The 288358-nt window shown below is 39.9% G+C and overlaps 6 protein-coding genes, 1 long non-coding RNA gene and 1 pseudogene across 25 annotated transcripts; 3 read left to right on the forward strand and 5 right to left on the reverse strand.

Moving 5' to 3' along the window:
• Nucleotides 1-9604: 9604 nt before the first annotated feature.
• On the reverse strand, nt 9605-12505 carry LOC306664508 (la-related protein 4-like; annotated as a pseudogene). Its single transcript has one exon. The product of its transcript is annotated as a la-related protein 4-like (transcript).
• A 149-nt stretch (nt 12506-12654) lies between these two features.
• On the reverse strand, nt 12655-17400 carry LOC306662611. The gene is made up of 3 exons (XR_013764162.1): nt 17174-17400; nt 14948-15009; nt 12655-14204 (listed from the first exon to the last, which is right to left on the reverse strand). It is a non-coding gene; the product is annotated as an uncharacterized lncRNA (long non-coding RNA).
• SHISAL2A (shisa like 2A) lies at nt 15017-38606 on the forward strand. Its single transcript, XM_079142445.1, has 4 exons — nt 15017-16865; nt 17301-17578; nt 24097-24236; nt 37318-38606. The coding sequence occupies exons 1-4, from the start codon at nt 16860-16862 to the stop codon at nt 37560-37562; spliced, it is 669 nt and encodes a 222-aa protein (XP_078998571.1). The 5' UTR covers nt 15017-16859; the 3' UTR covers nt 37563-38606.
• An 18800-nt stretch (nt 38607-57406) lies between these two features.
• COA7 (cytochrome c oxidase assembly factor 7) lies at nt 57407-93634 on the reverse strand. 3 transcript variants are annotated; one of them, XR_013764157.1, is made up of 4 exons: nt 93472-93634; nt 90280-90420; nt 69745-71214; nt 57407-58080 (listed from the first exon to the last, which is right to left on the reverse strand). XR_013764157.1 is itself a non-coding variant. In XM_079142425.1 (3 exons), exons 1-3 carry the CDS (start codon nt 93575-93577, stop codon nt 70766-70768), a joined length of 696 nt encoding a protein of 231 aa, XP_078998551.1. In that variant the 5' UTR covers nt 93578-93634; the 3' UTR covers nt 69101-70765. The 3 variants fall into 3 exon arrangements, 1 of the variants encoding a protein (XP_078998551.1); XR_013764158.1 differs by lacking the exon at nt 57407-58080 and adding an exon at nt 62993-64372; XM_079142425.1 differs by lacking the exon at nt 57407-58080 and having other exon boundaries at nt 69101-71214.
• A 67-nt stretch (nt 93635-93701) lies between these two features.
• Nucleotides 93702-182347, forward strand: ZYG11B (zyg-11 family member B, cell cycle regulator). Of its 4 annotated transcripts, none has more exons than XM_079142080.1 (14): nt 93702-93836; nt 136059-136224; nt 143301-144055; nt 147763-147903; nt 150518-150694; nt 155828-155892; nt 162428-162527; nt 162776-162826; nt 164172-164333; nt 164444-164491; nt 166782-166979; nt 167100-167152; nt 168829-168926; nt 176189-182347. In XM_079142080.1, the coding sequence occupies exons 2-14, from the start codon at nt 136212-136214 to the stop codon at nt 176377-176379; spliced, it is 2052 nt and encodes a 683-aa protein (XP_078998206.1). In that variant the 5' UTR covers nt 93702-93836; nt 136059-136211; the 3' UTR covers nt 176380-182347. The 4 variants fall into 4 exon arrangements, with proteins under 4 accessions (XP_078998206.1, XP_078998203.1, XP_078998204.1 ...); XM_079142077.1 differs by lacking the exon at nt 93702-93836 and adding an exon at nt 102747-102768; XM_079142078.1 differs by lacking the exon at nt 93702-93836 and adding an exon at nt 119023-119228.
• A 26795-nt stretch (nt 182348-209142) lies between these two features.
• Nucleotides 209143-253277, forward strand: ZYG11A (zyg-11 family member A, cell cycle regulator). 7 transcript variants are annotated; one of them, XM_079142122.1, is made up of 14 exons: nt 209143-209868; nt 213150-213315; nt 216795-217546; nt 221798-221938; nt 224369-224545; nt 226503-226567; nt 227741-227840; nt 227924-227977; nt 233394-233555; nt 233631-233675; nt 236563-236757; nt 239870-239931; nt 240300-240397; nt 250820-253277. In XM_079142122.1, the coding sequence occupies exons 1-14, from the start codon at nt 209779-209781 to the stop codon at nt 250981-250983; spliced, it is 2271 nt and encodes a 756-aa protein (XP_078998248.1). In that variant the 5' UTR covers nt 209143-209778; the 3' UTR covers nt 250984-253277. The 7 variants fall into 7 exon arrangements, with proteins under 7 accessions (XP_078998248.1, XP_078998245.1, XP_078998242.1 ...); XM_079142119.1 differs by lacking the exons at nt 226503-226567; nt 227741-227840 and having other exon boundaries at nt 209143-210340; XM_079142116.1 differs by lacking the exons at nt 226503-226567; nt 227741-227840.
• Nucleotides 253278-253411: 134 nt separating this feature from the next.
• On the reverse strand, nt 253412-272763 carry ECHDC2 (enoyl-CoA hydratase domain containing 2). Of its 7 annotated transcripts, none has more exons than XM_079142353.1 (10): nt 272104-272713; nt 265150-265217; nt 264992-265079; nt 262795-262881; nt 261999-262088; nt 260581-260637; nt 260180-260367; nt 256050-256100; nt 254602-254649; nt 253412-253831 (listed from the first exon to the last, which is right to left on the reverse strand). In XM_079142353.1, exons 1-10 carry the CDS (start codon nt 272219-272221, stop codon nt 253754-253756), a joined length of 873 nt encoding a protein of 290 aa, XP_078998479.1. In that variant the 5' UTR covers nt 272222-272713; the 3' UTR covers nt 253412-253753. The 7 variants fall into 7 exon arrangements, with proteins under 7 accessions (XP_078998479.1, XP_078998478.1, XP_078998480.1 ...); XM_079142352.1 differs by having other exon boundaries at nt 261999-262091; nt 272104-272705; XM_079142354.1 differs by lacking the exon at nt 254602-254649 and having other exon boundaries at nt 261999-262091; nt 272104-272719.
• Nucleotides 272764-286754: 13991 nt separating this feature from the next.
• Nucleotides 286755-288035, reverse strand: LOC306669911 (mitogen-activated protein kinase 14-like). The gene is given in 3 exon segments (XM_079154106.1): nt 286755-286870; nt 286872-287229; nt 287231-288035. Coding segments are annotated over 3 exon segments (1080 nt in total). The 5' UTR covers nt 287914-288035; the 3' UTR covers nt 286755-286831.
• Nucleotides 288036-288358: the final 323 nt, after the last annotated feature.

Raw genomic sequence — 288358 nt, forward strand, 5'->3', positions numbered from 1 at the left:
GTTTTACAGTGCTAAATGCTTCTCATACATATTTAATCCCAAGATGACCTTATGAGGTAGGTTCTATTATAACAGCTACCTTACAGATAGAGAGGAACACAACTGGGTCTGTCTGATGACAGAACCAGTACAAGCAACTTGCAAATTGCTGACAAGGAAATTATTTGGCTTTACAAAAGAGGGACTTACGTGAGAATTTTGGAGGAATTTATTCAACAATGATTATATATATTAAGTGACTACTATGTGATAGTATAAAAGGGTTGTGGAACATGGTACTCTGTAAAATTATTTAATAAGACACAGATGACAGTCATATAAACCTTTTTTTCAGCCTGAGATTGCCTACCTCAGGTGGATGTTCCTGGTCCTCAAATTTATTCACATGTTCTTCACATGTGATTGAGTGCTGCACAATCTCTCCCTTCACTTATTTAATAAAATATATTGTAATTTTAATAAATAAATAAATAAAACCACAAAAAAGGCTGGGGATGTGGCTCAGTGGTTAAGTGCCCCTGGGTTCAATCCCTAGAGCCAAAAAAAAAAAAAAAAAAAAATCTACATGATACCTATATTTCAGGATTACTTGCTCATTTTTAAATTCTTTCCTTTTGACAGGATTAACCACATAGCCTTGCAGGATTTGAAGATGACTAGCAGAAGGGACAAGTGAAGGTAGAAATCTAGCCTGAGCTCTACTTGCTAAGCCTTGCCTTTGACACAGAGCTACATCAGGTGAAAGGAAGGGGTACATTTTTCTGACTTGCACATAAAGCACGCGAAGGTACGAAAGCAGAGGCAGCAGACCCTTCCCTTTGAGAATCTGGCCCCAGACTGAGTCCTGTGAAACCAGGGCTGAGGTAGGCACTCCTGTTTCAGAGGAATCTGTTGTCCAAAACTGTGATCCATAAATGAGGTGATGACCCACAGAGAGTGCTTAATGCATTGCATGTGTACAGTGAAGACAGCAGATGCCGAGAGAAACAATGGCATCTCGAGTGTTGGTCACAAAAAGGTTTCCTGCAAGAGGGGTCTCTTCAAGCTACATCTTGAAAGGATTTAAATAAGCAGAAGGGGAGAGTCACATGGGCAAAAACTTAGGAAAGAAGGCTCCTTTCCAAGACACTAGTTGAACTAGTGGCTTCATACAGGAGAAAAAATAAAATAAAAGAGACACAGATAGTTGGAGAGGCAGGGAGAGCTCAGGTTTTAAAAGTCAGATGGAATCATTGGGATTACTTCAACAGCTCAGATAAAACCTTCAAAGGATCTCTCGATTGACAAGTGTGTGGTGGGGGGAAAAATCAATTTGGCAAAAAGACACAACTGTTCAGAGAAAAAAGAATTGCACAATTTTGCCTCAAAACTCAAAAGAGTTTCCCTTCAACATTACACTGGAAATCCTGGAAATGTAATGAAGAAAAAGAATAAAGGGCATCCATTGGGAAGGAAAAATAAAACAGCTTTTGTTCACAGACAACATGATCATATACATTTAAAAACCCTAAGCAATCTACAACAAAGCTCCTAGAACTAATAAGCAAATAGTGAAATTTCAGAATATGGGATAAGTATACAAAAATAAATTATGTATACTAACAAAAATGGTCATGCTGAGTTGGAATGTAGCTTGGTGGTAGAGCACTTGTTTAGTATGCAGGAGGTCAATCCCCAATACCGTCCCTCCCCCCCAAAAAGGGTCATTTACAAAAACTTCAAATAAAAGAAAAAGGGTCAACCTTTTTCTTGCTTGTGTTGGCCAGCCTGAGCAACTTAATGATACTGGGTCTCAAATAAAAATATAAAAAGTTCTGGGGGGTATAGCTTAGAGGTAGAGCACTTGCCTAGCATGAGTGAGCCCCTAGGTTCAATTCTAGTACCACACACAAAAAGGAAAAAAAAAAAAAAAAAAAAAAAAAAAATATATATATATATACACACAATATATATATAATAATGATACATCAAACAATATAAGACACTGCTCAGAGAAATTAAAGAATTAAATGAAAAGATATGACATACTCCTAGATTGTGAAACTCAATATATTAATTCTCTCCAAACTGATCTATTAATTTAATGCAAACCCAAGAAAAATTCCAGCAAGATGTTTGTTGTTGGTGGTGGTGGCGTTTTGAAAGAAATTGACAAGCTGACTTTAAAATTTCTATGGAAATGCAAAGGACTTGGAATCATAGAAATTTTAAAAAATAAAGACAAAATTAAAGAATTTGTACTACCTGATTTCAAGGCTTATTTATTTATTTTAAAATATTTTTTTTAGTTGTTGATGGGACTTTATTTAGTTAATTAATTAATTAATTAATTTATTTATTTATATCCTGTGCTGAGGATCCAACCTAGGGCCTCATACATGCCAGGCAAGCACTCCACCACTGAGCCACAACCCCAGCCCTCAAGGCTTATTTATAAAGCTACATTAATTAATGCCAAGTAATACTGGTTTAAGAATGAACACTGGCCAATTAAATAAAATAAAGAATACAGAAATAAATCTACATACAGATTAACTGATTCTCCCCCACAAGTGATGCTGGGTATTGAATCTAGGGTCTTACAAATGCTAAGAAAGCACTCTACCACAGAGCTACATCTCCAACTTTTATATTAACAGATTTTTGACAAAGGCATCAAATTAATTCAACAGGAGAAGAATAATCATATCAAATGATGATTATAGAACAACTGAATATACATATGTAAAAAGTTAACTTCAAACTTGGCTTCATATTGTATGCAAAAATTGGCTCAGAATAGATCAGAGACATAAATGCAAAAACGAAAACCATAAAAATTCTAGAAGAAAACATCAAAGAAAATCCTTGTGAACTTGGAGTAGCAAAGATTTTTTTAAAGGTAGAACACATAACCTATATGTGCACTCACCTTAACAGAAAAATAAAAAAGTGGATTTATCAAAATTAAAATTTTATGCTTTTCAAATGATTCCTTAAAGAAAATGAAAAGACAAGCCAAAGGGTTGGGAAAAATATTTGCAAGGATTTACATTCAGGATATATATGTACTGTTACAACTCAATAAGAAGCTAAACATACTGATTCAAGGCAATCCCTTTAAAAAATTCCAATGTCAGTCTTCAAGGATATAGAAAAAAAAAAAAAAAAACCTAAAATGCATATGGAATCACACAAAAACAACAACAATAAAAACAATAAAACCCTGAAAAGCCAAGGCAATCTTGAGGGGAAAAAAAAAAAAAAAAAAAAAAAAAAAAAAAAAAAGCTGGGACATTGTGTTATTTTTTATTTCAAATTATATTACTAAGTTATAATAGTGAAAGCAGCATGGTACTGACATAAAAATAGTCACATCAACAGATGGAAGAGAATAGAGAGCTGAGAAATGAACTCACAGAGTTTGGATAATTGACTTTTTCATTGAACCCAGGAATGTTTTACCACTGAACTAAATCTTTCCCAGTCCTTTAATTTTAGTGCATTAGTCTCACTAAGGCACCTGGATGGGCCTCAAACTTGCAATCCTGCTGTCTCAGCCTTGTGTATCCCTGGGATTACAGTTGTGTTCAGTGGGCTTAGTTAATTGTTTTATTGAAGTGTGCCAAGAACATATGATGGGAAAAGGACAGTCTCTTCAATAAAGAGTATTGGGTAAGCTGGATATCCACGTGTATAAGAATGAAATTAGACCTGTATTTCATGCTGTATATAAAAATCAACTCAAAATAAAATAAAGATAAACCTAACTGAAACTGTAAAACTTAGAAGAAAACCTAAGGATAAAACTAAAATGATTTTTTGGATTTAATTCCATAAATGACAAAAGCAAAAATAAAAAAATGGAACACACTAAACTGAAAATCTTCTACATGGTAAAGGAATCTAACAGAGTAAAGAGACAACCTACAGATTGGGAAAAAATATCTGGAAGCCATGCATAGGATAAGTTGTTAACATCAAAAATATATAAGGAATTCAAACAACTCAAAAGCAATAAGACAAAAAAAAAATTTTTTTAAATGGGCAAAGGACCTGAAATAGATATTTCTCAAAAGAGGATCTACAAATGGTCAAATAATATATGAAAAATGCACAATATCACTAATCATTAGGAAAACGCAAAATGCAAATTAAAACCACAAGGAGATATCATCTCATACCTGTCAAAATGCTATTAACAAAAAGACTAGATTAGGGCAGGGATGTAGCTTAGTGGTAGAGTGCTTGCCCAGCATTTGTGAGGCTCTGGGTTTGATCCCCAGCATCAAGCATCACACACACACACACACACACACACACACACACACACACACACACACAGACAAGGTAAGTATTGGTAAAGACATGGAAAACACGGAACCCTGAACGCTGCTGGTGGTAATGCAAATTAGTACAACTATTATGGAAAACTGTATTAGGATACAATGAATTAAAATGTGTCTGTAAAAATAAAAAATATTTTAATTAAAAAAAAAAGAACAACTAAAAGTAGCCAGGCATAGTGGCACATGCCTACAATCCCAGAGATGCAGGGAGGATGGCAAGGTTGAGGCCAGCCTCAGCAACTGAGCCAAGCCATTGAGAAACTTAGTGGAGACCCTGTCACAAAACACAAAATAAGAAGGGTTGATCATGTATCTCAGTGGTAAAACACTGCAAACAAACAAACTAAAAATAGAATTACCATATCATCTAATAATCTCACTTCTGGGTGTATATTCAAACAATTTGAAATGAAATTATTGAAAAGCTATCTGGTCCGAAGTCCGTCTCCACTGTTTTCACGCCTGGATTTGGCCAGACAATCAGCTGCCAGTACATTGACCGCTGACCGCCAGTGGAGCACCAGCTGCCTGCTGCTGCCTGGAAGTTCACTGTTAGAGTACCTGCAGGTTTGATTACACGTGGCTGCCGCCATTTTGAGACAACAGCCAGGCCCCATAGGACCCCTGGCCAGACTGACTGAGCCCCGTCTCCAGGAGCCCTCAGCCCAACCGATCACTCCCTGCCTCTGGGGCCCTCACATCGACTGACGGCTCCTTGCCGCCAGGACCCCCAGACCAACTGACTGCGCCCTATCACCAGGACCCCAGGCCGACTGATTTCACCTGGCCTCCAGGATCCCGCAACTACGCCAAACACACCCGACCTGCAAGACCCCTGCCTGACCAACTGCACCCCGACTCCAGGACCTCCAGCTGACCACTTCCACACCCTGAGCTGCAGCTCCCCATTTGCCAACACATTTGGAAGCAAGAGCAGCCATCTTAGATAATCCTGGAAACCTTAACTCTGATCTTTAGGGTGGGGCAAATCCCATCCTGAGATGCCTGCTGGAGACCTGAAGCTCATTGTCAGGTACCTCTCATGCATCAGGCTACTGAACACTGGGAGGTTTCATTAGTATATGACTATTATACAGTAGATTTTTTTTCTCCTTTTTAAAAAAAAAAAAATTAAGTTTTTATTTCTTTGCGTTTCTTGCTTTCTTTTCCTTCTGTTTACCTATTCCCTCAGAGTCGCTTTCTCCCTTATTTACATGATGTTATTGTCCCCATAGGGGCTATTTGGTCTAGGATTGCATAGTGTCTGATTTGGGTACTGCTAATATTGATCTCCCCTTAAAGAAAGGGTTTTGGAAACCTATAGGGCCACTATAAGCCTATAGGGGGAAATCTGCAATACCCCAGATCTGCAGCGCTAGCGGGGAAGATACATGAACAACATGAAAAAACAAGGGAAGAAAATGAGCCAAACAAATCTAGATTCTATAGTAATAGAATCCAATGACAGTATGTTAGAAAAGCTATCTGCACTCCTATGTTCATCTCAGCATCATTTACAATAGCCAAGTCAGGGAATCAACCTAACTGTCCATCAGTCGGTCAATGAATAAAGAAAATGTAGTGTATACACACAATGCATTATTCTTATGCCTTTAAAAAGAAGGAAATTCGGTCATTTGCAACAACATGGATAAGCCTTACATCCTTTTTTTTTTTTTTTTTTTTTTTTTTGTGGGGTGCTGGGGATCGAACGCAGGGCATTGTGCACGCAAGGCAAGCTATTTCCTCAGCCCAGCCTTATATCCTTTTAGCAGACATTATGCTAAGTGTAAATAAGACAGGCACAAAAAAGACAAATGCCACTCATATCTCTTATATGTAGAATCTACCACAGTCAAACCTGTAGAAGTAGAAAGTAGAATTGTGGCTACCAGAAGCTTGGTGGGTTGGGACAATGGGAAGATGTTGGCCAAAGAGTACAAAGTTTCAGTTAGGAGAAATGTTTTCTGAGCTCTATTGCACAGCAGGTTAACTACCATTCATAATAATGTACTGCGTGTTTCAAATTGCTGGGAGAGTACATTTCATATTTTCTCACCACAAAAAAATAAGTATTTGAGGTGATCCATATGTTGATTAGCTTGATTTAGTCATTATACACACAAGTATACACATACATGTATGTAAAACATTATGTCCTACAAAAGACAAACATAATTTTCAATTTACAAGAAAATAAAATAAAGAAGATAAACATAATATAAAAACAGGAAAAACAGACATTTTGCCCAAGAAGATAATATGAATGGCTAATGAGCACATAAAAAGATATTCATCATTAGCCATTAGGGACATAAAATTTAAAACCACAATGAGATACCATTCTACATTCACCTTTAAGAATAGCTAAAATAAAAAATACTGACAATACTAAGCACCAGTGAGGATTTGGAGCCCTGGCTCTTACACATTACTGGTGAAAATGCGAAATGGTACCCCTAGTCTGGAAAAGAATTTGGCAATTTCTTATAACATCAAACACACATTTAGGGCTGGGATTGTAACTGAGTTGTTGAGTGCTTGCCTAACGTGTGAGGCACTGGGTTCGATCCTCAGCACCGCATAAAAATAAATAAATAAATAAATAAATAAAGGTATTGTGTCCATCTACAACTAAAAAGAAAAATTTTTAAAAAATAAACATTTACCCTGTAAGCCACAGAAATTCCATTCCTAGGTATCACCTAAGTGAAATGAAAACACAGTTCCCCAAAATAGAAAGCATATGTGCAAAAAATGTTTGTAGCAACTTTATTCGTAATAGTCCCAAACTAGAAACAACCCAAATGTCCACTAACAGTTGAATGAATAAACAAATGGAAATATTTTCATATAATAAACTACTACTCAGCAATAAAAAGGGAGAAACTACTTGTACCTGTAACAATTTTGTGTACTTAATGCCTTTGGGTGAGCAAATGAAATCAGATACTAAAGAGAAATACTATTTGATTCCATTAATACAAAAATCATAGAACAGCCAGAATTGATCTATAGGGACAGACAGCTGACCAGTTCTGCAGAAGCAAGTCTCAGAGAGAGGAGGGCTGACTGCAGAGGGGATCCACCAGAGGGTGATGTGTGATGATGTGGTATAGCAAAATGGGAACTTCAGTAGTTTAAGAGCTGACACACAGTAGCCTGCTTACTGACATTTAACCATAGAGGCTTGCAGTGCCTAACAGGTACCTGTAAAAGATAACCACAATAGCAAAAGCAGGAAACAAAGCAATGGGACAGAACAATCCCCCTTTAGACTTAGTACAATAAAAGTTCCTAAGCTCTATGAGCTAAGAGTCCCCAGATTGTTGACAAGCTTGTACCCATATTAGGAATGTAGACTGTACCCTTCAATAGAATTGCACAAAATCTCTTGCCTCGATGCACCCAAAACTAGATTATGTATAAAAGTAAAAGCCCCACTGTGCCTGGGGCTTAGTCTTTGGGAACAATTCCTCTGGGCCATAGTGCCACTAATAAAAGTGTTGCTTCCAGATCTCAATATCCTGACCCTCATTTCCCACCACAGTGAAATGCACTGTATTTTGACTGTGCGGGTAGTTACATGGATGGACATATTTATCAAAATTCACCATGCTATACACTTAAAGTAAGTATATTTTACTTTTTTTTTTTTATTTTTGCAAAATGTTTATTCTTTTAAGTCCAATGTACTCACAAGGAGTTAACACTTTAAATGTTTCATTTCCACTAACTGCAGCATTATCTAAGTACACCAAAATAAGCACTTTTATCACAGATGTAAGCCAATGATTAGCAATCTTTTTTTTTTTTTTTTTTTAATTTTTAAAGGACCTAACTTCTGCCAAATTTCAACATAGGTAGTTTTATTGTATATTTCTTTTAGAAGTTGATTTTTAAAAAGTGTGTAGAAATGAAAAGTTTCAAACTGCATAAATATATTATACCATGTTATCAATTCACCAAATCAAAAACAACTGCCAAGCTGAATAATAAGTTACAAAGAAATAATAATTCTGGCTTGTACAGAAATGTGCAGTGTTTTCAAAGCTCTTAACAGTTACCTACTAATACAAATCTCCAAAGCTTAGAGTTGGAAGATGAGTTTCACAGTAATGTAATTTTAACTTCCATTTACATTCATTTTAATATATTACTAAGATGTTTATTCTATGTCACAATGGTGCTTTCCAGTGTTCACAATTTACAGTTTCAATTTGTACATATGTAACTCACTAACATAAGGGACAGTTCTTCCTGTTACAAACTATCCCTAAGAAGAAAAATAAAACCCCACCCTACATAGAACTCTGAACATGGTATGACTTAAAACAGATTAATGCAACATGGTTTTTAATATTTTAGCCATTTTCTAAATACCAGCATGTAAACTTGCCTATTTAATATGACAGCTACAACTTTATTCACTGAGAAATTCTGCATTAATTTTATTCAACCATTTTTATTACCTTATCATAAAAATCTCTTGCTGTTTCAGTGAATTCCAAACTGTGTGTGTATATATATATATATATATATATATATATATATATATATAGTGTACATATACATATATATATAGATTTTTTTTTGAGAAGAGGAAGGAAGCAAGGTGATAAATATACTGTAAACAGAAAGTTCCCCCCAAATTAAGCCTTTATAAAAAATTTCTCTTTACTTCTATACTATTTAACACTTTAAAAAAGTCAGTTACAAAGTTCCATTTTTAACAATAAACAAATATATTACTGGAAGGTCAGTCTGCTCCACCTTCCTGGGACCTAAAATTCTGAGTATGTGAACAGAAGACTAAAGTAATTCAACATTAAATTTCCAAATTTATAACTGTTATATGATTTGACTGGACTGATTAAAGCAGACAGAAATATACAATTCAGTAGGTGGTTGGTTATTTTGCTTTTGGGGGTAGGTAGTCAAAAAACAAAGAGTAACAAATGAAGAAGCAAAAAAGTTTTGTGGATGAGGGATCACAAAGTAGTTTAAACCTCTGAAATCCACTTGACCTATCACTTCAGGTCCAAGATGAAGTTTTTTGAATAGCCCCCATTCTTCCCTTGAGTATCAAAGTGATTGGTAGTCACATCTCCAAGTACAATCAAAGTTTAACAGCCTGTTGAATGAAATATTAATAAAGTTGAAAAGACAGACTAAATTTCAAACTAGAATAAAAATCTACTCAAGTATTACATTCAGTTTTCAAATCATTTACTAACATGAAAACAGATTTGGCTTAAATCATTCTTGCACACACACCCACAGACACCCTAGTCACTGATCTGCTTGCAACACAAGGCCATATAATCAGAGATGACATTCTCCAAGCCAAACTTTAAATAGATTAAAAAAAGTAATTTCTAACTTTTACAGAAATGCTTCTTCAAAAAATATTTTCTCTCACTCCCTCATCTCCTATACTGAAGGATGTATACTTTTTTTTTTTTTTTTAATTTCTCAAGCTAAATCTGAACCCTCAAAATTGATTCCAGGCAGAAAAATCTTTGTAAATTAAAATCAAAAACAAAAATAGAAAAATTATATTTTATATAGGTGTATATATATATTTATATATATATATATATATATATATATGTATTTATACTGATTGGAATCCTCCAGCATTTTAAAATCACTTTAGAGATGAATTTTTGGGATTCTACTCCTCACAACTCCAAAATCCATAATGATTTAAGGACATACTTTGTTTCCTTCCTGGCTACCCACTCCCCTCCAAAACAGTTCAATATAGCCACGGCTCAAGTTTAATGGCAAGAGAGAAAGTTTTTGAATAGTTTTGTTTTTTTGATTTTACTTTGATGATCTGGGTGGCACATATTGCTCTTTGCCATTACGTCGAGTCACTCCCTGAGGTATAGCCCTATGGCTAAACTGGCGTCTCTGTTCCCTGATTTTTCCAGCTGCTCCCCTGGGAATGGCATTGCCTCGGAAGCCAGAGTAATTCTTACTAGCCCTTGCTTCTGGCTTCTCATGTGATTTTTCAGTGGACTTCTCAGGAACTCCAGTCTCTTCATTTTTGGTGGGAGACACAACATTGGAGCGAAGTTCCCGTAGTGGCTGCACAAGAACTGGAACTGGCTCTTTAGGGGGCTTCTGGCACACTTCAGCATAACTTAACTTTCAAGGTTCCTGTAGGGTCACAGCTCCAGATGCATTTATGTTACTATTACTTAGTGAAGCAGTATTTGCCCGTGATGTCTTTGCAGTGCTTGGGGAAGAAACTGGTATAGTCATCTGATTGAGAATGTCCTTCTGAACAGTGGATTCCTCTATCAGATCCTTTTCTTGCTGAGTTGTGCTTAATGCAGGAAGCTCAGCTGTACATGGAGGACTGGTACTCATATTGAGTTGCTGGGCAGAAGTGCAGTCTGTTTGCTCATCCTCTGCAGGCACTGGGCAACTAACTCTCAAGTCTTCATTATCCTTTTCTTTGTAGACACCTTTAACAACATCAGACATTCTGTTCTCCAAAATCAGTTCACCTGGCATTCTTGATGAACTGCCAGGTAGTGGAGGAAAGTTTGAAGCTAGTAAGTCAAACTTTGGTGTTGGAGCCTTTGTTTCAGCTGTTGAAGGATGGGGTTTTGGGACTCTGTCATCATCTCGCTGTCTTCGACCTCTGAAAACAGTTCTCCTGCCCCTACCATAGTCCCCATTCTGTTCCACTTGTAAAACAGGAGTCTCCTTGGGAAGTTGAGTTTGCTCCTGATGCCTTGTTACCGTAGGGTTATGCCATTCGGGTGGAAAGTTCCTTGAACTAGATCTGTTCAATGGTCCATCCCCCAGTGACACAGAACCCTCTGTTGAATGTTCTGAACCACTGGATGACCTAAAATGAAGCTTCATACGATTTTTTTGGAATGGTCGACCAATATTCATAGCAGCAGCATTTGTTTTATAAGATCCTGGTGAATTAAAGCCATTCACAAAACGACCATTGGGAAAGGGAGCCAGTGGTGTTTCAAAGTAGGGTGCAGGACTTGGAGACCAAGACTGAGGCACAATACTATAGACTGAGTACTGTTGGTGAGGATTATATACAGGCTGCATAAAGACTGGTGAGGCATACTGTGCTTGAGTTTGAATGGGCTGACTATACATACTAGAATCCATTAATCGATAACCATTCTTAGCAAAAAAAGTGTTGATGGTTTTTATCCTTGCCATAACTGGCTTGCCCTGAAATGTTTTAACTTCTTAAGTATTTAAAAGCCTGTTGTGCATCTGTGTCTGACTGAAAAGTGATATACCAGTTGCTATTGTGTGCAAACTCACAGCTTATCACTTTGGGGCAGTTTTCACTTTTAAACAAAGCTTTCACTTCCTCTACTGGTGTTGTTTCAGGAATCTCTGAGAATCACAATACAACGCTTATGACTTGGTCTCACCTTCTCACCTTTCTCATCAACTTGTACCATAGGAGAAGATCTCAATACTTCAAGAATTAGATCAGGATCTGTGGTCAGCTTTTTTATTTCTTCCATGTTGGCAACTGTCCAAATTGGGACGAACTGATCACTATCCATCTGAGATATCAAATAAAGATCCTTTGACAAGTTTTCTCGTGAAAAACAGAATTCTAATTGTTTCTTTAGACATTCTTTTAGGTCTTCTGTAGAAATTGCTGTACTGCTTTCTCCAGAAACATCATATATTTGGTAACTTAGCTCTTCAGGCCCTAATATCATTCCATCAGTTGATTCTTCAATGCCTGTAGTGTTTCTTGTGGTTTCACAAGATGGAGAATACATTACTTCATATTCCTTATACATATCTTCTGAAAGCTCAGCATTTCCTTCAGGATGAGACCCTGATGTGGCTGCTGTTTCATGCCAAGAGCTTTCAGTTCCATGAGTTACAGGAGTGGCATCAGGAGTTCCAGGAGGAATTTCTTGCCATACTTTGGCATTAGGATTTAAACCAGTTCCTTTAGATGTTACCTGCGATTTACTATCAGAAACAGAAATCCCATGCCACTTAACCCCATAAATGCTCCACGAAGAGCAACACGTCTTCCTCCGCTCGGCCCAATCGTTCCCGCCGCCGCGACTCCAACTGGCACACAGGCCCGAGCCCCAATCGCTAGGATAAGGACACTCGCCTTGCCCCTCCACCCCGCAGTGGACCGGACTCCTCCCCCGCCGCCGTCAGCCGCTGCGGCCCAACCCGCCCAGTCCCGCCTCCCTTGAAACTCTATATTTTACTTTTTGTAAAATAAATCTAAATAAAATTGATTTTAAAAGAAAAAACAAAAACAAAACAAAACAAAACAAAAATACACCTCAGGGCTGGGAGTATAGCTTAGTGGTAAAGCACTTGTATATACAGGCCCTGGATTTGAACCTTGGTACCTGAACAAACAAAAACCCTCAAGAGAAACATTGTAACAGCAATCAAAATTTGATAGGAGGGCTTGAGATGTAGCTAAATGGTAGAGCACTTGCCTAGTATGTGCAAGGTCCTGGGTTCAATCATAAGTACTGAAAAAATTGGAAGGAACCTAAATATGGATAATAAGTTCATTATGTGTACAAAGTAGAAAACTATACAGCAATAAAAATGAATAAACTAGATGGAACGTGTGCATCAGTATAGACAAAGCTCACAAACATAAGGCAAACTACAGTTCCAGAACACCTGCAGCATGAAGTTATTTATTTAAAATGTAATGACATGTAAAGCAATTCCACATATTACTTAAAGATCCAAGTATATATGATAGCCTAAATGAGCATGTGGGAATGATAAAAACACCCAATTTGAGAGAGCGGTTACCTCTTGGTGGAGAAGTACATGGAACTTCAAACAAGATTGTCCTTTTTTCTTTTTTTTTTTTTTCCTTAAACCAAGTGGAGGGTACACAGGTGGTTCTTGTATTATTGTTTATGTCCATTGTGTGTCTTAAAGGTCACATGTTAAACCACATGCAGTGTGCTACCTGTAAGCTCAGCAACTCAAGAATCTTGCAGGAGGACTGCAAGTTCAAAGCCAGCCTCAACGATTTAGCAAGGCCCTGTGTCAAAATTAAAAATAAAAAGGACTGGAGATGTAACTCAGTGATAATGGACCCCTGGATTCCATTTAAAAAAAAAAAAAGGCATAGTAAAAAAAACAGCAAATCGTCCCAAATCAGTAAAGGGTGGTGGCCATGGAGAGTGGTAAAGATTCTGGGTGGTTTCAGGAGATGTGAGCCATGATCCCAGATTCGCCCATGGATTTGATGTTCCACCAGGGATAGGTCACTTTTCCTCACAATGAGACAAGAGCCTCCTTTTTGAAGAAAAGGGAAAGAATCCTTCCTGAGCAGGCACTCCGAGGCACTTTATGCAGGTCCACATACTTCCTTCGCTTCTCCAGCTGCTGTGATCTATGAGGAGCCTGGCGATAGGGACACGTCGGTGGGCAGTATCCACACCATGGGGCAGCTGCATTTGGGGCAGCAAGGTAAGTGGAAAGATACTGCACCACTCCACAAAGTTCAGAGGCCTGAGAGCAGTCATGGAGTACACATGGCGACTGAGATCGTGTACCAGTCCTGCCTGGGTTACCGATCACTGTGTGACATTGAGAGGAACCAGATATTAGGGCCTCAAGTTGCCCCTGAGTTGTCAATCTCGCTTAACTGCAGTCATCCAGTCTTCCAGCGAGGCCAACCACAGCGAGGGTCAAGAGATCATTTCTCTCCCCACCCTCCTTGCGGGGAACTCGGCTTTAGAAGCAAGGCAGCCAAGGTCAAGAGGTCATTGTTTTGAGTACCATGCAGAAAGCGTTTCCTTTTGGGGCTTGCCAAGTGCCAGACTTCATGCTCTTCCATCTGAAACAATCTTGGCTATTGTCCTAAGGCAGAGAGGAAAAGTGACCTAAGGTCACCCAGCAGGTGACTGGAACTTAATACTTGCATATCCTTGGGCAAGTTATTTAACCTCTCTAGGTCTGTTTTCCTGTACATAAAGTGGGTACATAATTGTGTGTGTGGGAGGGGGGTGTCTGGGAGACTCCACACCAAGATATTAATGGATTTTTTTTTTTTCTGTGCTCGGGATTGAACCCAGGATCTCACATCTTATTGACAGACATCTGTGTATGGTGAGATCATGGGTGGTTTTGATTTTTTCTTTTGGTCTTTCTGTATTGTCCAATTTGTTGTTTTAGTTTTTAGGTTTTTTGTGGTGCTGGGATGGAACCCAGGGCCTCCTCACCTTTGCAAGAGCTCTACCATTGAGCAACATCACCAGCCCTCTAATTTGGTCTTCTATTGTGCATATATATTTTGTTATTCTTAATTTTTTTCTTAATGGAGAGAATAAGACTACAGGGTTGTTGTGAGGATTAAAGGACAATGAAAAGCACAAAGCACGACTTCTAGTTCGGTGTTTTATCGGTAAGTACCAGTTCTCCCTGCCTACCCTTCCCTCCTATACATTCTTTCCCTGATAGTGTTGGGAAACTCTGGTCCCCAGATCTCAGCTGGGGAGGAATAGGAGTTGTACAGGACTCCTCTGCCTATGAGGCTTTGAGTAAACTATAACTTCCTGGAGTCTTTATTACCTTGTCTGCAAAGTGGAAAGACCAAGATCTACCTCAAAGGAAGTTTTCAAGGACTACATGACATCCAGGATAGGAAAATGTCTGGAATATAGGTCTGCAAGAAAACATAGGGAAGGAAAATAATGGATATAATGAAGGAACAAGCATTAAAGTAGGAGCTATATCTGAGAAACTAGAGGATTTTAACACAAGGTCCACAGAGCTCAAGGAGTGCATGCGTACAGAGCAACATGTCCATGAACTTGTATGGGAAAAATTACATCCTAATTTTCACTAATCTCCAACAGAATTTAGCATTTCCTTCTATTAGCCATATAAGGAAAATAAAAATAAAACTCCATAGTAAGCGTAAAACTCCACCAACAGAAATCAAAGATATTTTCATATTGCATTATATAGAGACATTTTGAAATACTATTTATTTTCATTCTCCACCTCAAAATTATGGAAATAGACTCATCTCTAGAACTTGGTATTTGACACTTTTTAGCAGGTAGGACTAAATCATGATTCGATAGAACTGATATCCTTTGTACTCCCAAATAATTTATCTTTTTCATTTGAAAACAATTTGTGAATGGGGGACCACTGGCTTTATCAGAATCCAAAGGGGACCTTTGGCTAGATAGACATGGGTCCTGCCTGAGCCATTGATCACTGTGTAACATTGTGCTTGTCTCTCAGGGCACAGCCATCCCTCAGGGTTGTTGGGAAAAACATTATTTCTTGGCTAGAAAAGGGTTTTGGAAATTGTTCAAGGCCTCCCAGTTTTTCCAAAAGATAGAGCAGTGTTTTCTTTCTCAGATGATCTCTGTCTCCAGGAGGCCTCTCTCCCTCCCAAAGGATTCCTCCCCTTTACTCTCCTGATAAATACAGACCAAACTGTAACTTCATTAGAGTAGGCCAGTAATAATAACAATTGCATTCAGTTTTTATATTTGACCTTACAGTGACCCTTGAGGATACTACAGCCTCAAAACCCTTCCCTGCCCCCTCAGATGGTACCCTCTCTGAGACCGGTCCCTGTATTTCCCCTTTCCCTGCCCTGTCTGTCTGATTCCACCACCAAACTATGCATTACTCCATGAAAGACCCAGATCTGACCCTTTTCAGGTGCTCCAGAATTATGGCACACAGCAGCATCTATGGAGCTGACCTGGAGGAAGACAAGGAACTAGAAGCACAGAGAAGAGGTAGCACAGGGAAGCAGGGAAGGGTACAGCTGGGCTTAAGTCCAGCTCCCTTAATACCAAGATCCATCCCTGACAAACCCAAAGCAAAAGGGAAAATGGGGGATGTCAAGATATCACATTAACTGTTTCCTACTCTATCAACTGCTGTGCAAAATGTGGGAGTTACCCTCTTGGAGTTAAAATACATTGCCAAGGCTCTGAATGCACCTTCAGGCTGAGGTTTTCTGATCCTAATGAGAGTACTGCCTTTGTGATATGGAAATATTTCTAAATAGAGAGGTCTGCTGGCTCTGCTTGAGATGGGGGAAAGGGATTACCATCTGGGAACACCCACACTTACCCCCTTGTCCTTGGCCAGTGGCACAGGGTGTGAACAGCAGAGGAGGGTGCATAAGGGGAAAGGAAGAGACAGGCAAGGAAGCCAGAAATGAAGACACTTAAAAGCCCACCAGAAAAGAGGTGCTCAGAGAGCCCTTGCAAGGAATTCACAACTAGAGAGGCCTTGGTTACAATTCCACTGATTTGGGGCCTGGGAAAATGACTTGTCTCTGGCCCTCAGCAATCATCTATAAAGTGGGTTTGAAAATCCCTTGTCCTCTGGGTTGTTGTGAAGGTTAAAGGAAGTAGCGTGTTAATCATCTCCACATGACCCTGTTGTGTGGGTCAGTCACTTATCTGTTTCCTGCAGAACCCAGAACGGTCCCGCGCATCCTACCGCTCAACATAGTGCCTATCACCAAGAAAGTGATCAATGCAGGTAAGGGACCCACGCTCCTGGCCTCGAATTCCTGCTACCTTAGCCATGCCTTGTGTCTGAGCACCGGGCGCCCTCGTGCACACACTGTGGAGCAGCGGAGCGGGTGGGGAAGCGCGGCCAGGGCGGCGCGCACAGGCGGCTCCCAGGCAGCTCCCCCGCTTTCTGCCTTACGGGCGCCCCTGACTAGCGCCCCGCGCTGGGCTGCGGCTCCCACCCAGCTCCCCGCCGCCCTCCAATCCCGCGCACCTCCTCCTCCTCCCGTTCCTCTTCCACAGCACCACCCCTGTCGCGGCGTCCCGCCTGCGCACCTGGTGGCCACTCGGTCTTTGGGGGCTCCAGGTTCTTCCGCTGCGTCTCTGCGCCCCTCGCTGTGCCTTCCTCTGCGTGTCTCTGTCTTTGCTTACCTCTGCTTCCCTGTCTCTTCGTCTTTCTGAGGCTCAGTCGGGTCTCCACCAGTCCCTCGCTCCATCGACCCTTGTCTCTCCAGCCGTCTGGTGGCCCGAAGGGGCGGCGGGCTGGGCTGGGGGCGCAATGACCGGCGCCTGCACGAGCTACGTGAGCGCGGAGCAGGAGGTGGTGCACGGCTTCAGCTGCCCGCGGCCAGGGGGCGAGGCGGCCGCTGTCTTCTGCTGTGGCTTCCGCGACCACAAATACTGCTGCGACGACCCGCACAGCTTCTTCCCCTACGAGCACAGCTACATGTGGTGGCTCAGGTACTGGCCCTGGCCCTAACCCCACCTCGAACCCCACTCGAGCCTTAGCCCTCTAGCCCCACCCTCAGCCCATCTGCTGGCTAAGACTCGACCTTCATCCAATGTCCACCTAAAGATTGCACCAACCCCCATCCCATCCCTAGTCTTCAAGCCCAGTGCTGACCCTACTCCCACCCTATCACCAGCTCAACCTCCTCCTGAAATCCCATCTCAGCTCAGTTCCCTCATCCTGACCCTTGCCATTGTTTAGAAGCATTCTTGAACCTTGCCCCAACTTTACCCATTAACCCTCACTCAGTTCCCATTTCAGACTTCATTCTACCAGAACCCTCAATCCAACCCCAAATCACATACCAACCCTTACCTCAACAGCAAACTACCATCTTCAGACATTCACAGGAACCCCGTACTCCACCCTAATCCTTATCCGAATGCCCACCAGAGTCCCCTTCCTGATATCAACACCAACCTCCTCCCTGGTCTTACTCACTCCCCAATACTGATCCTAGTCCTTATTCTCTCTCCAGCCCTAACCTTCTCCTCAAGGAGAAGGTGCAGTCCACTTCAGCTCTTCTCCCACATCCGGTCTCGGATTATGTTGTAGACCTACATCCAAACCTCTACCTCAAATCTTAATCCTCGCCTGTTGCTACCCCCCAAACCCAGCCTCTGCCCAGCCTCAGCCCTTTCCTTCCCTTTTATCCTTAGTCATTCTTTCACCCACTCCTTACTCAACGTGTAGTGTGGGTAGAGAGCATCATGGTGCATGCTGGGGATGTACTCCATTCTGGAGCTAAGGCAAAAGACCTGGGGTTCGGAGCTGCTTCCAAGTTCATCATGTCACAATGGCATAATGCACCAACAGAAGCCAGTTAGGACCATATTAATAGGAGTGTAGTTTGGGTGAATCTCCACCCATAGAACTCTAGTTTTCCAGTTGTTCAGAACAGGGGTGGGTTAGGCCCTCTGACTTTCCTAGAACTCAATGTGGTGATGAGAGGGCAATAGGTCTCTATCTCTCTGGGTCTCCAAAGGCCTCATCCAGAGAATGCAACCTGATCCTCAGCCTTCTCTGGGAAACAGACCAGCAAAAATGGTATGAGCTATCTTAAGGAGATAGTGATGTTTCCTGTCTGTGAGGTATATGAGCAGAAGCTTCATGCCCTCTGGGTGGGAAAAGACAGCACTGAAACCTTTCTGGGTCTTTGTCTTTTCATCTCTCAAAAGGGGAGAATGATCAGTCACTATCTTGTTTTCTAACTAAGGTAGTGGCAAGGGTCAAGTAAGATAACAGAGGCAAAAACAACTTGGTATGTGCCAATGACAGTTACAAATATTATTGCTTTGTCTGGACTACTCTAAAAAATTTAAGATGATCAGGTTATCAGAACCTGCACATTTGGCTGCTGTCTAAACCCAGGGAGTACTAATTTATTGTCTATTCATTCACGTATTCATTCATTTACCATAAATTTTGCTTTATGCCAGGAATTTTGCAAGACACTGAGGACACAAAAATCAATTATTCCCTTCCCCAGGGGTGCTCCCAATCTATTTAGAGATATGACCAACACCCAAAGTAAAACAGTAAAGTATTTGATGAAGGCCCACTGTGTATTTAGCACTGAACTGGGAGCTGAAATGAGATGGCGCTGGTCTACCTTTGAAGTACAGAGACAGTGAGGAGCTTTGGGACTGCTCCAGAACCTGATCCAAACCTTGGTTTAATATCGTATTATATATGTGGATTGAAAAAGTCATTTAATCTCTTGGACTCTTTCCTCATTTTAGAATCAGTGATAATAATACCTGTATTATGGAATACTGTAAGGACTAAGTGAAACAAGGCATGTGAAAGTGACCAGTACATACAGTAGGTACTCAAGAGAAGAGAATTCCCTTTCCACGGAAAGTGAAGCTCAGAGTATAAAAGTGAATTGTAGGGGCTGGGGTTATGGTTCATTGGCAGAGCACTTGCCTAGCATGCGTGAGGCACTGGGTTCAATCCTTAGCACCACATAAAAATAAACAAATAAAATAAAGGCATGCTGTCCATCTACAACTACAAAAAAAGTGAATTGTCAAAGATTTTCTAGCAATATCATAGCACACTGAGATTTAAAGAATATTACCTAGGACAATCCAAGGATTAGATGCTTTCATGCAATCACAACCCTGGCACATCCATCTTCTCTCTGTTTGACAGATGAGAAGACTTGATAGAGGTTGTTACTCTCTGGGAGTGTTCCAGTGAGAAGTGGCAGAGCTGAGTTGAAAATGCAGGCTTGTCTGACCCCCAAGCCTGGGCTTGTCCTGTTCCAAGATGGTCTAAACCTAGCTTGGCCTTCTTATAACCTGATGGACTCAGATAAACACTCACTGACCTACTATCTTCTGAGCACTGTCCTGGTCCTTGGAGACAGAGAAATGAGTAACCCCCTCAACACCCACCCCTTCCCTCTTCTGTCACCCCCTCTCCTACATGCCTCTTGTGGTCCCTTCCGTTGCCTGGGAAACCCTCTCCTCATGGAGCATTTCAGTGGCTCAGATAATGCTTTAGAGGAGGGTTGGAAGAAGTAATCTCTGAGGTCATATCCCATGTCAGTGTGACCCCAAGGGCAGCTGAAAGTTTTCAGTGTGTAGGGCACTTATTCCTGGGTTCAAACATGGTTCATAAACATCACAGACAGTTGCAAAGTGGAGGAAGAGTCCTGAGGGTCCTCAAGACATCTGTGTGATCAGTGTGCCCTGGATCCTGAAACAGCCTTTCTGGCATGCTCCTAATTGCAGGGTGGAGACCTTGTTTTGCCCTGAATTCCATTTGACCCTTTTCATGAAAACTGGTCCTTACAAACACAAAGATCTCCAGATAAGTACTGTTTCCTTAGAGAGATAATGCTTAAGGAGAATTGCCATCTTTAAAAGAGAAGCATGTCTCAGGGAGCAAAGATGTCCAAGGAAGCAGCTGGTGCCAAACATCCTCCATCTGCTTTTTACCAAGATGCAAGCCAAAAGGCAGTAGCCTTGCTGCAAGGCAGAGTTGGTGACCAGGCAGTGATGCATTTCATTGCATCCTTTGGACACCCAGTGAGATGAGAACCTTTACAAATGAAGATCACAAGAGTAAGGTGTTTTTTTCAGCTTATATGCTGCAGAGCCAGGATTCAAACAGAACCAGCTGACTCCAAAGTACTTGTTTATTAGGCTGTCCCCCCAATTCTTTCTTAGTGGCCACAGTAGGGTATTTCAGAGTCAGAACAGTGAAATCTACAAAGCTAGAGCTTTTCCAGTTTCCACATGGGGCAGGACTCTAACTTCACTGAAGGGCATACTCAGTCAGGTGATTTGTGCAAATCTCTCTCAAGATGGGGAGCTCACCACTTTCTCAGGTAGTATTTACACGAGACAACTCTTATCATTTAAAGTTCATCTTATACTAAACCAGGTTTTCCCTCTTGGAGCCTCCCCTGTAGTTCTCTGTTCTGTCATTGGAGGCTAGTGCCTCTGTCCTCAGACAGACCCACAGAGATAGTGCCTTTCAGGGACAGTCTAAGACACATCCCTCAGTTCTCTCACCTATTCCTCAAGGGGGCCCCTTTTAGAGACCTGATTCCATCTAGATGCCCATAGATGTCCCTCATAAAGGATGGGGTCCCTATATGAGCAGAGGCCTACCAGATAATAGCCCTTTGAACATTAAGTGTATTTCAAATGAGAAAATGTTTACAATCCTGACAAAAACTAAAAAGCACTACATATTCCATATGAAAAATGTGGAAAGGACCAGAAATGAAAGGAGAAAGAAATCATGGATAATCCAGCCTTAGATTGGGTTCACTCAGAAGTCTGATGCAGTTTATATGGAAAGTAATCCCAACCACTGGTTAAAGGTGGAGAAGGGAAGAAATCAACAATGGGCCTATTACAAAGCAAGTTACACCAAGATAATTAGAGCTTAAACTCTTCCAGCCAGTGTAGGATGTACACCTCTCAGTTATTCCTGCACGGGCCAGGAAGCTGGGTATTTATATATCACTTTCAATCAATCACTTTTTGTGGGCTGGTAGGGGGATGGGAGACATTAGTTATCCCATTTTGAACTTCCCTATGTGCAGACAGAGCCTGTTCTGGATCCAAGAAAGTCCTCAGGCAAAGAGATATGGACGCTGACAGTTGAAACTCTGGACAGAATATTCCACAACATTAAGGCTCAAGTGGACACAGACAGGACAAGGGGAGGACAAAGCTGATAAAATATGGTCTGACTCTGCCTTCAAGGACATGTGAGGAATAAGTGGAATACCAACTATGAGCCAAGAATATAGCTGGGTCATTAATTCTTACTACCACCCGAGAGGTGCTGTTTTGGTCATTCTTATTCTTCTGACAAGGAAGCTGAAGTTCAGAAGGTTAAATAAGTCAGGCATAGCTGAGTGTGGTGCTGCATACCTGTAATTCCAGCTGCTCCAGAGGCTGAGGCAGGAGGATTGCAGGTTCAAATGCCAGCCTCAGAAACTTAGCAAAGCCCTAAGCAACTTAGCAAAAACTGTGTCTCAAAATAAAAAATAGAAAGGCTGGGATGTGGTTCAGTGGTTAAGTGCCCCTGAGTTCAATACCTGGTATAAATAAATAAATAAGTAAATCAGGCACATTGTGCTGTATAACTAGTCCCACCACTTGAGAAACTGAGGTGGGAGGAACACTTGAACCCAGGAGTTTGAGACCATGTCTGGGTAACCTTAAGAAAGGAAGAAAAATAAATAAAGAGTGAATAATAACTTCAGCAAGAGCTCACAGTGAATCAGTTTCCAAGCTGGGCCCTAACCCACGTTAGTCTGGTTCCAAAGCCCTTTGTTCTTTCCCTACCACACCACCAGCCTCCTGAGCAGGAAGGAAGTGCTAACAGCCCTGAGGAAAGTATCTTGAATGGGTTAATCTGGCATGGAGAGGAGGGAGGGGAGAGAAAGATGACCAAGCAAAGCATCCAGAATGGAATACTTGGGAAGGAGTTTCCAGGGATAGGTAAAATTCCAATGTGGGGAGATGAGAAATGGGCTTGTGAAATAGGATAGAAAGACAGTGAGTCCTAAACAAGCAAGTTTTCTAGAGACCAGATATATTATGACATAATAAAAAATATATATATGCATGGTCTTGTACCAAGTTCCTGAGACAGAGCTCCTAAAACCCTTGTAGACAAGGGTGCTAAGAGCAACTCTTGTTCTAATAGTCTTTGTCCCTCAGTTCCTGACATAGAGCCCCACAAGGCTGATAGGAACATCTTTTGTTCTAATGAGGCAACTCTTAGTGGGCTTCTGGAGAGTTCCAGATGGGGGCTAATGAGGCAACTCTTAGTGGGCTTCTGAAGAGTTCCAGGTGGGGGCTGGTTGCCAAGGGAATCAACCATGTGATCAGAGTGTTGGAACTTACAACCCCACTCCACCACACCCCAACCTCTGGGGAGGAGAGGGAGGCTGAAGGTTGAGTTGTCACCTCTGGCCAATGGTGTAATCAATCATGCCTATGTAATGAAACCTCCATAAAAAATAAAAAAAGGACCGAGTTCACAGTGTTTCTGTATTGCTGAATGTGTGAAAGTCTCTGGAGGGCTGTGCTCTTGGAGAAGCCACGGAAGCTCCTCAGCAACCACCCATATTTTGCTCTACATCTCTCTTCCATCTGGCAGCTCATTAATAAACTGGTAAACTTAGGTGTTTCCCTGAGTTCTAGGAGCCTTCCCAGAAAATCAGTCAAGTCCAAGGGAGAGATCATAGGGACACTAATTTATAGCTAGTGGGTCAGAAGTATAAGTGACCACCTTGTAATTGGTATCCAAGGTAGGGGGCAATCTTGTGGTACTGAGCCTTTGATCTGTGAGATCCAACACTATCTCCAGTATGTTGGGTTAAATAATAGGATACCCAGCTGGTGTCCACTAGAGAATTTCTTGGTGTGAGCAGTGGGGGAGACCCATATAACTGGCCTCAGAAGTGCATTGAGTAGTATGTGAGGAAAACACACTTTTTCCTTCATGACTGTCTCACTTGGGCAGAGGCTGCAAGGTTGGAGGGTGAGGGACCAGCAGTGGGAGGTATTTTAGATGTGGGATTGACACTGATGTGAACAGAAGGACCATGGAGCTTGGGTCAGAGATTACCTTGAGGCTGGAGGACAGCTCTTCTTTTTAAGTAAGACCTACCTTGCTTTTGGGGGTAAGGACCTTTAAGACCATCTCCAACTCTTTGGGACAGGAGCACATTGAGGAAAGCAAGGAGGAAAGGAGAGGAAGAGAAAAGAGCCCATACTAAGTCCCAGTTACACGGTGACAGTGAGCCGTGCCGTGTTATATATGTGGCGAGTACTTGGCATATAGTTGATGCTCACCTATGCTTAAGCACAGAAAGCCTGGCCAAGACAGGTCTGGACAGAACCATAGTCAAAGCTGATTTCACACTGCTATCCCATGCTGTCTCCCAAGTTCCCTGACACTCAGCCCCTGTGTGATCTTCTCTTCCCAGTGTTGGTGCTCTTGTGGGCCTCTCCATAGCAGCCGTGGTCCTCCTGGCCTTCATTGTCACTGCCTGTGTGCTTTGTTACCTGTTCATCAGCTCAAAGCCCCACACAAAGTTGGATCCAGGTTTAAGCTTACAGACAACAGGTAAGAAAGAGGCCACGATTTCCTTGTATCTGGAAAGCTGGCATCTTTACAGAGGGGAGGTGATTAGAACCGTTGTTGGGAACATTGCCTCATGAGTTCCTGGAATATTCAGAAGCAGCAGCACATTTCTCAGGAGGTTCATGATCTGAACATTTCCATCCCGAATTCTCCATGTGCTCAGTGTTTATCAGAGTCATTTAATGTAATCACCACTCCATTTGTCACACAGAGGTTAATTCATGAGGTAGATTTTCTATGACAATGTTTTAATTCTAGCCCTTAGAGAATACAAATGGATTTTAATATTATTCCAAACAAAACAGAATTAATTTAAAAAATGTTGCTTCCCAAACTCACAATGTATTCAGAAACTCATTACAGGATTTTTAAAAATTATTTTTCATTGACATAGGCCATTAAGAGCCTTTTAGAGTCCCCCCCAAAAAGTGTTGCTTTTTTTATAAGTCTTCATTGCACACATTTTTAGAACTTCTGAAAGGAACTGTGAAAGAAAAAGTTCCTATTAGCAAAAGATTTTTCAGTATAATTGAGTGGACTGCACTCAAAATAGGTATTATTATCTCCATTTTACAGATGGGAAAATCAAGGCTGACAGAGGTTTGGTGATTTCCTTGAGGTGTCATAGTTGACAAATGGTATGCTGAACCCCACCCAGCCCATGACTTTCTGCCTCAAGTCTTCTGCCCACTACACAGGGTCTGTGCAAGTATACAACTAAGCACAAAATTGTTTGGTACCAAAGATAACAACTTAAATTAGTGTTAAGTTAGTGAAAAATTTTGTTAGGCAAAAAGTTATTCCAGGATAGGTAAATCATGGATAAAGGTGTGTGGCAGTTCTGAGTGATACCTATACAGTGACAAAGTCATTTGTGCCGGGACATCATGGGGAATCAGTCCAGACAGGATGGGAGAGGAAGTTAAGCAGCAGAAGAAAGAATTACAAATAAATAAATAAACAAAAAATAAATAAGCAGGGAAGTAGAAAGGGCAGGGTGGGTAATAGCTGAGTCTCTAAAGAAGACAGGAGAGAGCTGAATGCCATCATTTGTAAAAGATTATTTTTCAAAGAGTATTTCTGGGCTGGGGCTATAGCTCAGTGGTAGAGCACTTGCCTCAAACGTGGGCACTGGGTTCGATCCTCAGCACCACATAAAAATAAATAAATAAGTAAAGATATTGTGTCCATCTACAACTAAAACATATTTTTAAAAAGAGTATTTCTAATTTAACAATAAATAGACAACAAGTGACAATACAAGAACCCTTCCCAGATCCTGATACCTACCTGCCTGAATGATCCTGCTGCGACTGAGCACTGAAAAGTAGGAGGGGTGACTGTTATGAGCAGAAGGATTTATCTGGCTCCCTGAAGAGACAGGAATTACTGAGAGGCAGTGCCAGGTGACGAGGAAAAAAAATTCTGAATATAAGGACCAAGTTGTCAAATTTGCCTGCATCAAATATAAATAACATACACATACCATATATAAATTTGTTTAAAAGTGATGAACTGCAAGGATACACACACACATATACACATGTGTACACATAAACATAAATATATATAAGCACTCACACATGGTGGATCCTGGTTGTGAACTTGCCTACTTGCTACAATGTATTGTAACCTCTGAATCCTTTAGGTCCTTCTGAGGTCATTTGCAAATGTGGGCAAGTGCAGAGTTGCAAAAAGTTTGAGGTGCATGTGTTCTCAGTTAAGGTCGAAAAGGGCAACATTCTGCCTTTGTGTTTCAACTTTCATACTGTAAACAGTTGTCCTCTTTGCAGTCTGTTTAGTGCCATTTTTAAACAAATTTTTGTTGATGATTTCACTGTTTAAAATGGCCTTCAAGCCAGGCATGGTGGTGCACACCTCTAATCCCAGCTGCTCAGGAGACTGAGGCAGGAGAATCTCAAGTTCAAAGCCAGCCTCAGCAACTTAGTGAGGCTCTAAGCAACTTAGTGAGACCCTGTCTCTAAATAAATATACTAAAAGGGCTGGGGATGTGGTTCAGTGGTTCAGTCCCCTGGGTTCAATTATGGAGCAGGGAGGCCTTCAAACTGGGCATGGTGTCACATGCCTATAATCTCACCTACTCAGGAAGTTGAGGTGGGAGGATCACAAGTTCAAGGCCAGCCTCAGCTACTTAGTTAGACCCTGTCTCAAAATAAAAAATAAAAGAACTGAGGGTGTAGCTCAGTGGTAGAGTGCCCCTCAGTACAATCCCCAGTACCACAGGGGTCAGAGGGGAGGGTAAGTCCTCCAAGCCAAGTGTTGAAGTGCTATCTGGTCCTCCTAAGCACAAGAAGGCTATTATGTGCCTGTAGAGAAAATATGGGTATTAGATAAACTTTGGGCATGAGTTATGGTGCTATTGTCTGTGAGTTCAATGTTAATGAATTGATAATGTATATATATATATATATGAAAATGTATATCAAATAATCTGTCTTTAAACAGCAACACACAAAAAAGCATAGTTATGTATTAATCAGTTGACAAAAATATTGTGATCAGAGGCACACAGGAACTAACCTTATATTTTCTCTAGGAATAATGACTCAGTATTTGCTAACTCAGTGTTTATGGTGACCTTATAGAACATAACTACAGTGAATAATGAGAGCAGACTATATAAAACAAGACAGGATTGATATCCAGAATATATACATATACCTTTAAACAAATGAGAAAGATGTAGTCCACCGAAAAAGAAATACAAATGCCCAATACAAGTGAAAGGATGTGCAAACCTTACTAATAATCAAGAGAAGTCAACTTAGAGTGAAACACCTTTTTAAATAATTACATTGGCAAAAGTCCAGAAATGGATCATATTCATAGTGAGAAAGTTGGAGAAGAAATGAATACTCTCATATACTGCTGTTAACATTATAAATTGGGCCAAGTGCAGTGGTGCACGACTGTAATCCCAGCTATTTGGGAGGCTGAGGATCAAAAGTTCAATACCAGCCTGAGTAACTTAGTGAGACCCTGACTCATAATAAGAAAAAGGACTGGGGAGGGGCTGGGTTTGTGACTCAAGGTAGAGCGCTTGCTTAGCACTCATGAGGCACTGGATTTGATTCTCAGCACCACATTAAATAAATAAATAATAAATAGAATAAAGTTATTTAAAAAAAAAGAAAAGAAAAAGGGCTGGGAATATAGCTGAGTGATAGTGTGCTTGTCTAGCATGTGTGAAACCCTGGGTTCAAACCCCAGTAAAACACAAACACACATACACACACAAAGATTATAAATTGGTACAACTACTTTGTTGAACAATTTGGCAGTATGGTATGTATATACCCTATAACTCAGCAGTTTCACTTCTGATCATCTGTCTTAAGAAAATAGTTGCTTCAAGAGAGGACTTGTAAAATAGGTCTCATGACAGCCTATCATAATTGGAAACAAATGTTTACCAGAAGAGAATGGATAAGTAGACTGTGGTACAGTGAAATAATAAAATATGATGCAGTCCTTAAAAGGAATGTGCCAGCTCTTAATAGATCATCTTGCTTACTTTTCACAATAACTGGGCATGGCAGAGATCTGATTACTACTTTGCTTTCACACATGATGAAACTGAGACCAAAAGTCACCTAGTTAATAAGTGACAAAGCCAACTCTACCTCCACCCTCCTTCCCCTCCTTATCCTGATTGATAGAAAAGGATAGTCCCTTGACAGTGACAGACACTTAAAGTTTACATGCACCATTTCATAGAATCCTCCCAACTACCCTGGTGAGATAAGTATTGTTATCACCCTTCACAGATATGAAAACCAGTTTTCAGGAGATTAGATGAATTGCCCAAAGGGCCATGGCTTGTAAATTGTGGAGCTGGAATTCCAACATGTATCTTTCTGCCTCTAGAGTCCTGATCTTTCCGTCTTACAGGCCAGGACTGTGTAGGCTCCAACCTACTCACCTTACCCCACCCCAATACTGCTCACCCTCCCTACCAGCCTTTCTGGCTAAGGAGGATACAATTAGTTCAGCCTTCGCCCCAAGAATGGAAATCACCCTCCCATTTTTCACTGCTGTACCACCAGCCAGATTATTTAGTTTCCAGGGTTTGGAACAACACAACTCTTGCTCTTTTGCTTCTTATTTTTAAGATGTAAAGTGTGTATACTGACCTTTTACTAAATGATAGATTTAGGCTTTATCTTTTGCTCAAACTGAGTTTTTAGTTCCTCCTTCACTGTGTGTTCCTCTCCTTTCCTCTGCACTCAAAGCACCAACCTAGGAGGCTTGGGTCCCTCCAGCATCTGAGTTTATAGGTCCATGACGTTATGTTGGTCTTTATCCTTTACATATTTTTGCTTATGTTTGCTGTCTTGTTCTTTAGTAGGACATGTAGAGAGATCATTGCCCACTTTCAGCAGATAAAAACAAGGCTTAGCAGGGAAATGAACCAAGTTTATACAGCTAGTGAGCATACATAGCTGGGATGTCAACCCAGATCTCCGAGACTAGTAGAATGTGGGATCATTGCACTGTTTCTTGGGGTTCTAATCTATGAGGGAGGAGGCAAGTCAGGAGGGGAGTTCCTTGGTGATGGCTCAGTGGACATGGAGAAGCACAGGTTTCTTCCCTGCCCAGCTGTTTTGTCCATCATCCCCACCCCATCCCATCCCTCAAACATGGGACGCAGTGAAGACCATAACATTCTCCCCCTAGTACTCAGTGAGGAATTAGCTAGATTGGAAGGAAAATTTTGAACATACTGTCCCATTTAACTTGCTCCACTACTCTGATGGGTGTTTATTATTGACTATTTGGCAGATGAGGTGAATGAAGTGAGTATAAAGGTAATGTTCCAACCTAGGTACATTTAATGAGACAAAAAAAAAAAAAAGCAGAAAAAAGTTGAAGACAAGAGTTCTGTTTTATCCTCCTCTGAAAGGTATTGATGGAGAGGTCATTAATGAGCCATTCCCATTGACCAGAATTCAGAGGGCTCCTGGAAATCAAGTCTGATGCTCTCACTGTACAGACAAGGAAGCTAAAGCCCAAAGAGGGGCAGTCAGGTGCCAAAGGTCACCAGGCCAGTTGGTGGCCAAGGCTTGCTTTCCAGGCCAGGGCTCAGTCTCAGATCTCACTGCTCTTTAATTAACTACACTTGTGTGGGGAGGTGACACCTCTGAACCATATATTTGATTCCAGGTTCTAGAGGAATCAGGTAGAAAGAAAAAGTAATAGTTTCATCTTTATTCATAAAGGTTTATTTTACCAAATAAAAGTAAGCTTAAGAGAAAAATATCTTAAATCTGTAAAGCAAAATAATAAGGAATCGGAAGTACTTCAAACAAGGTATCATTTAAAAATTCCATAATTATTCTTCATCAGTTCATTTAGTCACATGTTCCTCAGTTCTTAGTTCCTCCTTCACTGTGTGATCCTCTCCTTTCCTCTGCACCCAAAGCATCAACCCAGGAGCCTCATAACCCTCTGCATCGGAGACAGTTGACAGGCCCCTCCTTTACATCCATCAGAACTTTGTCCTTTACAGACTTTCATACCTTATATTTGGTTCATAGGTGTCAGTGATGAGTTAGTTTTCACTCATCTCCAAGCAGGGAAAGAACCTATGACTTTCTTCCAGGCTGATCACCACAGGCTAGTCTCAAGTTTAGGGTTGTGGATCTCAGGCAGTGGGGAACTGGCCACAGAGGTCCTTGGAGAAAGGTGGGAAGGCAAAGCCCTGAGCTGTACAGGTCCTGGCTCTAATCTTGACTTTGATAAACTCATTGTGGAGTCTTAAGCAAGGTTCTTTTCTCTGTACCCCAATTTACTTTGTAAAATGTGTACAATACCTACTAAGAAAGTTGTTGCAAAACTAGAGATGATGCTTATATGGAACCTAATTGGTTTCAACAAATTTTAACAATTAGTTCTCATTCTCTCTCTCTCTCTCTCTCTCTCTCTCTCTCTTTGTCTCTCTCTCTCTCTCTCTCCCTCTCGCTCTGTCCCTCTCTCTCGCTCTCTCTCTCTCTCTCTCACACACACACACACACACAGTCTATACCCTTAGCCCAGAGTAACTCTCATTTCAATTATTAGACACCTAGATTTTTACATGTTGGTCTCCTCAAAAAGACTACTAATATTCACAAAGAAGAATCACATCTTAAATATCTTTGTATCCTTAGGACCCAATACAGTACCTACACTAGGGATATGCTTGAGTATAAGCTTTGGAATCCAGCAAAATTGGTAAGCGAATCCTAAATCCAGTGCTTGGTAGGAAACATGAATCCTCTTATCATAACTTCAAAATAGAACTTGAACTCAGACACCTATTGTAATCAGTTGCTATTTTCTCTCTTAAAAATGTGGCCCTCTGCTGCTTGATAAAGCATTGCGGATCCATTGGGCAGGGAGAGGGAAAGATAGAACTTGGTATTTTTGCTTGTAGGCTTCCTTCTCTCCAAGGTACCTTTTGGTTTAGGAAAAAAAAATCAAACAGGAGCTTCTCAAAAATGGAACCCTACTCCCCACTCCAGGCTTTAGGTACCACTGTGGGACTTTAATAACTGCCATTACATAGAAGCCAAAGGAAGAGGCAGGACTGTGTGAGATCCAGTGGTCTATTCCACTGGTTTCTCTGGGAGACTGTGATTGTGGAACTAGGGGCCCTAGGATATAGGTGTGAGGGAAGCCCTGGGATCTGGAAAAGTCATGTAAAAAAGACATGGTGGGTCCACAAGCTCTGTAAAAGTATGTGTGATGTGGTCCCCAAAAAGGTGAGGGAATCTCGGGTCACAACGGAAGTACAGGGTCTGAAAGAAAAGGTGTGGTGGTCCTTCTCTACTTCCAGTTGGATAAAGCACCAGCCATCATATCTCAAAAGTAACTTTTTTTAATCATCTGTTTAGTAGGTTCCCAACTTTGGGTTCTAATCATCTGAGGGTCCCCAAATACAGCAGTGGGGATTCTTGAACAATATCCAGTAGTCCAAAGGTTTTACTGGGACCAAGTTTCTTTTTTTTGCCTTCAGCTAGAATCAGATCAGCTGGGAGGAGGCAGTAATATGTGTTGTTTCCTGCTTACCAGAGCTCTTTGATCAATACAAAATGGAAAAAAAAATAGTACTTAATAAATGTAGTTTATTATGTAGATTCCTTTAAAACTTGGAATTAAAAAAAAAGAAAGAAAATGAGACCAGACCTACTTTCTACTGTATTTATGAAATGGAACCTGAGATCTAAAAAGGAAAAGAGGTTGGCATGAAGTACTACAATGATTTAATATCAAAGTGAGGACTCGAAGTAACATCTTATAACTCCTGGAAGTCCAAGGATTCTCCAGAGTCCTGGTTGCCAGCTACTCACAGTCCTGCAATTTAAGAGGGAGTTTGACCAATCAGGTGATCAGAGACAGGTGAGCAGCTCAGGTCTGGGAACCCTGTCATGTGAAAATTAGGTAAAGAACTGAGAATACTTGGTTTTCAACAGAAGAGACTCAAGGCTCACAGCCTAGGTCCATAGATTTTTGCAAGGCTGTTCGGGGACAAGAGAAACAGATCTTTCATGAGGGAATGGAGAAAAGAACTGATGCATGAGGGAAGACATAGGGAGGCAAATGTTGATTCAAAAATAAAGATAGCAGGGTCTGGGGATATAGCTCAGTTCATAGAGTGCTTGCCTGTCAAGCATAAGGCCCTGGGTTCAATCCCCAGCACTACAAAAATAAATAAATAAAATTAAAATTAAAAAATAATAAATAAATAAGGATAGTGGGACATGCTGGTACATCCCTGTAATCCCAGCTATTCAGGAGGCTGCAGTAGGAGGATCTCAAGTGCAAGGTCAGCTTGGGCAATTTATCAAGATCCTTTCTCAAAATAAAAATGTAAAGAAGCCTAGGGGTGTAGCTTGGTGATAGAATATGTTGCTTAGCATGTGTAAGAAGCTGAGTTCAATTCCCACCACCAAAAATAAATAAGAATGAAAAGGCAAGTCTCAGAATGGGAAATATATTTACATAGCTAACCAAGGACTTTTATTCTAAATGTGTAAAGAACACCCTCAACTCAACATTATGAAAAAAAAAAAAAAAAAAAAAAAAACCAGTCCCAAACACCATAGTGGTACATGCCTATAGTCTTAGCCACAGGAGGCTAATGTGGAAAGATCACTTGAGTCCAGAAGTTTGAGATCAACCTGGCCAACATAGTGAGACCCCATCTCAAAAAAAGAAAAATAAAGGAAGACATACAATCCCACTGGGAAACTAGTGAAAGACTTGAACAGTTACTTCAAAAAGGAGGATATACCATGGCAAATAAACACATGAAAATGTATTTAACTTCATTAGCCACTAAGGAAATGCAAATTAAAGCTACACTGAAATACCATTATATACCTATTAGAATACTCAAGAAAAACTGAATACCAAGTGAGGAAATGATGCAACTGGATCTCCTACACTGCTGCAGGGGTATGTAAAATGGTACAGCCATTTTGGAGGACACTTTTTGGTGTTTCTCATGTCAAACCTTTTTTTTTTTTTTTTTTTTTTTATCTATTTTTATGTATTAGTTTCTTATGGCTGCTGTCATCACAAAGTTGGTGTCCTAAAACTATAGAAATTTATTTTCTCACAGGTCTAGAGATTAGAAGTCCCTAATCAGTTTACCAAGTCAAAATCAAAGGCCCTAAGCTGGATGCAGTGGTGCATGCCTGTATTCTCAGCAGCTCGGCAAGCTGAGGCAGGAGGATCACAGGTTCGAAGCCAACCTTGGCAACTTAGCAAGACCCTGCCTCTAAATGAAAATCTTTTCAAAAAAGTCTGGGGATGTGGCTCAGTCGTTAAACATCCCTGGGTTCAATCTCTAGCATCAAAACACAAACAAACAAACAACAAAAGGCTCCAGAGGCTAATCTGCTCCTTGCCTCTTCTAGTTTCTGGTGACTGATAGCATTCCTTTACTGGTAGCTGTATTAGTCTAATCTCCACCTCTATCTTCATATCTCTGTGTGGTCTGTCTCCCTCTCTGCCTTTTTCTCATAGGGTGACTTGGAAAGGCATTAAGGGTTTTGGACAATCCAGGTTTATCACCTCATCTAGAAGTCTTCGATTTAATCATATCTCCAAAAACTTTATCCTAGAAAGGAAATATCTGCAGATATCATCAGGTTCCAGAAATTAGGACTTGATATTGTTGGGGGACACTGTCCTGCCCACTATATAGTACAAACTAGCAATCACACTCCTATGTGTTTATCCTAGAGAAATAATTTTATATCTGCATGAAAACCTGCATGCAAATGTTTTCAGCAGCTTAGTTTGCAATATACAAAAACTGGAAATAATAGACAAATGGTAAAACCATACAATGAGGGCTAGAGTTATAGCTCAGTGGTGGAGCACTTGCCTAGCATGTATGAGGCACTGGGTTTGATCCTCAGCATCACATATAAATAAGTAAAATAAAGGCCCATTGACAACTAAAAAATATTTTTAAAAACAAACAAAATAAAAACCACACAATGATTACCTGGTCATAAAAAAGGAATGTCCTCTCAATATATGCAATGACTTGGATAGATCACAAAGCTACTAGGCAAAGTGAAAAAAAAAAAAGCCCAATTTTAAAAGGTTGAATGAACCAGGGATGTGGCTCAGTGATAGAGCACTTGCTTAGCATGCATAAGGCCCAGGGTTCAATCCCTAGCACTGCAAAAAATAAAAATAAATAAATAAAAGGTTGGATATGATATAATTCCATTTATATAACCCTTCAAAATTGACAAAATTACAGTTATGGAGAATGGATTAGTGGTTACCAGAAGTTGGATTTAATGGCAAAGTCTGACTCAAAAGCAGTAGTGTGAGGAAGTTTCTTTATGGCAATGGAAAATTTCTTTATTTTGATTATGGTGGCGGTAGTTATCTAAACCTATCTAAACCTATACACAGGAGCTGGAAATGTAGCTCAGTGGTAGAGCGCTTGCCCAGTACTCCTGAGGCCCTGGATTCAATTCCCAGCACAGAAAAAAATATATATATATATTTTTTTATATATATAAATTATATAAACATATATACTTTTTAAATGTTTATATATAAAAGTTTATATATATATATATAAAACACAGGATCAAATAATTCATATAAAAACTGATAAAAATAAATAAGATTTATAGTTCAGTTAATCATACTGTCTCAATATCAGTCTCCTAGTTAAGAAAATACACTATGATTACATAAGATGTTATCATTGAGGAACACTATATGAAGGGCGTACTGCATCTTTGTACTATTTTTCAAAACCTCTTGTGAGCCTCAAATTATTTAAAAATCAAAATTTCAGGGGGCTGATGATGTAACTCAGCGGTAGAGCACTTGCCTAACATGTGCAAGTCCCTGGGTTTGATCCCTAATACTGCCCCGCAAAAAGAAAAAGTCCAAAACAAAACAACAACAATAAATGAAATTTATTGATTCCATAGGTAAGAAGCCCGAAAGTAGGATTGGCTTTAGGCATGGTTTGTGCAGAAGTCCACATTCCTTGGGCCTGTGACTCTGCTCTCTCAGATTCTCTGAGAATTGCCTCTGCCATCCATCTTGTGCTGGATTCGCCTCAGTCTGACTTTCCTCGTGGTAGTAAATTGGCTGCCAGCAGTCCCTGGGACTACATACTTTTTGTTTCCATCAAGCCAGGAGGAGAAAGAGGGTGCTAGCTTTCTTCAAACAACCAGAAAAAAAAATTACTCTTACTGAACAACCTAAGAGCATGTGCCCACATTTAAACCAATCACTACACCCAGTAAAAATGCTGTTTTGATTGCCCATTCAGGTGGCAGAGGAATAGGATTGCTTATTGGCTCAACTCAACCAGGTCCCACTCCTAAAGCTGGGATGGGGCTAATCCCACCCAAATATAATTGGGAAGGTATCAGATAGATGTTGGGTAGCTGACCCCTGGCTACACTTCCTTATTAAAATTCATTCTTCCCTTTGTTACAGAGGCGCCATTCTTCCTGGGTATCCTCCATCGATGTGTCTTAAAGCATAGGAATTTGTAGCAGAGAAGGCATTAAAATATCATTCTAGGCACAGGCAGACAAAACAACACAAAGACCCAGAAATTTGAAGACCTGGACCCTTTTAGAGAACCATGAGAGCCAGGCATAGTGGCTCATGCCTATAATCCTAGCAGCTCAGGAGGCTAAGGCAGAAGGATTTTAAGTTCAAGGCCAGCCTCAGCAACTTAGCGAGGGCCTAAGCAACTTAGTAAGGACCTGTCTCAAAATAAAAATTAAAAAGAGCTGGCTCAATGGTTAAGTGCCCCCAGGTTCAATCCCTGGTGTAAAAAAGAGAATGGGAAAACCATGAGAAGGTTGATGTGGCAAAGCATAGAGTTCTTGAGGGAAAAGTAGTAGTAGTGAAACTGAAGAGGAGAGATGAGCCAGTTCATGAAGAGCCTCAACTGCTGCCTCAGAGATCACAGGTAATGGGAAGACACTGGAGGCTTTTGAGAAAGAATAGTCCATGGAATCACTTGATAAGAAAGCTCTCTGTGCTACAGCGTGGAAGATGGACTGGGAGCACAACTGGAGGCTGTTCCAATGGTCTGGGCAGAAGAAAATGAAAGCCTGACCACATCCTAATGGTGGCCTTAAGGATGGAGAGAAATGGGTGGATGTGGCAGATGGTGATTAGGGGAATCAGCAGGGATGATGAACTGCTTGGCTTTGTGAAGGACTTGGGAGAGAAGGTGCGAGAGGTGACTCAAACTTTTGGCTTAAACATTTGACATACCTTTTGTTTTAGTCAGCTTTTTCCCTGCTGTGACTAAATGACCCAACCAGCACTACTGTAGAGGAGGTAGAGTTTATTTAAGGGCTCACAATTTCAGAGGTCTCAATCCGTAGACAGCTGGATCCATTCCTCAGGGCTCCAGGTGAGGCTGAGCATCATGGTGGAAGAGTGTGGCAGAGAGAAACAGCTCTCATAATGATCAGTAAGCAGGGAGAGACTCCACTGCCAGATCCAAATGTATACCCCAAAGACAGGCCCCAGTTCCCACCTCCTCCAGCCACACCTACCACTTCCGTTACCATTCAGTTAATCCCATCAGGGACTAATTTGCTGATTGGGTTAATGCTGTAACCCAATAGTTTCTCCTCCAAACTTCTTGCTTTGTCTTACATGTGAGCTTTTGGAGGACACCTCAAATCCAAACCATAACACCTTTTTATCAAAAAAATGTAGGAATTCTCAGTTGTTTCAAATGCTCCTATTAGGTCAAGGGGGATAAGAATGGAGACATCACTATGGAATGTAGTGGCAAAAGGTTTTAAGGTGTGGTGGGGACATAAACCAAGCAGAAAATGTCATGAATAGGGGGTGGAGGAATAATAAGGCTAAATGAGCTTCCTTTCAAACTCATATATAAGAAAGAGGATGAGGCAGTAGATGAAGAGAATCATGGAATCTGTTCTTAGAACAATATATGTTTTCAAAACACTCAATACTTTGTGCATGTTAGCTGTGTGGCAAGCCTGTGTTCTCATCTATAAAATGAATTTTAATATACCTGCCTCAAGGGGCAGTGGTGAAGGTCAAATCTTCATGTAACAATTATTTATTGTCTCTTCCCAACTCAACTGTAAGTACATGAGAAGCATTGACAGCTCCTAGTTTATGATGTGGTATCTTGTTAATAAGTATTTGTGCAGGGTGCAGTGGCATACACCTGTAATCCCAGAGGCTTGGGAGGCTGAGGCAGGAGGATCGAGAGTTCAAAGCCAGCCTCAGCAAAAGTGAGGCACTAAGCTATTCAGTGAGACCCTGTCTCTAAATAAAATACAAAATAGGGCTGGGGATGTGGCTTGGAGGTTGAGTGCCCCTAAGGTTCAATCTCCTGTACCAAAAAAGAAAGAAAAAAATAAATATTTGTTAAGTGAGTGATGTAACTAAGACTCTGAACACAACTCATCACCCAAGGTAAGCTTTCAGAGAAGCAAACTGAGTGTGATTCTGGTCAGGGAGAAGGAGCTGCGGGAGGAAGCAGTCTCAACTTGCTGTTTTTCAGGTCCCAAGGAGTTGCCTCCTGATCGCCAAAGTACTAACACAGGAATCAGGATGGAGGTGCCAAGAGGGAGTCTTCCTGGGCAGAGTTACCCCTTCTTGAACCCACGATTGGAAAGCAATGAGAGGCAGGCTTCAGACTCGAAACACCTCCTCCAGCACTGCTTCATGGCCACAGTGACTGCCAGTGACATTCCAGGCAGCCCTGAAGAGGCAACTATCCCCAACCCATGTGGACTGGTCCCATAAACACCCAATAAATGTTTCTACATCATCCCTTCTGGAGTTTCTTTTCAGTGAAAGATAGAAGAATGAATGGTCAAAGGGACTTTGGAGTCTGGTGGGATAAATGAAGACTTTTCCCAGCAAAGGTTCCCAGGTCCTTCTGTGGACCTGTCTATATTGCCCTGCTTACAAGTCCTGGAAAAAATTGTCAGTAACAACTCCATAGGTCACGGAGAAGCCTGGAGCCTATGGAGGCTCAGAGAGTCCCTCTCTTGATGGGGGAGACAGAGAAATTTTACCCCATTTCCTAGTCCCAAAATAAGTGTATTTAAAAGTCCCTGGGAAGGGGATCAGCACTCAAGAGTGGGGAGATCTCTGCCTTTCCAGTGATTCTGCCCCACCTTGAAGTCACTCACCAAGGAACAGAAGAATGGAAATGTAGTGGGGCTCCCAGCCATCATTCAGTGTCTTAAGAGGATGAAAGAGGGCTGGGGAGATAGCTCAGTTGGTAGAGTGCTTGCCTTGCAAGCATGAGACCCTGGGTTTGATTCCCAGCACCGCAAAAAAAAAAAAAAAAGGATAAAAGAGTGAATGAACGAGTGAGAAAATAAATGGTTAGCAGGCTTCAAGAGTGAACCCAGCCATTTCCCAGTCCTTGTGGCCTTGATAAAGTCCCTTAGTCTCCCTGAGCCTCAGTTTGTTTCCTAGGTTATTGAAAGTGTTTGATAAAATGACGGTAGAGAGCTTGCTTAGCATGAGTGGAGCTCTGGGTTGGATCCTCAATAGCAAAATAATTACAATTAAAATTAAAAATTAAAAATCAGTAAATAAAATGAAGTGATATATTCAAACTCTCTTCATAAATATTAAAGTGCTAAAAGACTTAAAATTACAGATGGGCTGGACACAGAGATACATGAACACCTGTAATTCCAGCGGCTAGGGAGACTAAGACAGGAGGATCTCAGTTCAAAGCCAGCCGCAGCAACTTAGTAAGGCCCTAAGCAATTGAGAGAGACCCTATCTCTAAATAAAATATAAGAAAGAGTTGGGGATGTGCTCAGTGGTTAAGTGCCCCTGGGTTCAACCCCTGGTACCAAAAAAAAAAAAAAAAAAAAAATACAGATGAACTGTTTCTTTTTTTACTTTTTTTTTTTTTTTTTTTTTTTAATGTAGTGCTGAGGATGGAACTCAGCAGCGCCTCACATATATTAGGCAAGCACTCTACCACTGAGCCACAACTCCCACCCACAGATGGACATTTTAAAATATAACATAGTCATTAAGAGCAAGGACTCTGAAGCCAGATGCCTGGTTAGAATCCTGTCCCTGCTACCTGCTAGGTGACCTCTGTGTCCCAGCTCTCTCATCTATACAAGCAGAAAAAATAGTAATACCTATTTCCTAGAATTTGGGAGAAAATTATTTAGTCCATGAAAGTACTTAAGTGTTGGCAAATGGAAAGTACTATGTGTTAGCTATTATTATTATTATTATTTTATTTTTAACCTATTTTATGATTAGTCCAAGGAATGTTAGGGCAGGAGGCTCACTGCCACCCCCCTCTCCCAGCTGCTCTCCTAACTTTGGCAAAGACTTTAGGCTGGCTTTGCCTTGGGAATGCAAGGCAAGGATCAGGGGGACTCAGTAGCTGCTGAAAGCAGCTCTTGACATTTCAGACAGTGACATGATCTGCTACTAGATTTGGCAACAGTGAGATGGTCACTCTTTGGTATCTGTGCATAGGTCCTGGGCCAACCAAAGGCACAAGACAGGGTAGCAAGGCAGAGTGAACCACCCAGAGAAGGGCCCTGGAATAGAAGTCAAAGAGATCTTGGTTCAGGTCTTGCTTTATTTTTTGGTGTATGTGTGTGTGTGCGTGTGTGTGCACACATATGTTCTTTTTCTACACTCCAAACCCAGCTCATTTGTCCACTAATTGTACACTCACTGGAGTCTGTTCTTTAGCAATAGAAACAGGGAAATCCTGCTCTCTAGGGGCTCATACCGAGGATGAGATAGGCACACAAAAAATGAGTGGGCCTTCTAGTGGCCCTTTACACCCCTTAAGGGAGGAAGAAGTGATGGCTGAGCTGAGTCATCAAAGATGAGTCAGTTTCCAGGTGAGACAGGATCAGAAGACATTATGGTCAGAGTACAACCTGTTCAAAAACACTGAGAACCCAGGATGCCCAGGAATCACAAGTTGTTGTAGAAAGCACTAAGAGTCCCTGTGTGTGCACAGCGGGGTGGGTGACAGTTGGGGGTTTAGTCACTGGTGCTTGGTTGTGAACTTTCACTGGACAGATCTCTGTCTTTGGTATTCTCATCAGTCAAATTTGACTTTCCTCTGAACACTTTCAGTACTGGGACTTCTGGGAAGTTACAAGAAAGAATCCAACAATGTCCTTGCCTTTAGACTGCTCACAGCCTGATAGAGGAAGATGGATCTGCAAATTCCAAAATCTCAAGTGGCTTAGTGCAGATGAAGGCTTGTTAAAACACAGGTCGCTGCCCCCCATCCCAGGGTTTGAGTCACTAGGGCTGGCATAAATCCCCAGAATCTGCATTTCTAACAAGTTCCAGGTGATACTGCTGCTGCTGGTCTGGGACCACCCCTTGAGCACAACTGGGCCTGAAGAACAAAGACAAGCTTTAGGACTCAAGGCTTTGAGGGGCAGAGGTCAGGAAAAGACCTCACACAGAGCAAGATCCTGAAGACCTGATAGAATTTTCTCCACAGTAGCCTATGTGTCCAGGGTTGGCACAGGTAGAGAACAGACTGTGTGCTACCTACACATCCCAGGGCCCATAAAGCACCCCACCCACAACCTGAGTTCAGCTTCTCTCCTTTGAATTCAGTTCTCACTGGGGTTTACTTGTCAAGCTCAGCTTTAGAAACAAATTACCCACCCTGTGAGGCAGGAGCCCCTCCCCCAGGGCTGTGGAGCAGGGAGGAAGCTGGGTGGGCTGACGCACAGACAGAAATAGTCTGAGCTTACCGCGGATCCCAGGCACACATCGACCAGCAATTATTTCTTGTAAATTGCTTTCTTGGTTATGTTCAGAACACATGTGTGTGACTGCCTGAGAACAAACACTCAGGGGGCACAAGGTGGAGGTGACTAGCGGGGGAGGGGGCTCCAGATGCAGGGAAGCCTTAGTCTAAATCTTCAACTAAGAATTAGAGAGTACTGAAGGTTGGAACTTGGAAATATTAGAATCTTCCACATCCCTGTATAGCATTCCAGCCAGGCAGGTTTCCAGCCTCTCTCCATTTACCTTTGTCCATTGTCTTTGTCAGCTTTTCCTCATTTGGACCCAAATGCCTGACAAGGACAAATTAGAGGAGGAAAAGTTTATTTTTGCTCACGGTTTCAGAGGTTTGCTCCATGGTTGGCCACCTGGATTGCTCTGGGCCCCAGGTGAGGCAGATATCATGGTGGAAGGGCAAGGCAGAGGAGAGCTGTCCATTCATGGCAGCCAGGAAGGAGAGAGAGCAAGGGGAAGATGCACCCTTACAGGGCACACCCCCAGTGGCCCACCTCCTCCCAACATCCATTCAACATTGATTGACAATGATTCTTTGCCAGACTAAGTGAAAGGTCCTGGTTTCTATCTTCAAGGAGCTAAAGGCTGAAGGGATATACAGGAGGTTCTTAACCCAGTCAAAGACTTCAGGGAAGGCTTCCTGGAGGAAGCAATGTCAAGGAATTAAGTCATGGAGAACCTCCTGCTAAGTGAAAAGGGGGTTGTGGCACAAGATGAGGAACAGCACTTAAGACAGAAGGAACAACATAACATACAGGAAAGGCCCATAGTGTAGAGAGAGCATGTGGTGATTTCAAGTAACAATAAGTAGTTCAGTTTGGGTGGAAACTACAGTCAAGGTAAGCAGTCGTGAGAGATGAATCTGGATGGGTAGAAGGGCCAAGTCTTGAAGCCTTTGTCCTGCTGAGAGGTTTGGGCTTTCAGGCCCCGTAGGACCCCTGGCTGGACTGACTGAGCCCCATCTCCAGGAGCCCTCAGCCCAACCGATCACTCCCTGCCTTGGGGCCCTCACATCGACTGACTGCTCCCTGCCGCCAGTACCCCCAGACCAACTGAATGCGCCCTATCACTGGGACCCCAGACTGACTGATTGCAACCCGGCCTCCAGGATCCCGCAACCACACCAAACACACCGGACCTCCAGGACCACTGCCGGACCAACTGCATCCCGTCTCCAGGATCTCCAGCTGACCACGGCCACACCCTGAGCTGCAGCTCCCCATTTGCCAACACATTTAGAAGCCAGAGCAGCCATCTTGGATAATCCTGGAAGCCGTAGCTCCAATCTTCGGGTGGGGCAAATCCCATCGTGCAACGCCTGCTGGAGGCTTGAAGCTCATTGTCAGGTACCTCTCATGCATCAGGCTACTGAACTCTGGGAGGTTTCATTAGTATATGACTGTTATATAGTAGATTTTCTTTTTTCTCCTTTTTAAAAAAATTTGTTTTTATTTCTTTTCTTTCTTTCTTTTCCCTTTGTTTACCTGTTCCCTCAGAGTCTCTTTCTCCCTTTTTTGCATGCTAACATCCGATTTCTTTTGATTACACTCTCACCCTTTCTATTTTCTAGAACTTCTGCATATTCTTTTCTTATCCCATTAACAGCCACATTCTACATCCCTCTGCATCCTCTTTGTCCTCCATTAGAAACTGCAGACCTTATTGCAAACCTGTTTGTTTTACCTAAGATAATATTTGAACTCATTTTGTTTATTATGACAATTTTGGTATTGTCCCCATAGGAGCTATTTGGTCTAGGATTGCATAGTGTCTGATTTGGGCACTGCTAATATTGATATCCCCTTAAAGAAAGGGTTTTGGAAACCTATAGGGCCACTATAAGCCTATAGGGGGAAATCTGCAATACCCCAGATCTGCACTGCTAGAGGGGAAGATACATGAACAACATGAAAAAACAAGGGAAGAAAATGATCCAAACAAATCTAGATTCTATATTAATAGAATCCAATGACAGTATGTTAGAAGAAATGTCAGAAAAGGACTTTAGATTATACATGATTAAGATGATTCATGAAGCAAAGGATGAGATAAGAGAGCAAATGCAGGCAATGAATGATAATACCAATAATCTGAAAGAGCACCTGCAGGAAGCAAAAGATCATTTCAACAAAGAGATAGAGATTCTCAAAAAAAAAAAAAAAAAACCAAAAAAAAAAAAAAAATGGAAATCCTTGAAATGAAGGAGACAATAAACCAAATAAAAAACTCAATGCAAAGCATCACCAACAGACTAGACCACTTGGAAGACAGAACCTCAGACAATGAAGACAAAATATTTAATCTTGAAAATAAAGTTGCCCAAACAGAGAAGATGGTAAGAAATCATGAACAGAATCTCCAAGAACTATGGGACATCATGAAAAGACCAAATTTAAGAATTATTGGGATTGAGGAAGGCACAGAGATACAAACCAAAGGAATGAACAACCTATTCAATGAAATAATCTCAGAAAATTTCCCAAACCTGAAGAATGAAATGGAAAATCAAATACAATAGGCTTACAGAACACCAAATGCACAGAATCACAACAGATCTACACCAAGGCACATTATAATGAAAATGCCTAACATATAAAATAAAGATAGGATTTTGAAGGCCGTGAGAGAAAAGCATCAGATTACATATAAGGGTAAACCAAGACTTCTCAACCCAGACTCTAAAAGCTAGAAGGGCCTGGAACAACATATTTCAAGCTCTAAAAGAACATGGTTGCCAACCAAGAATCCTATACCCAGCAAAACTAACCTTCAGATTTGAAGATGAAATAAAATCCTTCCATGATAAACAAGAGTTAAAAGAATTTACAAATAGAAAGCCTGCACTACAGAATGTTCTCAACAAAATATTCCATGAGGAGAAAATGAAAAACAACAATGTAGTTCAGCAAATGGAGGAACTACCTTAGAGAAAAACCATTCAAAGGAGAAACCAAGTCAAGTTAAAAACCAAAAATAAGCCAAATGACTGGGAATACAAATCATTTTTCAATAATAACCCTGAATGTTAATGGCCTAAACTCATCAATCAAAAGACATAGACTGGCAGAATGGATTAAAAAGAAAGACCCAACAATATGCTGCCTGCAAGACACTCATCTCATAGAAAAAGACATCCACAGACTAAAGGTGAAAGGATGGGAAAAAACCTACCACGCACATGGACTCAGTAAAAAAGCAGGGGTTTTCATCCTTATATCAGATAAAGTGGACTTCAAGCCAAATTTAGTCAGAAGGGAGACAGAAGGACATTTCATACTGCTTAAGGGAACCATAAATCAGGAAGACATAACGATAGTAAATATTTATGCCCCAAACAATGGTACATCCCTGTACATCAAACAAATCCTTCTTAATTTCAAGAATCACATAGACCACAACGCAATAATTCTGGGTGACTTTAAGGCACCGCTGTCACCACTAGATAGATCTTCCAAACAAAATCCAACCAAAGAAACCATAGAACTCAATAACACAATCAATAACCTAGACTTAATAGACATATATAGAATATTCCATCCATCAACAAGCGGATACACTTTCTTTTCAGCAGCACATGGAACCTTCTCGAAAATAGACCATGTGTTATGCCACAAAGCAGCCCTTAGGAAATGCAAAAAAATAGAGATACTGCCTTGTGTTCTATCAGATCATAATGGACTGAGAGTAGAAATCAATGACAAAATAAAAAAGGGAAATTACTCCAACACTTGGAGACTAAACAATATGCTATTGAATGAAACATGGATAACAAAAAAAATCAGGGAGGAGATAAAAAAAATTCTTAGAGGTCAATGAGAATGACGATACAACATATCAAAATCTCTGGGACACTATGAAAGCGGTACTAAGAGGAAAATTCATTGCAGGGAGCACATTCCAGAAAAGAATGAAAAGTCAACAACTAAATGACCTAACATCACAGCTCAAAGCCCTAGAGGTTTGGGCTTTAACTTGAGGGCTAAAGGTAACCACAGTGAAGTAGGCTGGAGGGAATAAAAAATAGGTAGAAAGGAGATATAAAGAAAGAACAAGAGGGCTGGTGTTGTGGCTCAGTGGTGGAACGCTTGCCTAGCATGTGTGAGGCACTCTGGGTTTGATCCTCAGCACCACATAAGGATAAATAAATAAAATAAAGGTATTCTGTCCATCTACAACTAAAAATATTAAGAAAGAAAGAGTTTAATTCAGAAGTTCAGAAGTTTCTGGCTCTGTCATTTCCTAAACCAGTCTCTTTCAGACCTGTTATTCCCCAATTTCTGGGAAATCTATAAATCTACCTAAGCACTGTTAATTAACCATCCAATAAATAGATTAAGCAAAGAGAAATATGATATCTTGAGGAACCTATAATTTGGGGGACTTCCCAGCATTATCTATTGATTAGAGAATGAAGAACACGTCAACCTGAGGAGCCTGAGATTGACCACACTACCAGAAACTGTCTGGAGATCACTGGGCTGATATAATTTCTCCATGCATTTCTAAACCCACCCCTTACCAAGTATCCTTAAAAAGAAGAGTCAGGAACCCCAAAGCTTCATCTCTCACTCTTGAGATGGCTTACATGCTCCCTTGAATGCTTATTCCTTGCTTTACCCCAAAAGGCATCTCTCTCTCTTGAGATCTCCCTTATTCTCCCTTGAATATAGATCTACTTTCCTAAATAAACCCGTGTGTGTGCCTTTGACTGATTTGTGCTGAAATTCCTTTCCATCTTGTAAGCCAAGAACCCTGCTTGTCTTGAGTTTCCCCTTCTGTCCAGGAATTCCTTGGACCCTTTTCCACAGACACCTCTTCTCTGATAGGATAGACAGCAGGACAGGGTTTTAAACATGGAAAGGAACTTAGCACCTGTTTGCTCTCCTGTTCTTTGTGACTCTTGTAAGGCAGCTTGGGACCCACGGCGATTCGCGCTACTGCTGAAATGCCGCCTGCTCCCTCGTCTCAGTTGCAGCTCGCCAATAGCTCCCAGAAAAATGCGCTACAGACACGAGGTCTCACGCAAGAGACTTTATTATGTGGACGACTAACACGTCCGCTCAGAGTGAAAAGAAAGGAAAAAAGAGAGATGGTGTGTAGCTTCTCCCAGATATTGGAATCTCGCGGGCTAGAAGGAACCAGTAGTGGAGGAGAATACTTGCAAGCTTACTGATGAACCAATAGCTATCTAGCATGTTAGGACATAACGTGGGAAGCAGGAAAATGGCGGCAGTGTAAGCCGGAAATTACTGTAACGTAAGAGGCGGGCAGAGCGCAGATTGACAAGTGGTTGGGAGGCGGGGTATTGGCTTTATATTATATGCCCCCATTTTTGATTTTATAAAAAAAATATTTTTGGGTACCTGGATGAAGGTCAGTCTTCTGTAATTACTTCCTGCTGAGTGTGGACGTAGAGCTGATTCAGGGGAGAGATCATTGTGGCAGGAAGAGTTAGGGACTTGATAGTTCCTCTGGGGGCACACCTGTAGCCAGGCTCTGATTTCTGTAAGATCCTGATATTTCTGTAATACAAACTGATTAGTTGACATGGAAGTAAAAGGACAGGGGGCTCCCCTTTTTCGGCTGGCATTCTGTTGGAAAAAAATTTAGTAGTTAGGAAATTACAAACAGGAATCCAGTCCTCATGGCTGGGCATGGTTGTCTGGTGTTTCAGTTGTCTGGTTCCCAATTTCTGGAATGGGAGAAAGGGTGGAGGGCTTCATGATCTCCAGTCTGAGACGAAGGGGTCCCACAAGAGTAGCCGAGTATCGGTTGGAAGAAGCCTGTGGATTAGGAGCTGGAGAGGGGTTAGCATTTGACCAGAGATGAGGGCTGTCTCGGAATCCCTGTGGGAGAACTGTCCAGGTTATCTAAGAAGAAACTCAAGTGAAAGGGTCAGTCCAAGGAAAAGCAAAGAGATTTAGCACTGAAAAGTATGTGGTGGAAGAAGGGATAGAGGAAAGCAGGGTGTACACAATGGGGAAGATGGAGACCACTGCTGAGTTAATGATGCGGAGGCCTTGCACTAAATGGTAAGATCCATTAGGCTTCCTAACAGCCAGGAAGGGAGTGTTATAAGGTGAGTTGGCAGGGTGCAGGAAGCCTTTCTGCCTTAAATCCTGGATGATTGGTTGAAGTCCTATAAGGCTCCTTTGGGGAAGGGGATATTGGGCTTCTATTTGAGCTATAAGGAAAGGAATAGCAGAGGAGTCTTGGCTAAGGTGCATGGTGGGTGAGACTGCATAATTGCGCGCCTGTTCCCAAACTCTCCTGCGTTCCTCAGGGGTTAGGGTGTTGGACATGATACTGAAATTCCTTAATGAAGGTTGCAGGGTTGGTGGTGAAGGAGCCTAGCCGCTTCTCTATTTGAGACAGATCAGACAGTGAAAAGGGGACATGAACTCTGATTACTCCCTCTGTGCCAGCCACCTCCCGTAAAGGAGCTAGGACATGTGCACGAGACCGCGTGGTGGGAGGACTTGGTGGGCTGAGTGGAGGAGCAGAAGGAGAAACGGAATGAGGCAAAGGAGAAGAATGAACAGGGGCTTCTGCAGTAGGAGGCCTGTAAGGAGATGATTCATCAGCTGGATCAAACTCAGAAGAGAAAGAAGGGTTAAAAGGGGGAGGAGAAGCCAAGAGAATGGGTTCAGGTTTTTGAGGAGAGCAGAGATTAGGTTTAGCATGAAAGAAAGGAAAAACACGAAGGGGAAAAGTCTCTTTCCATTCACCAGGTCGCCCACATATGTACTTAATTATACCTAGTATAAAGCTAGAATTTAGGGTGTCATAAATAGACCATTTACTATCTAAAGGACAGTTTGGCTCTAATTCAGGGAACAGGTGAAGGTGTTTGAGATTTTTAATAAACATCTCAGGGGTGACTTTGCCGGGGTGGAAGTCCTAGATCCCATGGCGAAGACTGAGAAATGCCTAAGTTAGTGATCGGGCGTCCCACAACCACGTGTCAGGCAATGAGAAGGTAGTACACAGGTCTGGTCGTCACACAGTACCAGTGTCTACCGGGTAATAGCCGAGAGAGTTTGAGGACCTGGCCAGGATTTTGAGTGCAATGAGAAAATAAGCCTCAAACCCTGAGAGAGAATCTCAGTACCATAAAATCAGGAATCCACCTGGCAAATAAGACCACTATAGGGACCAACCATAACTTTGAAAGTCATGGCTGGGGGTACCCCCACACAGAAGCCTTGAGAGCCCTGGATACTCAACAGTCACTTCTCAGGTCAACAGAAGTGTGTTTAAGTGGTCTAGGGGACCTGCTTAAGGGGAACTCACCAATTTGGAGTCCGGTGTTGCATGCAGAAAACTGGGCGTCCAGGTAAATGGAAGGTGAGCCTGTATCCGCGGGCACTGGGGCATTTGGATGGGATTCCGCTTGCTTAGTTAGTGGAAGGACCCATCCCAGGTTTCGACACCAGATGTAAGGCAGCTTGGGACCTGCGGCAATTCTAGCTGCCGCTGCACGATCCCACTGAACTGCCACCCGCTCACTTGTCTCAGTTGCGGCTCACCGATAGCTCCCAGAAAAATGCACCGCGGACACGAGGTCTCACACAAGAGACTTTATTATGCGGACGACTAACACGTCCGCTCAGGGTGAAAAGAAAGGAAAAAAGAGAAAGATGGTGTGTGGCTTCTCCCAGATATTGGAATCTCATGGGCTGAAGGGAACCAGTAGCGGAGGAGAATACTTGCAAGCTGACTGATGAATCAATAGCTATCTAGCATGTTAGGACATAACGTGGGAAGCAGGAAAATGGCGGCAGCATAAGCCAAAAATTCCTGTAACGTAAGAGGCGGGCAGAGCACAGATTGACAAGTGGTTGGGAGGCAGAGTATCGGCTTTTTATTATAACACTGACATGAAATTTGCCACCCAGGATCTCTGCCTTTGAGGCCTATAAACACACCTGCCCCACCATCTCCTGATACCCAAGAAGTCTGCAGGACCACGGTGGCTTGCATACCCACAGAAATGACTCAGGTCCTAGACATCTCCTCTTCCCAGGAAGAGGTGACCACTGCATTGACCAATCTGTGCCCAGTTAGCTCAGGGATCAGATCATGAGAAACTGAGGTCAAGCCACAAGCCAAAGCTAAGAAGAGTCACATGTCTTGCTGTCATAGAGCCTTGGCTTTCCCATGTAGGATACTCCCAGGGCTACAAACATACCCCACAAGATCAAGACCACCCCAAGTGAACAATCTACTCACAGTGTTGATTGAAGATGTATGGTGGGCCCATCATGGTGTAAGCCTGCCCTTGGGGACTTACTAGGGATGAGGAGTAGGTTTGATCCATAAAACCCCTAGAGAGAAGTCAGAGAATTAGCAAGCAAATACCAAGATGTGGGGTAAGGCCATTAGAGTTGCAGAGATTCTAGGAAGCCGGGAAGAAAGTGAGGGTTTCTTCATGGATCACAGCAATATTTCAACAAATGCCCTATAATGTTGACTTCATATTTTAAAGAGCGTACGACTTGTGGTTCCCAGGCCTTTGGACCGGTAGACCATTCCCTAGCCCCACCCCCAGCCATAATGGTTCAACCAACAGACATTTAAGTCTTTTGTGTGTCAGGCCTTGCCCTGAGCTATAGGAACAAAGAAATAAATGAGTTACTATTCCTGGGACAAGCTAGGGGCAAGATCACTGCCTGGTCCAGAACAGAGGCTGATCTGGTACCTAAGAACCACATCTTTAAAGATGCCTTTCTCTTTGAAAGAGGAGGGAATTTTCTTTGTGAAACCTTCATCTTCTAAACCTCCAGCTCTGGGTTCCCAAACTCCGCCTTCTCTCTTGGCAGCGGCGCGTTACCATGGAGACCACAAGCCCCTCACAGTTCCCTGCGGTTCTGCGCCCTTCCCGCTTAGCCATCTCTCTCAGCTCCTGCCTTGGCTGCAGATCTCCTCTAGGACAGATGCACTCCTGAACTTTTCCAGGTTAGGGATTATTGTTCCAATCTGAAATCAGGGAAAACTGAGACCCAGAGACATGAAAGATTTGCCCCAATCCCCACCACAGCCTGTTAGACTCTTATTGCCTCCACCATGGACCCCTCTGCCCTCACTGGAACCACCCCTCCTCTGCATGGTGTTCAGTATGCCTCCTATCGACTGAAGCATATCTGTGCCTTTCTTCCTCCTTCCCTGTCTTTGGTAGTTTAACTTTTTATTCTAAGAAAATCAGAACACGTTCTGACTAAACCTACAAATGACTGTCTTTACATTAGTTACTTAAATCTATTCTTGGATATGTTGTTTAAGTCCTTTGTGAAGTGAAAATAGCGCTGGATGATAAAACCTGCCAAAAAGCTATCGCAGAATGTACCAACCCTAATTATGCTGATGAAACAATGATAATCGTTTTTTGGAGCATCGCAGTATGCCAGAATACATTAAGAAAAACCATCCATGACCATGTAGAATTTACACAACAAACAGAGAATTTGGACACATTATGCCAAGTAGTTAGAAGTGTTGCTATAACTCCAGAAGACAAGGATATCAAAACCTTGGCATATGGAAAATAGAATTTGCCCTGCAAGTTTGGGTTCCAATTCAGACCAACTCATTTTGTCTCCTAAACATTACTGAACCTGAAAGTATCACTCCTGTGTGATAGCTGTACAGATGTGAAAGGATTTTGGAAATTGCAATATGCTTGACAGATGTTATTTATTGTTATTAAATGAACGTTAGAGAAAGATTTCCTCAACTTTTCCCCAAGGACAATTGTCAAATTGTCAGAGTCTGAAATTTTCTTTCTTTCATTCTTTTTTTTTTTTTTTTTTTAATTTTAGTTGTAGATGGACGTGATACCTTTATTTTATTTACTTATTTTTATGTGGTGCTGAGGATTGAACCCAAGGCCTCATACATGCTAGGCAAGTGCTCTATCATTGAGCTACACCTTCAGCCCAGAGTCCGAAATTTCCTATTGTTAGCATCTATATTGCTAAAAGTCTGTGATTCTAGAATCCAGAGCCTAATTCTAATCCCAGAATCTTATGTGTTTGGCACTTTCTGATTCTATTCAGGTGGGAAGGCCAAGTCTGAAGGCCAGTGGAGAGTGGGGTCCCAGATCAGCAGGATGGTCCTAGGCCCCCAGAGACGGTTATCCCTGCTCTCTAGCACCTGGGCTCACCCTGTGAGCCTTAGCCTTATTCCCATCAGACTTTTTGTCAACTCATCACCCTTCCTCCAGGGACTCCATTGCCTGCATTATCCATATTCACTGCATATTTTTCTTCCAATAATTCCAATTAAGCCACTTTGCCAACACTGGCAGGAAATGAAACCTCCCTTGATTAGTGTAGGTCCTGAAAGGGCAACAGAGGATGCCTCAATTTAGGATCCTACCCCTCCTCACCTTTGTCCCACCTCCTGAACACCCTCTCCTTGCCCTTCCACCTCATACAGCATGATAGCTATGGGAGCATTCCTTTCTCCAGGTTCTAGTACATGATGTTCCCTCCCTGATAGCTTCACAGGCAGCCACTGACTCACCCCAGCCTGCTAGTGCACCAGGTATCCATGGGACATGTGGAATTTCACATGTGTAGACGTCATAGGAGCACTGGCTACAGGACTTTACTCCTGGGTTCCAGACCACCCCTACTCACGAGGTTACCTTGAGCTAGTGCCTTTCTCTCTGTGTAGAGAAAATATTCCAGCCCTGGGGGGTGTTTTGAGACTTTACAAATAAATACATCAGCCACACAGTGTTCCACAATAATGTTTTGTGATGTTTAAATACACCCCACTGGGATGTCCCATTGGTATTTCTGTGGTCAGGTCAGAGTTACTACCTGACTCTGTTACCTCAAGCAAGTTATTTTACTTCTTGGCATCTTTGTGTGTGTGTGTGTGTGTTTAGTTCTATGAGTGCTTACTATATTTTACTATATGCCAGGCATTGTGTTCCAACATGTTACATAGTTTACCCTGTACCAGCCAGTATTCTCAGTTGCAAACAAAGAAACCATCTCTGCCAAAATCTAAACAAAAACGGACTTTTTGGAAAGCTATGTGATGGCTGGAGAAGCTGGAGAGCTAGACAAGAATCAAAGGCAGTCTGGCATCGGTGAAATCCTGACACCTGAACTGCTTATGTAGGACAGACTCCAGCTCTGGTTACACAGCCACTTGCAGGTCACTGTTGCACTGTTGGGCTCTTGTCCCCACCGCAACCTCCTGAAGACATCCCTGACTGTTCTCACCCCTTCTGCTTAATTCACACCAGACTCAAAGTCCAGATGTGGCATCAATTTGGTCAAGTCCAGGTCGACAAGAATGAGGGAATGGAGTTACCACCTCCTTCAGCTTCCACATAGCTTGCAATTCCTCCAAGAAGGCAAAGTGTTTGAATGTGGTGAAGCCACATTAGTATCACTCCAGTGATCAGCGATTTTGAGTCATGTAAAATTAGTTTACAGATGAAGAGACTCGATTCCTGAAAGGTTTATTTAATAGTCACCCAGCAAGTAAACAGGTACACTACCCTCACAAGAATGGAAGAAACAAACGGATGTAGGTAACAGGCAAGGGTTAATTTGCTTTCGCCCTCAGTACTGGCTCTTGCTGGGGAGGTTTGCAGAGCCATAGGGAAGGCTCTCAAAGATTCACTCACATTCCTCAAGACTGCGGAGCTGGCCCCTAACTTCCTGGTAAGCACAATTGCAACTCATCTGAAGAGATTGACTGCTAGGCAGACAGATTATCACTCACCATCACAATCATCATGTTGCTTTTAGTTCACTGGGACTTCATATAACCCTGTGAGGTAGGTATTACCTCAGTTTACCAAATGAGAAAACTGGACATCAGAGAGTTTTAGTCGCTGTCCCAAACTCACATAGCAAGTCAGAGTCAGAATCATGTCGAACCCTTGTCTTGAGTCTACTCTATCACACTTCCTCTCTTTCAAAGCAAGCTGAAAGCAGGACATCCAGGATTTGATGCAGATAGATTGTCAAGGCAAAAACAGGCCTTGGCCATGTTTGCATCCTGTCAGCCTTTTCTTTGATGGGAAAGATGAGTTCCAGAGACAAGTGCCCTGCCCAGTCTCACACAGTGCCATCTGTGAGGCCTCAGTATAAGTGCCAGAATTCAAATACAATTCTCTTTCCTCCAGTTTCATGAGCACCCCACACACCATTGTGGAACTTATATTTATTATTTTCTTGCAGTGCTGGGGATTGAAGGTAAGCAAGCACTATACAACTGAACTGTACCCCCACCTCCTAGAGCTCATTTTAAAGTCAGGTAACCGAGGTGATCAGCAGGGGAATAAATGGTCCACCCAGTTGTTGGAATGACAGCCTGGCAAAGGTGTGGGTCCAGAAGAAAGGACATGGCAGCTGGGTAGCTGGGAGGTAGCAGGCTTTGCACCTCCAGAAAATCCTGTTCTCTCAAAATCAGGAAATGTCTGCACACATTAAGAACCAATTATCTTCTCCCAGTTGGAATTGATTGCAACAGACTTATATTTGTGGGTTATTGGAATAGCTGGGGGAAAGAAGACTGAAGGTAATTAGACCTGGACAAATCAAACATGTGCCACCCAAAGAACTGGACAGTCTGTGCTTATTAGCACCTTGATCTGAGTTCCACACCTGGACACTGGGAAATTTCCATGTACTTTGGCCATTGAGGAATGTCAGCTTCTGTCCTCAGCTCCTTCCAGGACATCACTCCTCTAGAAAACCTTTTTTGACTTCCAAGCAAGGTTAGTCTCCCACAGCCTGACCACACTGGGTTGTCATGTCTATGTGCCTGTCTTTTCTATTATGATCTGTTAAGTACAGGACTGGACAAGTCTGCCACAGTAACTACATGAAGGAGTGGGTGGAGAAGAGAAGAAGAGAAGACCAAGGAACACAACCCTCTCCCAGCTCCTCCTCTATCTGCTCCCTCTCTGAACTTCAGGTTGGGGCACATCAGCTCTGTCCTACCCCGCACCAGGATTTAGCCTTCAGATCAGGTTCCTCTGGTAATAAAGTCTCAATTCTCTCCCAGTTAACTCTGACTGGCTTTCCTGCTCCTGACCTACCTCAAGGATCCTGAGTTGCCTTTAGCCTAAACCCCAGAAACTGAACTCCAACTCTGAGTGCCCCATCTGCAGGTGGCCCTCTGGGAGCACTTGATTAGGCTAGTTGAGAGTGGGTGGCCATAGGGTTGGCATTCCCTGTGGGCAGACTCTGAACAAGTCACAGGAATGGACAAGGTAGTCCAGTGGGGTCTTGAGTATGTCAAGCATTTGAGACAGATTTCAAAAGAGAGTGGGCACAGTCAGAAAGGGATTAGCATCATAGTGTGAAATGGACAGAAGCCATGCAAAAGCCAGGTGCCCATTACTGAGACGCTCCTTCAGCTGGTTGGTTCTTTACAGGGCCCCTCCAGGGCACTGAGCTTGAGATTCAGAGGCTGAATCAGAGACCCAACACTGAGAGATAACTAAACAAGGAAGATGCCAAGACATCTGGAAGAAGTGTTCTAGGGACCTAGTTACATCAACATTCCAGAACATACTAATATTCTGACACACTAAAGTTCCAGTACACCACATTCTGTCTTTGCCATTCCATTATGAGGGGTATTCCACCCACTCACATTCCTGTCTCTGCCATTCCAGTGTCCCATCCAACCAACATTCCTCCGTGCCATCGCTCCACCGTTTTAAAAGACCAGCACTGCAACTGAAACTTTGAACCTTCCAACTTCCTTCTACTACAAGCATTTATTGGTTTCTCGGTTCCTTATATCAACGGCTCTTAATATTTGGGGGAATGCAGCCTCCTTTAAGAAACTGTTACTTTTTTTTTTAAAGAAACTGTTAAAATTGTTAAATTTTGTGGCTTTTTTCTCTCCCCAGGAGAACAAAGAATTTATACATGTAAATTTTGCATCATTTCTATATTCAATGACTCTTGGCAAAATCCGTAGACTCTAAGTTAAGAACTGTTTAATTTTATCCCTCCTGGATCCAGAAAAACATTTAAAATAAAACAAGCTCATTTTAAGACAGGTCAAGAGGAGATTGGAATAAACAAGGTAGGGACAAAGTGGAGCCTGGAATGATACAAAAAGTGCAGACCAGAGTGACCTACACAGCTAAATTTGTGTCCTACATATTTAGCTCTAAGACTTCTTGCAGCCAAGGCAAAAAGGGAAACCTGTTCACAATGTTCATGAGATAAAAACAAACCACTTCATCCTTAGAGGATATACAACTATTCTTGGTATAAAGACCAGATGAGACTTTCTTCTGAGAGTCTCATAAAAAAATAATACAAAGGACATGGCCTCAACAGAACTTTCACAGTAGATTCAGAGATGTGTTTTGTGGTAGTGATCAACTTATCCTGATTTGCTTGGGTCTTTCTTGGTTTTAGGACTGACAATTTTGCACTGACAAATTCTTCAGTTCCAGGCAAACTAAGAAGGTTGTCACCTTACTTGTGAATTACAGTCCATTCAAAGCTTACCTAGGGTTGGGGGTGTAGTCCAAATGTACAGCCCATGCTTAGCATGCATAAGGCACAGGGTTCAATCCCTGGCATCAAAACAAAACAAAACTTACCTAGAATAAGTTTCTACAAAATTATGTATAATTATCCCTGGAAATTATTTTGAATTATAAAGTAAAAGAATCTATAAAGTGAAATATGGAATCATCTCTCAATACACAGCCACTTTTTCCTTTGACAATGGAACAGACTGCTGTTCCTTTGGTGGGATAACTTTGTGCTTGAGGACAAAACATATTCTTAAACATTAAAATCACACTCAGTGTGGCAAGATGTATATGTTGAGGATTTTATGAGGCATGACAGAGGGACCAGAGGATTTACTTCTCTCATGACACACTCATCCTGGGCCTGTGCTGAGCAAGTGAAACAATGATTTTTCTCTTTCCATCTCTATTTTTCTCATGTAATTTGCTATTTTCATGTAGCAAATGTAATTGAATTTCTATAAGATAAACAGAAATAGCACTTGTGTCATGAGTTTGTTGTGAGAACTCAGAGTTCATATTGTCTACATTATGTACAACCATAGAAATGAAAAGTTGTGCCCCATTTCTGTATAATAAATCAAAATGCAGTCTGTAAAAGTAAAAATAAATAAATAAAATTAAAAAAAAAAAGTTCATATCGTGGGCTGGGGATGTGGCTCAGTGGTAGAGTGGAATGAGGCCCTGAGTTTGATCCCTAGCCCCACAAAAAGAAAAAAAAGGAGAAAGAGTTAATACCCATAGAGCACTCAAAACAGTACCTGACACAGAATAAGTATTTTCTCTTAATGTGATTAAATACAGATATGGTGACAATACTCCATTGTATTTCCTATAGCAATTTTGCATGAAACCCTGATGACAATTTGGGAAAAACACCTTTTGTGGCAGAGACAAGGTGAAAGATCCAGCCCTCTGTAGTTGCAGATGCACACAGAAATACAGTACTTTAAAACTCCTAGAAGAGCTGAGAGATGGCCTCCTTTAGATGACTCCCCTGAGCCTGGGTTTGATGGCCATGCAGGCCTCATCCCTTTCATACCACACCTGGACTTAGCTAATTCCCAGACACATCCGGACAGCAACAACCCCCAAGCTCCCTCATGTGCTCAGACTGCACAGCCTGCTCCCTTGCATTCTGTTCTGGTCCTTTGGGGCAGGTAGCCCTGGCTGGCTGGGAACTGTTTGGAGGCCTGGCATGAGTACTGGGCTGTATGCCAGAAAGTGCCATGCAAACCAACACACCACTGACTGTGAGACATCGTGTGCACTGTGAAGTGCTGTACACATACGAGGGATTGGTATACAGTGGTGCTGAGTTTGGAGTCCAGAAAGATGATGAGACTGGAGTTTGGTTAATACCTGTGGGGACAAAGGAGGGAGCAACAGGCAATTACTTTAGAAGACCTAGAATAGGACATACTTGATGTTTGATTATGCCGAAACCAACATTTGGTAAAAAATTCCAAGATGGTTGGGTTCCTGACTCCTCCTCCAGCCAGAGCCCAAAGGCTTAGAATCTCAGAGCGGAAAGGAACAATAATTAACATACCAGATGCCTATTGTGGTGTAAAATCTAGACATATGGTATGGTCATGAAATCTGACCAACTCCTAAGTCAGAATCTCCTGCTCTGCCACTTAACTGTGCTGTGATCAGCAAGTAAATCACTTACCTCTTCCAAGGCTCAACTTACATGTCTGTTCAATGGGAACAATGTGAAATAAACCTACACCTTCTCTGGATTTAGTTTCCTTGTCTGCTAAATGAAATGGTTGAATTAATATCATTAAAATTAAATGTTCTTGGGGCTGGGTATATAGCTCGGTTGATAGAGTGTTTGCCTGGCATGCACAACATAGGATTGTTCTGAAGATTAGATAAAGTAACTAACATTTGTATATGGTAATACATAAACTCACTTAATCACTTAATTCAGAGAAGTAGTTATCATTTTTACCCTCATTTTTCAGGTGATGAGAGTGAGGCAAAGAGAGGCCAAGTAACTTGCTCCAGGTCACAAAGCTAATTAGCAGTGCAGCCAGGATTGAACTCAGACAGTATACTCCAGAGACTATGTTCCTAATCACTCTGTTATCCTCTGTTATTCATGTTTTCAATGAAGTGTTTAGGCCAGTCCTGGCACATGGTAAGTACTCAGTCTATATCAGCTGCCAATAACATGATCACACTTAAAAAAAAATATTTTTAGTTGTAGATGGACACAATAACCTTATTTATTTATTTATTTATTTATTTATTTATTTATTTATTTATATGTGATGCTGAGGATCGAACCCAGTGCCTCACACATGCTAAGCAAGTGCTCTACCACTGAGCCACAACCCCAGCTCATATGATCCCATTTTAACCAGTTTATTGAGGTATATGTTTTATATTATGGTTATATTTTGTTTCTTAGGAAAGCCTGACACTGAACTGAAAAATCCCCTCAAATCAGGGCCCTCCTCTGTGGGTTCCAGTTCTAACCCCAGAAGTTCTTTAGAGCCTACCTTCTCCCCTGCCCCAATGCAATCTCAGAGCTTTCCAGTTACAGGACAGACCTGTCTGGTGAAACTTGGTCTGGCTTCCTTCCTGTCTGTTGGTGACTCAGCCAATGACTGCAGGATCATCAAGACTGACAAATTCCAGGACCTGCAGTTTGGGAGTTTCTGCCTCCGACCCTAGAGCCCAGCACCTATATAAATAAACAATATAATTCAGAGAGTCCAGGGCAAAATGTAAACATAAGGCCTTTGTTAAAAAATTATGAAGAATTTCAAGACAGCAACAGCAGAGCATAAAGCCAGACACCTGCCCAGTGCAAATGCACAGGTCACATGCCCTTGAAGCTGACCCTGAGCAGCATCTTGTACCTTCCATTCTTCGTCACCACACCCGAAGCCCACCCCACCATATGTCCATGTGGAGGCTGAGTCTGGGAAGTTCTTGGCACACCTGAGAAAACACAGGAAGCATTTAACACCAAGAGAGTTAAAGCCTCCTTGGGCTCTGGAATCCAGCAATTAGCTATAAGCCTACTTTGAACCTCACTGGCTATAGGATTCAGTCTGCCCACCTTCCTCCCCATCTCCTTTTTTCAGAGACAGCCATCTGGGTTTAGTGAATTACTGGTACATACACTGGACTAAGAATTAAAAATGTTTCATTGCATTCCTGGGCAACTGGAGGTGAATGTTATGCCTTCTCTGGATTTAGTTCCCTTGTCTGCTAAATGAAATGGTTGAATTAATATCACTAAAATTAAATGTTCTTATAGCTCAGTGTAGAGTGTTTGCCTGGCATGCACAAGGCTCTGGGTTCAATCCCCAGCACCACAAAAAAAAAAAAAAAAAAAAAAATCAAATGTTCTTTGGTGTGGGGGTGTAGTTCTCGTAGCATACATGAGACTGTGGGTTCAATCCACAGCACTGAAATAAATAAATAAAGATTTTTTTGACAAGCACCGATCAGGTATGTTCACATCATAATAATCATATAATTAAACTGAGCACTTATTATTTACATTATTAGTTACTTCCATTTTATCCTTCTGATTATACAATGTAGCATTTTTCAGAGTTCTAGAACATCAACTTGACAAGGGTAGTGATTTTTGTCTGCTTTTATGATGGACAGAGCCCCATCTGCTAGGACAATGCCTGGCAAATAATAGATATTCAGAAGCTATTTGTAGAATAAATGAATGAGGAAACAGACTCAGAAAAGCAGTGGTGTGACTTGTCCAAGGTCTCCTAGGCAGGAAATGCCAGAGGCAGCATTCTAATCCGCATCTGCCCGGCCCCAAATTCTCCAATTATGTTTATAATCTGCTGTGTGGATGTGAGTCCGATTTTCCAGTTGAAGTAGACAGGTTCAAAAGGAAAAGAATGCTCTCCAGAGTCTGTATTCCTCTAAAATCTTGTGTTTCTAAGAGCCTGGGCCATACTCTGGAACCTGATGGAATTTGTCTCCTCTGCCCAGGATTCTTCAGAAGTCCTGAGAGTACTCTTCTCTCCAAACAGAATCTGATCACCGACAGAGGCAACCTCAGCACAAATCTAACTCTGCCACATACTTACTGTGACTTTGGAAAAATTCTATCTCTGAGCCCCAATTTCCTCATCTGCAAAATGGGCTCCATATTTCCTAAACCTCCTTTATAGGATATCCTTGCCTCTAGGAAATGCCCTGTACATAGTGGGAAAATGAATAAATGCTGCTGTTATTACCCCACCCCAGAGCAGCTTCAAGGTCAAAGCTTGCTGCCACTGATGTCTGGAGTCCACTGGGGCCTCCTGGAACCTGATCGGAGGTCACCAGCTAGAGAGGGAGAAGGGTCAGCTGCTATTCTTGGAACTAATGGAACACAGCCAGGTTTCAAGTTCCCTTCTGGGAGCCCTGACCCAGGGAGCTTGATTGGTCATGTGAGTGGTGAGGCCTGACCTCAGCATGTTCTCCTGGGCCCTCCACATGGCCCAGGCTAGAGAGAACTCTGGGGCAGAGTTCTACAGAGAGACCATGTCCTCCTGCAGCTGATCTTAGCCTCTCGACTTATGTTTATCAGCATCTAGTTGGTGTTCAGAAGAGCCTTGAGTACTGTTTGGGTATCTCCTGAGATACCCAACATCTGGATGTGAGGCAGAAGGTTTAGGAGTCAGGCAGGACTAAGTTCTAATCCCAGCTGTAATACTCATTTAATCTGTGTGTCTTTCTGCCTGCCACTTTTCTAGCTGTGCCTCAGTTTCTTTGTCTGAAAAGTTGTGAGAATGAAAGCTTCCTTAGAGGGTTGCTAAGAGAACTGGACCAGCTGGCACCTAATAGTTGCTCAATAAACCCTCACTATTTAGACTATGAGCTCCTAAATGACAGGGACTTTGCCAGATTCAGTTCTGTGTCCTCAGTGTCCAGCGGGAGTGCAGCCAAGGGGAGGTTCTCAGTATTGATTGAAGGAATAACAAATCACGGAGGGCGCTGCTAAGGTCTGGATACGGTTTAACTGTGTGCCCTCCAGGGGTTCATATGTTAAAGGTTTGGTCCCCAGGGTGGTGCTATGGGGATGTAGTGGAACCCTTAAGAGATGAGGCCTAGGGACTGGGATTGTGGCTCAGAGGTAAAGCGCTCGCCTAGCATGTGTGAGGCACTGGGTTCAATCCTCAGCACCACTTAAAATAATTAATTAATTAATTAATTAATCTAATTAAATAAAGGTATTATGTCTATCTACAACTAAAAAAAATTATTAAAAAAAAAGAAGGGTGAGGCTAGTGGGAGATCCTTAGGTGACTGGGAGATGAGGCAGTTCTTGTGCAATCCCTTGGTAATTCTCAGGAGACTGTTGTTATAGAAGGAGCAAGACAGCCCCTCCCATCCTTTCTCTGCTCCTGTTTTGAGATCCCTTGCTTGCTCCCTGACACTCCTGCCATTGCTAACTGTGCCATAAGGCAATACAGCTAACCCATGGCCCTCACCACAGAGCATGCTGTGTGCTATTTACACTGAACCTCCAGAACTGGGACCTAAACAAACCTCTCATCTTATAAGGTTAGCTGCCTCAGGTACTTTGTTGCAGGAAGAAAAAGATAAATAGTAAAGATGCTGAATGGAAGTGACTTATCTGGCATCCATGTTTCACATTTTCCATACCCACTGCTCTAAAATATCACATAGCATCATCCTCTCTGCATCAGCCCTGAAGGTGAGCATCTACCTCAGCTATATCCCCATGATAGGAAGTTCACCTCTCCCAAGGCCTCCCATTCTGCTAAGTAGAAAGTTCTCCCTTCTATGCAGACCTCTATGAACAGGTCTGTCTCCTGGTAGCTTCTGTCCACTGGGTTGAGTTCTGTTTTCTGGAGCTGTACAAAACAAGCCTGAGCCTAGTTCCACTTCCAGAAGATAGTTCTTCAGTGATTTATTACCCAGTTAGAATGTTCCAGGCATAGACAGACACCTCACTTACTTTATCTCACTTAATCCTTTAACTCTTACATTAGCCCTGCAAATTATTATCCCTACTTTAAAGTCAAGGAAGATGAGGCTCAGAGAGGTAACATAATACATTTATATGGGGCCTAGAAATGATTTAAATCCAGATCCTTCTCTAAAATGCTACCTTTTCAATGATTACTGGATCTAATGGAAGATACGGTTTGTACCCTAGAGTTTTCCTTCCTGTCTCTTTCCTTCAATAAGGATTAATTATGTTTCTCATCTTTAATGGGAAAAGAAATGAGTCAGGCATAATCTTATACTCTTGAGGCATTTATGGCCTGTCCCAAATCATGTGAAAAGAACTGAGAAGCACGAGGACTATCTGAGCACCACAGACCATGGGGGGGGCGGGGGTCAAGAAGGATTTCCTAGAGGAGGTGACAACGGGGCTGGGTTTTGAAGGACTATTAGGAGTTGGCCAGTCTTGTGCTAAGGGAGCTAAGAAAGAGGATGCTTTAGTAGAATTGCTGTGGAAAAAGCTGAAGCTATGGAGCCCAGATGGCAGAGAGGACATGGTGCCAAGCTGAGGAGCAGGGGCATTATACGACCTGAATGTGTTGCCCACCTTAGTATGTATAAGAATCTCCTGGGGCTTGCTGATTTAAAATCCAGGTTTTCATTTAATAGGTTTGGGTAGATCCAAGAATCTCTCTCTTAAGCAGGTGTTCAGAAGATTAAGTTATCCACTGCCACAGGGGACAAGAAATCTTAGAAGAATTCCAAAGACAAACATAACAAGTAGTTATAATGAGTGAAGACCACTAATTATTCTTAATATTCCAAGAAATATTCTTACTATTCCAAGAAAAATGTGGCTTACCGGGACTTGTGATTCTTTAGCCATAAGGATATTAATATTGGTTTATTGGCATTAAGTCATTGACCATATGCCTTAGGATGCCAGGGTGGCAGTGTTGCATCCTTTCCTTTCATTATTGCAAAACCTTCTTTGTTTAAATAACAGAATCTAAGAAAAAAGTACTGATCTGTTATGTGCTTAAGCCACGCCAGCTCCACATAGACAGGAGTTTTTCTTGTAAAGGAGTTTCAGAGAAAGTCCTGTGGACTACACCAGGGGATGAGGCGGGGTGGGGGTTGGTCCTTAGATGTGAAGAGGAGCCTGGGTCTGATTTGCTTTGGGGTGGTTTGGAAGCTGGTAAGGTGCCTTCTCATGCTGTTTATCAGCAAGCAGTCACTGATGACCTGGGATGTGCCCTGCTGCCCTCTGGACACTAAAGGTGGAGGTGGATTCCACTAAGCTTCCACTGAGTTGTCAGGAACTCACAGTCTCAGGAGAAGCAGAGAACATTACTGCACAGAGACTAGCACAGGGTAATTAGCGCTGTGATGGATGGAGGCTGCAGGTACAATGGGAGAGAGAAATCCTCTGTCACAACCTGAAGGATGCAAAGTTGTAAAAGTTGAAGGGGAAGGGGAAAGAGCACTGGCCCAACTGGGCGTGGTGGAGCACGCCTGTAATCCCAGTGGCTCAGGAGGCTGAGGCAGAAGGATCATGAGTTCAAAGCCAGCCTCAGCAAAAGTGAGGTGCTAAGCAACTCAGTGAGACCCTGTCTCTAAATAAAACACAAAATAGAGCTGGAGATGTGGCTCAGTGGTCGAGTGCCCCTGAGTTCAATCCCTGGTACCAAAGGGACAGGGGAAGCACTGGCCCAAGTGTGTCAGTAGAAAGACTGTGTTTTTGGTGTTAACTTTTTTTCTTTTTAATATTTAATTGATGAATAGAAAGTGTATATATTCAAGAAACACAAAAAGTGTATATATTCAAGGTGCACAATGTGATTTGATACATGCATACATTATGTACTGATTACCATAGTCAACACATCCACCACCACCATAATTATCATTTGTGTGTGTGTATGTGTTAAGGATCTTTTTGTTGTTGGGCGGGGGGGTAGTTCAGAGACTGTAAGCAGTTCTCTGATGCAGAAGCCCAAGTTAGGAACAAAATGGAGCTAAATATGGAGGCAGGGATTAGATCAGGAGGGTGGGGAGACTTATATGTTGGACAAAGAATTTTGGCCTTTCCCTTTTAGACAGTGGGGAGGCCGGATTTATAAAATGTAATACAATCACCATTCCTCAAGCCTGGGGAGGAGCACCAGCTGGGAATAGTTTCCATGCTGGCCCTTGGGCAGGTGCAAGTCTTCTCAGTGACTCTGCACTCAAGCAGCAGAAAAAGGAGAAGGTAGGAGCAGTCCCACCGCCCCTGCTGGAGGCCTGCTTTCTGCAGCTGTTTGTGCCATCAACACCCGTAGAGAGTCACCTATTAGCTCCCCAGATATTAAAAGAATGGCCGCAAAGGCAGCCTGTTTTAACAACTGGACTCCCTCACAAACTAACAATATGTCATGAGAAAACAATTATCTAACTGTAAAATCTGGTTCCATAAATGTCTATCATTCTATGGTAAGACCTACTAGTTAATCCTCCTAACAATCTGTTAGAAGGCTTTGTTATCCCCATCTGAGAGGTGACAAAACCCAAACACCAAAGGTTTAGCAAGTAACCCAAGGCTACACTGCCAATAAAATGCAAAAATATTAGAATCCAGGTTATGACCTTTATGAGATGGTCAGGGACACCCATGAAAAACAAGAAACCCTTAAGAGTGAGGTAGTGAAGTCTCTCAGGGGGAATGAAGCTATGCCACCAAGCTAGCTGTTAAGGACATAGGGTTAACAGACACACCAGAAAATTAGGGGAAAAAGAAGTGGACCCATCTTCAAGGCTGTGGAATTAGGATAACACACTAGGAGACAGTAGTTTGGAAAGTCAGTTCAGCTTTCTGAGAGTATATGGTCAAGAAGCCAGAACCAGAAAGACAAGGTTACTAAGGTCAAACCCAATGAGACAGGACAATAGCCTGTGCCCTGTTCTGAAAATAACTTTACGGACTCTCCCAGATGAAGTGCAAACACATAGGTAGAATAGTCACAAAAGTAACTTGCAGTTACCTTTATTAACATAGTAGCAAGCACAGCCCAAGGTGAAGACTTAAGGTGGTAATGAGATGTGTCACATGAAGAGGTATGATGAAGAGCAGCACAGGCCCAACTATAACGCTACACATGACGGCATCAAAGACTGGATCCCTGCCTGCCCAACAGACACCATAAAATCTGCACACCTTTATTCTTTGAGTTGACCTGGGATTTCTGTCCCCACATGCTGTCTCCCTTGTGCTCAAGCATAAGAAATAAGAGTCTTCTTCTTGTGCCTTTATGTGATTCTTCTAAAAGAAAGCACAAAAATTCACTGAGATGGTAACACATTTAGACCTAAGAACTGGAGTGTTTGGAACACCTAACCCTAATGTAGAATTCAAAATAAAAGAGACTTAAACTGCAAAATAGATGCTAGGAAGCAAAAAAAACAGTTCAATTATCCCCCCAAAGTGACTGGTTGATCTTTTTAAAAAATATAAGAATTATCATGCCAGACATGGTGGCATACACCCATACACCCAGCAACTCTGGAGGCTGGAGGCAGAAGGATCACAAGTTCAAAGCCAGCTTCAGTATCTTAGAGAGACCCTGTCTCAAATACAAAAATAAAAAGGGCTGGGGATGTGGCTCAGTGGTTAAGCACACCTGGGTTCAATCGTTGGTACCAAAAAAAATTACTATTAATTCATATTTTTTTCATTCTTGGTCAGGTGCCTAAAGACACATCTCAACTTGCCTTTGACTAATCCAGAATTCTACACATTGGTAGGAGTCAAAGTCTAGGTATTTTCCTTCTGCCATGCTACTCTTCACAAAATTATAAGCAATTTCATAAAACAAATAAAATGCAATTTATTTCTAAATTAGAAAAAAAAAATCACCAAACAGCTCAACAAGTTTTTGGTGCCCATCCCCTTTCTGCAAGCTCCAGTCAATATGAATAGTTCCCACTATCTACCCAGTTGCTAATACAATGGATGGTTTTCTCGGTTTTGTTTTTTTAACCTCATGCTTGATTCTACTCTTCTCCCACATCCACATGAATAAATTTTGCTAATTCATCTGCCTCAATCTCTCACCTCTTCCCCTCTCCATGCCTGACACTCCTTGGCTTGGGCCCAACATGTCTCACCTTGACCTTTCGTAGCAACCTCCCTGCCTCTCTCTAGTCGTTCCCCTTCCAATTCATTTTCTGCACCAGGATGATTTTCCTGATTTCCAGATGCGATCATTCCATTCTCCTGCTCAAAACTGAATCACCTACAAGATAAAACCCAAGCCCCAAGGGAACAAGAGTCCCTAGAAAGGGAGGAGAGAGGCTCTTGCTGCCCTCTTTCATGGCATTGAACACTGTACTATCAGATTTTAAGGAGAAGACAAATCATTACTCAATTACAAATCTTCTTCCCCATTACACCATCAGGTCCTCTCTTAATTTCCTATATTTAGCCCAAGCCTGGCATGGAGAGAACATGCAAGAAATAGTCACTAATGATGATTCAAATGCCTGCTGGCCAGAAGGCACAGTAATGATACTGCTTGCTGTGCCCAGAGTCTGCAACCCATTTTTAAACCTTGTTTCAAAGGCTGCACAAAAGTGAGAAACTCGTCCATACTGTCACTTATCAACCTAGTGCCTTCTACAGCGGCCTAGTATGAAATGGCCCTGGATCTCTCTGGACAGTAAATAATTGTTCTTTGCATTTGAGTAATTTTCATGAAACCTAACATTTTAACACTTAATGTTCACTCCACCGTTCCCAGTCCCATTTCTGTATGTGACTTAGCAAGCCAGGTACTAAAGGTCCCAGGCAGGAACTCACCCATTAACAAAAATGATTCAGCACATCTGCCACCCAACAATCAAGTACATAAACCCCGCTGGAAGGCTGTTGAGCAGCCCCGGGCTTTAGCTGATGGGCTTTCTGGCATTTGCAGAGATGAGAAGCAGAGCTGCAGATGGCAGTTTAAAAGTAACGGATGGAACCCCAAAATGAGTAAAGATGGATGCAAGCAGGTCTGGGTGGTTACCAGGAAAGAGAAAGCAGAGATGGTGTAATGTCTGGTCACATCTACCTCATGCGCTGTTCAGAAGTTAAGTTGAACTATCGAAGGTATTGGCTAAGGACTTAGAAGAAAGTCATGTGAAACCCATCATCTTAAAGTATTGCACTTAAGGATCTTTGTGATGAAATTTCTGTAAATGGTGCAGTCTCAGCCTCAGTTTCTGAACCTGGGAAAGGATCCTCTAGCAGCCACATTGTGGCAGCCACCGTGGACCTGAACCCCAAGTGGAATGTCTCTCATGTGTCTACTGAGTGAGGCAACTGTAAACTGCTTTGCCAAAAGGTTATCTCCCAGTGCTGCCCAGTGGGATATGCACAACCCTGCTTCTGCTAATGCCTATGAGTTAATCTCCCCCAAACAGAATCATTTAAGAATTCTTCGTGTACAACCAGAGAAACGATAGTTGTACCCCATTTGTGTACAATGAATCAAAATTTAAAAAATAAAAGAATTCTTTGGGTTTCAAAAAAAAAAATCATAAACCCATTACTTAATTGAAATGCTTTGAGTATTTTTAAAAATTAACATTGTTTTGTTATAAGAACGCCTGTAGGTGGAGAAATGAAGGATAATGGTTTCTTCTGCTATGTGTTCCAAATTTTGTTTCATGAGAGTATACTATTTTATTTATTAAAAAAAATTTTTTTTTAGTACTGGAATTGAACCCAGGGGCACTTAACCACTGAATCAAATTCCTAGCCCTCTTTTTTTTTTTTTTTTTTCATTTTGGGACAGGGTCTTACTTTCGATCCTCCTGCCTCAGCCTCCAGAGTTGCTGGGATTACAGGTGTGTGCCAACATGCCTGCCAAGAAAGAGTATACTACTTTATCATAAAAAACTTCAAACTTTGCTTTTAAAATCATGGATTTAATAATTGTAGTAGTAAAGTACACATGAAATTTGCTATCTTAACCAATGTTAAATGTATAGTTCAGTAGTTTTAATTATATTCACATTGTTTAGCAATCTCCAGAACTTTTTCATCTTTTGAATTTGAAACTCTATACTCATTTAACAACTCCCTAGACACCTCACCTCACCCCAGACCCTGGCAAGCATCATTCTACTGTGAGTTTACATGCCTCTTACAAGTTTAGATACTTCATATGCAGCATTTGGATTTTTGTGGCTGGGCTATTTCACTTAATATCCTCAAAGTTCATTCATGTTGTACTATGTTTCAGAATTTCCTTCCTTTTATGGCTGCACATACATCTTATTCATTCATTAATATATTGATAGGCATTTGAGTTGCTTCCACCTTTTGGCTTTTGTGTATTTTAATGCTGCTAAAACATGGGTGTAAAAATGCATTTTGAAGACTCCTCTTTCAATTCTTGTGGATGTGTACTCACAAGTGGAATAACTAGATCATATAGAAATTCTAATATTTTGCAGAAGCATTCCATTGCTTTCCACAACAGCTGCACTATTTTACATTTCCATCAACAGTGCACATCTTTGACAATGCTTATTTTAATAGTAGCCGTCCTAATGGTGTGAGGCAATCTCACTGTGTTGTTTTGAATAGATTTTTCTTTTAAGATCAATTTTAGGTTCATGGCAAAATTGAGAAGGCAGATTGCCCACATATGGAAAATCTACCTCTACAAATTAATAGCCTTCTCATTATCACTATCTCCCATCAGAATGGAACATTTTTTATAATTGATGAGCCTCTACTGACACATCACTATAATGCAAAGTCCATAGTTTCCATTAGGGTTTACTCATGGTGTTATACATTTTAGGAGTTTAGACAAACATATTATGATGTATGTCTGCCATTAGAGTACCATACACAGTTTCATTACTCTAAGTCTTGTCCTCTGACTATTCATCCTTTTCTCCCACCTAGCCCTGATCTCCTCTACCCCCAGTCCTGGGGATTGAATTTAGGTACTCATGAATGCTAGGCAAATGTTCTACCACTAAACCATATTCCCAGTCCCTGATCCCTGAATCTTTTTGTCTCCAGTGTTGCCTTTTCCAGAATGGATAATCAGTGTCACGTAGTAGAGATCATGTAGAATGTAACCTTTTGGAGTTGGTTTATATCATTTAGTAATATATATATATATATATATATATATATATTTTAATGAATTGCTAATTTCCTTTTATCATTGAATACTATTCTACTGCATGGACATACCATGGCTTATCCTTTCTTCTGTTGAAGGATATCTGGGTTGCTTCCAAGTTTTGGCAATTATGTGTTAGTTTTCCATTATCGTGGTAAAATACCTGAAAAAATTCAACTAAATGAAGGAAAGGTTTACTTTGACTCATGGTTTCAGCTCATGGTCAGTTGACTCCATCACTTGGGGTAAGGCAAGGAAGGCAGAATTTTATAGTGGTAGGGCCTGGTGAAGGAAAGCTGGATCACCTCACGCCACCCAGGAGCAGAGATAGGAAAAGGCCAGGTATAAGAAAAGCCTTTTCAGAACATGCCTGTCAGTGACATCCTTCCTCCAGTTAGGCCTCCCTACAATATCTACCACCTCCCAGTAGTCCATTCAATTATGAATCACCAATGGATTAATCCATTCATGAGAACACAGCTCTCAGGATGCCCTCACTTACCACAGCCTTCCCTCTTCACATTGCTGCATTGTGGATCAAACCTTCAACCCACGAAACTTTGGGGGAACATTTCATATCCAAACCATAACAATAAATAAAACTGCTATAGACATCAACATACTGGCTTTTGTATGGATGTTTTCAATTCCTTTGGGAATACCCAATACATTGTATGTTTAGTTTGATGAGAAACATACACAGTGGCTATATTATCTTGTATTCCCAACAGCAATGGATTAGAGTTCCTGTTGCTCCATATCATAACCAGCATTTAATGTTAGTGTTCTGGATTTTGGTCATCCTAATAATTGTACAGTGGATTCATTTTTTTGTTTTTTGTTTTGGAGGTAACTAGGAATTGAACCCAGGGGTACTTTACCACTGAGCCACATCCCCAGTCCCTTTTTATTTTTTCAGGGTCTCATTAAGTTGCTGAGACTGGCCTCAAACTTGCGATCCTCCTTTATCAGCCTCCCAAGCCGCTGGGATTTCAGGCATGCACCACCCTGCCAGGCTTCATTGTTGTTATGATTTGCATTCTCCTGATGACATGTTATATAGAACATCTATTCATATGCTTATCTTCTATCTGCATATCTTCTCAGGTGAGCTATTAAGTCTTTGGCCCATTTTTTAATCAAATTGTTTTCTTTTTCTTTTTTAAATATTTTTTTAGTTGTTGATGGACCTTTATTTATTTACATGTGATGCTGAGGATGGAACCTAGTGCCTCAGGCATGCCAGGCAAGCATTCTGCTGCTGAGCTACAACCCCAGCTCCTCAAGTTGTTTTCTTACAGATGAGTTTTAAGATTTCACTGTGGTTTTGATTTGCAATTCCCACATGATTAGTAATGTTAAGCATCTTTCCACATGCTTGTTGGCCTAGAATTTACTTTAAGCATAGGAAAAACTACTTTACATTTAAAAAACGAACTTAATGCCTTTTAAAACTTGGAAAGTCCCTCTCTTCCATCAGCTTGAGAACTCTGGTGGTTGCACTTACAGCTGCAAAACTGGAAGCCAAAAACAGTAGGTGGTGACATATAATGATCCTGAAATCAGCAGGAAAATGACAAGTTCGCCCCCTGGTGACAAGGTAGAGAGATAATAGAAAAAGCACATGTTCTTAAAAGGCACAATTCCATGAAAAACACTCAACCCTCCCTACCTGGAATCCAGAAAGAACACTAATAATACAAAGTAAAAATCAATCAAAATAGTTTATTCACAGAAACAGTTAAAAAGGCTCAGTATCAGTAGGCAAAATATGTCACAAAGTCTTTGCTTACGAATTCCTAGCTGGAACTGCTCTAGGTATGCCCTTGGCATGGAGCAATGCTAGGTGAGTGCCCTGGGATGTTGTGAATGTCTCCTCTATGGGAAGGCAGGTTTCCGTTTCATCTTAGCAACACAAGCCTTTAATCTTCATGTTGCATGGCTTTCCTGATCTATATTAATTTCTTGAAAGAGCTGAATCTAAAGGCAAAAAGGAAGCCCACACCAATGATTACATAAGTCAGAGGGTGGCAGTCGTGACTACTTAAGTGTTCTTAGCTCCTTAAGACCTCCATTATATAAATCAAAACACTCTGATTTTCAAGGCCCACCCAACTAAAATAAGGATGATGGTGGTGGTGGTGGTCATGACAGCTGATTCTTCATGCCTTGGCTGCTAATTTTCACCTTCCTGGTATTCGGCCCTCTAATCCCTCACACAAATCTTTATGGCTCCCGAGTTTGTGCCCATTTTTCACAGAGCTCCAAAAGACTGAATATTAAGATCCCATAAATGTGGGAATCTTCACAGAATATAGCCACATAAAAGATTACTGACAGAACACACTCACTACGGGCCACATCCACATGACACTCTGGAGCAAATGGATTTATGTAACCAGAGCTACGATATTAAGTCACAAGTTTTCCTGCCCCAGCAGGTTGACCTTTAAGGGCTGCATCAGGTCTCAGAAATAGAAGGTGCCAGCCTCAAGCTGTTTGTTGCCTGGGAGAGAGAGTGTGACACGTTACCCAAATGTTAACGGCTGCACACTTTTCTGCTGCTCTTTGTGCAGCTGTCGGGCGCGATTTTTTAGCATCTCTGCCTTGGCCTCATCCTTATCAACACCATCCCCCATTCTATACATGCGGCTAGCATTGGCACAGGCCCAAACATGGCCCAGGTCACAGGCTTTCATGGAGTATTTACATGCCAGGCCCATGTCCTTGGGAAAGCCAGGGGCACCCTGAAGGAACATGGCACTAAGATTGAAGCAGCTGGAGGCATAGCTGCCATCACAGGCCCTTGTGTAGTAGTCCCTGGCCTTGCCCAGGTCAGGCTGGCCATCCTCATTGACCTGTCCATCATGTGCCAGGAGACCAACATTGTGACATGCTTCCACAGACTTCTTTCCAGGTTTCTCACATGCCATCAAAAAACAGCTTGAGGCAGCTTTCAGGTCCTGAGTTAGTCCACCTGCAATGACAGAAGTAAAGGAAAAAAGTAAACCTAAGTCAGGGCAGAATCTATCTGTCTCAGTTCAAAGTTAGAGAGCAATTACTCAATAAGTTCATATCCTCTGAGCTAAGGCAACATGAAAGGAAAGTAGCCTGACATGGAGCACAGAGACCCTTCAGTTTTTTCAGCCATGTAATCTTTTGCTCAAATGCTGTCCTTATGAGGAAGCCCACATAGGTAAAGGAGGTCAAAATTGGAAACAATAATATCTACCTCATGGGGTTATAGTGAGAACGGAGCATTTTATGAGCACTTAATTAAATGTTTTTCATTTAAATATACAGTTGGCCCTCTATATCTGTGGCTTTGACATCTGCAGATTTAATTAACTTGGATCAAAAATATTCAGAACTCATACATTACTGGTGGAGTTGCAAATTGGTGCAGCCACTCTGCAAAGCAGTAATGAGATTCCTCAGAAAACTTGGACTGGACCCATTATTTGACCCAGCTATCCCACTCCTCGGTTTATACCCAAAGGACTTAAAATCAGCATACTACAGTGATGCAGCCACATCAATGTTCACAGCAGCTCAATTCACAATAGCTAGATTGTGGAACCAACCAAGATGCCCTTCAATTAACAAATGGATAAAGAAAATGTGGTATATATACACAATGGAATATTATTCAGCCATAAAAAAGAATAAAATTATGGCACTTGCTGGTAAATGAATGAAGTTGGAAAATATGCAAAGTGAAATAGGTCAAGCCCAAAAAACCAAAGGCTGAATGTTTTCTCTCATAAGTGCATGACAATATACAACGAGAGGGGGGGGGGGTGATGCAGGGGAGAGAAGAATGAAGGAACTTTGGAAGGTGTAGAGGAAAATGGGGTGGAAGTGGGTGGAGGACAGAAAGATAGAATGAAACAGTATTACCCTATGTATATGTATGATTACATGAATGGTGTGAATCTACATTGTGTACAATCATAAAAATGAAAAGTTGTACCCCATTTGTGTACAATGAATCAAAATGAAGTCTGTAAAAATAAAAAAAATTTTAATAAAAAAAAAATTCAGAACTCAGGCACAGTGGCACACACCTGTAATTCCAGTGGTTCAGGAGGCTGATGCAGGAGGATTGTGAGTTCAAAACCAGCTTCAGTAACTTAGTGAAGCCCTATGCAACTCAGAGAGACCTGTCTCTAATAAAACACAAAAAGGGCTAGGATGTGGCTTAGTGGTTAAGTACCCTTGAACTTAATCCCTGGCACCAAAAGATAATTAAATAAAAAAAAATCAGAAAAGGGCATGGTAGCACATACCTGTAATCCCAGCAATTTGGGAGGCTGAGGCAAGAGGACTGAGAGGCTCTTTTATTTTATTAAAATAAAAAATAAAAAGGGGTAGGGACATAATTACTTTACCCAGGTAAAGTGCCCCTGTTCAATCCCAAGTATTAAAAAAAAAAAAAAGGGGGGGGGCTGTGACATTTTGTCATTATTCACAGAATGTATAGTATAACAATTACTCACATTATCATTTATAATATATTAGGTATTATAAGTAATCTAAAAGTGATTCTAGAAGAATACTGGAGAAAAAGGAAAAGATGTGGCGTGATCTTATGAAGGGAGATCAGTACGGTGGAAGAAAGGAAGGGAGGAAGGAAAGAAAGGAAAAGGGGAAGTACTGGGGAATGATACCAATTATATCATTATATTGTATGCATGTATGAATACACAACAAATTTCATCATTATGTGCAACTATAACGCACCAATTAGGGAATATGGAAAAAAATGCTCAGGTGACTCATAAGCACATTTTTTTTTTCAAAGAAAAATATAAAGGAAGATTACAGAGGTCATATGCAAAAACTATGCCATTGTATGTAAGGGACTTGAGCATTCTAGGATTTTAGTACCTGCAGGAGTCCTGGAACCACAGATACTGAGGGATAAGTACATACTGAAGTCTTTTATTTGCCAACTACTGTACTAGGTCCTGGGGAACAGATATTGCCCTGCCCTTGAGGATCTTGGTCTATGGCCTAATGAGACATATTAAATAACCATACAAATAAATGTTTGATTCTAAGCGTGAAAACGGTATAGAGAAGTACACGTGAATAAGGATGTATTTAGGGCCTTGATCTAGCCTGGGGGTGAGGGTGAGGATTAGGGTTAGATCAAGGGAAGTTCCCTGAAAGAAGTAACATTTGTACATTGACATAATGAAAAGGGGGGAAATAAAATATGAGTGAAGGATTTTCCAGGCAGGGGGAAAAGAATTCAAAGAGAAAAGAAGCTACTGTGGCTTGAAGCCAGAAACCACTGAGGGAGGAAGCTGAAGAGACGGAAAGGGTCCAGATCATGCAGGGTCGGACTGATCATGTTCAGGACCCTGAACTTAGTCCTAAAAGCGATTGAGACACTGCCCCAAAATAATTTATCTAGGCAGAGATAGTGAAAGGGCTCACTTTTTTTAGTTGCTTTTTTTTTTAAAGGCAAAATTTGAAATTTGAATGAGTGACAGTACCCCATGTACTGTCACTCATTCTGAAAATAATATAAACATTTTAATATTATTCTTTAAAGTAATGATTTCAATCATCACCTATAAACAATTATCATCAAGTCAGCAACATCCCAGTGATCTTTGTAGCATGTTTAGATTAAATGCTGGCTGGCAGAATGGATACCAAATAGAAGAACTTTGAAAAACTGGGCCTGGTGCAATGGTGCTCGTCTGTAATCCCAGCAGCCCTGGAGGCTGAGGCAGGAGGATCTCGAGTTCAGAGCCAGCCTCAGCAAAAGTGAGGTGCTAAACAACTCAGTGAAACACTGTCTCTAACTAAAATACAAACAGGGCTGAGGATGTGGTTCAGTAGTTGAGTGCCTAAGTTCAATACCCAGTATCAAAAAAAAAAAAAAAAGAGAAATTGGATTATATATACTATTTAAAAATAAAAATTTTACCTTTATTTATCAGAAGAAAAACTGTAGGGGACTGAAATAGAGCGAACTGTAACTATAAAATATAAGTATACTGGTACCTCATACGTCCATCTCTCCTCTCCTAGACCTCTCTATGTAGGTTATGTTATTTCAGCTCAAGGAGATAGTACAGCACAGTGGTTAATGGAGCCTGGGCTCTGTGGTCAGAAAACCTAGGCTCCAGTCTTGTGACCTTAGAGAACTTAACCTCTAAAAACATTAGATTTTTTAATCAGAAAAATAAAAGTAACAGTATCTACTTCATATGGTAGAAATGTAAAATATATTCTTACAAAGAACCTAGCAAGTAAAGAGTATTTTGAACAGGTTGTTTGTTTTCTTTCTTGCAGTGCTGGAGATGGAACCCGAGGCCTCATGCACACTAATGAAGCACATTACCACCTGAACTACATCCTCAGCTTCAACAGTTATGTTTGTTTGCTTGTTTTTAACAGTTATGTTTTTATGCCATAAGATGTATGTTATTTACATCCTATTCATTAACCCCATTTGCCCAATGATCATTCTAAATGGATTCTGCTCATCACTAGTTTCGTCATATGAGCTTCTACATTACTGAATTATTTTTTTTTTAAATGATGTTATTTCAGGCTAGGGCTGTAGCTCAGTGACAGAGCACGTGCATAAAAAAAAACCACTGCATAAAAATAAAGGCATACTGTCCTTCTATAACAACAACAAAAAAGGTTATCTCATTTTTTATACCTTTATTTTATGTATTTATTTTCATACGGTGCTGAGGATCAAACCCAGTGCCTCACACATACTAGGCAAACATTCTACCACTGAGTTATAACTGTAGCTCCTGAATTATTTCTCTTGATTCACTTCTTTATTGATTAGCATATTGATTTTTCTAGAAATCATAAATTCTATATCCCCTGGAGTACTTTATATTTGGAGGACATATTTCCACCTCCTTAGTATTTATTTATTTACTTATTATCTTTTGTGGCATTGGGAATCGAACATAGAGTCTTACACGTGGTAGGCAAGCATTCTACCACTGAGTGACACTCTAACCCTCTTTATATTTCAATACATACAGTTGAGTCTCTGCTTTTATATCCAGCCTAGCAATCTGTATTTATTATTAGTTTTTATTTACATTTCATACAATTATTGATATACCTAGGTTTAAATCTGTAGTCTTACACTCTAACCCTCTTTATATTTCAATACATATAGTTGAGTCTCTGCTTTTATATCCAGCCTAGCAATCTGTATTTATTATTAGTTTTTATTTACATTTCATACAATTATTGATATATCTAGGTTTAAATCTGTAGTCTTAATTTTCTATTTGTCACATTGCTGCTGTTCCTTTTTTCTTCTGAATTATATATTTCTAATATTCTATTTCATTTCCACAACTTTTTAGTTACACCTTTTTTTTTTGTAGTGGTTCACTTATTGATTATCATGTGTAACCTGAACTTTTCACAATCTATCATGAAATATACTACTTCACACACACAATGTAAACCTCTTAGAATGGTGTACTTTCACTTATATTCCTATCCTTTCTGTTATTGCTGCCATGTGTTTTAATTTCCATATATAAAAAGCCTTACAATATACTATTATTTTTGCTTTAAACAATTTTTTAAAGACACTAAAATTTTCCCTTTTTTCATTCTTTTATTTTTAACTTTTTATTCTACATATTTTGCCTCTTTCTTTTTTTATCCCCCCCCCTCCCTTTGGTACTGGGGACTGAACCCAGGGTGTTTTACCACTGAGCTAAAGCCTCAGCTTTAGCTTATTTTTAATTTTATGACAGAGTCTCACTAAACTGCCCAGGTTGGCCTTAAATTTGAGATCCTCCAGCCCCAGCCTCCCAAATAGCTGAGATTACAGGCAAACACCACTCCTGGCTTGCCCCATTCTTTTCTATTGTTATTACTGTTGTAATTGTTAATAGAGTGTTACTGTATTTCCATATCCGATTTGTTTTTATGTTGTAGGTGGTACTGTTGTTTGTTTTCTTCCCTCTCAAGCCCCAAAGCTCAAGTACACTGGGTGGTGTTTTGTTGCTGAGCTATACCCAAAGCAAAGCTGAAAGAAATTGCACCTTACTCTAGGCACAACCCAGTCCTACTTGAATCTTGGTGCACATTTCAACTTTAAAACAGGGAGATGGCTGGGAGCAGGTGCGCTCACCTGTAATCCCAGTAGCTCTGGAGGTTGAGGCAGGAGGATTGCAAGTTCAAAGCTAGCCTCAGCAACTTAGCTAGAACTGTGTCTCAAAATAAAAAATGAAAAAGGGCTGGGGACATGGCTCAGTGGTTAATCACTCCTAGGTTCAATCCCTGGTACAAAGAAAAAAACAAAAAAGCGGAGATAAAAGTCCCCAAATGACAATCTGGCCCCAAGCAGACATGGCTAAGGAGGGTCAGAAGTCCCACTGCTGGACACTCACTCCATGGCAACAGCAGAGAGAAATGACACAATTATGTGGACACTGCATCTACAAGAGACCTCAATGTAAACTTGCAGTCAGCACATTTTAGACAAAACTGGAAGAGTAACCCCATACACTATGCTCTCTACAACACACCTACTGAACTACTAGGACCTCACTCATTCTTTCTAGAGCTACAGAGGAAGTGAGTCCCTTAGGTAAAATGTCAAAACTTACTAATCAAAGCTAGAGAAACCACAGGAAACTACACTACTAAATCCTCCTTGGAATTAAATTCAATGCTATACAACAACAGAGAGCCTAGGGCATATCATCAAGAGAAGACTACTCCCTAAGAAGGCCCTCACATAAAAGTGGAAGAGCGATGTATCCTAACAAATGAGCAGATCTCAATACACGCAAGAAACACAAAAATACAAGACAACTTGACTCCTCCAAAAGTTCATAACTCTCTAGTAATTGATTTCCAAGATATTAAAGTGGATATAGGGCTGGAGCTATAGCTCAGTTGGTAGAGTGCTTGCTTTGCAAGCACAAGGTCCTGGGTTCAATCCCCAGCACCACAAAAATAAATAAATAAATAAATAAATAAATAAATAAATAAATAAATGAATGAATGAATAAATAAATAAATAAATAAAATTTTAAAAGTGGATATAATGTCAAAGAATTGAAAAGAATATTTAAAATGATCGATGAATTAAAAAAGGATACAAATAAACATCTGAATGAGTTAAGAAAGACAATGCAGGATATAAAGGACAATTCAATAAAAAAAAAAAAGATTCTGAAAAAAAAAAAAAAAAGAGATCCAAGATGGTGGACTAGAGGGAGGCTGCATTCCTTGTTGTTCTGTAACTCAGGTTTCAATCAGAGGATATCTGTTTCTTGGTGAGGCAGTTTTTGCTGCTTATCGATCCCCTGATGTTTACCCCATTTGTCTACTGTGATCACCTGCAGTCTGCCAGGATATCAGCTACTTTTTGAGTGCAAATTGCTGTCTGGCGCCTACCATCCGCCATTTGCCTGCCTCTTGCCTGTCCATCACCTGCCTTTCACCTACCCAGCACCCACCGCCCAAGGTTCACCTGCCAATTGTCCCATAGCAATGAGCAGACTGACCACAGACCAGCAGTGGAGCGCCAACTGCCTGCTGTTGCCTGGGAGTTCACTGTCACAGGACCTGCAGGTTTGGTTACACATGGCTGCCGCCATTTTAAGACAACAGCCAGGACTTGTAGGACTTGCCCCATCTCCAGGATACCTCAGCCCAACCCACCACTCCCTGCCTCCAGGGCCCTCAGACTGACTGACTGCTCCCCACCACCAAGACCCCCAGATAGGCTGCCTGCACTCTGCCTCCAGGATCCCACAACCAGACTGACCACACCCCGCCTCCAGGACCTCCAGTCGACCATGCCCACACCCTGTGCTGCAGCTCCCCATTTGCCAACACATTTGGAAGCCAGAGCGGCCATCTTGGATAATCTTGGAAGTCATATCTCCCATCTTTAGGTGGGGCAAATCTCATCCTGAGACACCTGCTGGAGACTGGAAGCTCATTGTCAGGTGCCTCTCATACATCAGGCTACTGAAGACTGGGAGGTTGAATACTATATGACTGTTATAGTGTAGATTTTTAAAATTTTTTTTCTCCTTATTGAAAAATTTTGTTTTTATTTCTTTACTTTTCTTGTTCTCTTTTAAATTGGTTTACCTGTTCCCTCAGAGTCTCTTTCTCCCTTTTCCCATGCTAACAACCAACTTCGTTTGATTACACTATCACTCTATGATCTAGAACTTCTATATATTCTTTTCTTATTCCATTAACAGCTACATCCTACACCTCTCCCCATCCTCTTTGTCTTCTATTAGAAACTGCAGACCTTATTGCAAATCTATTTGTTATACTGAAGATAATAATTGAACTCATTCTGTTTATTATGACAACACTGTTAACATCCTCATAGGGGCTATTTGGTTTAGGGTTGCATATTGTCGAACTGGGCACTGCTAATATTGATCTCCCCCTTAAAGAAAAGGTTTTGGAAATTGATAGGGTCACTATAAGCCTGTAGGGGGGAAACTGCAATACCCCAGATCTGTACTGCTAGAGGGGAAGATACATGAACAACATGAAAAAACAAGAGAAGAAAATGATCCAAATAAACCTAGATTCTATATTAATAAAATCCAGTGATTGGGGGCTGGGGAGAGAGCTCAGTCGATAGAGTGCTTGCCTTGCAAGCACAAGGCCCAGGGTTCGATCCCCAGCACCACAAAAAAAAAAAAAAAAAAAAAAAAAAAAAAAAATCCAGTGACAGTATAGTAGAAGAAATGTCAGAAAAGGAGCTCAGATTGTACAAAATTAAAATGATTTGTGAAGCAAAGGATGAGATAAGAGAGCAAATGCAGGCAATGAATGATCACACCAATAAGCAGATAAAAGAGCAACTGCAGGAAGCAAAAGATCATTTCAACAAAGAGAAAGAGATTCTCAAAACAACAACAACTAAAAACAAATGGAAATCCTTGAAAAGGAAACAATAAACAAACAAAAAAACAAACCAACCAAACAAACAAACAAACAAAAAAACTCAGCTGAAAGCTTCACCAAGAGTAGATCAAGAAAAAGAAAGAATATCAGAGCTTGAAGACAAGGTTGATGAATTATCACATTCAGACAGTAATAAAGAAAAAACAGAAAGAGTGAACTGAACATGCAAGACCTATGGGACACAATTAAAAGACCAAACTTTATTGTTTCTTTACTGAGAAGAAGCTTTTTAGTTTGAATCCATCCCATTTATTGATTCTTTATTTAACTTCGTGAGCTTTAGGGGTCTTGTTAAGGAAGTCAGATCCTAGGCTGACATGGTGAAGATTTGGGCCTACCTTTTCTTCTAATAGGCACAGAGTCTCTGTTCTAGTGCTCAAGTTTTTGATCTACTGTGAGTTAAGTTTCACACAGGGTGAGAGATAGGGGTTTGATTTCATTTTATTACATATGGTTTTCCATTTTTCCCAGCACCATTTGTTGAATAGGCTATCTTTTTTCCAGTGAATGTTTTTGGCACCTTTGTCTAATATGAGATAACTGTATTTATGTGTTTTTGTCTCTGTGTCTTCTCTTTTGTACCACTGGTCTATGTATCTGTTTTGGTGCCAATACCATGCCATTTTTATCACTATAGCTCTTTAGTATAGTTTGAAGTCTGTTCTCAGCAAAAGAAACAATCAGTAATGTGAAGAGAGAGCCTACAGACTGGGAGAAAATCTTTACCATGCACCTCAGATAAAGCCTTAATCTCTAGGATATATAAAGTACTCAAAAAACTTAACACCAAAAAAACCAAATAACCCAATCAATAAATGGGCTAAGGAACTGAACAGACACTTCACAGAAGATACACAGTTGATCAACAAATCTATGAAAAAATATTCAACATCTCTAGCAATTAGAGAAATGCAAATTAAAATTACACCGAGATTTCAAATCACTCCAGTCAGAATGACAATTATCAAGAATATAAGCAACAATAAGTGTTGGTGAGGATGTGGGGGGAAAAGTACACTCATACACTGCTGGTGGGAATGCAAACTGGTGCAACCATTATGGAAAACAGTATATAGATTTCTCAGAAAACTTGGAATGGAACCACCATTTGACCCAGCTATCCCACTCCTCAGTTTATAAACAAAGGACTTAAAACCTGCAAACTGGCACCTGACGCATCACTGCTCCCCATCTTGGGTGATCATCCTGACCTGGTCACTGGCTTGGCAGGGCCTTGTTGTCTTGTCCTTCACCATTTGTTTCAGCAATGCTCCTCAATTTTCTTGGTTAGTAAGACCAGTTTTATATAAACAAAAATTTTCCTTGTTTTTTTTCTTGTCATAAATTTTCATGTATAAATGTATGTTTGTCAGCATTTTGTTTTTGTATTCCTATGAAATACAATTCTTCATATTTATCATTTAAAATAAAATCTGCAAACTACAGTAACGGAACCATATCAATGTTTATAGCAGCTCAACTCATAATTCCTCAACTATGGAACCAATCTAGGTGTCCTTCAACAGATGAATGGATAAAGAAAATGTGGTACATATGCAATGGAATGTTACCCAGCTTTAAAGAAAAATGAAATTATGGCATTTGCTGGTAAATGGATGGAGTTGGAAAATATCATGCTAAGCAAAATAAGCCAAAACCAAAACACCAAAGGCTGAATGTTTTCTCTGATATGTGTATACTAATTCATAATAAGGGGCAGGGGGTGCTAGAAAGAATAGAGTTAGATTAGATAGAGGGGAATGGGTATGGAGGTAGGAAGGAGAATGAAACAGACATTATTACCTCATAGAACTGCATTACTGATGTGATCCTACAATATCTACAATCAGAAAAGTGAGAAGTAATATTCCATTTATGTATGATTTATCGAAATGCATAAATGCATTCTACTGTCAATGTATAACTAATTAGAATAAAAATATTTTAAAGAAAAGACCAAACATGAATCAAAGGCATAGACAAAGGAGCAGAGTTACAAGCTAAAGGCACAGAAAACCTATTCAGTGAAAACAATAGCAGAAAATGTCTCAAATCATGGGAAGGACATGGACACCCAGAGACAGAAGGAATTTAGAACTGTAAATAGACCTGCCCCAAAAATAATCTTTCTACATCATATTAAATTGCCAAAAGTACAGAAGAAAGAATATTGAAAGCTGCAATAGAAAGTCACTTATAAAGGCAAACCATCAGAATAACAGATTTCTCAGCAGAAACTCCAAAGGCCAAGAGGATATGGAATGATGTATTTCAAGTCTAGAAAGAAAATACTACATCTAGCAAAGTTACTATCCTTCAGAATTGAAGCAGAAGTACTCTCCAAGATAAGCATAAACTAAAGAAACCCATGACTACTAAACCAGCATTACAGAAAATATTTAAAGGAATCCTACACACAAAAGAGGAAGCAAGCCAATCAATCACAAGAGCACAGGAAAGAATAAAACTCATTAGAAGACACTGATATGAGGGAGAAAGTCTTATATTTACATATATATTGCAGCAGTCTTTGTTCATTTGTGTGAATACTAGTTACCAAGTTTTCCCTCAAGTAAACACTTTCTTTGGTATTTCTTATAGCATAAGTCTGCTAGTAACTCATTCTTTGTTTTCATTTCAAAATGAATTTATTTACTTTCAATTTTAACTCATTTTAATTCAAGATAATTTAATTCACGATAATTTAATTCACAATAAATTCATTTAAATTCAAGCTTGATTTTTTTTTTCTTTCAACATTTAACAAATGTTCTTTTGTATTCTGGTTTACATTACATCTGATGAAGAGTCAATGGTAATTCTTACCATTTTTCCCAAGAGTGCGTCTTTTTTCTGTCTGCTTTTCAGATTTTCTTTTCATCTTTGGTTTTAAACAAATTGACAATAATGTGTCTACAGGTGATTTTCCTTAGTCATCTTACTGGGTTCACTGAGCTTCATGGCCTGTGGGATAGTATTTTTCATCAGATTCAAACACTATTCATCTGTTATTTCCTAAGTGTTTTTCTATTCCAATTTCTTTATGATTGCTAATACATGTTAGACTGTTGGATACTAAACCAGAGGCTGAGGCTCTGTTCTTTTCTGGCTTTTTCTCTCTTTGCTTTGATTTCAATAGAAGTCATAGTTCTATCAAGTTCATGCATCTTTCAAGTATGCTGATGTTTTTCTTCTCAAGTCTCTAATTTGCTGTTAACACTGTCCAGTGAGCTTTTCATTTCAAATGCTTTTTTAAAAAAACATTTTTAGCTGTAGATGGACACAATATCTTTATTTATTTTTTTATGTGGTATTAAGAATTGAACCCAGTGCCTCACACATGCTAGACAAGGACTTTACCACTGAGCCACAACCCCAGCCCATGTTTTTCAATTCTAGAATTTCGTTTGGTTCTTTTTAAAATAGATTTAATTTCTTTAGATTCTTCAACTCATTACAACCACATTTTATTTAAACACTTAAACATATTTATTGCACTCATTTAAATTTTAATTAATTCCAATAATCTTTGTCATATCTGGGTATGTTTCTATTCACTACTTTTTTCCCCTTTTAATAATTATACTAAGACTTTGTAGATGATACTTTGTTCACTCTGAATTTTAATATATTCCTTTCGATACTCCTGAATTTTGTTCTGGAAAGTAGCTAACTTACCATCCTGAACCTTTAGAGACTTCAAAAACAGGAGAACACCTAAAATAGTCTACTACTATGGTATGGCCTTTATGGAGTCTCAGCTGAATGCCTGTGATGGAGAGTAAGGTCTCTCCACTTCGAATAGTTGGAATCCAAACCATTCCTAGCACTATGAAACCTCTAGAATCACTTTTCAGCTGACAGCATGCTAGTAGAGTTTTGTTGTTGTTTGGTGGTACTAGGGACTGGACTTGAACACTACCACTGAACTACATTCCCAGCCCTTTTTGCTTATTTTCACACAGGGTCTTGTTAAGTTGCTCAGGCTGGCCTTACTTGCAATCCTCCTGCCTCAGCCTCCCAAGTGGCTGGGATTACAGATGTGTGCCACTGTACTTCCCCAGTAGGTTTTCATTGCAAGCTCTCTCAAGAGCCTATGCATGTACAGCTTAACACAGGGCTGAGAGTACCCCAAATGGATTTCTGGAACTCCTCTATCTAGCTCCTTCCTCTCTAATATCCTAACCTGCAAACTCCAGTCACCAGTGGCCAAAATTTGACCTCTACTTTCTCAAGTCAGCAAGACTACTAAAGTCTGCTTCGCTTCCATCTCTCTGTGAAAGGACCTCTAGGAAGAAAGCCAAAGCAATCATGAATGTAGCTCACTTACTTACTTCCTTTTTCTCAAGGATTACAGTACTGCAAGGCTTATTGTCCAATGTCTGAAAGCATGTATTTCATGTTTTTTTCAATCCATGGTTTAAATTATAAGAAGTTCATTTTCATTGCCTTGTGGAAAGACTGAACATTTGCATTAATCTCTAACTGTAATCTAAACAGGAGAAGAAGGTGGAGGGTGGCTTGGAAAGAATGCTGAGAGTGAACAGGGAAAGATAAAAGACAGATTTGAGACATATTTTTGAAATAAACTGGTCATGAGCTACCAAGTAAAAACAGACACAATGTACTAAAATGGAAGACAATGTGAAGGCATAATAAATTAGAGGAAAAATAAAACAATTGAGAATTCCACACAGGGCTTGTTAAATTTGAGATGCCTATGAGAACTTTAAGCAGAACTGTCTGTACATAGTCAGCTATTTACACCTGAGTCCACAAAGGTGGTCTTGGCTAGAGAGAGATTTGCTTGTAATCATCATTAACTTCTGAGTTTTCATTTCCTCCACTAAAGTAATTCTATTTCTTACAAGATGAAATTGAGGACATTTAAATAGTAAGAATAAAAAAAAAAATCCTCTGTTGTTTTCACCACCTAGAGACCATTACCCTAATTTTTTTTTTTGGCGGTACTGGGGATCGAACTCAGGGCCTTGTGCTTGCAAGGCAAGCACTCTACCAGCTGAGCTATCTCCCCAGCCCTCTAAATTTTTGGTATGTTTTTTTCCCAGTACTTTTCCTATAGTTTTGTCCTGTTTTTGCATACTGTAATCATGAGCCTGCCTCACTCCTTCTTAGAAACCTTTCTTAACATTTGTTTTATTGGCTGCAAAACATTTCAAACAGATATATCAGAATTACTTTCAATTATCTTTTGTTGGACACTTAGATTGCTTCAAAAAACAGTTCACATTCTGCAATCAGAAAGGATCAGCGTGCAGACAGTAAATATTACAGTGGATGTCTCCTGATCCTGATATACATACGGACTCACCAGCCACTGTGAGTTCATCAATGGGAGTACACTACCATAATAGTTAAAGGTGGTAGGTTAAAGCGCATGTCACTCTAAAATAATTTTTAAATGGACTGAATTTGTTGGCTACCCTCACTTGCATAATTCTTTTCCTTTGTCAGAATTCCAGAACTAATTTTTCTTTTTAATATTGCATTGTGAGGGAATATGATCTTAAGGTATTGAGGAATATTTCTCTTAGGATAATAATGCCTTTAGATTACAGAATTTCATTCTACTGATTCTTCCTATAGGAAACTTTTTGGTAATGATAATATACACAATGAATTTAGCTTTTATTTTTCTCCTAGGATGGGGGTTGGCAAACTATGGCCAGCTGTCCAAATCTAGCCAACCACCTATTTTTGTAAAGCTCCCAAGTTAAAAAGGCTTTTTTATAAAACACACATTTAAATGTTTGGAAAAAATGCCATATTATGACTGTGAATATTCTGTCAAATTTAGATTCTAGTACTCATAAATAATTTTATCAGAACACAACATGTTTTGGTTTACATATTGTCTATGGCAACTCTTACACCACAATGGCAGTTTAGTGGTTACAGCAGAGACCATGTGGTCCACAGAGCCCAAATTATTTACTATCTAGCGCTTGATAGAAAAATCTTCCAGAGATCTGTAACAGGAACTTAACAAAAGCCATTTTAAACACTAATAGGAAAGAAACTGCCTTTCCCTTATTTTCTTTTGCATCTATCTAGCCTACTCATTCTTCTAAGTAGATTCTTATCTCATAATATATGTAAAAATCAAAGTAAAATGGATTAAAGACACTAGGTATGGTGGCACACACCAGAAACTCAGAAGGCTAAGGACCTTAAGTTTGAGGCCAGCTGTGGCAACTCAGGGAGATAGAAACTCAAAATAAAAAGGAAAAAAGGCTAGGGATATAGCTCAGCAGTACAGGGTCCCTGGATTTAATATCCAATACAAAAAAAAAAAGACTTAAATATAAGACTTGAAATTATAAAATACCATGAGAAAATAGTGATAGAAAACTGAGACAACACAAATAAATTTTTAAAAAATACTTTATGTTCACAGACAAGAATATCGTTAAATCGGGCATGTGGCGCATACCTGTAATCATACTCAGGAGTCTGAGGCAGGATTGCCAAGTTTGAAGCCAGCCTCAGGAACTCTGTGAGGCCCTAAACAACTTATTGAGACCCTGTCTCGAAATTTTTTTTAAAAAGAGGGGGTGCTGGGAATGTAGCTCAGTGGTAAATGCCCCTGGGTTCAATCCCTGGTACAAAAAAAAAAAGGAATATTATTAAAATATCAATTATACTCAAAGAAAAAAGCAACTGAAGATAACAGAAATAAATTCTAGTAATGATTTTTTGGCTATGACCCCAAAAGCACAGAAAACAAAAGCAAATAAGACAAATTTGTCATAGTGTGCTTTCTTTTTTAAATTTTGATACGAGGGACTGAACCCAGGGATGCTTAATCACTGAGCCACAAACCCAGCCCTTTTTATTATCTTCATTTATTTCAAAACAGGGTCTTGCTAAGTTGCTTAGGGCCTCATTAAAGTGGTTGAGGCTGGCTCTGAACTTGTGATCTTCCTGCCTTAGCTTCCCAAGCCACTGGGATCATAGTCTGCTTTCTGCTACTATAACACAGTACCACAAACCAGGTAATATTTTTTTCTTGGCAGTGGTGAGGATCAGACTCAGGGCATTCCTTGTGCATAATGAACAAGCATTCTACTACTGAGCTACATCTCCTGCCCTGGATACAATATCAACAACAGAAGTTTATTTGGTTCACTGTCCTGGAGTCTGGAAATTCAAGAACATGAACCAGCATCTGGTGAGGGCTGCTGTGCTACTTCATAACACAGCAGAAGGGCAAGCAAGCACATGCAAGGGGGTGAAGGGTGGGGAGAAGAGGACCAAACTTACAACAAACCCACTCTTGCAATAATTAACCGAATTCCATTTATGAAGGAAGAAACTTTATTATAACCTAATCATCTCTTAAAGGTCCCATCTCGCAATACTATTATAATGGCAATTTTAAAAATTCAACATGAGGGCTGGGGTTGTAGCTCAGTGGTAGTAAGCCTGTTTCTCACATGTGAGGCACTGGGTTTGATCCTCAGCACCACATATAAATAAATAAACAAAAGAAAGATATTGTGTCCATCTGTAACTAAAAAGTATTTTTTAAAAATTCAACATGAGCTGGGTGTGGGGGCACACGCCTGTAATCTCAGTGATTTGGGAGGCCAGGGCAAAAGGATCTCAAGTTCAAGGCCAGTCTTGGCAATTTAGTGAGACCCTAAGCAACTTACCAAGATCCTGTCTCAAAATAAAAACTAAGAAGGCTTGGGGATGTAGTTCAGCGGTGAAGCATCCCTGGTTTAATTTGCAGTACAAAAAAAAAAAAAACAAAACAAAAACCAACATGAGACAGGTGCAGTGGCACACACCTATAATCCCTTCCCTCAGTGGGCTGAGACAGGAGAACTGCAAGTTCAAGGCCAGCCTCAGCAACTTAGCGAGGCCCTAAGAAACTTAGCAAGATCCTGTCTCTAAATAAGATACAAAAAAAAAAAAAAAAGCCAGGGATGTGGCTCAGTGGTTAAGTGCCCCTCCATTCAATCTCTGGTACAAAAAAGAAAAAAAAAGGGAGGCGGGCTAGGAGTGATAATCATTTTACAATGTCTTAGTGATAAAATGATCCTGAGTTTGATCCCAGTATCACAAAATGAAAAAAAAAAAAAAAAAAAAAAAAGGAAAGAAAACAAAACACAACACAACGTGAGTTTTCAAAGGGATATCAAACTAAGAAGCTCTCTTACAGCAAAGAAAACAACGAAGTGAAGAGACAGAATGGAAATCATACATCCAGTAAGGGGTTAACATCCAAAATGTAAAGTATAAAATATATAAGGAACTCAACAGCAATAAAATAACCAATTAGAGGTTGGGGATGTAGCTCTAAAGTACTTTCCTAGCATGCACAAGGCCTTGGGCTCAATCCCCAGCACTGCAAAATAAAATAAGAAAATGACCAGTTAAAAAATGAGCAAAGGACATGAATAGACATTTGTCAAAAAAAGACATATAACTGGCCAACAGATAATGTGAAAAAATGCTCAATGTTACTAATCATCGGGAAGTGAAAAGCAAAACCACAAGAAGATATCATCTGACAGCTGTTATGTTGATGAGGATATGGAGAAATGGGAACCCTTAAACACTGCTTGTAAGAATATAAATTGGTACAGTCATTAAGGAAAACTACATATATCCCAGGAACTTGTGGCCTGAGACATAAGGGTTTCAAGTTCAAGATGAGCCTCAGCAACTTAATGAGGTCCTAAGCAACTTAATGAGATCCTGTCCCAAAATAAAAAATAAAAGGAACTGGTGATTTGATGTGGTTCAGTGGTTAAGCACCTCTGGGCTCAATCCCCAGTACCCCAAAAAGAAATGAAATTAACGTCTCAAGGAAATATCTGCACTCCCACAGTCACTGCAGCATAATTCACAACAGCCAAACTATGGAATCAACCAAAGTTCCTATCAACAGAGGAATTGATAAAGATACATACACAGTGGCATAATATTCAGCCTTTAAAAAAGAAGGGAAATCTGTCATTTGCAACTTGCATGAATCTTTATGTCCTCATGGCAGACATAATGCTATGTAAAATAACTCAAGCACAGTAAAACAAAGCATGAGCTCTATTATATGTAGAATCTAAAAAGGCCAACTCACAGAAGCAGAGAGTAGAAGGGCAGCTGCTAGCATCTAGGGAGATGTTGGTCAAAGGGTACAAAGATTCAATTAGGTAGGATGAGTAAGTTTTGGAGAGCTAACAAACAACAAGGTGACTACACTCACCATACACTTGAAATGTGATAGGAGAGTAGATCTTAAATAGTCTCACCACTCACTGAAATACAGTAACTATGCAAGGTGATGAATACATTACCTTGATTGTGATAATCATTTTTACAATGTCTACATATATCCAACAATCACATATACAGCAAACATAGAATATTTGTCAATTATTAAATACCTTAGTAAGCTGGGGGAAAAATTAAAAATTAAAAAATAAAAGACACTGGGCATAGTGGCGCACACTTGTAATCCCAGCAACTTGGGAGGCTGAGGCAGGAAGATCATAGGTTCAAAGCCAGCCTCAGCAACTTAGAGAGGCTATAAGCAACCTAGTGAGACCCTGTCTCAAAATAACAAATAAAAAGGTCTGGGGATGTGGCTCAGTGATTAAGTGCACCTGGGTTCAATTCCTGGTATGTATGTATGTATGTGAAAATGAATAAACAAACAAACAAACAGACTACCACAGACCCTATGTTCCATGTAAAAGTCAAAACAATCAAAACAGCTCCAAAAATTGAAGACATCCTCTTCATCAAACTTTCACTGAACATTTTCCTAACCAGGGTTGGCTGGGAATGAGATGAACAATCATTACCTTCCAGAAGCTTATGACGTGATGAGTAAAAAAAATTAGCTTCCTGTAAAGTCATATTCCCTAAGTGGTGGTTTTAAAAATATCCACTAGGGACTGGGAGTATAACTCAGTGGTAGAGCACTTGCATAGCATGCATAAGGTGTCCTGAGTTCTATCTCTAGCACTGCAAAAAATAAAATATGTCCATAAATTCTTTGATATTCCTTCCTTTAAGGATTATAATTTAAGTCCTTCCTTGCTAACATGGGCTAGGCTTAGTGACTCACCTGTAATATATAGAATGTGCTGGAAATGAAAAACGTGGGGGCTGGGGTTGTAGCTCAGTGCTAGAGCACTTGCCCAGCAAGTGTGAGGCACTGGGTTTGATTCTCAGCACTGTAAGTAAATAAATAAAATAAAGATCCAAGAACTATAAACATATATATTTAAAAAGAAAAGTGTGTGACATCCAAAGAAAGATCATAAAGACACCGTGGATTCTACCTTGCTCTCTCTTGGATTACTCAGTAGAGGAAGCAATAGACCATATCAGGAGATACTCAAGTAGCCCACAGAGATCCACATCACTAGGATCTGAGATCTAATAACAGCTGATAAGGAACACAAGCCTCTGCCATCAGTCACATGGAGTAGTCATCTTAGAACTGGAAATTCAAACTCTAAGCAAGCCTTCGAAATGACTACAGCCCTAGCTTCCTGACCAGAGTCTTGTCTGCAACTTCATGAGATCCTGAGGTATCCAGCTAAACCACTCCCAAATTCCTGACCCACGGGAATTATTAGGGTAATTTGTAATTTAGCAAAAGATAACTGAAACACCACTCCAGTGATAAATAAAATTAGAGCATGAGGAGAAAAGAAAGAAAAAAGGGAGTAATTACTGATCTCTTACTCTGTGCCAGGCACATGCTAATGCTTTTATCTACATTTTCCTTCTTAATCCTCACAACAATACTACGAAGCAAGAACTGTTTCCCCCTATTTCAAAGGTGATATAACTGAGTCCCAGAGTTAGTGACTAGCTCAAGATCCCACTACTTGCAAATAACATTCTCTAGGTTTTGCTTAACTTAAAGGCTGTGCTCTTCCCCCATCACTCTGAACTCTTATCTCCAAATGTTCCTGCAATGTGCTCCACAATGCCTATCAGGATCTGTGAAGAGAGCTCAGCATAAGGCTTGGGTATGATAACAGCAATGGCATCAAAAAGGGGAGACCAAAGAAAGGAGGCCCCTCCTTACCTTTTCCAGTCACATAATAGGCCCCCAGTTTGTAGCAGCTATCGCTGTGCTTGTTCTCTTCACAGTTGAACTTCAACACCTTGGCAGCCTCATAAAAATTCTTCTGGATCCCTTCTAAATAGTCCACCAGCCGATAGCAACCTGAGGAAAGGGCAAGAGGTGTTCATGTCTGGGGCTACTGCTCAGCAGTGGGGAGGATCCGGTGTGGCAGGTCAGACTGAGTTACTTAGGATGGACCCCTGTCCTCCTGAAGTGTGGCAAACTGACCTTACCGCAAAGACTGTAGATGGTATTCAGTCATTTCCATAAGTGGCCTTTTCTCCCCTTCACCAGGGATTTAGCAATGTATGGACTGGGGAAGAACTTGGCCCCTGCACTGGCTCTACCACTTGCCACTGCTGGTCCAAAGACTTACTGACTTCCATGGCAAAAACAGGATAATGGGCTAATCTTGTGGCAGCAAGAAAGAAATGTGATGTAATCTCAGCAGCTAGGGAGGCTGAGACAGGACGATTGTGTTCAAAGCCAGCCTTAGCAAAGTGAGGCGCTAAACAACTCAGTGAGACCCTGTCTCTAAATAAAATACAAAATAGGGCTAGGGGTGTGGCTCAGTGGTCCGACTACCCCTGAGTTCAATACCCCGTACCAAAAAAAAAGAATGAAATGTGGTGAAACTGCACCTTATTCCTTGGCCAGGCTGGAAACATGGCAGCTACCACAGGAGCTAGAAACTGGCTCTTTCTCCTTGACAGTCTCCTAGTTCCAGTACTTTCCTTTTTTTTTTTTTTTTTTTCTTGCTGGGAGGGGTGTGGGGAGAGTACCCAGGAAAAAATCCAGTGATGCTTAACCACTGAGCTACATTCCCAGTCCTTTTTATTTTGAGACAGGGTCTTGCTGAATTGCTTAAGCCTTCACTAAGTTGCTGAGGCTGGTCTCAAACTTTTGATGCTCCGCCTCAGCCTCCCAAGTCCTTGTGCTTACAGGTGCACATCACCATGCCCTGCAAACCTCCTTCCTTAAAATCTCCTTCCTCTCCCTTCCTCTTCATCACCAACATCATCATATGTCATATCTCATTCATTTTCATTTCAAAAATATTTGAGCATTTATGCAGATATACAGATGCTGCAAATATAGCCATTTGTCCAACAAAAATTTACATTCTAAAGGAAGAAATACAAAAAGATAAGCAAAGAAGTGAACGGAATGTATTCAAACAATAATAAATGTTTCAACTTAACTAAAACAGGATGATAAGCTAGTAAGCACAGAATGGGCAATCAAAGAAGGTATTAAGGCGAGTCTCACCAAGGATTGTGCTGAGCTGAGATTTGAATAGGGAGAAAGCACTAGCTATTTAAAGACAATGAGAGCGGAGCACGTGTAGCTCAGGGGTAGAGTGCTTGCCTAGGAGGAACAAGGGCTCTGGGTTCTCAATCCCCAACACTACCAAAAAAAAAAAAAAAAAAAAAAAATTCTGACTACACATCCTGACTTCAACCTTCTAAAGGAGCTCTTCTTCTCCTACCACCTGCTCCATTTCATCAACCTGGGATTAGCCCTATAGACTGCCCCTAAAAACCCTGCTCCTCAACAACCCCAATTCCTCTAGGTCAGGGACTAGCTCTCAAAAACAATCCTCCCAAGTAGTTGGTTAGCTACAAAACATGGTGAAGTCACATTTGGAAACCAGACTGCAAGCTCTAGAAGGCAGGATGTGCATCTTTCTTCCTCCTTTAAAAAAATAACTAGTGCAGGACATGGCTTGAGCACACACATGTAATCCCACCAGCTCAGGAGGCTGAGACAGTAGGTTCTAAGGTTCAAAACCAGATTCTGCAACTTAGCAAGGCTGTAATGAACCTAGTGAGACCCTGTCTCAAAAATAAAATAAAAATAAAAAAAGCTGGGGATGTGGCTCAGTGGTAAATCACGGTTGGGTTCAGTCCCTGGTACCAAAAAATAAAAAATGAAGTAGGAAGAAGAAAACCATCCAAAAACACAGGCTGCTCTGGATAGTTCCCTCTGGATAACATCATTCACTCATATACTCAATCAACTCAACCTCCACACAGTACTCAGGGGCACATGCTGGCCTCAAGGCTTTCTCACCAGCTGTTATATCTGCTTGGCAAAAATCTGCATGGTTCGCCCAGTGCAGTGGTGCATGACTGTAATCCCAGCCACTGAGATTCTCCTGAGTTCAAAGCCTATCTCAGCAACTTAGCAAGACCCTGGTCTCAAAATAAAATACAAAAAAGGCTGGGGATGTGGCTTAGTGGTTAAGCACCCCTGGATTCAATCCTTGGTGTAAAAAAAAAAAAAAAAAAAAACACAACTTTGCATAGTTTACTCCCTTACCTTCTTTAAGGCTTCTTTCAAGGCTTCTTCAAGCACTATTCAAATGCCAGTTTCTCGGGCTGGGGATATAGCTCAGTTGGTAGAGTGCCTGCCTCGCAAGCCCAAGGCCCCAGGTTCAATCCCCAGTACCGCAAAAAAAAAAAAAAAAGCCAGTTTCTCAATGACTCCCTTGTCCAATGGCTCAATTTACAATCATCCTCCTAAACTCCAGTGGTCCTTCACCCTCTTTAATTCCCATTGCATTTACTAGTTTCAAACCCATCATTTCATTCATTTCCTTACGTTTACTGACCGATTCCCCTACTAGAATGTAGGTTCCTTGAGGACAGGGAATTTCGTCTGCTCACTAATGTATCCCCAGTTCCTTGATCCTTTTTTTTTTTTGGAGGGGGGGTACTGGGGATTAAACTCAGGGGCACTCAACCACTGAGCCACACCCCTAGCCCTATTTTGTATTTTATTTAGAGACAGGGTCTCACTGAGTCGCTTAGCGCCTCACTTTTGCTGAGGCTGGCTTTGAACTCCCGATCTTCCCATCTCAGCCTCCTGAACCGCGGCGTGTGCCACGACGCCCGGCTCCCTTGATCTTAAGTGCCCGAACATGTCCCCTCCCTATCCCAGCGTGCAGGGTCCGGGTGTTCATTCCCCCACTGTGCGCTCTGCAGGTCCTGCGGCACACAACGCTCCTCCCACCACACACAAGGTCCCAAGTGTCCCGCAGACCTGGTCCCCACGCGTCCTCAGCCCGACACGTGACCCCTTCCAGATTCCCTCAGAGTTCGCCCACTCAATCCCACCCCTACGTGTCTCCAGTGCGCCAGAGGCGCTCACCTTCCGGGTCCTTCTCGCGGTAGCACTGGTAGTTGCACTCCACTTCCATGTTCTCCAAAAATGACTTCACTTGCTCCTCGTCCTGGAAGTCCACCAGCCCCGCCATGACTCCGGCTCCTTCAACCCGTGTTGGTCCGGCGCTCCGCCCACGGTCACGTGAGCTCGCGGGGCGGAGCCTAAGGAGGGCGGGACGCTTACGTCTGAACTCGCAGGGGATTTACAGAGACCGAGGGACCAGCCTGTGCTTTCCGTCAGCCCTCACGCGGTTAAAGTCTGGCAGCAGCTTTTCCTCTACCCACCCAAGTCCTGAAACTGGTGCAGTTGTTTCCGCAGGCCTTCTCTGTGGCCTTAATGACTTTCAACCTGTAGGCATTTATCCATTCTTCCGTCCATGGGTTCATTAGTTCGGTAATTCCTAAGCGTAGTGTGCTTCACCCAGGTGTTTGCTTTTAGGGATGTGAGAGGTCTTCAAAAAGCCTGTAGTTCATGGGAGAACATTTGCTTATTAATTCAGCAGGCTTTTTTATTTTATATATATATATTTTTAGTGTTCAGTGGATTTTTATTTTTATTTATTTTTATGTGGTACTGAGGATCGAGCCCAGGGCCTCACACTTGGCGGGCAAGCACTCTACCACTGAGCCGCAACCCAGCCCTCAACAAGCTTTTAGAGTACCTTCTATATGGCAGGTACAGTCCATACAAGTTCAATGGGAAGTCTAGTTTATCTTTGTGTATCTTCCAGACCTATCACGACCAGCGACAGGTATGACCTGGGAAATGAATATGACTGTGAAACACAGTAGCCGTAGAGATTGTAGTAATCACATTGTTGTTATAATAGTTAATGTATAAACAATGAAGACTTTATACTAATTAATTCATTTAATTTCACTGTGAAAATGTATGACTATCCCCATTATGCAGATGAGAAAACTAAAGTAGAGAGGTTCAAAGTCACACAGTGAGGTAGTTGGTCTGCGATATTTTTTTGAGTTGGAGAATGAATGAAGTAGAAGAGGAAGGTGTCAAGGAGATGCAGAAGAGAGGACCTTCACCTTGTTTTTGTTTTGTTGTGCTTGGAATCATCAGTTTCATAAAGTCAGGACAAAAAACTCTCCAAAGATAGTTCCTGTTAATCTTTGAATCAAAGCCAGCTCTAGAGTCCTTAGTGGCACTCAATCCATAGTTTCCCATCACCTATAGCGGTGCTTCTCAAATGACTTCACTACTAATCTATCCTAATGATGGCAGAGAATGGACCGTATCCAGCCACTTCCTTGGGGAATGGCTTATTGTAGCTGGTATATGGCATTGAAATCCAAGTTTTATTTTTTTAATTCATATGACTTTACAATCAATTACAGTTCATTCATCTTTCACAGGATAACACAAAATTGCCTCTTCCTATATCTTTGAATGAAATTGACATTTCATTGTAACATGCCACCATTTACCCATAGTTTCTCATACTTCTGATCACCTTGCTGGAAGCCCTTAGAACAAACACATGCTCCAGGCTTGAAACCTTGACCTTTAGTTTTGATCCCATCTTACTTAGCCTGTCCTTCAAGGCCCTATAAAATCTAATGCTAGCTTTCTCTCCTGCCTCTCTTCTTACCTCACCTTATCCAACTTTTTGTTTTCTAAGTAGGTCTCAGGTTTGTGTCCCCCTTCATCTTGGTGCCTAGACCAAACTCCTCTGTACAGATCAGAAATCCTGGGCTGGGGTTGTAGCTCAGTGGTAGAGCGCTTGCCTTGCATGTGGGTTCAATTCTCAGCACCACATATAAATAAATAAAATAATGGTCCATCAACAACTAAAAAAAATAATAATTCTCTAAAAAAATTAGAAATCCTCTCTATAAAGTCTTCCCAGATCCAACACACACACACACACACACACACACACACACACACACACACACACACACACAAACAATAATAGTAATAATAACTTTAGAAGCTCCTACTTGGGTGCTCCATGTTACTTGGTTTATTATTTTTTTGGTACCAGACATTGAAATCAGGGGCATTTAACCACTGAGCCACATCCCCAGCCCTTTTTTTGTATTTTATTTAGAGACAGGTCTCACTGAGTTGCTGAGGCTAGCTTTGAATTCACAATCCTCCTTCTTCAGGCTCCTGGGCCTCTGGGATTAGAGGCGTGTGCCACCATACCCAGTGCTATTTTGTTTATTCTTATATCCCATATTAGGAAAGAACTGACTTTGGAAGGGAAACATCTTAATTCAGAAATCATGTCCCATATTTACTAAATTTTGACCTTGAACCAATCACATTGTGGGCCTAATTCCTCTTCTGTAAATGCAGATCCATCCTATGGCTGTCAGTGGGACTAAAAATTAGTATATACAATGTGCTTATCGCAGTGCCTGGCTCAGAGTAATTCCTCTTCTAGAGATGTTTTTTGTTATCTCTATAATGGCATGAGAGACTGTATCTCTCACCAGACTGATTTATATGTCCCTTGTATGACCCCTGGTTTTTGGATCAAGAATAGATATGGGCTCAGTTTGGATGATATAGATACCTAAAATCAGGGACTGGTCAGAAGTATTACTTTCCCCTTAGTTTTATTTGGAGAGTTTAATTGCACGGAAATGAAACCATTCGAGCAGTAGAGGGCAATAGAGAGTTGATGAAAAGATGGAAGAGAGCTAAGCCAAGTATGATGTCACATATTTTAAAAAGAAATTTAAGATCATCCAAAGGGGCAGCCAGCTGCTTCTTTTTAACTGTTCTTATCTCTGTAGGTTTATTTCCCTACTAGTCTTCAGTGCTGGGGACTGAATCCATGGCATTACACATGCTAGACAAATGTTCTACCAATTGAGCTACATCCCCAGCCCTCTATTCTTATAAATGTTCACATTTACTTTTAAACCTTGTTTTAATTATTTAAGTTAATACATGAATATATGCTCATTGCAAAATAACTTCATGGTCTTCACTTATTAGCCCTTTATAAATATGATGCAAGTCGCAGACATTTTTCCAACTGTTGCAGAGAAACAAAGATCAGAGAAGCTAAGTAATTTATTCTAAAAACACAGTGGATGAGCATGGTGGCACATGCCTGTAATCCCAGTGACTCAGGAGGCTGAAACACAAGCACTGCATTTTTGAAGCCAGCCTCACTTTAGTAAGACCCTGTCTCAAAATAAAAAATAAAAAAGGCCAGGATGTGGCTCAATGGTAAAGCATCTCTGGGTTCAAATCCCAGTACCAAAAACAAACAAACTAAAACAAACAAACAAACAAAAATACAGTGAGAGGATGGGGAGAACCCATGCCTTTTGTAATCCTAGACGTACAAGATTCTGAAGGGAAGAATTCAAGAGCATTACAGAGCTCACTCCCTAACTCCAGACTTAGATTCAACTAATACTTGTTGATCACTATTTTACCTCTTTTTCACAGCTTTGCTTTCCATTCATCAAACATTCCCTGGATGCTTAATAATGACTAAGATTTAAGGAATGCAATAATGAAAACATAAGGTTTCAATAACAACATGAGACTCTTGAAAGAGGAAGAACATTGGTTAATAAACAGAAGATGTTCTTCCTAATGATTAAAGGAAAACATTGAAACAGTATGGCATTTTCATCTATTAGTTTAACAAAGAGGGACATCCTGTGTTTGCGAGGATACTGAGAAACCAGCATTTCCGCAAATTGTTGGTGTGTTTATAGATTGATGCCTCCTTTTTGGAAAGCAATTTGATAGTATTTATTAACATTGATATATGCTTATATTTTTACCTAGAAATTTCGCTTTTGAAAATGTATCCTACAAAAAATTCTTGCACAAATAAATATTAGCTGCAGGTTCTGTTGTTGCTGCTGCTCTTCTTGGAAACAACAAATGTCCTATAATAGTGGATTTGAATGCAATGTATACATTAAAAAGAATGAAACAGATCTATTCATACCAACATTGAAAGACAGTTTTTTTAATTTTTAAAATTTTTATTTAATAATGTATTCTCCAGATAATTCACTTCATTTACTAGATTTGGTACCAAACGACTCTTTATTATCAAAAAATAAAAGTTTGCCTTCCAGATATGAAGATTTACTATACCTAAAGACCTCTAACCCTTTGGGCTGGCAAAACCTGTAGAAATTTTCCAAATAAATCAGCAAAGATAATAAATTTAAAATAAATATGAATATTGTCTTCCAACTGGGAAGGTTATATAGCCATTAAAATTTCACTTCTGTCACAATACTTCATGGTTAAACCTTGTATTTGAGGTAAGTAATGAAGACACTCAGCTAAAATAATTTAATATTTTTAAGCTGAGTTTCATTTACTCATAACTTGCCTTCTAATCCCTAATGAGAAAAAAATAGCACCGCCTCCAAATTGTTAAAAAACAGCCAAATCTTTGTTTTTACATTTTTTTAAATTGTAGATAGATGCAATACCTTTATTTTGTTTACTTATTTTTATGTGGTACTAGGAATCAAACCCAGAGCCTCACAAGTGAAGGACAAGTGCTCTGCCACTGAGCCACAACCCCAGCCCTCTATTTCTTTTCTTAATGCATCAGATGGATAATTAAGTGTTCTGGTTTGAAAGGCCTTCCCTAGTTGCTGATTTTCTTACAAACTGTGTTCTAACCAAGCCCTGGAGCCCTTACCCACATAATCTTATTTTATACTCACAACAAAGCTGTACAGTAGGCACACTTTCAAAACACCAGACTTGTAAGAAAATTGGGTTCAGAGAAGCAAAGGATACAAGGTTCTCGAAGTTGGGAAGAGGCACAGTGGGGATTCAAACTCAGATCTTTCCTACTCTGGCATCCTTGTGCTGACCACTCAACCACAGAAAGACATTTGAATGCATTATTAAGTTTAAAAAAAAAGTTGTGTAGTATGACTTCATTTTTGTTTAAAAGCTAAACTTTAGCTGGGTATGGTGGTGCACGCCTGTAATCCTAGTGACTGGGAAGGCTAAGGCACGTTAGAAATAGCGAGGTGCTGCAAGAAATCAAATGCTTCAAAGTGGGTGGACAAGGCAAACTTTTACTTCTAATAGAAGGGCATGCTACAGAACCTGGCTAGCAAGCAGGAGGCTAGTGTATACACCTAATGGCTGCTGCCCTTGGCCCTGATTGGAGGACTCAAGGGTACACTCTACATGATTGGCTAATTTTAAAATTAGGGTGGGCAAAAGAGAAGGGCTATAATTAAAATGGCTCCAATTGGATCCAACTAAGGCTGAATACCATATTCTGAAGATGGACCAACAGTCTTTCTATGTCTCACAGGCATGAGGCTCACAAGTCCTAGGCTAGCCTCAGCAACTTAATGAGATTCTGTCTCAAAATTAAATATATAAATAAATAAAATAAAATAAAAAAGGACAGAGAATGTTAGCTCAGTGGTCAAGCACCTCTGGGTTTAATCCAAATATGAATGAATAAATAAATATAATTAATTAATTAAAATTCAACTTTTAGCTGTGTGTAGTGTTGCAAACCTATAACCCCAGCTACTCAGTAGGCTGAAACATGAGAATCACTTGAACCTAGGAGTTTGAGACCAGCCTTATCGAAGAGATAAAATAAAATAAATAAAAATTAAACTTTGTATATAGTACTGGAGATTTAACTCAGGGTGTTCTATCACTGAGCTACATCCCCAGCCCAATTTTATTTTTTTACTTTGAGCCAGGTTCTCGATAAATTGCAAAAGCTGGCCTCAAACTTGTGATCCTCCTGCAACAGCCTCAGGAAGAGTCAGGGATTACAAGCTGGCACCACCGCGCCCAGCAATATATCCATTTTTAAGAGGAGGTTCAGAGAAGTAAAGTGATTTCTTCAGAGTCACACAACCTGCTAAAGTCGTCCTCCTCCCTCAGGCTTTCAAATCTGAGCTAACAGTACTTGCTCAGTGTGGAGAAACGGGCCAATCGAGTTTGCTGTGATTTCACTTTGAAGGCCTGGCATTGGTGTTCGTGTCTGAGATGGCCTCCCTCAACTAGGGATGGCAAGCAAGAGAGGCTGGGCCTGAGTTGCCAGAGGCTTGCTTGGGGCTTGCCAAGCTCCCAGAACTTTGAAGATCCCCTGGGGACCCTTGGCTTTGGGTAGGATAGCAATGGAGGTGGCCTGCCCTTTCTGCTGTGGCCAATCCCAAACCCAAGAGCCGCAGCCCTCCCTCACTGCCTTACTCCCCCACCCTACCTTCCGCTGCCTGAGACACCAAAAGGTTGTTGTGACAACTGCCAGCTCCACTCAGACTCACGTTTCAACAGCGGGGATTGCACATCACATAATCCTCACAAGACCTGCCTGGCCTGGAGCCAGCACAAAGCGCTCAGAAATAGGACCTAGTTCAACCCGAACTTCTGCCTGTCTCTGAAACTTGGGGCCATTCTTTAAAATAGAAAGGTCCCTGCTTTACAGACAAAAGGACTGAGGTCTGGAGGGGAAAGGGCTTTTTCCAGGGCATACAGGGTGTTAGTGACAACCCTGAACTCTTCCCTTGGCAGCAAGTTGGGTGGTAACCCTTCCAATTTTATCTTTGCCTCCTCCTGAGAAATACTCCCCTCCTTGCTTGTTTCCTTAGTATAAGAGACAGTGAATTTTATCAAGGTTGACAAGAGGCTGAGGATGTAGCTCAGTGGTAGAGTGCTTGCCTAGCATGTATGAGGCCCTGGGGTGAATTGCCAGTCCTACAGGGGGAAAAAGAAAAAGAAAAGAAAGAAGAAGAGAAAAAGAAAAGAAAAAGTGCTGTGGGAAATTGGAAATTGGAAAAGTCGTGCTACTTTTCTGGCCTCATTTTTCTCATTGTTAACTCCATTCGGTTCACTTTATGGGAATAAGTGAAAAATTGGGAGGCTGGTTGGTATGGAGTGGTTTGCAAAATATGATCCCCAAACCAGCACCAATAGCATCATCTGGGAATTTGCTAGGAATAAATATTATACAGATCTATTGGATTTGAAATTCAAGGTATGGAGCCCTATAATCTGTTTTAACAAGCTCTCCAGGTAATTCTGGTACATGCTTAAGTTTGTGAACTATTGGTGTCAAAGGTTAAGACCATTGGATATGGGATCACACAGTCCTGGATTCTAGAAGTATCTTGGTTCTGCCTTTTACTTTTATTTTTTTAGTATATTTTAATTGTTGATGGACCTTTATTTTATTTATTTATATGTGGTGCTGAGAATCAAACCCATATGCAAGACAAGTGCTCTACCACTGAGCTACAACTCCAGCCCTTTTACTATTTAGGAGACTTCAAGCAAAGCATTTCACCTACCTGATCCTTAGTTTACACATCTGTGAAATGGAGGTAAAGGGTGTATGTGACCAAGAAGGTTGTTTTTTCATTCATGTGACAAAATTTTTTGAGTGCCTATTACATGGCAAGCACTCTTCTAAGTTCTAAGGATATATCAGTGAATAAGCAGACAAAAATCCCTGCCCTCGTGTAGATTCTAATGAGATTTTTGAATGCTAATTAAGATAAATATAAAAATAATATATTAAACAGCACAACACTGGTATGTATTAAGCACTAAGCAAATGGCAGTTATCATTAATGATGGGGCTAGGATTCTTTATTTTTGTTTTGGTACTGGGCATTGAACACAGGGGTGCTCAGCCAGTGAGCCACATTCCCCCAGTCCTTTTTATATTTTTATTTAGAGATGGGGTCTCTCTGAGTTGCTTAGTGCCTCACTAGTTGCTGGGGCTGGCTTTGGGATAGGACTTACATACAGAAAATGCTGTAATATACTAAGCTGTGAACTCTCTGGGACCTCTGAGTCATGTCTATGCCATCAGAATCTAATAAATCTGACATAGGGCCTGATGAAGAATAGAGCTTGGCAAATATTTAATGAATGTGTGTACAAAAGTCAGAGATTAATATTAATATCTCCCTGCTTCCCCTATAGTCTGTCTTTAAAACTGACAACTCAATAATAAGCCACACACTGCAATAAGCCTTCTCCCTCTACATTTGTATATCTCACTCTTTCCATTTGCTGAAAGGTGACTTTCCCATCATTCACATTCTGACCAGTCTGAAATGTAGTTGGTGTAGGATAAATCTGTGTTGAATGAATAAATGAGCACCTCAAGCAGCATAGAAATATGCCAGAAATAGCATTGAAAGAGGAACCAGGAGGTTTCATTTGCAATTCCTCTTCTGTCAGTTCTGTAGTGTTTGGCTATGGCTAGATTCACTTTTTTCAGACCTCAGTCTCCTAATCTGTAAAATGGGCCTTATACTTTCTACTTCATCCCAAAGCTGGGAGGAGATAGACCAATCTTAATACCTGAGGTTTTTTTGTTTTTGTTTCTTTTTGCAGTCCTGGGGATTATAATTGAACCAGGCGTATAAAAGGAACATGCTAGGCAAGTACTTTTTCACTGATCTGAACCTCCAGCCCCAATACCTAAATTTTGTCTGTGTGTGTGTGTGTGTGTGTGTGTGTGTGTGTGTTATGTTGGTACTGAGTGTTGAACCCAGGGATGCTTTTACCATTGAGCTACATCCCAGCCCATTTTATTTCTAATTTTGATACAGGATCTCACTAAGTTGCTGAGGCTGGTCTTAAACTTGTGATCCTCCTGTCTTAGCCTCCAAATGGCTGGGACTCTCTAGGCCTGTACCACCATGCTTGACTTCCAGTACCTAAGTTTTAAGGATGTTTCACCTAACCACAGCCTGTGTTGTCTCCTTATCTTACCTCTCAGGAGCAATTGTTGAAAGTGCTAAACAAGATAAGGTATGAATCTCTCTTCATCCTTTTTTATTTTCCCATCTAGCACTCAGGGTAGAACCTAGGGATGCTCTACCACTAATCTACATCCCCAGCCCTTTATTTTTTACAGGGTCTTACTGAATTGTCCAGGCTGGCGTTGAACATATAATCCTCCTGCCTCAGCCTCCCAAATTGCTGAGATTACAGATATATATAGTAGTAGATATATCTCTTTGCAAACCTTCAAACACTGTAAAAATTAACTAGAATACTAATCAGATAACTTCTAGAACATATAGGTTGGAAACAATGGTTCTAATTCTTTGCTACTCAAAATGTAGTCTGAGAACCAGCAATATTCTGCTAAAACAGACTTATTAAACCAGAATCCACACCTTAACAAGATCTCCAGGTGATTTGGATGCACCATGAAGTTAAAAAATCCTGTGGTACATATACGCAATGGAATATTACTCAGCCATAAAGAAGAATGAAATTATGACATTTGCTGAGAAATGGATGGAACTGGAGGCTATCATGGTAAGCAAAATAAGCCAATCCCAAAACAGGGGGAAGGGAGGAGTAGAGGTTCACTGGATTGGAATGGGGGGCAGGGGGGGAAGGAAGTGGGGATGGGAATGGAAAAGACAGTAGCATGAATTGGACATAACTCTCCTATGCTCATATATGAATACATGACCAGTGTAACTCCACATTATGTGCAACCACAAGAATGGGAAGTTATACTCCACATGTGTATGTCAAAATGCATTCTATTGTCATGTATAACTAAAAAGAACAACGACAAAAAAGTTAACAAAAGAAGTTTGAATCAGATTTATAGGACATACACACTGAAAAGATTTTGAAAATCATCTTCAACTCCTTCATTTTATAGTACACTGGTCCCTCAATGAAAGGCATTTTCCTTTCTAAAATGCAGAGTTGTGTCACCCCCATTTGGAAACCAATGGCTTCACACCATGCATATCCTTTTCTCAGCATCCAAGACCCTCCTGTACAATCCCAGTAGGGTCATTTGATACTCCCCCACCTGTCCTAGAGCCAGCCAACCAGTCTAATCCATTCCCCTGAACTCCTCAGGCTGTTTTCTCTGTGGGCTGCCCTTCCTGCCTCCCTGTAACCTCAGCTCAGACTGAAACACCCTTGACCTCAGTCCTTATCTCAGTCCTTATCCTCAGTTTTACTAGTTGACTGTGGGCTGTGATTAGCCAGTGGAGACCACATCTGCCTCCTGAAGCATTGCAGTCATTACCTATTTTCCTTTCTTTCTTCCCCTCCCCCCACTTTTTGTGGTACTGGAAATTGAACCAAGGGCCTAGAACATGACAAGGAAGTGCTTTGCCACTGACCTACATGCCTAGCCCTTTTTCTATTTTTTATCTTTGAGACTGACTCTCCCTAAATTGCCCAGGCAGGCCTTGAACTTGTGATTCTCCTCCCTCAGTCTCCTGAGTAACTGAGATTACAGTGTGCACCACTGTGCCTGGCTAATACCTGTTTTCCCTTACAGTACCTGTTTTACCAGACTATGAACTCCTTACCGATTGGAACCAAGTTTGATTTATTTATTTGCCCCTCGGGTCCCAACTATCGCCAGACACTGTGTAAGTGCTCAATTTATCCCTTGTGGCCAATGATTTCTTCCAGGACTAACTCTGCATTTTTAGTTTGTGAAATTCCAGAGTGTAGGGACCTGATTTTCTCTTCCTTCTTCATCTCACTCCTGAGGCTCTGTGTGCCAGAGTACAATAGGTATTTGTTCGCCACCCAAGCTGACTGGTTGTTTGTGATTGTAGCCATTCCAAAATGTACAGGAGTAGCGGGTGGGGGACCTTTTACTGCAGCATGCTCAGGGAAGTCCAAATGACCCAGCTGGGTTGCAAAACCCCAGGCAGGAAAGGGATCAGGTTTCAGGGTAAATTATCTCAAGTCTGGGCTGAGATTTAGTGCCTTCTAAAAAAACTTACAAGGTTTCAAGCTGTGATTCCAAATCTATTCCTGAAGCCTCTCGCCTGTACACAGGAACTGTTACAGGTAGGTGCTTAGCACATGGGCATAAATGAATAAATTAATCTGGACTTCTAAATGCAACCAAACCCTGACTGTCAGAAAAAAGCACTTGTGCCTGAAGGGGGTTGTAACCAAATGTCACATAGCATTAAAGATGACGTATAAGCTCTTTACCTTTGCCTATGAACCCTGCAGTAATCTGCCCCAGCCTGCCTTTCCAGCTTCCTTTCCCTTCCACACACACTCTATTTGTAGATCCAGAACACATCATCTGGTTTCATGCTCCAGTGCCTTCACACAAGTGGTTCTTTCTACATGGAATGTTTTCCCTTCTCTAGTAATTTAGGTAATTCTTCCTATAAAGGCCAGGTCAAGCCATACCTCTTCTAGGAAGCCTGCTCTGATGCCTCTGTGCTCCAGTAGGCACCATATTTGTTTTCTTTTTCTTTGTCTTTTTTTTTGTGTGTGTGTGATCTTGGGGATGCAACCCAGCGCCATGTGCTCTTCCACTAAGCTACACCCCCACTGTATGCCTTTGTGTGTAAGTGTGTGGGTGTGTGGGTGTGTGGGTGTGTACTAGGGAATTAGACCCTTTCTACTTAACCTCTTAACCACTGAGCCCCATCCCCAGCTCTTTTTGCTTTCATTTTGAAACAGGGCCTTGCTAACTTGCTGAGGATGACTTTGAACTTGCAATTCTCAGCCTCTCAAGCTGCCGGGATTGCAGGTGTGCCATCTCACCTGGCTAATCATATTATTTTTATATTGTTTGTCTTTTCACCCATTAGACTTGATTGAGCACTTTGAGGGCAGGGTCTAGGTCTTATTCATTTCTGTGTCCTCAGTTTCCAGCATACAGACTTAAAGGAGAGGTACTGGGTATATGATTCAGTAGAAAGAGTATAGAATAAAAGACTTATTATTAGTTAGGGAATTTGTTGCCAATAGAATTCCTAGTTTAGGAAAAGCTTCAATTAGTATTTGTTGGATAATAAATTATTTACATGCATATAACTTCCCAGGAAAGAGCTAGAATGGTAAATAGATAACAAGTGAGGATGCCTGGGGAATTGGAATTTTACCCCACTCCACACACGTGTGTGGCCGATGCATGATTTGTACCACTGGACAGATAACACTCTAGAAGGGTACCCTGGAAATAAAACTCCAAGAAAATGTGCATACAAATTGCCAGATATGAATCAGCTACCAGATCTGAGAGTTAATTTAATTCTCTAATGTGGGGCAAGTCACTCCTCTCTCTAAACTTCAGTTTCCTCATCTGTAAAACGAGGATTATAATGTCTAACTTGCAGGATTGGCAGGAAGATTTTTATAATAGCTGATCTTTATTAAACAGTTATAACTTCTCAGTCCTGTTCTAAGAGCTTACTGTATAAATATATAGAAACTCAGTCCTCAGTGGACCCCTTTGAAATAAAATTATTATATCAATTTTATAGATAAATAAATAGAGCTGGGTGCCATGGTGCAGGTCTGTAATCACAGTAATTTGGGAGGCTAAGAAGAAGGATCTCAAGTTCAAGGTCAACCTGGGCAACTTAGCAAGAGCCTGACTCAAAAAGGACTAGAGATGTAGCTAGAGGTAGAAGGCCCCTAGGTTCAATGTCCACTACCACCACCAAAAAATAAATAAATAAATAAATAAATAAAAAGGAAGGACTAGAGGTACAAAAAATGTCACAGTTTTATTCTATGATTCTGTGGGTCAAAAGTAAAGCTGGGAGTGAAATCTAGGCAGATTGACTTACTCCAGAGTCCAGACTGGCTTACTCTTAGCAAGTATTATGGTCTATTGCCTATAATAAGATAATTCTGTGAAAGGCAATTATCCTCAACAGTGCATACCAAATATCGAGAATAAGAATGGTAATTCAGTTGGGTGCAGTGGTGAATGCCTCAGCTACTAGGAGGCTGAGGCAGGAGGCTCACAAGTTCAAAGCCAGCCTCAGCAACTTAGTGAGGTTCTGAACAACTTAGTGGGACACCCTGTCTCTAAAAGTAAAAAAGGTCAGGGATGTGGCTCACTGGCAAGGCACCCCTGGGTTAAATCCCCAGTAACTCTCTCCCCATGCCCCCCCCCCCCCACAAAATCATCCAGTACCTAAAGGTGATGAGATAAACAAAATGGTTTGATATTAAGGGTAAAGTGTTGTCTTACATTTCTTTTTAGGATGTCTTACCTTTCAACTATTATATACTCTTGTGATTGGTTTTCTGTCTGAGGTCTAGGCTATTTTAAGATGCCTAAAGGTAAACTGGCTTTGCTTTCTCCCAAGAAACTGGAACAAGTTCTTAGCACTGGAGCCAGAGGGCATTTGAGGGACACCAGGATCCTGTGAAATTAATTCCTTCCAGCCAGGCCATGTTCTAGGCACTGAAGACAGAGATAAATCAAATTCAGTCAAGGCTCTCAGGCTACTCACAGCCTAGCTGGGGAGATAAACAAAAGGGACAACAACAAATATAGTCGAATCTATGGAGGGAAGCTCATAAAGGATGACTAATTTAATTACAGAAAGAGTAATCAGGAAAGGCCTTCCAGAGGAGGACACATGAATGTAGTATTAAAGGGCAAGAGGAAGACATGTTGGAAGAAAGCAAGTAAGGGTTTATTGGCAAAGGGAATGCCATCAGCAAATGCATGGAGCCTTGAAATAGCACATGTATTCTAAGAGCTATGAGTAATTCATATAGCTACAGCAGAACAGGAAAACATGGAGCCAAAGCATTGATGACCAGGGCACAGACAGAGGCCAGATGGGGAAGTGACTCAATTATTAAATTCAAGGTTTGGATCTTGTCCTGTACGAGATAATACACCCAAACAAGAGTGTAATGTGGTTAGAAAGATAATTTTGATAGCAAAAGTATGTTGAGTTAAAGGCTTGAGACCGGAAATAGCTTTTAAGTGCATTAAAAGAGGTTTAACATTATTAGTCATTAGGGAAATGCAAATTAAAACTTTAATGAGATACCATTTAACACCCACTGGGATGACAATAATAAAAAAAGGTGGGGTTGGGATACAGCTTAGTGGTAGAGCACTTGCCTTGCATGTGAAAGGTCCTGGGTTCAATCCCTAATACTGAAAAAGAAAAAACAAAAGCAAAAACTATTTGGACCCAGCATATATGGTGCACACCTGTAATCCCAGGGACTCCAGAGGCCAAGGCAGGAGGATCGCAAGTTGGAGGCCAGCCTCAGCAAATTAGTGAGGCCCTAAGCAAGTTAGTGAGACCCTATCACAAAATAGAAAATCAAAAGGGCTGGGACGTGCGGTTCAGTGGTTAAGTACCCCTGGTACCAGAAAAAAAAAAGAAAAAAGAAAAAAGAAAAAAAAAAAAAGAAATTGAAGAGGTCAAATTGCAGAGAGATCAGAGAGCTGAATGGGTCACTGAGGTGAATGTTGAAGTCACCAAGTTATCATAGGATTGCAATGGTCCAGTAGATCTCAAACTTTAGTGCTGACCAGAATCACTTGGAAGCCTTATTGAAACAGGTTTTTGGGTCCCACACTATTTCTGATTCAGCTCATCTTGGTGACCCAAGCATTTGTTTTTCTGCTGGTGGTGTGGGGACTACACTTTGACAATTGCTGCAGTAGAGTGAAGACTGGGTCAGGTGCCAAGATCTTCTATGAATGTGTTTAGTTGATGACAACAATGAAGAGGGAGAGACACCAACTCTAAATAACTGATTTAGAATATGACCCTGAGACTTGGATGTGTCACCTGATGGTCACTTCCCCTGATGGTCAGTTCTTTGTCCACTTTAGGCACACTCTTCTCCCTGTGCCATACCCAAAGTTTTGGCAGCCTTCCTCTGTCCTTCTTGGTCTACAGTTTTCAACTCTATGTCCTGGAGTCCTGGTTCCTTGTTTTATAGACTACACTGCACCTTAATGTTTGAGTCAGAAATAGCTGGAAAAAACTATTTTAAACGCAGCAACTTCAGGGGGAAACAGCAGTGGGTAGTGCCAAATAGCTTTCTACCCCCAGAGATTTCACTATGTGCTAGGGAGTGAAGGAGGGAAAAGGAAAAGACAACACAAATGAGGTCACTTATTTCTCAACTAATCTTTCTCACTAAAAACATACTTTGTGCCCTTATGTAATTTTCTGAAACATAGTTTATGAACTTTAGAAATTAATCTTATCTATTTACATTAAAAGTCAGGCAAATAGGGGAAGGACTGGTAATTTGTAATAAAAGACAGAGCATGGTAAAATGTAATCTTACTGGTGACCTTTTTCAGACTGATTAGTCACATAAGAAAGCTTGGCATTATCTCTGCACAAAACCCTCTGTCCATTGTTCCTTTTTCATTAAGACAAGACAACTACTTAATTTATTTTATTTTATTTTTTGTACCTGGGATTGAACCCAGGGGCCCAGGGGCACTTAACCACTGAAACAAATCCCCAGCCCTTTGAATTAATTAATTATTTTTTTGGTACTGGGGACTGAACACAGGGGTGCTTAACCACTGAGCCACATCCCCAGCCCCTTTTTTATGTTTTATTTAGAAACAGGTTCTTCCTGAGTTGCTTAGGGCCTCACTAAATTGCTGAGGCTGGCTTTGAATTTGTGATCTTCCTGACTCGGCCTCCTGAGCTGCTGGGATTACAGATGTGCGCTACCACGCCTGATCTTAATTGATTTTTAACCTATGTTTCTTGCTTTGGTTTTGGAATAGAACCCAGTGCCTCATTTATGTTAAGCAAGCACTATACCATTGAGCAACACTCCCAACCTGGAGACACAATATGTGTATGTGTGGGTGCACGCACTGGGGATGTGCTAGGAGTTGAACCCAGGACTAAGCAAGGGCTCACTTACTAGGCTATACCCACTAGGCTATACTTCCCTTGGAGACAATTTTTGGTTCCATAGTCAGGATTTCTCACCAGCTCCCCATAAGGTTTTGGAGCCATCATGTGAAGAGAACTTCCCATGTACACACTAATTTCTCAGAATACTTGCAGCCCATGCTAAGTATTACCTATTTCTTGCTCATGCTGGAAGTATAGGTACCTTGAGAAATCAAGACTTTTCCCATCTATCCAGGAGGATGAGGCAGGAGGATCATACTTTTGAGGCCAGCTTGGACAATTTAGTGAGACCCTGTCTCTGGGAGAATAAAAGAGTGTGAACATGCAGCTCAGTGGTAGAGGACTTGCCTAGCATGCATGAATGACTGGTTTCAATCCCCAGCAATGATAGAGAGCAATAATAGATAGAGATAGGGAGAGGAACAGAGAAATCCAAGATTCTGAGTAGGTGAGTACAGAGCCAGAACATTAGAACTGGTGGACAGTTTGGACATCAACCCTTCTGACCAGGTAGACATTTAGGACATTTTAGAGATGATCTAACCGAGCCCCAGAGAAAGGAAGGATTTGACCAGGGACCCAAAATCTCAGGGTTTCAAATGCCTGAAAGGTCATCAAACCTACCTCTCCAATGTCAGAGCCTGGAACTAGAATTTAACCCTTCTGACACCTGGTTATTCTGAGATAATACACTTGTATCTCAGAAGCAGTCTATAGAGATATAAAACCATTTTGGCTTTTTGTTTGTTTCTCAAATTATTCTCACTTGCCTTCTGGAATCTATTAGAAGAGACTAGGAAGGAAAAAATACAGTAAGACAGTGACTCTTGAAGTGTCTTCCCGTACCAGCACCATCAGCATCTCCCGGGAACATGCTAGTAATGCAAAATCTTGGCCCTCAACCCAAACCCTGGGGGAGGGATATAGCAAGTTCAACAGGTGGTTCTGATAGCCTCTGAGCCTGTGTTTTCTGATCAAATGGAATAATAACCCCTCTACCAGCACCAGGGGATTGTTGTGAGGCTAGTGGATGAACTGCTTTCTAAAAAACTGCTGTGAATTTGAGAGGGATTGCTAGAGTTGGTATCTGATTGCTGCTTTCAGCCCTGAAAACTCCTGTGCTACTTGATTGGTGCAGTGGCTCATGCCTGTAATCCTGGTGCCTTGGGAACCTGAGGCAGGAGAATTGCTGTTTGAAGCCAGTCTCAGCAACTTAGTGAAGCCCAAAGCAACTTTTATTTTGAGATCTTGTCTCAAAATAAAAAGGACTGGGTTAAATTCCCAGTACCAAAAAAAAAAAAAAAAAAAAAAAAAAAAAAAATCCTGTGCTTCTGTCTCAGAACAGTCATCCCATGAAGTGAGGGTAATTCTTTCTAGACACTTCTGCCCCGAGTCTTGGGCTCTGAAGAGTGAGTGGATGTAGCTCAGCACCTCAAGCTCAGGGAGTGATAGCTGAAATTTCATTGAACTCACAAAGTTCATGCTCCCCCTTATTAAATTGCTAAGGAGAAACTTGTTTATTTTTCATTGGAAGTAATTTTCATTATTCAACAGAGTTCACAAAAGACAGTAGCTCTTCAGAAGTTTCCCTTACTTGAAGTTTCAGGTTACTGAATATTAAAAATTATAGGAAATCCTGTCTTTCCTCATTTAACTTTCATGAGCAACTGACTTTTAGAATAGGAATCAACAGTTATCAGATTCAAATTCTTTCAGTCATTATAGAGCCCCTATTTATCATATTCCCAACTTTTTTTCAGTCAGCTCCCTTTGGCGCATCTCTGGTGACCAGGAACTTATACCTCATAAGCAGCTCATTCCATATGGGAGAATTCTCATTCTTAGAATGTTCTTCCTTTTGTTGAATTGAAATCTACCCTTCCTGTTGCTCTGTTCATAATCATAATACCTGTCATTTAAGCATATGAAGAATTCTTTCAAATTCTGAAAACAACTGACTTTTTGGAGAAATAAATTATAATCCATCCATGAATACCCGAGATTTGATCTTGTTTATAATTAGGTCAAAACCAGAGGCCACAAGCTTCAATAGCAGGAATTTTGAAAGGACACAAGAGCTCCTCACTCCACATTTTTTAATTAGTGCATTATAGTTGCACATAATGGTAGGATTATGTATTATAATCATATACCATTTATCATTGAATTTAAGTAAAAGGTATACTTATCCCGAATCCTTCCCCATAAAATTGAATTTCGCTAGGTACAGTGGCACTCACCTGTAATCCCAGTGACTTGGGAGGTTGAGGTAGGAGGTTCATAAGTCAGAGCCTTGACAATTTAGAGAGACCCTATCTCAAAAAATAAAAAAGGCTGGGGATGTAAATCAGTGGTAGAGCACCTCTGGGTTCAATCTCCAATAGTGCAAAATAAGTAAACAAACACAAGCAAATAAAATAAAGTTAATTTTCTACTTGTTTTTAAAGGAGAAGAGCATCCCAATAATATAAAAATTTTTATTTTAATAGTTCTGAGGAATCTTGATTTGTGTTTTTTATTTGTATTTTTGAAATTCTGACTTGTTATAGTAATATATTTGTTAAAATGTTTATAGTAGGGCTGGGGATATAGCTCAGTTGGTAGAGTGCTTACCCTGCAAGCACAAGGCCCTGGGTTCAATCCCCGGCACCGCAAAAAAAAAAAAAAATAATAATAATAAATTAAAAAAAAATGTTTACAGTAGAAAACAATGTTTGTTTACATAAACTATGAATTCTTTGCAAAAGAAGTTGGTTATGTTCAATAACTTTATAATGAACTACCACTGATCTAGTTCTAATTAACAAGCATAAAAGACTATAGAGACTGGGGATATAGGTTAGTGGTAGGGTGCTTACCCAGCATGCATGAGGTCCTGGATTCATTTCCCAGTACTGAAAAACTGAGACTGTAATAAGCTGGGCACAGGGACACTCCCCTGTAATCCCAGCTACTTGGGAGGCCAAGGCAGGAGATTTACAAGTTCCAGGCCAGCCTTGGCAACTAAGTGAGACCCTGTCTCAAAATAAAATATAAAAAAGTTTGGGGATATAGTTCAGTGGTAGATGGCTCACTTAGGCATGCATTAAGCCCTGGGTTCCATCCCCAGTACCACACACACACACACTTAAAAAAGAAGGATTGTAATAATCTTTTAAAATTAGGAATACCACTAAAGGCATTCTTCTTTATAAAAATGAATTTTACTTATAAAAAATGTGACTCTAAATTTTTACTTTAAACTTTTATATTTATTTACTTTCAGAATGGATAACACATTCATGTTATTTAAAATACCAAAAGATACCAAAAGCTATATACTACAGAGAGCCTCTTGGTTGAAGATGTGCTCAGTGGTAGAGTACTATGCCTAGCATGCTGAGTTCAATTCCCAGCACCAAAAAGAAAAACAAAAAGAAAAGCTTCCCTCCTATCTGTTTCCCACCATCTAGTTCTCTTCCTGGCAGCAAAATGATGATATTAGTTCCTATTAAATTCTTCCAGGAATATTTATGCAAATATAAGCAATTATGAATGTATGTAAGCCCCCCCCCCCCTCCTGCGTGCTGGGAATTGAAGGCATTGAACGCAGAGCCTTACACATCTAAGCATGTGCTCTGCCACTTAGCTGCACTCCCCAAACCTGCGCTATTTCCCTTATAGGAACGATAGCATGCAATACACACTGTTTAGGACCTTCCTTCTTAACAATTTGAGGATCATTCTATATTAGTATTTTTTTGTATATAAATAATTTTCTCATTTTCCCCCTCCATCCTCCCTCACCTACCCCACCCCCCAATGCCCTAGTACTGGGGATTGAGCCCAGGTCCATTCTACCACTGAACTACACTCCCCAGCCTGTTTTTGTTTTGTTTTGTTTTGTTTTAATATTTTCAGTTGTAGATGGACACAATACCTTTATTTTATTTATTTATTTTTATGTGGTGCCGAGGATCAAACCCAGTGCCTTGGAAGCACCCTCCCACTGAGCAACAACCCCAGGCCCTCACCAGTGCTTTAAACAAAATTACTATTTATTTATTTTTGGTTTGTTTGATTTTTTGGTACTAGGGATTGAACCCAGGGGTGCTTTATTATTGAGCTACATCTCCAGCCCTTTTTATTTTATATTTTGAGGTAGAGTCTCACTAAGTTGCCCATGCTGGCTTCACACTCACTGAGACTACTCTCAAACTTGTGATTCTCCTGCTTCAGTCACTTGAGTCTGAGTCACCAAGCATGAACCACTGTCCCAGGCTCTCATTCTTTTTTTTTTTTTTTTTTTTTAAACTCTGTTTTTATTTATTTCTTTATGTATGGGTGTGTATGTTCTTATGCAGTGCTAATGATCCGAACCTAGTGTCTTACCTGTGCTAGGCAAGTGCTCTACTGCTGAGCTACAACCCCAACCCTCTCATTCTTTTTTTATGACTGCAAAATATGCATTGTATGATTACATTGTTATTTAACCAAGCTTGTATTAATTAATATTCAATAGCTGGAGTTGTGGCTCATTGGTGGATTGCTTGTTAGATCCCCAGTACCACAATAAAAACCTCCAAACCATTTGTTTCCAATCTTTTGCTATTTCAAATAAATTTCATTCATGTTAAGACCATTTGTGTCGATTATTTGTTTTAGAAGTAGAATTGTTAGGTCAAAAGGAATGTGCCTTTAAAAATTTGATAAATACCATTGCCACATTGTCTCCATAGAAATTATTCCATGGGCCAGGATATAGTTCAGTGGTAGAGTGCTTGCCTATCATATGTGAAAGCCCTAGGTTCAATCCTCAGACTCACATAATTCTTTCAATTTACACTTTCACCAACAAAAGGAAGATACCTATTAAATATCACCCTCTCCTTGTCACACAGTGTTTTACTAGTCTTATAGATCTTCAGTAATTCAATAGGTGAAAAGTAGTATTTCAAAGAAATTCTAATTTGCATTTCTCTTATTATGAGTAAGAGTGAGTCACTTTTATTTCTTTTTCTTACAATTCCTGTCTTTTGCATGTTTCCCCTTGGATGTTTGTTCTTACTGATTTCAGCACTGTATATCAATATGAAAAGTATCTATTATTCTAAGATATGAAATGCAAATATATGTAGATAGTCATTTATCGTCTGACTTTCCTTATGGTGTTTTTTGCCATATGTTTTTTATTTCTACATGGCTGAATATATTGATCTTTCCTTTCATGGCATATAAGTTTCACTTTGTACTTACAAAGACCTTACTCAGAGATTATAAAAAATTCTCCAATGGGTGGTAGAATATTTGCCTAGTGTGTGTAAGGCCTTGGCTTCCATCCCCAGCACTGAAGTAAAAATTCTCCCATGGTTCCATCCAGCATGTTTGGGTTTCATCTTCTTCTTCTTTTATTTAAACATTTAAATTTTTGATTTATTTGAAATTTATCTTGCTGAATAGTGTGATATTAAAATTTTCTAGGGGCCATTCAGTTATTCTGACACCAATGATAATCCCACCTTTTCCTTACTGATTTGAAATTCTACTTTTATCATACTAAATTCCTGCATATATTTGGATGTATTTTTAGATTTTCTACTTGATCTTGTTGATTACAAAACAACTGTGACTCCATTCTTTCTTGAGGGCAGAACCTTGACTTTTTGTTGTTGTTTCCAACAGTCTTCAATATTAACAGTTTCAATGATCATTAGAGAATAGTTTTTCCCTCTTTTCTTCCTTTTGCTTGTAACTCCTTAGTTTAGTTGCTCTTAAATACTCATTGTAAACAAAATTTTTAAAATTTGAGCCAATCCCTTGAAGAATCAATTTTAGTATCTTAAGAATTTTGTCACCCTTGCTGGGTGTGGTGGCACACACTTGTAATCTGAGTGGCTCAGGAGGCTGAGGCAGGAGGATCACAAATTCAAAGCCAGCCTCAGCAATTTAGCAAGACTGTCTCTAAATTTAAACACTCACACACACACACACACACACACACACACACACACACATACTTTTTTTTTTTAAGGACTGGGAATGTGGCTCAGTGGTTGAGCACCCCTGGGTTCAATCCTTAGTACCCCAAACAAACAAACAAACAAATAAATCTGTTACCCTTTTCACTAGCACCTTATGGTTTTTACTTATTCTATTTTTTTCTTTTGTGCTGTTTCTTTACACTTGAGGCACCTAAGATTTGAATCAGGGTCTCAGCATGTTAGACAAGAAATACAGCATTGAGCTAGACCCCAGCGCCCTACCTTTTCTTTTTTTCCCCCAGTTTTTATTTTGAGACAGGGTCTTGTTAAATTGCCCATGCTGGGTTTGAACTTGTAATTCTCCTGCCTTAGCTTCCTGAGGTACTGGGATTACAGGTGTGTGCCACCATGCCCAGCAGCATCATGCTACTTTCTTCAGCCAAGGAATTGGGCTAAGCATGGTGACAGGGTTGCTCCTGAGTTGCTAGTTTTGCATTTTAATGGTTCTTGCGTGTTTCTTGCCTTCTAAGGGTTCACTGGACACTTGTCTTCTGGGAGTCAGTATATCTTTCTTTTTCTGTATCCTCAAAAGTAGTGTGACGGAATAAGATCATCAAGCAGCGAGTTTAGGTGGAAAAGGTAAGTCTTAACTACTGAGCCCTGAGGCACTACAGTTATTTAGAGGTCAGAGAAATAAGAAACTCCAGGCAGTCAGTGAGATAGAGTAACCAGGAGAGTGGAATAGCATGTTGTACCAAGGAAGGGATAATGATGAGCTGTCTCATGTTGTCAGAGGACAACACTAAGAGCACTGAGGATGGATTTTTCTTTGTTAGCAAGTGGACATCACTGGTTATCTTGATGGGAGCATTTTGGTGGAAGAGTGGAAGTGAAAAATGAAGTGGAGAGAGTCCCAGAGAAAATGGGAGAAAAGCAGCCAAACTGAGTACAGGACAGGCTACTTCTGTCAGGCATTTTGCTGTAAAGGAGGGTAGAGACACTGAGCTGTAGCTAAAGGGACAACTGAGTGTGTGTGTGTGTTCACTTGTTTGTTTTTTAAAAATATTTTTTAGTCGTAGATGGACAGAATACCTTTTTTCTTCTAAATATATAAATTGTTGATGGCTATTTTCTTTTCTTTCTTTCTATATGTTGCTGAGGATTGAACCCAGTGCCTCACATATGCTAGGTGAGTGCTCCACCACTGAGCCACAACCCCAGCCCATTTGTTTGTTTTTTAAGATGGAAGAAATATATTCATGTTGGTGTAACAATGAAAAAGAAAAGTAGAAAAATGGTGATGTAGAGCTGGAGAAATAGCGCTCGGCTCTCATGGAGAAGGACCGTGGTTCGAATCCTCTGAGCCTCAGAAAAATGGTGATGTAGGAGAAAGGAATTGCTGGATAGACATCTTTGAGACAATGAAATGGAATGAAACCTAGAACTTGTGCTCCTTTAAGGAAGACTAATGGTAGTCTAAGAATGGTTTGTTACCAGTTTGTGACAAAAATTCAGAGTAAATATTTAGAAACTTGAAAAAAATCAGCACATTATAGTTTAGCGCATAATATAGAAACTTTTATATCAGTTTGACAGAAAACTTTTTTGAGATTGGTTCTTGCTAAGTTACCCAAGCTGGTCATGAGCTCCTGTACTCAAGCAATCCTCCTGCCTCAATCTCAATAGTAGCTGGGAATACAAGTGTGTGCCACCAGACAGAAAAATTTTATGTCTATTGGATCTAACAGAAAAAAAACAAAAACAAACTAACTAACTTGACCTAGAGTAGCCAAAAATTAGAGAGAGAAAATAGAATGGTGTTGAACTGGGGGCTTAGTGGTACAGCATTTGCCCAGCATGCTTGAGTCCCTGGGTTGGATCCCCAGCACAACACAACACACACACACACACACACACACACACACACACACACACCCCTGAACAGGGGTTGGGAGAGGCGAGAATGGGGAGTTATTGTTTGGTGGGTACAGAATTTCAAATTTGCAAGATGAGTTCTAGGGCTGCACAGTGGTGATGGTGGCATGACAATGTGAATGTACACTTCACTGTACACTTAAAAATGGTTAGGATGGGGCTGGTGTTGTGGCTCAGTGGTAGAGCACTTGCCTGGCACGTACGAGGCCCTGGGTTCAATCCTTAGTACCACATAAAAATAAATTAAATAAAAGTATTGTGTCCACCAACAACTAAAAAAAAAAAGAAAAGAAAAAAAAAAAAAATGGTTAGGATGAAGCCAGGCCTGTAATCCCAGAGGCTAGGGAGGCTAAGGCAGGAGGATCGCAAGTTCAAGGCCAGCCTCAGCCTCAGCAAGGCCCTATCTCAAAATTTAAAAAAATAAATGGACCAGGGATATAACTGTGGTAAAGGACCCCGAGTTCAATTCCCAGTACCAAAACAACAAGAAAAACAACATGTTTATGATGGTAAAAGAAAAAAAAAAAAAAAAGAGAAAGCTGGAGGTTAGGGATGTAGCTCACTAGTAGAGCACATGCTTACCATGTGCAATCGCTTCACATGTGCAATTGCACAAAAACAAAACAAACAATCCCCCAAACCAAAAAATTCACTTTTTATAGTAATTAATTTTATTGTATTTTACAAAAATACAATAAGTGTGACTAGGAAAAAAACACCTGGGTTTTCAGCCCCAGTTTCAGAACTAAGAAGGATTGACTTTAGCTAAAAGACAAATAAATACAAGACTGGGGAATGCAGTTCAGTGGAAAAGCACTTGCCTAGTATGAAGTTTGATCCACCAGCATTGAAAACAAACAAAAAGACCCAATAAGGAAAGGAAGGTAGAGTTACAGATTGGTTGGAAGTCACCATTGAGTGGTGGAAACTCGCATATTTTCTTTTGCTCCTTTCACTTTTCTCAGTGAATAGGAGGTAAAATCATAAGTTAAATGAGGATGATCAAGGAAGGGTTGGAGATTTGAAGAGAGAGGGATGTGAAATAGTTACCAAGGAAGGTGGGAAGAGAATGCAACTGGAGAGGTAGTAGTGTAGCCAAACACTAAGGGCGCATTTGAGGATACTGATATCCAAGTTAGGGGAGTCAGTCAACCAGTCAGTATGGTTTTGGGTTTTCCTCACCTCTTGGTTTTGCTTCAGGTTCAGGATTGAAGTTTTGTCAGTACAAAGGAAGGAGAGAAGGACTGGAGAAATGAAAGGGAATACCTGGGCAATAGAGCCTAAGTTATTTAAGGAAGTGAGGATAAGGGTACAGTGAGAATAGTGAAGGGGTAGTAGGCTCAATGGACTTGGGGCCTTGGTAGAGCTGAACAGTTCAATACTGGAGGGAGTGACGAAGGAAGCCAATTGTGGTGGGAAAGTTAGAGATTACAGGGGTTGGGGATATGGATCAGCTGTAAAGAGTTTACCTAGCATATGCAAGGCTGTGGGCTTGATTTTGAGCACCCACGGCGTGGGGGCGGGGGAAGTATTGAGATTATAGAGGTTGTAATTATGCAATTATTGGTAATAGAAGATATGAACATAAGAATGAGAGGCTAAAGAAGGGTGATCTCTAAAGGAGAAAAACCCGCGAGGGCAGAGGGAAAAATCCTCTAAGAGAATGTTGAAATCACCAAGAATGATGACAACAGTAATTCAATGACAGTGAATCAAAAATTAAAATCTTAAAGAACGATGGTGAGTGAACCAGGAGCCCACAGGTGACTGAAACGAGCGCTCCAGCCTCCTACTAAGACGTATGGTTCAAGCCTCTTATACTTTTGGAAGGGGCTAGGCAGAGTTGAGGGGGCGTTGCCCCTTTAAGGGCCTGGACGCCAGGAGCCCAGAGTCCGGCTTGGGGCGGGACCCCGCGGCCGAGTCTGCGCAGGGCCGGCGGAGGCGGGGCCGGCTCGGGCCGGTCGGGTCGGCAGGGGCGGGGCCTCGCGGGGGCGGAGTCTGCGCTCGGCTTCGGGCTGCGGCTGCGGCTGCGGCTTGCTGCCCTCCTATCTTCTGAGGGAAGGAGGCCGAGGCCTGGGCCGAGCCCGGAGCCGCAGCTCGCCGGAGCCTCCTGGAGCCTCCGCGCCGGCTCAGCCTGGGGGCCGGCTCGGGCCCGGTCCGCTGCCGCACCCAGGACCGAGGCTGCATGCCCGAGGACCAGGCCGGCGCAGCCATGGTGAGGGAGCGCGGCCTGCCCTAGCCGCAGCCGCCCGCCAGCCTAGCCCCCGCGGGCCTGCCCCTCCCTAGCCTTGGTGTCCCTGGGACGCCCTTCCCTCACCTCACCCCTGGTTGCCTCACCCTCGGCGTCCAGCTCCTCCTTCCCGGTGCTCCCAGTCTACCTGCTGGGGCGAACCTCTTCGGGTGACACCCCCTTAATCTCCCTTCTTTCCGCTGATACCCTTTTGTCACCCCCAGTGACAGCCTCCCTCGCGGTTCTCTTGCGTCCCCCTATCTCCTTCAGCCTTCCTTCCTTTCTCTTTACCATTTGGCCTTTTTGTCTCTACCGTGATCTTTACCCCTTCCCCCTTCTTCCTCTCCATTTTTCGCTTCTGCACTTTGCTTTCCCTTCTCACCCCCTTCACCATTTTATCTCCTCTGCCCCCTCCTCCCGTTCGTCCTCTACCATCCACGTTTCCTCTGCCCCTTATCGGATATCCTCGCTCGCTGGCTCGCACAGCTGTCCCCATTTCCTTCTACAGGCTTCAGGGGTCTAAGCAGGAAAAAATTGAAGACGATTGCTTCCCAGGAACTGTCGGGCGGGCAGATAAGGGATTCGTCGTCGTCGTCTCTCTCTCTCTCTCTCTCTCTCTCTCTCTCTCTCTCTCTCTCTCTCTCTCTCTCTCTCTCTCTCTCTCTCTCTCTGGGGCAGAAAGAGATTAGAGGTATGAAAGAGAGCTTGGGAGCTTTATTATCTTATGTCATTGGAAAACGTGAGTGATGGTGTGCTATAGAATGGTGGAGTGAGGGCCAGCATGCATATTGTGACCTTATGAGAGATATGGCCTTTTGACAGAAATAGCTAGAAATGTTTTGAAATTTGCTTTTGAATGTCTTAACTGGAGGTAGAGTTTGTGGAATTTAAAAATATTTGTTTACAAACTTTACCGTTATCATTTACAATAAATGAATTGTGGGCTGGCCACTTGTAAGGCACTGGGTTCGATCCTCAGCACCGCATAAAAATAAATAAATAAAGGTATTGTGTCCATTTAGAACTAAAAAAAGAAAAAAAAAAAGAAAAAAATTATTCTTGTTTGAAAGTAACTACCAAAGGCATTTGAAGACTGAAAATAGCTTGGCAGTCAGGCTGTGGCAATCTGATAATTTCTAAAGGGTTCATTTGTTTTGCCCTTTCTTGGGAGAGCCTTTTTTCTTTTCTTTTCTGTTCTTTTCTTTTTTTCTTGGCAGATTTTCTTCATGTTTCAAAAGAGGTTGAGACCTCAGTTGGCTTTTCACTGAGTTGGTTACCTGAGGTTTGCTGTACATTTGTTGAAAACATTACTCCATCATATGCAAGCCAAATTTTGATCTTTGTGAGAAATAAGACATTCTAGTCAAAACTCAGTTCTGGTAATCATGTTCTCCTTGGTTAGTCAGTTTCTGTTTTCCCTTAATCTGATTTTTAGGAAAATGGTTTACTATTAAGTCATTTAACCTGTAAACTTTCCCTAACTAATTGACTGCATTTATAGGTTGTCATTCTCCCTTGTCTGTCCCCATAACTATCACAACCCATCACACTGTCATTGTGTGCTAGCTTGTCTGTCCTTGTGGAATGTGAGTTCCAGCAGCAACTGTGTCTTCCTTATTCCTGTTATTCCCTGTGCCAGGTCAAATAGATACTTGATTGATTCACTTTGTGGTCTCATTTTTCAATTTGACATGAATAGTCTTAAACTGGAAATTCAGGCAACTAGTGGACTCCACAGCAAGAGTGAGTTTTGAGATTCTTAAACATTTTTTTTTTTAAATTTGAAGCCATCCTACCTAAGACATCAGATGGCTAGATTTTTGAAAGTGTGGGTCTTCTCACTGACAATGAACGTATAAGTACAAAGGGAGAAATTATGAACTGTTCTTTGACTATTTAGGGTCCAAAAGTGTCATTTGAGCTAGGCCTGAAAGATGAATAGGATTTATTTATTTGTAGATCATTTTGGAAGGGGAAAGAAACATTCACTGTGAATACGAAGTAGGATGTATTGGAGGAAGCAGGATTACCTTTATACAGAATGAAAGGATGTAAGAATGAAGCTATGTATTAGGAAATGAGGCTAGAATGATAATGTCTTAGTCTGTTCATGCTGCTGTAACAAAATACCATAAAGTGAGTAGCTTGTAAACAACAGAAATTTATTTCTCAGAGTTTTGGAGGCTAGGAAGTCCAAAGTCAAGGCTCTGGTACATTTGGTTTCTGGTGAGGGCTGCTTCCTTTTTAATAGACGGCATCTTCTCCCAGTGTCCTTGCATGGTGAAAGGGGCAGGGCAGTTTTGGGGCTTCTTTTATAAGGGCACCAATCAATTTGTGAAGGCTCTGTCTTGATGATTTAATCACCTCCCAAGGGCCCTACTTCCCAATGCTATCACGTTGGGGGTTAGGTTTTCAACACATGAATTTAGGGAAGGCAGACATTCAGACCATAGCAGATATATTAGGCATTATTATGTTTTAGACTTTGCATCCAGCTAACTTGATTTTTTTCCTTCCTTATTAAAACACATTCATACAGAGTAACTGTACTGGAGAGGTGAAGAGAAGGCAAAATATTAGCTTATTGTGAGTTGAGAATTACTTGTAGAGGCTCCTTTTTTGTTTTCTTGTACAATATGTTCATTAGGCACTCAGTAAATAGAGATGAGTGAATGATTATTACAAAGCTTTGCATTTTATATTTTTCAAGTGTTTATTATATTGTGTTTTGAATAGTTGAAATGTCTAAGGTTGAGGTTCTTAAACTACCTTAAATCAGAAGGTAAAGCCCCTGAATGACTTCTTCCTCCTGCCCACCTCCAGAATTTGATTTATTGGGTTTGGTTGGAGCAGAACTTGAGAGTTTGCATTTCTGACAAGAATCGGGGTAAAAATAGTCTTTGAACCATGTTTTTAAGAACCACAGGTTTAGGATAATAGCTCTTGCTTTTTTATTTATCTAACAGTGTTTTTGGAGTATCATTAACTGAATTGGCCTTGATGATATCACAGATAATAAAACAAGTGTGATTCCTGATTTTTTATATCTTATTTGTATAGACTAATTTTATTATTTCTTAAAGAATATCCATTTTATTATTTTGAAATTGTATTTATTTTTATTTTTGCAACTTCGGGGATTGAATTCAGGGCCTTGTGCATGCTAGACAAGCTCTGTACCACTGAACTATATCCCCAGCCCCAGTAGATTAATTAGTTAATTAATTAATTTGTTTATTTTTTGTGGTGCTGAGGATTGAATCCAGGGCTTTGTGTATCTGAGGCAAGCACTCTAGCAACTGAGCTATATCCCCAATTAATTTTTAAATGTGAAGAGTTTTAGTACTTTTTTAAAGTGCTAAGAAAGAAATTTGGACATCATGGAATGGGATAGTCAAGTGTGGCTTCCAACAGGGTCAATCTTTAAAGTGAGAACTGAGGAATTAAATTATTGGAGTTGTGTTATGGAAAGAATGGTTCAGATAAGAAAGGAGCATGTGCAGATGACCCATGGTGGTACTTTTTCTAGTCCCTTAACTGGTATGCCTTGAATTCAATTCAAGTTGTTCAGGGAAACTCTACCTGGCCTGCCTACCCCTCAAAAAAAAAAAAAAAAAAAAAAGAAAAAGAAAAGAAAAGAAAAAAACTGGGTCACACCCTCTCTATTATGTAACTCTTTTTCACAGAATACATATCAATTATATTTTAATATTTCTTGCTGTGATTATTTGACTAGAGTCTGTCTCCAAATTCAGAGTGTATAAAAGTCTTTGATACAATGATAATTTTTGATCAGCTGTTAAGGGCCAGGGGATGTTGCAGGACTGTGGTTACAGTGGTTAAAAAAAAGATTTGTGGGTTGGGGGAGGGGATGGAAATAAACAAATCTATTAATATATAGAAAAAGTAAACTAGGAAAAGATATAAAGTGCTGTTTATGTATGTGTGTATGGCAACTATTTTAGAATGGTTAGGCAGCAACACTAATAGCAAATATATATTCAGCATGACTATACTGTGAACTGTTTTTCGTGCTTTACATGTTTTGTTAATTCTCGTGGCAACCTATTAAGTTAGGTACTAGGTCAGTGAAGTGAATACTATGTTTGGCTCATTGCATCTTCATTACCTACATAGTGCCTGGTACTTGTAATAAGTGCTCACTAATTATTTGTTATTAATGTTGTTTTCTCTTTTATTTTTCATTAATTATTTGTTGAATGAATGATTAACTTTGGGGATGATGAGAAGTTCAGGGAGGTCTTGCTGAGAATGGGACCTTCAGTTTTTTTGTTTGTTTGTTTTGTTTGGTACTAAGGATCAAACCCAGGGGTACTTTATTGCTGAGCTAAATCCCCAGCCATTTTTATTTTTTTATTTTGAGACAGGGTCTCACTAAGTTGCTCAGGCTGGCCTTGAATTTGATGAAGATGGCCTTGAATTTGGGATCCTCCTGCCTCAGTCTCCAGAATAGCTGGGATTACGGACTAGTGCCATTACCCACAGCTTGAAGGGGATATTTGAACTGCTGGTTTTAATAGTAAATGAGGTTCTATTGGATAAAAGTTTGGGAAAGAAAGCCATTACTGGGAAAGGGACAAGCTCGGGCATAGAAGAAGCTGAAACAGAAATGTAGTATGGTTTTTAAATTTAAATTTTTAAAAATGTAGTACTTTTTAAAAATTATTCTTAGACAATATTTTTTAGATGTTTATAGACCTTTATTTTTATTCTTTTTTTTTTTTTTAAATTTATATGCGCTGCTGAGAATAGAACCCAGTACCTCACACATGCTAGGCAAGTGCTGTACCACTGAGCCATAACCCCAGTCCCTTTACTTTGTTTTAATAGTCTATTTTAATAACTATATTAACCATGAGTTATTAGTTTTTAATAGTCTTTTAATAACTGTTTTAATAGTCTATTAAAACAAAGTAAAATCCATGAAGTGCCATATATTTCAGGCATGATGAATCCTAGGAAATGTGTGACTCTAGTGTTCAGGGTATGGTAGAGATTAGGTGAGCCTCGGGTCAGATTGTGGAGGACCTTGAATCATGGACTACTAAGTTTTGGCTATATTGTAAAGACCCTAAGTACCTTAAAAGCTTTTTTGTGTATGTGTGTGTTAAGGAGTATTATAATCAAGAAGAGATTTTGAACTGGGCATGGTGGAACGTGCCTATAATCTCAGAGACTCTGGAGACTGAGGCAGGAGGATTGCAAATTCAAGGCCAGCCTCAGCAACTTGATGAGGCTCTAAGTAACTTACCGGGACCCTGTCTTGAAATAAATAAAAATTAAAAAAGGGCTGGGGATATGGCTAAGGTCCCTGGGTTCAGTCCCTGGTACTAAAAAAGAAAAGAAAGGATTTTGAGGATGATTATTTATAAACATGATTTGGAATGGGTTAGCTGTTGTATTACTTTAGGCGAAAAGTAAGTTATAGTAGTAATTTAAATTGGAAGAAAGAGTGTAGAAAAATAAAGTACAAAGATTTGGCATGCCACTTTTTGGCTAAGTGAATTTTCCATTGAGCGAGACATCACTGTGGAGTTGTAGAAAAAGTGCAAAATCACTAATAATGTTGCAGTTTTGCACAGTGATATTTAGTTTTCATAAATCTTTGAATACTGATGAAAATTCTAAAATAAGTTTACTATGTGAAAGTCCTTTCCAAACAGTGCATTAATCACCTTGTGAAAAATGCACTGACACACAAACTTTTTTTTTTTTCTCACACCTATGTATGTGGAAAGCTGGGGGTCAAGCAAAGGGTAGTAATCTGTTTTAACAGTTCTCTCTTACAAGGATTGAATTCCAGGAGCACATCTTTGGCACCTTCTCAATATGCCATATTTGCCTAAGGCTTCCGAGTATGGAAAGTATTTAGAGACAGGGAATTTGTGAAGAGTATATATTCCTTGTTATAAGACAAGACATACACAGATAAACGAACAAGAAAAGAATTCCCAGGCAACAATAACCTCTCCTGGGGGTTTGTATCAGGGCTTTCAATTTTTTTTTTCCTTTTTGTACATTTTGTGACATTTTGAACTAAAAAAAAATGGAGGTTAGTGTTGGTATCAGTAAATGTATTCTTTAAACTGGCAAAAGGTTATGCAAATGGAAAAGTAATAAATAAATAGAAATCCCTTCCAAGCTTATGCTTTTGAATGGTAGATCTGAGACATCTCATTGTAATGTGAATCACATTCAAAAGCACAAATGGGGAAATATCCTACAATAAAAAGAAAATCTTCCTTAATTTTCTTCTTGCTTAAAAACATTTATATGATTGTATATAGGGATTAAATGTTTACACTGGTAGTATTCTATATCTCCCTTGACCCTACTTTGGGGTGTGTAGTTTATTTGCAGACTCAATTTCTAAATTAAACAATAAATCTACATAGGTTGTTATTTTGCACAGATGATAAATCTTATCCATAGAAGCAATTATATATGAAGACAATCACTTCCTGTTTCACTAAAATTTACAAACAAGACTCAACTAATTCGTTTTATCTTTTAAACATTTTTTTTTTAAATTTTAATTTTTTTATTTTTGCGGTGCTGGGGATTGAACCCAGGGCCTTGTGCTTGCAAAGCAAGTACTCTACCAACTGAGCTATCTCCCCAGCCCTCCTTTTATATTTTAAAGAGAGAGTAGTTAGAGTTTAGCAGATTATAGAGATAAGTACCATAGAAGAGTAGATATATTCTGTTAGCTGTAGTAGTATGGGATCCTGGACAAGCTGCTCTTATGTCTAAAATTTGTGTAAACTAGAACTCTTGTCCATGAAATACGACATTTCATACCATGAACCCTTGTCTCAATTATAAATATTTGCACAGTACTTTAGGGTGCAGGGACCCTTATTTCAATTGTTAATATTTGCACAGTACTTTAGGGTTTATTTTATTATTTTTTTGTGGGATCAAACCCAGGACCTTATGAGTGCTAGGCAGATGCTCACTCTATCCCTGAGTTCTTTCACCAAGACTTTAATATTTTAAAGGCATTTTCACACACATCTATTATTTCTCACTATCCCCCACCCCTTTTTTCTTCTTTTGTGATACTGGAAATTAAACCCAGGTTCTTGTGCATTCTAGGCAAGCATTTACCCTTGAGCTATATCACCCTCATTTTGTGAGGTAGTCAGGATAGAGGTTTCACATAAGGAAACTGAGAAGTTAACTGATTTTTCTAAGTCACACAGCTAGTAAATAGCAGAGCCAGGACTGACTGCAACCTCAGTGGCTCTTTTCATTATTATCCCCGTGTCTCTTTTTACCATATTATATTTCAAAACTCATGTTTGTAGTTAAGAGGAAAATAATGCTAAAGTAGTTTTGTGAGTTGTTGATTCCCATGAGCTCATCGGCTCAGTGATTACTGATCTGAATTTTTGTTCTGTCTCTTAGAACAGTTTTCTTACATGATCTAAGATGGAAGGGGTGGGGGTTTATTTACCTTTCTAGTCCTAGATATTTTTTAGATGGAACTCTACCTTTTTGCCCTTTAGCATATAGCTTCTTGACATATTGGCCAAGTCTTGAAGTTATGCATGCAAAAAACTTGTTTTATCTGCTTTTTAGTTTGGTGATTTTTTTTTTTAAGAAAAATAACTGGGAATGTAACTCAGTTGTAGAGTGCTTGTCTAGCATGGGACAAACCTTGGTTTTAATCTTCAGCACTTTTCCCCCTTTCCCCCTCCCCCAAAAATAAACATTCCAAATAGATCAGAATATCTTTAAATTTAGAGACAACATCAAGTGTGCTCTGTCCTACTTTCTTGATCTTTTCTGTCTGTAAAATGACTATGGTTGGAGAAGTTGAGGGTAAAGGGATTAGATCATATCAAGGGCTATATTAAATGCTTATTTCTGAAAGCCTGACTTGGTTGAATCAATGTTAGAAAATACTAGTTAAAAAAAAAAAAGCTAGGCATGATGGTACACATCTATAATTCCAGCTACTTTGGAGGTCGAGGCAGGAGGATTGCAAATTTGAAAACAATATCAGCCACTTAGCATGACCCTGTTCCCAAAATAAAAAGGGTTGGGGATATAGCTCAGTGGTAGACCCCACCTGGGCTCAGTCCCCTGTATGGGGGTGAGTGAGGAGAGGACTGGGGGTACAGATGAGTGCTAAAACACTTGCTGAGCCTGCATGAGGCCCTGGGTTAGATCCACAGCACTGTAAAAACAAAATACACATAAACTAAGAGATATGGTGTACTGCAGTGAAGAGTCAGAGATGTCTAAGTACCTATGAACTTAAATGACATATGTCTGCCTTTCAGTTCTTTTTTGTAATTTCAGGGCTAGTCTTGGGACTTAATGTTTCTTTTTGGGTTTATAGTCTGTTTTTGTCAGAGAAAATGAGTATTTTAATTACATCTAACAATTTGTACTTGACTGTTAATTTATTCATTCAGTAAACAGTGCCACTATGTAGTAAGCATTATTTTAGGTTCTCAGACAATATCAGTGAAAAAAGGTGTTTTTTCCCCCCCATGGAGATTACAGTCTGTAATAATAGTTAACATTTATTGAGCATTTAATATATGCCAGTCACTGTTATAAATGTTTTGCACTTAGAATTTAATTCTGATAACAGTTCTATGATATAACAGGTACTGTTATTTTACAGATCATGAAATTGAGGTGCAGGGAAATTAAGTACTTGGCCTAAAGATATATATTTTGTAAATGGTAGAGCTGGCATTTTAATCCAGGCAGCTGGATTCCCAAGTCCACGTTCTTCACAATTACAATTACACAATCCTTCAGAAAGAGGTCAGTAAAAAAATCTGTTTCTCTCATAAAATTATCATTTGTAATCCTTGTAGTCACCTGGTTTCTTGCCCAATATTTAGGAAAATATTCAGGATTCTGGGTGTGGTGATGTATACCTTTAAGCCCAGTGACTCTGGAGGCTGAGGCAGGATGATTTCAAATTCAAGGCTAACCTGGGCAATTTAGTGAGACCCTGTCTCAGAATAAAAAAAAATAGGCTGAGGGTGTAGCTGAGTGATAAAATGTCCCTGGGTTAAATTCCCAATATGTATACATATACAAAATCACTAGGAGGAAAAAAGAAAAAAATTACTCAAGAGGGGCTGGGTAGAGCACTTGCTCAGCATAACAGAGGCCCTGGTTTTGGTCCCCAGCACCACATAAAACAAAGAAAAAAGGGATGCAAAAAATAAAAATCCATTGTATTCAATTGGAGGACTTGTCAGTCTTGGAATATTTCAATAGGGATGACAGCTGGAGCCTGATTCATATTAACTGAAATTGAGACCACTACATAAAATGAGGTTTTCTTTTATTTTGTGGTACTGGGGACTCAACCCCAGGACACTCTACCACTGATTTACACCCCTAGCCCTTTTTAATTTTAATTTTTAAAATTTGATCCAAGCCAAATTGTCAAGGCTGGCCTTGAACTTGTGATCCTCCTGCCTAGCCTTCCAAGTTGTTGGAATTATAGGCATGTACCACTGACTAAGAAATGAATTTTGAGACAGACCATCCATTCAGTGATTTACTAATTCATTCAATGAATAATTTATTTGATACATATTATGAGACTTCAGTTTCCAAGTATAAAAGATAGCTGACCTATGAGAATCTCTTTGCTGTTTCATCATATCGGCAGCCAAGGAAGCTCCAGTCTGTAATAGCAAACACTTTAATAGTACATAGTTGAGTCCCACACCCCACCATCTCCCTGCTTGGTAGAAATGGATGGGCTACTGCTCACAATGTTGAAGTTCTTGTTTCCATGGCTATGGCAGTGTACTAACAGAATGCAGCTTTAAAAAATACAGGCCTGGGCATATAGCTCAGTGGTAGAGTACTTACCTAGTCTGCACAAAGCCCTGAGTTCCCTCCCCAGCACTGCAAAACAAAACCGAACAACCCTCCAGCAAAATACATAACTAAGTCATGGGGGAGTGACTGAGAGTGCCTTTAGCTGAGAATGTGTAAATGACTAAATACTTCAAAGAAGGAGTGTATAAGAAGGCAGTTTAAAAAGGGGACTGCAGAGGAAGTGTAAAAGAAAGCCAAGAACTGAGTGTGGTGGCACACACCTGTAATCCCAGTGTCTTGGGAGGCTGAAGCAGTCCCAGCAATTTAGCAAGCCCCCGTCTCAAAATAAGAAATAAAAATGGCTGGGAATATGGCTTAGGGGGTTGAGCGCCCCTGGATTAAATTCTCTACCGTCTTCCGCTCTGAAAAAGACTTCTGACCTTTCTCTTTCAGTCTAGTAATTTTTCTTTTTTCTTTTCCTTCAAAGCTCTTCTCTGTGGTATCCAAAGTGATAGGAGACAATTTTTAATTGCTTATGTAAATATTTTACTACATTATGACCCAGGTAGTCTAATTTTAGAGCATTATGGAACATAATTCTATAACCAAAAGCTATTTTGAAATGCTGTGAAGCAGAATTTAGAGTTCTCAGATGATACTTTTTTATTTCCTATCAACTTCCCTCACATATCATAGCCACCTCCCCACATTTCTCCTAAAAACTCCCCTAAGACTCCTTTTTCCATCACAATCTATGATTATCAAATGGTGAAGGCTCCTGGGGAGTGCAAAATTACATTAGGAAAAGGTCTGAGAGCAGTAGTAAGAAGTTATCTTATGGCCAGTTTAGGGAAGATAAAATTGTATGATATGTATGTGATTTATACATACCAAAAAAAAAAAGGTGGGGGGCTGGGGATGCAGCTGAGTAGTTAAGCACCCTTGGGGTCAATCCCTGGTACCCCCCCCCAAAAAAAAAAAGAAAGAAAGTAAAGAGAGAAACACATGACAAGTGCAGTTGTACACACCTATAATCACAGAGATTTGGGAGGCTGAGGCAGGAGACTCACAAGTTTGAGGCCAAACTCATTAACTTAGTGAGAGCCTGTCTCAAAATAAACAATAAAAAGGGCTGGGAATGTAACTCAGTAAAGTGCCCCTGAGTATAATCCCCAGTACAAAAAAGATAAAACACACAACCACTGCCATTTTTCTTATGTGCCCTCTTCCTCTATACCACTTCTTTATACCACCCCAAGATAACAACATTTTTTAAAAATCTTGATTTTCTTTATAGATTTACTGTTATTTAATTTAGAGATTAGCTTTCTAATCTTACATTTCGAAGTAAGTTTTTAGGCAGTATTTCCTATTCTGTATAGATGTATATTTGAATCCTTTAGCATATAGTTTTTTATGGTGCGTGTGCAGTGCTGGGAATTGAACCCAGGGCCTTGTGCATGCTAGGCAGGCACTCTACCAACTGAGCTGTATTCCCAGCTCCTATAGCATATAGTTTTTATTACTGTTGTTGTTTCATTTTGCAGTATTGAAGATTAAACCCAGGGGCTCTCACCACTGTACTGAACTACATCCTCAAACACCCCCACCCCGTTTTTTAAAAAAATTTAATTTATTCATTTATTATTATTATTATTTTTTGTGGTGCTGGGGATTGAACCCAGGTCTTTGTGCATGTGAGGCAAGCACTCTGCCATTTGAGCTATATCCCCAGAGCCACCCGCCCCCCCTTTTTTTTTTAATTTTGAGACAGGGTTTTGCTAAGTTGCCCAGGTTGACCTTAAACTTGTCTTAAGCTTTAGCCTTCTGAATCATTGGAATTACAGGTGTGGGCCACTACACTATTATTAAATCTTCTATGTTCTGAAAAATAGTGCCAATTTACACTCTGACCAGCAATATTTGAGAGTGCTAATCTGGGTAAGCTTTATTTGAATAGTTCAGAATTACCAGGATTACATTATGTTCTAGAAAATACCACGTTAACCAAAAAAAAAAAAAAAAAAAAAAAAAAAAGTACTGTATTGTTCTTTCATGCTAGAATTGTTGCTCCTGTTGCCACAGCCACAGGATATCTCTTCAACTATTTCTCAGGGACCCTTGTTACTTTGCTTGTTATACTTCAGGTATTTAACTGTAAAGCTAAATTACCTTTTTTAGTCACTCCAGGAATTATCTTTTCATAGGACCGAGTCATACCATTTCTTTACTTACCAGAGTAAATTTTGTCAGTGAAATCATGGAATTACTAATTGTTATTTTTTGTTTGAACAGTTTCAGATTATGAAAGTCACAAAAGTAATAAAATAATTCTCATCTAGCATTTACCCAGATTCCCGAATGTTAACATTTTACTGTATGCTTTAACATACCTATTTCTTTTTACACACATGTCTTTATTGTTTTCCCTGGATAACTGCTATTTTAAATCTTGGATGTAGTTTTTGTCTCACCTTCTTCCTCCATCCTTTTCCTTCTTCCATTGAGAGAACCTTATGGGTAAGAAAAAGGATATTGCTATTTGGAATTAAAGACCTTGGATCAAGGCCTAATTCTATCACATTCCAGGTAGATAAACTTGGGTGCATTATTCTTTTTGACTTCCAGTTTTCTTCATGTACAAAATGATGTCTGATCCTTGTGTGTGGGAGCATACCTGTGATCCCAGCGACTTGGGAGGCTGAGGCAGAAGGATTGAAAGTTTGAAGCCAGCCTCAGCAATTTAGTGAGGCCCTGAGCAAATTAGTGAGGGCCTTTCTCAAAATAAAAAATAAAAAAGTCTGGGAATATAGGTCAGTGGTAAAGTACCCCTGGTTCAATTCCTAGTACTAAAAAAAAAAGTGTCTCGTTGGGCATGATGTTGCACACCTATAATCTCAGCTACTTGGGAAGTTGAGGCAAAGATGCAAGTTTGAGGGCAACTTGGGCAGCTTAGCAAGACTTTTTCTTAAAAAAAAAAAAAAGGTGTGGGGCTGAGGATGTTTTTCAGTGGTCCATGTACGGGTTATATGGATAAGCTTTCATTTTGGGTTTATGCCTAGAAGTAGAATTGCTGGGTCATATGGTAACTCTATGCTTAACTTTTTGTTTCTGAGAACTGCCAAACTTTTGGAAAAATAGTTGCAACATTTTGCATTTTCAATGTTCTTGTATGAGGTTTCCAATTTCTCCATATCCTGGTCAACACCGGTTATTGGCCGTATTTTTATTATAGCCTTTCTAGTGGGTGTGAAGTGATATTTCATGTGAAGAGATTTTGATTTTCATTTTCCTGATGACTAATGATGTTAAGCATTTTTCATTGATCATTTGTAATTTTTATTTATTTTTGTGAGATAGGGTCTCACTAAGTTGCTTAGATCTTTGCTAAGCTATTGAGACTGTCTTCGAACTTGTGCTTCTTCTACCTCAGACTCCCCAGTTGCTGGGGTTACAGGCATGCACCACTGTACTGGAGGTCATATGATGTTATTTTTTTATTTTTATTTTTATTTATTTTTTTGATATCAGGGATTGAACTCAGGGACACTCAACCAGTGAGCCACACCCCCAACCCTGTTTAGTACTTTATTTAGAGACAGGGGTCTCACTGAGTTACTTAGCTTTTGCTGAGGCTGTCTTTGAACTCACAATCCTCCTCCCTCAGCCTTCTGAGCCGCTGGTATTATAGGTGTGTGCCACTGCACCTGGCACTGGTGCTCATTTGTAATTCTTTGGAGTACTGTCTACTTAAGCCTATTTTTAATTAGATTGTCTTTAGGTTACTGAGTTATAAGAGTTCTTTATGTAATTTAGATAGAAATCCCTTATTAGATAAGTGATTTACACCTATTTTCTTCCATTCTGTGGGTTGTCTTTTCATCCCTGCCCTCCCCCCTCCAGTGCTGGGGATTGAACCTAGCCCTTGCACATGCTAGGCAAGCATTCTACCACTGAGCTACGTGCCCAGCCCTCTTTTTTCTTTCTTTATGGTGCTCCTTAAAGCACAGAAATTTTGAAATTTTGATAAAGTCCAATGTATCTATTTTTTCCTTTGTTTGTATTTGCATTTGGTGTCATGTCTAATAAACCTTTTACTATACTAAGTCGGTTAAGTTTTGTATCTATGTTTTCTTTTATGAGTTTAATAGTTTTAGCTCTTGCCTTTAGGCATTTGCTGTATTATGAGGTAATTCATGTACATGGTGTGAAATAGGGATTTCGTCTTCATTATTTTGCATGGGTGTCCAGTTGTCCCAGGACCATTTATTGAAAAGCCTATTCTTTAGCTCATTGAAATGTCTGGGTACCTTCTTGATAATCATTTGACCCTAACTGTAGGAGTTTCTGGACTTTCAATTCTACTCCATTGATCTTTGTGTCTGTCCTTATGCTAGTGTCAGACTGTTTGGTCAATGTAGTTTTTTATTTAATTAATTAATTAATTTTATTTATTTTTATTTTTTGGATTGAACCCAGGGCCTTGTGCATGTGAGGTAAGCACTCTACCAACTGAGCTATATTCCCAGCCCCTATTTTATTTTTTTAATATAATTTTGTAGTAAGTTTTGAGAATGGCAAGTGTGAGGCCTCCAATTTTTTTCTTCCTTTCCCAAATTGTTTTGTCTTTTCTAGGTCTCTTTCATTTCTGTTTGTATTTTAGTATCAATTTGTCAATTTCTGCCAAAAAAAGGGGGGGGGTTGTGATAGGAATTGTATTGAATGCATAAATCAACTTAACAATATTAAGTCTTCTAATCCATAAATCTTGAATGTTGGGCTGGGGAGATAGCTCAGTTGGTAGAGTGCTCACCTCGCAAGCACAAGGCCCCGGGTTTGATCTCCAGCACCATTAAAAAAAAAAAAAAAAAAAATCTTGAATGCTTTTCATTTTTTAGATCTTCTTTAATTTAGTTTTTCACTTTTATTAAATTTACTCCTAAATATTTTGTTTGATGTAATTGTAAATGGAATTATTTCCTTAATTTCATTATAAGATTGTTTATTGTAAATCGTAATTATATACAAATGCAATAGAGTTTGTTGTTGTTTTAAATTGTAACCTGTGACCTTGTGAACTTTTTTTTTCTGGTAGCTTTTTAAAAATTCATTAGGATTTTTGTTATCTGGACTATGTCACCTGCAAATAAAGATAGCTTTACTTTTTCCTTTTTAATTTGTATGCCTTTTATTTCCTTTTCTTGCCTACTTTGAACCTTCAGTAACCTGTTTAATGAAGGGGTGAAAATAGACATCTTTGTTTTGTTCCTGATTTGGGGGGTAAAACATTAAGAGTCTCATCATTATGATATTAACTGTGTTTTTTTGTTTTGTTTATTTTTGTTTTTGGTACTGGGAATTGAACCCCTGGGTGCTTTACCATTGAGTTGCATTCCCAATCCTTTTTTATTTTGAGACAGGTTCTTGCTAAGTTGTTGAGTGTTTCACTAAATTGTTGAGACAGGTCTTGAACTTGTGATCCTAGTGCCTCATTCTCCTGGAGTTGCTGGGATTATAGGTGTGCCCCCACCCTACCCAGTTGTACTGTTTTGTTTTGTTTGTTTGTTTGTTTGTTTTGTAGATTGAGGAAGTGCAATAAGCTATTTTTTATACCTTGCTTTGTATTATGAGTATTTTTTATATGATTAATACAGTATATCTTTGAAATACGATTTTTAATGGCCATACATTATTCAGCCATTAAAATGTCACATGTGCAATATGGAGAGTTTAAGAGTTGTACTCCTGCTACATGTGGTGGCGCACACCTGTAATCTCAGCAGTTTGGGAGGCTGAGGCAGGAGTATCATAAGTTCAAAGTCACCTCGGCAACTTGGTGAAAACCTGTGTCAAAATAAAACATAACAAGGTCTAGGGATGTGGCTCAGTGGTTAAGCACTTCTGGGTTCAATCCCTGGTACAAAAAAAAAGTTATACTCCTAAGTCAACTTTTTTGAAGCCACACTCTGTCATTTACTATGTGTGTAATGCTGAGAAAGATGTTACATTTCTGAACATGTTTTTAGTTGTATAAAAATGAAGATAATACTTGACTACTTTGCAAAATAAGGGTGAGGAACAAATAATGTAAATTCTTATAAAATCCTTAGCACAGTCATACAGAAAGCACTTACTAGAAGGTTAAATATAATTACATTTTAACCATATTATTATTGCTGGGAACATTTATAGTGATATTGCTGCAGTTAAAGTCCTTACACTTAGGCTGAGGGTGTAGCACAGTGGTAGAGCACTTGCCTAGTAAGTATGCGGCCCTAAGTTTGATTCTACGCAAAATCCATTCCCATTCAGTATTGGCTACTTTATTCCTCACTGGAATAACTGGGTTAAATTTTTCCTTTTTTTGAGATTATTAACACTAATGAGATTCTTTTGTCCAAATGAATTTGTCATCTTTGAACCATCAGGTTAGATTGGAAATTTTGTGGGAGTTTTAAGTTGAAAAGTAAGTTAGATTTTGGAAGAACTCAAGATATCAGTCTAACAATGTTAGGCATTTTGTCTTCAGGCCCTTGAGAGTTCATTGAAGGTTTGAGTAGTGGGGAATCATGAGTGATAGTTTAGGTAGATTTATCTGTTATGCCTCTTTACTGATCACCCCTAATTTGTTAGAACTCTTAAACAGTGCATACATAGTACCCAGGGTGCCCTCTGTTATAGTATTGGAGAGGGCATATACATGTTTGTTTCAGTGTTTCTCTTTTGATCTGAGATCATGAGTCACACATTGTATTCTGAACCCAGGGGGCGTAACCATTTTTTATTTTGAGCTGGTCTCACTAAATTGCTGAGACTGGCTTGGAACTTGAGATCTTCCTGCCTCAGCCTCCCAAGCAGCTGGGATAACGTGTGCAGTATCTATTGCCTATGGCTTATTGAATGAGTAAACCAATTTTTCATTCTGGGCTTTTCTGAAAACTAACTTATTCACTTTTGTGTTCCCTCTGTTTCTTCCTGGGCTCTAAGGAGGAGGCCTCTCCCTATTCCTTACTTGATATCTGCTTGAGTTTCCTGACCACACACCTTGAGAAGTTCTGTTCAGCAAGACAAGATGGAACACTGTGTCTGCAGGAACCTGGAGTATTTCCACAGGAGGTGGCTGATCGACTACTTCAGACCATGGCATTTCATGGTAAAAAAATTAAAAAACAGGGAATCAAAAATTATGTGCTGATAATTGGAATTGGATTTTGAAATATTATTGTTGCCATTAAATTATTTTCTTAGAAATAACAGAAGTCTGGATAAGCCTCGTTCTAGAAAAAGGAATTCATTTATTTTTACCTGTCCTGCCTCTTAACTGTGTAATTTAGCATAACATTTTTCTTTTCTAATTTTGGCATGTGGCTTGTTTTTTTCTTTCTTTCTTTCTTTCTTTTTTTTTTGTGTGTGTATGTGTGTTTGCTATTGTGTTGAGAAGCCATTCTTAGATCGGAAATAACTTCTCTAATTATACAATGTCCATTTATAAGTCTGCAGGAATAAAATACCTTACCTCTTAATTTGGGAGAGAGTCAGTTGTATTATGGAAAAAATAATTTCTGTTTTTGACTTTTAAAATGGAAAATTGACCAGGCACAGTGGCTCAGGCCTATAATCCCAATGACTCAAGGGGCTGAAGCAGAAAGATCACAAATTAAAAGGCCAGCCTCCATCATTTAAAGACACCCTGTATCAACAAACAAACAAACGGGATGTGGATGTAGCACAGCAGTACAAAAAAAAAAAAAAAAAAGAGTTCTGAATTATTTAACCTTTTTGTAAAAATCATATCCGTTATGAAACAATCCAGTGTGGATGCTACTGAGAATATGCCAAAAAAAAAAAAAAATCTTGCCATTTCAGGTCAGAATGTTAAAATATTGTTTCATAATTTTTCTTCAGTTGTGAAATTTTTCATAAAATAGAAAAAACAATCATACTATGAATGCTATTAAAACTGGTAATACCCCTGGGCCTGGTGGCCCCGCTACTTAGAAGGCTAAGACAGGAGGATCACAAGTTCATGATTAGTCTGGGTAACTTAGCCAGACTGTGTCTCAAAGTAAAAAAAAATTTTAAAAAAGGGGTAGAGATATAGCTCGGTGATACAGCACTTGCCTATCGTGTGCAAGGTCCTAGGTTCAATTCCCAATACTGAAAGCTTAATTTTTTGGTAACACCATGCGTTTTTTAATAACATTTTGATTTTAGAGGGTACTAACGTATTCTTTTTTGTGGGGAGGTGGGGGCGTGCTGTGGATTGAACTTGGGGCACTCAACCACTGAGCCAGATCCCCAGCCCAATTTTGTATTTTATGTAGAGACAGGGTCTCACTGAATTGCTTAGAGCCTCACTTTTGCTGAGGCTTACTTTGAACTCGTGATCCTCCTGCCTTAGCCTCCCTAGCCGCTGGGTTTACAGGCATGTTAGCATATACTCTTAAATTTTTTTTATTTGTTGGGTACAGTGGCACACAACTGTAATCCCAGCAACTTGGGAGGCTGAAGCAGGAGATTTACAAATTTGAGGCTAGCCTCAGCAATTTAGCAAAATCCTTTCTCAAAGTAAAAATAAAAAAAAAGTTGGGGATATAGCTCAGTGGTAGGGCATCTCTGGGTTCAATCCCCAGTAACAAAGAAAAGCAAAATAAACAAAAAAAAATTCATTGACCCATTTATGGATTGATTATACTGGTAGCAGTCTTTATTAAAATAACTCTGATACTAAAGGATTTTATTTATTGGGATCTATGGTTCTGTTGTCATAGTTTTTACTTACCTGTATCACTACCTCTCTTCCTTCCCTCTGATAATCTACTCTGCTGGTCTCCTTTCTATTATTATTTTTGTCATTATTATTAGTTCAATGAGTACATTGTGTTTGTGTGTGTGTGTGTGTGTGTGTGTATATATATATATATATATATATACTCACATGTGTGTGTAGATTTATAGTGGTATAGTCATACATGGACATAGCATTTGATAGATTTTGTTCCACAGTACTTCTCCATGCCCTTCCCTCAACCCTCTTCGATTCTCTTCCTATACTCTGTTGGACTTCCCGAGCATATTGATTCTTAAGTATACAAAAATCTAACTTTGATTCTCTGACCACAGCAAATTAAGAACTGCAAATCTGAAGGAGACAGGCTGCCAACCATTAACATAAGTGGTTAGTATGACAGCAAAGTATGATTTAGCAATAATTTTTGGTCATAGGAAAAGCTAAATGAGTCTTCATTGTGCTGATTTTTGAAAGAAGGCAAAGGTAGGCTGGGTGAAGTGGCACATGCTTATAATCTCAGTGATTTGGAAGTCCGAGGTAGTAGGATTCCAAGTTCAAGGGTTCAATCCCCTGTACCACCAAAAACAAACAAACAAAAAAAATCCCAAAAAACCCACAAAGATATTTAGAAAGATTTCCTTGAAATATAATTAATAGCATTTATGTAGTGCTTTAAGTTTCAAGTTTTTATATGCATTGTATTTATTTTAATTTTCATAGTAATCCCTGTGAGGGAAATATTATTATTCATATTTTATAGATAAGGAATTGTCCAGTATCAAATAGATGTTGGAACTCAGGTTCAAACCTAGGACTGGTTTCTAGATCTCATGTTTTTGGTTTGCCTGTGTGTGTGTGTGTGTGTGTGTGTGTGTGTGTGTGTTAGGGTTTGAACTCAGGGCTTCATGCATGCCAGGCAGGTGCTCTACCATTGAACCACATCCCCAGCCCTTCACGCTTTCTTTTTTTTGTTTTTCCTTTTTAAAAATTCTTTGCTCTTCTTTTTGTTTTTAATTTATTTATTTTGATTCATTGTAAACAAATGGGGTACAACTTGTTTCTCTGGTTATACATGAAGTAGAGGCGTACCATTTGTATAATCTTATATTTACATAGGTCAAAGATGTTTGACTCATTCTGTTATCCTTTGCTCTTTTAATTCTGTTACTTTTGAGTGTACCCTTAAACTTAATGGAAAAATTCATTTAATATAGACTGACCCAAAGAGGCTGAGTACTCATTTGTACAGTATCAAAGTTTGAGGGTAGCTCAGTGGTAGAGCTAATATGTGAAGCCCTGGATTCGATCCCCAGCACTGCAAAAACAACAATAACAAAAACAAATTTTGAATAAGGCACTGTGATAATCAGTGTAAGACTAAAATCAATCTTTTTGCTCCTTCCCCACCCCCGGCTTTATTTTATTCACAACTAAGAAGCTATTAATATATTAACAAATCCTTCTCACTGAAGAGGGGGGATCCTGATCTTTTATTTTCCATTAACCACCTCTCTTTCATTCCAAGCACAACTCCAACTATATCTCAACCATTCCCCTCTTGAATGTTTTATAATCAAGACTATAGTTATTTGAAGGACTTCTCAGACCTTTCATTAGATTCTGTTACTCATTTTGTGAATAGTTGCCCCAGTTCTTAATTACATAGCTTATAACAACCTATGTATTTGAATAGAAAGATTGTTAGTTATAATCCTAAAATCAGTCTTAATTAACTGAAGAGTTCTGAAGTTTCAGCTGTATGAAATGAAACTAACATTTAAAAGATGTGTACATTTAGGACTGGAGACATACCTTAGTAGCAGAGTGCTTGCCTAGTGTATACAAAGCCATGGGTTTAATACCCAGCATTGCAAAGAAAAGATAAAATATTTGTACATTTATTTTGTAAATAATTAAGAAAAACATTGATTTTAATACAAGGTCTATTTCCATTTTCGGTTTTTACAAAAGTTTTTTTTTTTCTTTTTTCTTTTTGGTTTTAAGGACTGAACCCAGGGGCACTTTACCACTGAGCTACATCTCCAACCCTTTTTTTATTTTATTGTATTTTTTTTAGCTGTAGGTGGACACAGTATTTTATTTATTCATTTTTATGTGTTGCTGAGAATCAAACCCAGTGCCTCACCCATGCTAGGCAGATGCTCTACCACTGAGCCACAACCCAAACCCCCTCAACCCTTTTTATTTTTTATTTTGAGATAGTGTCTTGCTATGTTGCTTAGGGTCTCTGTAAGTTGCTGAGGCTGGCTTTGAACTTGTGATCCTCCTGCCTCACCTTCTTAAGTAGCTGGGATTACAGGTGTGTGTGCCATTGTGCCCAGCTCATTTTTATATTTTTGAGTTCTAGAATTTCCATTTGTTTTTTTTTACATCTTAAGTTTATTTGTTGAAGCTTTTTTTCTTTTTCTTTTTTTCCCCCCAGAGTAGCAGAGATTGAACTCAGGGGCACTCAACCACTGAGTCACATGCCCAGCCCTATTTTGTATTTTATTTAAAGACTGGTTCTTACTGAGTTGCTTAGCGCCTCACTGTTGCTGAGACTGGCTTTGAACTCACAATCCTCCTGTCTTAGGCTCCTGAGCTACTGGGATTACAGGCATGCGCCACTGTGCTTGCCTCCTTGTCAAAGCTTTCTAATTTTCATTTGTTTCAAGAGTATTTGTAATTGCTCACTTTTGAAATGTAATTGCATTTTTTATGATGAGTCCTTTAAAATCTTCACCAAATAATTTTAACGTTTCTGTTATCTCAGTGTGGTGTCTGTTGATCATTTTTTCAGATTGAGATTGTACTGGTTTTTTATATGATGAGGGATTTTGTTAATTTAAATCTTAGCATTTTGGGTATTATGTTTTAGTTTGTGTCTCTGACAGTGGAAGTCAGGAGCACTGCCTCATTACCCCTAGATTGGGGTGGATGTTCTGCTTCCCTTGTTTCTGTTGATACCCGGTGTGGGGAGCCCCTCATTACTGCTGTGTAATTGGAATTATGATTGCTCACTAGGACTATACTGGTATCCTGCTACCTGAGAAGGATATGAGTACCCCATTTCTGCTTCCCATTTGGCCTTTAGATACCATGTTGGGAGGAGGTGGTTTCCTTACTGTTGAGCAACTATGAAGATCTTAACTTTTCACCACTTCAGTAAGAAGGGGTGGAGGACCTCATTACTGCCTGATGGGTGTCAAAGTCTGTGTTCCCCAGATGGTATCCACTGACTCCATAAGGGTACGGGTAGCACCTGGCTCCCTAGGGAACCTCCTCTAATACCTCCCTTGTGGTAAGGTTGTGGTAAGTACTTTATAGCCTAGAAAGTGAAAATCTAGTCTCCTTTGGCATTTGCTGGCACACATGGAAGTTTGGAGTCACAGTTTTGTTTTTTTTTTTTCCCTGTGACCTTGGTTGAAGAGCAGGAGCAGTTACTGTCCAAAAATTTCCTGTCTTGCTAAGGTCTTTTCTGGTCTCTCCTAGAGTGACCAGAATTTTTTGAACTTTGTGCTCATTGCCTTTTCTGAGTTGCTGGTTTCTTCAACTTTAGGTCTGAGATATGTGACCAGAAAAACACCCAGGAACTCTACTCTGTTGTTCCATGGGCCCTACCTGACCTGCTTTCGTCTCTTCATTTTCGTTGATCTACCCCTGCTTCGCTTTTCCAGCCTCATTTCTTATATCCCCATTTGCATACTTATATCCCCAGAAATGTACACATTATCACTCACATCTAGGTTTTGACCTGTGTTCTTCTTTCCTTCTTTTTATCTCATGGGTGTAGATGTTTCTTTGCAAATTTTTTTTTTCTTAATTTTAACTAATAATAATTAAGTGGCAAAATCCATTAAAGAACAATGGTCCCTTTAAAAAAATTTTTTTTTTTTTTTTTTTTGCGGTGCTGGGGATTGAACTCCAGGCCCTATGCTTGCAAGGCAAGCACTCTACCAACTGAGCTATCTCCCCAGCCCTAAAAAAATTCTGTAGTTCTAGTTTGAAGATGGCTGGCTGACAACCTGAGCTACATTTTTAATATGGGATAGCGGAGGTGCCACTTAGAGTTCTCTTGACTACAGGCTACTTGTTTATCTTGTCCAGCTGCTCATTTACCCCAACTCTTCTTAGACTACTTTCTGATGGCATGACTGTTACTTATTTCACAGTAGATGTTGTTTAGTTGACGTGATATTTTGAGATATGGCTCCAAAGTATCTATTGATTGATAGGCAGGCAAATCTCTAAGGGAACTCAAGAAATTAATGTCTCTGTTTGCATTCATCTGACAATGAAGGTCTGTAACTGCTAGACTTTCTTAATAAGGTTTTGGGTGTAGCTAGTAGTATAATAACCAATTATAGGCATTATATATGAGCTAAGTATGTGTTTGTATAATAACATGTTGCATTACTTTAAAGAATAGGCTAGAAATGTGTTGGTAACAAATCAAGTACCTTAGCCAATGGTTAAACCTAATGCTTGTAACCCCAGTGGCTAGGGAGGCTGAGGCAGGAGGATCATGAGTTCAAAGCCAGCCTCAGCAAAACCGAGGAGCTAAGCAACTCAGTGAGACCCTGTCTCTAAATAAAATACAAAATAGGGCTGGGGATCTAGCTCAGTGGTCAAGTGACTCTGAATTCAATCCCTGGTACTCTGCAAAAAAAAAAAAAAAAAAGTTTAAGCCTTACTCATGGTACATGAACTCTGCAAGTCCATTGAGAGTTTTGTTCCATGGTCTCCTTAGTATCCAAACTTTACCTTCACAAATTTACACTCTATTTACTTTTTTGGTACTGGGAATTTAACCCAGGGGCACTTAACCACTGAGTTACATCCCCAGCCCTTTTTATTTTTTATTTTGAGACAGGATCTCACTAAGTTGTTTAGAGTCTTGCTAAATTCCTGAGGCTGGCCTTGAACCTGTGATCCTTCTGCCTCAGTCTCCCAAGTTGCTGGAATTACCGGCTTGTGCCACTGTGCCCACCAAATTTATTTCTTTAGAACTTGAAACCTTCTCATTTGCCATAGCAGGAGAAGCTAGCATGAAAAATCATGCACTGGGTCTTAGGTGCTTCAGCTTATACACCATTGGCCAGAACTTGAACACGGCCCCTCCTAAGTCCAAGGGAGGACTGGTAAATATAGCTGTTGGTTTATGGTCCAGAAATGTGAGGCGAACCAGGTGTTAATAAATATCAGTAATATCTACCACAGTCCTCAATCTGCCACTTGCTAGCTCCATGATCTTGGAAAGCCTCTTTCTGAGGCCTATTTTAGTCATTTTGTAAATTGTAGACAATAATATCTTCATCTCACTGAATTATATCAAATGAGATATGGTTGATTGGGAGCACATTGGAAATGTAAAGTATGAAAATTTTAGCTCTTCTTAACTGTTTTTTGAAGTTAAAATTCTGCTTGTTTTCCACCAGGTCTACTGAATGATGGAACCGTGGGTATTTTTAGAGGCAACCAGATGCGTTTAAAGCGAGCTTGCATTCGCAAGGCAAAGATCTCTGCTGTTGCCTTCCGGAAAGCCTTCTGCCACCACAAGTTAGTGGAACTTGATGCCACAGGTGTGAATGCTGACATCACCATTACAGACATTATCAGTGGGCTTGGCAGTAACAAATGGATCCAGCAAAATCTCCAGTGCTTAGTGCTGAACTCATTAACTCTCTCCCTTGAGGATCCCTATGAGCGGTGCTTCAGCCGGCTTTCTGGCCTTCGAGCTCTAAGCATCACCAATGTTCTCTTTTACAATGAAGACCTGGCTGAAGTTGCCTCATTGCCAAGATTAGAGAGCCTGGATATTTCTAACACCTCAATCACAGACATCACTGCCCTACTGGCCTGCAAAGACCGACTCAAATCTCTAACCATGCACCACTTGAAATGTTTAAAAATGACAACTACTCAGATATTGGATGTTGTTCGGGAACTAAAACATCTGAATCATCTTGATATCTCAGATGATAAACAGTTTACATCAGACATAGCTCTTCGCTTATTAGAACAAAAAGATATCCTACCCAATCTTGTCTCTCTGGATGTTTCTGGGAGAAAGCATGTGACAGATAAAGCTGTTGAAGCCTTTATACAACAACGGCCCAGTATGCAGTTTGTAGGTTTGCTGGCCACTGATGCTGGTTACTCTGAATTTCTCACAGGCGAAGGGCATTTGAAGGTTAGATCTTAAAAATGTATTATTTTTGTCAAGCTGACCTGTGTCTTGGTGGTATAAGACCCTATTAAGATGACTGTCTGACATATGAAATAGGGTATTGTATAGTAAAGCTTACTTTAGAGTCAGAGGCCTAATATAAAGCCCAGCTTTCTTGCTTCATGATCCAGAGTGAACTGTAGTATAACTTCTCTGTTTCTATTTCTTTTTTTGTAAAATAGATGCCATTCTAACTTGCAGAATTCTTCTGAAGGTTAATAATTGTAATTGTGAGCCAGGGAGAACTGCTCACACCTGTAATCCCAGCTACTTGGGAGGCTGAGGCAGAAGGATTGCAAATTGGAGGCTAGCCTTGGCAATATAGTGAGACTCTGTCTCATAAAACGAAGTAGAAAAAGTTGGGGATGAAGCTCAGTGGTAGAGTATCACTGGATTTAATCCCAAATTTTACCAAAAGAATACAAAATAGAAAAAAAAAAAAAAAAAGCAAAGTACAAGTCATATAGTAGGTCCTGGATAAACATTAGGTCTTATTGTGATAATGTTTATATATTTTGAACCATATCAATATACCATCCCTAATGGATCACTTCAGTGAAACTAAGAATACCTCTTATTGAATTGAATATTAAAGGTAAATTAAGTTCTCTGAGGAAATCTCCATTGTAGAGTGGGAATTTGTCTTTGGGGGTTTGGTACTGGGAATTGAATTCAGGGGTACTCTACCACTGAATTATATTGCAAATCCTTTTCTATTTTTATTAGAAAAATAGAGACAGGGTATTGTTAAATTGCCCGTGCTGGTCTCAAACTTGTAATCCTCCTGCCTTAGCTTTCTGAGTTGCTGGAATTACAGGTTTGCATCACCATGCCTGGAAGAAGAGGCAGAAGGATGGCAAATTTGAGGCCAGCCTCTGCAATTTAGCAAGATCCTGTCTCAAAAATAAAAAGGAAAAAGGGCTGGGGATGTAGCTCACTGGTAGAGCACTCCTGGATTGAATTCCCAGTTTGAAAAAAAAAAAAAAAAAAAAAAAAAAGCTTCAGTACAGTTATATGGAGTACTACAAGAAAATTTGTCCATTTTTCTCTGGTGAGATGGTGAGTGCATAGAGTCCCAGCTACAGGCTGGGGGTATGGCATAGTGGTAGGGCATGTGCCTCGTATGAGGTCCTGGCTTCAATCCCCAGCACTGAAAAAAAAATTCTTAGTCTATAAAGAAAATTTGTTCTGAGTGTGTTAGAACTTAGTTTTAATCCATATATTAGTAAGGCTAAATTTAGTGGCTAAGAATTGTTTCTCTATTTTAAATGGTTTGAAAGATACTTTTTTTGTGGTATGGGGATTGAACCCAGAGGTGCTTAACCACTGAGTCACATCCCCAGCCCTTTTTAGTGTTTTAATTTTGAGACAGAGTCTTGCTAAGTTGCTGAGACTGGCCTTGAACTTGAAATCCTCTTGCTTCAGCCTCCCAAATTGCTGAGATTACAGACAGGTGCCTCCATGCCTAGTGATACTTATTTTTTGATCTAGCAAATGAAATTGATTAAAAATGATTATAGTTTTAAGAACCAGATTACATGATTTGAGGATTTATCAGTGGCTAGAGAAGTTGATCACTGAATAAAATATGAAATTATTTAGTTTTTAATATTTAAGTTATTTAAAGTTCTTTAATTTTATATTCAAATGTAACTTGAGGTTGTGTTTCATATGTGAAGTTTACAAAGTAGTTTAAACCAATCAAATATGAATAAAGTCCAGTTGAAATTATTGTTCTATATTTTAACCTCTTACAATCTTTTTCATTTCACATTTCAGTGTATTTCTGAACCTACAAGAAAAAGTTCAGGGTGATTCAAAATGAACTGAACAAATATAAAAATTTTACCACTGCTTATTTATGTGAATATGTAGTCAAAATCAATTTGTATGTGTGTGTATGATGCATAAATAGAAACTCTTAAAAAATATTTTGTAGCTTGGTGTGGTGGTACATACCTATAATCCCAGTGTCCCAGGAGACTGAAACAGGAGGATCACATGTTTGAGGCTAGCCTCAGCAGTTTAGTGAGACTGAATCTCAAAATAAAAAATTAAAAGGACTTGGGATATAACTTAGTGGTAAAGCACCCTGTGTTAAATCTCTAGTACTGAAAACAAACTAAGTAAATAAATAAATAATAACAAAAGAATTGTGGGTATAGCATGCCCCTGGGTTCAATTTCCAAATGTGTTAAAAAAAAAAAAAAGCACAGAAACTTCCATTGTTTCTGTAATCTTAAAAATTCTCAATGTGTACCCATGTGTCACTTGGCATATATCAGTGTTATAGTCTAGTTCATTTTAGACCTTTGTGGTATATCATTACAGTGGTTGAAATGTCAGCCATGATACATTCTTTCATTTCTTCAAAGCTGCATTTTTCTAGTACGAATATTACATATATAAAACTTAGTTACTGAGTTTAAGTATTGGATTATTTTTGTTGTTATTATGTTTAATGCTGTTGCCAAAAATTGTTATTTCTTTTCTGTTATATTAACAGTTATTGGAGCTCAACACCTAGATCTATTAATTCACTGGGGAGTATGGTGATATTTTAGTCATTTCTTTTTCATTTACTAGTTGGATTACTTTTACAAGAACCACTTCCTGTTATTTATATTTGGTAACCCAATAGTACCTGAATCACAGTTAAAATAAGTATGTTAACTTGTATAAATGGAAAATTCCTATATACATTTAATTTTGAACAGACCTTTTAGCTTGAAAAATCTGGGAAATTAATAAATTTGTTTGATGAATACCTATTGAGTGCTTATTTTGAGCTAAACATAATGCTAGACGTTGGGGCACAGTGGTGAATGGGTCAGTCTAGTTGGAAGATAATAGCTATGAAAGAGATGATTTAGATCAGTGAGCCAGGGAAGGTCTCTCTAAAGTGATTAAGTTAGGAAGGATAAGTAGAAATTAGACAAGCAAAGAGAGAATGGAAAGTTTCAGTTAGAGTGTACATTATTTGTAATGGTGCTTTGCTGAGAAAGAGCTTAGCTTAATGAAAAATCAGAAAAAAGGGCTGATACTGCTATAACATTGTGAGCTAATGGGAAAGAGTTAACACTAAAAGGCAGGTAAGTGGGCTGGGAGTTTAGGCCAGTGGTAGATTGCTTGCCTAGCATGCATGAGATGCATGAGGCCCTGGATTCAATCCCCAGTACCCGCTCCCCATCCTGCATGGTGGCACACACTTGTAATCCCAGCTACTTCTAGAGTCTGAGGCAGGAGGATCACAAGTTCCAGGCCTTGGTAATTTAACAAGACCCTGTGTCAAAAAATAATAATTAAAAATCTGAAGGAGGTAGTTTAGTGGTAAAGTGCCCTTGAGTTTAATCCTCAATACTACAAAAAGAGGCAGATATGAGCCTCATAACATGGTAACAGCCTTATAAATAGTGTTCAATATCTTGCGATTTATTTTAGGTACAACACAGAAAATTTTATCTATAGGTTTATGCTAGGTTCTGAGCCTATTTAAAATACATTTTGTTAGGATGACTATTCAGGATGGATGGGTTGGAAAGTAGTAATTCCCTTTCGTTTCAAGTCTTACATGACTATCCTGGATGCCATCTTTACAATGGTAGTTTAGATAGAGAAATGTAGAGGGTTGAAAAGAAGTCTGAAAGTTAATCTTTTGGTTGTGTTCAAAGGTGTCTGGAGAAGCCAACGAAACTCAGATTGCAGAAGCACTGAAGCGGTACAGCGAGCGGGCATTTTTTGTCCGAGAAGCTCTGTTTCACCTTTTTAGCCTGACTCATGTGATGGAAAAAACAAAACCAGAAATTTTAAAGGTAAGACTAAGAAAAGAATTTTGAAAAATTTGAAACTATCTCCCTGGTAGAGAGGATTTTATAAGAAAATTTGCATTTATTCTTTTTAATGTTTATTTATAACAGAATTAATGACCTGTGATTTCAGTTATTAGCTATAAATGAAAGAGAAGATAGCTGCCTAGTGTTATTGGAGTTTTATAAAGGTCTTATTAATAAATATAAGTGCTTTGCAGTGTATATTCAACTGCCTAAAACTAGACATCACCCTGATATTTTATCACCAGTTCTAGTAAAAAATGAAAGTAAGCTGGGCACTATGGTCCATGCCTGTAATCCCAGTGATGGGAGGCTGAGGCAGGAGAATTGAAGCCAACTTCAGCAACTTAGGAGTTCCTAAGCAACTTAGGAGAACCCTGTCTCAAAATAAAAAAATAAAAAGGACTGGGGATGTGACTCAGAGGTTCAGGGTCCCTGGATTCACTTCCTGGTATCCCCTCCTCCACCTGGTTCCCTCCCCCAGATGAAAGTATATGACTAGAATCAGTACACTGCATTTTATATTAGCCCTGTATTGCTTCCCACTTAAGAGTTTTTTTAGAAATACAATATGAAAATTTCTTAATGTATTTTTTATGCCATTTTCCCATGCAGTTTAGTAAGACCCTTTCTAAAAATGAAAATCAAAAGGACTAGGGATGTAGCCCAGTGGTAGAGCTTCTAATCCCTAGTACCAAAAAACTGAAAAATTACATTTGTGGCTGGGCATGGTAGGTAGTACAAGCCTGTAAACCCAGTGACTTGGGAAACTGAGACAGAAGATAGCAAGTTTAAGGCCAGCCTGGGCAACTTAGCAAGACCCAATCTCCAAATAAAAACTGAAAAGGCTGTGAGTATATGTCAGAATTGGAGTATTCAATTCTCCAATACTGTTACAAAATCATATTTGTGAATCCCACAAAGAAATTTAGATTTGATAGGGATAGATGGGCACATGGATCTGCATTTTAATAACCCCTAAAAATCTTTTCCTTTTTTTCTCTTCAGTACTGGAGAGTTAACCCAGGGCAGTCTACTGCTAAGCTGCATCCCCAGCCCTTTTTTATTTTGAGATAGGTTCTCACAAGCTGCCCAAACTGGCCTCAAACTTGGAATTCTCCTGCTTCAAATCCCCAAGTACCTAGGAATACAGGTGTATGCCACCACACCTGGGAAGCCCCCAAGATATTTCTAATGCATATTCAATTCTGAAGATCAGTGAATATAGGACTGTATTATATTTAAGAACTTCTTTTAGTGGGCACAACAATCCAAAAACATAGATTTTATCTTCTGTTTTACAGTTTGTGAAACTGAAGGTCAGGAAGCTTAAGTAATAATAAGTCAGTGGCAAAGCCAGAACTGATTTGAACTCCTAAATATCTTAAATTTTGAAAATAGGGTGTTTGGATGGGAACCAGTAACATTTCATTCCTTAGTATATTATTCCCAAAACTTGTTAGTCCCTGCATATATACCAGAGGATATTGGCACTCGCTATATGCATTGTCCTTTTTTGGACATACCCACTAATTTTTTTAAAAATATTCATTTACTCATAGAACAATTTAGAAATTTAAAAATTTATGTATTTTAATGAGGAGTTTTGCTGCAAAGGATAACAAAGAAAAAAGGTTGTAATTGACTAGAGTTTTGTTTTGCTTCATTTTTTTAGGAAGTAAGAAATAGTAGCTTGTTTGTATGTTCTTATGAATGACCCAGCACAGAAAGAAAAAATTAATGTAGGAGTGAAAGATCAGCTGAAGTGATGTCTTTGAATAGAAAAGAAGGGAATGATCTAGCTTATAAATAAAGGCATCAATTTGAAAGAGAAGCCTAAAAAAAATCATTTCTAGGGGCTGATGTGTGGCTCAGCGGTAGAGCACTTGCCTAGCAAGGACGAGGCAGTGGGTTCAATTATCAATATCACATAACAAATAAAATAAAGGCATTCTATCCATCTACAACTTAAAAAAAAAGATCATTTACTGTAGCAGTAATAAGATTTCATATGTATGTGTGTGTAGGTAAGGGGGTAACATTTAGTAGTGAAAATCTGAAGTTCTTGCCTGATTATTTCAGTTTTCTTAGTGTAGTTGAAAACAACGTCTTCCACTGATAGTGAGGAATGGGAAGGTTAAGGAGAAAGGGAAAGGTGAGGAATAGTTGTCTAAATCAGGAGGAAGTAATTGGATTTTATTGCATTATAACTTCAGCAGTGTTCTTAAAGAGGGGAAAGTTGGAAAGTATAGTTTGTTACTATTTTACTCCATTTAAGTCAGTGAAAATTCACTGCTTTCCATATAGTAGGTGCTATATTAGGTCTTAGGATTACAAATAGATTTTATTACATGTGTAGAAAAGATTCATTTGCTCTTTAGCGAAATCTCTGGATACCAAGAACTGGATACCTGTCTTTACCAGGTGGGCAGGAACTGTTTGTGAGTAACTGCTAATATCCTAGTCTCTTTGCACATGAGGATGAAAAACATAGTTAAGACATCTTTGAAATTATTGTGGATCAATGAATTAATTTTGCTCTTTGAAAAGGGCTTTTATTTATAAGGTAAATTAAGAGAACTAATTATTTTTTCAGCTTGTAGTTACTGGAATGAGAAACCACCCTATGAATTTGCCAGTGCAACTGGCTGCAAGCGCCTGTGTATTTAATTTAACCAAGCAGGATCTTGCTGCAGGGATGCCTGTCCGACTCCTGGCTGATGTAACCCATTTGCTGCTCAAAGCGATGGAACATTTTCCCAATCACCAGCAGGTAAGCTCATATGAATTCCCCTTCAAATAATCCTTCTAGCTTCTCCTTTTATCCATCTTCACCTCCATGTAGTTCAATTTAATAAACAGAGGCTGGAAGCTCAAATACTTTGTGGTGTGACTGGGTGTAGGACAGTATTTTAAGTGAACAAGTGAAGTGTACATTCCATCCTTAGAGTTTTTGATCCATATATTGGGGGAAATAGTGCAAACCATACAAAACTCATCTTCACCTAGATCGTGAGTTTTGATAATTTCAAAAAATAGGCATGGAGGATTTATTCTGGGTTAGGCACTATCAAATACTGAGATACAGAAATGAGTAGGAGAGCTGGGCGTAGTGGTACGTGCTTGTAATATCAGTGGCTTGGGAGGCTGAGGCAGGAGGATCACAAGGTCAAAGCCAGTCTCAGTGATTTAGTGAGATTGTAAGCAACTCAGCAAGACCCTGTCTCAAAAAAATATGAAAAAGGCCTGAGGATGTGACTCACTGGTTAAGCATCCCTAGGTTCAAACCCCCAATACAAACAAACAAAATGAGTAGGACATGTGTTTTCTTTTTCTAGTAGTATAATAGACCAAATGACATGTCTTATTCTTAGGATAAATACTAAAAATGCTACTTGAATTTAGCTCATTTGAAAATGAGCAGTGAGTGGCAAGTTAGTAAAATAATAAAAAAAACTCAGAGGCCCAAAACCAAGTAAAAATAACAGTTTTAAGCTGGTCACTGAACCATTAAAACCAGGCTCACTTATTGAGAGCTGTTGCCAAGCTAGATGAAATTTAGGCTTTGTTTTTTATGGCCTCTGGAAGGCAAGTAACTGAAGAAAGATCTCAAGCATAAAGCTGTCACCTCCCTACCAAAAGGATTTACCCTTAGTAAAAGAGAGCCAAGAGTAAACCTGTTTGCTTTAAACAAGATAATAAGCCCAAAACAAAGTAGAAGGAAGGAAATAATAGAGAATAAAAATTATTGAAAAGAACCCACTGTACCATTGGATTAGAGGGTTAACAAAGCCAACAATTAGTTATTTGAACTTGTTAATTATAATACTAATAAATCACCAACAAAATTGATCAAGAAAAAAATGAGAAGATTCAAATTTAAAAAATTAGAATTCAGATATGGTGGTGCATACTTGTGATCCAGCTAGAAGGGCGGCTGAGGAAGGTTGATCACAAGTTTGAGGCCCACATAGGCAATTTTGCAAGACCCTGTCTCAAAATAAATGAAAAAAATTGGGGAATGTAATTCAGAGGTTAAATCCCTAGTACCAAAAAAAAAAAAAAAAACACAGGTGCAGTGGTTCATGCTGTAATCTCAGCAATTCAGGAGGCTGAGGCAGGAGAATCACAAATTTGACCCTTGCCTGGGCAACTTGGTGAGACCCTGTCTCAAAATAAAAAATAAAAAGGGCTGGTAATGTGGCTCAGTGGTAAAGTGCCCCTAGGTTCAATCCCCAGTATTTAAATAAAGTTGTTGTTTTTTTTTTTTTTTTTAAACTAAGGGACTGCTAAACACAGTGGTTCCTCTCGGGAAAGTGAGAGGGAATCAAGGGGAACAAACAAATGTTGCAGATGATGCTATTGGTGATACATTAGTTTTCTTAAACTCAGTGGTAGATACACAGGTGTTCATTGTATTGTTATTCTTTTTTTGTTTTTAATTTTTTTAATACATATATTTTTTAGTTGGCAATGAACCTTTATTTTATTTATTTATTTATATGTGGTGCTAAGAATCGAACCCAATCCCTTGCACATGCTAGGCAAGTGATCTATGCCACTGAGCTACAACACCAGCTTGTATTGTTATTCTTTATGCACTTGTTACTCAAAGTGTGTTCTGCTAATCAGCCATGTTGATATTGCCTTTAAGGTTTTTAGTAATACAGAATCTTAAGCCCTAAGCCACTGAATCATTCTGTAAGATTTGCAGTTGATTTGTATGCATATAATATTTGGAAAGCACCATCTTATACACACATTTAATAAATATTTTTCTATATTCATTATTTAATAATAACATTTACAGTGATTTAATGTAGCAGGGTGTGGTGGTTCATGCCTGAAGTCTCAGCTAACTGGGAGGTTGAAGTGGAGGAATGCTTGAGTCCAGGAGTTCAAGGACAGCATGGGCAAGATATCAAAACCTTGTCTCAAACAGCAAACAAACAAACAGAACACCTGGAACTAAATGCCACAGGAACATTAGGGAAATTAATAATTCTGTCAGCTAGATTAGTGTGTGGACAAAGGTACATGGCAAGGCTTCAAAGAGGTGGTGACATTGAAATATATCTTTTTTTTTTTTTTTTTGGTACCAAGTATTGAATCCCAGGGCAACCCTTGACCCACATCCCCAGCACTTCTTATTTATTTTTTTTGAGATAGGGTCTTGCTAAGTTGCTTAGAGCCTCTCTAAGTTGCTGAGGCTGACTTTGAACTGGCGATTCTCCTGCCTTAGCCTCCTAAGTCTCTTGGATTATAGGCATGTAATCCACTGTGCCCAACAGAATCACATCTTGAAAACTAGATAGGATTTCACATTTGAGAAAAGCAGTGGAAGCATATGTGATTGTGCAGGCCATTCCAGGAAGGCCAAGTTGCTTGTGACCAGAGTGTAGGAAGAACAGTGTAGGGTGTGGCCAGTGATGACTAGATTGGGTGAATGCCAGTGTAGAAAATTCTTGAATACTTGCAATCTCAGACCATAGCCCCAGAATCCAAATTCCAGCTGAGAATAACTTGAAGAGTACAGCAAACATCTTACTTCTCGTTCACCTGTGGTGCTTTTCAGAGGCAGTAAGCCATATATCCACTGAAACTTTCTTCTCTACCAGTTTAAGCCATTCGTTTGGTTAGTGTCTTTTTATTCAGTTCAAAATCTGTGTCTCTGGGCCAAATTCTTCAAATCCAGACACAGGAACACATAATGTAGCACAGTGCAGCAAGTACTGAGATATAAGTAAGTATAGCATGAGCATTCCTAATATGAAAAGCCAAAAATATTCTGAAAACCAAAATGTTTGACACTGACATGACACTCAGAAAGTTTTGGATTTTGGAACATTTTGGATTCTGAATTTTCAGACTAGGAATGCTCAATTGCTAAAATCTAAGCAAATATTTCAGAATCTGAAAAGCTTCTAAATCTAAACCATTTCTGGTACCAAACATTTCAGATTAGAGTTCTACCTGTAATGCTAAGGGCACAGAAGGGTTCATTTAAAAATTAAGAAGTCTTTCTCAAAGATGTAATATCTGTCCAGAGCTGAATTATGAAGGAAAATTAGGAGTTTTCCAGATAAAGGAGGAAAAGGAATGGGCTTTTCATGCAGAGGTAATTGGAATAGCATTATTGTCTCTATTATTTCAGTGAATCTTGTATAAATTATTGTTTATTTGAGGAGAAAAATTAAAAGAAAGGTGGCATAGGAGGCAAGGTACTGCTACTCACTCATGTGCCAGATAATGATTCAGATTTCAGGGGAGATAATTCAGGCCAAGCCTTTCTTATCATCTTGACTACCTATAGTGAATATAGGATTTCCCGAGAAACCCTCTTAATTAATTACACTTGGACCTGACTTGTTCAGTGTCATCCACCTGAGATTTAGTACTATTTTGTCTTTCCTGTGAAATTTTTCCTATTATATAATCTCCATATTTCTTTCATGAAACAAATAAGATGTTGACATTATGTCAGTTTTTCTGTTTCTTGACTAGCTTTAAATAGCTCATTAATCTGAGTTCTGTTTTCTATCATTGAATTCTTTGTTGTCTTCTTTAGATAAGAGGTCTCCCAACTGCCTACAATGAAAACTTTCTAAATATTAAAAAGTCATTTTTCCAAATTAAAAAAAATTAATACATACAAAATGACAACTTTTAAACCCACACCTTAAAAGTTATTATTTTGCTTCATAGAAATAACCTGAATCACCCTTACATCATGATGGTGTACTTTTACTGGTTGGTGAATGATTCGTATTTTAATTCTTTTTCTTTTTTTTTTTTTGGGGGGGTGGTATTGGGGATTGAACTCACGGCCTTGTGCTTGTAAGGCAAGCACTCTACCTACTGAGCTATATCCCCAGCCCCCTTGTATTTTAATTTACTCTTGTTTAGTTGTACTAGTATAAACTTTAAAACATAGAGCCAAGTATATCAGTCAGTCTTTCTTTAAAGGCCAAAGTGTAAAACACTAGCCCCATATATTCTAGGTTAAGGTCAGGCTATCATGATATCAGACTGGCTTGAATTCCTTGATGCTATGTCATAAGGTAAAATCTTCACACATCATTTTTGTCATCTTCTCCATTTCAGAAAACACAAAAGATAAGGGAGAGAAACTAACTGAAATTATCCTGTTTATTTTCTATTTATCATATAATAGAAAAGGAAAAAAAAAAGTGCTAATAAATTTACATGGACCCAGTGAAAGTTAGTCTTTCAGCAATAGACGGGCAAAAGAACTGCAGATGTGGACCAGTGGTAGTGCATTTGCCTTGCTTATACACAGACCTGGGCTAGATTTCCAGCACCACAGAAACAAAACAAAATAAAACAAACAGATGGGCACAATGAAGGTTGTAAGAAGTAACTAGTATTTCATCAATCCTCTTCCTTTTCTAATAGAGACTATCTCTAGTTAAAAGATAACAGAGCTGGTAGGCATGGCGGTACATTCTTGGTGGAAGCTGATGCAGGAGGTTTCCAAGTTTGAGGCCTGCCTCAGCAATTCAGCAAGGCCCTGAGGAACTTTGTGAGACCCTGTATCAAAAGAAAAAATGAAAAAGGGATAGGGATGTAGCTCAGTGGTAAAGCACTCCTGGATTTAATACAAGTGCCCCTCTCCAAAAAAAGTGGCACAGTGGCATACATCTATAATCCAGCTATGTGGGAAGCTGAGACAAGAGGATCTCAGGTTCAGGGGCATCCTAGGCAGTATGGTGAGACCCTGTCTCAAAATTTAAGGACTGGGGGTATACCTTGGTGATAGAATGTAACATGCACAAGGCCCTGGTTTCCATCCTCAGGACCCCCTCTCAAAAAACTGAAAACCAAATGAACAAATAAAGAGTGATGTTTTATTTCAGATTTTTTTTTTCTTCCTTTGATTCTTTAGTTACAGAAGAATTGCCTCCTTTCACTTTGCAGTGACCGGATCCTTCAGGATGTTCCATTTAACAGGCAAGTGATAGCCCTAAAACTAAAATTTAGAATTTTAGCATTCTGTCTTTGGTCATTTCTTACCAGTTAGAATATCCTTGAGGTAAGATTAATTGAGTAGGTGGAATTATGGGTTACTTAATTTAAAGAACGCTCAATTTTTCTCAGATTTAATGCTTTTGACATTCACAAGAGCATATTGGCCCTTATATTTATAAAATAAATTATATTGCTTATAGTTTGCAAAGTATCCATACAATATTGTGAGCTATTAGTAGTATTATCTTCATTCAAAAGATGAAGAGCCAGGATGGGCACGGTGGTGCACAACTGTAATCCCAGTGACTTGGGAGACTGAGGAAGGGGATCACAAGTTCCAGGCCACCTTAGCAACTTTGTGAGACCCTGTCTCAAAATATAAAAAATGTTTAAAAAGGGCTGGAGATATAGCTCAGTGATAGAATGCCAACCAGTACTGAGTTCAATCCTCAGGACTGTTAAAAAAAAGATAAAGAAAAGAAAGAAGGCTGGGGTGTGGCTCAGTGGTAGAGTGCTTGCCTAGCACACACGAGTCTCGGTTCAATCCTTAGCACCACATAAAAATAAAATGAGGTATTGTGTCCACCTACAACTAAAAAAATGTTTAAAAAAAGAAAAGAAAGAAAAAGATGAAGAAACTGAGTCTTAGAAAGACTCTGACCTTCTAGCTCTTTTCTCTGTAAGAGACCTCTATTATTTATCATTATTAAGTATTAAATTATGGAAGAAACTTTTTAAGCAGAGGCAAATGGAAGCCATATAATTGGATTCCATTATGTATAAAAGGATCTCTTGTCTAAGTTGTAGTTTGGGAACTCTAACAGTGATTTTTCTCCCCTTAGTTTTAGTATGTAAAACTTTCTAAAATGAAGGCATTTTGAAAAGGAAATTTATACCTTATGATTTAATGAAGCATGTTTCTTGTGTTATGATTTTATTGAGATTTATTTATCTATTTTTGGTACTGGGAATTGAACCCCTGAGTGCTCACTCACTGAGTCACGTCCCCAGCCCATTTTATATTTTATTTAGAGACAGGGTCTCCCTAAGTTGCTTAGAGCCTTACTAGGTTGCTGAGCCTGGCTTTGAACTTGTGATCCTCCTGCCTCAGCCTCTCAAGCCACTGGCCTCCCAAACCACCGCACTCAGCCAAGATTTACTTTTATTTGGATAAAGAGTACACTATTACCTGGTATCGCTAAGAAATGAGGTGTTGCATTTATTATTGGAAGTAAATATCTATATAAAAATGTAACTCTATCTCAGGTAGATTGCTAATTTTATTTTATAAACACTGAACCTCTATGCTGATTGTTGCAATGAAGTCAAAGTTAGGAAAGACATAGTCACCCTCTTGAAGAAGATTAAAACTTAACCCAGGTATTGGCAAGTTTTCCTAAATAACCAAATTATAAATATTTTAGGCTGTGGCTATAGGGTCTCTGTTGAAAATACTTAACTCATTGTACCTCAAAAGCAACCATGAACAATATATAAACAAATGACCGTGATATGTTCCAGCAAACTTTACAAAGCAGACAGCCTGGCCCACAGGCTATGTTTGCCTCCCTCTGTTCTAGCCAATGCATTGTGCTAGAATTGAGCTTCTTTGTGGTCCGAGGTTGTGACTGGTTCATCTCTTTGTCTCTAATGTTTATGTGGCTATTTAGTGGATGGATGGATGAATACCTAAATGAATTAACATGAGACAGAAGTTTTCATAGAAGGGATGTTGGAAAAATTCACTAGGTCCCCAAGCAAGGAAAGGAGATAATATCTGATTGATGATCATTGAAACCAAACTCATGTACACCTATAATCCCAGCTGCTCGAGAGGCTGAGGCAGGAGAATCATAAGTTTGAGGCTAGCCTGGGCAACTTAGTGGGAGGTAGCTCAGATGGAGCACTTGCCTAGCATGTGCAAATCCCTGGGTTTAATTCCTAGCACTGGAGGAAAAAAAAAAACCTTATGTGAGTGATGGCACTTGAGATAATAATAATGAACATGCCAGGCACCATTCCAAAATGTTTTACATGTGCTTATTCGGTCCTTACAACAATCAGTTAGATTGTTACTCAGAATTTTCATTTTATAGATGAGGAAATGCACAGAAAGGCTTAATTTGTTCAAGATAATAAGATAGAAAGTAGAAGAGTCTAGATTTAAATCTAAGACTGGTAGGCTGGGGATGTGGTTCAATGGTAAAAGTGTTACCTAGCATGCAGAGGCCCTGGATTTGATCCCCAGCACTGCAAAAAATAAAATAAAAAAACAAACAAAAACTATAAATCCAGACTGACTTCAGAGCCTCTACTTTTTATATCCATACTATATTTGTTTTAAAGATGAGAGATGTTAGAGTTGTTTTATGTTGTAGAAATTGCATGAATAAAGGTACAAAGAGAGTAAATAATAATAATACTAGTAAAAATTAACCTTTATCAAGAAGTTATTATGTCCCAATTTCTGTACTAAGTTGTAAGCTCGTATGTGATTTTTATTACTATTATTATTATTATTATTATTTGCAACGCTGGGGATCTAACCCTGGGCCTTGCATATGCTAGGCAAATGCTCTGTCACTGAACTATATCCCAGTCCACAACAACCTTATGGAATGTTTTTGTTATTATTTTACAGATAAAAATATCAAAGTTCAGAGGGATTATGGAATTTACCAGGGGAGTCCCAAAATTACTAAATGAGAGAAATGGTATTCAAATCCAGGCTGACTATGAACTATATGATGTTCTTAATGACTTGACTGCATTGCTTTACATGATAAAATAATTCATTTTATTATTATCATTGAGTAACTAGAATTCAAAACCTGGATTTAAAATCGATACCCTTAGCCAGGCATTGCAAGTTCAAAGCTAGCTTCATCAAGTTAACAAGGCCCTAAGCAGTTTATCAAGATTCTGTCTCAGAATGAAAAATAAAAGTATCAGGAATGTGGCTTAGTGTTTAAGCACCTTTGGGTGCTTAGTACCCAAGTCTGTACCCTTAATCACTAAAACATATTACTTTATTATTGTGAACATGTGTTGGGATCAATGAGCAATGCATTTCACAGTAAGCATAAGATAGCCAGGAAAAAAAAAAAGATTTGTGCCAGGCATAGTGGTGTATGCCTATAATCCCAGCTACTTGGGAGGCTGAGGCAGGAGGATCAAAAGTTCAAGGGCATCCTTGAAGGTCAATTTAGCGAGACTCAAAATCAGAAGGGTTAGGGATGTCCCTCAGTGGTAGAGAGCTTGGCTAACCTTCCTGAAACCCCAAGTTCAATCTCTAGTAATGAATTAAAAAAAAAAAAAAAAAAAAAAAAAAGATTTGAAAGTATGGGACCATGCTAGAATTCTAGAATGCTGTATAGTAACAACTTCATACCTAAGTTCTCTGACAAATGTATTACTAACATGCAGGCACAAACTGAAAGGAGAGCAATGGAAACAGAAAACCACCTTATGAATCTATTATATAAGAATACTGGGTTTGAGCACGTCTATAATCCTAGGAACTCGGGAAGCTGAGGCAGAAGGATTGCAAGTTCAAAGCCAGCTATTGCAATTTAGTAAGGCCTTAAGCAATTTAGCAAGACCCTGTCTCTAAAACTAAAATATTAAAAGGGGTGGGGAAAAAAGAAAAAGAAAAACAAACAGAGAAACAACATGTATCCCCCCCAAAAAAATAAATAAATAAAATAAAAGGGGTGGGGATGTGACCCTATGCTCAATCCCTAGTACCAAGAAAGAAAAAAAAAAAAAAAATGCTGCTGTGTGCACAGTGGTACATGCCTATAATCAGTGATTTGAGAGACTGCGACAGGTTGATTGCAAATTCTAGGCCAGCCTTACTTAGTGAGACCCTGTCTCAAAATGAAAAATGGAAAGGACTGGGGATGTAGCCCAGTGGTAAAGGGCCCATGGGTTAGATCCCCAGTACCAAAAAAAGTAGTGCTGGTTTGGGAATGTAATAATGTAGTTCAGTGATAAGAGCTTTTGCCTAACATTCATGAAGCCCTAGATTGGGTTCCCAGTACCACACACACACACACACACACACAAAACAATAAAGTATGCCTGCTCAGAGATGGCCTTGGGAATAAAAGGAGGTAACAGTAAATAAGGGAAGTTGCAGAACAGCACTCTATCTCTATATAATCCTTCAGCCAACATGTATTAAACATTATTTGATAATCACTGTATTGGGTATCTGGCATAGAGGTATAAATAGGATATGGTACCTTTCCCCAAGGACCTCACAAGCCAATGGGGGGCTCAGGTGAGTCTCTGGATGATCATGGATCTCTGACAAAGTTATAAACAAAACACTAAGGGTTTGAGAAGTCAATGATAACTTACTAAGGAAAGCTTCTCAAAGGAAGTAGTATTTGAGTGGGTTCTTGAAAGATGAAATTATGGATAAGATAATGTCATCTCCATTTATCTCCCACATTTAGTGCTTTGGCAAATCCATCTCTATTTTCAAAATATATCCAGAATTCTACAACTTCTCTTCATTGCCATTTCTACCACTTGTACTAGACTAAAAGTGATTTCCTTTCTGAATTATTGCAGTAGCCTTTGAACTGCTCTCCTGCTTCCGTCTCTTGCCCTTTAATGCTTATTCTACACATAGCTGATAGAATAATCCTGTTAAAAAATATCAGTTGGGCCTGCAGTGGCACATACCTATAATCTCAGCAACTTGAGAGCCTGAGATAGGAGAATCTCAAGTTTGAGACCAGATCAGCAATTTAGTGAGATCTTGTCTCAGAATCAAAAATAAAAATGACTGGGGATATAGCTCATTGGGAAAGCATCCCCGGGATTCAATCCCCAGTACCAAAAAACAAAATGAACCATCAGTCAGTGCATGTCATATCTCTACTCAGAAGCCTTCTATGTTTCTACATCTCATTCAGAGAAAAAACTGATATTTCCACCCCCCACACCCCATACTATGGATTGAGCACAAGACTTCACATATGCTTGACAAGTGCTCTACCACTGAACTACATCTCTTTTTAGACCTTTTAATTTTTTATTTTGTGACAAGGTCTTGCTAAGTTGACCAAGCTTGCTTCAAATTTGTGATCCTCCTGCCTCTGCCTTCTGAGTAGCTGTGATTACGGGTATGTGCCACTGTGCCCAGCAAGCTAATTCTTACTAAGACTCTCTGATCTAACTCCCCTGTTACCCACCTCTGACTTCATCTCAGAATCTTGCCCTTCTTTTCTTTGTTCTGGCCTCATTGGCTTCCATGCTTTTTCTCAAAACCTCCAGGAACATCACACTTCATGTCCATGTATTTCCTATTCCCTCTGCCTGGAGTGCTTTCCCTTTTACATTAGTGTGACTCGCTCTCTTTCTTCTTCAAAAGATTCAAAAGGGTTTACTTACTAAGTGACCAGAAATAAAATTTCACCTTTTTTTTTTTTTTTTAACTTTATAAAAAGTATAGAGGTTTATTTAGATCACAGTTTAAGGGCATGGTACCTGACTGGTCTCTGATAAAGGCATCAATGCAGATGATATCACAGTGGTAATAAAATTTCACCATTTTATATCTTCTCTTTCTCTGCTTATTATTTTCTGTAGCATATGCCATACCATATATTTTATTTATTTATCTGATTTATTGTCTTTTTCTTCTTCCCTAGATATAAAATCTATGAGAAGCAGAATTTCTTTTTTTTCTTTTTTCTTTGTTCACTGCTCTGTCTCCACCAGGAACACTCTGGAACAAAGCAGATTTTCAGTAAATGTTTGTGAATTAATGTTCCTATTGTTTCTATGTGCTATAGGAGCCCAGAAAAATGCTTAAATTAAAACTATGGTGTAGGCGGGCATTGTGGTGCATTCCTATAATCCCAGTGGCTAGAGAGACTGAAGACAAGAGGATCACAAGTTTGAGACCAGACTCAGCAATTTATCAAGACCCTAAGCAACTTAGTGAAACCCTGTCTCAAAATAAAAAATAAAAAAAGGGCTAGGGATATGGCTCAGTGGTACAGCACTCCTGGGTTAAATCCCCAGCACCAAAAAAAAAAATAAATAAATAAATAAATTTTAAAACCTGTGGTATAGAAATATAAAATAGGTGATAGTTTTAGAGGATGAAAGGTAGTTTTGATCATATTTTCCAAACTTTAATTCTTTTTTTTTTAGTTGTAAATGGATATAATGCCTTTTTTTTTTTTTTTTTTTTTTTTTTTTTTTTAATTTTGATGTGGTGCTGAGGATTGAACCCAGTGCCTCACACATGCTAGGCAAACACTCTGCCACTAAGCCACAACCCCAGCCTCCAAACTCTTAATTCTTTACACAATGTCAGGATTAATAAGGCATCATCTTAAAAACATTAAGTGTAATTGTTTATTTTCTGTCAGTTAAGAGGAATTTTCTCTTTCTGATCTCACCTTCTTCAGTTATATTTCAGTTTCCAGCCAGAGCCCTGAAACTATGCATGGGTCTCCAGAATTAACTCATGAAACCCTCTATGTGTTTTCAGGTTTGAAGCAGCCAAGCTTGTCATGCAGTGGCTCTGCAACCATGAGGATCAAAATATGCAAAGGATGGCAGTTGCTATCATTTCTATCCTGGCTGCCAAGGTACCTGAACTCCTGCTGAATAATTTTCTATAGGAAGTTATGTCCCATTATAGTTACTATCTGTCCCATCTGTGTCCTAGAAATATCAATAAACCTCTTGGCCAGCCTACTTATTCAAGCTGCATTAAATATTGCAAAATTCCAAGCTGGTCAGATATTTGAATCTAGCCTTAGAATCTGTTATAATAAATGATAGTAAACTCACACTTAGTTTTTGAACATTTACTTTGTCTTATGCTTGCTTCTAGCTTTCTACAGAACAAACTGCACAGCTTGGTGCTGAGCTCTTCATTGTCAGGGTAAGCTCATTATCTCCTCTCTGCAGTCTACTATATAGTATTCATTTTTCTAATTTTCAGGCAGTGTTTTGAATCTTCTGACTATATACACATACATATGTATGTACACATGTGCATGTGTTTTTCTGGTATTGGGTTTGAACCCAGTGATGCTCTACCACTGAGCTGTATCCCCAGCTCTCTTTATTTTGAGACGGGGACTCACTAAGTTGTCTAGGCTGGTCTGGAACTTGAGATCCTCCTTGCCTCATCCTCTGGAGTAGTTAGGATTGTAAGTGTGCACCACCCTGCCTAGCTTGGTTCTAGGGGTTGAATCCAGAGCTTTATTCATGCTAGACAAGTGGTCATCTACTGAACTACACCCTCAGCCTCTGTATTTTTAAAATAATTATTTTTATTACTTTTTTAAAAAAATGTATTCATTTCTTTTCAAGAAGTAACTTCATACCTTAATAGATGGAAAAAGCCCTGAGTAAGATGACATAGGTTCTAATTTGCAATCTCACTTTGTGAATTTAAGCAAATTACTTGAACCTTTGGGGCCTATCTAAGCATTAAGATTCTATCTAGCTGGGTATGGTGGCACATGCTTGTAATTCCAGTGGCTTGGGAAGCTTAGGCAAAAGAATTGCAAGTTCAGAACCAGCCCTAGCAACTTAGTGAGATACTGCCTCAAAATAAAAAATAAAAAGGGCTGGGAATGTGGCTCAGTGGTAAAGTGCCCAGGGTTCAATCCCTGGTACAAAAAAAAACAAAACAAAACGAAACCCTGTCTAGACCAGTGTGGTAGTGCATGCCTGTAAGCCCAGTGACTCAGGAGACTGAGGCAGAAGGATTGCAGGTTTGAGGACCAACAGTTTAGTGAAACCCTGACTCAAAATAAAAAATAAAAAAGGGCTGAATGTAACTTAGTGGTAGTATGGCCCAGGATTCAGTCCTGTCTAGGAGCTAGGCATGGTGGGATGCACCTATAATCCCAGCTACTTGGGACACTAAGGCAGGAGGATCACAAGTTCAAAGCCAGTCTGGGGACTTCAGAGAAACCCTGTCTCAAAATGTTTACAAAAGGGCTGGGGCTGGGCATAGTGGTATGCCCCGTAATCTCAACAACTTCAGAGGCTGAGGCAGGAGGATTTCAAGTTCAAGGCCAACCTGGTATCTTAGTGAGACCCTCTCTCAAAATGAAAAATAAAAAGGTTTAGGGATATAGCTCAGTTTTGGAGCACTTGCCTAGAATGTGTGAGGCCCTGGGTTTAATCCAAAACACCAAAAACAAAAACAAACCACACACACAAATTATAATGACAATTCAATAATAAAAAGTTAATTGTTTTATTTCTTTTAGCAACTTCTTCAAATAGTGAAGCAGAAAACCAACCAAAATTCAGTGGATACTACATTGAAGTTTACTTTGAGTGCACTTTGGAACCTCACAGATGAATCCCCAACCACTTGCAGACACTTTATTGAAAACCAAGGCTTAGAACTTTTCATGAGAGTTCTAGAGGTTAGAATGAGAACTTGGTCTACTGTTTTAACATTGATTTACTTATTTAAGCATTTATTTATTGGATTTGGTTCTTTGGGTAATTACAGGTTTCCCTTTCTTTTTTACAGTCTTTTCCAACTGAGTCATCCATTCAACAGAAAGTTCTAGGACTTTTGGTAAGATATAAACATTTCCTGTTAAATTCTAAACTCTTATTTTCTTCTGAGGGAATACATTGAAAGTTGCTGCTGAATTGGGGATGGGAACACACACTTGTAATCCCAGTACTCAGAAGGCTGAGGCAGGAAAATTCCAAATTCAAAGCCAATCTGGGCAATTTAGCAAAACTTTATCTCAAAATAAAAAACATAGATTCTTCTTCTGTTTGTCCTACTCACTTTTGTCTATCCTCCTAGCTTTCCACTCTCTCTAGCATGCACCCTTTCTTTTCCTTTCTCTTTTCCTCTCATTTTCTCTCTTACCCTGCAGGGAGACACTCTGTTTGCTTAATAAACTTCCTTATGTGAAGGGGGAAAAAAAAATACACACACACACACACACACACACACACATATAAAGGTCTGGGATTTAGCTCAGTGGTAGAACACCCCAGGTATAATCCCTAGTACTGCAAAAAGATAGAGGAATTCATATTTCTCATGTTCATTCTTTCTCTCTCTTCTCTTCCCCTCTCTCCTCTCTTTACTCTCTTTGCCTGCAGAACTTAGCATTGAATCCAGGATTTTGAGTATGCTGGGTAGCAAGCAATCTATCATTAAGCTATATCCCCATCCCTTTTTTGAATTTTATTTTGAGACAGGGTCTCACTTGGTTGCCCAGGCTAACTTTCAACTTGCAGTCCTCCTGCATCACCCTCTGAGCATGAAATTACCACAAATTTAGCAATTTTTGTTTGTTTTTTACAATGCTGGGAATTGAACCCAGGCTGGGCCTCATGCATGCTAAGCAAGTACTCTGCCACTGAACCACTTCCCTTTCTTATATATTTACTTTTTTCTTCTTATGTTTCTATTTTCATTTCATCTTGGGTAATATTTATAATAGCTCTTTTAAATCTTTGCCCAAAGTGTTGTGTATCTCAAATGGAGACTTTAATTCTACCCTGACAGATTCTTGACTTTACACAGCAGAAAGGAATTTCAGAATGTGTCAATAAGAGGCATAAGCAGAGGTTTATTTAGGAAAGTGAGGAGATTTATTCAGGAAAGCAACAATAGAGCAGGATATGCACTCAAAGAACAGGGAGGGTGGTTACTCAAGAGTGAGATGCCAGTGGGGCATGGTGGAGCATACCTGTAATCCCAGTGGACTTAGGAGGCTGAGGCAGGAAGATTGCAAGTTCAAGGACAAGTTTCAGCAATTTAGTGAGGCCCTAAGCAACTTAGTGAGACCCTGTCTCAAAATAAAAAATAAAATGGACTGGGGATGTGGCTCAGTGGTTAAGTACCCCTGGGTTCAATCCCTGATACCAAAAAAAAAAAAAAAAAGATGTGCTTTTAGGGTCCTAGGTTTCTTCTTTTAAAGGAAACTTTGTAAGTGGTGAGCATCAGCCTAATGAGCTCCATTCTTTTGATCAAGGAGTCAGTCTGGGTGGTCTAGTTCTTTTCAGAATCTTTAGGTTGAATTATCTAGTGAATAGATAATACACAGCTGCACCCATGTAATAGCTTAACATTCTCTCTCTCTAGGCTTCTTTTCATCTGTCTATACATTCTGTAAACTGACAAGATATATAGGTTCTATATAACTGGATTTACAAAATTTATTGGACCTTTTAAATTCAGGTCTGGAGGAAAACAGGCCTAGGAAGTGAAGGTGAGGGTGTTCGTGGAGGTTTTATTTATTTATTTATTTATTTAATGTTTTTGATTGTAGATGGACACAATACTTCTATTGTATTTATTTATTTATTGTTATGTGATGCTGAGGATCAAACCCAATGCCTCACACATGCTAGGCAAGGTCTCTAACACTGAGCCATAACCCCAGCCCCTCATGGAAGTTTTAGATTTAAAATTATAGTCCCTTTTTTCTTCCGTTTGTCTCCTTTCTACCCATCCTTCTTTCTTCTAATCTAACTCAGCCCCATGACATTTCACCCCATATCGTATAATTAGTCAGCCAAAGATTTGAGGGAACCTCTGTACAACTCTGTCTGTCTCTGTGTATGTGTCTGACTGTTGATATTCTCTCTGTCTTTCCTTTCCAATACTCTGGTCTACAAAATTTTGCAGCTTGGCCACCCTGAACTATAATTTCGGCCTTCTCAACTCAACAAAACTGCAAGGTTCTCTTTGGGTTTATTGTAATCTGGAAACTGCCCTATTTGAATACTTTTCTCTCAGCAGTTACCTTTTGGCATTGTTTGTTGTCCAGTGTCTGAAGACAGTTCCCTTAACCATTTAGTATATGTATTACATTAATTTTTATATTTTTTTTTCCCAGAACAATATTGCTGAAGTACAAGAATTGCATTCTGAATTAATGTGGAAGGATTTTATAGATCACATTAGTAGTCTCCTACACAGTGTTGAAGTAGAAGTCAGTTACTTTGCAGCTGGAATTATTGCCCACTTAATATCAAGAGGAGAACAAGCTTGGACATTAAGCCGTAGCCAGAGGAATTCTCTTCTTGATGACCTGGTAGGGTCATTTTTCATTTTCTGGAAAAATACATACTGGTTAAGCTATCAGATATTTATAATGTAGTAATGTGATATTAATAAGTATTATAATTTTTTCTGTATGTCTTGTGTCTTCTAGCATTCAGCTATTTTGAAATGGCCAACTCCGGAGTGTGAAATGGTAGCATACAGGTAATTAATATGATGATAAAAGTCCAGTGGGGGGTTGGAAATATAGCTCAGTTGGTAGAGTATTTGCCTAGCATGCCTGAGGTCCTGTGTTATATCCCCAGCACCACACAAAGAAAGAGAGAGAGAGAGAGAGAGAGAGAGAAAGAGAAAGAAAGAAAAAGATTAAAAAGCCAGCAACCTAGTCATTTTTTTTACCTGAAGATTACTCCTATTAGATGTATAATCTTTCCCTCTGGTATCTATATTTGTACTGGCTTTAAAAGAAGCAAAGTTTTGCCTGGTGTGGCACACCCCAGTTATCCCAGCTACTCAGGAGGCTGTGGTAGGAGGATCAAAAGTTCCGGGCCAGCTGAGAAACTTAGATCCCGTTTTAAAATAAAATAAGAAGATCTGGAGATATATCTCAGTGGTAAAGCACCCCTGGGTTCAGTGTCCAGTACAACCAAAAAAAAAATTTTTTTAAATAGCAAGGTATTTGACATTTTTCTGCCACCTATATATTCATCAATCTTGCCATAGACAAGTCCCAGGGATTTGTCTCTGCTCTTCAAATTCAAAGATGACCAAGACATGGTGCTGCACACAAGAATCTTATACTCTAAGGAGGTAGATCAAATGTGAATTTTATGTAATTCACCATTATACTAGATGTGCATAGAATGTTATAAAATTAAAAATGAGAGCCCTTAATTTTATACTGGAAGATGGTAAAAAGCTTTTAAAGGAAGTGACTTGCTAACGAGTTTTGAAAGATACTTAAGGTCAGTTAAGAGATTTTATGATGGAAAACCAATGTATGAATGTATGTAGATATAAAACAACATGAGAGCATTAAAGTGCATACTGAATTTCTGACTCTGTTTATGGTACCCAGGATTGAATCCAAAGCACTTAACCACTGAGCCAAATCCCCAGCTTTTTAAAAATTTTTTTATTTTTTTAATTGTTAATGGAACTTTATTTTATTTATTTACATGCAGTGCTGAGACTCAAACCCAGTGCTTCACACATGCTAGGCAAGTGCTCTACCACTGAACCATAACCCCAGCTCCCCCAGCCCTTTTTATTTTTTATTTCGAGAGAGGTTCTCGATAGGTTGCTTACAGCCAGAGACTGGCTTTGAATTTGCAGTCCTCCTGCCTCAACCTCCTAAACCACTGGGATTCAAGGTGTGTGTCACCACATCCAGGTCCTGGTTGCTTCTTAATTTTCTTATAACTTATTTTGGTTGTCTGCTTCATAAGTGCTGGTGCTGCCAGCATTTTTGACTTCCCCAACTTATGTTTTACCCATTTTTGTTCAGGCCAGTAGAAATATAAAAGCTAATTCTAGACCTTCAGAATATTATCAGTTATCTCCTAACTTCTCCATTTCTTAGTTTCTACATCAAAGTCTCTTAGTCTTCAAAATGTGTATTTTTAAGATTAATAGTGTTTATGAAAGATTTTTTTTCCTCTTTTGGTTCTGTGTCCTAATCACCTTTCATATACCAAGATACATCTAAATGCAGTCTTTTCTGAAATAGCTAAGACAAAGGAAAGATGTTCTGTAACTCATTTATGTTAATTTAGAATTATTAAGATGAAATTTCTAAAATGAAAGTTTTAGAAATCACTGCTTATAAAATAACGCTATATACAGAATGTAACTTTGATTCTTTTCTCTTGAAACTTTAGGTCCTTTAATCCATTTTTCCCACTACTTGGCTGCTTCACAACACCAGGAGTTCAGCTATGGGCTGTTTGGGCTATGCAGCATGTCTGCAGCAAGAATCGTATGTACCAAAAAAGAGAATTGTAGTTTTCTTTTTCAAGTGAAATTTTCCTTTCATAGAAAGACATTTCTAATTTGTGTTTGCAATGATTTTTAAGGACATTGACTTTTAAAACTATAAGAGAATTTTAGGTTATAAACAAAATGAATCTTTCAGAAGGAGCTTGGCAATACCAAATGACAATGCTGTAATAGAGATAGTGTTCTAACCTCAGGGAATTTAAAGACTAAGATGCTATGGTGAGGGGCAGGGATTGTAGCTCAGTGGTAGAGCACTTACCTAGCATGTGTGAGGCACTGGGTTCGATCCTCAGCAACACATAAAAATAAATAACTCAAAGGTTTTAGTTGTCCATCTACAACTAAAAAAAAAAAAATTTTTTTTTAAACGAACCTACATTGAGTCCCATTTATTGAATAAAAGATCCTAAGTAGAGTCGCTGCTGTTTTATCATACATTTCAGAGCTTAATCCTCATTCACCCAAAATTCCATTATTTAATTTATTATTTATTACTGTTAGTACACATGATCTCTGGAGAAATAAAATATTTATTTTCATTTTCATTTATTTTTGTATCTTTAATTTTTTCTACTTTTTGGTACATTATAATTATACATATTGATATTAGTACATATTTGTACATGCACAAAACATAATAGTACAATTTAGCCAATATCACTCCCCAGCACTTCCCCCACTTCCTTCCTGCTCATTTATTTATTTTAAGATATGGAGTCTCTCTGTATTTCCCAGGCAGGCCTCAAACTCCTAGACTCAAAAAAGTTTCCTGTTTTAGCCTCCCAAGTAGCTAGGAAAGCATGTGCCACTATGCCTAGCAAAATGGCAGTGTTGAACAGAATATGTGTGTGTATCTGTGTGTCTGTGTACACATGTGTATACACACAAATATAAATATATTTTTAAAAAGTGTGTGTGTGGGGGCTGGGGATATAGCTCAGTTGGTAAAGTGCTTGCCTTGCAAGCACAAGGCCCTGGGTTCAATCCCCAGCACTGCAAAAAAAAAAAAAAAAAAAGTGTGTGTGTATGTATAGATATATGTCTATATCTATATCTGCCTATCTATCTATCTATAAATAAAACAGGTATGTGTGAGAGTGGTGCTGGGGTGGAACCCAGGGCCTCATGTATACTACATGAGTACCCTAACTCTGAGCACCACCCCCAGCCCCAAGTGCAGCACTTAGGTCAGGTTTCATATCATTGTTTGTTTGTTACCAGGGATTGAACCTTTGGGCGCTTAGCCGCTGAGCCACATTCCCAGCCCTTTTTATTTTGAGTTTGCTGCTAAGTTGCTGAAGCTGATTTTGAACTTGTGAACCTCCTGCTTCAGCCTCCGAGCAACACTGCACCCAGCCATATCATTGATTTTTGAAAGTTGTAATATGATTCCTTGTCAGTTATTTGTTCATAGACACTAATTCCATAAATCTTTTGATATAACATATAGAACCATTTTAATAGTAAAGTATAAGTTAATTTTTTTTTTCTTACTGGGAATTGAACCCAGGGACACTTAACCACTGAGCTACACCCTAGCCTTTTGAAATTTTTCTTTTGAGACAGTGTCTCACTAAGTTGCTGAGGCTGGCCTGGAGCTTGTGATCCTCCTGCTTTAGCCTCCAAGTAGCTGAGATTATAGGTGTGTGCCACCATGCCAGGCAACTTCTAGTTTCTTTCTCATAACTCAAGGAACGGATCTTTCATAGCTCAGTAGAAAAAAGTGAATGAGTAAATAATACAGCATTTTTATAAGTGTTTATTTTTGTGACAACTTTTAGGTATCAGCATTCTATCAGGTTTACTGTATGGAATGATAGCCCTGAAGAATTTATTCTAAAATGCACTAAAATTTGGGGAATGTTAGAATATTTAATGTTGATCTCAGGGAGTTTAGATTCCTAGCTTCTTGTTTGTCTTATTTATATTTAAATGGAATTTACTTCTGCTTATATTAAAATATTTTAATGCTGCTTACAGCTTTTAGTAATTATTAGTATTACTTGGAAGTTAAGAACATATAGGTATCTTCCTGGATTCAAATCATGTCTGCCATTTACTGTGTATGCCACCTTGAGCAAATTATTACGCACAGCCCTAAATTTCCATATGTGTTAAATGGGAATAATTATAGTACCTATTTTATGTGTTAAGATGAGCATTTTTCAATATTTTAGAAAGTTTGGGGCATAATTTGTTTGTTTTTCAGTACTGGGGAATGAACACAATGTTGTTTTACCACTGAGCTATATCCCCAAGGTTTCTGAACTTGGCATCATCCAGAATGAATCTAACTTCACAATGTTGGGGAAGTTTTACCACGATGGCTTCAGAGTAGACTAACTTTATACTGCACATTTTAAAAAAGACACATTTATTCAGTGTAATGATGAGACTATTACATTTAGCAATCAATAGCATGAGTGGAAAAAAAAAAAAAGGTCTACTTTTTTTTTTTTTTTTTTGTGCGGTGCTGGGGATTGAACCCAGGGCCTTGTGCTTACTCTACCAACTGAGCTATCTCCCCAGCCCCAAGGTCTACATTAAAACCCTTTGTTAAAATGCTTTATACTTTCCACAGAATAGAAACTAAAATAAGTGTTATTCAATTAGTCACAAATACAGTCCTCAAGGTGTTTTGCCCATACATGTGAGTGTTGTCTAAACCACACCTTTATAGCAGCTAGACCCTGCCACCTCTGTGCTTGGCTGAGTTCACAAATCTGTTGTAACGTGAAGCTTCCCTGTCACTTCTCTGGCTCTCCTCTCCTGCTAAGCCTTGTGCCTTCTGCCATTATCATAACTATTGCTGCTGCCAGAATTGCCATAGCCACTTTGGTTTTGTGGTTTGGCAAAGTATTGCCCTGTACCACCATAAAGTCCAGAAAGTTTCCACCCTTCATGGGTCCAAAATCTGATGACTGTTGTAACTGCCAAAATCATTGTAGCTTCCATCACCTCCAAAATTGCTTCTGTCATTACCAAATCCACTGTAGTCATCCCCGCTGCCACCATATCCACCACTACCACAGCTGCCACCAAAGCCACTACAACCATTGAAGTTTCCTCCATGACCAAAATTGTCACTTCCACTAAAACCACCTCCACAACTACCACCAAGGTTTCTAGAACCCCCCCCGCAAAAAAAAAAAAAAAAAAAGACAAAAGTAGGACACACACCATGATGCTCACCTATAATGCCAGGGACTTGAGAGGCTGAAGGAGGAAGATGGTAAGTTTGAGGCCAGCCTCAGCAATTTAGTGAGGCCCTAAGCAACATAATGAGACCCTGTTTCAAAATAAAAAGGGCTGGGGATATAACAGTGGCAAAATGTCCCTGGATTCAATCCCTAGAAAAAAAAAAAAAAAAAAAAAAAAAGTAGATTAATGGACCAGAATGGAGAATATAGACCTATACATATAAAATCAATTAAAATTTTTACATAGGTTCAAAGCAGTTTAGTGGAGAAAGGAGTCTTTTCAACAAATGGTGCTGAAACAACTGGGTATAAGCATATAAAAAAAATTGATCTTTGATTTTTACCTCTACTATATAAAGAATTAGCTCTAAATTGATCATAGAGCTAAATATAAAATCAAAAAATATTTAAAACACTAGAACCAAACAGTGGTATATGCCTGTAATACCAGTGATTTGGGAGGCTGACGCAGAAGGATCAACAGTTAAGGCCCAACTTGGCCACCTAGTAAGACTGTCTCAAAATAAAAAGGGCTAGTGATGTAGCTCAGAGGTAGAATGTGCCATCCTCAGTACCACAAAAAGTAAAAGTAAAATAAATACATAATAAAAATGGCTGGGGTTGTAGCTCAGTAGTAGAGTGCTCCTGGGCTTAATCCCCAGGAACACACACACACACACACACACACACAGATTGCTAAATTTAAGGAAAAACATGTCAATCAATGCATGAGAATTGAGAATCTAGAAGAAACGTCATATCTCTATGGTCAACTTATTTTCAACAAGGCTAACGAGATGTTTCAGTGGGAAAATAATAGGTTTGAAAAAGTGGTGCTGGGGAAATTGGATAGGCAGATGGAAAAGAATGTGCCTTACTTTATTCCAAATACACAATTAACTCCAAATGGATTATAAGCCAATGAGTAAGAGCTAAACATATAAAGATTTGTGAAGAAAATATAGCTATGAAACTTCATTTAAAACAAAAAGGTCAGGCACAGTGGCACATGCCTGTAATCCCAGCGGCTTGGGAGGCTGAAGCAAGAGGATAGCAAGTTCAAAACCAACCTTAGCAATTTAGGAAGACCTTGTCTCAAAATACTGAACAAAGGGCTGGAAATGTTGCTCAATGATTAAATACTCCTGGGTTCAATCCCTGGCACCAAAAAGTATAAATTGTGCACATACAGGGCTGGGGTTGTAGCTCAGTGCCTAGCACTTGTGAGGCACTGGGTTCAATCCTCAGCACCACATAAAAAAAAAAAAAGAAATAAAAGAAAGGTATTGTGTCCATCTACAGCTAAACAAATATTTTTTTAAAAATGCATATATGCTTAACTAGATGCTTCTTGGTCACGAGAAAGGTGGCTCCTAATTCTGGGTTCATGGAAATATAAAAAGCCTAAGCTGAAGACCTTTTTCTAAGAGACTTTATGAATCAGGGTTAGGCTCCTTATTTAAAGATAGAGCCAGTTTTTTGTTAGAGCCCAATTGTACAAAAGTATTAGTTGTTTTTTGTTTCTTTTTTTTTTTTTTAACATTGTCTTATCAAACCACTGTTAAGCAGAAGAAAGCCATGGTAAAAGGAGATAACTGAACTCACTGTTCAAAAGAATGAGAAAAGTTACTTTTTCCTCTCTGTCTGTAGTGATAACCTGGAAGTTACATACTCCAAAGAGGTTATTGACCAGTATATCAAATCAGAATGTAAAAGTGAGCTCTTGCTTTTATTTAAAATTATGTGTTAACATCTGAACATGAATGTTGTTTGTGGTACTTATTTAAGAGATTAATTGAATTGGATCATCATTATGTGATGTCGGGAGCATTGTAATGCAACTATGCCAATAAAATGTAATTTAACTGCCCCAGATATTTTTAAATATTCAGCAACAACAAGAAAAACTTTTCACGTAAGTTTATGCTTTGATTTTTTTCCTTTTTTTTTTTTTTTCTTGTTGTTTGCTTCCTAGGTACTAATTTTAATTTTTATTTGAAAGGGAGCAATGTACAGCTTATTTGTATTCAGTAGTGTATCTCATACATACAGACAAGGCAAGCAGAGATAAGCTGTTTAAATAGTGTTTAATATTGATGGGGGGAGAAAGAAAAAATGTATTACTTAAAAGATATTATACTATATGCATTTTTTTTTTTAATATTTTTTTGTTTTCGGTGGACTCAACCTTTCTTTTATTTTATGTGGTGCTGAGAATCGAACCCAGGGCCTCACACATGCCAGGCAAGTGCTCTACCACTAAGCCACAACCCCAGCCCCACTATATACATTTTCTATACCATTAAATCTTTAAAAGAAATAAAATAAATTTATTCTTGTTAAAAAAAATGCATATATGAATATGTAACTGAATCCTACCAATATGTACAACTAATATGCACCAATTAAAAAAATTGAAAAAGAAAAAAAAATTTCATGGCCTTGAATTTAGTAATGGGTTCTTAGGACTTGAGAAATACAAGTAACAAAAAAACTTAACAAAACAAAAATGAAAACCACTTAGATTAAATTGGACTTAATAAAAAATTTTAGGTCACAGTGATGCAAAGCTAACTAAAACAATTTTCTTCAACTGAAAAACCTTTCAGTTATAACACTAAGTTACATTTGCACCTCTTATTTGGAGACTGAGAAGAGAGGGTTATATTCACTAAAATGTCACAATCTTATAAGCAAAAATAATATGGTATGGCTTAAAACACAATTTAAGAAAATAATTGGCAATCCTATGCTTCTGTTCCCCCCACTACCATCATCATCATCATCATCATCATCATTTTGGCACTGGAAATAGAACTGGGGGATCTTTACCACTGAGCTACATCCCCAGGCCTTTTAAGTTTTTGAGACAGGGACTAACTAAATTGCTGAGACTGGCCTCAAATTTATAATCCTCCTGCCTCAGTTTTCTGAGTTGGTGGGATTACTGATGTGTGCCACCAGGTCGGGCTCCCACTACCATTATTAAGCTATATAAGCTACCACTTGTGAATTTAAAAAAAAAAAAAAAAAAAAAAAATTAGGGCCAGGGATTGTGGCCTGTAATTTCAGCTACACAAGAAGCTAAGGCAGGAGGATCACAAATTCAAGGTCAGCCTGGGCAATTTAGCAAGACCCTGTCTTAAAATAAAAAATGAGAAAGGGCTGGGGGGATAGTAGCTCAGTGGTTAAGTGCCCCTGGGTTCAATCTCCAATACTGAAAGAAAAAAATTTTAATAATACTTTTCTTACTTACGATTTTAGGTAAGACAGATACCCAGGAAAAATAAGACTTATGATTCTAGTTCCTTTTATTTTCTTTTCCAGATTGTCTGTGTCATGAGATTAAGATAAAAAAGACTTTGGATTTATTTGTTTATTTATTGTGGTCAATAATAAAATAGCTGAAATAGGGACTGGTGTGGCTTAGTTTTAGAGCCTTTACCTAATGAGCAAGGCATGAAGCCCTCAGTTCAATCCCTAGCACCACCACCAAAAAAAAAAAAAAAAAATTCTAAATGTAAATGCAAAATGATCATAAGAACTTGTTTTTTTTTTGTGTGTGTGTGTGTGTGGGATAATTTGTGTTTTTAATAAAGCTTTTTCGCCAGGCTTGGTGGCATATACCTGTAATCCCAGTGCCCAGTGGCTAAGGGGGCTCAGGCAGGAGGATCATAAGTGCAAGGCCAGTCTCAGCACATTATTGATGCCCTAAGCAACTTAGTGAGACCCTATCAAAATAAAAAATAAGCATGCCTGTAATCCCAGCAGTTTAGGAGGCTGAGGTAGAAGGATCACAAGTTTGAGGCCAGCCTCAGCAATTCAGCAATGCCCTAAGCAACTTAGTGAGACCCTGTCTCAAAATGAAAAATTAAAAAAGGGCTGGGATATAGCTCAGTGATAAAGTGCCTCTGGGTTCAATCCTCAGTACCAAAAATAAAAAATAAAATAGGGCTGGGGTGTGACTCAGTGGTAAAGTGCCCCTTGGTTCAATTCCCAGTACCAAGAAAAAAAAAAAAAGCTTTCTCTTATTTTCTTTCAGCTTCAAGGTATTGCAGCATGCTGATTGAAGAAGGAGGGTTGCAGCATTTATACAACATCAAAGAACATGAACAGACTGATCCCCATGTTCAACAGATTGCTGTGGCCATTTTGGACAGCTTAGAAAAACACATTGTGCGCCACGGGAGGCCGCCTCCCAGTAAAAAGCAACCTCAGGCTAGACTAAATTAATAGCCATAAATTATTGGATCATTGAACCCACAGGAATTTCCTTGTGATTGGTTCATTGGGAATATCTTGCCCTCTGTGGTGTTTTGGGGGGGTTCTATGACAAGAGTCATAACATGAGTTTGGGATTGATAATGTACACTACTGCCCATGTGAACAGTCTCTAATTTGTCTTGTGATTTTTAACTAATGAGGCAAGAAAGGTCTCTTCCTTCATCATTGCCTTTTAGGAAATTTTCCACATCTTTCAGTGTTTGAACTTACCTGTGCTTGAGATTCTGAAGTTTTATGATAAAATTTGCACGAACCCTTAGGCCAGACTCTTCTGATCTCAGTGTCCCTTCCAATCAATTTGCAGCTTCCCATGAGCTGTTAACCTGATTTCTGGCACTGCTTCAGTTGTAAATTTTATACTGCTTCTGTACAAAATGCCTTTATTCTCTGTGTATCTTTTATAAGATGTCCTTCTTAGTGTGAAAGAATGGAAACCTGAGTTGTCTCCTTTTGGAAGTTACTCACTGTAGCCTGGATGGCCAACAGAAAAATATGTTAGAGGGCTGGGGTTTTATCTCAGTGATAGAGCACTTGCCCAGCATGTGTAAGGCCCTGCGTTCAATCCCTAGTACTGCAAAGACAAAGAAAGAAAGAAAGAAAGAAAGAAAGAAAGAAAGAAAGAAAGAAAGAAAGAAAGAAAGAAAGAAAGAAAGAAAGAAAGAAAGAAAGAAAGAAAGAAAGAAAGAAAGAAAGAAAGAAAGAAAGAAAGAAAGAAAGAAAGAAAAAAAAAAGAAAAAAAAAAAGAAAAAAAAAAAAAAAGAAAGAAAAAAAGAAAGAAAGAAAGAAAGAAAGAAAGAAAGAAAGAAAAAAAGAAAAAAAGAAAGAAAAAAAAAAAAAAGGAAGAGGAATAAAAGAAAGAAAAATAGGGGAAAAAAAACTACTAAGGAAGAATACAGTTTTGGAATTGGGAATTGTTTTCATGGTATAGTTTTTTAAATGGATGAGACTATCCTTCTGGAGACCTTCTGTCTTGAGGCAGTGAGCAGAAGCTGGTTTTCCATATTTGTGGCTGGAAACATGGACTGCTACTTCCTGCACAGACTGCAGGTTACTCTCTACAAATATTTCCCCAAGTATCTCAGTATAAGACAGCATTCTGTGTTTAAACCTAACTGTCTAATTCTCCATTATGTCATAATGTTGTGAAAATGTGAACTTTTAACAAATTGTCTCTGGTTAAACTAGCCATTCTTTTCCCTCTATTTCAATGGCATTTTTGTTCAGTGGAATAGTGACTACTCATGGTGTTGACATACTCTGTTAAATTATAATTGACAACAGTAAATTTTGCCACAAAAAGTTTAATTTGGGCTAGGGTGTAGCTCAGTGGTAGAGTGCTATTTAGTTTGTGCAAGGCCCTGGGTTTAATGCCCCCTAAAAAGTTAAATTTTCTTTTGTTCAAATATATGTCTTCTTAATGTGTACATGTTGGAGAAAAATGTCCACATCTCACTGCCAAAAATGCAAGAGAATTAGATTATTGTTAAATGTTTAGATACAATGATTATAGTTGCTGTGGATAAAAGGAAATATTTTTGATGAATTATTTTTAGACAATTGCCCTTTCCTTAAGAGACTTGACACAGTATAGTAAAGAATCAATTATCATGATATCAATAACTGCACTTAGGAGGCAACAAGTCACATGAAAACATAAATTCCATTTAAATTTTTACTTTGTAAATAAGGTTCACCTGCAATCTCAGATTACTACATTTTTTTCATAGGTGGACAAAATGTTTTCAGTAGAGATTTTAAATGGAATGTTTAAATTACAGTTGTTTTTTCTCAAAAGCATCTTAGTTTAGAAGTAAACTGGTTTGATAATATGCAGGTAACATTTTTGACACACACATTTATCCCATTATCACAATAATCAGTTTTCAGTGTTTTTAAGTTCCTTCATGAGTATGAAAACTGAGTTACATTAAAAGAAAACAAATATTTAGAACCATTAAAAGCATATTAAATTGTGTTTTAATTCTAACTTAATTGGCTTAAAGGAATTTTTACAGATATAAGATGGATTTTTACAGATAATTTCAGAGAAAATGGAAAATTCTTTTAAATTTCCTTTCCCTTTTTTCTTCTCTCCTTCATCCTCATTATTATTATTTTTATTTTATACTGGGGATTGAACTCATGGGTGTTTTTACCATGGAGGTATATCCTAGCTCTTTTTATTTTTCACTTTGAGACAGGGTTTTGCTAAGTTGCTTAGGACCTCTCTAGTTTACTGAGACTGACCTTGACTTTGGGCCAAGGGATCCTACTGCCTCAGCCTCCCCAGTCACCAGAATTATAGACATGACCTCCACACTTTGTCTCCCTTTTTTATTAGTTTCTTAAGGCAAAATTCAGAAAATAGGATGGCCTACAATAACTTGAAAGTTGCTAGCTCTGTTGACAATTTTCAAGTCTGTTTTGTGTAGTGAAGGGATATCCTATTCGAGAAATTTGTCTTCACATTTTTTTAAATTCATTTTTATTGTAAACAAATGGGATACATCTTGTTTCTCTGTTTGTACATGAAGTAGAGGCATACCATTTGTGTAATCATACATTTACCTAGGGTAATAGTTTTTGCTTCATTCTGTTATTTTTTTTTTCTCCCCCCTACCCCTCTTATCCCTCTATAGAGTTCCTCCTTCCTCCATTCTTGCGCCCTTCCCACCCCCTTCACCTTTGTTTTACACTGTTCAAGGCAACTGTGTATGTTCCCTGTTAGGCTATTGCTAGGTTTTTGTCTTCCTAAAAATGTACAGAAAATAGTAAATCCCTTCTTTATTCAGAATAAATATGAAGACTCAAAAAAATATTTAAAGTTAAATTTACTATTTTGAGTATCTATAATGGCCAGATCTGAGTCTTAAAAGCAAAACAAGCACATCTCAAATGTATAAAAAATTTGGTGCCTTTCTGTTAGAATGGTTCTTAAAATTGTGTTTATAATTAAGGCATAGAATTAACTGTAAGATCTTGAATCTGGTTGAAATATAATGGTTGTATATATTGAAATTATGAGATATAACTGACCAGTCTCTACAATTAGTATCTGAGGCTTCTTTTTTGCAGCTGTAGACTAGAATGTACCAGTACTTGGTACCTTCAAAGTTTACCTTTTGGTGGCTTAGAGGTGCTGTTCCAAGCACAGCTTAGACTAGAGTTGAACACTCAAATCATTAGTATTCTTAGATATTATTAAACATCACTAGATCAGTTCACAAGCAACAGCAAGGTTTGGATCTACTAAAGGAAATGGAATTAGATTTTTTAGATTATAACGGTATGTGTGGGTGTCATTGAGTAAGACAAGAACAGAGTAGAACAGATATAATTAAGGCATCTTATTCTTTGCATCAAGTTGTGCTATAGTCTTTATATTCTAAAAACATTTCTTTTGGGTTGAGGGTATAGCTCAGCTCAATAGTTTTAGCATACACAAGGCCCTGGGGTTCAGACCCTAGCACCAAAAAGAAAAGAGTATTAATTTTTTTTTCTTTTTGTAGTTAAAAAAGAAGCATAAATCAGTACTAACGGGGGTTATTTATACTCTAACCCCGCATGCAATGGCTACTGATCTAGGTTGAGGATTTTTAGAAAGCGTATCAGACCCACAATTCCTGGAGTTGACCATGAATATTGCTGCTTATCATCCCTGGACAGAAATGCCATTACTAGAAGTGGATTTCCCAAAGTGGGAGTGAATAAGGTTACTATGGGAGTTTGCTTTTATGATATCTTTTATTTTCAAACTTCTGAAAATTCAAAGATTCATATTAAAACTATTAATCCTATATATCCAGTTTAAGAAGTTGTTCTTACACATGAGTCCTTTTGTGTTGACCTATTTTTCCCCTAGGCACTTTAGTTTGGCTGCATTTTTATTATGCTATGTATGTATCAAAGTATCATTGGGCCATCTTCCATCCCCTTTGAGCAAATCTTAATGAAAACATTTTATGTGCCAAATTGGGGTAAATTAATGAACCACAAGTTTGGCCTAGTATTTTTATTTTTTGTTTCATTTTGTTTCATTGGGCTTAGTGTTTTAAAATGCATTACCCCCAAAAAACACTGTGAAGTGGTGCTCAAGGAACAGAGGTAGCAGAAATGTACTGTTTTATATATGTTAAAATGCACCCCTCTCCTGCCCTCTAATGGTATGTTTACATATTTGTTTTTTGTACAACTTTAAAAGGGGTATAAACAGTATTATTTAATTGAAGGCTTAAGTTAAAGACAGTGTCATATTGTCAGCTGATATGGGCTTTTCCAATTTTATCTGTTATGTTATTTATTGGGGGACTTTGTACATCTATGGCTTCAAAATTGCTCTAAAAAAGCTTTCAGAGAGGTTTGCAAACTTTTGGTTTCCCTCTTAAATCCACTGTAGCAGTTTTGAATGATTATGGATACAGAATGCTAGACTTTACCATTTGCTGTGTGTTCACATTTTTTAAAAAAAAATTTTTTTTGGTTGTACATGGACACGATGATACCTTTATTTTATTTTTATGTGGTGCTTAGGATCAAACCCAGTGCCTCACACATACTAGGCAGACACTCTACCACTGAGCTACAACCCCAGCTCATGTGTTCACATTTTTAATTTTCAGTGTTATCTATTTATTTTAGGAATAATGTAAAGTCAACTTTGGTGATGAAAATAGCAGTATGATAGGAAAATTTGCAGATTGGGCTTCAAATGAGTGATTGCTTTACCTTACTTAGTATTACATAGACTTTGCATGACATGGTATACTCCTAATTATGCATTCTTTGGTTTCCAAATCAGTCTTAACCCATGACACTTTTATGTTAACTGGCTAGTGGCCTAAGAAGGAACTTATTCTAAGAAAGAACTGATTCTGCCTGTTTGTCCCCTGCCCCGCTTTTTTTTAGTAAATCATGCAAAGATCAGTGCTGTTTCTCATTACCCTGAATGAAGTAAAAGCTCTCTTGGACAGCACAGCCTAACTTTAAAGCCAGACAGGAAACTAGTGTGATGGTAGCACCCACCTGTGATCCCAGTAACTCTGGAGGCCGAAGCAGGAGGATTGCAAGTTCAAGACCAGCATCAGTAGTTTAGTAAGATCCTGTTTCAAAGTGAAAAATAAAAAGGACTGGGGATGTAGCCTAGTGGTAAAGAACTCCTGAGTTCAACTCCCAGTGCTGAGGGAAAAAAAATTCAGAGCTGGGCATGGTGGTGCACTTCCATAGTCACAGCTACTCTGGAAACTGAGGTGGGAGAATTAGCTTGAGCCTACGAATTGGAGACCAGCTTGGGCAACATTGAGACCCCATCTCATAAAAACATTTTTTTAAAAAAATCCAAATTTATCAAAATTATGGGAAGTAAAAAATCTAGTTCATTAATAGTCTGATTAATTTGGGGCTTACTTAGGGCAAAACTGTTCAAATTGGGTTCTTGTATATTTAATCAGCTTTGAACCAAGAAGGCACTTAGCTAGTGGAAGCTGAGATGCTTTCATAAAAGGAAATTATTGAGAGCATTTTCCCTCTAAAAATAAGAGACTGTTATGTGAAGATTAATACTCAGATATATCTGCAAGAATACAATTTTTAAAAATCCCTGATTTATATAGGATTTCTTCTGTCAAATCCTCACTGACTTATATGAGAAAAGCTATCTTTTGCTTGAATTCTGAAGGAACAATTCAGCTCCTTTCAAAGGATATGAAAAATTGATTGGAAAGTGTAATGTGTGTACATTTTAAAGACTCTCAATTATCTGGATTGGAGGCATTGTTTTCATTATGGCCAGATGAATGGGAGTATTCTGTATATGAATCATGCTATATTTTAAATCAGGACATCGCTTAAGTATTAATGTGTGTACAGATTTTTGTTTTGGATTTTTTTTCTTGCCTAAATAAATGTTAAGCAGATTTTATGTAATGTGTGTCTTGTCTATTTTGGTTCTGGTCATTTGCTTTAAAATTAAATATTAATGTGCCTGGATGTGGTAGCACACACCTGTAATTCCAGCATCAAGAAGCTGAGGAAAGAGGATCCCAAGTTTGAGGCCAACTCAGCAGTTTAGTGAGGACCTAAGCAATTTAGTAAGACACTGTCTCAAAGAATAAAAAGGATTGGGATGGGACTCAGCACCCTGAGTTTAATCCCCATACCAAAATATAAAATAAAATAAATAAAGTAATGTTAATGCAAGCTTTGGGTTCTGGGCTCCTTAATCATCTACTTGCAGCAGCTGCTTTCTGAAAAGGCCTTAGTTTGCCAGGTATGTGCCACTGCCAGGCATGGTGGCCTGTAATCCCAGCAACTGGGGAAACTGAGGCAGGAGGATAATAAATTCAAAGCCAGCCTCAGCAATTTAGGAACACCCTAATTAGTTTAGCAAGACCCTGTCTCAAAATAAAAAATGAAAAAGGACTGGGGATGTGACTGTGGTTAAGTGCCTTTAGGTTCAATCCATAGTACTAAGAAATAAAAAAAAATTAAAAATTAAGGGAGAAGAATAAATGTTAAATATTATTTAACAGTATATTCCAAACCCAGTTCACAGTGCTTAATCCAAACTGGACACCTATTGAACAATCCAAGATCATTCAGTAATACCTGGGTTCACCTTCAGGCAAATATTGAGATAATTGGTATAATACAGATTGCTGAGTGCAGTGGCGCATGCCTGTAATTCTAGTGACTCGGAAGGCTGAGGCAGGAGGATTGTAAGTTCAAGACCAGCCTCAGCAATTTAGGGGAGCCATAAACTACTTAGTGAGACCCTGTCTCAAAAAATAGAAAGGACTGAGGATGTGGCTCAGTGGTTAAGCGCCTCTGTGTTCAATCCCCGGTAGCAAAAACAAAAAACAACTATCTATATAGGGGGAAAGAGAGATTGTTTAAGTGCATTTAGTGAGGGGGATTACCAAAAATACAAAGTATTTGTGATTTTAGTTTCAGAACTTTTGAGTTAAAGAAGATAATTCTTAGGTAAATTGATTGCTTAAATCACAGGTCATTGTAGCAACAGACTGCACTCCCATTCTTATTTCCATACAGTGGGTCCCATCCACCATTTTATAATAGGATAACCTGATATTTCTTAGATCTCTGACAGAATGTGATTAAGCATCAAATATATGCTACAGGAAAAAAAGAACATGCAACGAGGAAGTGACTCAGTTGGTAGAGTGCTTGCCTTGTAAGCACAAGGCCCTGGGTTCAATTCCCCAGTACCACAAAAAAAAAAAAAAGAATGACATTATAGGAGCTGAAGAAATAGCTCATTTGGAGAGTGGTACCCTAGCGCTCAAGGGCTACGGTTTGAGTCCCCAGCGCCTCCCAGGAAAAAAAATGACATTATAGCCAGGCACAGTGGTGCATGCCTGTAATCCCAGCACCTTGGGAGGCTGAGACAGGAGGATTGCAAGTTCAAAGTTAGCCTCAGCAATGGTGAGGTGCTAAGCAACTCAGTGACACCCTGTCTCTAAATAAAATACAAAACAGGGCTGGAAATGTGGCTCAATGGTAAAGTGCCTCTGAGTTCAATCCCCAGTACCAAAAAAAAAAAAAAAAAAAAAAAAAAAAAAGAATGACATAGAGCAGCATCACTATTTAGATACTGCTTATATACAATTGGCAATAAAAAGTCACTACAGATACTACTGCTTCACTAATAAACCAAGTGAGATTATATGTGTTAGGGTGATTGTAGAGCTCATTATTTGTTTCTGTTTTGCAGCACTGGGGATTGAACCCATGGGCACTCTACCACTGAGCTATGTTCCCAACCCTTTTTAAAATTCTTTGTCTTGAGATAGGAGTCTCACTAAATTATCCAGGCTGTCTTCAAACTTGTAATCCTTCTGCTTCAGCCTCTCAAGTAGTTGGGATCACAGGCATGAGCCACTGCTCTGGCATCTTTGGCTGTATTTTAACCAATCAAGCTGAGCTTAGTGGGGCACATCTGCCATTTCAGCCACTCGGGAGGCTGAGGCAGGAGGATTGCAAGTTCAAGGCCAGCTTCAGCAATTTAGGAAGACCTTGCCTAAAAAATAAATAAATAAAAAGGGGGGGTTTTCGAGATGGCGGAATAGAGGAGGTCACTTTTTTGACTGCTCTGTGGAGTGAAACCAAGAAAGAGCAGCTTCTCAGCAAGGAAGGTGAGTGAACAAAAAAAGTTGGGGGAATTTACTGGAATTTAAAACTGGATATTCAAAGCAGATCAGGGACTCAGCCTGACTAATCACTCCCTGCCTCTGGGGCCCTCACATCGACTGACTGCTCCCCGCCACCAGGACCCCCATACTGAGTGATTGCACCCCGCCTCCAGGAACCCGCAACCAGACTGACCACACCCCACCTCTAGGACCCCTGCCCGACCAACTGCACCCCACCCCCAGGACCTCCAGCCGACCATTCCCACACCCTGAGCTGCAGCTCCACATTTGCCAACACACTTGGAAGCCAGAGCAGCCATCTTGGATAATCTTGGAAGCCATATCTCTCATCTTTAGGTGGGGCAAATCTCATCCTGAGCTGCCTGCTAGAGACTTGAAGCTCATTGTCACTTACCTCTCATGCATCAGGCTACTGAAGACTGGGAGGTTTGAATACTATATGACTGTTATAGTGTAGATTTTCTTATTTCTTCTCATTGAAAAATTTTAAGTTTTTATTTCTTTACTTTTCTCACTCTCTTTTCCTTTTGTTTACCTGTTCCCTCAGAGTCTCTTTCTCCCTTTTTGCATGCTAACAACCAACTTCATTTGATTACGCTATCACTCTTTCTATGATCTAGAACTTCTATATATTATTTTCTTATTCCATTAACAGCTACATCCTACACCCCTCCCCATCTTCTTTGTCCTCCATTAGAAACTGCAGACCTTATTGCAAATCTATTTGTTATACTGAAGATAATAATTGAATTCATTCTGTTTATTATGACAACATCGCTAATATACTCATAAGGGCTATTTGGTTTAGGGTTGCATATTGTCTGAACTGGGCATGGCTAATATTGATCTCCCCCTTAAAGAAAAGGTTTGGAAACCTATAGGGTCACCATAAGCCTATAGGGGGGAAACTGCAATACCCCAGATCTGCACTGCTAGAGGGGAAGATACATGAACAACATGAAAAAACAAGGGAAGAAAATGATCCAAACAAATCTAGATTATATATTAATAGAATCCAATGACAGTATGGTAGAAGAAATGTCAGAAAAGGACTTCAGATTATACATGATTAAGATGATTCGTGAAGCAAAGGATGAGATAAGAGAGAAAATGCAGGCAATGAATGATAATATCAAAAAGCTGAAAGAGCACCTGCAGGAAGCAAAAGATCATTTCAACAAAGAGAGATTCTAGAAAAAAAAAACAAAAACAAAACAACAACAAAAAAAACAGGAATCCTTGAAATGAAGGAAACAATAAACCAAATAAAAAACTCAATGGAAAGCATCACCAACAGACTAGACTACTCGGAAGACAGAACCTCAGACAATGAAGACAAAATATTTAAACTTGAAAATACAGTTGCCCAAACAGAGAAGATGGTAAGAAATCATGAACAGAATGTCCAAGAATTGTGGGACTTCATAAAAAGACCAAATTTAAGAATTATTGGGATTGAAGAAGGCACAGACATACAAACCAAAGGAATGAACAACCTATTCAATGAAATAATCTCAGAAAATTTCCCAAACCTGAAGAATGAAATGGAAAATCAAATACAAGAGGCTTACAGAACACCAAATGCACAAAATCACAACAGATCTACACCAAGGCACATTATAATGAAAATGCCTAACATACAAAATAAAGATAGGATTTTGAAGGCTGCGAGAGAAAAGTATCAGATTACGTATAAGGGGAAACCAATATGGATATCAGCAGATTTCTCAGCCCAGACTTTAAAAGATGGAAAGGCCTGGAACAACGTATTTCAAGCTCTGAAAGAACATGGTTGCCAACCAAGAATTCTATACCCAGCAAAACTAACCTTCAGATTTGAGGATGAAAATAAAATTCTTCCATGATAAACAAAAGTTAAAAGAAATTACAAATAGAAAGCCTGTGCTACAGAATATTCTCAAAAAATATTCCATGAGGAGGAAATGAAAAACAACAATGTAGTTCAGCAAATGGAGGAACTATCTTAGAGAAAAACCATTCAAAGGAGAAATCAAGTCAAGTTAAAAACCAAAAATAAGCCAAATGACTGGGAATACAAATCATTTTTCAATAATAACCCTGAATGTTAATGGCCTAAACTCATCAATCAAAAGACATAGACTGGCAGAATGGATTAAAATGAAAGACCCAACAATATGCTGCCTGCAAGACACTCATCTCATAGAAAAAGACATCCACAGACTAAAGGTGAAAGGATGGGAAAAAAATTACCATGCACCCAGACTCAGTAAAAAAGCAGGGGTTTTCATCCTTATTTCAGATAAAGTGGACTTCAAGCCAAAGTTAGTCAGAAGGGATAAAGAAGGACATTTCATACTGCTTAAGGGAACCATAAATCAGGAAGACATAATGATAGTAAATATTTATGCCGCAAACAATGGTGCATCGATTTACATCAAACAAATCCTTCTCAATTCCAGTAATCAAATAGACCACAATACAATAATTCTGGGTAACTTTAACACACCACTGTCACCACAGGATACATCTTCCAAACAAAAACTAAACAAAGAAACCATAGAACTCAATAACACAATCAATAACTTAGACTTAACAGACATATATAAAATAGTCCAGGGGCTGTGGAGATAGCTCAGTTGGTAGAGTGCTTGCCTTGTAAGCACAAGGCCCTGGGTTCAATCCCCAGCACCCCCCAAAAAATAAAATAGTCCACCCATTAATGAGTAAATTCACTTTCTTCTCAGCAGCACATGGAACCTTCTCAAAAATAGACCATATGTTATGCCACAAAGCAGCCCTTAGGAAATGCAAAAAAATAGAGATACTGCCTTGTGTTCTATCAGATCATAATGGACTGAGAGTAGAAATCAATGACAAAATAAAAAACAGAAATTACTCCAACACCTGGAGACTAAATAATATGCTATTGAATGAAACATGGATAACAGAAAACATCAGGGAAAAAGATTAAAAAATTCTTAGAGGTCAATGAGAATGACGATACAACATATCAAAAATCTCTGGGACACTATGAAAGCGGTACTAAGAGGAAAATTCATTGTATGGAGCGCATTCCAGAAAGAATGAAAAGTCAACAACTAAATGACCTAACATTACAGCTCAAAGCCCTAGAAAAAAGAACAGAACAACACCAAAAGTAGAAGACAGGAAATAATTAAAATCAGAGCTGAAATCAATGAAATTGAAACAAAAGAAACTATTCAAAAAATTGACAAAACAAAAAGTTGGTTCTTTGAGAAAGTAAACAAAATAGACAAACCCTTAGCCATACTAACAAAGAGAAGAAGAGAGAAAACTCGAATTACTAAAAGTAGTGATGAAAAAAGAAATATCATGACAGACACCACTGAAATACATAACATAATGAGAAGCTACTTTGAAAATCTATATTCCAACAAAATAGAAAACACCAAAGACATTGACAAATTTCTAGAGACAGGCTCCTCCCAAGCTGAACCAGGAGGACATACACAATTTAAACAGATCAATATCAAGCAATGAAATAGAAGAAGCCTTCAAAAGCCTACCAACCAAGAAAAGTCCAGGACCAAATGGATTGTCAGCCGAGTTCTACAAGACCGTCAAAGAAGATCTCATTCCAATGTTTCTCAAAGTATTCCAGGAAATAGAAAAGGAGGGTGTTAGGGGCTGCTGCCCTGAGGGCCCGCAGTGGCGGTAAGCCTCACCCAAAAGATGGCGCCAAGCAGAAAACAAGAAGTGCCTACCATTGGCTGACAGGTATCTTCCGAGTCTGTGCATAGCTCGTGATCAGCTCATGTCCTCAGTAACTGTTACTAAGTGTCCACGAGACAAATGCCTGACCCACTATATAATTGGCTAATACACCCTATAAAGCTAGCATACACAGTCCCAAGGAAGAAAGAAGAACCAGGCACTCGGCTCAGAGCTCTTCCATCAAAATAAAGACCTTAAAACTCCATTTGAGAGCCGAGTCTTCATTGTACTCACTGGACGAGACAGGAGGGTACCCTACCAAACTCATTCTATGAAGCTAATATCACCCTCATACCAAACCAGGCAAAGACACATCAAGGAAAGAAAATTTTAGACCAATATCCTTGATGAATATAGACACAAAGATCCTCAACCAAATACTGGCAAACTGTATCCAAAAACATATCAAGAAGATAGTGCACCATGATCAAGTGGGGTTCATCCCAGGAATGTTGGTTCAACATCCGTAAATCAATAAATGTAATTCATCATGTCAATAGACTTAAGGATAAGAATCATATGGTTATTTCAATTGACGCAGAAAAGTGTTCAACAAAATACAACATCCACTTCATGCTAAAAACACTAGAAAAAATAGGAATAGTAGGAACATATCTGAACATTGTAAAGGCTATTTATGCTAAGCCCACAGCCAACATCATTCTTAATGGAGAAAAACTGAAAGCAATCCCTTTAAAAACAGAAACAAGATAGGGATGCCCTCTTTTGCCACTTCTATTCAACATCGTCCTTGAAATACTAGCCAGAGCAATTAGGCAGACTAAAGAAATTAAAGGAATACGATCAGGGAAAGAGGAACTCAAGCTGTCACTATTTGCTGATGACATGATTCTCTATTTAGAGGATCCAAAAAACTCCTCCAGAAAACTTTCTAGACCTCATCAATGAATTCAGTGAAATAGCAGGATATAAAATTGACACACATAAATCTAAAGTATTTTTACACATAAGCGATGAAACATCTGAAAGGGAAATGAGGAGAACAACTCCATTTGCAATAGCTTCAAAAAAATAAAATAAAATACTTGGGAATCAATCTAACCAAAGAGGTGAAAGATTTCTACAATGAAAACTACAAAACACTGAAGAAAGAAATTGAAGAAGACCTTAGAAGATGGAAAGATCTCCCATGTTCTTGGATAGGCAGAATTAATATTATCAAAATGGCCATACTTCCAAAGGCACTATACAGATTTAATGCAATTCTGATTAAAATCCCAAAGACATTTCTCATAGAAACAGAAAAAGCAATCATGAAATTCATCTGGAAGAACAAAAGACCCAGAATAGCCAAAGCAATCCTGGGCAGGAAGAGTGATGCAGGAGATATCATTATACTAGACCTTAAACTCTACTATAGAGCAATAGTAACAAAAACAGCATGGTACTGGCACCAAAATAGACAGGTAGATCAATGGTACAGGATAGAAGACACGGGGACATACCCACATAAGTACAGCAACCTCATGCCAAAAACTTACAATGGAGAATAGATAGCCTCTTCAACAAATGGTGCTGGTAAAACTGGAAATCCATATGCAGTACAATGAAATTAAACCCCTATCTCACTCCCTGTACAAAACTCAGCTCAAAATGGATCAAGGATCTAGTAATTAGACCTGAGACCCTTCACCAAATAGAAGAAGAAGTAGGCCCAAATCTCCATCACTTTGGCTTAGGACCAGACTTCCTTAAGAAGACCACCATAGTGCAAGAAATAAAAGCAAGAATCAATAAATGGAATAGAGTCAAACTAAAAAGTTTTTTTGTCAGCATAGGAAATGATCAATAATGTGAAAAGAGAGCCTATAGAGTGGGATAAAATCTTTTCCACACCTTTCAGATAGAGCACTCATCTCCAAAGTTTATAAAGAACTTAAAAAACTTTACACCCAAAATACAAAGAACCCAATCAATAAATGGGCTAAGGAAATGGGCAGACACATCACAGAAGATATATAGGTGATCAACAAATAAATGAAAAAGTGCTCATCATCCCTAGTAATTAGAGAAATGCAAATTAAAATCACCCTAAGATTTCATCTAACTCCAATTAGAATGGCTGTTATTAAGAAGACAAGCAATTGGGCTGGGGAGATAGCTCAGCTGGTAAAGTGCTTGCCTCAAAATCACAAGGCCCTGAGTTTGATCCCCAGTACAGCAAAAAAAAAAAAAAAAAAAAAAAAAAAAAAAAAAAAAAAGACAAGCAATAATAAGTGTTGGCATGGATGTGGGGAGAAAGAAACACTTGTACATTGCTGGTGGAGTTGCAAATTGGTACAGCCACTCTCAAAAGCAGTATGGAGATTCCTCAGAAAATTTGGAATGTACCCTCCATTTGCCCCAGCTATCCCACTCCTCAGTCTATACCCAAAAGACTTAAAATCAGCATACTACAGTGATGCAGCCACATCAATGTTCGTAGCTGCTCAATTCACAATAGCTAAATTGTGGAACCAACCGAGATGCCCTTCAATTGACAAATGGATAAAGAAACTGTGGTATATATACACTATGGAATATTACTCAGTCATAAAGAATAGTAAAATTATGGCATTTGCTGGTAAGTGGATGAAGTTGGAAAATATCATGCTAAGTGAAATAGGGCAAGCCCAGAAAACCAAAGGCTGAATGTTTTCTCTGATAAGTGCATGACAATATATAATTGAGGGGCGGGGAATGGGTGGGCAAGAGAAGAATGAAGGAACTTTGGATGGTGTAGAGGAAAAAGGGGTGGGTTGGGGTGGGGTATGGAAAGATAGTAGAATGAAACAGACAGTATTACCCTATGTATATGTATGATTACATGAATGGTGTGAATCTACATTGTGTAGAACCATAGAAATGAAAAGTTGTACCTCATTTGTGTACAATGAATCAAAATGTGTCTGTAAAAATAAAAAATATTTTAATTAAAAAAAAGATATTGAATTGACAAAAAAGAAGTTATAGATGTTAAAAATATGATTGATAATTTAGACTTAACAGAAATATAGAATATTTCATCCATCAATGACTGATTTCACTTTCTTAACAGCACACAGATCCTTCTCTAATATAGATCATATTATGAAAGTTATTACATATGTTGGCATGCAATTCTAATATTACCTTAATATTTTTTTAGCATCTATAGGTTTATTTTGATAGTTCCCTTTCCGTTGCTATTAATTTTTGTGTTCTTGCTTTTTTCTTGATTAGACTTGTTTGATTTTTATAAAATTCAGAATTATTTTTTCTCTATTTCATATATTTCTGCTCCAACTGGTATTTTTTCCTTCCTACTACATAATCTGAAAGTAATTTGATTATTATTCTAGCTTCTTTCTGATACAAATACTTTGTTATAAATGTTAATCTAGTACTGTTTTATTCCAGAGATCCTGATATTTTAAGCTTTTCGCTTATTATCACTTTTATCATCAAAACACTTTATATTTACTTTTCTTGTGCTTTCTGCCTTGATCTGAGATATTTATTAGTGTGCTATTTATTTTTAAAACAGTTGACATGTGGGGATGGGGTTCTATGTATCTTAAGGTGATTGATGTCAAATGTAGTAATTCATGCAGGAAACTGTATGATATCAAATTTTAAAAAAAGTAATAGAAATGCTTTTTATATTGATTGGTTACATACATGTCAAAACTCAGATTGCATATTTCAAATATGTGCATTTTATTGTACTTCAATTTTACTTCAATAAAGCTATTGGAAAAAAACTAAAATAAAAATGGATGTGACTCAGTACTTAAGGGTCCTGAGTTCAAGCTCTGGTATAATAAACTAAAACCAAAATCGAATAATTTGTTGATCTGAATTGTATACAGCCATCACATTTTAAAAAAAGACAAAAGAGAAGCTGAGGGTAGTGATGCACATCCGTAATCCCAGCTACATGGGAAAGTGAGGCAGTGCAAGTTCGAGGCTACCTTGGATAACTCAGTGAGATCCTGTCTCAAAATAAAAAGAACGGCTGGGGATGCTGGGCAAGGCGGCCCTTGCCTGTAATCCCAGTGGCTCCGGAGGATGAGACAGGAAGATCCTGAATTCAAAGACAGCCTCAGCAACCTCGAGGTGTTAAGCAACTCGGTGAGACCCTGTCTCTAAAAACAATACAAAATAGGACTGGGGATGTGGCTCAGTGGTTGAGTGCCCCTGAGTTCAATCCCAGGTATCCAATAAAACAAAACAAAACAAAACTGCTGGAGATGTAGGTCAATACTAGAGAGCAGCAGGGATTAATCCCCAGTACCAAAAAGAAAAAGACAAAAGAAAGGAGGTTGAGTGGTAGGGTTCAAGCTTAGCTTTTTTCAGGCCCTGGAAACACCAGCACCGAAACAAAGAAGAAGAAAAAGAAAAAAAAATTCCTCATTCTTCTTCCCACACTTTCAGTTTTGTTTTTTTATGTTGACCTACCTGGTGACAATCTTCCTTTCTTCTCCTTTACCTTTCTAGTTCCTATTCCCATACTCAGTCTGCATCACAAAAATACAATGGACTGATCTGTCTGCATAACTTCTCAAACTGAGGAGGGGAATGGCAGAAACCATATGGAATCACTTGAATCATTTTGTCTCATAATTTAAGATTCTAATGCAATCTCTAAACTCAGTCTCTTTTTGGGGGAAAGGTGCTGGGGATCAAACCCAGGGCCTTATGCTCTACTGCCTGAACCATCTCCCCAGCCCCCTAAACTCAGTCTTTATGTAGTTTCAAGTCTATGAAAGGGGAGGTCATAGGATGGGAGTAACCATAAGAACTTTCAGCTTCCATAAGCCCACCTTTGGATCAGGGTTGGACACATGGCACCCCTGATGAGATGTTGCAGGTGAATGGCTTCGGTGCATACAGCAGGATAGCTATTTAAAGTCATTTTGCAATGGCACAGTCAAGCACAGCCTCTGAAGAATGTCTTTTCAGACTGGGATATGAATCTAAGAGCTAAGAAAACACAACAGTGAATCTTGGCTCTTCCATCACATTACATTTATACTTGTTATAAAAGGAACTGTTTACAGCCACGTCTCTAGAACATGATTATCATATTTGAATATGGAAAATAAGGGTTACTTAACATATTTTCTGATTAATCATGGATCTCATCAATTCAGTCTTTTTTTTTTGAAACATAGATATGAAAATTGCTTTTATTTTACATGCTAAGAGTAGAAATATGACCCCTATGCAATGCAAGATTTGCAATGAAGCTGAAAATGGACAAGATATTGGCATTCCCATCTATTATAACTGGGCCAGAACTTCAGTTACCAACTGAAAAAATAAATAAGAGGTCAGCAGGCATTTGCCCTCCACCCTGAGTGCATTCCACAGTAAAAACTATGTGCGGGGCTGGGGTTGTGGCTCTGTGGCTGGCGCTTGCCTAGCATGTGTGGGGCACTGTATTCAATCCAAAGCACCACATAAAAATAAATAAAATAAAGGAAAAACAAAACAAAACCGTGTGCAAATGACCTAAAGGTGTAATGCCTCATGGTTTAGAATTCATAGTTACACAATTAAAAAAGATTCGATTGGGCCATGGCAGTATGTCCTTGAAATTGAAGCCCATTGTAGGACAATGGCTCAAGGAAGAAGGAAATCACATTTGGACCAAAAGAAACTGTATAAAATTTCATATTTTTCAAGATCAGCAACTAGTGCTGTAAGGCCCCCAAAAAGGAAACCCCAACTCTGTCCCATGGATGGACGGCAACCCCAATCAACCGCAGGAGGCGTCACTTGATGCAAACCGCAAGAGGTGTTTATTCCAGCGCGCTGGGACCAACTCCAGGAGTCGAGTCCCTAGCAGAAAATCTTGTAGGTTTATAAAGGCAGAAACCATACATCGGGAGGGGTCACACATGAAAGGGAAAAGGGGGGACAAAGCTGCCGGGAAATTTCAAAGGGGGGTCTGGGTTTGCTGATAACATACAACATGTTTCACAATGTTTTACAATAGGGCGTAGATTCTGGTCAATAGTTTCTGGTAATCATTGTGTTTGATCACTATCTGGCTATCTGGCTCAATTTACCCTTTTATTCTCTGGGGCTGTTTCTTGGAACAGCTTTAAGGGCTTTGTTCCCATTCCTGGGAGGGTGACCTTAGGGAGTTGAGATGACTGGGAGGGTGACCTTAGGGAGTTAAGATAACTGGGAGGGTGACCTCAGACATCTTAAAAAAATGTCCATTCTTTCATTTCCCCATTTTCTTTTCTGGTAAGTTCTAATCATGGAACTTCTGTCTCTATATACTCTTCTCCAAAGCTATTTCCTTGGCGGAGGGACTGGTATTGTTGCCTGAGCATTAGTACCTGTACAGCACTTATTCTTTCCCTGATGAAGGTGACTAGGTGATTTCGGGCAGGCAAGAGCCGAGGGGGCGGGCCACCAATTAGCAGTCCCTTGTTTGCAGTCCTTGATAAACAGTCCTTGATAAAGGCAGGTAAATTTGGTAATCAATGGCCTCCAGAGATCCTTGACATTCCATTCTTCCAGGGGCAGTCTCCAACTTGCAGAGGCAGATGACCTCATGGCTTCATTTCCTCGATTTGACCCGATCCCCTATTTCTACACTAACTACCTATTCCCAATTCTGGCTTCATTCCCCCCTTTAGCTTTAGGAACCCATAACTGCTTGTTAAGAAAATGAAAAGGGGCGTCGGTCATTCTGGCTGCTTCGAAGCTGAATGGGGGCAGCGAGGGGCAAGCAGTTTGGAGTTCCTTCCTTTTAAAAAATCGGGTCAATCGAGGGGTCCCAGGAAGAAGCCTGGTTGGGGAAGAGCAGGTTGTAAAGTCATCTGGGGGTGGCTGCTTCTATGATAGAAGAACAAAAAGACATGAGTACTGAAATGAGATTAGCACAAAGTAAATGTTGCAGCATCTGAAATATGCCACTGAGTATCATGAAAATGACAGAAGTTAATCTCTCACCAGGAGGTGAAAGAACTGAGAAATTGTTCCCATAACTAGGCCTAGCAAAGGCTGGAGAGGACAAGGCCTTCATTTGGGGACTTTAACATTGCCATAGATGTCCCTAAAAAATATAGTTAAGCTACTTAATGTCATCTGATTTTGTAAAATATCCCTTTATTGGTATAACCTGTGTTTAGTAGAGATCTCTATACTTCTGTTACTTAGAAATAGATAATCATACTGGCAAACATAGATTAAGTCTACCTGTGTAGCTTAGGAAGGTCTGCAGGCCTTAAACTGACTAAAAACTTCTGACTCTGGCAGTTTCTCTGATAGTTATCAGGATACATCTAAAGTTACATTTAACTATTATTTCCTTTAAATGCCCAAGAATGGCTATACTTTGGTTTTAACTGTTTTGCTGGGTGTCTAAGATCAAGCTGGTCAAATTGACCTGGTTCCTGTCTTGTTAAAGAGTCAGCTGAGTCCCACAGGGGTCACTCGTACAGAACTTAAGAGCGGCTCCTTAGCTCCACCAGTGACTTTGGTTAGGCAGGGTCTCTTGATGGGGTGACTTCCTTTAGAAACATCAAGGGATGTTTCCCCTTTTCCATGACCCTCCTCTGCAGCAGATGCACTGGATGATTTTTCATCCTCTAGTCAACAATCTCCTTGATCAGGAGGTTGTGTGACCCAGAGTTGCAACGCTCCTTAGAGAAGTTCTCTTACTCCCTGGGTTCAGGCTAACGTTGAGGGCAAGACCCAAATATGGACTTTTCTTGACCTCTGTATTTAACTCCAATTTCTAAGTTTGATCTTAATTATCCAGCAAGCCAGTCTCACCAGTCATAAATTAAGAGTAATGGGCTTTAACTTTGATGTCCATAACTTTACAGTTATTTACCCTTTTATCTAACTGGAGTCTGCATTAGTACTGGAAGTTACCACTATCTATTCTATAGGTGATGGCTTATTATCACAAGTTACCTAGGTTGTTTATTCTTGGAGCAGCTACTTCTGCAAAATATTAACAGGTAACAGTTTTACAAAATGAAATTAGCAAGAGTAAAAATATATTCAGCTTGTATAATAGCTATCTTGAATTTCGATTGAGAACTACATTCTATCCCTATTTGAGATCACAGTACTTTTACAACAAGAACCAATCTTTTGACTATAACTTTAAATAAGCTGAAGTCTGGCTTATTTTGGAGTCACTCTAACATGCAGTAAGGTGGGAGGCAGAGCCTTATCTCAGGTAAGGCAGGGCTCTTTACAGATCTTAAGTGTTCTAATTCTGATGTTGATCTTTGCTTCTTCCTTAAATATCATTAAGTAGTTTACATATACTGTTTCCTGAGTCTATATAAACTTTATAATTAACACAATTTAACATAGTATCTAAAACATGAATCAAAGAAAGGCTGAAAGAGCTTTTGTTATTTCCACAATCCGAGAGTGCTGGGACTTGAACCCAGGCCTTCCGCTTGAGAGTCAGGAACTCTACGAGATGAGCTAAATGGCCTGCACTGAGAGAGCTTTTAACTTTCCTTTTGTGATTAAATGGCAAAATGTTTTCATGTTTCTTTCATATTTCACAATATTACCCTTTAAACAAATCAAACTCTAATGTTTAGAAATACATTTACATTTGAAATTCTTTATCTCAGTGTAAAAAGTAACAAATTTTACACATACCCTATTGATAGCAGGTCCTATAATAGAACATTAAATGATAGAAATAAATCCCCAATAAAATTTACTCTTTATAAGTTTAAGATTACCATTACAGACAAGTTTAATCTGGAGGATAGCAGAGCTTAATAAATTCCTTGCTTTAAAAACTTGTGGTCCTGAAAAATATGAACACATTTAATATACAACTAGTGACCATTTCACAAATAACTTGACACTTTTATCTTACCAAATTGAGTTTTTAAAGAGAAATGTAGACTCTGTAACAAAGTACAATACTCTATAATAGTTGTTTAACCATAATTGTATACACCCCAATTTTTAAGACTAATTGTTCTAAAGAATAAAACTTAATAGATACAAAGAGTAAATTAGTGTTTCAAATCCTTGTCATTTTACCATGTCATTCTACCATATAGATTAAACTTTGGTTTATATCAGAACATTAGTATTTCACCTTAGGAAAAACCTTCAATAGTTTTAGCTGTCTCACATATATATAACCAACTTAGTTACACACAAACTTGTTGAAACTTGCCCTTTACTTACAAGACTTTCTTAGCACTTACTTAGACCCTCATGTATTTCATCACACAAGCACTTTCTTACCCAGAAACATTTCCTTTTTCCTTTTACTAAATATATTTCCATACCCAGAACCTTTTATTTTCTCTTTCCTACTTGTTGTCCCCTTTTTGTTCACATTCTGAAACAACTCTTATGAAATTTCTGAATTTAGATAAATTACTCTATTTTAATAAGATTAAATATTCTGTTGTTTATAGTACTCTAATTGAAACACAGTTGAAACTTTTGGGACCCTTTGTATATAGAATTGCACTTGTTAGGACATAACTCTTAGTAACCTTGTTTTTAGTTTAGTGATGACACAAAGCAAGTTTAAACCCTTTTATTTACCAACCTATGAAAACACCAATAATGTTTAAGTATGATACCCCATGGAATTTAAGGAGTTAAAAGTACTCGATGTTATTTAACAATTAGCATTTTAACTTTGTAAATTAATCAGATGTCTCTACAAACACATTAGAGTAATCCCATACATGTTAACTCTAATTCACTTATTCTGTAAAAACCAAGATATCAGACAAGTGTCCTGAACAGTATTTGCTGTCTCTTCCCTGTTGAAGAAAAGTCCTAGAAACAATTGATATTAGACATTTTATTAACATCAATATTTTATTAGCTTGACCACCTAGAGACTTGCAAGTTATTTTCAAAGACATTTTACTCTTATTAGTTTACCCAATTTGAACCTTTTTTAAATCACGTGAATTAAAAGTATCTGGATCCATTTTTAAATCTTAATTTTAGGAGCGCTCAGTTTTGATACAGACAAAACATGACATCAGACAGCACAACATACAAATAACACAAAATCAAGCCCTTGTAACTTCATAGGTGAATCTCCATTGCAATGTAACAGATGTTCAAAAACTGTAGTTGAATAAAAAATAGAACTGATCAAAAAATCATGAGCTCAAAAAACATATAATTAAAAATATAGCATTTACTTTGCTGGAGTTTTAAAGACTCTTTTTACCTTTTCTTTCCCTGGGTTTGAGACCGGTCTCCTACTGAGCCTTTAGGCTTCTTTTATTTATATTGCAATGTAAGCCTTGACTGAGATCTGGAAGGATCTAACAGGTTTTAACAGAAACTCTGTGTCTAAGGCATTTTAGCCATCTCATCCAGACAGGTTGGATGTTAAAATTATGAGACCTTATTTTTCATTACTTTTGAGACTGAAGCTACTTTGCTAAGTTATCCTTCAGGGCTGTTGGGAGCGGGAGTCCAGAGAAGGAACCTTTGGGGTCCACCCGAGAGTAGCCCGGGCCGAGAACCCCCCAGTTGTTCCAACCCTTCCTCCACCTCTGCTACAAACACACAACAGAACCAGAACCAGATACAGACGGGCGCCAATCTCTGATCCACCAATTGAACCCCATCAGCGCCCTTACCGACGGAGACTACCAGGCGTCCCTGGCTCTCCTTCCACCCTTAGGGCGTCCCCCAGGGCTGCAACCTGTGGCCCCCCAGGCACGTCTGCCGGCCACTGTTCGGCCACCCTCACGGGTCACCGAACGGCTGCCACCGAAACCGAAAGCGCGCTCGCAGAACCAGATCAACTAACAAAACAAAACACAAGACAACGACAGACAACTTCGGGGTACCCCTTCTTACCTCCAAGGTCGACTCCGCGGATGAGGGGGGGCCATCTTATCCCGGACGAGCCCCCAAATGTAAGGCCCCCAAAAAGGAAACCCCAACTCTGTCCCATGGATGGACGGCAACCCCAATCAACCGCAGGAGGCGTCACTTGATGCAAACCGCAAGAGGTGTTTATTCCAGCGCGCTGGGACCAACTCCAGGAGTCGAGTCCCTAGCAGAAAATCTTGTAGGTTTATAAAGGCAGAAACCATACATCGGGAGGGGTCACACATGAAAGGGGGAAAAGGGGGGACAAAGCTGCCGGGAAATTTCAAAGGGGGGTCTGGGTTTGCTGATAACATACAACATGTTTCACAATGTTTTACAATAGGGCGTAGATTCTGGTCAATAGTTTCTGGTAATCATTGTGTTTGATCACTATCTGGCTATCTGGCTCAATTTACCCTTTTATTCTCTGGGGCTGTTTCTTGGAACAGCTTTAAGGGCTTTGTTCCCATTCCTGGGAGGGTGACCTTAGGGAGTTGAGATGACTGGGAGGGTGACCTTAGGGAGTTAAGATAACTGGGAGGGTGACCTCAGACATCTTAAAAAAATGTCCATTCTTTCAGTGCCACTTGCAGAGGGCTGTTTTTGCTGTGGATGGAATGGGACAGCCCCAGTCCCAGAGTTTGTAGCAGTTGTGGGGCTTTCACAAGGAGAACAGAGACATGGGGAAGTCATTTTTGACATCTGCTATAAAGCAATTCAGTCTGAAAGCCCTTCAAACCTGGAAGGATCATGAATAATGAACCAAATACCCTCCAAACTTTTTGAGAAGGAGGATAATTATTCTCCACTACAGATGAGGGGAACCATGCTGGGGTCAGATGACTTGCCTCAAGTCAGGCAGTTAGCAAATAGAGGAACTTCAATAACCTACAACTGGGTGGGGGTGTAGCTCTGTGGTAGAGTATTTATCTAGTATGCCTGAGGCCTAAAATGGTAAGGGAAACAAAACAAAACAAAAACAACAAAAAAAGCAAAATCATTTGCTGGAGGCCAGCCTAGGCAACTTAGTGAGAACCTGTCTCAAAAAAATAAGGGCTGGAGGGACAGCTTAGTTCCAGAAGGCTGGCCTAGCATGTGCAAAGCCCCCTGCCCCCACCATATGTTACGATGATTTTATAAAGAAGTTATTCCATTTCATGGATAAGGAAATTGTGAGGTGATAGATAATGTTACAAGGGTCACAAACTGTTAAGTGTCAGAGACATACATTCAATTCAGTTATGTCAGGCTCTGAAATCTGTGCTCCCTTTTTGTTGTTCTTGCAGTACTGGGGATTGAACCCAAAACCTTAAGTAAGCTAAGTAAGTGCTCTATCTCTGAGCTACATCCCAGCCTTTTTTATTTTGTTTTATTTTTAAATTTTGAGACAGGATCTCTCTAAGTTGCAAAGACTGGCCTGAAATTTGAGATCCTCCTGCCTCCAGGCTTCTGCCAACATGCCTGGCTCTGTTCTTCATTATTGTGCTAAAAGGAGAAGAATCTAATTTAACAATTTAAAGCCAATCTCACCTTCCCCTGCACACTTTTTGCCTTTCTCAAAGAACAGAGCCCAAATTTATGATTTTCAACCTCAGTGTTGTTATTGTAGGGACTTCTACATTAAACATTAGATATTATAGACAAGAAAAATTTGTCCCTGAACTGAGGCTGAAACCTTTCAAGCTGGTATTGATATTACTTCAGAAGAACATGGTGGCACATCCCTGTGATCCCAGCAATTCGGAAGGCTGAGACAGGAGATTGAATGTGTGAGGCCAGCGTCAGCAATTTAGCAAGAACTTCAGAACTTAAACAAACAAAAAAAAAACTGGGAACATAGCTCAAAGGTAAAACATCCTTGGATTTAATCCCCAAAACAATAACAACAACAAAAAAATTACTTTAATGTGAAAACATCTGAACTACAGAAGATTCAGGAAGAAATAATTAACCTGCTGGGGGTGTAGCTTATAGGTAGTCAGTGTGGTTGGCATGTGTGGGACTCTGGGTTCCATCCCCAGCACCTCAATAAATAGAGCTTATTTGAAGGTTTCTTATCTGACAGTGTTTTACATAGTCAGCTGTCACAGATCCTCACTCTGGGAAAGATTTGACCTTGAATGCCAAGACATTAAAAAAACAAAACAAAACAACACAAAAAACCCAACTGTATAAACAAAACCTATTGACCTTCCATTCTTTAAAAGACTTCAGCACCATTTACCCTTTATTGAGCCAGTATGCAAACCTTTATCCTGATCCAAGATCTTCTTTGTCCCAGGTGAAGAGGAGAATACTTGTAGTCCCAGGTGTTTGGGAGGCTGAAGCAGGAGGGTTGTGAGCTTGAGGCTACTCTGGGTAACATATCAAGATACCACGCTGGTAATCCAAGTGGCTTGGGAGGCTGAGGCAGGAGGATTGGGAATTCACAGCCAGCCTCAGCAATTTAGCAGGCACTGAGCAACTCAGCGAAATCCTGTCTCTAAATAAAATACAAAAGGACTGGGGGTAGGGCTCAGTGGTTAAGTGCTTCTGGGTTCAATTCCTGGTACTCCCCCCCCCCAAAAAAAAAAAAAATCTCTTCAGCAGGGTGCAGTGGCTCATGCCTCTAGTCCCAGCAGCATGGGCGGGAGGAATGCAGAATCAAAGCCAATCTCAGCAACTTGGTGAGGCCCTGAGCAATTTTGTGAGAATGTGTCTCAAAATAAAAAATGGAAAAGGTCTTGGAAGAGAAATGCAAGTCAAAACTACACTAAGATTCCATCTCACCCCAATTAGAATGGCGATTATCAAGAATACGAGCAACAACAGGTGTTGGAGAGGACATGGGGAAAAAGGTACACTCATACATTGCTGGTGGGGCTGCCAATTAGTGCAGCCACTCTGGAAAGCAGTGTGGAGATTCCTCAGAAAGCTTGGAATGGAACCACCATTTGACCCAGCTATCCCACTCTTCAGCCTATACCCAAAGGACTTAAAATCAGCATACTACAGAGATACAGCCACATCAATGTTCATAGCTGCTCAATTCACAATAGCCAGGTTGTGGAACCAACCTAGATGTCCTTCAATTAATGAATGGATAAAGAAACTGTGGTATATATATATACAATGGAATATTACTCATCTATAAAGAATAATAAAATTATGGCATTTGCAGGCAAATGGATGAAATTGGAGAATATCATGCTAAGTGAGATAAGCCAATCTCAAAAAACCAAAGGACGAATGATCTCCCTGATAAGTGGATGATGACACATAATGGGGGGTAGGAGGGGGGCAAGACTGGAGGAAGGAGGGACTGTATAGAGGGAAAAGAGGGGTGGGGGGAAGGAAAAAATAACAGAATGAATCAAACATCATTACCCTATGTAAATGTATGATTACGCAAATGGTATGCCGTTACTCCGTGTACAATCAGAAACAACATGTATCCCATTTGTTTACAATAAAAATAAATTTTATTTTATTTTTTTACATATTCCACTGTTTTATTTATTTTTTTAATGATGTAATATTCTTTTTTTTATTGTAAACAAATGGGATACATGTTGTTTCTCTGTTTGTACATGGAGTAGAGGCATTCCATTTGTGTAATCATAAATTCACATAGAGTAATGTTGTTTGATTCATTCTGTTATTTTTTCCCTTCCCCCACCCCTCCCACCCCTCTTTACCCTCTATACAGTACTTCCTTCCTCCATACTTGCCCCCCTCCCTAACCCTAACTCTAACGCTAACACTAACCCTTCCCTCCCCCCCATTATGTGTCATCCTCCACTTATTAGCGATATCATTCGTCCTTTGACTTTTTGAGATTGGCTTATCTCACTTAGCATGATATTCTCCAATTTCATCCATTTGCCTGCAAATGCCATAATTTTATCATTCTTTATGGCTGAGTAATATTCCATTGTATATATATACCACAGTTTCTTTATCCATTCATCAATTGAAGGGCATCTAGGTTGGTTCCACAGTCTGGCTATTGTGAATTGAGCAGCTATGAACATTGATGTGGCTGTATCTCTGTAGTATGCTGATTTTAAGTCCTTTGGGTATAGGCCAAGGAGTGGGATAGCTGGGTCAAATGGAGGGTCCATTCCAAGTTTTCTGAGGAATCTCCACACTGCTTTCCAGAGTGGCTGCACTAATTTGCAGCCCCACCAGCAATGTATGAGTGTACCTTTCTCCCCACATCCTCGCCAACACCTGTTGTTGCTCGTATTCTTGATAATCGCCATTATAATTGGGGTGAGATGGAATCTTAGGGTGGTTTTGATTTGCATTTCTCTTATTACTAGAGATGTTGAGCATTTTTCCATATGTTTGTTGATTGCTTGTAGATATTCTTCTGTGAAGTGTCTATTCATTTCCTTAGCCCATTTGTCGACTGGATTATTTGAATTCTTGGAGTAGAGTTTTTTGAGTTCTTTATAGATTCTGGAGATTAGTGCTCTATCTGAAGTATGATTGGCAAAGATATTCTCCCACTCTGTAGGCTCTTTCTTCGCATTGCTGATAGTTTCCTTTGCTGAGAGAAAGCTTTTTAGTTTGAATCTATCCCAGTGGTTGATTCTAGCTTTTATTTCTTGTGCTATGGGAGTCCTGTTAAGGAAGTCTGATCCTAGACCAACAAGGTGAAGATTTGGACCTACTTTTTCTTCTATAAGATGCAGGGTCTCTGGTCTGATTCCGAGGTCCTTAATCCATTTTGAGTTTAGTTTCGTGCATGGTGAGAGATAGGGGTTTAGTTTCATTCTGTTGCATATGGATTTCCAATTCTCCCAGCACCATTTGTTGAAGAGGCTATCTTTTCTCCATTGCATATTTTTGGCACCTTTGTCTAGTATGAGAAAATTGTATTTATTTGGGTTTGTGTCCGTGTCCTCTATTCTGTACCATTGATCTACCTTTCTATTTTGGTACCAATACCATGCTGTTTTTGTTACTATTGCTTTGTAGTAGAGTTGAAGATCTGGTATTGCGATACCCCCTGTTTCACTCTTCCTGCTAAGGATTGCTTTAGCTATTCTGGGTTTCTTATTCTTCCAGATGAATTTCATAATTGCTTGCTCTACTTCTGTAAGATACGTCATTGGGATTTTAATTGGAATTGCATTGAATTTGTATAAAAAATAAATTTAAAAAAAATGAAGAACATTAAAAAAAAAAAGTCTTGGGATGTGGCTCTGTGTGGTTAAGTGCCCCTGGGTTCCATCCCTGGTCCCCCCCGGCCCCCGGCAAAAAAGTCCCATCTCATATAAAAAAGTAAACAATGGGGGAGGCAATATAAGACTGTAATGACAGGTATTCTGGAACTTGAGGCAGGATTGCAAATTTGAGGCAAGACCCTGGAGGGTCTTTCAGCGAAAATCTGTCTCAAAATAAAAAAAAACTTAGCTGAAGTCAGATGTTGTAGTGCACACCTGTAATCCGGGCGATTCAGGAGATTGAGGCAGGAAGATGAGGTCTGTAGTTCCAGTGACTGGGGAGGCCAAGGCAGAAGGATCATAATTTTGAGACCAGTTTGGGCAACTTAGTGAGACCCTGTCTGTCATGATTGAACTATATCCTTAACATAGTCTAAAGGACCAAAAATGTTTGTGACTTTTCATGTCAGACTTTTTTGGGGTGGGGGGTACTGGGGATTGAACTCAGGGGCATTCAACCACTAAGCCACATCCCCAGCCCTTTTTTGTATTTTAATTAGAGACAGGGTCTCACTGAGTTGCTTAGCACCTCAGTTTTGTTGAGGTTGGCTTTGAATTTGCAATCCTCCTGCCTCAGCCTCCTGAGCCACTGGGATTTCAGGTGTGCAGAATTTATTGTATAATAATTATATAATAATAAATTCACAGGCTACACTGCTTTTGTTAGTGGCAGTTCACTGAATATTTGTGGGTCCCCTGGTAGTTATAAGCCAGGAAACACTAGTGCTTTTATTTTTTTAATTTATTTTTATTTTTTAAAATTTTTGTTAATGGGGTTGAACCCAGGTGTAATTAACCATTGAGCAACATCCCCAGTTCTTTTCATTTTTCATTTCGAGACAGAGTTTCACTAAGTTGCTAAGGATGATCTTGAACTTGTGATCCTCCTGCCTCAGCCTCCCAAGTCGCTGGGATTACAGGGGTGTGCCATGGGCCTGGTCAAGTTCTTTTATTACAATCTTAATTTCTAACATCTGTAATATTCAGGCCACATATCACACTTCACAGGTTATAGAAAGGCTTAAAGTGTGAAGGCAGCCACAGGGGTTCCGGAGGCTGAACAGAGAACAAAGGCAGAGAGCAGAAGATAGAGAAGAGTCACTGTATGTGGTTTGGTAAGAAGAAAAACCAGGGCTGGGGATATAGCTCAGCTGGTAGAGTGCTTGCCTTGCAAGCACAAGGCCCTGGGTTCGATCCCCAGCACCACAAAAAAAAAAAAAAAAAAAAAAAAAAAAAAAAAGAAGAAAAACCAGCCTAAGAACTGAGGATGCAGAGACCAGGAATTGTTCTAGGCCAAGTTCCAGACAACAGTTTCAGAGTGTGAGTTTGGAGTATCAACTTGAAATGGCAACTGGGAGTGGGCTGTGTGTTGTCCTCACAGGCAGGAGAAGCTGTACTGTGCTAAAGCCCAAGGACAGAGATTTGGACTTTCGTTGCTATGTTGGTTTTCCTGGGCAAGGCTCATGATGAGTGACCAGGTGATAGGATCAGGGTACCAGCTTGTCCCCTTGTGGTGTTTTCCTCCTTTATGGCCCCAAGTAAGGGGGTTGCTTCATTCAATGGTCTGGTATGCCCAGTAAACTCATGTGCCTGCTTTTTTCCAATAAGAGTTTGATACACCCATCATCTATGTGCTTTCGATTAATTTGATAAGCCTACAGGTGGTCATTTTTATTAGCACAATTAATTTAATTATCAGTTTGTGCCTTATGGTTGTGCCATACAGATGGTGGTGGTTTATTCGTACAAACAACGTGTAGAGTTATGCTGCCTCGGCACTTAAAGTCAAAATGAAGTAACTCATGGCAAACCACTGCTTTACAAAATGGAGTAACTCAGGCATAGTCAGAGAACTGTTGGTCTATACGACATGGAGTCACTCAGAGCAGGGCATGATCTTCTCTCCGAACTGTCTCAACATAAAAAGAGCTGGGGATGTAACTCAGTGGTACATGGTTCCTAGATTTAATTCCCAGCGCGCGCGCGCACACACACACACACACACACACACACATACACAAAGGGGAAAAAAAGAGAAAAAAGAAAGGAAGAAAAGAAGAAAAATCAACTGGGGCTGAGGATGTAGGTCGGTGTAGGTCAGTGATATAGCATTTGCTTGCTGATCAGGAGCTTTCCTTAGTATAAATATTTGCCCTCACTGGGAGTAGTGGCCCAGGCCTTTGAAGGCTAAGGCAAGGCAGCCTCAGCAATTAAGCAAGGTTCTAAACAATTTAATGAGACAGTCTCAAAAAAAAAAAACAAAAAAAAAAACTAAAAATTAAAAAAAACTCCTGCTTGAACAACTCTTGATTATTTTCAATTTAATGATTACCACTTTATTAAATTTTATTTTTTAGTATACTTTTTAGATGTTGATAGACCTTTATTTTATTTATTTATTTTTATTGGTGCTGAGAATAAAACCCAGTGCCTCACGCATGCTAGGCAAGCACTCTACCACTGAGCCACAAGCCCAGTCCCTTAAGAAATTTTCTCTATTTGTCACTAAATGCAACTCCAAAGTCTTAAATAAAAAAAATAAAAAAAAAAAAAGTTCACTACTTAATCTTAACTACTCCGGAGGCTGAAGCAGGAGGGATCAGGCAGGAGGATAGCAAGTTCCAGACAACCTGGACAATTTAGCAAGACCAAGTTTCCAAATAAAATGAAAAGGGTTAGGACCATAATTCGGTGGTAGAGTTTCCACCTAGCATACGGAAGGCCTGAGAAACCTCCTAAATTCAGGCTGGACTTCTTTTGTGCAGAAGGCTTGCCACCCTACTCTTCTGTGGTTCCTGTTCCTTAATCCATTTCCTAGAAAGGGTCTTTCCATAATGAAGGTTTTACTACTAGTCCTTAGAATGGGAGAAGTAAAGGAAGGCTAATAAACAGATGTAGGCAGATCACAAATCCCCCCCTTTTTTTGCAGTGCCAAGGATAGAATCCAAGCCCTTTGCCACCGAGTTAAACTCCCCAACTGCAAATCACAAACCTTAATTGCTAGTCTTTTATTTTTTAAATATAATTTATCTTTTTTAATTTATTAATTTCAATAAATAGCCCAGTGTAGTGGTGCATGCATGTAATTCCAGCTACTAGGGAGGCTGAGGCAGGAGGATCACTAGTTTGAGGCTAGCTTTGGCAACTTAGTGAGATCCTTAGCAATTTAGAGAAAGCCTATCTCAAAAAATTAAAAAAAAAAAAAAAAAAAAAAACAATCTGGGGATGTAACTGTGTTAAAGTGCCCTTGGGTTTTATGCCCAGCAAGCGTGTGTACACACACACACACACACAGCAAAAAAAAAAAAAAAAAAAAAAAAAAAGGAAAAAATTAAAATTTTCGAGAAAACCTATTGAATACATTAAAAGAGGAAAAAGTAAATGTTTCTGGAAAACCTATTGAATACATCAGGTAAAGGAAAGGTAGGCTCCAAAGAATGATAGAGTGATGGAGCGCCTCAGATACTGAAACTTATTCCATTTCAAAAGTGAGAAGATTGATGCCTAGGAAGAGATAAAGACTTGTTGAAGATCACAGAGCAACACATGATTTTTTCCTTTAGAAAACATTCTGTTTGAGTAGAGGAAAATAACACACAGGCTGTTAGGACGTTTTCTCAGTATTCAAAGTTCTGTTAAATTTCGCTGGGCGTGGTGGTGCTAATCCCAGCTCTTTGGTGGAGGCAGGAAGACCACAAGTTCAAGGCCAGCCTGGGCGATTTAGAGACCTTCTCTTAAAATAAAAGATGAAAAGGGTTGAAGATGTAGCCACTGGGTTCAATCCTCAGTATTGGAAAAACAAAACACCCAAGTCCAGACCAAAAACCCATCCGTTTCCTCTTGTGGAAAATGAGCTAATAAAACAACATGAAGATTCTGTTGCTGGATGTCTCTTTGAGTGTGGCAGACCAGAGATGATGGAATTTAGAGCACAGGACCACCAGGTGGATCTGAGAGAAGAGTACACATAGTTTATAAGAGGAGGGAGGGGAAGGCAGAGCATCTGCAGACAGGAATGCTTCCCCACAGGAGAGCCGGAGCTTGAGAGTTTTTTGTTTCTCAGTAAAAGAGAAAAGTGAGTGTGGATGAGGGAGGAGGTGTTTGAAGTTTGAGAATGGAGGACACCAAATAGCCCTTTAAGAAAGGAAGAGAAATTGTGAAAGGAAAGCTTTTTGCAAAGTTATTTGTACATGAAAAATAATTTTAACATTTGAAAGGACTTGCTCTGTGCCAAGCATTCTGGGTTTTACATACATTATTTCATTTAATCCTGACATTAACCTTCTGAGATAAAAGCATTCTCAATCCATTTTACTGATGTGGACGTTAAGCCTCAGTATAAATCAAGAATCTTGACTAAGGTTCTCAGATTAATAGACAGCTGAACTAGTATTCCACCACAGCAAACTGCAAGTTTTATACTGTAAGAAATTTCCTTTTTCAGGACATATTTTTTCTTAAATTAGCTAAAGTATACTAATTTACTGGGTTGCTTTCCTGGAGCAGGTTATATAAGGGTCTTCCCAATACTTTTCAAGTAAGAAGAAAGTTCAATCATTTCCCCCCCCTAGATTTTTGGTATTTGTTTTGTATACTTACATGGCAGATTTTTTTTTTTTTTTTTTTAAAGTGGGAATAGAACCCAGGGGTGCTTTACCACTGAGCTACATTCCCATTTTTTTTTTTTTTTTTTTTTTTTTTTTAACTTTTGAGACAGGGCATCACTAAGTTGCTCAGGGCCTTGCTAAATTGCTGAGGCTGACCTTGTGATCTTCGTGCCTCAGCTTCCAGGGTCACTGGAATTATGGGCGTGACCCACTGTGCCTGGCCAGAAGTGGTTTTGAGATTTTATTCACCCAATGTCTCTAGGAGTTGAAACGACTGTTGCCAGATTTCTAGAGGTAAGTCTTTGAGAATATATTTCAATGTATTAAAGCATTTAAACTATAAATTCTATTACACAATTCCATTGAGCTGTTCCTTGGGAACGCCCTGAGGGGCGAAAGGAACGTACCATACAGCATTGGGGTGTGTGTTTGTGGGTCGTGGGCCTCTGACGGGTGCATAGGAGTTGGGTGAACAGGCGGGCAGCTGTATGGTTGTCCTGGGGGAGGACGGTTGGGCCCCAGAGGGCGTGGAGGCCGGGTGCGGGTGGGGGCAGAGCAGGGCCGTTCTGAGGGCGGGGTCTGCGGCTGGTCGACCTCCTTGGGCGCCTGCGCGCCGCCTAGCCCGGTGTTCAAAAGCCCCGCGGCGGGGCAAGGCGGGTGGAGTCAGTGTTGCCCCGCAGTCGCCCACCGCGGATTGAAGCCGGCCCTCGCGGGATCCGGACCCCCGGTCAACCCCGCTTTCTCCTCGACGCCCCACGGGCAGGGGTGGCCATGGTCCACTTCTTGCACCCGGGGCTGTCGCCCCGGAACCTCGTCCCTCCCGACGCCCAGAAGGATGCCTCGGGCTGCTGCGTGGTGCAGGTGAGTACCGGGGGGCGGGGAAGCCGGCCTCAGCGCGTCGTCCGTCGGAGGTTCAGCAGAGGCGCTCGGGGAGTCTGGCCCGCGCGCCGGTTAAGTCTCCAGAGGCCGAGCCCCTGCCGGGTCCGGGGGAAGGCGGACTGGGCGCCGGAGCCGGGTCGTGCGCCTCAGCCGCGGGCCGGCGCGCTGACCTTGCGCAGTCGAGGCGGCGCCTAGGCCAGCCCCTTCCCGGGCTCCGACTCTCACCTGCCCCGGCCAAGGCCGCATGGACGTGGGTGTTGGCAGGGCGCTGCCCTGGCGAGGCAGTCTTGGTGAGCCCTGCGCCCCCAAACTTTGAGCGCACCTCCGCGTGCGCCCTGGACGGTTCACCGGAGACCGACCCTTCGCCCGCGCGTAGGCCTGGGGACCGTGGGGAGGCCTCTGCTGAGTCCGGCTGGGGGCGCTGGAATCCCGAACCAGACTGTCGCAATTGCAGGTGTCCACCTCCTGGGGTCTATAAACTACACCTAAAAACCGTGTATTTCGCGCCTACTGTGTGTGAAGTATCGCATTTCCGAAGTAATCCTTAACCTCTGGTCTTCTGTGGGCATTTGCTAATCTCCATTTTACTGATGCGGGAAGTTGGAGACTCTGATACTTAGATTGATTCACTTTCTTATTTTTGGTACCGGGTGTTGAACACAGGTGTGCTCAAACACTAAGTTACATCCCCAGCCCTTTTAATGTTTTATTTGGAGACAGGGTCTCCCTAAGTTGCTTAGGGCCTCGCTAAATTGCTGAGGCTGTCTTTGAATTTGAGATCCTCTGCCTCGGCATATTTAGCGGCTGGGATTAAAGGAGGGTGCCACGGCACCTGGATAATTTCATTTATTTCTGTACTAGTTTCCGACTGGAATATTTTTTCTGCTCATGTTTGCTTACAGTTCAGTGTGAGCTAAACTTAATAGGTGCCACTTTGTGTACATTTTTATTTTCTTCCTTATTAGGCCCTATATTTAAGATGCATACATTTTTTAAAAGGTGCACTGTGTTGTCCACATGATCTTCCTGCTTCAGCCTCCTGAGTAGCTGGGACTGCAGGTGTGCACCACCTTTCCCAGCTCTGTATTTGATATTTTAAAAATGCTGTTGAATTTAAACAAATTCTGTTTTCTATTTAATTGTTGATTGCCTACAGCAATCTTTTTTTTAACCTCGTACTTATTTAAATATTTCTTAGTTATAAGCGTTATAAGCATGATTATGCTTTAGCAATGGTGAGGCTGTCTTCTGGGTAGATAGATTGTAAAAGGATTAGAAGTGAAAGTGGGAAACTGATTTGCAGATTTAGTATGCTAGGTAAAGTGCTAGTGACTTGGGTTTGAAACTGATAGTGGAGTACAAAGGAGATGACTAGAAATTTATTTCTGCCATTTACAAGCAGGAAACAAATGACACATTCAAAATAAGGATAATCCAAAGGGATTTTAACGGACTGTTTCCAAAGATAATAAGGGTGACGAATGGAAATACACAGTCATATAGTATTCCATACCTGATAATAGCAATTTACCACCCAGAGGACTTTACAGAAGAAAAGGGGGCTGAGTTTTAGAGGACTGTTTGGGGGACACAGCCAGCCTAGGGTAACTTTTCAGAGAGGTAGGGACATATGCTGTGGTGGATTGAATGGTTTCCCCCAAAATATGTCTGCAACCCAACCCCTGGTACGTGTGGATTTGACCTTATTTGGAAATAGAGTCTTTATAGTTGCTGTTGAGGATCTTTTTTTTGCACCAGGAATTGAACTCCGGGATGCTTAACCACTGAGCCACATCCCCAGCCCTTTTAAAATATTTTATTTAGAGACAGGGTCTCCCTGAGTTGCTGAAGGCTGACTTTGAACTCACAGTCCTCCTGCCTTAGCCTCCTGAGCCATTGGGATTACAGGGGTGCTGCACCTGGTTGAGAATCTTGATGAGGTCATCTAAATTTAGGGTGAACTCCAAATCAACTAAATATCATTATAAGTGGTAACCTTATAAAAGAAAGGTAACTGGGGGTTTAGTTTAGTGGTAGAGTGCTTGCCTAACACATTCAAGGCCCTAGGTTTGATCCCCAGCTCTGTCTGATAAATGAATATATTAAAAATACATTAAAGCAAGGAGAGAGAGAGATTTGAGACAGACATGGAAGAAGGCCATGTAAAGATGAAGGTGGATTTTTTTTTTTTTTGTACCAGGGATTGGACCCAAGGGCACTCAACCACTGAGTCACATCCCCAGCCCCCCTTTTTTTTTTTTTTTTTTTTGAGACAAGATCTCACAAGGTTGCTTATAGCCTCACTAAATTGCTGAGGCTGGCTTTGAACCTGCTGGAATTACACCACACCCGGCTTCTTTGTGTCTAATGTATAGCGCCTTATCAGCCTATTTTGCATGAGAAAGGGATCATGTGCCTCTGTAATCTCACCTCCCTCTCAATTCTTTACTCTTTTTATAGCACCTTTGAGTGTAAACCCTTTTAGGTTATGAACACTTTTTTTTTTTTAAAAACTGGCGTTTCAGGGGCTGGGGAGATAGCTCAGTCGGTAGAGTGCTTGCCTTATAAGCACAAGGCCCTGGGTTCGATCCCCAGCACCAAAAAAAACAAACAAAAAAATAAACTGACATTTCACTATGTTGCCTAGACTGGTCTCCTACTTATGGGCTTAAGTGATCCCCACCTCAGTTTCCCAAGTAGTTGGGACTGTGGACACACACCATAAATTTATTTATATTTTTTTCTGTTGGGAGTCAAACCTAGGACTTCATGCATCCCATGCAAGTGCTTTGTCACCGAGATATACCCCCTTGTCCGGGTTGTGAACATTTTTGAGAGTGGGAATAGGCCTTTTTATTCTCTGTCACAGAATAATAGGTTAAAAAAATGTATCTTGAATGGATGACTTGTGTGATCTCTGCTTAAAAATATCCCAAATACTACTCTGAAATTGGGAGATGTTTTTGGTTTTATTCTCCACTGTATTGTTAGCTCCAAAAGGACTGGAGCTCTTACCCATTTATTTATGTATTGTTAGCGGCTGGCATAGTCTAGATGGTAAGTGAAGGACTGAGAGAACTTAATTTTTTCAAAGATAGAATAAGTGTTACAATAACTAAAATCTTGCATTCAGTAACAGTTGGAATAAGGTGGTTTTATTACATATAAAATCATTATTAGTGTAGGAAGCTATATGTATGGCGACCCTGTTATGTTGAATATTTGCTGATGTGTTCTAACAAAGTTTGGAATTTGTTTGCTAGGAGGAGGCATCGCCCTATTCTTTGGCCAACATCTGCATGAATGTCCTGATTGCTAATCTGGATGAATTGTGTTCCGAAAGACCTGATGGAACACTGTGCCTTCCAGAGCATTGGAGTTTCCCTCAGGAAGTAGCTGATCGATTCCTTGAGATGATGGTTTGGCAAGGTAACATGGTTCCTCTATTGTCTACTGTATGGCAGTTTTTCAGTATTTGAAAAGCACCTTTACATATAATTCTTATTTTGATTCTTTCAAATTATTCCCATTTTTTAAAATTTGTATGGAAGTTGAGTCTTAATCTTTCTGGGATACTATGATGGAAATTGTTTTGCTTCTAAGTTCATTTTGGTCTTGCCTTACCAGGTAAAGAAAGTGGAAAAATTAAGTTGTCACTTGTCCATCCTCTGTTTTTCAAAACGCTGTTGCTGTAGTTTTATATCCTATTCTTTACATTATACGTATGAGCCTTTTTTTCTGTGTATGCTACTGGGAGATTGATGCTGGGGATGGTCTAACACTTTTTTATTTTGAGACAAGGTCTCACTAAATTGCAGAAGTTGGCCTTGAACTTGTAGTCCTCCTGCCTCAGCTTTCCCAGTTGCTAGGATTACAGTCATATGCCACTGTGCCCTGGCTATTGCCCATTTCTTTTCTTTCTTTTTTTTTTTTTTTTTAATATATTTTTTTAGATGTTGATGGACCTTTATTTTATTCATTTATTTATACGTGGTGCTGAGAATCAAACCCAGTCCTCACACATGCTAGGCAAGTGCTACAACCCACAGTCCATATTGCCCATTTCTTAATCAAATTATTATTTCTTTTGCGGTGCTGGGGATTGAACCCAGGGCCTTGGGCTTGCGAGGTGAGCACTCTACCAACTGAGCTATCTCCCCAGACCAAATTATTATTTCTTGCTGTTGAGTGTTTTGAGTTCTTTATATATTAACACCTTTTCAGAAATATAGTTGCAAATATTTTCTCCCATTTGGTGGATTTGTTTCCTTTGCTGAACCCAGAAGTTTTTTAATTTGTTGTAATTTCATTTGTCTCTTTTTGCTTTTGTTTCCTATACCTCCAGTGTCCTGAAGCATTTCCTCTGGTACTTCTATATTTTCAGGTTTCACATATAAGTCTTTAATCCATTTTGTGGGTTTTTTTTTTTGTTTTTTTTTTCTTGTAACTGGTGAAAGTTAGGGGTCTGGTTTTATTTTTCTGCATGTGGCTATCCAGTTTTCCCAGCACTATTTTATTGAATAAACTGTTCTTCCTTCACTGCATATTCTTAGCTCTTTCATGGAAAGTCAGGTAGCTATAGATGGCGTGTGTTGAGTCCTAGATTCTCCATTCTGTTCCACTGGTCTCTTTGTGTGTTGTTATATGAGTGTGTTTGTTTGGTTTGGTTTGGTTTTTGGGGTCCTGGGGAATCTTAACCTAGACCTCAAGCCTGCTAGGCCATTAACTACACTGATCTGTACCGCTAATCCCAATAGTGTTTCGCTTGCCATAGCTTTGTAGTTTATTTAAAATCATATAGTGTAATGACCCTTGCTTTGTTTTGTTTTGTTTTTTTTATGCTCAAGATAGCATTGATTATTATGGTTTTGTTTGTTTTTTGTTTTGTGGTGGTGGTGGTTTCTTACAAGTTTGAGGATTGTTCTTTCCTTCCTTTTTTCTTTCTTTCTTTCTTTCTTTCTTTCTTTCTTTTTGTGCTAGGGCTTGAACCCAGGGGTGCTACCACTGAGCTGCATCCTATTACTCTTATTTTTTATTTTGAGACAGGGCCTCGAACTTGTGATTTGCCTGCCTAAGCCTCCCAAGTAATTGAAATTACAGGCATGTTGCCACCATGTATAGCTGTGAGTGTCTGTTTTAAAGAAGCCAGTTGCTTGTCTGTAGAGTTTCATGCAGTCTGGATTTTGCCATTGGTAACTGTGCTCTGATTTTGACCTGTTTCTCTGATCCCTGTATTGTGTGAATTGGCTGTTTGATCAGATTTGGCTGTGTTTATTTCCTTGTGCTTTTGTTTGTGGTGTTTTAAAGTTTGGTTGGTTGTTGTTATGATTGTGTTGACTCTAGATGGAGTATCACTGCAAACACCCATTAAAAAGCAGAAATTCTTGTAGGTTTGAATTGTGGTGTTTGTTCATTCGTTGTCATTGTCTTTTCTGACTTAGTGTTTTTTCCTGATTTCTTCTTGCTTCCTGATCTGTTCCACAATTGGCTTTCTGCTTTTCTATGTATACCGTATTTTTATTCCTGAAGGTTTTATCTTGAATACCTTCTTTTTAAAGTATTTTTATATGTTATTTTTAAATATACATGGCATTGAATACCCTTCTTACTCTGTATACTTCCAGGGTAATTTTCCTTGGTTTAGGTACTATTACTGATTCCCCAGAGTTTTCTGTTTTGTCCTTTTTTCTGAGCTTCAGAACCATGTATCCAAATGTCTCCTGTGTCCTATGTTCTTTCTCTGGACTGCCGAATCATGGCATTCTTTCTATTTTGTTCTACCCTCAGTGGCTGCTGCTTATTGATTTCTACTTATTTGGCTTCCCCTTAAAGGCAGTAAGAATTAAAGGTTTAGAGCTCTGGCTTTAGAACCAGACTATCTGGGTTTACATACTCTTGACTGCAGCCATGCCTCACTTGACAATGGTCACATTCTAAAAAAGGTATCTCCCAGCTGCGAATGGTGGTACCTACCGGTACCTACCGGTAATTCCAGCAATTCGGGAGGCTGAGGTAGGAGGAATATAAGTTTGAGGCCAGCTTGGCAACTTAGTGAGCCCCTGTCTCAAAATGAAAAATAGGAAGGGCTAGAGATGTAGCTCAGTGGCAGAGTGCCCTTAAATTCAACTCCCAGTATCAAAGAAAAAAAAGTCTGTGTGAACATCATAATTTACTCACACAAACATAGATGGTAAAGCCTGTTGCTTCTAGGATATGCACCATATATCATGTTACTGAACTGAGTGTTGAACGTAATTGTAACATAATGGTAAATATTTATATATCTAAATATATAAAGGATGCAGTAAAATTACTATGTAAAACAACGGGTATGCCTGTAGTCCCAGCTACTCAGGAAACTGGGGCAGGAGAATTGCTTGAGCCCAGGAGTTTGAGAGGACAAATCCAAGGCTAGCCTGGGCAACTTAGCAAGATTATGCCTCAAAAAAAAGTGGTGGTGTTGGGGAGGCTCAGTTCAATTGAGTTCAGTTCCCAGTACTGGGGGGAAAAAAGTGATCAGTCAGCAAAAAGTTATTTACACTTTATGTCAGTTACTTATATACCTCTTTGGTTTCATTTTTTATTTCTGTGAATAAGGTTATTTATAACACTTTAGTCTCTGGAGTCTAACCTACCATGTATTTTAAACTTGCAAGTTATTTAACCTCTTCAAGCTTCAGTTTCCTCATCTATATAATAGTAATAATAGTAATTCCTCTATAGTATTAGTGCAAGAGTAAATTAGATAATCTTAGTAAAGGATTTAGAACAATGCCTCTAGCACAGAGTGAGTGGTAAATTTAGTCTTTATTATTATTACCATCTGTTCATCTGTTCATTCCCACATTGTCTCCTGGGATGGCATGAGATCTCATTATCATTACAGGCCAGCTGTGCTTATCTTACAGGAAAGCTGACTGATAGAACAGCAAGTATTTTCCAAGGCAACCAAATGAACCTGAAGATGGTCAATATCCAAAAAGCTAAAATCTCTGCGGCTGCCTTCATAAAAGCCTTCTGCCATCATAAACTCCTTGAAATAGATGCCACTGGAGTGCACTGTGACCTTCCAATCCCAGATATCTTAAGTGGACTCTGCAGCAGTAGCTGGATCCAGCAAAACCTCCGGAGCCTCCTGTTAGACTCAACAAGCGTTCCTCAAGATTCAAGACGACTGTCCTTTGGTCAGCTCACTGGACTTCGCGTTTTAAGTGTTTTCAATGTTTGCTTTCACACTGAAGACCTTGCTAATGTTTCTCAGTTACCAAACCTGGAAAACTTGGACATCTCCAATACTCTGGTCACGAACATCTCTGCACTCCTTAACTGTAAGGATCGACTCAAGTCTCTTTCAATGCACTACCTGAAATGCCTGACCATGACCAAACCGCAAATTCTTGGAGTCATCAGAGAACTTAAATGTCTCCTTCACCTTGATATTTCCGATCATAGGCAACTCAAATCAGACTTAGCTTTTCATCTGCTACAGCAGAAGGATATCCTGCCAAAGGTGGTATCCCTGGATATTTCTGGAGGCAGTTGCATCACTGATGGAGCAGTAGAGCAGTTTATACGGCAGCGGCCCGCAATGCAGTTTGTGGGACTCTTGGCTACAGATGCTGGTTATTCTGACTTCTTTACTGCAAAGCAAGGCTTGAGGGTTTGTTCTTAAAAATAAGTTTTGTTTCATTTGTTCAGAACATTGTTAAGTTCTTGCTGTACACCAGAGCCTATACTTGGTGTTAGTTGCCAAAACAACAACAACAACAAAATCCTTAAGAATTTAAGAGTTAATGATCATCGTGTACCCACTGTGTGATAAGTTGTGGGGATATCACATAAGATGCAGTTTCTGCCCCCACGTCTCCTAGTCCAGCTCGATAGTAATACAGCCATTCATCAGGTGCCTCCTGTGTGGAGGTGTCATGCTTGCACATTGTTTTCTTCTTTAATCCTCTCATTTTTACAGATGAGGAACGGGAAGCTCAGGGAGATTTAGCTACTTACCCCCATCATGTAATGAACCATCCTGTTGTAAATCTGGTACCTGCACCCAAGTCTTTGTGACTTGAAATTTATACTCCTCACCTCTCTTAAGAACTGAGGATAGCCAGGCTAGCCAGGCTTGGTGGTACACACCTGTAATCCCAGTTAGGAGACGGAGGCAGGAAGACTGCATGTTCATTCTCTTGTCTATGCATGCAGGAGACCCTGAGTTCAATTCCCAGTGCCCCCCCCCCATAAATAAAATAAAAAATAAAAATAAATAAAAAAATAAACTGCACTTTTAGTCACACCTTGGCTCCAAACAGTGCTAACCATATTGATCATCTGCCCATCAAATGCACTCAGCAGGTTTTTTTTTTTTTTTTTTTTGTGTGTGTGTGTGTGTGTGTGTTGGGTTGCAGGGGGGGTCCTAGAGATTGAACCCAGGGTTGCTGTACCACTGCCTACACAGCCCTTTTTAATTTTGAGACAGGATTTTGCTAACTGGTCCAGGCTGGCCTCAAACTTTTGTTCCTCTTGCCTCAGTCTTCCAAGTAGCTAGGATTATAGGTGTGTGCCACCATGCCTGACTCCTAGGAACATCAAAAGAAATATGTTTTGAGCATTGCCAGAATAAGTTTATAACTTCTCAGAGTTTGTTTGTTTGGTCTGGAGATTGAACCCAGAGGCTCACACATGCTGGGCAAGCACTCTGTAACTGAGCTACATCCTTAGCCCTTGGTGCTATTTTGAAAAGCAAAAATATATTTAAATGTATATGTTCAGAAGTGCATTTTGTGTGTGTGTGTGTGTGTGTGTGTGTGTTTGATGCTGGCAGTTGAACCCTGGAGAGCTCTGCTACTGAGCTATATTCCCAGATCTTTTCATGTTTTTATTTTGAGACAAGATCTCACTACGATGCCCAGGCTATCTAGTCTTGAATTTGTAATTCTGTTGCCTCAGCCTCCCAAGTATCTGGGATTACAGGCATGCACCATCTTGCCTGGCTGTGCAAAGTATTTTGTAGAGTCACTAACTGTTCACATTTTCTTCTTCAGGTGTTTGTGTATGGTACTAGGGAAGAACCCAGCAGTGTGCACATGCTGAAATACATCATGAACCCCCTGGGTCTTTTATATCTAGAAAGTTTTCTAGGGCTGGGGTTGTGGCTCAGTGGAAGAGTGCTTGCCTAGCATGAGTGAGGCACTGGGTTTGATCCTCAGCACTGCATATAAATAAATAAAATAAAGGTCTTTGAACAACTATTAAAAAAAAAAAAAACAGTTTTCTAGGCTGGTAGTTTCAAGTATTAGTTCATTTTTCCTGCAGAAACTTGTATATATAGATTGAATATTCTTTGATTTTCTTCCATAATGATACCGTGGATCCTTTTTCTGCTTTTGATTTCTGTTTTAAGTTTGTACTTGTTCGGACTGGGGATGTAGCTCAGTGTTACAGTGCTTGCCTAGCATACATTAGGTTCTGGGTTGGATCCTGAGCACTGCCAAAAATTTTTTTTCTTTTTCTTGTTTGGGCTGGGTGCATTTGATGCATTCCTATAATTCCAGTGACTCTAGAGGCCAAGGCAGGAGGATTGCAAGTGATAGGCCAGCTTCTGTAACATAGTGAGACCCTGACACAAAATCAGTGGTAACATGTCCTTAGGCTTAATTCCCAGTACTGGTGTGTGTGTGGAGGGGGAGAAGTCAGTTTCCCTGCTATTTCCCTCTTACTAAATTTTTTTTGCGGGGAGGCACGCAGAATTGAATCCAGGGGTACTTAACCAATGAGCCCCATTCCCAGCTCTATTTTTTGAGACAGGGTCTCACTAATTTGCTTAGGGTCTCACTAAGTTGCTGAGGCTGGCCCTGAACTTGTGATCCTCCTGCCTCAGCCTCCCACATTGTTGGGATTAGAGGCAAGCACCAACATGCTGTTCCCCTTACTAAATTTTTATTCAACTCTATTCTCTTGTGTACTCTTTAAATTAGTCTTCCTATTTGATAAAATTTTATCTTTTTCTTTCCAGAGTTTAATAAAACCTTGCTTTACTTCTTTGATATTCATGGTTAGTTGGTTTGTTTTTGGCACTGGGGATTGATCCCAGGAGTGCTTTACCACTGACCTACATTCCCAGCCATTTTTATTTTTTATTTTTAGTCAGGGTCTCTCTAAGTTGCTGAGGCTGACCTTGTAGTTTTGGTCCTTCTGCCTCAGTCTCTCAAGTCATTGGGATTACAAGTGTGCCACTGTGCCTGGACCTTTTTTTTTTTTTTTTGTTTTTTTTCATATACCAAAATGTGTGTTGAGAATATTAAGTTTGGAGTGCTGTGCTGTGATAGAATTTCCTTCCGATTTGTTTTTGGTTTATGGAAGGAATTTTTTTCAGCCAGAATATGTAGGTTTGTGTTTTTCTGATTTCTCAGGAATGTTTTATATGGAATTTGTTTTAATCTTTTCATTTTCTGGCATTTGGTTGACCAGGTTCCTAATTCAAAAGCACTCTCTTGACAGTTTAGTGGAGTGGAGTGAGATCTAATGGATGATGATATTATTTGTCATGGTAGGATGGTGAAGGTTTTATTTTTCTTTTCATCTTGCAGGATCCTTAATCTCCCCTCTCCCATTTCCTTCCTTTTTCCCGTCACTACCCAATAATGCTATAACTGTCATGCCCAGTTTGTTTAAATTTTTTGTAGATTTTATGGTTTGAAGAGAGGATATGAGGGTGTTGGGACTAGGGGTGATTTAGAATCAGGTGAACACCATTATATTCCAGATCAAAAGTCTACATATAGACTGTTTGAAATGTATCATTCAGTGGTAGCATGGAAAAATTGTAATACTAAATAAATAAGAAACAAAAAAATACTATTCAAAAAATCAATTCCTTTTTTTTTTAATTAATTCATTTAAAAGATTTTTACAGACTGCATTTTGATTCATTGTACAGAAATGGGATACAACTTTTCATTTCTATGGTTATGCATGATGTAGATTCACACTCTTTGTGTAATTATACATGTACATAGGGTAATGATGTCTGTCTCAGTTCACTATCTTTCCTTCCTCCACCCCTCCTGGCCCATTTCCTTCTACACAGTCCAAAGTTCCTTCATTCTTCTCTTACTCGCTGCCCCCCACCCCCCATTCCCCACCTTCAATTCCTTTATCTTTTTCTATTTTGTTTTACTGGGGATTAAATCCAGGGTCTCACACATGTTAGGCAAGCACTCTACCAACTGAACTATATCCCTAGCCTTTTCATATTATTTTACATGACCTTTTCCCTGTCTTTGTCTATGTCTATACGAGTATTTGAGAAATGTTATATGCATTCATGATTACCCATTGTTAAAAAAATTACATGTAACCCCTTATATTAATTGAGTATTTTGTGTTACTGGGGATTGTACCCAGTTGAAGTCTCAATTGTACTATAGTTATAGGGAAATGGTATTTGATTTTTTTTTTTTTTTTTTTTTTTTTTTTTTTTGAGTACCAGGGACTGAACTTGGGGGCATTCAACCACTGAGCCACATCCCCAGCCCTATTTTGTATTTTATTTTGAGACAGGGTCTCACTGAGTTGCTTAGCACCTTGCTATTGCCCAGGCTGGCTGTGAACTAGTGATCCTCCCGCCTCAGCCTCCCAAACTGCTGGGATTACAGGTGTGCTCCACTGTGCTGGGCAGTATTTAATTTTGATGCCTCTACTTTATTTGTTAAATTAGCAGCCCACTTTACCTCTTTGATCCCATATGTAAAAGTGAGGTTGAAAACATTAGTTTATTAAATTATGGCTAAATGAGAACAACTTTGTAAACCACCTGGAACATATCATCAAGCAACCTATTAAACTGTTTCAAACATTGGAGGCTTGGGGGTGACCAGAAAAACCTATTAGTAATGTGCTTCTTTTTCAGGTTGCTGGAGGAGCCAGTATGGGTCAGATTTCTGAAGCACTGAGCCGATATGGGAACAGGTCATGTTTTATGAAGGAAGCTCTTTATAGGCTCTTCACAGAGACGTTTTCAATGCATGTAAGCATGCCTGCTGTTTTAAAGGTAACTATACCCCAGAAAGGCAGTTTTAAAAAATTTGTTCAATTAGATAAGTTGTTGTAGTATGTTTGGTGAACAAATTATCTGCTTTATATAATGAGTCAAGTGCCCTCATTAAGAAAAGAAAACATGCTTAAGTGCTTAATTGTGACCACCTTCCTCCACTGGGGATTGAACCCAGGGCTTTTCTCATGCTAAGCAAGTGCTTAACCCCTGAACTATATATTCAGCCCTTTTTATTTTTTATTTTGAGACACTTTCTCGCTAAGTTGCCCAGTATGGGCTCAAACCTGTGTATCTCAGGTCGAGGGTCTGCCTTAGTCTTCAGAGTTCCTGGGGTTACAGGCAAATGCCACTGTGCCCAATCTAGATTCTCTTGCTTTGGGCACATGGATTTAAGTAAAACCAATTTGAATAAAAAATTTTTGGAATTTGGTCTGAGAAAGAGGATAATAGGACCATTGCACTAATTTGTGTAAATTAGGAATTGCTAATCTATTAACATGAATTCACTTAGCCCTGAGTCTTATGTGTTCATTTATTTGTTCACTATTTAGAATCTGAAAAAATATGAACAGGGCTGGATGCGGTGGTGCACGCCTGTCATCCCAGCAGCCCCAGAAGCTGAGGTGGGAGGATCAAGAGTTCAAAGCCAGCCTCAGCAATTTATTGAGGCCCTAAGCAACTTAGTGAGACTCTGTCTCTAAATAAAATATGAAAAAGGGCTGAGGATGTGACTCAGTGGCTGCGTGCGCCTGGGTTAAATCCCTGGTAGAAAAAAAAAATTAAAGAAAATATGAAAGAATAAAATTAAGTGAAGTTAGCCAGATCTACTGAAGTATTTTATGGGAGCTGGGTATATGGTTTAGTGGTAGAACACTTGCTTAGCATGTGTGAAGCCCCTGGGTTGGATCCCCAGCTCTGCAAATACAAATAAACATTTTTTGTGTGTGAATAAAATAGACTTACCAATGATATGATGGCTGAAGTTTGCTTTGGTTTAGGGAACAATAAGTTTGATATTAAATGTAATTGAAAGTATGATAAAGTATGATGTGGTTTGGGAAAGAAGTAGTAGAGCACTTGCACTTCTACTGGCATGTGTAAAGCCCTGGGTGCAATCCCCAGCACTACACACATGCACCCAAAACTATTTGTGTAGCATGAGAGATTAAATTCATTCATAACTTTAGAGAAATATTATATAAAGAAAAAAACTCTGGATGTTTCTGCATTTCTAAAGAGCAGTTTATCAAGATGGAGAAAAAAAATCATTTTCCATAGCAGAAGCATATCTCATCTCTCTTGCCAGGCATTGTAAGTTCTTGCAGCTGTCCAAGTGAGGGGATCTGGTCTCTACGAATTATAGTTCATGCCGGTACCATTTGAATGATCTCTCAGATGATTTTCCCTATCTGGTAGAAGAAATAGATCACTGTCCCTGAATGCTGGAGCAGATAGCATCTAAACTTAGAACAAGGTCCTCATTTTGTATTTGCGTTCTAGGTCTTCCATAGTCTCACTGCAAATTTCTAATGTTATATTTTACTACTTTTCAGATTCTTACTCCTCTGTCTATGGATTCATCCCACTTTTTTGTCCCCCTTCTCGCTTTTTTAAAGTATTTTGTTTTTGTTGTAGGTGGACACAATACCTTTATTTAATCAATTCATTCATTCATTCATTCATTTATTCATTCATTTATGGTGGTGCTGGGGCCTTTGTTTTATTTTCATTTGGTGCCGAGGGTTGAACCCAGGGCCTCATGTATGCAAGGCAAGTGCTCTACCACTGAACCACAACCCCAGCCCTGTCTCCTGTTTTAGTCACACTTTCCTTCCCGAGGAATCCCCTCTCCTTTTTAGCCCAATTGTCATTTCCTCCTGTCTAAATCCTCTCTAAGCCCCTGCCTCATGTGCTCTCAGTGGCGCTTTTTGATTCCTTACCAGAAATGAGTGCTTCCTCCATATCTACCTCAACATAACTTATTTATCTCTCTTTGATGATGCTTTTTTTAGTTTCATGTATTGGGATCCCTCGCAGTATTTGCTTGTGTGCACTGATGCTCTCAAAAGGCTTTACACCAATAAGGTTTAACTTTGATTCATATTTGTGTTCCCTTCAATGCATATCCAAATACCTTGAATATAGTGAGACTTAATGAAAGATTATGAAATTAGTTTTCATATGTGAGGAGATGGGAGGTCCAGAGAAAGGAAGCAACTTGTCCAAAGTCATACAGATAGTTAATGGCTGGCTTTTAATGAGAAGGTATTGATTTAGTACCTTAATGTCCTAAAGAATAAATGCTGAGGCTAGGGAAATCTGTTACTATCCTGATAAAGAGCAAATATTTTGCCAACCACAACAAACACAAGGCAGTAAAAAGAATGTTATTGTTATTGTATACACTCAAACCATGTTTATCTTCAGCTTGTGGCTGTAGGAATGAGGAATCATCCATTGGATTTACCAGTGCAATTCACAGCCAGTGCTTGTGCCCTCAACTTAACACGCCAGGGCCTGGCCCGGGGGATGCCTGTTCGCCTGCTCTCAGAGGTCACTTGTCTACTTTTCAAGGCTCTGAAAAATTTCCCCCATTACCAACAGGTAATTTTGATTGAATACTCGATTGTGTTTTTTAAGATCAGGACAAATACTTTAAAAATGTGTATTTTTTAGTTCTGGTTTTTCATTGTATCAGAGAAAATAGATAAAGAATTTATGATATAGAAAAATAGGAAATATAGATAAGCAATGAGGTTAAATTTTTAAAAAATTGTTTTAGTTGTAGATGGACACAATACCTTTATTTTATTTATTTATTTATTTATTTATTTATTTATTTTTGTGGTGTTGAGGATTGAACCCAGTGCCTCACACATGTTGGGTGAGCACTCTATCACTTAGCCACAATCCTAGCCCTGAGGTTAAGATTTTTAACAATCTCAGCCTGGCACTGGGGTTCATGCCAGTAATCCCAGCTACTCCAGAGACTGAAGTAGGAGGATTGCCAGCCCAGTCAACTTAGTGAGACTGTCTCAAAATAAAAAATGAAAGACTTTGGGGATGTAGCTCAGTGTCAGAGGCTTGCCCAGCAAACAAGATCCTGGGTTCAATCCCCAGAACCTCAGTAAAGTTTTTTTTTGTTGTTGTTGTTGTTTGTTTTTTAGGTATTGGGGATTGAATATAGTGGTGCTGTACCACTGAGCTACATCTGTAGCCCTTATTTATTTATTAATTTATTTAATTTTGGGACAGGGTCTTGTTAAGTTGCCCAGGCTAACCTTGAATTTGTAGTTTGCCTCACCTCCCAAGTTGATGGGATTACAGATGTGCACTATTGGCAGGGTATGAAGCAACCGAAATTCTCATTTTGATTGTAAGAATGTGAAATGATACAACTTCCAGTTCAACAGTTTGATAATTCCTTTAAAAATGAAATATGTACTTTTTATTCTACCCAGTTATTCCCACCTAGGTATTTAGCAAAAGAACAAAATCATATGTCTATATAAAGGCTTATATAGGAATGTTCATTGTACCTTTATTTATCTGTTTTTTAATTTAAAAAAAATCTTAAATTGTAGATGGACAAAATACCTTTATTTATTTATTTATTTATTTTTATGTGGTGCTGAGGATTGAACCCAGTGCCTCATAAGTGCCAGGCAGGTGCTCTACCATTGAGCCACAACCCCAGCCCTTGTACCTTTGTTTATAATTACCAAAAACATTGGGAGAATAGATAAACAAATTGAGGTATATTTATATAAGGAAATACTATTTGGCACAGAAAGAAATGCAATATGGATGAATCTCAAAAACATTTTCCAGGCAAAATATTCCAAGATTAGATACTATATGATTCCATTTGTGAAACCTTAAAAGAAAAAACTGAAACTGTAATTTTCTGGGACTGAGGCTTGCAAAATTGAGGTTGCCAGGATAGGGACACAGTAGAACCTTTTGGGGGTGATGGAAGTGTTTTATCTTGATTTGTGGTGGTGGTGGTTACCCAGGTGAATAAATTTATCAGATCTAAATGAGTACTTGCAGTGGGAGTTGAGGGAGGGAGATAGATATAATTTTTTCTTTTTTGGTATTGGGTATTGAATCGAGGGGTGCTCTGCCACTGAAGTACATCCTCAGCCCTTTTTATATTTTTATTTGGAGAGAGAGAGGGTCTTTCTAAGTTGCTTAGGGCCTTGCTAAGTTGCTGAGTCATCCTGTCTCAGCCTCCTGAGTTGCTGGGATGACAGGCATATGCTACTGTGTCTGGCCCAGTGGGAATCGATATTTAAAAATACAATAAGGAAGGTGATCTTTCTCATTTAAGAAGTCTGTATTTTCACCTCTTTTTGAAATGTTGGAAGATCTGACACAGTCAGTTGTCATTCCAGCATAGCAATCATCAGTTATATGTTTAAAGGAAAAACTTGAAAAGGGCTAGTTACAACATTGAGCTCCCAAGAAGAAAAGCTCTTTTTATCACCATCCAAATGTTTAGAACCTGTGGTTTAGAATGGATTACATTTGCTCACGATTATTTTTTATTCCCCAAAAGCTACAGAAGAATTGTCTTCTTTCCTTAACCAATTCCAGGATCCTTGTGGATGTTCCATTTGACAGGCAAGTATAAATAGAAGTTGGTCATCTGATTGGGGTGTTAGCCGGTGTTCCTCTGAGCACTGTTGTTGGCATTTGGTTATCTGGCTAAGGCCTGATTAAAGCTCAGATGAGGTATTTGTGGAGAAGGCTCTTTTGAGTCTAACACACAGTAGCAATTGGTGGTACTATAGTTGTAAATGTTCTCTTCCAAAGTGATTCCAGTACCAGACAATGGGTAAAAAAATAATGGAGTCCAGAGAGTCAAACACACTTGAACTCAAGTTGTGGCCCTTCCATTATCTTTGCACTTCAGTTTCTCTGTAAAATAATGACTTTTTTGAGGATTAGATATGATAGTGTTTGTAAATTATCTGCACCTGTACCTAGTTTGAGTTATTTTCATTCTGAAGAATCTTAGTCATTCATTTTGTTATTAATTATTTAATAATAATTTAAAAATTCATTATCATCCTAGATGTTGTAGAGGTATTCTTTTCAAAGCCTTTGTGATCATGAGTTTAAAGCATTTATAATAGTCAGCTGCAGAGAGCAGAAAAATTAAGCATAGGCTGATATGAGCATAGCCTGTGATTTGTGGGTGAAGAGTTATGGATGGTAGGTTTGCTGTGGCATTTTGGCACTGTCTGCTATTCAGATTATAAATTACCACCTCTTGGAAACTTGTCAGACTCATCATACTAACATTTAGTAGAAAATAAATGCTAAAAAGTTTTTCTGCTGGGTACAGTTGCACAGGTCTGTAAACCCAGCTAGTTGGGACGCTTAGGCAGGAGGATCACAAATTCAAGGCCAGCCTAGGCAACTTAGCGAGGTTCTGTCTCATAATAGAAAATGAAAAGGGTTGGGGTTGTGCTCAGTAGTAGAGCATTTGCCCACTATGTTTGAGATACTGGGTTCAAGCCTCAGAAAGGCAAAAAATAAAAATAAAGAGGCTGCTACTTTCATGCTCTGCAAGCACCCTACTTTTGAGCTGCACCCATCTTTGTTCATTCTGTTTGTATATCTCCTGTTCATCTCTGGTTCATTTATCTCCACAATGCTCATTTTCATAGTTGTGGCTTTATAAATTCAAAACTATTTTTGTTACAGGATGTGTTGGGGGAGGCTGAGTGATTTGCCATCTACAGTTTTACAAACTACATAATTTTGAGAAAAACAAACACTTCTTTTCAGGTTTGATGCTGCCAAGTTTGTTATGAAATGGCTCAGTAGGCATGAGAACCCCAAAATGCAAACTATGGCAGTGAGCATCACCTCTATTCTAGCACTGCAGGTATGTGGCGTTTAGGTCAAGATTGTGCTCTCCCTCCTCACACAGCTTGGACATTTCACTTTTGACTTTTTGTTTGCCTTTAGTTATCACCTGAGCAAATCGCACAACTCCAAGAAGAGCTTTTCACGGCAGTTAAGGTGGGTTGAGTTGATCTTCACTTTAACCTTTGTAAAAACGCAGGTATTTTGTGAATGCAGCTTATTAAATTAAATCGGTCTAAATGCCCCATTGAAAAGAAATGGCAAAACTTGTTCCCCAAAAGAAACTTTGTACTCTTTTCTTTTTTTATGTACACAGAAAATGGAAGTAATTTATTTAAAAACTGCTTCGTTTCATCTTGAAATATATATGTATAAATATATGTGCACATATGCTCTAGAATGATCATACTGCTGCGTGATTCTTATGCGTTTTAAAGTATTTTATTTAAAAAGCAGCTTGCATGCGGCAGTGTGAGTGTGACAGTCTGACTCAATCTGTGACTGGGGCGCCTCCTCCTTCTGGCCTCGGTGAGCCAAGAGGACTGAGAAACTTTCTACTCTTATAGCTATTTACCTCTACATTTCAAAATAAAATGCTCTACTGCAGTTTTTGATTTTGCAGTTTTAGGTATTAATTTTGCTACTATAATAAATAAAAATTTAGTTCTGCTACAGGCATTTCTATAGATTACTTCCTTTTGCAGTTCCCAACAAGTTTAGAGCACAAATTTAAATCTGTAATCAGTATTTACATTAGGATTATGTGAACATGGCTCATTTTAAATTTTGCATCATTTTATTATTCTTTAGAGAATTATACCAGTCCTTTTTATTTTTTACTTTGAGACAGGGCCTCACAAAGTTGCTGAGGCTGGTCTGGGACTTTGAATACTCCTGCATCAGTCTCCTGAGTTGCTGTATTACAGGCATGCACCACCATGCCAGGTCCCAGTCCTTTTTATTTTTCACTTTGAGATAGGGTCTTGCTAATTTGCTGAGACTGACCTAGAACTTGTGATTTTCTTTTCTCTTCCTCCCAAGTAGCTGGAATTATAAGCATGTGCCATCATGCCTGGCTTATACTCTAGTTTCTTTCTTTTATCCTTATGTGTTTTGTCTATGCAAATACCAAATTTGACTTGTCTAGGAGCTGGGCATGCTGGCACATGCCTGTAATCCCAGTAGTTTGGGAGACTGAGGCAGAAGGATTATAAGTTCAAAGCCAACCTTAGCAACTTAGTGAGCCCCTAAGCAACTTAGCAAGACCCTGTCTCCAAAAAGGGAGGGTGCAGGGGATATGACTCTGTGGTTAAGCACCCCTGGGTTCAATTCCTGGCACCACATACACAGACAAAAATTGTCTAGTTTTAATATCCTATGATGTCACTTTTCCCTATCAGAGAACAGAGTATGTTATTCCATTTATTCAAATCTTTTATGTCCTTGAGAAGTTTGTGCGAGTTTTCTTCATGTGGGTATTGTGTATTTCTTACATTTATGCCTTTTGCATTGCTGTTATCAATGGATACTTAAGTGTTTGGTATCCAACCAGTACATTTTCCCATTCTATTGATGCATGTTTAAAATAGTGATAAAATCAAGGATAAAAACTTAATTTTGGGCCTGTTCATTTCTGAGGTGCTTGAGATGTCAAGAATGTGGTTTTAAGTTCTGGGCTACAGCTCATGGTGGAGATTAGGGCTAGAGATTATTTTAGTCATCAGTTCTGGTATTGGATGGGATTACCTAGAAAGAATATGGAGTATATATAGAGAAAAGGAAAGGGCTAAAATTTTTAGAATATACACAGGTTAATTAGAAAAGTAGGAGGAGCCAAAAGAGGAGATTGAGAAGGAGCATCCAGAATGTGTTAAGAAACAGGAGAGAGAAGTATCTTAGAGTCCAACAGGAAATTTTCAAGAAAAATCAGGCAGTTGTGTCAGATACAACTGAGTAGTTGAGTGAGATAACAACAGAGTTGACTGTTGAATTTGGCAAGATGGGAGTCATGAGACATCTTGCTTATGTTTTCAGAAAGTGCTGGGCCAAACAAGTTGAGTGATGAACAGATGGGAACTGAGAAATAGAGAAAACTTTTTGATGTTAATTTTAATGAGAAGGAAAGAGAATGATACTATGTGGAATCAATAGTAATTTTTTTTATAAAATGGATTATATTGATATTTTGTGCCTATGAAAAAGGGAAAAATTGGCATAGACAATTTTTTTTTTAAATTTAAGACACGATCTCTAAGTTATTGAGGGTGGAGTCTCACTCACTTGCTGTGGCTATCCTCTAATTTTCCATTCTTGTGCTTAGTCTCCCAAATTCCTTGGATTACAGGCTTGTGTGTTGGCGCCCAGTTGAGAAACTAATTTTGATACCAAATCCTTGTGTGCACAGGAATGAGATTTAGAGCACATGTAAAGATGTGGCCTTTAAGGGCTGGGGACATAGCTCAGTTGTTAGAGTGCTTGCTTCACATGCATAAGGCCCTGGGTTCAATCCCCAGCACCGCAAAAAACAAAACAAAACAAAATAGATGCTGGCTTTAGTGGAGTAGAAGGGAATGCAAAGTACATTGATGCAAGTGCTATAGGCCAGTGGATCTTGCTAGAAGAGTGGCTTTGAAAGATGTGATGAGTTGGACATGTTGGCACATACTTATAATCCCAGATTCTTAAGAGTGTGAGGCAGGAAGATTGCAAGTTTGAGGCCATCCTCAATAACATAGTGAGATCCTGTCTTTTATCTCTGCCCCCTGCATTTTTTAATTGGTGCATTTTAGTTATACATAATGATGGAATTTGTTGTTACATATTTGTACATGCACACAGGATAACAATATAATTTGGCAATATCACTCCTTAGTACTTTCTCCCTCTCTCCCCTTCCACCTCTTTGTTGTTTTCCTCTACTGCTGTCCCTTTGATTTTAATGAGATCCGTCTTCATCTTTTCCTTTTTCCTCTTTGACTTATGCATAGGAGAGAAAACATAGGACCCTTGACCTTCTGAGTTTAACTTATTTTGCTTAACTTAATGGTTTCTAGTTCCATCCATTTTTCTGCAAATAACACAATTTCATTTTTCTTTATGGCTGAATATTGTGAATTGTTCTGCTATAAACATGGGTAGCATGTATCACCACTGTATCACTGTAGTATGATGACTTTAATTCCTCAGAATAAATACCAAGGAGTGGTATGGTGGTTCCATGCCTAGTGTTTTGAGGAGAGACCCTGCCTTAAAATAAAAATAGGACTGGGAGTTTGGCTCAGATTCAACTGGGAGTATCTGAGTATACTGAGATACTCAGATACTGGTAGAGTATGTGGTGTAGGTTCTGTGTTTAATCCTCAGCACCACCAAAAAAGAGAGATAGAGAGAGTTGAAGTAATAAAATAAGAGTGAGAAGTAAAGTTTGAGGAGAGAGAATTAGGAAATAACAATCTTTGGAGCAAATTCCCTGGGAAACATGGTAGAATATATAGTTGAATATATAGTTGAATTGCTCTCTTAAACTTTATGGGCAGATATTGAAAGCACAGACTTTTTCAACATTCAGAGTTTTGAGGAGGCCTGAAGTGGACTACTAGTTAGGGTTAGCATTTATCCTAAGGTGGAAGTCATGAAAGGGAATGGTAGGTAACAGAACCAGATACAGATAGAGCAAATATTAAGAACAACACAATGGGAGGAGGTGCAGCGAATTTCCTGGAAAGACAAGTGTATTTTGTTTTTTATTCTTTGAAATTTATTTATTTATGCAGTACTGGGCCTTATGCATACATACACTAGGTAAGTGCTGTATCACTGAGCTATATTCTCAGCCATATTTTTTTTAGTGCATATTAATTGTACAGAATAAACGGTTTCATTGTGTCATATTCATACATGCACACAATAATGATCATTTCTGTTAGAAAGACAGTTTTAGGTAGTGATAACCAGAAGGGGGGTGCTGAAGAAATAGCTCCTTTTGGAGAGTGCTCGCCTAGCATGCGCAAGGGCCGCAGTTCAAATCCCCTGTGCCTCAGAGGAAAAAAAAAAAACAAAAACAAGAGCTTGGGATTCAGGTTAAGGTAGATAAGGCCCAACCAGTTATGGGATAAATCTCTGCTTTGAATTCTTTACCTTGAAAACTGATTATCAATTGAAAAACAGACTTTTGTCATAGTGGTAATGCCTTAACAGTTAATGTGAGTATATTTAGGAGAAATAGGACCATGGCTTTGATGCAATCAGATCTCTCGGGATAGCCTCACTTCACTGCTCCATTCCTTCCTTGCCTTGCCCTCATGCATATCCTATTGACTGCCTAGGTGAGTGCCTTCTTACCTGCCATTCTTAGCTGTCACATCTTTATTTATTTTTAAAACTTATTTTGGTACTGGAAATTGAACGCAGGGTGCTTTACCATTGGGCCACACCCCCAACCCTTTTTATTTTTTGAGACAAGTTTTTGCTAAATTGCTTAGGGCCTCACTAAATTGCTGAGACTGTTCTGGAACTTGAGATCCTCCTGCCTCTACCTGCTCTGGCCGGGTTGCTGGTATTATAAGGGTGTATTACCATGCCTGTGTACATATTACTGTATATGAAGTTTTCCCTCCTACCCTTTATATAAAGTAAAATTTTAGGCTTTTCTGTATTTCTTTCAGGGCATTTGACAGAACTAAAATTCTTTAGTTGAGGGAAAACCAACTTTTTTCTTTTGTCTGTCTCTGCTATATGAATGAGTATTTGACTTATAGATGGTGTTGACTAAATGTTTTCTTTTATCTTTTCTTTTTTTTTTTTTTTTTGCGGTGCTGGGGATTGAACCCAGGGCCCTGTGTTTGCAAGGCAAGCACTTTACCAACTGAGCTATCTCCCCAGCCCTAACTAAATGTTTTCAGTCAATAAAAAATGGAATATCTGATGTATACTTGATAATTCCCCCCCCCCCCCCCTTTTTTTTCTGTGGTATCAGGGATTGACTCCAGGGGTGCTTAACCACTGAGCCACTTCCCCAGGCATTTTTTGTATTTTATTTAGACAGGGTCGCACTGAGTTGGTTAGGGCCTTGCTAAATTGCGGAGACTAGCTTTGAACTTGTGATCCTCTTGCCTCAGCCTCCTGAGCTGCTGGGATTACAGGTGTGTGCCACCATGCCTGGTGATAATGTTCTTTTTTTAACCAATTAATTACTTTATTAAACTTTTATTCCCCCTGCCTTTTTTTTTTTTTTTTTTTTTTTTTCTTGTTTTTGTTTTACTGGGGATTGAACCAGGAGGCCTTATGAATGCTAGGCAAGTGCTCTACCACTGAACTACATACCCATCCATATTTTTGTTTTCTTTGGTTAATCATAAAAACCATAGGAGGTAGTTATAATATATTTTATTGAAAGAAAATGGATCACAAAGCTATTAAGTGATAGAACTTGGGTTTAGAAAAGGGGTTTCTTTCTAAAGCTCTTCTTAATTTTTTTTTTTTTTTTTTTTTTTTTCTTCTTAATTTTGCTTTCTTTGTACTGGAAGTGAGTCATTCACGAGGGCATCTAATCTCCTGTCTCTTTGTTTTTTAGGAACTTCTGGCAATTGTAAAACAAAAGACTACTGGGAATTTAGATGATGTCACCCTCTTGTTTACTTTGAAAGCACTTTGGAATCTTACAGATGAATCTCCAGCTGCCTGCAAACACTTTATTGTCAACCAAGGACTGGCAATCTACATTCAAGTTTTAGAGGTGGGAAGATGGGATTGAGTTTATATGTAAAATTCTTTTCTTCATGATAAAGTAACCTGTTTATTCTTTTGACAGACTTTTTCAGAATCTTCAGTACAAAGCAAAGTACTTGGTCTCTTGGTAAGGTGAATTGTTTTGAGTTAATGTTAATTACTTAAAGAAAATTAACATGGATGTAGTACCTACCTACTAGCATAATGTTGAAATCAGTTTACATGTATAAACTCATTTAATTTTTACATCCCTATAAAGTAAATAGCATTTCATGTCAGTCTATTGCTGTGAACAAACTGCAGCTTAGTGACTTAAAACAATAGCCATTTTATTTACTTAACCATTCGTGGATCAATATTTTGAGTTCAGGTCAGCTCTACAGTTTTTCTACTTGTCTCCTGGGGAAAACTCTTGTAGCCACAGTCATCTGGTGGCTCAAGTGGGACCAGATGGTCTAAGGTAGTCTGACTTTCATGTCCTAAGTTGGGACTGGTGGTTGACTGGGCCTTGTGTCTTCATGGGCTTCTTTTTGTGGTAATTTCAGGCCAGCAATAGAGTGCCAAATCCCGCTGCACAAGTACTTTTCAACCTCAGCTTACATCAGACTTATTAATGTCTCACTGGCCAAAAGCAGGTATTTGGTTAAGCTCAGATTTAAGACTGGTTATCCTTTCATGGGAGGTAACAGCAAAGTCACATTGATATGGGGTATATGCACAGGGATAGGAAAAATTGTGCTATGACCATACTTTACCACAGTTATCATCCACATTCTTAAACATGAACTCTTGACACACATGAAAGTAGCATTTATCCTAAGTAACTTAGTGTAGAATCGAAATTCAAACTCAGGCAGTCTTCTTCCTGACCCTCTGGTATTAATAACCTTAATATAATTCATCTTTGTCAAGGCAATATATATATATATTTTTTTCCAGTGCCTGTCCAGCCCCAAGGCCATCAAGTTTTAGAAATTTCTTTGTTCATATTTCTATACTCTCTCATTCAAAATATTCCATAATTGAGAAATTTATTTCCTAAAGATTTACAAAAACACCTTCATTTTTCATGCTGCATGCAGTAGGAGATACAGATACATGAATATTTCAAGCTGTGGGTCCTTATGACTTTGGGAGGTGGTATTAGACCTGTGTACAGGTAGCTCTCTCCTTTAAGAGTGCATCTGGTATTGCTGAAAGAGGAGCACAAGTCCAGTGGGAGTCTTTGCTTCTCAGTCATAGACTTCTTGAAATGAGGGTTGTGACTTATGCTCTTTGTGTCCCTGATACATATAGACTCACAACACAGTAGATGTGAAAGGCATCACAAAGATAGATTAATGATTATTGTTGGAAATCAAGAAGTTACAGAAAAGCAGAAGGTAGGGACAAAGGTTATTATTGACTAGATACAATATAATCATGTAAGGGACACTATGAAACAGAAAATTCCAGAATTGAGATTCCAGAAACTGGGAAAGAGTCTAGCAATGGGAAATAATACCAGAAAGTTAGACCAAAGCCTCATGTATTTTACCCAGTGCTCAGTATCCTAGTAGCTAATTAATAGCTAGCTCAATTGCAGAACACTTGCCTAACATGCTCAAGGCTCTGGGTTTGATCCCCATCACTATCATAAAAAAATGAAAGAAAGAAAGAAAGAAAGAAAAAAATTAAGATTGTCCACTTGTATCTTTTTTTTGGGAGCCTCTCAGACTTTCAAAAAATTTATATTTGGGACTTACTTGTAGTGTCCCCTGACTTAGGCTAAGGATGCTACCATCTTGTCTCTCCTTGTTTGGGTTTAATGTCTAGTAGACCTAATCCTTAAACCAAGCTGTTAACAAAGGGCATAGCTCATCTCTGGAAAAACAGGAACTGAGGGCTGAGGGGGGACTCTCAAAAACAGTGCAATTTCAGCTTTACTTTTCTGTGTTCTTTCAGCATACTAAGTGTCCAGGGTGTACCTTCTAGAAAATTGCTGAAGCCATAGCAGAAGTTAGCATTGATTTAACGTAACTGCTCTATTTACTTTGACTGTTGGTTCTACCTCTTCAAACCTTTGTTTTTTCAGTTGTGTGGTGAGATCCCCAAGTGACTGACCAATGATTCCTACCTCCTGTATTTGTGTCACTTTGTAATCCCCTCTTCTGGAGTGTGAGCAGGACCTGTTAACTTGCTTCTAACAGCTAAAATAGGGCAAAGATGATAGGTTTTCATGTCCTGATTATGTTACGATGTATTTATGAATCCATCTTGCTAGTAGACACATTTTAAGGACTCTTGCTTATAACCTGAAAGGAGCAAAATGTATTATAGTGGTTGGAAAAGGGAGAAACCCACATTTCCAGAAACTTGGGGCAACCTCTTTGGAGCTCAAGGTGGCTTTCAGCAAGAGACTGGATCTCTCAGTCCAGCAGCCACAGGAAACAAATTCTGCCAGCACTAGTGGAGCTTGCAGTTGAGAATTCAGCCTTAGGAGATCTCAGAGTATAGAGAGGACCTCTCCTCATATTCCTGTCCCACATAAACAGTGAGGAGGTAAATTCATATTATTTTAAGCCACTAAGTTTGTGGTAATTTGTTACACAGCATTAAAAACTAAATATACATCATAATAAAATATTACCTGCCTATTGTTAAACTTGTCAAGATAATGTAATATCTGGCAGGCCCCTGGTAATATTAAGTGTTTTTCCGGCCTGGTTTTGTATTTTAATTCATGCTCATTTTCAGTAATGTGAACCTGAATCTTGCTGAGTGTTGTTTCCCTACTTTAAATATTAAATGAGAGATAAGGCAGTTGGAACCTGCCTCTGAGCAGTGTACCTGGCACTGAGCAGGTGCTCACCTGGTGAGTTATTTGTAATGATCAAGCTCATCCTAAAGGGGTAGGATTGTAGGATTAGACTGTTGAGAGGGATCTGAGATAAGCAGTAGAAAAGGGAGAAAAGCTAATTCCCTATTCTTTTCCCTTCCTGTCCCTGATGTTAACTGCTTCATGTGACTTGTAGAACAACATAGCTGAAGTCAGAGAGTTTTCCTCCAAGCTGGTGACTGAAGATGTGATGAAGCATATCAGCAGTTTACTTCATAGCAAAGAAATAGAAGTGAGCTATTTTGCTGCAGGTATCATAGCTCACCTGACATCTGACAAACAGCCTTGGCTATTCCGTGACCTGCAGAGGAAAGCTCTTCTCCAGGATTTGGTACAGGAACCATTCTTCTTTACAAAATCTAGAGTAATCTTTTCTTGTATGCAACTTACTTTTACAGATCATAAGAGGTTTAGAAATATGTGATCATTCTCAAAAATGGGAAAAATACATACAGGAAAGTATAAAGAAGAAAATTGTAACCTACCATGCTCTTTCACTTAAAGTTAATCTCTTTAATGTAACTTTTTGTTGCATTCCTTCTATTTTCTTTTTATAAAAGTTACACATGCAACGTTGTGTATGACTTTATTTTAACCCCCTTTTTCTTTCAACATAAAAACATTTTTTTTTTTTAGTTGTAGATGGACATAATACCTCAATTTTTAAAAACTATTTCTGTGGGTATTTACCTCTATATCTCTAAATAGGATATGGGGGGTTTTTGTTTGTTTTGGGTTTTTTTTTTTGTTTGTTTTTTGTTTTTTGTTTTGACTACTGGGGATTTAACCCAGGGACACTTTATCACTGAGCTACATCCTCACCCTATTTTTTACATTCAGACAGGGTCACCCAAAGTTGTTGAGGCTGGCCTTGAACTTGGAGTCCTCATGCTTCAGCCTCCCAAGTAGCTGGGACCACAGGTGTGGGCCACTGTGACCAGCCTTGTTGCTATTTTTCACTTTTAGGCATCTTCTTTCAATTAATTTTTTGTGTCTACTCTTTCCTGTACTCTAACTATAAATCTTTCAGTACATTTCAGGCCTATTCTGTCCTCTTCACCTTCTCAGAGCCTTCTGTTTCTTGCATCTGGTTTGCTTGTTTCATATTATCTGGTATACCTTTGTCATTGTCAACCTAGGATATTTCTTTACTATCATCCTGCATATTATTCCCATTGCCTTTCTTGGATTGGGTTACCTATATCCTGGATTGCATGCCTTCCTGTTTCTTGGTTTACTCAGTCCCCAAATGTATCTTCAATAGCTTCCTAAAAAGAGATGCATGAAAATGAGAGCTCAACTGTTTCTAAAGATCTTTTTCTTAACCTCACATTTAGTTTGTCAAATGGCTAGGTATAGAATTTTTAACTTTGAAATATTTTTTTCCTTCAGAATTTTTAAGTCTTTGCCAGGGATGATGGTACATACACTAACCCCCGTGACTTGGGAGTCTGAAACAGGAGGATTGAAAGTTCAAGGCCAGCCTCAGAAATTTAGAAAGAACCTGTCTCAAAATAAAAAGAGCTAGAGATATAGCTCAATGTTAAAAAGTGCCCCTGGGTTCACTCCCCTCTATTGGGGAAAAAAAAAAAAATTTCCCCAAATGAAGGACGCAAACAATGCAATATATGAAAATAAACCCTCAAGGCATATCGCTATGATTTCCAAACTTTGAAGATAAAATTCTTTTTTTTTTTTTTTTTGTAGTACTGGGAATTGAACCTAAATGGTCTCTAGCACTGAGCCACCTCCACCCTCACTTTTTATTTTTAGACAGGGTCTCCCTAAGTTATTAACCCTGGCTTTGAACTTGACATCCTCCCGCCTCAGCCTCTCAAGCTGCTAGGATTACAGTCACACACCACTGTGCCCAGCTCTTTTTCCTTATTTAGTTATTTATGAATGATGTTGGGATTGAACCCAGAACCTCATGCATGCCAGGAAAGCACTGTACCAAGCCATATGCTCAGCCCTCTTTTTCATTTAAAAAAAAAATGTTCTTTATTTCTGGGGTGTTGGCCTTCCTCAGACTTCGTTTTTGCTTTTTGTTTCCCCCCAACGCCCCCCTCAGCACTGGGGATTGAACACAGGGCCTTACACATGTTACATAAGTACTAAGATACATTTCCAGCCCCCCTTTTTTTTTTTTTTTTTTAATTTTGATACAGGGTCTCACTAAGTTGCCATGTCTGGTCTCAACTTTGTGATCCTCCTGCTTTAGCCTTCCAAATAACTGAGATTATAGACCTAAACCACCATACCTGGACTGCCAGCCTTTTTTTTTTTTTTTTTTTTAAGCATGGTGTTCTCCTACCTTTAATTGTTCATGGGGCTGCCCAGTCCAGAAGTTTTTGTTAAGGAAAGGAGAGAAAATCCAGGGGTTTTGCTTCTTTAATCATTTCAGCTATCCTGTTTTGAACCCCACCTCTAGTTTTACTTTGGAAAGTACCTTGTGTGAAAATTTTTAAGTCTCTTAGGGGTTGTGTTCAAATTGAGTTTTTGTGGTACTGGAGATTGAATGTGGAGGTGCATTAGCACTGAGCCATATCCCCAGCTTTTTAATTTTATTTGTTTTTATTTTGGTACTAAGAATTGAACCCAGGGGCATTTAACCACTGAGCCACATCCCCAGACTTTTAATTTTTTATTTGCTGAGGGCCTTGCTAAATTGCTGCAGCTGACTTTGAACTTGTGATCCTTCTGCCTTAGCCTCTTGAACCTCTGGGATTGCAGGTGTGCACCAGGATGCCCAGGTTTTTTTTTTTTTTTTTTTTTTGGGTGGGGGGAGAGATAGGATCTCACTAAGTTGCTGAGGGTTTTGCTAAATTGCTGAGACTAGCCTTGAACTTGGCGATCCTGCCTTAGCTTCCCAAGTTGCTTGGATTATAGGTGTGTACCACTGTCCCCAGTAGTTTGTTTCTTTCACCCAGAGTCAATTACTACATCTCTATCTACTTTGTTCTACATGTGTTTGATTTCTTCTGTTTTATTTTTATTTTTTTGAGAAAAAGGAAAAGGAAGGTTTATTGCTTTGCTAGCAAAGGAGAAACAGGGGACTCCTGTCCCAGAGGCTGTGATTCTCCTTATCAGCAGGAACAAGGGTCTTTTAAAGAGGTGATTCAAAGGCTACGTTCCACATGTTCTCTGTTGGAGTGATTTCTTCTGTTTTAAACCATTCTTACTGTTCTGTGTGATTTAAGGATGTAGTATAGTTTCAGCTCCTTCTTATTGCATTCTTTTCTTCATACAGCTACATATGTAATGGTTATTTAATAATTTGGTAAGTAGGTATATTTAAATTTTGTCATTCCCATGTTTTGAAAAATTTTGTTTCAAATGTATTTAATTATAAGTGACATGAAGTAGTCTATTTTGACCTTTTACAAATGATGGAATATAATACTAGAATCTTGTTTTCTCTCTCTGTCTTTTGGGGGAAAAAGCATGCAACCATGAAGAATTGGCCAGGTGCAAGCTGTAAGATGTCAGCATTGGTAACCTACAGGTAATTTCATTATGATGTGCTTTTCTTAAAGCTTATCCTTAGTGTGCTTGATGATATAGTAATAAAGTCTCAGTAACAATTAATCTTGTGTTCAAACCCTGTTTCTTCTCTGTGATACTGTGAAATCATTTCTAGAAAAGAAATGACTCTATTTTCCTCATCTATGAAGTGAGGCTGACAGTGTGCCAGATTGAGGGTGAAATGAGATATTGAAAGTGTAGACTGTCTGACACAAAATTCAGTTTAAGTGATAGCTCCCAAAATATATTGCATAATATATCTGGCTTGGTGAGGAATTGACTGTGGTGGAAAATGTTAAATTATTTTCATATTCCTGACTTCTGAATTCATATCCTTGTACTTTTTAGATCATTCAAGTCATTTTTCCCACTCCTTGGCAATTTCTCTCAACCAGCGGTTCAGATCTGGGCACTATGGGCCATGTATCATGTCTGCAGTAAAAATCGTATGTATTCAACATGTATTTAAAACAATAGTCTTCCAGCTGTCTTTCTGAATAATAAATAACTTCCACATGGAGTTTGAAAATTTTTTCATCTGTGTCTTTTAATTTAGCTTTTTAAAAAGAAAGTGAAGTCAGGCGACCGAGGAGGCTGAGGCAAGAGGATTGCAAGTTCAAGACTAGTATCAGGAATTTAATAAGACCCTGGGTCTCAGAAATCAAAAAGGACTGGGAATGTAGCTTAGTGGTACAGAGCACCTCTGGATTTGATCCCCATTATTGGGGGAAAAAAAGAACGAGAAAACTTTTTTTATTACTTTAAAATAATACATCAGCTATTCTAAAGTCAGACGCAGGAGGACCATAATTTCCAGTCCAGCCTGGGAACTTACACACACACACACACACACACACACGTGCACACACACAGGCTGCAAAATTAATAATGGATTTGGGAGTGGATATCCAACAGTTTAAAAAGTGAAAGTTTTTTTTCCCCATCCTCAATTGCTCATGGGCAAGCACTATTAACAATTTGGTAACTAGTCTTTCATTTACTTTTTAATATATACTCTCCTTAGAATACACTATTTATGGCAAGCATGGTACATCTTGTCGTAATCCCAGTTACCCAGGAGGCTGAGAAAGGAGTGTATGTAGCAAGTTCAAGCTCAGCCTCAGCAACCTAGCAATACCCTGTCTAAAAATTTTTTAAAAAGTGCTGGGGACATAGGTTAGGGGCAAAGTATCCATGAGTTCAGATCTCTAGTACCAAAACAAAACAAAAATAACAAGAATCCTATAAAAGAGTATGCTATTTATAAACATTTTAAATGAAAACAGGCTAATTCTGTGCATGTCATGCTATAGCTTGCTGTCTTTATGTACCATTTGTCATTAACAATAATACATAGATCTTTCTCCTTGTAATGAGTGGTCAATGGGAGGTTGGGAGACCAGGAGTCAGGTTATTTTCTAGGTAGAGTAAATGTTTTTGCATGTTTTGCTGTTCAAAATCCCCCTTGAGGAGGGTATTGTGGCACACGACTAATTCTAGTAACTCAGGAGGCTGAGGCAGGAGAATTGCAAGTTCCAGACCAGTCTCAGCAATTTAGGGGAGACCCTCAGTAACTTATTTTGAGACCCTTTCTCAAAATAAAAACAAAAAGGACTGGGGATATAACTCACTTGTAAAGTACCCTGGGTTCAATCCCTGGTTCTAAAATAAAAATCCCTTTTGAGATGTTTTGGTCAATACATTTACTCAGGATTATTGTAAAAAATTTACTTTCATTACAAAAGAAATAGAGGCTATAACTTTATACTAGAAAACCTAAGAGACAATGTTTAGGATTAAAAATTTAAGCAGGGGCTGGAGAGATAGCTCAGTCGGTAGAGTGCTTGCCTTGTAAGCACAAGGCCCTGGGTTCAACCCCCAGCACCCCCCAAAAAAAAATTTAAGCATATTGATTGTTATATATAAGTAAATGTATAAAAACCCAGTCATTTTTTAATACCAGCAAAAATCTGAAAAATTAAGAGGAAAGGTACAATTCACATTATCAGCAAAAGCAAAAAGTACCTAAAAGTGTCTTCAGTAAGTCCTTGGACCTATATAGAGGGGTTGGAGTTGTGGCTCAGTGGTAGAGTGCTTGCCTGGCATGTGTGAGGCCCTGGGTTTGATACTCAACACCATGTATAAATAAATAAAATAAAAAGTCCATTGACAACTAAAAAAGTTAAAAACCAAAAAAATTGTTTAAAAAAAAACCCTGAGAGATAATTTAAAATTCTGAAATAATTGAGACATACCATGCTCAAAGATGAAAAGGCTTATTAAGATATAGATGTTAGTCCTTTCCAATTTATGACTATAATACAATTCAAGTGAATGAATGAGAGCTATAGGGGATCTGAAAATTATTCTAAAAGTTCACTCAGCAGAATAAATAGGAAAGAACTAACAAACATGTTTTTTAGGAGCTTGCTGTAGCACTTCTATTAACATGATAAAAAGCTAATGTGAATGTGTCGGACATATAGAACAGTCAGGCAGAGCAGTGCATCAGAGTGGTTCTGAAACACTCGAGTTTTCTCTTTCCTTTTTGGGTGTGGTACAGAGCGTTGAACACCTCACACTTGTGAGGCAAGTACAGTACCTCGAGCTATGTCCCAGCCCCCCTATTTTCAATTGTGACAGTAGTAACTATAACAATAACAAGAACTTTTGAATATTTACTATGTGCCAGGCAGTATTGTAAGCACTCAACTCATTTAGTCTTCCCAGCAACTAGGAGGCAGGTAGCATTAATATCATCATCCATACATCAGATGAGAAAACTGAGGGTCCAGGGAAATATCTTGCCCAAGGTTAAAATGACTAGCAAGTGCCAGAGACTAGTGATCTATGATGTAGGATGTTGTAACTTAGGTAACATTTCTTTGGAGGGGACATTGTTTCTAGTCTGCCTATCAAATACTGCTTCAATAAATAATGACACAGGCAGAAAAAGAAAGATGTACATGTGCAATAGTGTGGTAATTAAAACACAGACCCCAGAACCAGACCACTGGTGCTTTATTCCCAGGTTCTGCTATTTACTAACTAGAACAAATTACTTAGCCTCTCTGTGCCTCAGTTTCCTCAGATATAAAATGGAGATAATGATATCTGCTTTACAGGGTTGTTATGAGAATTAAGTCAGTTATATTTGTAATGCATTTAGAACACTGCTTGGTTGATAGTAAAAAAGTGCTAACATTATATGTAGAATAGTATTAATACTAGCATAGAATATAGTATTTGTTAAATAAAATACATCCTTTTGCAAGTATGCGAGTTAGTCTGCAGAATTCTTAGAATTGCTGAGTCAGAGGGTTATAAACATTTTAAAATTTGATAGGTGATGCCAGCTGTTCTTTATAGAATAGATTATGAATATTCCTTCCTTTCAGTAATGTGTAAGAACTTTCCAGTTTCCCTACAGGTTTGTTTGTTTGTGGTGCTAGGAACTGAACCCTGGACGGCATACATGTTAGGTCAGCACTCTACCACTGAACTATATTCCCACCCCACTTTCCTACGTTTTTGAACAATTACAATGTTAATTGAACATTTTGACCTTTGCCAATCTAAGGAGAAAGTGATAGTCTTAGTTAGTCATTTTTCTTGATGAGAGTCATTTCCTTGTTGTTTAATATTTTATTTTTCTTAATTGATTAGGTCTTTGTGATATGTGTTAATATTTTTTCTGAGTTTATCGTCTGATTTTTTTTTTATCATATTTACAAATCGAACTTTTGTGATATTGCCTTTGGTTTTCAGGTTTTGGTTATACTTAGATTATAAGAGAAGTCTTTTTTTTTCTGGTATGGTTTCATTAACATTGATGTCTGCTCCATTTGACACTTTTCTTGGTATATGGTCTGTGGATATGACTTAAATCTTGTTGAATATTCTGTTTTCCATACTGATAAGCATGCTGCTTTCTGGATTTTTTTTTTTTTTTTCTTTTTCTTTTGTAGTACTGCAGATTTAACCCAGGTGTGCTACATCCCTAGTCCTTTATTTTGAGACAGGTCTGACTGGCCTGGAACTTGGGATCCTCTTGTCTCAGCCTCATGAGTCCCTGGGTCTATAGGTCTGTGCCCCTGCACTCTGCTTTGTTTTCATATTCTGTTTTTTTTTTTGTACTGGGGATTGAACTCAGGGCCACTCAGCCACTGAGCCACATCCCCAGCCCTTTTTTGTATTTTATTTAGAGACAGGGTCTCACTGAGTTGCTTAGCACCTCACTGTTGCTGAGACTGGCTTTGAACTCATGTTCTTCCTGTGTCAGCATCCTGAGACGCTGGGATTACAGGTGTGCACCTCCATGCCTGGCTGTTTTTCATATTCTTAAGGATGGTTTAGTCATTATTATTTTAGGCAGCTAGTGCTTATTTCACTTTACTCAAGTGTTTGCTGTTTTCTAAGTTCATCATTGCTTCTTTTACCCAACTCTTTTTCTGGGTTCAGTTTTTTTTTTTTTTTTTAAATTTATTTTTATTGTAAACAAATGGGATACATGTTGTTTCTGTTTGTACATGGAGTAACAGCACACCATTTATGTAATCATACATTTACATAGGAAAATGATGTTTGATTCATTCTGTTATTTTTTTCCTCCCCCCCCACCCCTCTTTTCCCTCTATACAGTCCCTCCTTCCTCCATTCTTGCCCTCCTACATCCCCCATTATGTGTCATCATCCGCTTATCAGTGAGATCATTTGCCCTTTGCTTTTCTGAGTTTGGTTTATCTCATTTAGCGTGATATTCTCCAGTTTCATTCATTTGCCTGCAAATGCTATAATTTTATTATTCTTTATAGCTGAGTAATATTCCATTGTATATATATATACACCACAGTTTCTTTATCCATTCATTAATTGAAGGACATCTAGGTTGGTTCCACAACCTGGCTATTGTGAATTGAGCAGCTATGAACATTGATGTGGCTGTATCTCTGTAGTATGCTGATTTTAAGTCCTTTGGGTATAGGCCGAGGAGTGGGATAGCTGGGTCAAATGGTGGGTCCATTCCAAGTTTTCTAAGGAATCTCCACATTGCTTTCCAGAGTGGCTGCACTAATTTGCAGCCCCACCAGCAATGTATGAGTGTACCTTTTTCCCTACAACCTCTCTTATATTCTTGATAATCGCCATTCTAATTGGGGTGAGATGGAATCTTAGTGTAGTTTTGATTTGCATTTCTCTTATTACTAAAGATGGTGAACATTTTTTCATATGTTTATTGATTACTTGTAGATCTTCTCTGTGAAGCGTCTGTTCATATCCTTAGCCCATTTGTTGATTGGGTTATTTGTATTCTTGGTGTAGAGTTTTTTGAGTTCTTTATTCTGGAAATTAGTGCTCTATCTGAAGTATGAGTGGCAAAGATTTTCTCCCACTCTGTAGGCTCTCTCTTCGCATTGCTGATAGTTTCCTTTGCTGAGAGAAAGCTATTTAGTTTGAATGTATCCCAGTTATTGATTCTTGCTTTTATTTCTTGTGCTATGGGAGTCCTGTTAAGGAAGTCTGATCCTAAGCCAACAAGGTAAAGATTTGGACCTACTTTTTCTTCTATAAGATGCAGGGTCTCTGGTCTGATTTCAAGGTCCTTGATCCACTGTGAGTTGATTTTTGTGCAGGGTGAGAGATAGGAGTTTAGTTTCATTCTGTTGCATATGGATTTCCAGTTTTCCCAGCACCATTTGTTGAAGAGGCTATCTTTTCTCCATTGCATATTATTGGACCCTTTGTCTAGTATGAGAAAATTGTATTTATTTGGGTTTGTGTCCGTGTCCTCTATTCTGTACCATTGATCTACCTAGTTTGGTGCCAATACCATGCTGTTTTTGTTACTATTGCTTTGTAGTATAGTTGAAGGTCTGGTATTGTGATAACCCCTGCTTCACTCTACCTGCTAAGGATTGCTTTAGCTATTCTGGGTTTCTTATTCTTCCAGATGAAATTCATGATTGCTTGCTCTATTTCTGTAAGGTACATCATTGGGATTTTAATTGGAATTGCATTGAATCTGTATAGCACTTTTGGTAGTATGGCCATTTTGACAATATTAGTTCTGCCTATCCAAGAACACAGGAGAGCTTTCCATCTTCTAAGGTCTTCCTCAATTTCTTTCTTCAGTGTTTTGTAGTTTGCATTGTAGACATCTTTTACCTCTTTGGTTAGATTGATGCCCAAGTATTTTATGTTTTTTGAGGCTATTGCAAATGCAGGTGTTTTCCTCATTTCCCTTTCAGATGTTTCATCGCTTGCGTATAAAAATGCTTTAGATTTATGCGTGTTGATTTTATAGCCTGCTATTTTGCTGAATTCATTGATGAGGTCTAGAAGTTTTCTGGAGGAGGTTTTTGGGTTCTCTAAATAGAGAATCATGTCATCAGCAAATAGTGACAGCTTAAGTTCTTCTTTTCCTATTTGTATCCCTTTAATTTCTTTAGTCTGCCTAATTGCTCTGGCTAGAGTTTCGGGGAAAATGTTGAATAGAAGTGGTGAAAGAGGACATCCCTGTCTTGTTCCCATTTTTAAAGGAAATGGTTTCAGTTTTTCTCCATTAAGAATGATGTTGGCCATGGGCTTAGCATACATAGCCTTTACAATGCTCAGGTATGTTCCTACTATCCCTATTTTTTCTAGTGTTTTGAGCATGAAAGGGTGTTGTATTTTGTCGAATGCTTTTTCTGCGTCAATTGAAATAACCATATGATTCTTATCCTTAAGTCTATTGACATGATGGATTACGTTTATTGATTTACGGATGTTAAACCATCCTTGCATTCCAGGGATGAACCCCACTTGATCGTGGTGCACGATTTTCTTAATATGTTTTTGGATACAGTTTGCCAATATTTTGTTAAGGATCTTTGCATCTATATTCATCAAGGATATTGGTCTAAAATTTTCTTTTCTTGATGTGTCTGCCTGGTTTGGATATGAGGTTGATATTAGCTTCATAGAATGAGTTTGGTAGGGTACCCTCCTTTTCTATTTCCTGGAATACTTTGAGAAGTATTGGAATGAGTTCTTCTTTGAAGGTCTTGTAGAACTCAGCTGAGAGTCCATCTGGTCCTGGGCTTGTCTTGGATGGTAGATTTTTAATGACTTCTTCTATTTCATTGCTTGATATTGATCTGTTTAAATTGTGTATGTCCTCCTGGTTCAGTTTGGGAGGGGCATATGTCTCTAGAAATTTGTCAATGGCTTCTGTACTTTCTATTTTGTTGGAATACAGATTTTCAAAGTAGCTTCTCATTATGTTCTGTATCTCAGTGGTGTCTGTTGTGGTATTTCCTTTTGCATCGTGTATTTTAGTAATTTGAGTCTTCTCTCTCCTTCTCTTTGTTAGTGTGGCTAAGGGTTTATCTATTTTGTTTACTTTCTCAAAGAACCAACTTTTTGTTTTGTCCATTTTTTGAATAGTTTCTTTTGTTTCAATTTCATTGATTTCAGCTCTGATTTTAATTATTTCCTGTCTTATACTAATTTTGCTGTTATTCTGTTCTTTTTCTAGAGCTTTGAGCTGTAATGTTAGGTCATTTAGTTGTTGACTTTTCATTCTTTTCTGGAATGCGCTCCATGCAATGAATTTTCCTCTTAGTACCGCTTTCATAGTGTCCCAGAGATTTCAATATGTTGTATCGTCATTCTCATTGACCTCTAAGAATTTTTTATCTCCTCCCTGATGTTTTCTGTTATCCATGTTTCATTTAATAGCATATTATTTAGTCTCCATGTGTTGGAGTAATTTCCTTTTTTTACTTTGTCATTGATTTCTATTCTCAGTCCATTATGATCTGATAGAACACAAGGCAGCATCTCTATTTTTTGCATTTCCTAAGGGCTGCTTTGTGGCATAACATGGTGTATTTTCGAGAAGGTTCCATGTGCTGCTGAAAAGAAAGTGAATCTGCTCGTTGATGGATGGAATATTCTATATATGTCTATTAAGTCTAGGTTATTGATTGTGTTATTGAGTTCTATGGTTTCTTTGGTTGGTTTTTGTTTGGAAGATCTATCTAGTGGTGACAGCGGTGTGTTAAAGTCACCCAGAATTATTGTGTTGTGGTTTGTGTGATTCCTGAAATTGAGAAGGATTTGTTTGATGTACAGGGATGCACCATTGTTTGGGGCATAAATATTTACTATCGTTATGTCTTCGTGATTTATGGTTCCCTTAAGCAGTATGAAATGTCCTTCTTTCTCCCTTCTGACTAACTTTGGCTTGAAGTCCACTTTATCTGATATAAGGATGGAAACCCCCGCTTTTTTACTGAGTCCATGTGCGTGGTAGGTTTTTTCCCATCCTTTCACCTTTAGTCTGTGGATGTCTTTTTCTATGAGATGAGTGTCTTGCAGGTAGCATATTGTTGGGTCTTTCATTTTAATCCATTCTGCCAGTCTATGCCTTTCAATTGACGAGTTTAGGCCATTAACATTCAGGGTTATTATTGAAAAATGATTTGTATTCCCAGTCATTTGGCTTATTTTTGGTTTTTAACTTGACTTGGTTTCTCCTTTAAGTGGTTTTTCTCTAAGGTAGTTCCTCCCTTTGCTGACCTCTATTGTTGTTTTTCATTTCCTCCTCATGGAATATTTTGTTGAGAACATTCTGTAGTGCAGGTTTTCTATTTGTAAATTCTTTTAACTTTTGTTTATCATGGAAGGATTTTATTTTTATCTTCAAATCTGAAGGTTAGTTTTGCTGGGTATAGGATTCTTGGTTGGCAACCGTGTTCTTTCAGAGCTTGAAATATGTTATTCCAGGCCCTTCCAGCTTTTAGAGTCTGGGTTGAGAAGTCAGCTACTATCTGTATTGGTCTCCCCCTGTATGGAATCTGATGCTTTTCTCTCGCGGCCTTCAAAATCCTATCTTTATTTTGAATGTTAGGCATTTTCATTATAATGTGCCTTGGTGTGGATCTATTGTGATTTTGTGCATTTGATGTTCTGTAAGCCTCTTGTATTTGATTTTCCATTTCATTCTTTTGGGAAATTTTCTGATATTTCATTGAATAGGTTGTTCATTCCTTTGGTTTGTATCTCTGTGCCTTCCTCAATTGGGTTCAGTTTTTGATGGTATGTTAGTGATACAGTCTCTTTAACTGAAATATATGGGTCCTTCCCCCCATTCTTACTATTAAGTAATGGTATAAACTGGGTATAGAATTCTAGAATGACAGTTATTGTCATTCAGCATTTGGAAGAATATTTTCATTGTCTTGTGTTGTTGCTATTGTGTGCTTCTATTAGTCTTTTTTTTTCCCCCTGTACTGGGGTTGAACCCAGGAGTGTTTAGCCACTGAGCCACATCCTTAGACCCCTTTTTATATTTTATTGAAAGACAGGGTCTCACTAAGTTACTGAGGCTTGCGTTGAACTCGTGATCCTCCTTCCCAGTGACTGTGATTACAGCTGTGTGCCACCATGCCCACTCTGTTATTTTCTGATGGAACTTTCTATCAGACATGGATCGTCTTTGCTTCTTTTTCAAGTCTTCTTATCCTTTATTCTTAAAAAGTTTGTGGTCTGTATCTGATCGCGTGTGTGCATTGAGTGAGGCAGTTCTAATCTGTTAACTTCTGCTGAGGTTTGATTTTCATGTTTGTAGTTTTTAAATTGTCAGTTCACTTTTGTAGACCAAATTAACATATTCCTTCAGCATAGTTTTGTATTTACCTGTGAAATACTTCAGAGGTTTCCCTAGGCTTGGGCAGATTTTTACATTAATTTTTCAGTGACCTTCAGGTAGTAAATTTCAGACTAGTTGGGATTGTGATTATGAATTTTTAGGAATGACTTCTCTTCTTCCTTTCCTGTACCCCTAAATCAAAATCAGGATTGTTTTCATGTCTTGCCCTTTGAGGGTTCAACTTTAGTTACCAATTTTATAAGTTAAAATCTAAATTCCTAGATTGTTAAGACCTACAGTCTCTTTCTGCTTCAGGTTAGTAGTAAGGTGGCTCATGTTAGCTTAATACTACTCTTTTACTGTGGCTCTGAAAAATTCCTTTTCTTTGTACATTCAACCATGCATTTAAAATGCAAAAAAAAAAAAAGTTTTAAACTAATATATGTTATTTTGCTCAACATATTGCTTTAACTTAAAGTGCAGATTATTTTTGTAATAAAAAAAGTTTACACCTTTTTTTTTCTCCCTGCCATACTGGGCATTGAACACAGGCATGCTTTACTACTGTGCTACATCCCCAGCCCTTTTTAAATGGGCTTGCCAAGCTGCCCAGGTGGACCTTGTTGTGATTCTCTTGCCTTAACCTCTTGAGTAACAGGAATTAAAGGCATGCACCATAGCACCTGGCTAAATTTGCTTTTTAAATAAAAGCTAGGATTAAAAATGTTTGAAGAATAGTTATCTGTATATAAACAAAATAAGGTGATCCTGTTTTCTCATATAAACCAAGCATTATTTAAATTTTGACAGATTACCGTGAAATTGACTTATTTTAGCTATTGATTCCTGGTCCAAAGGGCTTCAACCTTTGTACTTTGTGTAGGATTTTTTCTTTTTTCTTTTTTCTTTTTGTGGGGGTGGGGTGGGCACTAGGGATTGAATCCAGAGGTGCTTTTCTACTGAGCTACATCCCAGCCTCCCAGCCCTACTTAAAATTTTTTAAATTTGGAGCTGGTGTCTTGCTAAGTTGCCAAGGCAGTCCTCAAACTTGTGATCCTCCTGCCTCAGTCTCCTGAGTCCCTGGTATTACAGATGTGTGGCATTGTATCTGCCTACACTGTTTCTTTAGAAAGGTGAATGTGGTGATTTGGGATTATTTAAGATGCTGGTTGTTCATAGAGTGTCTTTGTTTGATTTTTTTGTGTGTTTGTTTTTTGTTTTTTTTTTTTAGCCAGCAAATACTGCAAAATGTTAGTTGAAGAAGGAGGATTGCAGCTCTTGTATGATATCCAGGAGCACAGTCAGGCAAACCCTCAAGCACAGCAGATGGCAACTTCCATTCTAGAGGACTTCAGGATGCATTTCATGAATTACCGGAGTCACCCTCTGTGTTGAACACCCTTCTTAACCTGAGGGCTTCCAAGGTGCGCTCTGCTCCTCGAAACCCCTTCCCTGTCAGTATATTCCCTGAATGTTGAAAATCTTTGTTGGCATTTGTGTGTTAGCTGTCTCTTTGACCTTTCTTATTGATTTTCTGTAAGTTATAAAAAGGTTGGATTTGTATGATAGCCATAATCCCTTATCAGGTTGAAATCATTTTGGGGAAACCCCTATAGCAGCAGTGTTGAAAAAACCAGTTATTGTGGACTCTGTGGGGTATGGGAGCTTGTGTTGGAATAGCTATATTAATTTCGTCTGACCTTGAACAGTTTTTCCACTTTGAGAGCTTGTCAGGGAAATGGGACCTCTTTACTGGGAAGAGGAAGGACAGACCTCCAGGAAGATTTGATACTTATGTTAAATTCCCTCATTTGTTATTTGTGGTATGTGAAACTTCCAGAAAAGAAATACATGAAGAAAAGATGGGAAATAATATGTTTTAAAATGTTATTTGACCAGGCACCATGGTGTGTGCCTGAATCCTAGCTACTTGGGAGGCTGACGCAGAGGGTCACAAGTTCAAGGTCAGCCTGGCCAACTTAATGAGACCTTTTCGAAAATGTACTGGGGATATAGCTCAGTGCTAAAGCACCTCTGGGTTCAATCCCTGGTATTCAGGGGATAGCGGAAATGTCTGGAAAACAGAACCTCTGTTGGAAGGGGGAGAAAAGATTTTCTTTCTTTGTTTTTTTCGCTATAGATACCAGAGTATTTTCCATTTGAGAGGCAGAAGGAAAAGAAATGTATATTTTATAGTTTGGGGTATTTTTTTTTTTTTTTTTTGCCTTTTCCCAAAACATTTCAGTGAGTAGTCTTATTCATCATGGAATCAAAGTGGTGACTTTTCTGAGATCCAGCCTTATTACAGCATAAATTCTATCAGAAGCTTCTGTTTGTGTCATCTCTAAAACTGCTCTGAGGAGTAAAGTATGAACGCCTTCCTTGCCTTGTTTCTGACAAATGATGAACTTGATTTGTCATTCATCTACTTAAGTTTTTGTTTTTTTCCCCACACTGAGGATTAAACCCAGGGTCTCACCCATGCTATGCAAGCACTGTACTACTGAGCTATGTTCCCAACCCTTCTGTTTAAATTTTCAAAGAACTAAACTAAATTCCTGTTTGATTATTAGCATATTTTAAGACTAGAGTTTTGTGCTTTTAGCTGGATTGGTCCAGACTCTTAGGGGTATTGTGTGCCATCTTTGGGAATCATTAAGGAAGCTCATTCTTAGTGAAGCTCATTTTTAGTTACTCTGAACCATGTTACATACTATTATTATAACTCACCAGGGTCCTCCTGGATAAGTGTAATTTGTGAGCAAGTCCTTTCTCACACTCTTCTGCATGATTCTAGAAAGGGTCTCTCAGTTTCTTGATCTGGTTTCCAGTACCTTGTGTTATCAGGTGCTTTTGCTAATGTGAGACTGTGTCATGGGTACCAGGCACCCTTTCAAGTTTTGTCTCATTCACAACCATTTTCTGGGATATATAAGTTATTCTCCTCACTTAACACGTGAGAAAAAGAAGGTCAGTAAGGTTGTTACTTTCCTGAGTAGTCAGCCAACTGGTGAGGATGGTGCTAATTCTAAGGATTCAATTCCTTTGTGCTCTTCTCCATGCCAGGACACACATAACTGTGGCATATTTGTATTTAGCAGCAAATCAGCACTGTTAGTGTTATGTATCCCTGCCAGTAGTCTTGTGACTCTAGGCCAGGGGTATTCTGAGGATGCTCAGCCAGAGTTAAGATGCAGTTACAGGATGACCATGAGGCTATCTGGGTAGAAGAGGAAGAGAAGGGTATTGAGACTAGTGTGGATATGTGAATACTAGGTCTCCCCGACCCCTTTATTTTCCAAGTGTGTCATACTCTTGCTCACCTTTGCCCATTCTGTTCCCATCAACCTTCCTGGTGTTTTTTTTCCCCCTACCCTGTACTGGGGATTCATGGCCACAGCCTTGTGCTAACTGGGCAAGTGCTCTGCACTGTATTTCCCCAGCCCTCAACCTTCCTCTTATTTGCTTCAAATGCCTGTCAGTCCTCCAGGCTCTACTCCCATGGTTGCCTGCCGATTTCCCAACTCTCCCTTTTCTCCATCAGAATCATCAGAATTAACTGCTCTCTTCTCTGTGCTACTGAAGGCCCTTAAAGATCTTCCTATCATTCTATAGTTTACAGAAGGCTTTCAGAGCAGTGATTTCACTCATTCTTCCCAAGTATTATAACACATTTTTTGAACATGAGGGTTTTTAAATCTTCACAACAGATTGATTTTATAGAAAAGGAAGCTGAGGCCCAGAGAGGCTAAACAGTCTGTCTGAGGTTATGTAGCGAGAAAGTGTCCATGCTGGAGTTGGTGGTCTAACTCCTGATACAATGTTCAATCAATACAAGGATTTATTTATTCTCTCTTCTCCAGAGGAAGAAACAAGGGGCTCCTTACAACCCCTTGTGTCTCTAGTAAGTGCCTGATCACTGACAGCTAGAGGTTCTCCACAGTAAATCCTTCCCTAATGATTATATAGCCAGGGTGAGGAATAAGGAAGGTGGCGGTAGACAATGTGATTAGCACCTTGCTACCAGGCACCACCCTAGCCATTTTATGTCCATCATCATCCTTGAAGAAACAGAAGGTTGTGGAGGTGAAATGATGAGGCAGTCCTGCTGCAAACTTTCCATCTGGATCTTGCTCAAGGCATGCATGTCCCTTAAGGTTAAATGTCATTTGCCAACAAACTTCGGAGGCCTTTTCTCCCTGAAGGCTGCCATGCCCTCCAGCCGGTCCTGGGTTGGGATATTCTGCAACAACGTACAGAGTATTAGTTTTGGGGGAGCAGAACCAGAGGTCAAAACAGTTGCTTAAGCCTATCCACCCATGACAAGTCCATTGTCTCTGTACTTGTATCTTGGGTCATTCAAAGCCACAGTGACTCCTTTGTCTCCTGGGGAAGGCAGGGCAGTCTCTGGCACCTATGCCTATCCACCTTGGGCATGTGTTGCACACTGTGCATATGCCTGCAGAGAGGTCACCACCTCCTGTAGCAGTCTAGGAGGCTGCTCATAGAGAAGAAAGATCACACTGTGCAGCCAGAAGTCTAGTGGTATAGTTCTCACTAGGTTATACAAGTTCCAAGACCCACTGTTTCAGAGGATTTTTTGATAATTTGTTTTCCTGGAAATCAGCATTTTTTACTCACCCAAGAGTCAAGCTAAATAGGTCAGGCTTGAGTTTATAGCCCCTCATTTGTACAGTCTCTAGGTTTTAATGAAGCCTGACACCCCAACTCCAGCCTTGCCCCTGTAGTGACTGGTATAGGCACAGCAGAAGCCATTCTTTCTCTTTTTCCAAGTGCCTGTGTGATCTCATGATTCTCTGGGCATTAACTGGGGAAGGATGTGCCACCATTAAGTATTTGAGCAAATAGTCTCAGGGAGAAGCCCTGGAGGTACCATAGAGTTAGACCGTTTGGGCCTAAGGGAACCTCACCTGGTCATGTAGTGCACAAGACTTCCCCAGTCTGGTCTGCCTTCTGCTAACAAGTGTTTGTGGATTAGCAACAGACACATACCTGGGCATAACACATCCCTTCAATGGCCATCCCTGATGCAATGTCCACCTGAAAGAAAGGAGTGCTTGCTGGATCTGCCTGACTTTGTCCAGTTCCATCTACATGCATTGGGAGCCAGCCCACCCTACTCCCTACACCAGCCTATGTGAGCAGAGAGGACAGTGAGAAGGAACTCCCTATCTGGAGAAGGATACCATTTATAACAGTGGCACAATAGTGCTGGGAGAAATGGGGGCTGAGTACCATGGGGAGGGTTGACTGTTCTCCAAAGAAGGGGAAGCAGGAGCTACACGGTCAAGCCAGAGTCCTTTCTTCCCTTCTGGCTGCCTTATTGCCTCCTTTCACCCTCAGGAGTTAACTGCTGGCTTCTTCCCTTAGGGAGAAGCCCAAGGCCTTGACCTGGCACATGCTCTGTCCCCTATCGTCCACTGACCTGTACTGTTCTAAAAGTACTGCATGTGTAAAACTCATTTACTTTTCACAACAAGGACCATTATGTCTGTTACTCAGCTGAGAAATGTAAGGCAATAGTAGAAAGGTCCCAATGATAACAGTATGTGGAAGAGCAGGACTTTGAACACTGGTGGTCCTGCACCAAGCCTGCGTCCTTCCATGCTTCCAGTCCAAGTTGTTCTTCCCTCACTCCGCCACAGTCAAGCTGCTTAATTATACACCTCTGTGCTTTTGTTCACACTTTAACCTTCCTCTGAAATTCTGATCTTTTCCAAGGTCCAACTCAAGAAAATATTCTTAAACCCAGCATTGCCCAGTGTGGCTGTTAGCACTCAGACTCTTGATTAGTGTGTGTATGTTGGGGAATTGGATATTCTTATTTGCTTTTCATCAAGTTTAACAGCATGTGACTATACTGTGGACAGCATAACCCTAACCTTTCTTGGGTGCCTTCTCAGTGCCATTAACCTTCCATTAGTGATTTGTGTCTATATCTTTTCCCTCCCCACCTAGTGGGTAGTGACCATACTTCATCTCTGGATCCCACTTCCCAGCTCAGATCTGGATTCAGTGTGTGATAAGTGAATTGGTGTCTAGGGATGAATTAGCTGCACCCAAGGCAGCATCCTGAGCCCTGCGCTTGAGGCCAGATGACCGACTGCCAGCACAAACCCAAGAATTTGGACTAGGGGCCACATATCACTTCTTCTGTGACCTTGGGCAAGCCAATCACCTTTGAGCCTCAATTTCCTCCTTTCCTCAAAGAGGAGAGTTGAGGATAAAATGTAACCAAAGAATATTGTTTGGCCAAACTTCCCATTTTGTAGATGAGTAAACTGAGGCACACCCAGAGAGGAGTCAGGCTGGGAGTTTGTTAGATGAGTTCACTTCCTGAGTTCTTCCCAGCTGTGTTGTCTGGCTGTAAGGATGGGGAAAGTGCTACATCTCAGTCAAAATTAACTAGCAACCCAAGTCCTGACCTGATAGAATCTTACCTCCATTCCTCGGTCAATGGCTACCTTGCCTAGCCGCACAGCAATAGGGGCCTAGGGAACAGAAAACAGCTGGTTGAGGGAGGATCAGGGCTGAGAGGTTTGAACTGAAGAGAATAACAGCTTTGTTGTAAGGTGTGGGTTTTGGACAGGAAGGCAGAGGTCTGGATCTAGTCCTAGCTTGGGCCATTCTATTGACATTTGTACTTGACAGCATTAGACCTACCTGTTAGGTTGAACTTCCTTTTCTATAATGAAAGAAGTAGACTCTGATCCTGACCTTCCCTGTCCCAGCTGGCTGGGTTCTCTGTCATTCCACCTATCCTTCCAGTGTGTACGACATCCCACAGTTCATAAAGTGCTTTCTTACCCACAGGCTCATTGAATGGTGCTACCATCTTCCAATCTGGTGTCCTCATTAGTCCACCATTTTATAGATATGAAATTGAGACCCAGGGAAGTGAAGCATATGGTTATATTTTATCCAGTGAGTCATCAGACTCCTGCTCTCTTCCTGTACCCACCTTGTCTTAGCAATTGCAACCCCCCAGTATTTCCATTTTCTGATTTTTATTTTATGCCCTTCTTATTCTTCTGATCTATTTGATTTGTTTGTCAAGAATATGTGTTGTTATTTTAGGTAACTACCCAATAAAGAAACTGGTCTTTCACTAAAGAAAGTAAAAGCCAGGCACAGCATTACAGACTTGTAATCCTAGCTACTCAGGAGGCTGAGGCAGGAGGATTCCAAGTTTGAAGCCAGCCTGGGCATCTTAGCAAGAACCCTTCACTGGGTGTGGTGGCATGGCACATGGCTGTAATCCCAGTGGCATGGAAGGCTGAGGCAGGAGGATTGCAAGTTCAAAGCCAGCCTCAGCAATTTAGCAAGGACTTCAGCAACTTAGTGAGAGTATCCCAAAAAATAAAAGGGGCTGGGTATGTGGCTCAGTGGTTAGGTGTTGTTAAAAAAACAAACAAACAAAAAAAAAAACTATCTTAGTTAAAAGGGCCCTGTGGGGGGCAGGTGGCTGGTGATATATAGCTCAGTGGTTCAGTGGTGGTGTGCTTGCCTGACAAGAGTGAAGCCCTGAGTTTGATCCCTAATACCAAACCAAAAAAAAAAAAAAAAAAAAAAGGCAAGTTATGTTAATATATTTAATATTTTTGATGTTCACATAGAAAACACATCCAGATCCCTTATTCAAAGTATAATGTGTATTTGCTATTTAAGGGGGAAATCCAAGTGTGGAGATGGGGACCTTGAATTTACAATATTAACAGTCTGAGTAAACAGAACCGTTTGACTATGTTGTTTGTCCACTAGATGGCGATGATCTACACTGACACTGGCACTCACCCCCATTTGGGAAACTTTTATCATTTCCACCATTCACCCTTATTGGAAATTGATCCTAGGGGCCTCATACATGTTAGGCAAGTGCTCTACCACTGAGGTACATTCCTAGGTCTTTTTAAACTTTTAACTTTTGAGACGGAATCTTGCTAAGTTGCCCAAGCTGCCCTTGATCTTGCAATCCTCCTGCCTCAGCCTCCTCAGTCGCTGAGATTACAGGTGTGCACCACCACATCCAGCTCTGGGAAAACTTTATTCTGAACTTCCAATAACATAGCTGGAAGTTGAAGATTGTTCCCTTCCCCTCAGGGTACACAAGAAGTTTCCAGCTGTAGAATTAGTGACTATAGTTAACTCTATTTTGGTAGGCTGGTGTTGGTTTACAGAACTACCTTTTTAAAAAATATTTTTTAGTTATAGATGGACACAATGCCTTTATTTATTTTTTTAATGTGGTGCTGAGGATTAAATCCAATGCCTCACACATGACAGGCAAGTGCTCTACCACTGAGCCACAACCCCAGCCCCAGAACTACTTTTAAGTTGAAATAACCAATAATTTATATTAGTATTAGTATTATTTCAGTATACCTGGAAACATAAATCATCTTGGGCTACTGTTACCCAGTTTGTACAAAAAGGCACTATCCACAGTCTATGAGTTCAGCTAGTTTGGTGCTTTCAGTGTAAGCTGTAGCCAGCCACTCCCTTGAGTCATTCTGAGCTCTGTATGAATCTAGAAACTTTTTTTTTTGGCGGTGCTCAGGATTGAACCCAGGGCCTTGTGCTTACAAGGCAAGTTCTCTACTAACTGAGCTATCTCCCCAGCCCCAATCCAGAGGCTTTTTGAAAAATATTTTCATTAGTTGTTGATGAACCTTTATTTATTTATTTGTATGTGGTGCTGAGGATCAAACCCAGTACTTCACACATGCTAGGTAAGTGCTCTACCATTGAGCCACAACCCCAGCCTGAATTCAGAGACTTTTTGATCAAATGTAATAAAAACCTGATGACATTGAAGAGGCCCAAGCAAGGTCACCAGGGTCTCCATTTAATACAGTGAAACACCACCACACACACTAAAAAATGAAGATGAAATTCAAATTTTTTGCAGGGGCAGGGGTCGGGGGACTACTGGGGATTTAAGCCAGGGGTACTCAACCACGGAGCCACATCCCCAGCTCTTTTTATTTATTTTGAGACAAGGTCTTGCTAAGTTGCTGAAGCTGGCTTTGAACTTGTGATTCTCCTGCCTCAGCCTCTCTAGCCACTGGGATTACAGGTGTACATCATTGTGCCCGGTGAAATTCTATTTTAAACGAAAGTTGTCAGTTACAAAAGTAAATAATACCTAACCTCCAAATTAAAAAACATCTCAGTTATAAAAGAGGGTTATTTCATTTTACAAGAAATTATTTTCTATTTCTCCTTTTTTTTTTTTCAAAATAAAATATTTTTTTTCAAACTATTTTTATGGTTACTTCAAATTGATCTTTATTAGTGATATGTCTAACATTTTTATAGGTTTATATTTTAACTGCTTTGTAGTTTTTGTATTTTAAATGTATTATATATTTGGCTTAAAGTTTTTAAAATTTTGAACAAATTTTGCACAGTTTTTATATTGTTATGCAAAATAAATGCCTAAATACTAGGATTTTTTTTTCCTGATATTGCAATAACTTTTTGTGACCATAATGAGCAAGTCACTTAACTTTTCTGGTCTGTTTTCTCAAAGATAAGAATGAACTCTACTGCATTGTTCTAGTTAATTGAGACACTGTCTTAAAGTACCTAACGTTATGTCTGACAGATTAGAAGTACATGGTCCAGGCTACATCAAGATTTATTTTAAATTATTTAAACCTAACTACATTTCAGCAGCTTTTATGTCTATGGAAACTTGAGACCTTATCCATCTCACCCCCTAGGCCCCTTCACACCTCCTATCTGTCCCACTTAGTGAAAAGCCAGCAGAGCTTCTCAGTTCCTTGGAAACCCAAGTCAGCCAGATCCTGGGTATCCTCACTCGGACTTTGGGTTCGTGCAGCTGGCGGGGTTGCTTCTCTGCCAGGCCTAAATCTGCTCCTTAGGGAGCAGTTCTAAACCCTTTGGGAAACTATCCCCAGAGGCTACTGTAAAATTTTATTTTTATTTATTTTACTGTTGGGGGGGGGGAATCAAACCCAGGATCTTGTATATACTAGTAGACTAGCATTCCACCACTGAGCTACACCCCAAGCCCCTTGAAGATTTTAGGAAATTAATGAATCTTAACAAATGTCCTGCATATTTCAAGAAATTCATTATGCAGTGTGGCAGGAAACATGGGCTGGTAGTTTTGCATCCACTTCAGAACCTTGCTTTTTCAGTCTTTGGGGATACTTAAAGGCTGTCCTGTACAATACAGTAGCCATGGGCCACTCGCCTTGGGAATGTAGCTAGTGTGAGCAGCTAAGTTATCTGATTTAAATAACTCAGTTTGGCTCTGCTGCCATCCTGGATAGTAGAGATGGGCAGCATTGTCATCATCAGGTACTGGACAGTGCTAATTCTGATGGCTTTGAGTCCACTGGATTTCAGCCCTAAAAAATTCAATTTTTGTTTTAATTCAAAATTAAAATTTGCTTTGATTTGTTTACTGAAAAGATGGAAAAACTCCAAAGAGGGTTCATTTTATGTCTTTGAGTAAATGGATGTTGTGCAGCTGCAAGGAGCACCTTAGCCCTCTGGGCCTCCCACAGTCCCTCCCTCCTGTGCTTGGCTGTCCACACACCTGGGGCAGGATCTCCTGAGCCAGGGCTAGTGCCCGATGGTAGGCGGCATCGCCCTCCTCGTTCTGGTCCACAGTGTGGTTCACTAGCCCTAGTGCGTGGGCCTGCACCCCACTTAGACGTCGACCTGTGAAGATGAGCTCCTTCGCCAGGGCCACCCCCAGGCAGCGAGGCAGCCGCTGAGTCCCTCCTGCCAGGATGGAGGGGTGATGGTGGGAAGTCAGGTTGAGAAGGGGGAACCCAGGGAAGGCCTATCCTGGTAATTTCCAGGACTTCTCAGAGTTGCAGATTGAGTTAGAATGGGAGGACAGGGCCCAGGGCAAACGAGGAAAGCAGGGGAGGGAAGGGCTTTGACAGTGTTACGGGCAGAGAGAAGGTTAAGGATGTAGGCAAGATTGATTACCTGCCCCCGGGAGGAGCCCTCGGGTGGTCTCAATCAGTCCCATGATTGCAGAGGAAGCTGTTTAAATAGAACAGAGCAAAGCCTCCCTCCTCCATCCCATCCTCCACTGCTAATTCCTGGGGAGAAGAGACTCCTGCCCTGGTCTCCTCACCCCTGCAGCCACTTTCATGGTCTTGCCACACTCACACTTACCCAGACTGTCTCTGGAAGAGCCTTAACCTGGAAGTCCAGAGACCCACCCACCAGCTTCTTGAGTGGAGGAATCACCAGCAAGTCTCTCCCTTTCTGAGCCTCAGTGTTGGGGAAAAAAGGCAATTGTTCCTCTTTTGCCTGCTTCAGAGTGTAATGGGCTTGAAACAAGGACAGGGGTCCTGGAAGGTGCCTGATACCTAGCTCTGTGTTAATGGATTCTGTCTCTGTCTCGTGGACCCTCAGCTTTGCCTGGCCTACATTGTTGCTTTTTTTTTTTTTTTTTTTTTTTTTTTGGTCACAACCTGGAATCTCCCTGATGGTTCCAGTCTACATCCTCCTCCTAAGTTCTACTTTCTCTGAGAAGCTTTCTTTGACTGACGCGCACACAGGCCTCTCCTGAATTCCCCCAGCACAGGCCATGCCACCGTTTTTGGGGGCTTTCCCGCTCTTAATCTCTGTCCTCACAGAAACCCCATGAATTAATTGCCTAAGACATGGGCTCGTGAGAAGCAAAATTGGGGCTATGGTCGGCTACTTGGTGCCACACCACCTGGTCAGTTCCCTCTTTAACATACTTTGTGTAGACAGAAGCCCACCTTCATGCCTGGAGCTACACAGTTTTGTGAATGCTGTGCCTGGGGTGGCAGGAAAAGCCTGGGGGAGAGGTACCACCATGCACTCACTGCCTGTAAAGCCTCAGCTGAGGACTGGGAATGTGAGGATGTAGCTCTAGCAGAGCACTTGCCTAGTATGTGCAAGGTCCTGGGTTCAATCCCCACTAGCACCAAAAAAAATCTTTTACCCCTCCCTTGAGGCTCAACTTGTTACTGTGGAATAAGTAACACCAACCTTAACTGGTACCCAGTGAACCAAGGCAGTCAATGTTCTGCCAGTCATCTTGCAACTACCTGGTCCAGTGACCAACTGCCTTGTGGCTCAATCCATGGCAAATAATCTGACTTGGACAGATTGGAAGATTGAACGTGATCTGCGCCCTCCTTGATGTCCCCTCTTCATGCCCTTTTCGCTGTCCTGTCAAGCGGTTGCTCTGAGGTTTGGTGCTGTCATTTCAAGGGAAGCAGTTCTCACAGGTAAAGGCCTGTGCTCCCTCTGTGTCCCCCTACCCTGCCCTAGCTTTTCTCTTGGAAGGCCCATTGCTGTGGCTGACTGCAGATCCCCAACAGCCTGTTTCACTAACCCTCCCCTCCTCACCCCCTTCCCAGTACCTGCCACTCGGAGGTCACAGGCCAGGGCAAGCTCCAGGCCTCCGCCCAAGGCAAACCCATCCATAGCTGCAATGGTGGGTGTAGGGAAGGCTGCTGTGGAGAGGAAGAAGGGTCAGGACCAGGACAGAGACCCACAGCTGGTGAGGGGCAAGCTGGTTGGAATAAAGGGCCTCACTAGCCCTAGGTTTGGAGATCTCACCTGGTGTACCTCAGCCAGGTTATCTGAGGAGTCACCTGGGGAATGGGAGTGGGAGACAGGCTGGGTGAGCCTGTCTGTCTGTGTTCCCAGCTCTGTGCTAGGTGCTGGAAACAGACCTGAAGCAGGTGTGGCCCCTGTCTCCATGGGGCTCAGTCTAATGGGGGAAGGCAAACCGATAATAAGGCAATGGTAACTTGGTGCTCCAATAAAGGAAATCTTGGAGTATGGATCAGGAAGGCCTCCTGAAGGAGGAGGCATAGAAGCCTTGAAGGATGAGTGAAGGTTCAGGAACCCAAGAAAGAGTATTCCTGGCAAAGGGAACCGCAACTTTCAAAGCATGCATTCCTCTAGAATGGCTGGACTTGAACCCTAAGGGTGAGGTTGGTCAATGGAGTGGGGTACAAAAGCAGAAGACCCAGGGTCCCTTTCTGGTAGAAACAACCTCTGTACCCTCTTGTGGAATTCCTTGTGGCCCACCCCCAAACCCCGAGAGTCATCCATCCACACAAAACTCAATACAGTATTCTCTTTAAAGGGTGGGTGAGGAGAGGCTGATTTCAGGAGTTTCCAACCCTGGACCCCACCCCCAGACCTCACCAATGTCATTCATCAGGCCTCGGAGTCGCTGGGAAAAGACCCCCACCTCTGCCGCACTCATCTGCTCCCGTTCCTTCAGGTCAGCACCTGCAGATGGCGAGGGGTTGGTGCCCGCCCTTGGGAAAATGGCTTGTTATGGAATCCTAGGTGGCTAAAGCATCCATCAACAGTCTTGAGGAGAAGCAGCCAGAGAGGAAGGAGAAACCATGAAACAGTCAAGGAAGCCAGAAGAAGAAAGGGGAGTGCTGAAAAATGAGAGGTGCAACAACCACAGCAGAAAGACAAATCGAGGCTGGTGCAGTGGTGCACACCTGTAATCCCAGTGATTCTGGGCGCTGAGGCTAGGGGATTGCAAGTTCCAGGCCAGCTTCAAGCAACTTAGGGAGACCCTGTCTCAAAAACTTGAAAGGTCTGGGATATAGCTCAGTGATTAAAAATAGACAAATTGGACTTCATCAAAGAAAACAACTTAGGTGCATCAAAGGACAAGAGTGAAAGGATGGCCACAGAATGGGAGAAAATACTAAGAAAATCATATATCTGATAAAAAATTAACAACAGGGCTTGGGGTGTGGCTCAGACTGAGCACTTGCTTAGCATGTGCGAAGCCCTGGGTTTTGTCCCTGGCCTGTCCGCTGCCCCACTTCCTCTCTCACGCATATGCACAGTTAGTATCTAAGATTTATAGAGAACCCCTACAACTCAACAAAAATAAAGGACTGATTCAAAATAGGTGAAGGACTTTCAATACACATTTCTCCAATGCAGATTCGCAGATGTTCAATGGCATGCAAAAAGATGCTCACCATCAGTCTTTAGTGAGATGCAAGTCAAAACCACAGTGACATACTTTTCCCTGTACATTAGAATGGTTGTTACTTAAAGAAGCAAAAAAAAAAAACAAAAAAAAAAAACAAAGTGTTGGCATGGATGTGGAAAAACCAACCCTAGAGGACTGCTGAGGGTAAGGTGAAAGAAGTAACTTCTGGAAAACAATTTGGTGGCCTCAAAAAGTTGAGTGTGGTAGAACACACCTGTAATCCCAGGTTCCTGGGAGGCTGAGGCAGAAGGATCCTGAGTTCAGGGCCAGTCTGGGCAATTTAGCAAGATCCAAATAAAAAGGGATGGAGATGTGGTTCAGTACTAGAACACCCCTGGGCTCAATCCCTAGTATTATAATCAATCGATCAATAAAATTATGATTCCAGTCCTACATATACACCCCAAAGAGTTGAAAATAGGAACTCACACAGATACTTGCATAGCAGTGCTCACAGGATATTATTCATAATGACCCAAAAGTGAAAACAACCCACTGTCTATTAGCACATGAATTGGTAAACAGAATGTGGTATACAGTGAACTACTATTCAGCAATAAAGAGGAATGGAGTCCTGACGCTTGTTACAATACAACATGGATGAACCTTGAGGACATTACGCTATAAGTGAAATAAACCATACATGAAAAGGAAAATATTTCACGATTCTAGTTATATAAGGTATCTAGAACAGGCAAATTCATAGGGAAGAAGATAGACTAGAGATAGGTTATCAGGGGCTGGAGTTGTGGGAAACCACATGTGCACATGACCCTGACAGCTCAGACCAAAGAGCTGAGCCACATTTCCTTGACCCCTGAGCATCAGGCTTCTCCCCTCCTGCCCCTCCACAACCTCTTCTTGCCTCCTGGCCTTCTCCATGCTCCCTGTTTTCCCATCCCCAACCACCATTCCAGAGTTAGTTCTCAGGTCAGCTCTCCTTGTCTTCTCATTGTGGGCCTGTGGTACTTTTTCCTGCCTTTGAAACTGAAGTTGATGGTGCTGTTTTGAGGACCAAGTGACACAGGTGCAGTGGACAGCTTTGGTAACAGAGACTGGAATTGATTTTATGCGTGGATAAAGAGACAGAGTCCGACCTTGGCCACTGACCTGTGAACATGCTTGGATTGTTTCTTCATTTCCTCAGTGAGGGATCAGAACAAAGCATGGGATAGCAGAAAGAACTAGGATGTGGTGTCAGAGGTCAAACTGAATTCTATCCCATACTACAGTGTGACCCAAGGCAAGAGATTTTACTTCTGCGTCTCTGAGACTGCATCTGTAAAATGGAAATAATGTATCCTACACTGGAGCTGACCCAAGCCCCCCGTCCCTGCAGGCTGGTGGAAGCCCTGCAGGGGACAGAGAGGGACCCACCTGCACAGAACACACCCTTTACTCCACTTCTGAAGAGCAGGACACGCACTTGCTGGTCCTCCCGTAGCTGGGTCAGAGCCTCCAACAGCTGCAGAGGGCACCATGTCAGGTACTTCCCAGCCCATCCCCAGCCCCACCCTGGTGCCCTTCTTTCTTACCTCACTGACAAAGATGTTTCCCAGGGCATTGCGGGCATGGGGTCTGTTCATCAGAATCTCTGTGATTCCTGCAAGGAACAGGGCAGCCTTGGGTGAGCCAGCTGGCTGTGTTCACCCACAGGGTGGGGACTGGAGGCAGGAGGCCTGGGGACTGGATGGCCTCTGCCCTTGATGATCAGTGGGACTTGGGGCAAGTCACAAACTTCAGCCTCAGTTTTTCCACTTGTATAATGGGAACAGTAATCTTTGTTCACTCTGCCTCACAGAGGAAGCAGAAGTCCTCATGAACCACAAAGCAAAATGGAAAGCAGAACAGGAGACAACCACAGGAGCTGTTGCCTGCATGAACACATGCACCTTTAAGTTCACAGCTCCCTCCATATTTTTCTTCTCTTCACAAGCAAACCTCTTTCTCTTAAAAATTAAAATAAGATAAAACCTTTGTAATCATCACCCATGATCAAGAACTGGAACTGTGCCAACCACTTCAGAAACTCCCGGTGGGCCTTGACTCAGCTGTAGCTCCCTCCTTGACCCCCTAAAAGTAACTCTTCTAACTTTTGTATAATTACTTCCACATATTTCTTTATAGTTTCCTTGCCGAAGTATGCATCCTTGGACATCACAGATTAAACTTGCTAATTTAAAATTTTTAACGTGTTCATTAAAAACTTATTAGAATCCCCAGAATCTGTCTTTCTCTAGCCTGGTCTTTTCCTCAAAGGTTATCTGTTGAGGAAATGGTAGGGCTTCTCAAAGTCTGAATTTTGCTGATTGCATGCTTATCAGGGCAAATCAAACTGACCCTCTATCACAAAAAATTAGCAACTAAACCCATAGGGGTATTTTTGTTGTTTGATACTGGAAATTGAACCCAGGGGCTCTCTACTACTGAGTTACATCCCCAGTCCTTTTTATTTATCTGGAGACAGAGGAGCCTCAGTTGCCCAGCTTGGCCTGGAATTTGTGATCCTCCTGCCTCAGCCTCCCATGTCACTGGGATTACAGGCATGCACACTGCACCCAGCTTAAAATAAACACTTTTTAAAAAAATAGTTTTCAGTTTACAACAAAATTGAGTAGAAAGTACAGTACAGAGAGTGCCCATGTTCCCTTGTCCCCACACAGGCACGGCTTCCCTGACTAGCAGCTTCCCCTACCTGACTGGTATATCGGTTACAATCGATGATCCTATCTTGACACATCATCACCAGAGTTCCTAGTTCACACAAAGATTCGCTCTTGGTGTTACACATCCTCTGGATTTCAAGAATGCAATCACCTGCATCTGCCTTGGCTTTGGTAGCCACGCATTCTCCTGACCTTCCCATTAATTCTTGGGTGATGTCTCTTTGCATCCTTCTTGGGTGTCTTGTCTAACCAGATTGTCAAAGTTCTATAAAAACTTTAAAAAAAAATTTTTTCAAAAATTTTTTGCAGTACTAGGGATTGAACCCGGAGAATCTTTACCCTCAAGTTACATTCCCAGTCCTTTTTCTTCTTTGAGACAGAATTTCACTAAGTTGCGGAAACTAACCTCAAATTCATGATCCTTCTGCCTCAGCCTCCCAAAGTAGCTGGGATTACAGGTGTGCACAACCTCAACCAGCCATACATGTATGTATTTAACATGTGCTGGCTTCTGTATGAGACAAAGATTCCAGAGACAGGGACAGAATCATGGAACCTAGATTATGGCAGGGAAAATAGACATTAAATAATTACTACTTGTGATATGAACTCAGAAAAAAGAAAAAAGACAAGCAGGTAAGGGATCTGTAAGGGGCAGAGGCAACCCCAGTGTAGGTCAGCTTACTCTTCAGAGGACGAAGTGATTTTTAAGTTGAGAAATGACAGAAGAGTAGGAATCAGGCAAAAAGTTTGAGTGCACATGTGTGTATCAGTGCGTGTGTATGCATGTACACCTATGTGCATGCACACGTGTGTCAGTGCAGGTTGTTGGGGGGTGTGGAGACAGTCCAGGAGAGAAGCCCACTGCAGGCAGAGGGAGCAGCATAGCTGAGGGCGTAGTGCTGGAGAACAGGGTACCTTCGAGAACTGGAGGAATTCAGTGCAGAGGGAGAGCCTGTGAGGTGCAGCCTGCACTTGCCAATCTGCCTTTTTTCTCAGAGAACACCCCCATGCCTCCTGGGCACTTGCCTCCTGTATGTCCAAGATGGCCACATGTACCCAGCCAGCCCAGAGCTCTCTGCACCCCAGGTCTGAACACCACCTGCCCACTTCACGTCTCCACTGACATGTCTGAAAGGATCAGTCTTTCTCATGCTCCCTTGGTGAGTGAATGACCTCACCATCAACCCAAAGTCAGTGTGTTGCCTCCCTCTTCCTCACCCACAAAATGTGCTTAGTCGTGAAGCCTAGCAATCCAGCTCTTACACAGACCTTGGTCTCTTGGTGTCTGTACCTCTCACAGCTGTTAAGGTGCAGGCACTTTCCTGTATTTCTGGGATCACCCGTAGGGCTTCTTGTCTTCTGTCTTGCTCCCTCTCGCCACACACACATTCATTCCCTCATCTGGGTCCATCATCTTTCTCACCCAAATCCAACCTTGTCCCTCCCTGCTTTTTCATGAAATTAAGTCTATTAATACCACCCACGAAGCCTCCCACAGTCTGGTCCTTGCACCCCTCTGTGGCCTCGATTCACCCCATAACATGTGGGCAAAGCATGGGAAAGAAGTCTGGGCGGTGGCTCAAAACTCCTATTTCACCCTCCAGGCTGTTTCCCTCCCATGCCATGTCAGGGGGTGGACAGAGGTGTGTCTTCCAATTCTTCTGTTCCCTACTTATTGTCTCCTGTGCTCCTCAGCTTTGTCCGTAGAACACAGTGTAAACAGGTTGGCGTTCTCAATGGAGGTGACCTGAGACACACAGGAGGGCCAGTGCCAGTGGGGCTTCCCTAACCTAGAAACCTGCACAGAGCTCCTTCAGCCCAGCGGCCCCAGGCCTACAGGGTGCCCAGATGGCCCTAAGGTCCTTCCCAGCCCTGGTGCTCCAGAGGAGAAAAAGGTGCAACTTTGAGGAAGGGAAACTCTGGTGGATACAGAGAAGCCAGATTACAGGAGTCATACAATGTCCCTAAAGAAAAGGGGGGCAGTAAAAAACCATGTCCCTAAAAGACCCCTTTCTGTTTTAAGAAAACAAAAACAAAACAAAACAAAAAAATGTGGCCAAGTTAAGGGAACAATGAGGGGAAGCCTGGGCAGAAAGTTCAGATACATATTGTGTTGAAGGACCCTGGCTTTCTCTTAGGCATGCTGGAACTAAAGCAAGTTAGTGTCATCTGCAGAAAGCTGCTTTCTTGCATGTACGCTGGGACAGTTCTTTAGGATGCTGCTCATACATGTGAACTAATGCTGATGTCACTGCTTCTGTAGCCTACCACATAAAATTCCTCTGTAAGGGGAGACAGGTGCAGAAATAGAGTACTGTGGAAAGCATAAATGTCACTTATCCAGCCAGCCACCACTGGACAAAGTGCCACAAGGAAGAGGAGGCACTGTGTGGCAAAGCAAAGTAGTCAGAGGTGCTATCTGTTCAGTGTCACCACTGAACTCTTCTTGGCATCGATTTCCTGTGCTTTTTCCCCAACAAATCATATGTCTCCCATGCTATCTCTGGATGCTTTTTTTTTTTCTTTTCTGCAGCCCACCCCACTGTCCTGGTGTCCTGGCACAACTGGACTATGCACATGACAAGTGGAGAGGTTGAAGTCTCTCAAATTTCAGAACAGTCTAGATCTAAGGTCAGTGTGGCAGACCCTAGATGGGTCTCTTGTTCACACCTTGAATAATTCCTTCCCAATGAGTGTGTGAAAATTGCTTCTAACCAATGGAATACAGTATAGATCATAAAATGTCACTTTGGAGATTAGATTAGGTTAAGTTATATGGCAAAAGTAATAAGATGTGACTTCTGTGATTAGGTTATGATACGTATAAGGGTTTGTCTTGTGAGATAGACTAGTGGGCTTATGGAGAGAGTCACATGGCAAGCAACAGTGGGCAGTGTCCAGGAGCAGAGAGTGACTTTTCTCCAACAGGGAGGAAGGCAAATTCTGTCAACCATCTGAAGAGACTGGAAGCAGATCTTTCCCAGACAAACCTCCTATAAGACCACAGCCCTGGCCAACTCCTGGACAGCAGCCTGGTAAGACCAGAAGCAGGGAACTCAGCTAAGGTGGGCAGTCTGACTTATAGAAACTATAAGAAAATACATGTGTATTACTTTAAGCAACAAAGTTTGTGTTCATTTGTTACGGAGCAACAGAAAACTAATGTAGTCACCATGTCCCAAGATTGACAGAAACATTTTCCTCTCTTCTTTGCTTTCGTGTTCTGTCCTTCCTTTCTCTCTGCACCCTTCTCTTACCAAACCAACCATGAACCTTTCCTGAGCAGTTGACCAAGGTCATTTCTGTCTGGATGGCTTAGATCATAGGCTGGGTGGTATGTGGGCAGGTCAACAGAAATCACCGGAAGATAGCATGGAAAACAACTTGTTTAACAACCTCTTTCTATACAGAAGGGGAAACTGAGGTCTGGAAAACAAAAGTGTCTGCTCAAGTAATTGCAGGATACAGCTAGCACACCTCACTTGCAAAGAGCTAATTGATGGGGTGTCACGCGTAGTCGTAAAGTGCTTGCCCAATATGTGTGAGGCCATAGATTCAATTCCCAGAATTACAAAAGGAGCTAACAACCTATAAAGAAGACAAATCCAGATACACAGAATTTAACTGGAGAAGGGGCATGAAGCATGGCAGGGGAATTCTGGAAGGATTCATGGAGGCAGACAGGAAGGGACAGGACCCTCAGGACACAGCTGAAGCAAAACACAGAGATGGGAAAGTTTAAATGAACCCATGGGAGCCAGGTGCAGTGGCTCACTCCTGTAATCTCAGCAACTCAGAAGGCTGAGGCAGGAGGATCTCAAGTTCAAGGTCAGTTATGACAACCTAGCAAGACCCTGTCTGAAAAAAAAAAAGGGGGGGGGGGTTGGGAAAAAAGAGTTGGGGACGTGGCTCAGTAGTAGGCCTCTCGGTTCAATCTCCAGTACTCTCCCTCCCACACAAAGGCACACACAAGGAAGAAAAGAAAAAGGAACCATGGAGAGAAGAGAAGATGGAAAGACCAGGTTGTGGTGGAGGACCTTGAATGTCCAAGTAAGGATCTGGAGTAGAATTACTCTATGAAGAATAAAGCTGCTAAGGAAGGGTGAAGAATGGTGAACCAGCCACTCTCATTTTCCAGGACAAGAAGTACAATGTGGCAATGCTTTGGTGCCATCTGCCCCAGTGGAAGCAGAAGCTGTGGCTTCTAACATGAATATCCAATGACCCTGAGTCATTTTCTGGCTGGTTCTCTATGTGTGATCTCTTCCTCACATCTTCTCCACTGTTTTTCCTTGGTTTCCTTTTCTCCTCCATCCCTGACTTTCACCCTCCTATAAGCCCTCTGGCAGGGGCAAAGGCGTAATCTGCTGATTCTTGTCATTCATTTCTAGATGAAAGGATTCTAATATTTACACATGAGCCCCAAAGTCCATGTTACTGCTGTAAAAATCTGTTTGATGAATCAATGAGTAACTGGAAGAATCAGTGATGACCTCATGGTTCAGAACACAGGTTTTGTAATCAGACCTGATTCTAATTGCTTAAGCCTCTGTGCCTGTGTGTGTGAGAATGGGGATGACACCAGGGCCTTGTGCATGCCAGGCAAAAGTTCTAACACTGAGTCACATCCCCAGCCCCATACCTTTTTTAAAAAAATACTTTTGTTAATGAACCTTTATTTTATTTATTTATATGCGGTGTTGAGAATCAAACCCAGTGCCTCACGCATGCTAAGCAAGCACTCTATCACTGAGCCACAACTCCAGCCCCCACAATATCTTAATCGGATAGTGGGGAAAAGAATCAAAAGTATCTTATGGCAAGCGCTGTTGCCAGTTTGGCAGTGAACCAAGCCTGAGAATATGGCTTATTTCTAAGATCCAGTAATCCTATCTCGTCCCACCAAGTGATTCATTGGGACGCTGGTGGCCCTTATGTGTCTATCAAAAGTGGTGGAGGCACATAGGGAATAGTATGCAACAGCAAGGAACTAGATTTATGTCGGAAAATACCTTTTAACAGTGTTGCGACATAAAGAAGAAAATATGAGAGGTATAGTGCACTGCCAATGGTGTAGATTAAAATTTAAACACGAATAGTGCATCAAATGCCAGTGGAAGGGGATGAGATTAGGGAGAAGCAAAGCCACCACAAGGACCTTGTCCAGATGGCTCAGCGCAGCGGACTAAGGACAACGATCAGTTCCACGGAAGGCACCAGAAACAAACACACAAACCCCCAACACAACATGCAGTCAAGGCGTTATCTGCTAACGACCCGTGACCTTTCAGCGGGAAGCAAAAGTTTGAAGGACCAGCACGCAGGGAGGAAAGGCGGCCTGCCCCTGCTCCTCCCTCGGCTCCATTCCTCTCGTCCCCGCGTCCCCGCACGCCAAGCGCGATTGGCTCCGCCGCCTCCGCCCCCTGGAACCTTGCCAGAACCCTTGGCGGGGAAGATTATCCGGTATTTTAACCCTCCTAACCCAGTACCATCCCTGAGCGACTCTTCTCCCCTCTCACACAGACTGAGGTCACCAAGTGGGAGTTGAGGAGAACGACAAACTTCCATCCCAGCCAAAGCCGGGCAGCTTCCTCTCCGGCCTGAGCCACTAGGGGAGCCTAGACTGGGAGGCAGGCGATTTGGGATCCAATCCTCAAACGCACTGAGCCACGCGCGGGCCCCACCGGCCTCAGTCTTCCAGCGTGGAGCGGACGCGAGCAACGTCGCTTCGGCCTTTGCAGCCGCGCTGGGCTCGGGGCTCGTCCACCTCAGCCCGGCCGGGCCCGGCCTCCTGGGCGCGCCCTGGGACGGCGCTTTTACCTTGGTCAGGACCCGCCAGGGCGCGTACTTGGATTTCGTGGCCCCCTGCGGTCCCGCCTGAGGTGCAGCGGGCCCCAAGGGGCCTCCAGGGGCGCAGGAGCGGCAGGGCGCGTAGCATCGCGCAGGCTGGGGAGGTGCTACTGCCGCCCGCCGCTGCCCGGGCTCGGGGCTAGACGCGCAGTTCCGGCGGCGGGTGAGGCCTCGCAAACTGCTCCACCTATGGGCCGACGCAGCGCCGCTGTCTGCGCCCCTTGGAGACCCCGAGGTGGTGGCGGAAAATCCCCGCTGCTTGTGATTTGGGGCAAGCCTGTCAACTTTTCTCTTCATTTGTGCTTTGATCCGGGAAACAGGGATAGTGACAGTGACTACCTCATGGTGGCGTGAAGATTGAATGGGGTGTGTGACCTTTGCTAACACATATGTGCAAAAGATGTCCTTTCATTTAAAGTATGTCATTTAAAATATTTATTTAGCCGGGCATTGTCTACATTCACCTCACTGTGTCACCTCCCATTTGTGCCTCAAACATAATGAAAGGTGACTGGTCAGTGCCTCTCATCTCACTAAATCTAATTATGCTCCTTCCAATTTAATGCTCATTAAATTGGCTCACAAAATATTTGTGAATTGCTAGCTTCTGTCCCTGATTGTCCACCCAAACTCCCTTTACAGAGGCTAACAGGGACATTGTTTGGTTCACTTGGAGTAGTTCACTCAAGAATGTTCAGTGAATATGCTCCCTGACCCCTCACTGCCTACCCTTCCTTTGTTGAAGACCCCAAAGCCACCAACAGTTCTGACCTAACCTATGCTGGACTGTTAGGTGATCTAAAAAATTCTCTTTCAAGTCCTGCTATTTGGGGGTCTCTTTGTTACAATTAATATAGCCTCTTTAACAAAAATTGGATTATGGCTTGTTTTGGAGAACAAACAACCTGGGAGATTTTGGTTTTTTAAAAGTACTAGTTACAAGGGAGAGCTACCTAAACTGACTTAAGTAAGAGGCTTATTACAGGGCACAATGAGCAGTGTGGGCAGTGGAACTGTCCTGGTTTGGGCTGCTGTGCCAAGCACACCATGGGATGGGTGGCTTAAACAACAAATACTTCTTTCTCAGTTTGGGAGCCTGGAAAATCTAAGAGTCAGGAGTCCCAGTGAGGAGAGGGTTTGCTTCTTGTTTGCAGGCCATATTCTCACTGTGATGACAGTGCTTCTCACATGACAGACAGCAGAGAGGGTTGAGCACAAGCTCTTCTGCCTTTTATAAGGACACTAATCCTATTCATGAGGGTTCCTTCCCCACTAATACCTCCCGAGTCCCCACCTTCTAATATCACCACCCTGGGAATTAAGCTTCAATACATGAGTTGTCAGGGTGTGACAGGTAGACATGCAGTTCACGGAAGGAACCAAATGCCAGGGGTGAGGACTGCTCTGGAGGTGCATGGTCTGACCCTGATGCTTCTCTTGGGCTCCTTTCATGCTGAAGCTTCCACAACTCTCCATGGCTTTTTTTTTTTTTGTACCAGGGATTGAACCCAGGGGCACTTAACCACTGAGTCACATCCTGAGCCGTTTTTAATATTTTATTTAGAGACAGGGTCTCACTACGTTGCTTAGGGCTTCACTAAGTTTCTGAGATTGGCCTCAAAACTATGATCTTTCTGCCTGAGCCTCCTGAGCCACTAGGAATACAGGTGTGCACCACCACGCCAGGCTTCTATCCACGGTTGTAAAATTTAAGCACTTACCATCATCAAGCAACACAGGTTGGTCTAAATCCATATTCCAAGAGTTTTGGGTGGGCCTGCATTGCCCAGACACCCATCTGGGTTCAGTTAGAAGATGGAAGCTGCACATGGTTAAATATGGTCACCAGGGCTGCAGAGAGAGCATCCCCCTGGAAAGGGACTAGGTCAGCTGGTCCACATTGATGCGGAGTCTGGTGGGGGATGAAGTAAGTTCCCTTTGGAACATGATGCATTTGAGTGATGCTGGGAGTACAGGGCCTGAACTTTGAGCTGGAGCAATGTCTGCAGGCTGAACACCAGGAAACACTTACTTCAAGGCATTAATCATTGTTGGAAAATAATTTTTTGTCCTCACCAAAATCAAATTTTCATTAGAATAAGGACTTTGTTTTGTTCACTGCCAAGCACATAGCAGCCACTCAATAAATGCTTACTGAATGAATGAGTGCCAGCTTCTGGGCTGAGGGCAAGGGGTGGGCTATTGTCTGTTTTCCCAGAGGATTGCCCTATTTTGAGGAGCTCAACCAGATAGTCCTGGACACCTGATAGAGTTGGAAGAGGGGCTGGGAGTGTAGAGAGAGCCTGACTCTGGGTGGCTGTGTTTAGGCATATGTCTGGAATGGTGAGGGTGGGTCATGTCTTTCTGTTGCCTCAGTTTACTTGATCACATATGAAGGTTAAGATAGAATATGATTAGATCTTCTTTCTGTTTCCACATTCAATGTATTCTTTTGGCTATAGCATTCTCATTTGAGAAGAGGACAGGGGGTTGAGTCAGGGTGCAGAGACCCTTGACTCTCAGGACTGGGACCACCCAGCCAGGCTAGTCTGGAGATGCCTGCACTGGCTGTTAGCTTAAAGAATGAGAAGGAAGAAGAAGATAGGAAGAAGGCTTGGGGCAAAAAGAAGTCAGAGAAACAGGTAGGGAATGGAGAAATAAAGGGAAAAAAATAAAGGGGACACACTTAAGGAAGAAATAATACCAGTTCTCTACAGACATTTCCAGATAATAGAATGCAATACTTCATAATCCATTCTCTGGGGCCAGCATTACCTTTATACCAAAATCAGATCAAGACATTATATGAGAGGAGCACTGCAGACTAACATCTCTTATGAACATTGACCAAAAAATTCTTGACAAAATATTAGCAAATAAAATCCAACAATTGTTGGATGATTATTATCCAAAGAGTAATAAACCATGTCCAAGTGCAATTTATTCCAACTATCCAAAGTTAGTTCAACTTTTTTTTTTTTTCCCCAGTGCTGGGGATTGAGCCCAGGGCCTTGTGTGTGCTAGGCAAATGCTCTCCCACTGAGCTACATCCCTCAGGCCCTCTGCTTCAGTGGTTCAACTTTTGGAAATCAGTGTAGTCTGCTGTATCAACAAGCTAAAGAGAAAACATCTGACCATATTGATTGATGATGCAAAAACATTTGATAAAAAAAAGCATTCTGGGAACATGGCAGAGTAGGAAGCACTAGGAATTTGTCTCCTTACCCAAACAATTACACTTGGCAGAATTGGTCCAAAGTACCTATTTTAGAACTCTGGAGTCTGTTGAAAGTTTGAAGCTCCCAGGGGAAGGTATAGACCATAAATGTAGTCAGTTTTAGTCAATTTTAGCTCTCGGCACAGTAGCGGCTACACAGGCTCACTCCTACACAGGCAGTCATGCATGTGCTCTTGGAGTAGGGTACATGCAGCTTGCAGGTGCCAGGGTGGGCAGAAAGGACCATGTCCTCCAAATACTGGGGATCTGGGTTTGCATCACTGACTACTGCTTGTTTTTGTTTTGTTTTGTTTTTGGTACTAGGATTTGAACCCAGGTGTGCTTAACCACTGAGCCACATCCCCAGCCCTTTTTATTTTTTATTTTGAGACAGGGTCTCACTAAGTTGTTTAGGGTCTTGTTAAGTTGCTGAGGCTGGCTTTGAAATTGTGATCCTCTTGCCTCAACCTCCTGAACCACTGGGATTTCAGGCATATGTCACCATGCCTGGGTAGTCAAATCATTTTTGACAAGGGTGCCAAGATGATTCAATGGGGAAACGATAGTCTTTTCAACATTTGCTGCTGCAACACTGAATAACCACATGGAAAAGAATGAATTTGGACCCTTGTGTAATAACATATATAAAAATTAACTCAAAATGAACCAAAGACCTAAAGGTAAGACCTACAACTAGAAAACTCATAGAAGAAAGCATAAAGAAAGTGTTCGTAACATCGGCAGTGATTTTTTTGGATATGACACCAGAGGCACAGGAAATTAAAGAAAAAATAGAGACCACATGAAAATTAAAAACTTTTATGAAAAGACACTATCCTTCTGTTGAAGTAGCCATTGAAGAGTAGCAGTCATGGCTCTGTGCTTCCCTTTGCCTGCAGGCCTCAAAAGAGCCATAAAGCGACCAAGAATGTGAGCAAGCCAAGGTAAAGGCACCACTGCCTGTGCCTCTTCACACTCATCAAGTTCCTGAGGGACATGATGCCAAGGTGTGTGGCTTTGTCCTGAATGAGCAAAGTGCCATGGAGCTTCTCAAGGTCTCCAAGGACAAACAGACCTTCAAGTTCATCGAGAAAAGCATGAGGACACACATCTGTGCCAAGAGGAAGGGAGAAGGGCTGAGCAACATCCTGGCTACCAGGAGGAAAGCAACTACCAATGAAGGACTAGCCCCCTTGTATGTAATAAAACCTTTACAGAAAAGCAAAAACCAAACCAAAACAAAATAACTCTCTATCAACAGAGTAAAAAGGCAACCCAAAGACTGGGAGAAAATATTTGTAGTTCACATCTCTGATAAGGCATTGGTATTTAGAATAGGTAGAAGCTGGGCATGGTGGTGCAATCTGTAATCTCAGAGACTTAGGAGGCTGAGGAAGGAGGATTGCGAGTTTAAGGCCAACCTCAGTAAATTAGTGAGTCCTGTCTCAAAAAACAAAAAGGACTAGGGATGTAGCTCAGTGGTTAAGCATCCCTGGGTTCAATCCACCCGTCAAAACCCCATGAATATTGGAGGAGCTCCTAAAACTCAACAACAACAACAAAATAAACAATTATATTTAAAAATGGGCAAAGGACTGAAATAGACATTCCTCCCAAGAAGATATACAAATGGCCAATGACTACATTAAAAGATACCAAATATTACTAATCATTAGAGAAATGCAAATCAAAACTATACTGAGATGTCCCCTTGCACCCAGTGGTATGGTTAATAGCAAAAAACTAACATATTTGAGAGAATATGAAGAAACTGAAACCTTTGTGCACTAGTGGTGGGAATGTAAAATAGTACAGCCCCTGTGGAAAACAGGATGGTTGGCCCTCAAAAAATTAAAAAATATGATGCAGCAGTTGTGCTGTTGGACGTACACCAAAGAACTGAAAGCAGCGTCTCAAAGACATATTTGCTCATAGCAGCATTACTCACAATAGCTAAAAGGCAGAAGCAGCCCAAGTGTCCAATACAGATGGATGGACAAGGAAAATGTGGTATATACATATAATGGAATATTATTCAACCTTGAAAGAAATTCTGACATATGGTTCAACATGATTGAAGCTTGATGTCACTGCCACAGCCCAGTAGTGCCAGGGCTGTAGGGATAGGTTGTAGGAAAGTGAAAAAAAAGTGCCCTGAGACAGTACAGGAGATGTTTGATTTATTAGGTGAAACTAACAAGAGTTCAGTGACTGCGCCAAGAAGAGTGGAACCAGATAGTACCTCCGTCTCCCGAAGTGCTTCGCCAAGCATGGCCTCCTCTTCCTTGTGGCATTTTCTTCAGTGGTGACTGGTTAGACAAGTGACACTTATCTTTTCTGCAGTGCCCTCAGTTCTGTGCCTGTCCCAATTCAGAGAGATGTTTATCTGTTAGGCTGCAGAAGCAGGGACATCATCAATATTAGTTTGCTTGTATGAGTAGCATACCAAGGAGCAACTGCCCCAATGTACATGCAAGAAAGTAGCTTTCTGCAGATGACACTAACTTGCCCTAGTTCCCAGTGTGCATTAGAGAGAGCCAGGGTCCTTCAAAGTGTATCATCATAGTGTATCTGGACTTTCCGGCTCTGGCTTGCTATCATTATTCCCTCAACTTGGCCAGGTTCGAGGGGAACAGAAACAGGGCATTCAGGAGCATGATTTTTTACTGTTCCCCTTTCCTTTAGGGATGATACACTTGAGGATATTTTGCCAAGTGCAATAAGTCAGTCACAAAAAGAAATACTGAATAATTCTACACATATGAAGTAGTTAGAGAAGTCAAAATCATAGAGACAGAAAATAGAATGGTTGCCAGGGTTGGAAAGAAGGGGCGATAAAACATTGTTTTTATATTATGTGTATTCTATCACAGTAAAAAATAATAAAAATTTTAAAGTTACAAAAAAAAGAAAAAGCATTTGACAAAATACAATTCCCATTCATGAATTAAAAAAGAAATGAAATAGACTCTCAGCAAACTAGAAACAGAAGGGAAGCTTCTTTGACTTGTTGGATGATATTTACAAATAAACCTACACCTAATACCAGATGTAATGAGAGACAAGTCACTTTTTTCCTAAGATCAAGAACAAGGTGGGGGGGAAGGGGGAAAAAATAACAGAATGAATCAAACAACATTGCCCTATGTAAATTTATGATTTTTAATAAAAAAAAAGATAAAAAAAAACTTTCCCTCTTCTAAGAAAAAAAAAGTTTATGTAAGCTTCTGAAAATTATTCAAAAAGCTTTGTTTTTAAGTTTATAATTTGCTTTATTTACTAACTGAGTTAATTCTACTGATGCAATTCTAAATAAATTCTTAAGCTGATACAGTAAAAAAAAAAAAAAAAAAAAAAGAACAAGGCAAGAATGTCCCCTGCTCAAGAAAATTCCCAGCGGACAAGATGAGCAAGCAGAAATTGATTTAGCGAGAAGGGAGCAGACCAAGCCTGGATCTCTGACTGTGCTGAAGAAAAGTGGAGGGATTCAAGGACTAGAATGAGCAGGTGGAAAAGGTGCGGGAGGACACTGGGGGAGGCCGATCAATGGGGTGTGTCAAGCACATTGGGTAAATCCTGAGTTTGCAGAAGTTTTTCTCTGTGATTATGCTGTGTTTGCTAATTGGTGTCTTTGATACTCCTACCCTCCCAGAGATTGGGAAATTGGCATGCTACCTCCTGCATTTATTTAATGATTTATTCATATTTATTATTTTTTATTGCAGTACTAGGGATTAGACCCAGGGCCCCCCAAGTGCTAGGAAAGAACTCTACCACTCAGCCCTGTGTTATCTCCTTCAAAGCTCACATTTCAAAAAGGGGGTTTGAGAAGATATTTTCCTGAGTCATAAAACTACCGAGAGGCTGGGGAAAGGTTTACATAGATGTAATCTCTTTGTTTTTTCCAATATGGGTGATCAAACCCAGGGCTTTGCATACGCTAAGGAAGTGCCTTAGCAGTTTACGCTCATGAACCAGGAGCAGAGAAAAAATTTAGAATGGCAAGTTTTCTAAAGTAAATGGTCTAAGAAAAGGGAGATCAGGGCCTAGAATTAGGAATAAGTTGGGTCAAGCTTAGGGAAATTTAAGGTCATCTTTGTAACTTTCTCACCACTCCTACCGAACAATCATACTTGAACTCTTAGCTACTGCAATACAATAAACATGGGAATGGAAAGGTATACGGATTGGGAAGCAAGAAATAAAGCTGTGTTTATTCACAGATGACATGATTGTGTGGGGATCTACTTGGACCCCAAGAACTGACATAAAGATCATTTTAAACTAAAGACGTTTGAGAGTCAACAAATGGAGGGGAAAAAAAACTTGGAATTTCTCTCCTCACCAAAAGCATGAACTTCAGAGAGTGAGACTGCCATGAATCTCCTCTCAGGGGGAGATTTTGACTATAAAGAAGAAGAAAAAAAAAAGAGTCCGCTCACACCTGCATAAACCGATATGATTATTGTATCTCTCATTTGTTCCTTGTATAAGCTCATTTATTCTTTCCACAGAAGCCTTTTCTCCCCCAATTTATCTCTCCTATTTGGTGTATAAATCTTTAACTATTTGAAGGGTTCCTTCTTTGGTGTATTTTCACATGCATATGAATAAGCTTTATTTTCCCCTTATTAATATATGAATTGTTTAATTAACAAGCCCCAAGGACTGAACATAAAAGTGTAGAAAAGTTTTTTCTCCCTGACAATTGTTTGTGTTGAAAAATCTCTCATAATTTACCAAAACACTCTTAGAACTAAATAAATAATGCCAGGAGCAGTGGCACATTCTTATAATCCCAGCTAATCATGAGACTGAGGCAGAAGGATCATAAGTTCAAGGCCAGCCTGTATAACTTAGTGAGACCCTGTTTCAATAAAAAAATAAAATAAAAAGTTTGGGGATATACTCAGTAGTAGAGTGCTCCTGGGTTCAATCTCTAGTACAAAACAAAATGAACAAAACAAAAGCCACCTCTCAAACCTCTGTAAATAAGTAAAGCAAGATTGCAGAATACAAAGGCAATAAGTAAAAACCACTTGCTTTGGCTGGGCGCTGTGGTACATGCCTGACTTCTAGGGGCTCTGGAGGCTGAGGCAGCAGGATCACAAGTTCAAAGACAGCCTCAGCAATTTAGCAAGACCCTCAGCAACTTAGAGAGACTCTGTCTCAACATTTAAAAACATAAAAATAAAAAGGATGGGGGTGTGTGGCTCAGTGATAAAGCACCCCTGGGTTAAATTCCTTGTACCAAAGCAAAACAAAACAAAACAAACAAACAAACAAACAAATAAACCAAAAACACCAACTGCTTTCCTATACACAGACAATGAACAATTGGGATTTGAAATTTAAAAATCAATATCATCAGGAGAATAAGAAGATAAGCCGTAGATTTGGATGAAATATTTGCCAAACACATAACTGATAAAGGACTATTGTTGAAAACATGCAAAGAACTCTTAAAACTCAACAACAAGAAAATGAACAACCTGATTTAAAAATGGACAAAAAGGGGAAAGATAGAGGTATTGCTCAATGGTCTAACACCTGCCTAGCATGTGTGAAGCCCTGGATTTAAAAGGTTAGCTTGGGGCAGTGATGCACACCTATAATCCCAGTTAATGGAAGCGGAGGTAGGAGGATGGCCCAGGGGCCCAGGAAGTTGAGGACAGCCCAGGTAACATAGTGACACTATCTCCAAAAAGAAAAAAAAAATGGGCAAAATATCTGAAGAGATACCTCACCACAAAAGATACATAGATGGTAAATAAGCTTATAAAATTTAGCTCTATATCAGATATAATTAGGAAATAGCAAATTAAACAAAAAGATACCATTATACACCTATTAGACTGGTCCAAATCCAAAACACTGACCAAATCAAGTAAGGATATGGAACAAGAACTGTCATTTGTTGTTGCTGGGAACAAAAATGGTACAGCCACTTTGGAAAACATTTTGGCGATTTCTTAAAAAAACTAAACATACTCTTAGCATATGACCCAAGAAAGCTGCTCCATGGCATTTGTTCAAATGAGTTGAAAATTGTGTCCATAAAAAACCTAAACATGGATATTTAGAGCAGCTTTATTTATATTTGTGAAAACAGGAAAGCAAACAAGGTGTCCTTTACTCTGTGAATGGATGGGTAAACTGTAGTACATCCAGACAATGTTAAAAGGAAATAAGCTATCAAGTCATGAGAGGACATGGAAGAAACTTAAATGTCTATTGCTAAGTGAAAGAAGCTAAGTTAGTCAGTTTTCTGTCACTGTGACAAAATATCTGAGATAATCAACTTACTTTTAAAAAAAATTACAGGTGGACACAATACTTTTATTTTTATGTGGTGCTGAGGATCAAACCCAGGGCCACATGCATGCTAGGCAAGCGCTCTACCACTGAGCTACAACCTCAACCCTAAGATAATCAACTTTCAAAGAGGAAAGGTTTATTTTGGCTGACAGTTCATGGCTGGTTGGCCCCACTAGTTTTGGTCCTATTATGAGGCAGTACATCATGGCAGGAGCATTTAGGGAAGAAAGCTGTTTCCCTCATGGAGCCAGAAAGCAGAGAGAAAGAAGTAGGGTTTCACAATACCATTTGAGGGCATGCCCTCAGTAATATAACTCCCTGTGCTAGGTTGCCATCTCTCTAGGGTTCCACCACCTCTCAATAGCACAAAACCTTTATTACATAGGCCTTTGGAAACATTCCAGATTCAAACTATAGCAGAAGACAATCTGAAAAGACTGTATGCTGTATGACTCCAAGTAAATTACATTCTGGAAAGGGTAAAACTCTGGAGATAGTAAACTGATAGGTGATTGCCTAGATTAGGAAGAAGGGAGGGATAGATTGGAACAACACTCAAGATTTCAGGGCATCAAAACTATTCTGTATTATATCATTTTGGTGGATAAATGTCATTATACATTTGTCAAAACCCATAAGATGTATAACACCAAGAGTGAACCTTAATGTAAACTGTGTATGTATCAATGTGGGTTTATAGATTGTAGAATTCTATCCCACACTGGGACTGAATGTTGCTGGTGGGGGAGACAGGAGGTATATGGGAAATCTTTACACCTTTTGCTTAAACTTGCTGATCCTAAAACTTCTCTAAAAAATAAAGCTTATTTAAAGTCATTTGCAATATCACCAACATAAACAATCAGGTGTAAATCTAACAAAATATGTTCAGGATCTGTATGTGGGAAATTACAAAACACTAATGAAAGATATCAAAGAAGTTTTAAATAAGAGAAGTAGTCCATGTTCATGGATGGTGTTATGTTTGGATATGAGGCATCTCCCAAAAGGTCCTGTGTTAATACAGGAATGTGTGACAGTAAAATAGCACTGTGAGAGCTATAACTTAATCAGTTCGTCCTAGGAATGGGTGCTAACTGTAGGTAGGTGGGGTGTGCCTGGAGAAGGTGGATAACTGTGGGTGTGCTCTGGCGGGATTCATCTTCCCTTTCCTCTTTCTCTCTGCTTCATGGCTGCCACAAGGTGAGCAGCTTTCCTTCCATCCTGGTGTTCTGCTTCACCTGGAGCCTCGAATAATGGGTCTGGCTGAACATGGATTGAACCTCTGAAACTGTGAGCCAAAATAAATTCTTTCTTCTTCTAAATTGTTCTTATTGGCTATTTTGGTCACAGCAATGAAAAAATGACTAATAAATTGGTACCAAGAAGTGGGGGCATTGCTATGACTAATCTGATCATGTGGTTCAGAACTGGTTTGTGGGAGGAGTTTGGAAAAGTTTGGAGATGCAGGCTGGAGAAGTTTTAGGATGTTTTAAATGGAGCTTAATGGGCAATTCTGGTGGGAGCTCAACAGACCAGAATGCAGGCAGAAAAGACAGCTCAGAAGGGAATGAGGATATATTGGGCATTGGACTAGAGGCTACTCATGTTATATTCTGGCAAAGAATCTGTCTACATTTTTCCAGTGTCCTGAGACTTTGTGTATTGGCAGGATCACACCCATTGCAGGCTCAGGGGTATAGAAGGGAAAATTCCTTTGAGAAAAGATCATGGGGACACCCTGCCTGCACAGCAGGGCCCAGGGCGTTGTTTTACTATACTTAGTCTCCTGGCCCTTAGTAGTTACAGCAGGCATGGTTTCAGGGGCCCAGGTATTGTGTGAGCTGGTGGCAGACCCTGATGTCAATCCATGTGATGCTGGTTCTGCAGGAATGCAGGATACTGGGGTCATAGAGTATCTTCCACCGAGAATTCAAAGGAAGGCCTGGGAGGCCAAGAAAAATGTAGCAATTCTCGCGGGAAGCTCCTGGAAAGGTGCTGTATGAAACTGGGAAGATAAACCTGAAGTCGGATTGGAGATCCCAGGAAGAGATGCTGGTAACTTGGACTGTTTGCCAAGAAAAGCTGCTGGCTGGAATAGAGTCAGGATAAAAGAAAGGCCAAGGGCACTGCAATGGGCAGGGAATAAAGGTGGGGCTTCCCAAGCCTTTGGGGATCACATCTTGGTACCATGTATCCTGGATGCTATACACAGTTATGAGACTTGTTTGCCTGGCTGGGTTTCTCTCTTCTATGTCCCTATTCCTCCCTTCTGAAATGGGAATGTTTACTCTGTGCCGTTGACATTGGATATATGTAGCTTCCTTTGGATTTTTACAGGGGCTCATAGCAAGAGTTTGCCTTTAGTCTCTGGTGAGATTTTGGACTTGGGCTTTTGGGCAGTGCTAGAACTGTTGAGATTATGGGGACTTTTGTAGATGGACTAAATGCATTTTGCCTTGTGAGACAGACATGAGCTTTTGGGGGACAGGAGTGAAATGTAATGACTTGGACATAAGGTGTCCCCCCACAACTCCTGTGTTAATGAGAATGTTTGAAAGTTTGAAAGAATGTTTGGAAGTGAAGTGACTGGATCGTGAAAGCTGTAACCGAATCCAATCCATCCCAGTTTGAATGGACTGACTGGGTGCAGGTGGGGTGTGACTGGAGGAGGTGGGCCACAGGGTGGGGGGTGTGCCTCAACTTCAACTCCCCTGCAGCTCGTTCACCTTTCCCTCTCTTTCTACTTCCTGACTGCCATGAGATGAGCGGCTTTCCTTCACTATTGCCCTTTGGCTGTGGTGTTCTGCCTCACCTTGGATCCCCCAAAAATGGAGCTGGCTGACCATGGACTGAACTTTACTGTGAGCCACAATAAAATTTTCTTCCTCTAAATTGTTCCTATCAGGTATTTTGGTCACAATGATGAAAAACTGAGTAACACATATTTGAAGACCCAATATTGCTAACATGTAAATTCTTTCCAATTCAATACATAGAATTAATTCAATCTCACTCAAAATTCCAACAAACTATTTCATCAACACCAACAAACTGATTCAAAAGACCTTGAATAACCAACAATACCGAAGAAGGAAGACACAGTTGGAGGACTCATACTCTCCTTCTTGAAGACTGTAATGCTACAGTAATCTAGATGGTGTGTTTTGGTGAAATAAAGAAGGAAAGATCTGAGAGGAGTGACTGGGAGAGGAAGGGCCCATCAGTAGTCTTGGAGTCCTCAGTTGGTCCCCAAGTGGGTGAAAAGGACCTTGAAAACTAAGCTACAGTCATCTGTTTCCAGTCTGCAGTCAGTCATCCTTGGCCAAGGGAGGGAGTCTTTTGGTGAAAAAGATTTCTTGGAACAGACTTTAGGGGCAGGAGGGCTAATCTGCACACAGATTTTGAAATTCCTAGGATTTTTTTTTTTTGGTTAGGAGGAATTGAACACAGGGGCACTTTACCACTGAGCCACATCCCCAGCCCCTTTTAAATGTTTTATTTAGTGGTAGGTTCTCACTCAGTTGCTTAGGGCCTTACTAAGTTGTTGAGGTTGGCTTGGAACTTGAGAGCCTCCTGCCTCAGCCTCCTGAGCCACTGGTCTGGATTCCTAGGATTTTAAATGAACTTCTAGGGTTCCTGTTTACCTGAAAGCTTTGAAACCTCCAGGGGAAAACAAAGGAAAGTTGAGGTTGGAGGCAAACATGAGATTTTTGTCTTTTCAGGTTTACCAATGCTGGGAATAATCAGGATCAGGAAAAGATGGCAGTTATTACTAGGAGTTAAAATCATGGATTTTGCTATCAATCAACTTGGGCCCAAACCTTGGCTCCGATGCTTGTTATCAGGCCCAAGTCTGGCCTTTTGCTGCTCAAAAGCCAATGCTCAGGAGACATGAACTGGTGGGAAGGAAATGAGTTTTTATTGAAGGGGTGTCCTGAGATAATGGAGCGGCTGTTTTCCTCAAAGCTCCATCTTGGGAACTCAGGGACACAAAGGGCTTTTATAGGGAGGGGAAGGAAGAGGAGGGGCAATAGGCAGGAAGACCATGTGCCGAGTTGCACATCCAGGCTCCGTAACTATTTGTCATTGGAAGGGATATTTTTCTTTTTTGCTGGAACATCCTTGAGATTAATAACTGACCCTCACTTCTTAGACTGGCCCTTGAAAAAATAAATTTAAACAAACACATTATTTTCCTGCAAGTTTAAACGTGATTCCACTTTTAATTAAAGAACAATGTTAGCAAGTCCTTGGCTCACATTTTCATGTTATCTGAAGACTGTCAGATGTCTGTCCTGGGTTTTGTAAATCCTAACAGAAGTTACTGATTAGTAAGATTTGCTATGTGTACCATTGGCATTCCTTTTCCCAGAAGAGCTAATCTTGCAGTTAATCATTAAGATGCAAAAAATAGTTTTCACAAGAGAACTGACGGAGACAGAAAAAGGCAACATTTTTCACTCATTAGGTAGGTCCAGTCAGAGGCCTCATCTGAGCCAAGCTGGTGGGAGTCTCATATATTGCTCAGCAGCATGACCTCCAAAATTAGTGCTTTTTAAAATAAACTACAGGCAAATGAAGCTGAAGGGTTTATTTTTCCTTGTTACTTGCTTATTTATAAATATGTCCTTGACCAAATCACTTAAACTCTACCCTTCTTTGTCTGCAAAGTAGTGACAATAAACCAGCTCCAGTCAAGGGCTGGAAGATTTGTCTTCGTTATTTCCATTGTCAACAGTTACAGGTTACATTTACCAGGCAAACCAGTGCCATAGGGTAAATATTGTTATCATCTTCATTTAGAAATGGAAGGAAGCATGACTCAAAAAGGGTAACTTTCCTGAGGATGGCCAGCTAGTAGCTTTGTGTGTGTGTGTGTGTGTTTTAAAAATTTTTTTTAGTTGTTGATGTACTTTTATTTTATTCATTTATTTTTATGTGGTGCTGAGAATCGAATCCAGTGCCTCACACATGCCAGGCAAGTGCTCTACCACTGAGTTACAACCCCAGCCCAACTTGATTTATATTTGATCCCAGGACTCCATACTATCCTTTTTTTTTTTTTTTTTTTTTTTCTCACTTGAATGATATTTGGAGAGTTCCCATGAAAAGGCCTTCCCCTCACAGTGAAGTGGGATCAACAGAACAGAAACCAGGCGCTCAGGACTCCATCTCTTCTTGGTCAAGGGGTGGCGGCCCCAAAGCTGATGACTTCATCATAGGTCAGGCTTTTCCACTCATCTATAAGGAGGTCCCTGCTTTCAAAGGACTGATCGTAAGGATCGGCCACTGGTTCATCATCAGGATCATGATACTGAGCAAAGTAGGCATGTGCAAGGGCTTGGGCTGCGGTGATTCTCTTATCTGAGTCCAATACAAGCATCTTCTCCAGCAAGTCGACAGCCAGGGGATTGGCACCAATAAATACATTTGCAAAGTTCATCTTCAGCATCTGGGTCAAAGACTGAATATAGTTTCTTGCAGACTCTGAGGAGATTTTCTTCAAAAGCTCAGCCCCTGGGGTTCCAACGAGTCTTAAAATGAGCTTCAACTGATCAATGGTCTGTACCAGGAAACAACGTTCTTCCAGTCAACAGCTCGGCCATTATGCATCCCACTGACCATATATCCACTGTCTGGTTGTAATGCATCCAGTCCAACATGATCTCAGGAGCCCTGTACCACCTCGTGGCCACGTAGCCTGTCATTTCATCATCAGTATGTCGAGCAAGTCCAAAATCCAGAATCTTCAGCTCACAGTCTTCGTTCACAGCTAGATTACTAGGTTTTAAGTCCCTGTGAATTATGTCAGCTGAATGTATATACTTTAGACCCCGGAGAATTTGGTAGATAAGGAACTGAACATGGTCATCCGTAAGTTTCTGACACTTCACTATGTTGTTCAGATCTGCCCCCATGAGATGGGTCACCAGATACACATCATTGAATTCCTCCAGAGATCTTGCAGGTGTAAACACATCCAACAAACCAATCACATTTTCATGTTTCATATGTTTAAGTAACCGCAGCTCTCTGTAGGTCCTTTTGGCATGAATGATGGACTGAAATGGTCTGGACAGCTTCTTCACTGCCACACATAATCCAGTTTTTGTGTCAAAAGCAGCACACACGGAGCCATAGGCACCGGAGCCCACCGGGGACAGGTTCTGATAACGCTCAGGCACCTCCCAGATTCTCTTGTTCAGCTCCTGCCGGTAGAACGTGGGCCTCTCCTGAGACATTTTCCAGCGGCAGCCGCGGGGCGAGGAGGTGGCCCTGCTGGGCCCCCACCTGCACCCGCACCCTCTTCCCGGCCCTAGTTGCCCGCCCGAGCGGGCGGGGACCCAGCGCTGGCCGCCCGCGCAGGTGTACCATACTGTTCTTAAACCACTGAGGCTGTTTTGCCTTCTAAATACTTAGCACCATGTCTGGCTCATAATAAATGTTGAATTATTATTAATAGTAGTTAATTTGGATGTCACTCAAATCTTCCAACTTTTGGGGGTCATCACTATATCCATTAAGGTTTTTCTTTTTTTTTTTGGTGTGTGGTGTGTGTGTGTGTACTGGGGATGGAACCCAGGGCCTCTCATGTGCTAGGCACTCTGCTACTGAGCTAGGCTCCCAGTTTGTTCCTTTAAGGTTTAAATAAAACTGGGATCTAACTCCCTTAAAGAGTCTAATGGG

Source organism: Sciurus vulgaris (assembly GCF_902686455.1).
Source record: "Sciurus vulgaris genome assembly, chromosome: 1".
Lineage (NCBI taxonomy): Eukaryota > Metazoa > Chordata > Mammalia > Rodentia > Sciuridae > Sciurus > Sciurus vulgaris.

Excerpts from the sequence above, each read along its gene's own strand:
- ZYG11A (XM_079142122.1), top strand. The coding sequence starts at position 209,779 with ATGGTCCACTTCTTGCACCCGGGGCTGTCGCCCCGGAACCTCGTCCCT. Across the intron at positions 221,939-224,368 it reads GCATGCCTGCTGTTTTAAAG|CTTGTGGCTGTAGGAATGAG; the intron begins GTAACTATACCC and ends GTTTATCTTCAG. Across the intron at positions 239,932-240,299 it reads TCAGCATTGGTAACCTACAG|ATCATTCAAGTCATTTTTCC; the intron begins GTAATTTCATTA and ends TGTACTTTTTAG.
- COA7 (XM_079142425.1), bottom strand. The coding sequence starts at position 93,577 with ATGGCGGGGCTGGTGGACTTCCAGGACGAGGAGCAAGTGAAGTCATTT. Across the intron at positions 90,421-93,471 it reads CCGCGAGAAGGACCCGGAAG|GTTGCTATCGGCTGGTGGAC; the intron begins GTGAGCGCCTCT and ends CCCTTTCCTCAG. Across the intron at positions 71,215-90,279 it reads CTATTATGTGACTGGAAAAG|GTGGACTAACTCAGGACCTG; the intron begins GTAAGGAGGGGC and ends CTGTCATTGCAG.
- ECHDC2 (XM_079142352.1), bottom strand. The coding sequence starts at position 272,221 with ATGCTACGCGCCCTGCCGCTCCTGCGCCCCTGGAGGCCCCTTGGGGCC. Across the intron at positions 265,218-272,103 it reads CCTGGCGGGTCCTGACCAAG|GAATCACAGAGATTCTGATG; the intron begins GTAAAAGCGCCG and ends TGTTCCTTGCAG. Across the intron at positions 260,368-260,580 it reads AGGGCTCCTCCCGGGGGCAG|GAGGGACTCAGCGGCTGCCT; the intron begins GTAATCAATCTT and ends CCATCCTGGCAG.
- ZYG11B (XM_079142078.1), top strand. The coding sequence starts at position 119,199 with ATGCCCGAGGACCAGGCCGGCGCAGCCATG. Across the intron at positions 147,904-150,517 it reads CAAAACCAGAAATTTTAAAG|CTTGTAGTTACTGGAATGAG; the intron begins GTAAGACTAAGA and ends TTATTTTTTCAG. Across the intron at positions 150,695-155,827 it reads ATTTTCCCAATCACCAGCAG|TTACAGAAGAATTGCCTCCT; the intron begins GTAAGCTCATAT and ends TTGATTCTTTAG.
- SHISAL2A (XM_079142445.1), top strand. Across the intron at positions 17,579-24,096 it reads AGCTACATGTGGTGGCTCAG|TGTTGGTGCTCTTGTGGGCC; the intron begins GTACTGGCCCTG and ends TTCTCTTCCCAG. Across the intron at positions 24,237-37,317 it reads TTTAAGCTTACAGACAACAG|GTCCCAAGGAGTTGCCTCCT; the intron begins GTAAGAAAGAGG and ends GCTGTTTTTCAG.